General features: G+C 35.6%; 1 protein-coding gene across 2 annotated transcripts; it reads right to left on the bottom strand.

Moving 5' to 3' along the window:
• Nucleotides 1-35483: 35483 nt before the first annotated feature.
• On the bottom strand, nucleotides 35484-209566 carry Cftr (CF transmembrane conductance regulator). Of its 2 annotated transcripts, none has more exons than XM_046422533.2 (27): nucleotides 209120-209566; nucleotides 182929-183039; nucleotides 178954-179062; nucleotides 159057-159272; nucleotides 155794-155883; nucleotides 154752-154915; nucleotides 153835-153960; nucleotides 150312-150558; nucleotides 148555-148647; nucleotides 141073-141255; nucleotides 136562-136753; nucleotides 115855-115949; nucleotides 112079-112165; nucleotides 108754-109474; nucleotides 106522-106650; nucleotides 100650-100687; nucleotides 99624-99874; nucleotides 94291-94370; nucleotides 87755-87905; nucleotides 86617-86844; nucleotides 83293-83393; nucleotides 70496-70747; nucleotides 62306-62461; nucleotides 52050-52139; nucleotides 39552-39724; nucleotides 38397-38502; nucleotides 35484-37191 (listed from the first exon to the last, which is right to left on the bottom strand). In XM_046422533.2, exons 3-27 carry the CDS (start codon nucleotides 178981-178983, stop codon nucleotides 36991-36993), a joined length of 4200 nt encoding a protein of 1399 aa, XP_046278489.1. In that variant the 5' UTR covers nucleotides 178984-179062; nucleotides 182929-183039; nucleotides 209120-209566; the 3' UTR covers nucleotides 35484-36990. The 2 variants fall into 2 exon arrangements, with proteins under 2 accessions (XP_046278489.1, XP_046278487.1); XM_046422531.2 differs by lacking the exon at nucleotides 209120-209566 and adding an exon at nucleotides 208533-208698.
• Nucleotides 209567-214825: the final 5259 nt, after the last annotated feature.

The following is a 214825-nucleotide window of genomic DNA, read 5'->3' as shown; positions in this document are numbered from 1 at the left end:
CCAAATGCTCAGGGAATAGAATTAGAATCTCTCAGTTAGAAGGAAAGACTCTGATATGGTCCAGGGAGCAGGACCCTTCCTCCAGGGGCCATCCCTGCTGCATACTGCTGAGAAAGGAGCAGTGAAAGAACATGCTGGAACAGGCAGTGGGAGCACCAAGCCCAGGAGAAGATGGGGCAAAAGATAAAATAGTGGACTAGAGGGGAAAAAAAAGGCAACCAGGCTGAAGACTAGAGTTTGGGTGAAGGGACATTTCACCCAGCTAGTCCAGGACCATTAAGAAGGAAAAGTTACAAATGTTGTATATCAACCAAACAGGTGGTAAATTATTCACTACTTGAAGGCTAAGCCCATTCATGCCTTGCTCATTTCTTTTTGACTCCAATACTTCGTACTTCTATATACTAGTATTATAATAAATGATTGACAATAAACTATAAAAATGATGATGATGATGATTGATAAACAATATAATGATGGTGTCTTGGCCTAACCAGGAAGTCGAGTTCAAGTTCCTCACAAATGAAGCTGAAAGAGTGTCCATCACCACCCCCACCACAGCAGGTGGTGCCTTGTGTGCAGGCTTTCAGAACACCTGAGTCATCACGTGGAGTAGGTGGATGATAGGAGGGTAAAAGCCAAAGAAACAAAATGGGCACTGAGGGCAGTGTGAGGCATAACTTCCAAACATTTAATCCATCAGGGGTTCCCAAACATCCAGAGAATGGCCTTCTTCCCTAGCCACTGGCCAGTATCCTAGTAGCAGCTTAACCCTTGACCATGCTTCCTAATGACCCCTCTGTCCTTGGGCTCTGCATTTCTCCAAATCCCAGACACAGCTCTGTCACTTCTTTCTCCTTACCCACATCTGCACAGTCTGACATGAAGGCTGGGACGCCCCTCCTCCAGCCCACACAGAAGGACCAGAACCCCACATCCAGCCCCAAACTCAGAAAACCACCATAACAGCTCAAGTCAGCTGGCCCTCCTTACACTCTCAGTCCATTCTGAGCCTTGCTTGGGAGCCTAGTTTGCTTTCCCCAGATGACCTCATATGAGAAATAAATCTTTAGTAAATCTTTTCATACCCTCTTGGGTGTGTGCATGCGTGCGAGCATCGGTTTTGATATCTGATAAGAAGTTCTAAGTTCCACTGGGGGGTGAGCACAATGCTATCTTCCTTCTCATTCTTTGAGGTGCTAAATATTAAAATATGCCTTACTTACTCCTGTAAATAATCATACATTAAGTATCTTCACCTTTAAACCTAATATTTACCCAATGTACTTGAGCATTACTGTACCAACTAATCCTTTATACAATATTCATGTCTGGAAGGTCACGTCAATCTCGGAAGTCTTATGGTTTGCATTTTTTTTTTTAATTTTTAGAATAATCTTACATCCTATTAAGCTCCCATCTAACAACTTCCCCATCTGTTAGAGCATTTGTGCTACCAAGATGAATCATTGTTTGATTCCTTCTCCTACTTGCCTTGACAGATGAACTTCATCACCTCTCTCGCTTTCTCAAAAATGAAGCCCAGATTCACAGAATCACACAGCACTTTGGGGAAAGACATAGTCATTTGAATGTCTGCCTTGAGAAATGAATTACAGTAGGTGGGGTAGAAAGAGAAGATGGGAGGGGAGGGGAAGGGAGGGGGGATAGTAGAGGATAGGAAAGACAGCAGAATACAACAGACACTAGTATGGCAGTATGTAAAAATGTGGATGTATAACCAATGTGATTCTGCAATCTGTATATGGGGTAAAAATGGGAGTTCATAACCCACTTGAATCAAATGTATGAAATATGATATGTCAAGAGCTATGTAATGTTTTGAACAACTAATAATAAAAAAATGAATATCTGCCTTGTATTTCAAATCAAACCATATTCCCCTCTGGGAATAGCCAATTTGTACATTGTAGTATAATCAGCATCATCTGTTTTAAAGAGACATTGACGTATTTATGCTTAGGAGACATCACTTACATAGAATTTCATGTGAATGGTGCTTACATTGTACTGGGGAAAATGTTTACCTTTCCAGGGTATCTGCCATTCATGTCCAAGCTAAGAGAAATCCTGCCCTAAATTAAAGAGGTGCTGCTATAAAACCTCAGAGGAGTGATAGATCACACCAAAGCCAAAAGCCAATTTGCATTGTCAAAATCACAAACAGATGAAGTATAAATGATTTGGTGGAAAATCAATAAACAGAATTCTTGATCTTGAAATGATACCAAAGTCTCCACAATCCGTGGGGGAACTCATATTTGCCTTTTTATTAGACACTTAAAAAAAATAACATTCAACACCAGAAGCAAGAATCTCCAGTTAAGGAAAGTCCTCTGCCACTCCAAGATAAAGAATCCTTTCCCTCATCCAATGCCTCATTTTCCCACCTCATCTAAATCACCTTGAGCTAGCCCAACAGCCCACGTGACCTACTCATCATGGGACAAATCCATCTTCTTAATCTTTCAGCAGGACCCATTCATTTCCCACATCAAGGCCATAGTTCCTGATTTGAGAGGATAAATTTTATTTTTTCTAAGGACATCAAAGGGTTAATTATTCTATCTCATCTCTACCCCCCCCCCCCATGGGTTCCTATTTCCAGGAATTCATTGTTCTCTAACACTACATAGGTTAACATAAGAATAAATAACATGATGCAATCAACTTGATTTTGTAAAACAAAACAAAAAGCCACTACACTGAGTCCTGGGTTCAATCCCCAGCACCATAAAAACAAACAAACAAAAAAATGCTTTTAAACTTTTGTGAACATCCAAGATAGCTCAAAAATAAATGATAAACCTTGCCCTCACCTGCCTCTCCTGGCAGGTGCACTCAGTATCAAAAGGACACACTCATGACTCCAGACAGTTAGCTGTCTTGCTGTGGGACACAGTGCTGACTTCTGTCAAAGTAATGGTATTGATTGCATCAAAGAAAAGCAAGATTAGCCATGTCTTCTTAATACCAAAATATCTAGCCAGTTTAATCACTAGATTAGAATTTTAAAGTAGCAGAAAACTTTGTGGACTTCTGCCAGTCTGTAGTTTCACTGAATTGGGAATCAAGACTGATGGAGATTAAGTGATTGGCTTCAAGTAAGGAAACTACATAGGGACCACATTAAACTGAAGTGCAGATTGTATGACTCATGCTGCAACACTCCTGAATCATGATCCTTTGCTTTTGCCTGCTCCAAATTCATCCTTTGTACCCACCTTGATTTTCCTGGGGGAAATAATTCCTTTCTTTCTAGACAAGCAGACCAGGTAGAGCAAACTCCCCCTTGAGTGTCAAGAGTTGGTATATGACCCAGACCAGGCCTATCAGAGCCAATGACACTCAATTCTAGGACTGTTTCAGGTCCAACATGAGGCCTTTCCCCACTACTAATGTGGTTGAGTGGAAATATTCATGCTGCTGGCCCGGTCTTTCATGTCATGGGACAAGCCTGCCTGCAGTGGAGTCAGCACAAGGAAAAACAAAAAGAAAGCAAGATCAAGCCTTAATGGCAGGTTCAGAGCACTTACTACCATAGGAACCCTAGGATCGTCCCATGAGCAATATATCCCATTTTGTTCAAGCTAATTTCATCAGTCTTTTGCCTCCTGTGATTGAAGTCCTGAGCAACACAGTTCAACTGTACTATGCCACATTTGATAAGTTTTGTGAAATGGAAAGAAACTCAATCTCAAATCCAAAGACATACTCCAAGCACAGTGCAGATGAAATATTTTCCTTTTCGATGGTGTCCTTCATATAAGGAAATAAATGCCTGGTATATTATACTTTGTTCTGCCTAATTTTGAAGGAAATGGTGTGTTTAGTTATAGACACTAGAACAAATGGAGTGTGCAGAGAACAGAATCCAAGGCCTGTTTTGGAAATAGGGGCATCCAAGCTAGGGAATCTGTTAAGAAGACTTTAGAAACTTTCCCACTGCATGCTCTTTTACAAATACTCAGAGAAAAAAAAATGTAGATTAGGTATTACTCAGGAACTAGGACTGAAACAGAAAGGCCAGGGGTGTACCCAGTGTGGTGGCACACACCTGTAATCCCAGCAACTTGGAAACTGAGGCAGGAGGATCAAAGCCTACTCAGGCAACTTGACTTTTTATTAAAAAATTAAAAATTAAAAATGGGTGGGCATGTAGTTCAGTGGTAGAGCTCGTGTCTACCATATGGGAGGTCTTGGGTTCAATTTTCAGTATAAAGGGAAAGAGAAAAAGAGGAGAAAAGTTAGAGTGCAAGAGTTAAAAGTCATGAAGTTTCTTTTTTCTTTTCCATTTTTTTATTGTTCTAGTTAGTTGTACATGACAGCAGAATGCATTTTGGTTCATTGTATTCAAATGGAGCACAGCTTTTGATTTATCTGGTAGTGTATGATCTAGAGTTGCACCATATGTGTTTTGAGGTGATGCCAATGTTCAAAAATTGTGGTGCTGGTTGTACCACTAGGAATATACAAAAAATCATGGAATTGGACACTGTAAATGGGCAAATTATATGACATCCTTCTTATGTGTGCATTTTCTCTCAGTAAAGATCTTAAAGGGGGAAAAAAACACTACCAAAAAAATGTATTCTAGGAATTTTAATGTCTTTTTCATAGACTACACATAACTATTTTCTTCCTAATACAGTAATGATGTTGTAAAGTGTTCCATAGAAAAAAATAATAATTCAGTCTTGTCTCTAGTAGAGTTGTTCAAACTTTCTTTTGATTTTTAGTAGGATGGAGAGGATTTCTTAACCTTCAATTGTTGTGTCCCACCTATCAATTTTTTGCTAATATGGTGCTTCTTGTTGTGGAGAAGGTGGGCCATATGGTCAAGTAGACTGAGTCCAAGTAGTCTGGATTAGAGACCAAAATCTGATTCATTCTAATTTTTCTCCTTTGGGCAAAAGATATGGTTTGTTTCTGGATGAGGCCTACCAGGACCGAGCTGTAGTGGTGAGGAAGCAGAGCCAGCCTGGCACCGTTGAGGCTTCTGGAAAGTGCCCCATGTCTCTAGTATGTACTGTGGCCCCTGTCTTATCCCACAGCCTCTGAGGAGAATGCTTGGAAACTAGAGGTCCAGGAACTTGAGCTTCATTGTAAATTCCTCTGGAAGATTCTTAACTCTAGACCTGAGAACTGGACAATTATCTAAATTGATTTTAAGAGTCTTCCTAGAGAGGAAGGGGAAAGGAAGATGATCAAGTTATCCAAGGCTGGTGCTATGAGGAATTTCAAAACTAACTTGGGGATAAGGTAGCCCATGTGCTTCAAAAGTCCACAGAGTGGCCACTTGGAGAAATCAGTCAGGTAACCCTTTTTTTTTTTTTTTATTGTTTGGTAGGTAAGAAGGAAGCCTACAGATAGGACATCAGCCCAATGTCACATGTGTTTTTACAATCACAAGCAAACTTAAGACGTGATTGAATATTGCTCTGTGAACTTCCTACAACCATGGGTCAATCAATTACTCATGTTTTAGATGTTTCCTTGCCAAGGCAGCATGGAAAGTGTTTTGCCGTGTTTATTCACCTGGCACTTACCTAGCTGTAGGCACCGTTTGAAAAATATTTTGGAAAGGACTGCCAAATCTTGGTTCTAGAAGATTACTGGATCAAAATGCAATTGCTTGTTGAAATGGATCTCTGAATGACCACTGTGTGTGGATTTGGACAGCCAGAAACTTGGAGAATTGCAAGCTTAAAAAAAAAGCTGAGAATCTTACCTCAAAAGAGGGACAGCTCACCTCCCCAACCCTTAGAGAATAAAATGAATTGCAAAGAAAAACTGTGATTAAATACACAAAGAATGGAAAAGAGCTCTGGTACGAGTTGGAGAAGCTTCTCCCATACAAGATTCTACCACATCTGAAAGAAAAGAGTAAATTCCCTCAGCACCCCACTCCCTAGAAACTCTTCCTGCTGCATGACATGAGGTTTCCTGCCTACTGTCCAGTGTTAACACACCACATACTTTTTTTTTTTTTTTGCCCCAAATGGCAACAACTCAGCCTGCTGCCAGGGAGGACAAATACATCTTCATAATCCTAAAAGTAAATACTGTTAATACAAAAGGATTACTAAAGTAATCCACTGTGTTCTGTTGACCTTGATAAAGTTTCCTAAAAGATGATATCTGTTTCTGTAAAGGAAAAGTTCCTTGAGAGACCAATGGCAGAGACTTAAGTAGAGATTAGATTTGGCAGCCCTGTGCCCAAGTTTACCTCTAAATAGGGAGCAGAACTTCCCACCCCATAAAGGATGCAAAATCACTAATTATGAAACAACTAAGCATCGACTATGTGAGGAAACTTCATAAGAAAAGTTTTTAGGGGGATTTATAGTGTTGGACAGGGTTTCATGACTTTAATTTCATTCATAACTTTACTGATATCTCTGAACAACATTGTAAAGTCTGGAGCAAGTCATCTGTAAAACATTTTATATGAGTTTTCTTGACTGAAGTTCACTGTGTGGTATTAATAATGAGGGTCATAAAACTAGGCATAGTTATTTGATGGACTGCATTGAGCTGTATCTAAAAACCTTAGTAATAGCTTTGAGTAACCTCCTTACTGTACAATAGGTGCATGTCTCCAAAAAGTAGTAAATCATTTTTACTTTATAAGAGAGAGGCTCCGACTATGCAATGTTATACTTTTTGTACCTTCTCGTTGTTTTCAATCACAAGTTACTGAAAAGGTAGAAGAGGAACTCATTATAGATTTATCACCAAGGTGGTGAAAATGTCATTCAAATAATTCATTTGCAAACAAGGATACATATGAAAAAATCAACATTCAGGATTAGCTTGTTTACTGGTAAAGGAGGATTAGATAATATAGCAGGGCCTTCTCTGCCCGCTCTGTAAACCGAGACCTTGACTGTGAATTACAGACACACTGGCCTGTGAGAAAACTGAGCACCTAGACCTTGAACCAACACTTTTGCATTTCAAGCATGTGTAGTGTCCTGCTCAAGATTTTGACCTGATAAACATACACATCTAGTGGAGGGAAACATTTTAGTGCAACAGGGAGTGTACAAATGTGCAAGATTTGTGAATGTAACAAAAGGACATGATGTGGTAGTGTCCTCTGGGGGGAAGAGATCTCCAAAGCTTCTAGAGTATATGATCATAATTATTCAGCTATTTGTAATCAAGCATATGAGAGAGTATAGAGTGAGCAGTTCATTAGCAATCTAGTTATAAGGTGGTCGCCATGCAGCCCAGATGAAGACCATGAATAGGAAGATTGAAAAGCGGGGGTGGTGGTAACAGCTAGTACCTAGAACTATACCAGACAGGGAAGAGAACAAAACCTGTCACAGTTATCTCCTCTCTACATCCCAAACCAAAGTCCCCTCAACAGAGGCCCCTTGATTCTCTCCTCCCCTTCATCTCCCAGTCAGGTATCTGCATCTCTTCTGAAGTCCCCTAGACCTTCCTTATACCTCTCTGATGTTACCTGCTACAGTCTGCCTTGCAACCTAGACATTGCTGTTATCAAGTTACAAGTTCCTCCACTGCAGAAACCCATCCTTCTAACTCTCTGTGCTCTATACAATGGCGAGGTTCAAAAATGCATATTTTTACGTTCAATTAAAGGAAGGACTAAAAACTTCAGAATTATAAAATACAGGCAGTCTTGGAAGCAAGGGTGCTATTAACAGTGAAGGGAGGAGTCCTAAAGTCTACCACCTTTATTGCCATTAGATCTCTCTGGAAGAAAGGCATAAGCATGCCTGGCTTGTGCCACTACACATCCCTGTCCACTGCACTGAATCCTTTTCAGTTTCTGCTACTCCAAACCCTCCTCCCTCAAGTCCTTCCCCCAGTTTTGTTATCTTGTTTTTTTTTTTTTTTCTCATTCTAACGACCAAATCATAATGCTTCATACTTCAAAGATAAATGCCGCCACCAGCTGGGAACTTCCTTATCTTCCTGTTCCCCTTACTCGTTGATGGCCAGATGCAGCGGCATGGGAAAATATACTGCTCAAATTTCCTGGTATGCTAAGTGTAATGGCGGGTGACTCCAGCTGCTGCCCTCTTCTGAGTCCATCTCTCAGATGCTTTGAAGTCAGGCCTCACACACGCTGTTCCCAGCCATCAACCAAGCGTGGGGACCTGATTTTCAAGTCCGTTACAATGAGATATGAAACTTCTTTACCCAGGGACTGTTGCATAGGTCTGGACAAAACTTGCTTGGATCTGTGTTCCCCTTGAAACACTTCCTGCCTGACCCTTCCACATATTTCAGACCTCCACTGAAGTCTGAAGTGTCTCCCCACTTTCTCTTTCTCTTCCTCTTTATCCTTCATAAATATTTTCCCCAGTAAGTCTCTTACACAGAGAATCACACCTTGGTATCTGCTTCTTAGAGAACACAAATGAAAACACTTCTTATCACGAAATAAAGCTTTCCCTTTCAGTTAACTACTATAAGACTTTGCCCCTTCAATGTGTTGCTCAGTCTCCAATATCTTCCCTCGGTGTGTTTTTTTTCCTCCTTAAGCCTGCATGTAAGCTCAAAAGGTACCCCCCCACCCCCAAAAAAAGGACATCTCTCTCCATGTCACTTCATCTAGGCTTTTCTATTTTTTAAATCAACTAAAACGTTCTTTGTGCCCACTCTATTGGCCAATAGAGCACCAAAATATGAGCTTACAATTAAAATTGAGCTTACAATTAAAATTGGTCACTCTTCTGTTTTTAGGCAATATGGAAAACTCATCAGAACTCCTTAATTTAGAGATGTATAATTTGGACCCATAGTGATAAATTCAAGGTCACCCAGCAGATATGTTGTAAAAGGAAATGAAGACCCAGAATTATGCTTTCTTGGTCCGTCCTCATGCTACATGAACAGAGTAATGCAAGGAAGCTGGGACCTGCAGCAGAGGCCACACTGCCATGTGGGGATCCAGAGATATCCTTGAAAGAGTTCCTTCTCTCTCTGTGCATCTCTGAGCACAGGGCTAAATGCAAACATCTTGTGACTGTGTAGCATCTGTATAAACAGATCAAAGAGAAACTTAACCTCATCTGCTTGCCACCTGAAACAATACCATCTCCCTAGATGATAACCAGCCACACTACCACTAAGTCTGAGAGGTCTTCTGGGGTGAGCCATCTTCCTAACATCTGTGAACATTTATGAGCATCTTTTCTCCAGAGCAACTTTACTGCTGCAGAGAAGTCCTGGGAGAGGGAGTAGTGGTTGTCTCACTCAACTCAGCACAAAAAAGCTCAGAGAATTATGCACTAAACATGATAATGATTCCACTGGGATGTTGGGGAGCATGCTGAAGTCATAAGGTTCAATTTTTAAGAGCTTAACAAATCATAACAGTACCATATAGTGAGCTCGTAGCAGAGTCTCAATGTGGACTTCTTGAACAGCAACATCTAGACTACTCATGCAGATGAGCACACTTAGCTCAACAATATTAAAAAAAAATAAATAAAAAAGAATTTCCAGACTTTTCCCCACAGTGGATAATATCATGTGCTGTCATTCTGTCACATTCCATCTGATTTAATCTTTATTGCAACCTTATAGGGATCATTTTTGCCCTTGAGGAAAATAAAGACCACAGAGATTCTATTAATTTTCCAAAGTCACATCCAACTTGCTCTATCAGGAAAGGTAAAGGTTGAAATTAAAACTCAGGTATTTCTGACCTCAATGATCTTATTCTTCTGATATCTTCTAAGATAGGCTATAAAAGGAAGTGACCTTTTTATTGCTGACCTAATCTGTGGCTTAATTTTAACATTCATGTATGAACTAAAATGTCACCTTCTCAGGGAGGTCTTAGCTACTACCTACCTGAAGAAACTGGTTTCCTTCCTATCATTCCCTCCATCCTATGTGTCTGCTTTGCAGCCCTTTCCACTATCCAAATCCCATTGCTTCTGCAGTCAAAATCCAACCCTCGCTTGCTTGATCCCTTGTGCACTGATGCCCCCTACATGTGTGAGACCAGCACTCACACAGTAGCCAGGGGCCCCTTTAAAATTCAAGTACAACCATGTTTCTCTACTGCTGAAAACCCTCCAGGCCCTTGGAATGATAGCTGTCCTTGTGGCTTTCAGGTCTCTGTTTGAGCCCGAGGCTACTGCTCAATCCCTTTCCTTTCTGGTTTATACCAAGAAGCCACAAGGACCTCCTGCTACTCCTCAATACTCCAGTAAGGTGCTCTCCTCCTGGTCTTTGTACCTGCAATTCCTCCCCAAAATGCTACACCCAGATGAGAACCATGCCCTGGCTTTCTTCAGGGTGTAGATCAAAAGATGCATAGTTCCTGTACTTTCTTAATAAGACTCTTGAAGCATAAGAAGTAAAAATCAAGAATTAATAAATGGGATGGAGTCAAACTAAAAAGTTTCTTCTCAGCAAAAGAAACAATCAAGAGCATAAAGACAGAGCCTACAAAATGGAAGAAAATCTTTACCACACATACACTAATTTATAGAAAGAACTCAAAAAACTTAACACCAAAAAAAGCAAATAACCCAATCAATAAATAGGCTAAGGAACTGAACAGACACTTCAGTGAACAGAAGAAATGCAGTCAATCAACAAATATATGAAAAAAGGTTCAACATCTCTAGGAATTAGACAAACACAAATCAAAACTACTCTGATTTCATCTCACTCTTCTCAGAATGGCAATTATCAAGAATACAAGCAACAATAAATGTTGGCGAGGATGGGAGAAAAAGTGCACTCATACATCACTGGTAGGACTGCAAATTAGTTCAACCATTATGGAAAGCAGTATGGAGATTCCTCAGAAAACCTGAAATGGAACCACCATTTGACTCAACTATCCCACTCCTTGGTTTATATCCAACAGACTTAAAATCAGCATACTATAGTTACATAGTCACATCTATATTTATAGCAGCTCAACTCACAATAGCTAAACTATGGAACCAATCTGGATGTCCTTCAAGAGATGAATGAATAAAGAAAATGTGGTATAATATAGACACAATGCAATACTACTCAGCCTTATAGAAGAAGGAAATTATGGCATTTGTAGGTAAATAGATAGAGCTGGAGAATATCATGCTAAGTGAAATAAGGCCAAATGTTTCATCTGATATGCAGATGCTACTTCACAATAAAGGAGAACAGGGCTAGGGAAAAATAGTGGTACTTTGGATTAGGCAGAGGAGAGTGAAGGGAAGGGAAGAGGCATGGAGGTAGGAAGAATAGTAGAATGAATTGGACTTTATTACCCTATGTGCATATATGATTACACGACCAGTACGATTCTATATCATATACAACCAGAAGAATCAGAAGTTAAACTCCATTTGTGTATGATGTGTCAAAATGCATTCTACTATCATGTATAACTAACTAGAATAACTAAAAAGATATACATAGTTCCTCAACCCTGCCTTTTTATTTCTTCATAGACTATCCAGAACTATTTATTTGTGTCCTTACTTATTTGTGCACTTTCCTGGAACAATAGAATATAAGTTCTATGAAGGCAGAGACCTTGCTCTTTTCTCATCATCCTCAGGGAACAACACCTACTCAGTTTTCAGTATGTGGTGCTTGAGAGCATAAATGAAATTATACTTGTTTAGCTCTCTCTCAAGTAGAAAGTAAGCTCCTTATAAACAAGGACCTTGCATCTCTGTCCCATTACCAAGTCCCCAGCACTCCTCAAGACATGTATTTGTTAAATGAACCTGAGAATGAACATAAACATGGAACCAGTAGAGCTCAGGACATAGGGAACATGGTGGTGATTCTTTATATTTATATAAATATTTGTTTGAATATTTAATTTTGTTTACAGGAATTTAGTATGTTTAGAAGAAAATATTAATGACTACTTGTAAGTTGAATAATGTCCCTTCAAAATGCATATCTACCCAAACTTGTGAATGTGACTTATTTGGAAACAGGGCATTTGTGAATATAATTGCATTAAGATGAGGTCATGCTGGGTGGAGATATCCTTAAAGAAGAGGGAAACTCAGGTCCACAGGGATGAGGGGTGTGTGATAGAGGAGGGAGGGATTGGAGTGATGCTTTTATAAGTCAAGACACACCAAGGATTGCCAGCAACCACCAGAAGCAAGAAAGAAGTGAGAAAGAGCCTTCATAGAGAGCATGGCCTCATCAATACCTTGATTTTTTAACTTTGTGAAGGAATAACTTTCTGCCATTTTCATCTGCTCAGTTTATGATACTGTACTTGTTAAAACAGCCCCAGGAAACTAACACCCTACCTCTCATTAAAAGTAAAATGTTGTTAAAAGATATAATGGGGGAAAGAAACAGAAGTTATAATGACATCAATGTTGAAAAGATGCTTAAGTGTTTGATATTGATCTGTAAGCTCCTTCATTAGGAACGTTGAAGGTTTTATAAATGACAGGATTGTTCAGGGTAAGAACTGACCTGAACTGGTCTTGCCTCTTGGGCCTTGGACTGAAGAAATTAAATATTATTTCCCCATGCCAGGGAATAAGTCCTCGGTGAATACCAGATCAGGTGAGCAAGCACACTTTGCTACTACCTTTCCTGACAGAAAGCCAAGAATATGTAAGTAGTGGAGCTATGTGACTATATTCTGAGACAGCCTTTAAGAAATCCAAAATTTATGTAAGTGTAACATGTAACACACCTATACAGGTAAAACACATCAATCCACATTCTGTAAAGGATGATGCTTACTTGGCCTACGCCCACTGGGTACCAAACCTTAATTGAAATAAGTTGAGGTCATAGATACCTATCAATAACAACACCTGAAGGAGTTCTTCAATCCAAGATACTATGAAAGAAGAATTGAGAATAAATAAACACCTTATGAACAATTAATTTTATATCTATATAAAAGCACCCCTACCTCATCCCCATCTTCCCTTTGTTCCAGTAAACTTTGGAGCTTAATTAGGAGGAATGTTGGGATGAAGAAGGCTGGATCCCAGGAGAGAGCAGGCATAATATTAAGGTCTCATGGGAAACCCCAAGATATTTCTTGATACTGTAGAAGGTTAGGGGAAGAGAAAATAATGTCCTGAGACAGAAATCAGGTTTACTCCCTGCTGAGAATTTCTGCTCAGGCACAGGAAAAATAAAAGTAACAAAGGACAAAGCCTCCCTCAGAAGGAAGAGTTTCTAATCCTATTGTGTTGATCAGTAAGAAATGGATGTGTATATGGGGCAAAAATGATCAGATATCAGCTCTTTCATCTTGTACATCCTGCAAGGAATTTTCTGATAGGTGGGTTTCTTCTCTGCTCTTTTTGTTAGAAGGAGTAACTTCCACATTGAGTCCAAAGTGAGAAGATTTCTCCCAGTATGCAGAACACTATTCAACCAGTGTTGACTTTGACTGTGGGGGTGTGACTCTTACCTAGGAGTCACAGGAGCCAAATTCAATAGTTAATTCTAGGAATGAAGATCCTTAAATCAAACCTAGATGGTGATGGTATTGCTTTATATAATTTTCTCTAATTTGTATATGTATTTATTTTTAATGCAAATTTTTAGTTTATTGTGCTATTTTCATTAAAATAACCGTTTAGGTTTTAGGAACACAATAGATTATGCTCCTTTTTTTTGAGAGAGAGAGAGAGAGAATTTTTTAATATTTATTTTTTAGTTTTCGGTGGACACAACATCTTTATTTTATTTTTATGTGGTGCTGAGGATGGAGCCCAGCACCCCGCACATGCCAGGCGAGCACGTTGCCGCTTGAGCCACATCAGCAGCCCCACTCCTCTCTTTTTTAACTAAAGTAAGCCAAAACAGGCGCCACCATTCACCTGTGGCAGCACTGTGCAGATGGGAGCTCCTGTGGCTGGTACATCTGGTTACACACACTAACCTCATCCAGAGATGTATAGTCTCACTGGTCACAACTGCTCATGAGAGGAAATAAAACATCACAGAAATAACATGCAGTTGGCACAGGTATTTCTATTATTGTTTTCATAGCAAAAAAGCTTGACAGCAATAACCCATCTGACCCCGAGGGAGAAAGAAGGCAACTTCCTACACTCTGAAAAGATGTAGATGGGAATCAGAAGGGTAAATGGCACCCAAGAAGTACCAGTGCATAGCTTCACATTTATTAATAAATTCAGCCAGCCTCTCAACTTGGTATCTCTCTGTCCCTGAGCTCGTTTACATGGCTTCTCTGAAGAAAAACCTGTTCCTTCTGAGAAACCCTGTGCAGGCCAATCCACCCTCTCCCTGCTGCCTTCCCAAAGGCAAAGGTTCACAAGATCCAGGGCAGTGAGCTTTCAAGAAGATGCAGCGCACGTTCTTTGGGGGACTGTTTGCCATGGATTCTCCTAACCCAGAAAGCAAAACAGTGAAAAGACAATTTGGCAGGAGTTGACAAGATAATTTAAAGGAAGTTCTTCTAACAAATGGGATACAGGCTCAAAGAAAATGAATAAAACCAAGCCCCTCTGAAAACAAATAGAACATAAAAAAGACCAAGGCAAAGGCAGAGTGAAAAAGTTAAAATCCAAATGCAAAGATAATCGTGTCACCAGCTGCTTGAGCTGTGTGTCCTTGGTCCTGGCAGTACTGTCTTCTTGCTGCAGTGAAAACATTCTTCCAAGCTCTTCAACTCCAGAGTGAAGTAAAATATAATCACCAAGCCTCATGTGCCTTTCCTGGATTCTATTCCATGTTTCTATGTAAACTTTATTTAAGACTTTTCTAAAGCATATTATAGAATTTTGTCTTTATTTTTACCCTCCAAGGACAAAATATTACAATAAAAGACTTTGATAAACATAGGAAAAAAAAATCCTCTAAAACAAGTGCAGAAAATACACATAAAAGCACTAAATACCCTTTTGATAAAAATTAATTTTCATTCATCTTTTTTAAAAAAGCTCAGCTTTCTCCAGGGAAGAAAACGAAGCATAATTTCTTACAAACTGTACTGATCTTTGCATGAGAAATGCCAGTGAAATTGTGTAATGTCACACCTGTTCTCAACATTTTTTTTCAAAAATTTTGAGCCCCTTGTGGTATATGCATGTTATCAAGTCTTAGAAGTCTTTTGGTGTCAGTGAACTGAAAACTTTGTTGAAATAATTTCTCTTTCCTGACCAACTGTTAGCTTTTGTTAGTTCTGTAGCACAGTTAACAAAATGAGGTTTAGTCTGAACTATGTATTGCAAACAGCACCCATCTCTCCTGTTTTCTCTAACTCAGCACAGAAACCCAGACAGTCCCCCAACTGGGAAGGTCAGTCATTACAATGAAAGGTAAGTGGCTCTGACTTAGAAAATCTGACTTTAAAAAACAACACGAGGCATGTCACTTGAGTCAAATCAGTGATTTGAGAAGGGCATTTGGATTTTCCTTTCAAACTTGACATTGTTTTAATATTGTTGCTGATTGAGATTAAGTTAATACTAGAAGTAGTGAAAACCCTATTGGAAATAGTTAAAAACATACCACAGAGATTTCTGTTTGGATTGACTGGAATTCTTGAAGTTTTTATATGCCATTGTAGAATATTTGTTATTGAAGTGTGGAAGATTAACATTTAAACTGTCTGCTTTCTACAAAGTAAAAATCCTGGAATACTTTTATTTAACCTCAGTCCCTTAGAATAAAAACAGGATGCAAAATTCCACACTATGGAACCCATTGGTAAGGGTCTATTCGAAGAGCATGAAGGAACTTATTTGGTCATGGAACCACACAAGAAATCCTGTCTACATTCTGCTACCAAGTCAGAGGTGGTATGCAAGGGCTTGGAGACAACTAGAGAAGGATGAGGGCATTTTTGAGATGAACAGGAGGACCAGAAAGAGGTATAGAAATCAGTGTGGGGAAGCGAGAGTCACTTCACACAATGTTCAGACATGTGATCAAGTGCCACAGCCATCATCAACCTTTAATTCAAAAGTCTCCAGCACATGGATCCCTTTTTATGGCAGTTCCTGCCTCCATTGTCTTGGGGCATGATTAAAATACAGATATGCTACACTAGCCACAGTGAATTGCTGCAAGGACCGAGGTGTCTCTAGATGGGCTGATATCGTCTTGTAAGAAAATACCCATAAAGACAGACCCTCCTGGCATATCATTCTAGAGGACTTGGAGGACTTGATGGATCCTCCAAGCCTCAAGTTAAAACTCTTTTTGCTAGAGAAGCTGACCATCACTGGAGTGGGTTTTGGCAACCATTTCCAGTTGGGGAGCATCATAGTGAGAAGCTGAAAGTTGACTCAAGCACACACTCTGCCATGTGTGAGGGAAATGAAAAGAAGACATGCTACTTCTCTGTTCTTTGACTTTAGTTGAGAAGCCTGTTGTGTATCCTCCCAGCTCTAAAGTCCAGGGAATAGGAGGAATGCACAGGTGATGAGGCTATTTCCTGTGCTACTACTCCTTTTTTTTTTTTGATTCTTCAGGTAAAACAGCAGAAAGGATGATTTATTGTACATGTATTACACTGGCTGCAACTGAGAAACTAATTAGTCCAGAACACCCAAGGTCCTGGGCAAAGGACCAACAGGAGCCGTTAAGAGCAAGGGAGAGTCTTCTCTCAGTGGTGGTCTTGGTGACAGGATGTCCATGTAAGTTCTAAATCCACCAAGATAAAAGCTGGACAGTAGCAGGCTGTCCAACAACTTGTACCAACATCCCTGGCCTCTGTCATTCCTTATTCTACTCCTTTGGCCTCCATGGTGCACAAGCTAGTTTACTTGGACCTCTGCCTCATCTTTCTTCTTTTGTGCATCAACCTGTGCATTCTATTCACTTCTCCCTCCACTTGGCTGTCATGGAACAGAGGTTTCCAAGAAGATGGCGCTAAGGCTGAGAGACCCATGATACCACTCTTATTGTTAAGAGTCTTCTAATAATAAATTCCTATCACTGACAGTGTTACATACAGGACTCTTTAAGACCTGGAAGAGCTCAACTGTTTCAACTGTCAAATATAAGATGGGGCATCCCCCCTAGGGTCACCAACAGCCTGTGAGAAAGCTGGCCTCTCTCCTCCCTTTTCTCGGGAGCTTCAAAGCAAAGATAAAACAAGCCCATGTTTTATCCTAGATACTAATGGTCTTTGTTGGGTAAACCTCTTCTAGGCATGAAAGTAGGCAGTTTCGGGGCAAGTGAACTCTGAAGTGAGTGATCTGGTAACTTGGAAAACAAGTGCTAACAAAAGTTGTCTATTACAAGGTTATAAAGGAGGGGGATCACATCTCAGAACTTGGATAGAATCCTGGAATTTTCTAGCTGTCCTTCAGTACACAGCGTTTTTGAAATGAATATTTGTCCAGATGAGTCACAACCCAAAATCATACGGGTCACTGGAAATAGAAATATTATGAAGAGCCACGAAGAGCAATATGTCATAACTAAAGGACAATCAAGATGCCACCAGGCCACCCACCTATACCATCACATCCATAGCAAAGGTTTGTTCCCTGTTATGTAAGATTAAGATGGACTGAGGGGGCTGGGGATGTGGCTCAAGCGGTAGAGCACTCGCCAGGCATGTGTGGGTCACTGGGTTCGATCCTCAGCACCACACAAAAATAAAATAAAGATGTCATGTCCACCGAAAACTAAAAACTAATATATATATATATATATATGATGGACTGAGGGCTGCTTATGATTTGGATCAATATTCAAATCAGAGAGAAGTTTCAATGAAAAGCTTTTAAAGACAGTGCCTCAAGGTAAATAAAAAATCATTTTTTTCCTGGATGAGTTATCTTTTTTTGGCAGGGGAGACCAGGGATTGAACTCAGGGGCACTCAACCACTAAGCCACATCCCCAGCCCCCTTTGTATTTTATTTAGAGACAGGGTCTCACTGATTGCTTAGCACCTCACTTTTGCTGAAGCTGGCTTTGAACTTGTGATCCTACTGCCTGAGCCTCCTGAGCTGCTGGGAAGGACGACTTATCTTAAGATAGAGAATTAGGATAAGATTTTCACATTCCTCAATTCTGGATGTGGTTATTCTGTGAAAAGTTTCAAGAAAAGATTGATTTAAGGAAAGTCTAAGTGGTTTTCTAAGTAGTTTATGGGGAAAATATTTTCTGCCAAGATATGCTCTCTGAAAATTATATTAGATAACCCAAAGTTACTTAGGCAGGAAACTGAATCTGTCTGGAGTTGTCTGCTCACAAGTAACCACAGCACAGCAGCAACAGTAACAAGAACCTCACCATCTTGAGCTGGGCCTCATTCCAGCATTTCACCCCATTAATCTGCATGTACCCCAATCATATTCTCTCTTTAAAACAGCTCAACTCCCCAGCTCTTCCCTCCCGTTGTGCCCTCCAGAGTCATAGCCCTTTCAACAAAATCTCCTGCATCTTCAAACACATGGCTGACTCTTCTCCTCACCTTGTCCTGATGAAGGCCCAACTCCCTCAAAGGACACTTTGTTCCTGGGACCCTCTCCAGTGGGCTGCATTCTTCCTCACACATGGTACTTCCACACCTAGAGGCAGAGGATGATGTCCTCCTCGCTCCTCGGTCACTTCCACTTATTTGGCTCTTCCTCCTCTACAAATGCCCCTCTTTGAAATTCAGACATTAGACTCGATCATCAGACCACATTAGTCCTCCTTTCCATAGTCATGTTCTGTGTAATCATTGGGGGTTATTCTTTCATTTGTTGAAGAGTTTATTTTCAGGTTCACTATCATGCTATGGTACTATTTCTGACTATTTCTGATTGTTTCATGAATGTAAATAATTCCTTTAATACATTGAAAAGAGTTCCTCAACCTCTCTTCTCCCACCATCGTCCAGCTTCCCACACACTTTCAGTGGTTATCCATCCATGACGTCAAATTCAAGAAGTTTGTTCTCCAATTATCTTCCTCCTTCTGGTATCCCAACTCCAAAAAAGCAGGGGGATCCCACCATGATCCATTGAATGACAGGTCTTTCTAGTATTTCCTTCCTATTTCACATCCTTATTCCCCACCCAGTTTAGATTTAGATCTTATCACTCTTTTGCATCTCTCTACTTCCTTGTTCCCTCTCTTTTCTGTTGTACTTGCTAGTCCTGACCCCAAACCTAGGTAAATCCAGTTCCTCACTTATTACATGACTGTACCTGTGTAGCTGAAGATGGGTAAATGTACAAAACTATTTCCCATGCTATTTGGGAATGAGAATGAAGAGGAAATATTAAGGGTTAAAGAGAAGGAGGTATGAATTATCTTCAAAGATAATTTCCTCCAATCTTTATAAGTCATGATGCATAAAAAATGAGAATATTAGGGTGGCAATTGTCCTTGAAGTCCTGGACAAGGGACAGGAGGCATCTTGCCTGACTTGGCTCTCTCCAGATACATGAACTCTACTGACTTGAAGAACTTCCTGCTACCTGGATATCTTCCTTCCCATCTCTTATTACAAATATCCCCAAGTAATGTGCCAAACAGAACCAGGGTTCCAGAAGATATAACTTTCTTCAGCTGCATAGACATGTAGGCAGGGTCTGTGACAATGAGAATCTTGAGCCAAATGCCTCCTGTCCCTTGTCCAGGACTTCAAGGGCAATTTCCAACCAAATATCCTCATTTTTTATGCATCATGACTTATAAAGACTGGAGGAAATCATCTTTGAAGATAATTCATACCTCCTTTTCTTTAATCCTTAGTGTTTCCTCTTTATTTTCATCTCAACTGATTACTTTCTAATTACTCCATCAAAAGAAAATCATCCAAAATAAAGTGTATTTATAGTCAGGAAAAAAACCCTCATAATTTCCCATACCCACATCTACCAACCTACCCTTTCTCCTACCAATTACTCTAACTGTCCATCACCCACCCTCAAGTTGTTCCCTCCTCTTGTTCTCCATGTCTCTTCCTTCTCACCCACTCAAGGCATTCTTGGACACTCTTCAACTCTTCCCAGCTCCACCAACTTTCCTCTCCTGGTAACTGATTATCCTCATATCCACTATGCCAGCCAATGTTATTTCTCCCTTTTTACAAACAAACTTCACTAGACCTCACTTTCCCATCCACTTACCACCCATTTCTCACCTTTCTTTTAGATAAAATTCACGAAAAACAATATTGTCTCTAGCTTGTCTCTTCTCAACATGTGGGATCCCATTAAAATGCTTTTATAAAAATAACCAATGGCAGGCTTATTGCAAAATCTAGTAGACAGCTTTTCTCAACTCCTCTTTTTAATTGACCCATATAGTGTTTGCCTAAGTTGATTACTCCACTCTTCTCAAAGCTTCCTGGCTTGGACTAGAACACAATCCTGTCTGAATTTTTATTTTCTATATTGCCTCAGTCTTCATTCCTTTCAGCAAGACCTCCAAGTTAGATTTTCTCAGGCTGTCAGTCCTTCTCTTCTATATATTTATTCAGACCCTAAGTTATCTAATTTATGCACCCTCAGAATTTAAAGTGCCTATAGATCTCCTGGGGATCACGATAAAAATGCCAACACTGAGTCAATAGTTCTGGAGTAGAGCCTGAGATTCTATATTTTTAATGAGCCCCCAAGTGATGTTAATGATGAAAAAACAAGAACCCAGTCACCCTCATGATGTTGGGCATCATATATTATAGAGAGCAGGCTGTGTTCTGCTGGGAGTTACTCCTTGATATATACAACAGTAGATTTTAGGCTGTGCCTAACCCTTAATTACTCCATTTTATAGAGCAGCAGTTTGCCATGAGTTACTCCATTTTGATTATAATTGCTGAGACAGAATGACTCTATGCCCTGATTGTATAATATAAGCAATTACCATCTGCCTAGCACAACCATAGGCTCAAACTGGTAAATTAATCATGCTAATAAAAATGGCTACCTGTGAATTTATGGAAATCATCAGAAGCACATAGATGCATGGACTTATTCAATATATGGTGAGAACCAGGTTCATGAGCTTATCAAACCAGACCACCAATGAAGTAAATCCCTCACCTAAGACTCATAAAAGGAGGAACATCCCAAGGCTGGACACCCACCATGGCACAATGACCCCATCACTTGGTTACTTGTCATAAGTCCCACCTAGAAAATACACCACAGAAACCAGCAATGAACCTCTGAATCTGTTCCTTTGGTTTTCAGCATAGTGCAATTTCTCTTGCCCATGATGACCACACACAGCCCACTGTAAGCTGACACTCTGAAACTGTCCTCTGCCACATCCCTGGCTCAGGGTCTGTGCTTTGACAACTCTGTAGCCTGAACAAGTTCAGCTGGTAATCTTATCTGATCACCTGCAGTTACTCTCATTATAATTATCATTATTATCTGTTCTCTGCCTTTTCTCTCAGTTTAGCCTTCTGAAACCCAGCCTTAACCCTTTCTTAGCCTTTCATAGCGTTTTATTCATTTATATGAATAAATTACAATTATAGATATTAGTAGTTAAGAATGAATAAAAAAAATCTGTGATTGCTTAATTTATGACCAGCAGGTAATCCACCAGTATTCCATGAACTATAACAGCTGAAAGTGATATAACCTTTTAGTTTATTGTTGTTCAGTAAATTCTAACATTGTAATCGAACACAAATGTGTTTAGTCCGTTAATGGCATTGCTCACTCACCACATCTACATTTTGAGGATTTCTGTATTTCTGTCTTTAACTCTTCAACTCTTTCTCTTGAACATCACACTTGTATGATTAACAGCTCACTTGCCATTCCTCTTGGATGTCTCAACCTTAACATGTGTCAAACATTGCTGAATCCTGACCCCCACCCCTAATTTCCCCTCCACTCTTTCCAGTCTCCGTAAAGAATCTCAGACCAAATCTCAGACCAAAATCTTCAGCAGCATCCTCGAGGCCCCTTCTCCTTTCCTACCCTATATCCAATTCACCAGCAAACTTTGTCTCTCTGTTCTCAAAATATATGCAGATTCCGACCACCTCTCTGATCCATCACTGTCACTGCCTAGGTTCAAGCAGCTTGCTCTCTCACTAGGACTATTGCAATGAACTCCTAACTGGTCTCCCTGCTTCCACACTCCCCCTTGCAGCCTGGTCTCAACATCAGAGTGACTCTGCTCAAATATGCCCAATCACATCACCTATCTAAAAACACAGCAGGGGTCCAGTGGTCTCCTCTATTATTCTGAGTAAAAGCCTCTTACAGAGACCCTCCTCCGCCCATGATTGTGTTTCACTCTCTGAGCTTGACACAGCATCTCCTTGCTGTTCCTCCAACCTACCAAGCACGTCTCTACCTTTGCTGTTTGATATACCCTTTGCTTCAGGCACTCACCAGGACACCCACAGGACTGACTTTCTCACTTTCTTAAGGTCTCTGTGTTCAATGTCAACTCACTAACAAGGACTTTACTGACACCGCTAGGTCAAATATCTCTCTACTTCTCAATTTTTCTCAATCACGATTATATATTTTAACCACTGATTTTCTGCACCCACCCACTAGAACCTAAGCCTCATGAGACTGAGGACTCTGCCTCCTGGCTGGTTGCTGTACCTGAACATCTAGAACACACAGGCAGCAATCAGTTTTCAAAGATCTAGTTAAGAATTTTCAACTGATATCACCGCCCCCCTTTTAAATAAACACCTGAAGTGCCCTCAGGTGCCAAGCACTAACCTACTGTCCTTGTCCTCCGCTGACAGATGTCCATCTCCCTGCTCAAAATCCTGCTGCTTTGCATCAGTTTCCAAGCACCACACTCTCAATGCACCTTAAAGACCCGACCTTGATCAGGTCAAGGGTTTGCAACTGGCTCAACCTTAGAATCACCTGGGGAGTCTTTTACCCTATCAAAACCTTCACTCTGTCCTCCCGAGAGTCTTCTTCAATTGGTTTGGGATGGGGCCTTTATCAAAGTTTCTTCAACATTTCCCTGATGTTCATCCAAGTTTCTGAATGACTTTGACCTCAAAAGGAGAGTCCAATTCACTGTTTTTTTTTTTTTTTGTTGTTGTTGTTGTTGTTTTTTAATTTAATGTGAATAAGAATGCCTAGAGAGTTTGTCCAAAAATACTTCCCTGGGCAAAGCTGCAGAGTTTGATTCAGGAGTTTGGGGGAAGAAAAGCATGAACTTCCAACAAGGTCACAGGTGCTGCCCGATGCCCCAGGCCACTCTGAGAATACTCTTCTAGTTCTTTCAGGTTGATTGATACCTCCTCTGGGTGGAGGAACTTCCGGCAAAACCCCAGCCCCAGGGCCTAGGATTAGGACATCTTCCAAAGTGTTGGGTAGGGCGACATCCCCAGCCCTCATGCTAGTTTTTAATATTTTTAAAATTTCCTTATCTATTTACAATCAACAGTAAGAGAGTTTAATACTTAATATTTTTAAGGTTATGGAACAATAACTTTTCCCATTTATTATTTAAACTATTTTGCATGGTTGCTTTTACAAGTCTTATGCAAAGTAGCCATTTTCTATATAAAAAATCAAGACTATAGCATTTATACAATGAGTAAATATTTGAGGATGTTGGATACCTTATATTTTTTAGTAATGATAATGTGGATGTGTGTTTTAAAAGACCAAGAGAAAAAGCTTTGGCTTTTAGAAACACATACAGTTAAAATAATACATTGTTTAGATTTATTCCAAATAATATACAAGGGAACATTGATGAAATAGACAGCCATGAGTTATGACTGCTGGAGTTCAGCAAAAGGAACATAAATCTGTTATCTATGTCTACTATTGCATATACTTGAAATTTTTCAAAAAATAAAATTTTAATTGACTGAAGAATGTAAAATAATGTAATAGGCATCTCAGGCTCACTTGGAATGTTTAATTTTTCTTTTGTGGCACAACAGCTACCTTGCTTGGCTCAAGTGCACGTGCCTGGTATAGCTTCCCAAATAGAAGGAAGTTGTGTCTGTATAGGACACTCTGCCTCCTACTTTGGATCCCTACTAGGAGAAAAGAGAAAACAAAATAAAAATTTCTTCCCTACAACAGGATCACTCATGATCATAAATTTGCCCACACAACTCCTTTTTCTAAGATAGTAATAACCCCCTGGCACCTATTTTATATAAAAGCCAAAAATAGTCTTGTTGGTTTTGTTTAGGTTATAGAACCTTGGTGATAATGATGGCCAAACAACTATGGTCAAATATATCCACTTTTTTTTTTTAATGAAACAAAGAAAGCTTACTTTATTGTAGTATAATTTCTGATAAATTATTACTTTATTTCATAGGAATTAGTTCCAGAGTAGATTTGTGTCTTTCAGGTTTTAAAAGTATTTGTGTCAATATTTGTCAATCAAAAAACAATTCAGTTTTAGTTCCATTGATCAGAATACCTATCATTGTGGTAGTTAAAAACCATTTCTTCTATTACTATATCCGTGACAAGGATGGATGATAAAGAACACAGTTAAAGAACTACGCGCATCACCAAGCTATTCAGGCTTAATTTTTAATAATAAAAATGGCTTAAGGCTAAAATGTCATGACAATTCATTTAAGTGGGAATGTGAGATCTGTATGTACTCATTTCTATGGCTGGATTGTGCTTATTTGGGAAATTGACTCCCCTAACAATACAACCAAATCTCCACAAGGGGGCAGTTCTTGAAGGGAGAGTTACATTTTTTGTACAGCTTTTGTACTTTGATCAATGGACCATGTATTGGAATTGTATCAAAACTTTCAATCTAAGCAACTATTTAGAATTATTGCTGCATTTATTTATTTTGCTACATGGAATTAAAGGTCAGTAGCGGTGTATCCATTTAAAGATTTTTAACCACATTTCAACATACATTATGCCATTTTACACCTAGAGAAAATGAGTTATTAAAAACCAAATGAGTGTTTCCATTATGATGAATCAAAGATAAACCGAAAAATTTTCCTGAGAAATCTTCTTTCCTTGAGAAAATACACAGGAGTTGGTTCTCTGGCCCTGTCAATTGACAGTGACTCAGGTCTCAGACTTTATACACAGCACTAGCTTATAATTCCCAACCTATTGATCTGGAGTTCTTATGCCCCAATGTATTTGTCTTGCATTTATAGGTTTTTTTTTTCATAACAGCTTTTAATAGGGAATTGTGATTGTCCACACCTGTTTTAACAGGTCAAACAGGTTTTTGTGCTCTTTATAAACCTCATTCTAAATTGTCTTCCACATTAGTATTTGAGGATCTTTTTTAAGCCAACTACTAAAATATTTACTTTGGGGATTTTATTAGTCTTTCACTCTAATAAGTAGCAGTTTCCCAACCCTGGAAGGCCCCTGGTTACTGAGGGAAATGAACCAGTTTCAAACTTTTGCTTTTGACATACAATGAGGATCCACAGAGTAAAAGGACTGAGAAATACATTAAGAAAATGTGTGTCAGAAGGGACTGACCACAGACTGATCAAGGAAAGCCTAAAACTCAGGACTTGAATGGAGGCTTCAATAGAAAGTCTGGGGTTAAAATCATTCATTTTTTTTTTTAAATGGAAAACCTTCTTATTCCAGTATCTTCTTTGAGTGGGTTTTCATTATTTGGGCTTCCTTTGTCCCACTCAGTTTGCACTTGATTCCTTTTTTCAACTAAAAATGAATGAAAAGGACTTGCAGTTTCCAGCCCAGAACTTAAGGAGTTCAGAGAAGTCATGCCTCCAATCTAACAAGTAGAAACCTGGACAAACTGAAAAACAACTCTTCTGAGAGCCATCAGAGCTCTGAGGTCACAGGACAAACCACTGCCCACAAAATTGAAGAGGCAGACAAGTGGATAAAGATTATCACAAGTTTCCAGAGTGGAAACCACTGAGCAAAAGAAAATCTCCATAGGAGCCAGTGCCACAGTAGGAAAGCATTCACCATAATTGGTAAATTGCTGGAGGCTCAGCTGGACAAGGCTTAGAGTTAGTAAAACGCTAGTAAAACCTAGTAGAGGGGCACACTTTCATGGGTATTGGCTCTAGGAGGTCTGCCAGGAATATTGGAGAAAAATCCCCTCTCACTTTTGCAGGGCAAGAGGAGAAGTATTCATGTAGAAATACCCCATAGCACTCTGCTTGAGGCCTTCCCTCAAGACAAACTATTATGCCAGAGGCTAAGCTGCCAAGGTTTGATGTGATCATATCGATGCAAAGAAAGGGAAATAGCAAATGCCAGCACCTTCTAGCCATCCTGCCCCACCTAAGTGGAGGAAAACCTCTGAAAATCGCTGGTGAAATTTGGTCCAGGAGCACAGGTTCACCAAAGACCAAGGCCCATTCATGTGACTATAGAGTGTCACCCCAAGTTACCACTGCAGGATGAAAGGCCTTTTTGCCACAGTTCCTTTTTCCAGCAAATAGGAGCCTCCTCTCCACAATAACAACAAAAATTGCAAGTCTTACTAAAAGGAAAAAAGACAATTTGAGCAATGAGCATACATCAGAGCCACAGTCAGATATGGCAAGAATGTTGCCATCATCAAACCAGGAATTTAAAACAACTCTGATAAATGTGCAGTAGCTCTCATGGAAGGAGGAGACACCATGGAAAGAACAGGTAAATAACATAGGCAGAGAGATGGGATTCTTTTTTTTAAATTTTTTTTTTTTTTTTTTTTTTTTTAGTTAGAGGTGGACACAATATCTTTGTTTTATGTTTATGTGGTGCTGAGGATTAAACCCAGTGCCTCAAGCATTCGAGGTGAGCGCTCTCCTTCTGAGCCACAATCCTAGCCCAGAGAGGTGGGATTCTAAGAAAGAATCAAAAAGAAAATCTGCAGACCCCCCCAAAAAAAATTTCACAAAGATGAAAAAATGTCTTTGCTTGGCTTACTCATGCACTGGAAATGACTGAGAAAGAATCTCTGAGCTTCAAGATTTGAGAACAGAAACCTAAAGAACTGAATAATAAAGAGAAAAGAGAATGAAAAACAACATCAGAATAAAATAGCTCTTTTCAGAGTTGTCCTAGATTTTGTGTTTGTAAGTAGCTTATGTCACCTTTAATAACACTATATCCCTTCACAGATAGTGTAAGTACATTAAAAAATGAAGTATTTCTAATTCCTCCTTCCTGTCTGTAGGACAGGTACAAGTGACATAATTTATGGGAGAAAGGAGGACAAGAAATATTTGAAGAAATAATGACTGAGATTTTGCCTCAAATTTATGTCCAACAATCTCTGGGCATTGTGTGTCAGGACTTGTTCATTAGGCTGGCAGCAGAGGGGCAGAGGGAAACATAGGGAAAGACGGGAGCAAGTGCTCAAAGATTTACATTTTCATGTGAGCCACTGGTGTGTGTGCATCTTCTGGCTGTACTATTGGAATATTTTAATTCACTGGGAACATGCATTCTTGCTAATATTTTAGTAGTAAAAATCTGGTAATGAAACAAGCTTGGTGTATTCTGTTGCTGTTTCATTTTAAATTGAGCATTAAGGGAATGAATTGTTTTAGTTGTAACTCTGCCAATATGTCTATCTAGAGGCCTGTTGCCATTTCTGTCTTCAGTGAAATTTTTGTCCCCAAGAAAGGATAACAGATTGAGTTGGTGTAGTGTATTCTTGGTTATCAAAAAATACTCATGTAGCTTTGGGATTTTGAATTGGTGAATATTCATGATGTGTGGAAAAGCATGATACACACCACAATCTCAATCACACAAAATGGGATATTGTGTATATATGCACACAACCTAGAGGGACACGTCCAACTAAGCTTCTTGTGACTGGATGACTTTGTTCTTTGCTTGTTTTTTTTTTTTTTTCTGTAATGTACAATTTACTTTTAAAAAATAAAAATTATTTTAAAAACCTAAAAGAAAAAAATTTATGTCCATCACCAAAATACAGATCCAGCAAGGTCAAAGAACACAAAGCTGAACAAAGGCCCCAAACTAACACCTAGGCCTTCTATATTCAAACTGCAGAAAATCAAAGTAAAGACAAAATCTTGAAAGACACCAGAGGAAAAACAGTTTATCCATAAAAGTCCAAGGTAAGAATTATATTTAACTTCTCAGAAACCATGCAAATAAGAAAAGAGTGGAACAAAATATGTAAAGGGTTGGAGAGGAAAAAGCTACCAACCTAGAATTCTGAACCTTATGAAATTATCCTTCAAGAGTGAAAGAGAACAAATTTTATTAGACAAACAAAAATTGAAGGAACTTATTGTCAGTAGATCTGCCTTGCAGGAAATGTTAAAAGAAGTTATGAAATTAATCTACATATAAAAGAGCAAACATAAGGGAATTAATAGTGAAGGAAAAATAATAATTTTCTTACTCTTAATTAATTTGACAGATAATTTTGTTCAAAATAATAATCAATAGTATATTTACATGTATATATATGCATATATATAAATGAAATTGATAGTAGCAATGATAAAAGAAACAGGAGGGAAGGATTAGGAATCTTTCTTTTTTAAGGTACTTACACTATCTGTGAGGTGATATGATGTTAAGGTGACGTAGATTAATTAAAAATACAAAACCTAGGGCAACTCTAAAAAGAAATAAAAAGTAAATAGAATTGTCATGCCAAGAAAAGAAAAGAAAAGAAAATCATATAAAATGCTTAACAGAACCTCAAACTGACACCCCCCCAAAAGGGGGGTGGTGGTGGAAACAAAAACAGGAACAAATATGGCCGAAAATAGTAAGTATATCAATAATCACTTTAAATGTCAATGGTCTGCATATACCAATTAGAAGACGTATGGAAGTAGGAGAAAAAGAAGGAAAAGGGAAAAACTGGGGAGTGATATTTGCCAATTATATTATTATGTTGTGGGCAGGTACAAATATGTAACAATGAATTGTACCATTATATACAATTCTAATGCACCAATAAAAATATGGAAATAAATAAAAAGAGATTGTCAGGGTGGATTCAGAATCAAGGCCTAGATACATGTTGTCTATGAGAAGACCACTTACATTTAAAGCCACATATAGATTAATCAAGGAATGAATGTAATTGTACCATGTTAACAGTCATCAAGAGACATGGAAGTAGCTGTATTAATTTCAAACAGAGCAGACTCAAATCAAGAAAGTCATTAGAGATGAAGGGGAGCATTACACAATAAAAACTGAATTAACAGTCCATGAAGACAACAATTTTAATGAGTATGCACATAACAACAGTACCAAAATTCATTAGGCAAAAACTGACAGAACTGTAAAGAAAATAGACAACTCTTACTATTAGTTTACAATTAGAGATTTAATTGAAGGAGAACAAAGTCAGAGGATTGACATACCTGACTGACTTCCATGACTGTGGCTTAAAAGATTGAGGGAGATTATGGCATTTGCTGGTAGGTGGATGGAAATGGAGAATATTGTGCTAAGTGAAATAGGCCAAACACAGAAACTCAAAGGTGGAATGTTTGCTTGAATGAATGCAGAACCCAGAGTAAAATAAAGAAAAGCAGGAGGGAAAGGTACATAAAGAACCCATCAAATACAATTTAATAGACAAGAGAAAGGAAGCCTAGTAGAGTTGAGTAAGGAGAAGGCATGGGGAGGGTGGGAGGGAAAGGGAATAGGGAAAAGGGGTGATCATGAACCAAAATTGGTTTCCATGCAAGTCCAAGTTTTTCAGGATGAAATAAAGTGCTATGTATAACCATAAAGATCTAATATTTTTTTTTAATTTTAAAGAAAAGAATTTAACAATTAAAGAACAAAAAGGTTGAGGCACCATCAGAACTTTAGTTGGCAAGTTCAGTCTCCCAACTCTGCGCTTTGCTCAAAAATTCTCCCTAACTCCACTCCTTTCCCTTCCTGCAGTCTCAGAGGAAATCATTCCTCCTTCATGTGGAAGCAAATGCCTTCAGATTGCATTTGATCCCACCATCCCCTCAGACCAGTGTTCTTGTCTTGTTTCCCACCACTAACATTCTACAGAGCTTCTCACTTTCGTACTCAGCCATCCATTGACTCCTACCAGCTGAATTCTATGCTCACTCCTCTACACCAAGAGACTCTCAGTCAGGGTTCTTACAGTTGGATAGGAATGCATCAGCATTACCTGTGAGGGTCCTAAAACAGACCACTGCCTCACAAGTGGCGTTTGTGATTCAGTAGGTCAGGACAGGGTTCAAAACATACAATTCATACAAGTTCTCCAGAAGGGCAGTTGGTCTGGGGACCACATTTTGAGATCCATTGCTCTTGATGATGACCAAAGACTACTTAGTAGCAAACCCTACCAGGATTTTTGAGGTGTTTAACTCCCCACATTGCTTTGACTTTCAAAATTCATAATCTCTATTATCTTGCTCCAGTCTTATCTCCTTTTACTTCTTCTAGTTATTCTCCAAACTGACTTAACCAGTCATTGCTTTATTTACATGCTAATGCCTTATGTTATATTCTTTGTCTGGAGCACCCTTGTTCATCCCCTATTCATTCAGATATACAGTTCAAGTCTCAAAGTCTCATTCTAAATGCTACTTCCTATATAAAACTTTTCCTGAATAGCCCAATTTCTACCAAGTGATACTAACTACTTCCTCCTCTAATTCCTATGGCATTTTACTGGTATATATCTTCTTCAAGGGCTTACCAAGGATTTTTTGAGCCTGAACTTTATACATGAGAAAGGTAACTCTTTTCAAAGATTATAAAATTACAAGTACAAAATTACTCCCACAGTCTTGGAAAGTACTAAGGACAGAGAAGTTCTTTGAAATATTAGCTTGTGAGCCTCACAGTAAATCCATCTCTGGTCTTACTGCATCTTCCATTTCCCATTTTAGATTGCCCTTTACTGACATAGATATGTTTTTGCCTGACTATCTCTTTATCTCTGTCTCTATTTCTGTTTCCCTCTCCCTCTCCCCCACCCCTTCTCTCTCATTCCATTCCTGACTGATACTACCTATTAAGATTTGGATATGATGTGTCTCCCATAGAGCCTGTGTGAATGTGGGAGGTGAGATGACTGAACTGAGAGCTGTAACCTCATTAGTATATTAATCCATTTGATGGTTTAATAATTTGAATGAATCACTAGGTGGTAACTTTAGGCAGGTGGGCCATGGCCAGAGAGGGTGGATCACTGTGGATCTCTGGGGATTATATCTTGTCCCCTGGCTCCTCCTTCTTTGTCTCAGCTTCTCAGCTTCTGTGAGCTGAGTAGCTTTCCTCTCCCTCATCCTTTTGCAGGGAAAGTATTGTAGCACCTTGGGCCCAAAGCAATGGAGTCAGCCAATCATAGACTGAGACCTCTGAATCTGTGAACCCCAAATAAAATGTTCTTCTTTTCAGTTGTTCTGTTTGGGTATTTTGGTGACATCAACAAAAAGCTTACTAACACAGACGCTGGTGTGGAGAAGTAGGGTCATTGCTATGAATAACCTGACCATGTGTTGCAGAAGGTTTTGAAACTCTTTCCCAGGGAAGCCTGGAAGTTTGTAGATGCAGGCTAGAGAAGACTTACAATACCATAAGCAGAGCTTAATGAGTGATTCTGGTGGAAACTCAGAAGACCAAAATGCTGATAGGATGTGGACAGTAAAAATTGTGCTCCTGAGATTTCAGAGAGAAATGAGGACGCTATTGGATTAGAATAGAGATCCTTCATGTTATATCCTGTCTTGCGACTTTGTATCATGGACTAATTGATATGACAGAGGAAATTTCAAAGGAGCACAACATTCACACAGTGGTATGGATATTGCTGGCAGTTTTTAGTCAGGTTTACTGTGAGAACTGGAAGCAGATAGCAGAGAAGAAGAATTTTAAAAACTTGCAATTTGGCTAGAAAAGTGCATGTAAAATGGACCAAGGAAGGTGCGGTTGTTGAAGAGATCACCACTTCTCTTCAAGAGAAGTTAAGTACTTTGCACAAAAATAATAGGAAAAAATCTCTCAAGGGCAACTCAGGAATCAGTAAGACTACACACATTGCAGACTCAAGGGCATATAAGAGGAAATTCCTTTAAAAAGAGACCCTGGAATTTGTTTGCCCAGAATTCATTTCACCATTCTTAGACACCCACGCACTCAAAGGCCACTACAGCCATAGTCCAAGTGGGCCTGGCTACTGCTCAATCTGGTGGCAGATCTTGTTGTCATATACATGACACTGGTTTTGCAGAAATGCAGGATGCTGCAGTTAAGGTGTCATGGAGGCTTCCACTGAGATTTCAAAGGAAGACCTGGAAGGCCAGGCAAAGTGCAGTAGGGTCAGAATACCAGCAGGCAGCTCCTGAGGGGGCAATGCATAAAGTTTTGACAAGGAAGCCAAATTTGTAGTGGAGACTCCAAAGATTAAGAGATGTCGGTAATGTGGAAGGTCTGCCAAAGAAAGCTGCTGGATAAGGACAGAGCCAGCCTAAGAGAGAGGCCACGTGGGCTGCAACTGGCAAGACCAAAGGGAAGAACTGCCCAAGAACTTTGGAAATCACATCTCATGTCTTTGTGCCCAGAGGCTAGACATGGAGCTATGGGACTTGTTTGCCCAGGTGAAGTTCAGTCTTGCTTTGGTCCCATTCTTTCTTTCTATGCCAATATTTATCCCTTTTTGAATGGGAATGTTTACTCTGCCATTTTATTTATTGAATAAATGTAACTTGCTTTTGATTTTTTTATGGGGGCTCACAGCCAAAATTGTACCTGGATTCTCAGAAGAGACTTCAGACTTGTACTTTTGGGCAATGCTGGAACTGTTAAAACTATGGGAATTCTTGGAGATGAACTAAATGCATTTTTGCATCGTGAAATGGACCTAAACTTTTGGGAGCCAGGGGTGGAATGTTATGATTTGGATATGAGGTGTCACCCAAAACTCCTGTGTTAATGTGGGAGGTATAATTGTTGGATCATGAGAGCTGTAACTTTATCCATGGATTAATTCATTTGTGGTTTACTAATTTGAGTGGATCACTGGGGGGTAACTATAGTCAGCTGGGGCATGGCTGGAGGAGCTGAACCACTGGGCATGCTGTGGGGGTTATATTGTGCCTCCCTGGCTCCTCCCTCTCTCTTTTTGCTTCTCCATCACCCTGAACTGAGCAGCTTTCCCCACCTCACCCTTCCACTCTGCTGTGCTGCCTCACCTCAGGTCCAGAGCAATGGAGTTGGCCAACCATGAGCTGAGACCTCTGAAACTTTGAGTCCAAAATAAACTTTTCCTATTTTAAGTTATTCTAGTTCCATATTTTGGTCACACAGTGATGAAGAGGTAACCAACACACTGCCTGATCTGACTTCAAGACTTACTATAAAAATATAATACTAAAGACATTATGGTACCAGGAAAAAAAAATGACAAATAGATTAATGGAATCAAATAAGAATCCAGAAATAGATTTGCATGAACATAATCACCTGATCTTTGACAAAGAAATAAAGATAATACCATGATGAAAAGATGATTTTTTTTTTTCACTACATGATGCTAAATAACCTGAACATCATAAACCAAAGAGTCTAGATATAGACCTTAAGTCCTTCATGGAAATTTTAAAAATGAACCATTGATCAAAATACAAAATGCATGAGTATAAAGTTTCTGGTAGACAATGGAAAAGAATCCCTACATGACCTTTGGTATGGCAATAAATTCTTAGATGAAATATCACAGCCAAATTCCTGGAAATAAATAATGAATAAACTGTGATTCATTAAAATTAAAATTTTGTTTTGCAAAAGACAAAGTCAAGAGGATGAAAAAACAGGTCATATACTGAGAAAATATTTCCAAAACACATATCTGATAAAGAGCTGTTATCCAAAATATACAAAGAACTCTTCAACTTCAACAATAAGAAAACAAACAGCCCAATTGTAACATGGGCCAAGAAACCTTAATGGGCACCCCACCAAAAAAGATAAACAGCGGGCAAATAAGCACAAGAAGACGCTCCGGATCATATGTCATCAGGGAAATGCAAATTAAAACAACAATGAGATACCATTACACACCTATATCCAGGTTAAATTCCAAAAACATTAACAGTGCCAAATACTGGCAAAGATATGGAGCAATAGAAACTCTCACTCATTATTGGTGGGAATGCAAAATGGTAAGCCACTCACAAAAACAGTTCAGTAGTTTTTTACAAAGCTAAACATATTTATATTATATGATTTATAAACATGTTCCTTGTTAGTTAGCCAAAGTTGAAACTTACATTCACATAAAAACCCAAACATAGTTGTTTTGGCAGCTTTTTTAAAATTGCCAAAATGAATAAGAATAAACTAAGACAAACCAAGATGCCCTTCAGTAGGTGAATGGATGAACTGTGGTATTTCCAAACAATGGAATATTATTTAGCAGGAATAATAAATGAGCTATCAGGTCACAAAACAACATGGAGGTAGATTAAATGCATATTACTTGGTGAAAGAAGACACTCAGAAGAGGCCACACACTGCATTACTGAATGTCTAGATGACACTCTAGAAAAGGCAAAGGCATTAAGGAAGTGAAAACTTCAGAAGTTGTTAGGAGTTAGGTGGGGGGAGGGAGGAATGAATAGTGATGGCACAGAGGATTTTTAAGCCAGCAAAACCACTCTATACGACACTACACAAAAAGTAAAAGTGTGACACTGCACATTATTAGAAATTTGTCAAAACTCATAAAAAAGTACAACACCAAGAAGGAAGTCTACATGTAAACCATGGGTGATAATGACGTATCAATATAGATTGACTAATTGAAAAAATTGTAACACACTGGTGTGGGAAGTATTAACAGTTGGTTCTATAAATCATTTGCATTCTATAAGCTTCCATTGTAAACAAAATTAACTTCAAAAGTGTCATAAGTCATTAAAATAGGGACATGAAAAGATACTCATATACCATGTCCATAAAATTAGTATTCACCGTATCCAAAAGGTAGAAGCATCCCAAGTGTCCATTTACATAGAATACATAAGCAAAATATGATATGTATATTGTATAAAAATGATATGTATAATGAATATTATTCAGGTTTTAAAAGAATAATAAGTTCTGTCATATAAAATAACAGGGATGATCTTTGAAGACATTATGCTAATTGAAATAAGCCAAATGCAATAGGATTAATGTATGTTTGCACTCCTAGAGTAGTCAAACATCACACACATAGAGAGCACAATCATGGTTTCCAGGGTTGGGTGGAAGGGAGAGTTATTGTCTAATGGACTTTTTTATTGTAAGGATTTTCAGTTTTTTTAGTTAAAAACTATTCTGTAGATTTATGATGGTGGTAATTTGTACAATAATGTGAATTCACAAAATATCTCTGACCTGTATTTTAACATGGTTAAAATGGTACATTTTATGCCTTGTATATTTTACCACAATTTAAAAAGACAACTTCATAATTTGTGTGCTAATTCATGTGAGATTATACAAGTTTATCTAATATATATTTAAATAAAAAATATAAAAATAAATATATAAATAACTATCTAAAAGAAAGACTCAAAGTTTTATGTTCCATGAAGAGACTGGAGTAAGAGTTTGAAGAGATATGATTAATAAACACATCTGAGAATAGATGAGTTTCACACAAATATAAGAATTTATTGACAATATGATATTTTCTTACAGTAATAAATATTGCAATCTTCTTGAGGGTTCGTTTGGAATTGGGAAGTCAGTGTGCCCTTGGTAAAAACAATCAGATTTCTGGTACCACCTGCATCAGAAGGCACCTGTGTGTGGGTGGAGAATCACACAGATATGTGCAACATCTGCATCTGTTTCTCTCTACACCACAAAAGTGATGCATGGGCCCCTGATCCACATCACCCTAGGTCCCCCCCACCTCAGTGTTAACATATCATAAAAAGAGCTGGTGCCATAAAAAGTTAACATTTCAAATATAAAAAAAATTCTTTTATACAAATATAATTCATAATATAATCATTCTTAAAATACAGCATTGTTATATATGAGTTTGAAACATTATTAAAATAAATATTTCCTAGAGAAAATTTCATTTGCATCACAAAATTATAAAATATAAGCATATAAAACTATTTCATGATTTAATCTTCTTCGGGGTGTCTCCTATTTTCTCTCCCACTCAGTGTAGACAGTATGAAGCACGCAAAGCTGGCCTTGAAACACACTATATCTATAGGCTGGGATTTCATGTGCACCTATCTATAGTGCCCATGGATTATGTACCAATGGGCTCTGTATCTGGAGCATCTGTGGTAAGCAGGGTGTTTCTGTACCAATTTGCACTCACAAGCTTTTCTAGCCATCTTCCAGGTCAGAGGTCTTAAGACCTCAGTATTCTCAGGTGTAGGAGAGGCATGTCAATTTCCACATCAAGGGATCCATCTCATCCCTGACATGGGACTACAACTGTCTTATCTAGGTAAAGATTGTAATCTGATACTCTGAAATATTTAAGTGTTTGGTAGATATAGATGGTAGTAACCCTGATTCCCAGGATCTGGAAGTTTCTTTCTTGACCAATCATTGGATATTGAATGGAACATAACTTAATGAGCTCTCTTGTGACTCCTGCTGCAGTATTCTAAAACTTGTTTGGAAATGAGACAGCTAGAATGCTTAGCAGACAATATATTTGTTTGTCTAAATATCTTAGAGAGGGAAGAGAAAAAGGGATATAAATTATATAATCCACTAAAATTTCCAGTTATCATTATTTAATCATATCTCTAAGAAGTATGATTTCAGTTCTTTGCTAATACAAATTAACCAGTTTCACTAAAGGTAAGGTGAACAACTAGGCTGGTTGATATTTAGCTGCCGTTCCAACAACTACCAAAAGGCAAGTGTTTTCAGGAAAACCTGTCTTGCAAAATACAAGTGGTAAAACTTCAAGAATTTGAAGTACCTTTCACACAATTTGATGACTGTAGGAAGCCATTTATCCAGACCTATATGAATGTCCTCAAGTCCTCTTAACCAAAATGTTTCATTTTTTTAAAAAGCATTCTCATCCTTGCTTTCTAAGGCCAAGGCAGCTGATTTCTGCTCCAATTCCATCAGTGGATGTCCCATGTCATCATCATTTTTAATTGCTCTCTAGAGCCTTGTTTCTTGGACCTCTTCTTCTGTCTCCTCCTTCAGAGAAGCAATTTGGGATCGTGACTTGTGCTTGCTGGAGTTGCGGTGGGGGAAGAGCTTCATCCTGTCGGAGGAGCTGATGGCCTGTCGAAAGAGGCTCTTCTCACTCAGAAGCTTCTGGATGGAATCATACTGCCGCACTTTGTTCTCTTCTATGACCTGGGGAAGTGGTCATTAGTGAGATCTCAGACAGGAGTCAGGTCACACCAGAGCTGGGACAGAAACTGGCAAAGGCTCAAAGGAAATTAAAAGCTAAAAGAAAACACAGTGTCCAGAGCCTGGCATTTTGAACAATCAGGGACATCATTTAATTATTACATTTTCTTGCTTTAAGGAGCTCCTACCATCTGTGAAATTAACTGTAATTTTCTATGTAGCAGCTGGAATTTTTTTAAAAATTAATATAGTACTGAGCAATGCACTTCTTAAAAGAACTTTAGATGAATTGAGGGTGCTTTGAAAACAAGAAAGATTTATCAGAGATTCTTTACATACTTTGTGAGTTAAATGCACAGCACCATAAAATACCGAACTTCTTCAACAGTGGACCTGAAGATTAACAATTCCAAATTGGTCAGGATTTGCCTGAGTTTAATATGCTGCTATTGCATGTTAAAGTAAACTCAAGGCCAGAGAATAGAGGGCCTAACCCAACCTGAACTTGTCTATGACAGACAGAGGTTGTCTGCTCCCTAAATTGTCATTTTCAAGCTTTTTAATAATAATGATAATAAAAACTCACCAGTAAAGAGAGCTTTTACCTCCTGAGGGCTCAAAAGCCTTAACAGAAATGATATGATATATTATCCTCAGAACTTCCTTGTGACTAAACCCAAGAGAATTTGTAAACAACACTTGACGGGCATCTGTGACAGTTTTGGAAGCACATTAAGAAGGGGATTGAGAAAGGCACCCTGAGCCCTAAATATAATCAGAGAAATAAGTCTCTCAACTACCACACTAAAACCATAAATCAGATTATAAGACAAATAGGCCTATCCCCATCCTATCCAAGGGAGATTGTTATTGAAAGAGTCAGAAAGACTTTTTATTTTTTAATGGTAGAGTACTTTTCATGAGTTGGTCTCTAGTTAATGGCCTCAAAAAGCATAGGTATCAGATTTATTAATTAATGTAACTTGGTCACATGCCATTGTTTTAGGAGTACTGAATTTCAACCTCAACTCATAGCTCAACTCAAAGTGAAAAACTTGTGCAGCTATTTTGAGTGAAGTCTGAGGGATTTTTTGACACATGTTTTAAGTAAGAACTTGTACACTGTTGCAATTTGCAGTATCACATGCAAGATTGTTATCAAGAATTACAAGAGAAATGAGATCTTAAGTAAATGTATAAAGACTCACCAAAAATCGTTGACATTCCAACATTGCTTCTATTCTGTGTTCACAGAGGATTACTGTGCAATCAGCGAATGCTTGTTTCAGAGTTCTTCGAATTATTTGGTATGTTCTAGAAAAGAAAGAAAATACCACATAGAGAATGTTTGTATACCACTTCACAGAATATGGAAAATGTGTCTTTATGTTTGATAACATGCCTATTATTCAATCAATGTAGTTCTTTAAATCAGTTTTTTTTTTTTTTTTTTTTTTTCTGATACCACGGATTGAGCTCAGGGGTGTTTAACTACTGGGCTGTATCCCTACCTTTTTTTTTTTTTTTTTTTTGAGACAGGGTCTTATTAAGTTGCTTAGGGTCTCATTAAGTTACTGGGGGTGGCTTTGAACTTGTGATCCTCCTGCCTCAGCCTCTTAAGCCACTGGGATTACAGGCAAGCACCACCAAGCCTGACTAAATCACTTCTTTCTTTCAATACTTTTAATATAGCACTGGTCTAGAGTTAACTACAATCAGCTTTCCAACTATAGGGTAGATGTTAAAGTACCCATAAGTAAATAGGACAAATATTTTGAAGAAAATTTCATAAATAAGTAATTTTTCTTTTTTTTTTTTGAGAGAAAGACAGAGAGAGAGAATTTTTTAATATTTATTTTTTAGTTTTCAGCGGACACAACATCTTTGTTTGTATGTGGTGCTGAGGATCGAACCTGGGCCGCATGCATGCCAGGCAAGTGCGCTACCACTTGAGCCACATCCCCAGCCCAAATAAGTGATTTTTCATTGTTAGAAAATCAACAGCAGTTCTTCATTTTTTTGCGTTAAAATATTTATTGTATAAATGGAATAAAGGAAAAAAATCATAAGGATCAGAGTAGGACCATGTCTCTAATAATTCATCTTGTGTTGACAAGATGGAAGTGTTTGTATGAAATTCCAAATCACATTTATAAGAGAACCCAGAGTTCTTATCAAGGAAATAAGCATTTGTGCTCACACCAAATAGTGACTTTTCCATTGGGCAATTATTTAATATTGGGGGAAGGGGGGTTCCCCACTTGCAGACATGGCAACATTATGGGAATTTGTATCCATCTGAAGTAGTTCTCAATGATTCTATTCCCACAGTGTAATTAAGGATCAGGGTTTCTGAAACTTACATGGGATCCAAGTGAGCGCTGGGTTCATCAAGCAGTAGGATCTTTGCCTTACTGAGAACAGATCTGGCCAAGCACATCAACTGCTTGTGGCCATGACTTAGCACATAACCCCCATCCAGAAGGACAAAGTCGAGCTTCCCAGGAAACTGCTCTATCACAGACTTGAGTCCAACCTGCAGGAAAGAGCGAAAACACTGTTTTGAGAGGGTACTTGAGACAATACAGGGCTAAAATCTCCCAAGAGTTTGAAAATCTAAAAATACACATGAGAGCTCTGAAAACTTCAATTTCATATCAACTCCACCCGAACTCACACTATTTGGGTCTGATTGACCAAAAGTCTATTTATAATCTTGGCAGCAATAAAGGATCACTTGAACACTTGTTTGAGTCTGGTACCACCTTAATTCAAGAACATTTCAGTGAATACCTACTTAAGGTCCAGGTACTCTCCCAAGCACTGAGGAAATAATAAATGGCAGATGGCTCCTTCAGGGCTCAGGATTTATTAAGTTGTATATTCTAATTACAACACAATTGAATACATGCTGGGAAAGATGATATGTACAGAAAGCAGTTATTCACTCTATCATGGCATCCCTGTGTAGCTAGTCCTATAGAGGATAAAAGACCGCATAAAGGGTTAGAAGGTATGACATGACATGGATGCCACCTTGCATTTCCACTCTATCATAAAAGGGAATAAAATATATCATTAAAGAATCAACTGGGGAGATTTTTAGAATTACATGTGGCAATTTACTACTCATCTCTTTAATTCATAAAAACTGCAAGAAAAAAAAACCCCGCCCACTTGGAAAAACAAATGACGTATAGGAACCCATCCTATCAAAATAAGACAAAAATTATTGAAGTCTTGGCTCATATCACTTTTTTGAATAAATGTACATTAAATGTTTTTTCACAGCCAAGTATTGCTGAGAATAAAGGACCTAAGATAAAGAGATGATTGTCTCCTACCCTTGAGGAATCTGGAATTTGGTATGAGGAGCAAGATATGTAATACCTAACTATAATACAGGCAAAATCATATAATGGTCTTAAGAAAAAATTTCATGTTTTCAGAAATGAAACCAGAAATGCCCCACATTGCTATTTATTCAGCAAAATCTGTGTGCTCATGATGTGTATTGCTGGTGATACTGCTTTCCCTGAGTAATTTCTCATTAAGACAATCTTAAATTGTGAGAGTTCATTAAAGGTTGAAAACAGGTTTCTGAGATTGTAGGCAATGTAAACATGTGAATTAGACAAAGATGATTACTCTGATGTATTTCTGCAGGCTCCAACATAAAACTACTTTGGGGTGCAAGTATCTAAGAACATGAATAAAGTATATTAGGCAGTTACAGGACCTGTATTCTTTCTGTCTGCCACATCTTGCTTTTTATTGCTTCTGCCTGTGAATCTGCTATGGTCTTTCCCTCTTAAAATAAAAGCAAAATCCTCATTTGCCACCAGGGTCTCCTTTGGCAATCATTCAATATTTACCCACTTTGTCATCCAGATATTTTAAAAATTTAGTATGTATATGTTGTCTTATACCACAGAAGATTTTCCTTTCTGAAACATTTTGCCTTGGCATCTGAGAAATTACACCATGGTCACTTCTTCTTATTATTATGTGTGGACAACTTTCTCTTTTTCTGTCCCCTGAATATTAATTTCCATCCCAAATTGCAAGATTCTCCTCTAAAATTTCAGTCATTTTCAGGGTATCGATAAGCTAACAATATTCACATATTTATCTGCAGTCTTGGACTTTATCCAAATACTTCTAAAATCCTTCTCTTCCTTGGCACCTCTGTTACAGTGACCTAGTCTGGACCATCATCATTTCTTCAGCATCGCACCACAAATATCAATTGATTGAATTATCACTCCATCATGTGAACACTCCAGAAATCTCCCTAAGCTGCAGGTTTGACCAAAATTTTCTCTGTCTTAAATCCTACAGTAGTTGTCTTCCTAGCAGAATAAAATATAAGGATCTCACATGGCATGCAAGGCATCCAGAATTAAGCCTTCTCTACACTTGTTCCAGCAGAACCAGTTTTTAGTTTCCCATAACCTTGATATTCTCAGGTTTGTGCTATTGCTTAATCTAAAGTAATACCCCTTATCATCCCTTAGGGCACCCAGGCATCTACTTATGATAGTATTTGTGCAACTTTTCTTGTAAGACAGTAAGCTTCTTGAAGGTAAAAAAAACGAGCTCTTCAGCTCAGCTCACTGTCAGCCTCAACACATTTACTCATTCATTCAACAAATATGTACTGAGCTCCTAGAATTCCTCATCCAAACCAAACAGAGATTTGATGAAACAAAACTTAAGGGTGAATGGATGAGTGCTGGTTTCAGCTCTGCTATACGTAGTGTGATCTAAAGCTTATCACTTTGCTTGTAAGTCTTGTAAGACTTGATAAAACCCCCCAAAACAAATTATAAAAATAGAAGTTACCTAAAACTGATAGAGAAGTTGTTACTTTATTTCAGATCAGTAAATAGGTGTTTAGTCAGTAGGATTTGAAGCTTTATTTGTATATTTATGTATTTATAGATGAATGGATATTTTTTGTAGACAAATAACAAGGAAACTAATGGTTAAAGACTGAAGCAGAGAAGTCAAACAGAATTGACTTTGAACTTCCACTTATTTGCTCACAATGTAAGGCATGTTATTTTGTTATTTACCTTGCATGTAAAAAGGTGTAAATAATAGTATTGATCATGAAGTGTTATTATGAAGATTAACTGGGCTTATTGGTGGAAAGAGGCTTCTACAGAGTATAGTGCACATGAGCTATGGTTACCTAACTCATAGCAACTACTAGCAAAGCCTGGAAAATCCCAAGAATGCAGGCTCTGGAGAAGAAACACTACATTAGTGTGACAATGAGGTTCCAAGGTTTTCTCTTCACAAGTGGCCTCAGAAAGTAAGTTAGCAGAAAGTACTACAACAATATTCAGTTAAATCATGCCTATAGTAAGAGAGCTGGAATTTGGGTAAATGTGGAGTTGTCTCTCTCTAGATTCACATAGATCATATACTAATGTCCTAAAGCCACACTAGAAAAGCTATGTTACTATGCTATACTTTGTACTTTCCTCTGGTAAAAGCTGATCAAAGTATGTTCTCTACTACAAATAAATAATACTTAAACATATATCACTGTCAATATTTAGAGAACAGAATTTTAAAAATGAATGTTAGGGAAGACTGCCCAATCTAGGTATTGTGCAACAATACTGTCTCACTGTTTTGTTCACTGTGAAGGACAGGAAAAATCTTTTAGAATCATTGTTAGAGAAAAGTCAACATAATTTAGTGACAACTTTTTGCAGTTAATGAACATTGAGATTCTATTTTCTGCCAAATATCGTGATAGACTTTGGAGAGAAAATAAGAAACAAGATAGATTGGCAATTGGTTTGAAAAGATACAAAGATAGTGCTGATAAGAATGGTTTGGATGTGCTTACTGGTCATCTGGATTTAAATGACTGCTTAATCTTGTATTCCTTCAACAGAATCTTAATAAGAGTTTATTAAATTTGAGGTACTATGAAAGACCTGGGAATTCAAAGATCAATAACACTAGGACCTACTTTGAAGAAACACATAGTCTGGATGAGGAGAAAAATAATTAGTGTGAAATTACTGTTCAAGAATTATGGGCAAAGAACAATATGGGCAAAACAAGACTGAAATGGAAATTATTATACAGGTTATTAATTTAGTGATATTTAACAGCAGAATCACCCTCTCTCACACACACACATGCACACACATTTATGCATGTATAATGCATGCATAAACAAACCTCTATTCCAATGTCATCTTTTTAATACTATCATTACGAATGATTTTACAAATGGTTAAAAATAAATATAAACTTTAGCTTAATTCTTCCCAAGCCAAGATGAATTCAAAACAATTAGAATCTAGAAGTTTTTAATTATTTTCATTCTACCCAACACAGCTTTAAAATAAATACATACATACACACATCAATAAGGAGACATACATCAAAAGAAATTTCTAAGTTATAGTTACAACTAAGTATATGTGCTGATAAATTAGCAAAAAGTACTACAATAGTATTCAGTTAAACCATGCCAATAGTAACAGGGTTACTACTGAACTAAACTACTAAATTACATGTACTTCCCAAACTCCTATTAATTAAGCAGTATTTTTTGAAATATCAAAAAAAAAATGTTTAACAGTCGGTAAAGGACCAAGTATTTTATTCAAAATGTTTGCTTTTATTATTGGTGCACACTGGAATGTTATTATGGATCAAGAGGTTGGTCTTGTGTCAGGAACATTAAAAAAAATCAGAAACATGAACTGAAATTTAACTTAAGGGTCCATTAGTGTTTATAAAAATAAACACTTTTAACTCCTTTTGATACTCCTTTTGTTCCTACTCTGCAGGCCTCCGTGGACAAATTTTTCACTGAAAAGGCCACTATTTTTGCTATTTAGCTTTCTTCTAAAATGGCTTACCAGACTATCAATGTGTAAAGATGAAAACTTCTATAAAGTAAGCTAAAAAGCAAATGATTACCACATACATACATACATACATACATAAATAAATAAAAACTAACAGCCATAGTACTTAGATTATGAATAATGCTAACATGAAAAACAGCCTGGGACCCAGAAGTCAAGGCTGTGGCTCTATTCCTGCATCTGCCAGCAATCCCAGCAAGACCCTTGAATTTCTCAAGGCTCAGGATACTCATCACTAAAGTAGGGATGATCATACTTGTTGCATATCAATCACAAAGCTATTTCCATGTGAAATGGAAGAATTCTTTATACATTCATTCATTCATTCATTCAATTAATATTCATTGAACACTATCTATTTGTCCAACACTCCTTTTGATACTGGAAATACCACACTGAATAGGATACAACATCTGACTCCGAGGAACTTTTGGTACCATGTAGGATAGGGGGCCTGGACAAGATGAGAGGTAAATCTCTATCTGCTATGAGGAGTGCTATGAGATAGGTGGAGGTATAGAATATGCTTAGGAAAGGCTTCTCTCTTGGACCTGAAGCATTAAGGCAAATTCCTAGAAGAGATGTGTAAGGAGAGTCCTGAAATTAGGAGTAGAAAGAGGCCACAAAGGGCTGGGTGGGTTTCCTAGGTACACAAAACAGCACGTGAAAAAGTCCCTGGAGATCAGAGTGTACTCAGTGCTTTAAAGAATCCAGAGAAATTCAGAATAGCTGAATCATGGAAAGCAGGCCTCATCGGAAAGCAAAATTAGAGAGGCAAAGAGCATATCATAGAGATCCCTATAAGCCACTTTAAACAGTATAGACTTGGTCTTGCAGGCAATAAGGATCCATATATAGGAAGGAAAGAGACAAGTAATCAGAAGTAGGGTTTAGAAAGTTCACCAGGGCTGCAAAGTGGATCGAGCTGCAGTCTAATGAATAAACCAGGTTCCAGGGTCTTGTCCAGTTTCTGGTCTGACACATCCAAAAATGTTCCTGTTTGCATATGATAATATGATCAACCATATAGGACTAAAACTTGGGCCTTATAATCTTTAAACTTCAATCCTTTTTCTGCTTCTCTGGGCTACTGTTTATTTGCTGCCTTTGGGCTTCTTGGACAAAAATGTGTCACTAATACTCAAAACATATCACATTAAGATTAGGATAGCATCATCGTCTTTGCTTATGAACAGTAAATTATTTAATAAAAGAATATCAGCAAAAAGATAAACCTAAATATGAACAAATCAAATAAAAATGTGAACATGTAAATATCTATATTGTAGGAGTACTTAAAGTTTTAACCACGTCTTCTAAAATTTTAGATTAGTTTATGATCCTGCTTCCCTATAAACTTTATTGTTACTTGGCATTACTAGCAGATTTTATAAAGTCTAATGTCTTACTTCCTAAGTTCTCTCCCACCACACTGTGTTCCTATAGTTAAATCTCTGAAGTCACATCAAAGGTCTTAAAATGTGTCACTTGCAATTTAGTTAATGTTTTCTTTAAAATCCCTGCATTTGTTGGGTAATAAGGAAACTTTGATAATGAAAATGGTTAATCTAAGTACATTTTATTAGGGGCATGTTAAGGTTGGGCACTCAACGGGTAAGTGTTTAGCACTCAGAGACATTACAAAGCTCCTGGCAAGGTCTACTTAGAAGGGAGGCAGAAAAGGGAAGAGCATTTAGGATAAACAGAAATCAGGTGAGAAGGACCAAAGTACAGGAAATAGTACAATGAAATTGTTCTCTAAGAAGACCTTTGAGTCTCCACAATCTTGGATCTCATGATTCTATTCTGTCACCATTTAGTTCTATGGAATCAAACTTCAAGTTTAACAAAAGAGAGCAATTTATGGTCTATTTCTGTTTAACATAATAGTTACGTTAAACAGAAATAGAAATATTAAAAAGGAATCAAAATTTCTAAATAGCATTCTGTGCTTCTTCAACAGATGACTGATTAAAATTGAAAGCATTATACAGATGAATTGGTGAGTGGGGAGAACTAGTTATATTCCTGATTCCTTTATCAGAACACCCTCTCATTGAATCAATTTTGATTACTTTTTAATTGATACATTTCCTATATGGCAGCCTCATGACTTAAAGAGATGGCATAAGCCTCATCTAAGTCAAGTGGCATTTTGCATAGAAGTGCTCATTACCACATCTTCTGAAAGCAGATGATTCCTGCTAACTTTCAGAGAAGATTCTAGTCATTCTCAAGAGCTCTAGAATGAGCATCAACTCTGTAAACCTATCTTCTCAGGGAAGTACATTGTGTCAAATTATAGCCTTCTCTTTATGCTGTGAGGGATTCAGAACTTACGGGGTACATGGGAAATATGGAGAGGTGATCAAGGGTAATCCCAGGGCACATTAGGTGCTTGAGTGTTTCCTAGATCATGTCTCTGAAGCAAATTACTTCCAAGTAATGTTATCTATGGGTTCTGCTATAGATTGAATGTTTGTGTGCCCTTGAAATATTTATGTTGAAATTCTAACCCCCAAAGTGATGGTGTTAGGGGATGAGGCCTTTTGGAGGTGACTAGGTCATAAGGACACTAGCCTCAATACATGATTTGGATTTGTGCTCTTATAAAAGAGGCTCTGGAGACCTAGCTTTACCCCTTCTTTCCTATAAGGACACAGCGAAAACACAGCCATCTATGAGAGAGCAGGCCCTAACCAGATATTGAATCTGCCTGGGCCTTAATTTGGGACTTTTCAGACTTTAAAACTATGAAAAATAAATATCTCTTGTTTTTGTGTTATCTAGGCTATAGTATTTTGTTTAGCAGCTCCAACAGACTAAGACAGAAAATTGGTCCTAGAGAGGAATGCTGCTTCCAGAAATATTAAAAATGTGGAGGCAGCTTTGGAACTAGGTAATGAGTAGAGGCTGGAAGAGGTTTGAGGTGCATGTGAGAGAAAGTTCACATGGTTGCCAAGGGCCCATTGGAGGTTATACTGCTGAGGGAGAAGGGGGAATTGCAAAGAAAACTATAATTATCTCAAAGATAATTATATGTCTGTCCCATCAATTTATTCTGGAAGCACACAAAAGGTCAGATTTTACATGAATGAAATGTGAGTAGAAATATGGATGGTAAAGCATACATCAATTGGAGAATGAACAATAGGTTACTGAATGATCAATGGGTTATAGAAGACATCAAGGAGGAAATTAAAAAATTCTTAGAGATAAATGAAAACACAGACACAACATATCGGAATCTATGGGACACATTGAAAGCAGTTCTAAGAGGAAAATTCATTGCTTGGAGTTCATTCCTTAAAAAAAGAAAAAACCAACAAATAAATGATCTCATACTTCATCTCAAAATCCTTGAAAAAGAAGAGCAAAACATCAGCAAAAGAAGTAGAAGGCAAGAAATAATTAAAATCAGAGCTGAAATTAATGAAATCGAAACAAAAGAAACAATTGAAAAAATTGACAAAACTAAAAGTTGGTTCTTTGAAAAAATAAACAAAATCGACAGACCCTTAGCGATGCTAGCGAAGAGAAAAAGAGAGAGAACTCAAATTACTAGCATACGGGATGAAAAAGGCAATATCACAACAGACACTTCAGAAATACAGAAGATAATCAAAAACTATTTTGAATCCTTATACTCCAATAAATTAGAAGATAGTGAAGGCATAGATAAATTTCTTAAGTCATATGATCTGCCCAGATTGAGTCAGGAGGATATAGAAAACCTAAACAGACCAATATCAATTGAGGAAATAGAAGAAACCATAAAAAGACTACCAACTAAGAAAAGCCCAGGTCCGGATGGGTATACAGCAGAATTTTACAAAACCTTTAAAGAAGAACTAATACCAATACTTTTCAAGCTACTTCAGGAAATAGAAAAGGAGGGAGAACTTCCAAATTCATTCTATGAGGCCAACATCACCCTGATACCTAAACCAGACAAAGACACTTCAAAGAAAGAAAACTACAGACCAATATCTCTAATGAACCTAGATGCAAAAATCCTCAATAAAATTCTGGCAAATCGGATACAAAAACATATCAAAAAAATTGTACACCATGATCAAGTAGGATTCATCCCTGGGATGCAAGGCTGGTTCAATATACGGAAATCAATAAATGTTATTCACCACATCAATAGACTTAAAAATAAGAACCATATGATCATCTCGATAGATGCAGAAAAAGCATTCGACAAAGTACAGCATCCCTTTATGTTCAGAACTCTAGAAAAACTAGGGATAACAGGAACATACCTCAATATTGTAAAAGCAATCTATGCTAAGCCTCAGGCTAGCATCATTCTGAATGGAGAAAAACTGAAGGCATTCCCTCTAAAATCTGGAACAAGACAGGGATGCCCTCTTTCACCACTTCTGTTCAACATAGTTCTCGAAACACTGGCCAGAGCAATTAGACGAAAGAAATTAAAGGCATAAAAATAGGAAAAGAAGAAATTAAATTATCACTATTTGCAGATGATATGATTCTATATCTAGCAGACCCAAAAGGCTCTACAAAGAAACTATTAGAGCTAATAAGTGAATTCAGCAAAGTGGCAGGATTTAAAATCAACACGCATAAATCAAAGGCATTCCTGTATATCAGCGACAAATCCTCTGAAATGGAAATGAGGACAACCACTCCATTCAAAATATCTTCAAAAAAAAATAAAATACTTGGGAATCAACCTAACAAAAGAGGTGAAAGACTTATACAATGAAAACTACAGAACACTAAAGAGAGAAATAGAATAAGATCTTAGAAGATGGAAAAATATACCCTGTTCATGGATAGGCAGAACTAACATCATCAAAATGGCAATATTACCAAAAGTTCTCTATAGGTTTAATGCAATGCCAATCAAAATCCCAACGGCATTTCTTGTAGAAATAGAGAAAGCAATCATGAAATTCATATGGAAAAATAAAAGACCCAGAATAGCAAAAACAATGCTAAGCAAGAAGTGTGAATCAGGCGGTATAGTGATACCAGACTTCAAACTATACTACAGAGCAGTAGTAACAAAAACAGCATGGTACTGGTACCAAAACAGGCGGGTGGACCAATGGTACAGAATAGAGGACACAGAAACCAATCCACAAAACTACAACTATCTTATATTTGATAAAGGGGCTAAAAGCATGCAATGGAGGAAGGATAGCATCTTCAACAAATGGTGCTGGGAAAACTGGAAATCCATATGCAACAAAATGAAACTGAATCCCTTTCTCTCGCCATGCACAAAAGTGAATTAAAAATGGATCAAGGAGCTTGATATCAAATCAGAGACGCGCCGTCTGATAGAAGAAAAAGTTGGCTACAATCTACAGTCGGTGGGGTCGGGCTCCAAATTCCTCAATAGGACACCCATAGCACAAAAGTTAATAACTAGAATCAACAAATGGGACTTACTCAAACTAAAAAGTTTTTTCTCAGCAAAAGAAACAATAAGAGAGGTAAATAGGGAGCCTACACCCTGGGAACAAATCTTTACTCCTCACACTTCAGATAGAGCCCTAATATCCAGAGTATACAAAGAACTCAAAAAATTAGACAATAAGAGAACAAACAACCCAATCAACAAATGGGCCAAGGACCTGAACACACACTTCTCAGAGGAGGACATACAGTCAATCAACAAGTACATGAAAAAATGCTCAACATCTCTAGCTGTCAGAGAAATGCAAATCAAAACCACCCTAAGATACCATCTCACTCCAGTAAGATTGGCAGCCATTAGGAAGTCAAACAACAACAAGTGCTGGCGAGGATGTGGGGAAAAGGGTACACTTGTACATTGCTGGTGGGACTGCAGATTGGTGCAGCCAATTTGGAAAGCAGTATGGAGATTTCTTGGAAAGCTGGGAATGGAGCCACCATTTGACCCAGCTATTCCCCTTCTTGGTCTATTCCCTAAAGACCTAAAAAGAGCATGCTACAGGGACACTGCTACATCGATGTTCATAGCAGCACAGTTCACAATAGCAAGACTGTGGAACCAACCTAGATGCCCTTCAATAGATGAATGGATAAAAAAAATGTGGCATTTATACACAATGGAGTATTACTCTGCATTAAAAAATGACAAAATCATAGAATTTACAGGGAAATGGATGGCATTAGAGCAGATTATGCTAAGTGAAGCTAGCCAATCCCTAAAAAACAAATGCCAAATGTCTTCTTTGATATAAGGAAAGTAACTAAGAACAGAGTAGGGACGAAGAGCAGGAGAAGAAGATTAACATTTAACAGGGATGAGAGGTGGGAGGGAAAGGGAGAGAGAAGGGAAATTGCACGGTAATGGAAGGAGACCCTCAGGGTTATACAGTGGAGGGGGTAGAGAGAGAGGAGGGGAGGGGAGAGGTGGGGAGGGGGGAGGGGGGAGGATGGGAAAGGCAGCGGAGCACAACAGACACTAGTATGGCAATTTGTAAATCAATGGATGTGTAACTGATGTGAATCTGCAATCTGTGTATGGGGTGAAGGTGGGAGTTCATAACCCACTTGAATCAAAGTGTGGAATATGATATGTCAAGAAATTTGTAATGTTTTGAACAACCCACAATAAAAAATTAAAAAAAAAAAAGAAATATGGATGGTGGTGGAATATGATGATCATTATTATCCAAAGTACATGTATGAAGACTCGAATTGGTGTGAATATATTTTGTATACAATCAGAGATATGAAAAATTGTACTCTGTACATATAATAGGAATTGTAATGCATTCTGCTGTCATATATAAATTTATAAAAGTAAAAAAAGAAATATGGATGGTAGAGGCCATTTGGATAATTTCTCAGTCAGAAATGAGGAATACAGTATTAGATAATGGAGGAAAGGCCATCCTTCCTATAAAGTGGCACCTGTAACTTCCTCAGGCTAGAATCATCTATCATCTACCAGCTAGATTCTAGCCTGAGGGAGTCTCAGGCACAGAATTCAGGCACAAAGCCACCACAGGATTGAGCTGTCAATGCCATGGGGGTAGGGTCTCCACACTAGTGTGTCTGAAAGGTGGGACACCTACCCAGTGAGCCTGCAGGGCACAGCATTGAACCAAAGAATATTATTTTACTTGGCACTCCTTTTTTTTTCTACTTCTCCCTTTTGGAATGGGAATGTCTATCATATTCCTGTCCCATCAATTTATTCTGGAGGCATACACAAATTTGGATTTTATAGGTTTATATTCAGAAAACAATTTACTTAAGGTCAGATCATATCTTAAGTCTCACCATATATCTTTTAGATGACTACCAGCTTTAGATTTTTAAGTTGATGCTAGAATGATTAAGGCATTTGGGGTTATTGAGATAAGTGCATTTTGTATATGAGAGTAACATGTATTTGGGGGGAACAAGGGGAATTCTAGGTCTAAGTGTTTTGGTCCTTTAAAAATATTATATGTCAAAATCCTAACCTCAAACATCAAGGCAGTAGGAGGTGAGACCTTTGGAAGATGCTTAAGTCATTAGGACAGTGCCCTTGTGAATGGGATTAGAGCTACTGTAAAGAGTTCCCAGAAAGATCATTCACCTGTTCTACTACACAGAAAGAAGCCACCATCTATGAATCAGGAAGCACTTCCTTACTAGCACCAAAACTGCTGATACCTTGATCTTGGATTTTCTGGCCTCCAGAACTGTGAGAAATAAATTTATGATGAATATATGCCATACAGTCTATGGCATTTTATTAGCCTAAATGTACTGAGACAGGACCTGAGTCCCCGGTAGAGAGAAATGGGTTAAATCCAAAATATAGGGTGCTCCAGGAATATTAGGATACTCCTGTTAAAATTGTGTAAACTCACGTGTGCATTCACACACACACACAGACACACACGGCTGATTGTGTAAAATTATCTCAGTTATGACAACCATTCTTTTACATGTATGAGCTACCACTTTCAAAAATTTTTGAGTTAGCATCCTTACCTCATCTGCAACTTTCCATATTTCTTCATCACTCCACAGTTCATAGGGATCCAAGTTTTTTCTAAATGTTCCAGAAAAGATAAATACTTTCTATAACAATAAAGAAGAAAACATGAATGAACTAAATATCTTTTTACTTTTTCTTTATTTTAATGTGAAATGCATCACAGAAAAAAAATATATCTTAAAGCAATGTACCAAACATCCATGTACTTACCATCTGGTTTCTTAAATTTTAACATTTTATTATGCCTGCTGTGTACCATTTGTTAAGAAAAAATATATCAATATTTGAAGCCTCTTGTGAACATTTCTCTAATGTCCCAAAGTTCTTATAATAAAGAAGTTGAGATCATTACAAGTTGTGGAAAATTAAAATTTTTTATTCCTAGAAATATTCCTTATTATAAGCAAAAATAATACAAAATTTTAAAGTTTAAAAACATTAAATTTATGAGTTATAATTAACTTGTCAGAGCACATTCCTATATTGTTAATGTATTTTCCTTGGATTTCTTTGATAAATCTAGCTTCCTTAGGGATTCTGAAAATGCTCGAATTTACAGGCATTTATTCAAACCCACATGTATGTCTGGTCTACACATCAAGGCACATCTCTATTTTCTCCACCAAACAGGAGAAGGCCATAGTTAGGAATTGATGATGAAACAGTGGAACTCAAATATTTGATAAACTTCATGTGTGTTACAGAAGGAAGACAAATGAGACTGATCTAGGTGAGGTGAGAAATGAGTCTAATTCCCTGCAAGAAGCAATGCACAGCTTTCTCCTTGTGACACTTTACTTGCCATATCACTGTCTATTTGGGTTTGCTTATGTCATAAAAGAAAATCACTGCTTCGCTAGGAAATGCTCATGTAATAAATAATAACAACAATATAAATAATAATAATTAGCCCTTTGAACATATAGTTCAGCTGAGAAAATAATTTTGTTAACGTCTAGAATAATTTTTTCCTTTTGCCTTTGATTGATGACACTCACTAAGGTGAATTTAGAACTAAATTTCTCAGAGTCTCAATTTTCACAAATTGTTTTAGACTAAGACAGACTGCTCAGTGCCTATGTAATCCGTAAGGAACCACACAAGACAAGCTGGCTCCAGATTATGGTGGCTGTACCTCTCAGGCAGAAAGAATGCATTCTCCCAACTTAACCAATTTCAAGGAGAATCATATTAGAGGCTAATCTTTGGGGGCATAATTTATGGCCTAAAGAACAATGGTATTGCTAAATATCTCAGGAACTTTCTAGAGAGGGCAACCAGAAGTCTTACTGTGGACGTTTCCTGACCTATATTAAAATCACCTTTCTGAGGGATACTGACATTTCTCTGCAGAGGTGGATATGAGATGAATGTATGACCCATAAGATCATAAGATATGCGATGGATATAACTGTGCATCCACCTCCATGCTTCTAAGTGCAAGAAACTAATGTACAAATAAGCTAAAGAGAGTAGACAAAGACATTTTTGGAGAATTCTGACAAACTAATGAGAATTAAACATGAAACGGTCCTGAGAATTTGAATCAATTCATTATTTAAGCAATTGGGTCTATTTAGTAACTAGAATTCAAAAGCTTGCCAACAGAATTTAAGATTTTTAATCTATTTCTTTTTATATTGCAGTTCTTGATTTAGAACATTTCTAGGCTTACTGAGAAGGAAGGAACTAAGAACTGTGTTGGCCAACCAAATATCAGACAACATATCAAATGCTGCAGAAAAGTTATCTCGACCAAGTGGCAGGACACAGAGCTCCCATTTGTAGCAGGCTTACCATGTGCCACACCTTGGGCAGATTCATTACATTTTTTCTCATTCTGTCTTCATATCAACCTAATGAGATAAAGCCCATTACTGCATATAAAGAAACAGCAGCTTGGAAAATAAGTTGAGTGACTTGATCAAGGCCAATGAGCAAGTAGGTAATAGAAACTGGAATTCAAACACAGGCAGGTGTGTTTGTCTCCAAATCTGTGCTCCTCACCATCAGAACAACATGCCTCAAGTCCTTTTGGAGCTAGGCTAGTCCTCCATCCCCAACTCGATTTGGAGCCAGCAAAGATTAAAGGTTGGATAGGGGTGCATGAAAAGCTCATCAGGGCTTAGGAGCATACTTTTATCTAAACACAGTAATCATCCCTCTAGCCAGAGGCTCAGTTCCTCTGGGGTTATTAGCTTCCTCTTCCTGTGAGGGCCTGAGTTGAAGAGCTTCAAATGTGCTATAGCCTTTTTCATAACTTTGAAGGAGGCTTATACATTCAAAGGAAGCCACAACAGAAATATTTACTTTGGCCAGATAGAATAACACCATTATTTTGGAAGACTGTGGATAGAGGCCAAAGGAGTTATAGCTTCAAAGCAGACAGTTATTAAAAGCATTGTGGCTTGCAAAAGTGCCATAGCAATGCAAGGTTTGATTACAAACAGGGATCCTGCCTCTTTCATTTCCATGTTTCCTGAAATGGGAAGTATCACCTTTCTTCTGAATTTTGCTTCATCTCTGTGCTTCTCATCTCATTTCCTCAGTCCAGGAACTTGAGACTCATCCATGAGTTATCTTTCCCCCTGATCTTCCCAAATGAAATTAATCATCAGTACTATGATTTTTTCCCAAAATTTTATGTTAAATCCATTTATTTCTCAACTTGCACTGCTATTGAATAGTTCAAGCCATCAGTATCTCTCTCTGGACCACTGTAAGAGCATCCTAACTGATTTATGCCACTATGTTCCTACTTCCCATCCAGTCTCTCTTAGCAACTAAAGCAAGACATTAAAACTATAAGATGGATCATTTCATTAACCCTTTAAAAATGACTTTCCATTGCACTCAGGGCAAAATATACCATCCTAAATATGGCCTACGAGATGGTATGTGACTTAGCCTCTTCGACTTCCTTCATCTAGTGCTCTTCTCTACTCCCTTTCCTTTTTTCACTCCAGCCACTCTGGCATTCTTTCAATTCCTCAGCTTCTTCATTTATTTCATTTTCCCTGCTTAGGAATCTCATCCTCTATATTCAACTCAGGCACAACTATATCCTTTAGATTTAAAATTAAATTTCTTTTCCTTAGGATGTCTTTCTTACTTCAAAACAAAATAAACCTTCTCAAAATACTAAGATTAAATGTACATCTGTGAGCATTTTTTAACCATATGATTTATTTTTATTTTTTTTAGTCATACATGACAGCAGAATGTATTTTGCCGTATAATACATACATGGAATGTACATACATCAATCATAATGTCTATTCTATTTGCTGCCCTTCCTATCCCCCCTACTCCTCCCCTCCTCTCCCATCCTTTCTTTAGCCAATCTAATGTGACACACTTTTTTTTTCTTTTTCTCATCACAACATCATATATGTATTCTGTATAACAATGAGGTTTTCCTTCCATCTTCCGTGCAACTCCCCTTCTCCCTCTTTTTCCCTCCCACCTCTCTTCCCTATTTAGTGGTAGTCTTCTTCTCATGCTCTTCCTCCCTATCCCATTTTGAGTCACTCCCCTTATATCAGAGAAGACATTCGGCATTTGTTTTTTAGGGATTGGCTAACTTCACTTAGCACAATCTGCTCTAATGCCATCCATTTGCCTGCAAATGCCATGATTTGTTATTTTTTAGTGCTGAGTAATATTCCATTGTGTATAAATGCCACATTTTTTAATCCATTCATCTATTGAAGGGCATCTAGGTTGGTTCCACATTGTAGCTATTGTGAATTGTGCTGCTATAAACATTGATGTGGCTGTGGCTCTTTTTAGGTCTTTTGGGTATAGTCCGAGAAGGGGAATAGCTGGGTCAAATGGTGGTTCCATTCCCAGCTTTCTAAGGAAGGCATTTTGTTTTTAACATCCATCTCTCCTGTTTGATTATAACTTTGTTGGATAGCCTGTACACCCTGTATTAATTCCCAAGACTCAAGAAAGAATAAAGAGATCACTATTGTTCACCACGTGGCTAATCTCTTTCCTGTCATAAGATTTGGACATAATATATAATGTCATAAATGTTGCTCAAATGAATGAGTGGGCAAAGGTAAAAATAAGAAGTAAAAATATAAAAAAATCAAAGTCAGATTTGGACTTCAACATAAATGTTATTTTCTTCCATTTTGAAAAACCGCTTCTACCAGCTGTTTTGTTTTGCCTAAAAGGGTGTGGGGAGGTTCTATTAATATGTGACCTAACTGCTTACAAGTATCATAGTCTTTTGAAGAATAACACTGACAACCTAGTAAAACTTTGCTGGTTCTTTACAATAATTTAATAAATGGTTTATTTAACTTTTATTCATAACAGTCTAATAATTTATATAAACTATTTAGCAAATATTATTTATAACATATATTATATATATATAAATTTATAGTATATATGAATTAATTTTATTTAAAATAGATACATATTCACGATTATGAAGGAAGAAAGCTGTTTGTTGGAATTAGGCATCCAAAAGTTTTAAGTGTGGTGGATTTGTTACCATTCAGAAATTCTATAGGTCTTTTGTTTACAGTTTATTGTCTAGCATAAGGCAATGAGCTGAGTATTACTTTAATTTTAAAGAAAATCTAACTGAACAAACTGGTTCAGTTAGAATTCAATTTCATACGATCAATCAGACATTCCATTCCTGTATTACAAATAGGATCTGGCACTCTCAAGCTTCCAGGGGTGCCAGTGGGGTGTCTTACTTCTGTTTTCTAAATGCTGTGAACTTTCCACAAATTCTTCTCTGCAGCTGAAAGGTCCTTGGAGGTCACCTAAAGCCTTTTCCTCTGGTTTATAAATGAAACAGCCAGGGCCTGAGAAGTTACATGGTTTGGCCAACCTGGCACAGTCAAACCCATTGTGCACTCAAAAAAAAAAAATGCACCTGAAACTATCAATCACAATGAACCTGTATCTCTCTTTTAGGAAACTATTCACTAATAAGAAAGTTAGGGTGTGCAAATATTTGATATTTATTTAATGTCATGTATGGTATAAAGAGCAATTCTTGAGAATAAGGGAAGAATAAGAGATCACCATTGTTCACCACATGACTAATCTTTTACCTGGAACTTACTCCTCAACCCCTCTACTCTGGGGAAACAGCTGAGCCTACATGGAGTTCTCAGAACTCGTCACGTATCACTGAAACTGGCATTGTGCTCTATCACTGGATGTCAAATGAAAACAAAAAAGCAATTTGACTTCTGTGGTGACTGAACATAATATAAATTAAATAAGTAGGAGGAATGTCTCTCTATCCTTAAACACATAATGCTATTAATTTTTGTTATATATATATTTCCCTTTTGAACCAGAATTCATATATTATTATAAATTAATATAAATTTATATATATATATATATATACACACACACACACACACACACAGAGAGAGAGAGAGAGAGAGAGAGAGAGAGAGAGAGAGAGAGGAAGAGAGAGGCAGACATATCATGTAAAGTTCTGTTAAGGTGTGGCCCAAATGCTTGCAAGTATCATAGTGATCATTAACTTCTTTGACAATGTCTGCAACATTTTCTGATAATTTGAATCAGTACCATTAAAAAAAATCTATCCAATGTAATCAATCAAAAGCCACAGATTGCATTAGAGAATGTTTAAAAATAGGCAAAAACTAAATACCACTTTGCTTTTAAAAGCATCTATTACATAGAATAAGATGAATAATATATTTCCGAGTCAGAACTATTAAAGGTTTATAAAAAATATAGACTAACTTTATAATATTAAAGTGCATGTCATATATTTACATGTAAATGCTTACAGGTAAGATGATCAAATTATTATTTCTTGTAAATAACTTGTCACATATCACTGTAATAGGCATTATGCTCTATCTCTTTACAACAAATACAGACTAATTTTATAATATTAAAATGCATGTCATATATTTACATGTAAATGCTTACAGGTAAGATGGTCAAATTATTATTTCTTATAAAGTTATTCAGTGTTTCAGAACTTTTTTATCCTACCAAATAATAAATTTTGCTTGCTATTATATACTTTTTCAGAGATAGTATTCAAAATGTTTACCTTATTGAAACATAGTATCAGAAATTTCAACTTTTGAGGCTCGGAAATAGTGAGGTTGTGTTACACTTTTACCTTCAACAGTTATTTTTCTCTTCTCCCTTGAATTTGACACCTCATTGCCACTGTCCTCATGTGTAGTCCAGATGCTCATCACAACACAGCTGGAGAGTTTTGGAGTCTCATTACTGCTTCTTATTACTTCCCCCAAAGTCTGTCCGACATCCATTAATGCTCTATTGCCCTTTCACTCCAGAAGAGTGAGCCCAGACCTTGCCTGGACCATGTCAATAATTGTCAAGTCTTTCTTCTTTCTTATAATACCCCTACATGTGGCCTCTGATCTTTCTCCCACCTCTGAATTTTTCTAATTCTCATCTTTGTGGTTGTTCATAATTTCCCTGCCTGGAAGCCCAAGCACCCATTTTTTATAAAACCTACATATTTTTGACACTAAAGGGCTCATTTTCATTTATCACTTTCTTTGTGAAACTATCCACACTTCATTCATCCCTACAGAATATACTATACCTTTAATCCAATACAAAGATAAAGGAGACATGATCCCTTATCTCAAGGAACTATAAATAATAATCACATCAACAACTACCAGAACATGGTGTATTATATATACTCAGTATGTGCCAGGAAGGAGGCAAAAACACTTGACATGTATTGATTCATTCAACACCCATAAAACCTCAGGTTTTGTGGTGACTAGCATGATACCTATTTTATAGAAATGAAACTAAGGCACAGAGAAATTAAATAACTTACCTAAGTTACATGGATTAAAACCCAATACTGAGTGAACCACAACCCCTTGTAAAAGAGATCAAGAATTTAGTGACAAAACAATATTGAATTCCTATTGGGCAAGCTATTTTATTATGTGCCTTGTAAAAAGCAAAAGTAGTAAGAAAAAAATGTCGTATTTAGAATTTCTATTGTATTTTTTGTTAGCCTGCTTCCTTTTTTGATGATTTTGTGTAAATTTTGCCTCTTTAGCTAGAAGGTCTACAAAGTATTTATAATACTAAGTAGAAATTAAACAAATACACAGATGATTGTAGCATATGACACTTAAGTAGTGCCAGGAGAGATATATAAACAAGGTCCTATATCCCATCTGGGACTGGAATGTGAGTGGAGTATTTTGAGTTGGAATAAAAAATTCCAAATTTACAGAATCTGAATGGTAGTTTAAAAAGTTTGGTTTATGGGCCACATAGAATGGAGAGATACAAGGAACAAGATGAGGAGGAAAGCCTAATACAGTGGGGGTAGAGAAAGGAAAGATACACTGATGTGGTGCAAGTGTGACAGATGGCACGGGGACTGGGCTTTCTGTCAAGAATTATCCATAGCACCCCTGATTGGCCCATGCCTTGACCAATACTGTATCTAATTATCTGTATTTTATTTATCATTTGGTCAAAATATTTCTTCTTTGATCTGAAATATGACAATGAGGGTTACTTTGCACTATTCATTAAAACTTGTAGATCAGATTGGGAACTTACTGTGACAGATCAATGACAAACATTACCTATACATTTCATACAGCTATAGAATCTATAATATATTTAATTTTATATAAAATGGGCTTCACAATTAATTGCTCAATTGTTAATTATTATTAAATGGTGACCATATCCCCAATTTCATCCATCATATCCATAGACACATATTTTAGCCCTCCTGACATCCTACAGAACAAAAGACATCCCAACTTTGTGGTAGGAGTCTTTAGTAGGCATGGATTATTTTTGGATCATAAAGTCTATGGCAAGAATAGGTCTAGTTATTCTCTCAGAATACCTTGCAGTCTTTCAAACTTATACCTGAAGCTTTAATTATAAATTTGAAAATTATTGTCTTTTTTCCATGAATTAAGTATTAATAAGGTCCAGGGCTAATGAGCAATTTTAATCCTTGGTGTTTTGAACTGCCTAAGCCATGAGGATGTTGACTGTAAACCTCACTGCCTCGTCTTCATGACCTCAGGGCTCCACCTTGAAATCTATACAATAGCATTTCCTCTGGGCTGGCGTGTTCTCCAAGATTTCTTTTTGTTGTAGGATAGAAAATTTTAAAAAAATTAAAAAACAAAACTGCAAAGACTTGCCAAAACTATTAGCATTCTGTGATTCCATAGCAAATATTTCAAGATCACTATGAGACAGAAGGAAAGTTTCTTGTTCCAAGTTCCTTCACATCTCTGAAAACCAGTGTCAAATTAACCCAGCAATCTCTGATAGGTCAATGTCAGAGATCTTCAGAACGATGCCCTTGCAGGGTTTGGAAGACAGGAGGATGAAAAAGCAAATAAAATTAGCTTTCCTTGGATATTTAATTCCTTCTTTTCTTCCTAAAGATTAAACTCCAGGAAAGAAAAAAAAAGTTTCTTAATTTGTACATTCCAAAAATATTATGAAAATAAAAGCATCTCTTCGTTTTGATATCAACAACATAGGAGTATTTCATCCTCTTTCTTTAGCACATAATAGCCAAAAGCTCTCAGTGTGGAAGAAATAGTACATTTTGTTGACAGTCATGCTTGTAATACTGGGAGTTAGTTCCAGAAATTAGGGTCATAAACACATATGTGAAAATACCTAGGTCAGCATCATCAAGTATCTCAGAAGGAATCTCTAAAAACATTTATTGTTTAGTTTATATAAAGCTTAAAGCCTTGGAAGAGGATAAATGAAACAAAGGCAATTTTGAAAGATTCCTTTTAGCAGAAAGGCAAGGTAAGCAATTTCATAACACTGGTCCATTAGGTTCCTCCAGGTCTTAGAATATTTAGTTTCCTAAGTAGAACATGTAAGAATACAAAAATGTCTGCCACATGGCAGATAAACCAAAGGATTCCAGTGAGACTGAAATTGACTTTTAGAGCTTGGCTGACTCTAATGGACAGCTAGCTATTCTGAATAAAAACAAGAAAACCAAAAGCTTTATTATTGTTAGTTAAAAATGGGACCAAAAGACCTAGTCAAACTGTATAGCAACACTTCTCTAACAACCAGATTCTATTCCATGTTCTTCAGCATTTTTATTTTGTCTAATGCTATCACCTTGGGATACTTGTATTTCCAGTTTTACTTTATCTTTAGGCCATCCAAAAATCCACTTTTTCTTTTTGAGAAAATAAGACTGTTTTCAAAACTCCAGCCAGGATTGAATTTTTGGCAACATGGCAAAGTCCAAACAAATGAATTAAAAGCATCAGTCTAGCATTTTTGATATTTAGTGCCTCATTAGTTTAAAGGAACAATTATCCCCCAAAGGTAATCTATCAAGACATACAAGCTTTTTTTCTCAGTTTAGATTTGAGTCAATCTATCTGGAGATGCCCCTGGCATTTTAATTTTGAGTTAAAAATGAAGAGGTGTTAGAATACTAGAGCCCACTAGTACTAAGGGACAAAAGATTGTTTTAAATGAAAACACCCATAGAGATGAGCAAATGCCTTTTAGTTTGGGCCCCCATAAAGACAGTTTTTGGTTTCCATTTAGATCATTTTAAACCAAAACTGTTGCTATTTCTCTCTGATACAAGAAATGCTCTTGTACAATAACACAGATAAAATAGTACTAAGCCAATGAGACTAGAAATTCTTTTAACCCAAATCAAAGAATGACATTTAAGAGGGGGAAAAAAAGCTAAGTTTAATCTGACATGTTTCTTCCTATAAAAGAACAAAAGCAGCCAATACATTTTCTTTTTTCAATTCTACTACCTCAAGCTTCCAAGTGTTTACTGTTTTCAGGAGCACCTTTTATGTCTTACAAAGCATTTCTCAACCTGCTGTGACTGTTAATCTGGAGCTCAGACCTCTGAAGCAGGGGGGGAAAAAAGCTGGTAAAAGCAAAAGCCCAGGCTAGTGCTGTAGACTATCTTCTGAGAAATGCTATCAAAAACTATGGGCATTTTAATAACTACATGTCATAGAGAATTCCAAACTTCTGGAGACATTTTTTACTCCTTATGATATCTTTTTATGTCATTGCAGGGGGGGAAAAAGACAACAATGAAAAACAAATTGATTTCACAGACTATTGTGACTTTCTTGAGTGCAAGCATCAAATAATGGTAGACCTTCATTGCTTTCCTTCTGGAAATAATGTCACCTTCATTGCTTTCCTTCTGGCTACATCTTACGCTCACCTGTGGTATCACTCCAAAGGCTTTCCTCCACTGTTGCAAAGATATTGAGTCCCAAGACACACCATCAATCTGGATTTCTCCTTCAGTATTCAGCAGTCTCAAAAAAGCTGATAACAATGTGCTCTTTCCTGATCCAGTTCTTCCCAAGAGACCCACCTATGGAGTAAAAGTGATGGAATTACTCTCAAGGCATATAGATGCCATACTATAGATGCAATTCAGGATTGTACTTCAATAAAAACCAGTGGAATTTTTTTCTTCTGTTATCAGGGGAAGATTTTTGCTTACTCATTCAAGCCCTTTTGAACATTCCCAATTCTGATCAATTTATGGAGGGAAAAATAATCTGAGAATGAAATGTAGAAAAAGCACTATCACAAGGAATTAGACACCCGATACTGGTTTTTTATGTCACTGACCTTTACTAATGACAAAAAGGTTGACAACGCACATTCAACATTAAGAAAAGCAAAGTCAGAGTGTCTTAATGTACATTATTTCTAAGGATGGGCTTGAGCCAGAAGCAGATACATATATACCCTGATCTAGTTCCAAACATGGATATAAACTTGGAAGTTAATTAATATAAAATAGGTCTAATATTTAGATACTCTTTCTATAACGTAAGCAAGTATCAACTTCAGGTCTGACAATAAATAAGAATATTTTCAGGGAGCTATATATTCCTAAAGGAGGCTGGGTGAATCCAGGAATAGATCATTGGAACAATCATCAAATCAAATTCAGGGAGCAAAACAGACGTTAAAGAAAAGGGGAGGGGAGCTATTCTTGTTGTCTAGTCTGGAAGAGCATAGCATGAAATTGAGGGTGTCACACATTGTGGGGGGAGACAAGTGCTATAGGTGACCCACAGAATGCCCCAACTTTGTATTCTAATGTTAGCTCAGATTCCAGCTCTTGAGGAAGAGGGTTGGGTTGGGATGGAATGTCCCTTCAGTCATTAACTGACTAGAGAATAAACTGCATGACATTTAGTGTTTGGTGATGAGATTTAATTTACTTCCTTCTCTTTTACTTTTCTTCTTTTAACCAATCATATGGCCTCTTTACAATATAGCTTAGCAAATGGTCTTCTAGAATAGTGTTTATCACACTATCTATAATGAAGAATTGTTTTTAATTCCCAATTCATTGCAAATTAGTACTTTAAAAACATATATTAAAAATGAATTTCCAAAAGCTTACTCTGAATATCTGTACTTATTTCATCATAGACCAGTAATAGTTGGTAAACCAGAACCAGTATGTGGACCACAATAAATGTTTTAGAGTTTATAACCACCCATGAAAAATAACTTACTGAATATTTATAGAAACTTGCTAATAAACTAGGCCTTTGGGATAAGCTGGTAAGTAATAATAACAGTAACCATGCTCTTCCTATCTACTATAGGAGCTCTAAACTAGGACTTTCACAAATGTTTTTCTCTGAGTGAGAAAACTAAATCAAGCAACTGTTATTCACAACACCCTGCTCTATTTCTTCACAGTATTGATTACAATTTGTAATTATTTTTTTCTTAGTTATTGCTGTGTTCACACCAAAACTGATAAACTTCAACAAGGGTAGGGTGTCTGTCTTGTTTTCCATTCTCAGCACCCGGCAATGTGGTTGGCTTATACAAAATTCTCAATTAAATACCTATTTAGTTTGACTGCAAGACAGTCAGATGGAAGGACATAAGCTGATGAATGAACATACATATTTATTTGTTCTTACAAATAAATGGATTTAGTTAATTTTGGTCAGTTGCCAGACCACCCTTAATTTTAAACCTTGTGGAATTTCATATGCACATTTCTGAATAAGCCCGTGTTGCAAAAGTACATGATTTTTCAAACACAGCAGTAGAGCTTTGTGTAAGCAATCTGAATACACACACTGCAGGTGAGGTAGAAGGTAAGAGAAGAAAGAGAAGTCCAATAGATGACAGTAATTTGCTCTAAGTTCATACCAAGAATATTGGCTCAAAAGCACCCTGAGGTCTAAATCCCCAAATTATTAGTCAGGGTCCTAATGCATAGGATAAATGACCATGTTGCCTTTCCTTCTGTTTTTATGTTGGGATAAGACTGGATTAAGAGTCAATTTATAAATACTTTGTTTAGCTTTAAAGCTTTTAGCTATTGTTCTGGTTTCCTCCTATCACTGAACTGCGAGTAATGTGTTATGTATGACAAGTTTTTCAACAGCAAGAATTCTCATTGGTTTGTGCCTACCACAATTTTCTTGTTTATATAATTGGCACATCATAATTCTTTTCCAGGATTTGTAAGAGTACTTCCCATAAATAAGCTTTGAAGACATACCCTAATTCCAAGTCAGTATTTTCAAGTAACTTCAATATGCCTCCTCTCTGAGAATTTTGGATGAGGATAAATCAAACTATTATGTGGAAAGTCAAAACACTGTTGAGTTTAGTGCTAGTTGTGATCACATTAAACCATGAATAGTCTCAATACTTTCCTTATTAGTGTCTGACTTGCAATTTTAACACTGCAACAGATAGAAGTATATTGTAATTATTTTTCATTTCCTTGTGGTCTCTATAAATCAAGATACTAAGTCAAGTGAAATTTAGATCCAGGGCCTCTGGCATGCCAGGCCAGCACTGTACCATAATTGAAGATTTTATATGGTCCTATACCTGTTTATTACTAATAAAACTTATATGCTGCTCAAATTATTGAATGATTCAGCTATTGCACAGAAATTTTTACCAAGACAAAAATGAGATATGTGTTAACAAACCAAATAGGCAGTTAAGTGTTTGGGCTAATTTGATCTAGAAAAATTCTCTTATGTTTCAGGCAAGAAGAGGACAAAAGTAACCATTTTGAGATAGACTAGGGCATTCTGTTCTTAATAAGGCCTTGCTCTTCTATGAATCACTTTGGATACTAAAGTATTTTGAAGGGACTACAAATTGAGAAAGCAGCTATAATCACTCCCCAAAAAATAGATCTTAAAAATTATTAAATATCTCTTTAATCACTGGACTTTCTAGTACTATCATATTTAAAACATGCCATCTGGAGAATTAAGCCTAGGTTTATCATGAGGGACCTGACTCCAAATTAAAACTCCAGCCTACATTTTCAGGAGAAAAAGGAAAAGAAAAAAGCTAGAGGTACTCTTTTTTGGGGAAGATAATCTGGTTATTAATATTTAGACCAAAAAATCAAAAAAATTTAAGAAAAAGCTATTTGAGATTGAAAAAATATTTTTGAAGTAACAGCTATATATAAGGTGCTACATTCCTCATGCATTAAAAATAAAAACTTTTAAAGCATAATTTCTGTGAACTAAAGGTGTTTAATAGCAAATAAATTTGTAGGATACCTTTTCCATAAAGCAATTCCTATGGACAATGTGTTTTAATGTGAAGATTGAATAATTTTTCTGCACAAAATATTGATTTTCTTCATCTATCCCCCCTAGAGCCACAAACATTGAAATCCATTAAAAATTAAAGGGTATGTCCATTTAAACTTTTAATTTTCAATTGCTTCTTTTTCCAAGAAGAGTAATTAGCACACAACTGAGTTTGAAGTATTTTTAGATACCCAAAATAGCACACTAATTTGAGTTTGCTTCTTAATTTGGTATATAAGAAATATATTCTGTTACAGTTTGCAAGATGCTGTTACAACTCTAAGAACAAGGCAATAGAAATGGCATTTCTAAGAGAACTGCCCATAAGACATTTTAAGAATCAATTCCTATTCTAAGGAAGCATATGACTTAAAAGAAGGAATAAGCCATCCATTCATTTATTAACTATTCATTCATTAAAGATTTATTAAACTACACAATGTGCTCGACAATAGGATAAAAAAAGAAACGACTTCCAGATGCCAGTCTGACATGTGCAGAGTTTGGAAGTGGTCACTGTATCCAAACAAGTGAAGACTTCAGCAAAGTGGAAAATTGACAAAACTTTTCTTGGATCTACCAGAGACATAAAGTCACAATGGGAACCATGATTACCCCAAACAGGAGAGATAGGCAAGCAGACACAGACAATCACACAGAGAATCAGACAGAAGCCACCAAGCAGAAACCTGAGGGAGCCAGCACACCAGGGTAGGAAAGCCTAAACTATAACTGACAACTTGCTAGAAACAGTGTGGGCGAGTCTGAAAGCAAAGCAATTCTAAGGGGACTTGGTCATTAGGAAGTTCTAAACTAGCATGAATTTTATCTCCAGGAGTTCTACCATGTTCTCACAGTGAAGATTAAAAAAAAAAAATTCTCTTATGTTTCAGGCAAGAGGAGGACAAAAGTAACCATTTTGAAATAGACTAGGGCATTCTGTTCTTAATAAGGCCTATACTTAAGAAAAACTATTTTACCATGTCAAGCCTATTAATGATTTTTTTTTTCAGAGCCTAACTGAACTAAGGTAAGGGAATACTTAACTCCAGTCCACTCTTGTCATTCTGTCCCACCTAAGTGTGGTGGGAAAAGCTAAGTGAAGTTCACAGCTCAAGGACACAAGTTCAGTAAAGCCTGAGACTTATTCATAGGACTATTAAGAGGCTGCCCTCCCCCAACACCTTACCACTACATTACTAAAGGCCTGTTTATCATGGTTCATTTTATCTAGCACATCACGTTCAAGTTTCAATAAAAAATTACAAAGCAAATTGAAAATCAAAATAAATAAACTAACTTTAAAAAAAAACAGTAATTTGAAGACACAGAGTAAGTATCAGAACCAGAGTCAGATATGACAGGGACGTTTGGAATTAAGAGAGTCAGAACTTAAAACAACTATGACTAATAAGATGAGATTTTTAATAGGAAAATACATAATCTGCAAAAACAGATGAATAATGTAATTATTCATTATTATAAAAATTATAAAAAGTGGAAATTCTAAGACAGAATCACAATAAATTCTAGAGATTAAAAAGAAATGCTGAAACAAAACTGAAGAATTCCTTTGATGAGCTCAGTCATGATGGACAGAGGCTAGGAATGTAGTAGTGCACTTGCCTAGAATGCTAGAGACACTGGGTTCAATCCCCAGCCCTGCAATAAGCAAATACACAAACACACACAGACAAAAAACCAGAATACTCAAGAACTGTGAGACAACTACAAAAAGTGTAACATCTGCATAATTGGAATACCAGAAGGAGAAGGACTAAAGGGGTAGGGGAGGGGAAGAAAGGGAGGAAGGGAGGGAAATATTTGAAAGGATAATGACTAGAGTTTCTCCAAAATTAGTGTCAGATGCCATACCACAACTCAAAGAAAACCAAGCAGAATAATGTCAAAAGCAAACCAATAAATAAACAAAAACCAAAAAGCTATATCGAGGCATAAGCATAGTCAAACTATAAAAAAAAAATCAAAAAGAAATTAAAGCTCTTTAAAAAAGCTAGAGGAAAAAAATGTTTTATCTTTTAAGAAACAAAGATAAAAGTTACATCTAATTTCTCAGAATCTATGCAATCAAGAAATGGAGTGAAGTTAAACATTTAAAATGTTGAGAGAAAGAACAAGTCAAACTAGAATTGCAGAAACAAGAATTTACCCTGTGGAATTGTCCTTCCAAAGTGATAAGGATAATTTTTGTCAGACAAAAATTGAAGGAATGTGTTCTTCAGTAGACCTGTCTCACAAGAAATGTCAAAAGAAGTCAGAGAATGTAAAGTCAAAAGAATGTCAGAGAAAAAAAATGAAACTCAGATCTATATATAGGCAGAAACTTGTATCTACCTAAAGAAAGAGTACTTGAATAAATAAGTGAAGGCAAAATGAGAACTTTAATTTTTCTTATTCCTGGTTGATCTAATGAAAAGTAGTTTGCTCAGAATAATTATAACAACAATATATTTGATCATATACATTATATATATGTATACTTTTATATGCATATATAAGTAAAATAAAATATAACAAGAATACTATATTTAAAGGAGCTGGTAAAAATTTTGTTATTATAAGGTACTTGCACTCCCTGTGAAATGATATAGTATTATTTGAAAATAAACTTTGGTTATTTGTAAGTGTATATTGCAAACTCTAGGTAAACCATTAAAAAAAGAGAATTCATTTTAAAAAATAGAATTATTATTCTAAGAAAGGAGAAAAAAATGGAATCATAAAATGCTTAATTGAAACTACAATGTAAAGGAAAAGGGTTAAAGATAAAAAAAAGAAATAAAGAACAAAGGCAACAAACAAAAAACAAAAACAAATATGGCGGATATTTATCCAACTATATCAATGATCACTTTCAATGCCAACGGTCTAAATATGACAATTAAGTGAGATTGCCAGAGCAAATTAAAAAAATAAGACCCAACTTATTTTCCACAAGACACCTACTTACACTTGAGACCCAAATAAATTAATAAAGGGATGATAGTTATACCATGCTAAAGCAAATAATTTACCAAGGCATTTGTCCCAAGTTTATATCAACCTGTTGTGCTATTGTATTTAACAATTATTGCATTTTTTGGCATCCATCCTGGTGGTCCCAGCAAAAGACACTCTGGATGCCTATGGTATTCATTGATAAGCAAAGCAGAATAGAGTAATTAATTATGTTTTTTCAAGGCAAGGGAGGAACCGAGGCAAAGGATTAATTTTACATTATTCCAAACCATAACTAACATCTCCTCATGTTCAGTAATGAAGAAAAAATGTTAAAAATTTCAGACATTTGATCAGGACTCCAATATAAATTTAATATCCATAAACAATTCCATGAATAACTCCATGCTAACACTAAAGACAAATTCAATCATCTAAAATCTTTCCGTTTACACCAAGTTAAAACTGTTTTTCCGGGCTGGGATTGTAGTTCAGTGTTAGAGCAGTTGCCTAGCATGCATGAGGTACTGGGTTCTATCCTCAGCATCACATAAGAATAAATAAAATAAAGGTATTTTGTCCATTTCCAACTAAAAAAAAAATGCAACAAAAACTGTTTTCCCTCAAGAACAGAAAAAATAAAACAAACCCCATTCTTGATGAACGGAAAAATAATATTTTAGTAATATGTGAATTTATTTATCCCTAAGATTAAGAGAGAAGTCAAAATTTCTGGTGTTCCATCTTAAGTCACTTAGCATGACACAAGGACTTTTTGTTCATCCTATGTTTATTTTTAACAGAACTTGGTCCAATGCATTAAACGTTTATCAAGTATTCTGAAAAATGAGTGCTAATAGTCTGTTTTTATGTCAGTATTTATAATTCCTAATATCTTTCTTTAAAATATACTTTTAGTTGTAGATGGACACAATACCATTATTTTATTTATTCATTTTTATGTGGTGCTAAGGATCAAACCAGTTCCTCGAATGTGCCAGGCTAGTACTCTACCACTCAGCCACAACCCCAGCAGAATTCCTAACATCTTTATGGACCATAAATTTATTTTTTGAAATCTCTATTTGAAGTTAAACACAAAATGATGAAGTTTTCAAATTCAACTTTCTATCTTGATTAGAAAAAGACAATCAATCAAAAATATGTGATAACTTTGTTTGGATTTATAGAGTAGTACAGAATAAGGGATTTGAAAACAATATAGAACTACATTTATAAAGCATGAACTATACAGGAAACAACCATTCTCTTCTCCAAGAATCTATTCAAAAAAATCTGTACGTAATGAGTTCCTTCTGTGTCCAGCACAATGCTGGGATTTATAAGAAACACTTCAAAATAACACCGTTACTTATTTCTGTGTGGTAAATAATAAAGTTATTATTTAGTAAGCAAAAAAATTACTGCTTAGTAAATAATTCTTCTGTCAATTCTTCTTAGTAACGGTTGGGGAAAAATTAAATATATCTTTATGAAAACTAAAGAAAAAACCAACTGAAAAAAGCTATGAAAAAAAGTTTCATTTGACAGAACATCAACCAGATAAAATTAAAGACTAATTATGGAGTCAGCAATACAATATTTCTCTTTTTGGAATATATTTACAAGTAGGAAAATTTAAAAACATGTTATAATTTTGATTTAGTCAATGGCTTCCACAGTTGGTAAACTAACAATTAATTAGATATTCTGCAAGTACAGTCATTTAAAATCGGGCTATTATATAGATTCAGGACTCTGCAAATTAAATTTCATATAGAAGTGACTCCATATAATAACAACCTGAAACGAAGCAAGCAATGTTTATATCTCACCCTCTGGCCAGGACTTATTGAGAAGGAAATGTTCTCTAATATGGCATTCCCACCATCTACATATTTCGCTGTGAGGTCTTTGACGGTCATTTGGCCCCCTGAGGGCCAGATGTCATCTTTCTTCACATGTTGATTCTCAATAATCATAACTTTTGAGAGCTGGTCATCCTTGGATGGTTTGATGGACTTGGTGGATTTACCGTCTTCTGTTGGCATGTCAATGAACTTAAAGACACGGCTCACAGATCGCATCTGAAAGAAAAATATTTTATATTTGTTTGCTTAAAAACTGTAGACAGTATCATAATTAGTTTGATGTTTGCTAAAAAATAGCTTGTGAGATGTGATGCTGGCTACTCGTCACTCAGTTATTTGTCAGGTCTTTCAATGAACCAACAGGAAATAATTGGATATAATTAAAAGCTTAACCAAAGAGAATTAACTAAGATTTGTAAAAATGGGCTCTGGATAGACCTGTTTATCTTTGTGATCACTTAATTCTTAGTTACGCAAGCCACACATAAATAGCCAACTATTCTCAAGAGAATAGATGTTGTTAGAAGGATTTTTTTTTCCTACTAGGAGGAGTACTGCACAATGCTGTACAGATGGTATATTATAATAAAATGTACCACACCTCAAAACCACTGCTGAAGATTCTCATTTTTCTTTCAAACTACTTCAATAACTATCTACAATTCTCTATGTCAGCTGGGTCATAAGTAGACTCTTGATATTTAGTCAGTTTTAAATAATCTCACAATAATCTTAAAACAGATTTAAGGCATTGGCATAAATCTGTTGTTAAATATTTACATTTTCAATCCTAATTATTTAAATATCTATTCCAGTGCTATTCAGAATGCAACTATACATAAGGGTTATATTTAAAATAACATATGCATCTGCTTTATAAATTCATTGGTATAATACTTAATAAAGTATATCTTTAATATACACAAAAGTAAAGGAGCTCTACAATTTTTAGAAGATATTTAATTAAATTCTTTAACACAACCATATTTCTGATATTTATGATTTATTAGAATTTATAATATAATTTTTAAAACAGCCTATTATAAAATGTATTCAATAGATATTCAACAATGAATGAATGAATAACATGAGTAAATAAAAATTAATAAATAAGAATTTAAAGACAGAATTCTCTCAGTTTTTTATGTTTTTAAAAATATCCTTTTCACTTTTTTATCATCATTTTTATAATTTGTACATCTTTATAGGGTACTTTTTTTAAGAGAGAGAGAGAGAAATTTTTAATATTTATTTATTTATTTATTTATTTTTTGGTTTTCAGCGGACACAACATCTTTGTTTGTATGTGGTGCTGAGGATCGAACCCGGGCCGCACGCATGCCAGGCGAGCGCGTTACCGCTTGAGCCACATCCCCAGCCCTGAAATAATTCTTTTTAAATAAAAACAAGTAGATAGAAATGCATTGGGGGCATTTGCCTCTATCACTTTTATTTTTTATCATGAAAAGGTGAAAATGGAAAGTGTCTTCATTTTTAGTATGGGCTGAAACATAGTAGTTCAGACATCAATCCTTTACTGAACATTGAAAGTTCATCTTCACAATTCTAACTTTAATGCCTATTTTCACATGCCACTGATCAAGCCTGCTTTGTTTATAAAGTTCTTTCTTCTGTATAGTAATTCTGTGTTTCAGTTTCCTTCATCTTGAAAATATCTGTAAATTACCTTCAAGATTGCCTTTAAGAATTACTTTAAATCAAGATTGAAGAAGAGAATCTTTTTAAATCAAACACACTGTTAATGGAAATTAAAAGGGTCCAAAGCCCACACCCATCATAAATAACTCAAGAGAAAGCAAATGGGATATAATTACAATTCTTCCCACTTGTAATGTTTTAAATTCTGAATTACAAATGACTTCAAGGGGCTGTGAAATTCTGATTCAATCATTGTTGATTACTTTGGAATTAAAATATACCCTTGCATTTCACTGTCAGTAACTTTCATAGAGCTGCTAGTCTATATAAGGTCTGATAGATAAATTATGGCTATAATTATCATTGCAATAAAACTGCCAGAAAACTAGCTCAAACACAGTTAAAACACTTACTATATTTATCCTGTATAAGAATAGCATCTTTCTCTTGCAATGACTTAGAGAAATACATATACAAAGATAGCTTAACTTTATAAAATAGGAACAGTTATTTTTGTTTGTCAATTGTGTGAAGAATCTTTGGTAAATACTATATCAAGCTTTCCTTTATAAAGAGTATTATATACTCTTTAATATTCCCAAGTAATCAATAAAGCATTTAAATATTGCTGTCTAAACTACTCAAAATTATACAAAGAATTATTTAAAAAACAAAGATTCTCCCAACCACATTTTGGCCATATTGCAATATTATACACAATTTAATAAAATTTTTTTTTGATCTAAGGACTTGTGTTTGAGCACTGTACATTATATGCACCATTACTGAGGCTCACTACTGAAGGGGAATTCAGAATTTTTGATGTCCAATGTGAATAATGATATGTACCTATCAAATTTAGAAAATGAAAATTTCCAACTCGAATGACCCAAAGACAGGCTATTATAGTCACTCCCAACACGGTCAAACATGCCTGACCAAGAACGTGTTATTTCTTAACCATGGGCAATCATCCACAGCATACGAGAAAGCATTCATTCAATCCAATGAGTTAGAACATTTTCTGACAGGAAGAAAAAGTGACTAGGTAGACACCTGCATTGTGCTCACTTCAATAGCCACTGAAATACCATTACTGTATAGATGATGTGGCCAGATAACATTATGAATTACTCGCCAATTCCTCATACCTCACAGGCTCTCAGCTTGACTATTCTACCTCCGTTGCCTTTGGAAGGAGAAGCCTGCTCAGAGCCAGAACAGAGAACATCAATTTCTCCAAGTTTCAAAAACTGACATTTTGGGGTCATAGGAATATTGACTTTTAAGCTTGAAATGCCAAAGCCCAAGCTGGGCACAGGCCTGTAGTCATAGGTCCTTAGGGAGCTGAGGCAGGAGGATGGCTTAAGACCAAGTATTTGGGGCCAGTCTGAACAACAGTGAGATACTGTCTCTTAAGAAAAGAAAGAAAAATAGAATTTAAAAAAAGAAAGAAAGAAAAGAAAACCATAGCCTGAGACAGTCAAAGCATAGTGTCTATGTGAAAAAAAAAAATTATCATAAACAAATTTCTGATGCCTGAGAAGCAACTACTCTCTTCACCCTACAATCTATACCCAAAAGTAAGGGGAACATGAAGATTTAGACACCAAATCCTCTGCAAAGGAGTCTGATCTTGTGACTAAACCCTGGTTCTATCCTAAGTTGATTTAGGGCACTTTAGATCACAGGAAGCCTGTGTCTCAATTCTAAGGCAAAGTCCAGGAAAGAGGTATGTTGCAGAGAAGCTTCTAGTGCCCCACATGACATAAGGACAGCAGAGTGAACATGGTTGAATTGTCATTTCCAGGCACAGACCATTTGAGGCAGTTTTAGATTTCCCTATGTTTCCATAGTGGAATTGGTAGGTGGAAAACAAATTAAAGCTTTTGACCTCTCCAGGGTATGGAAGAAGCTGAGAAAAAGCACAGCAAAAGGGAGCTTATGGTGGAGGCAAGAACAAAAACTCAGTCTACTTGGACCACACACCTTTAGGTCAGATAGAAACATCAGTGAATCAGAGACAGCAAGGCTGGGCAAGGGACAATGTAGGGCCAGATGCTCCCCCTCCTTCCTGGTACCTCTGTTAGTTTGTAAACTCTACTCAGAACCTGGCAAAATCTCTGAATTAACTGATATTGTTTCTTTCACTCAGTGAAATATGTGTTCAGATAGTAAATGAGTTCAAATACAGCAGAGTTGAAGTCTTATTTCTCGTACGTGTGATTTTATAGCCAAAGATTCATGGCTACAATCAGAAAGGGATCCTGGCTTTGGGGATCCTAAAGTTTAGGTAATTTAGGGAAGAATTCAAAATATGCACATAACATTAAGTTTAGGGCTTTCAAAGGGGTTCATGCAAGTAAGAGGACCTGTAGTTTATGTCTCCTAGATTTGGTGGTAAACCATTCAACCTATTACAGTAATTTCCTTCAAATCATTGCTTGTTGTATGCAACAATTGAATATTCACAGCATTCCTCTCCATCTACTGCTTAGCATCAGGCACTCAGTTCATAAATCTCTATTTAAAATGACAGAATTCATTATTTCACTCCCATGCAGAAGGCTGCATCTGCGCAGTGGGAATGGCATGCTGTGAGGACGTCAGTGTGTAGCCCAGGCTGGGATTTCACCTCTCAGCTTCTCAGCTTGAAACTGTACATTGTTAGAAGTTACAACATCCCAAACTATTTTTAGTCCAGCCTATTGTTTGCTTTCATTGAGCTCTTTCACTTCACTTGGCCCTTTTGTAGAAATATCTTCTATACATTTTTGCATAAAACATAAAAATCCCGTCATTGTCCAGTCCCCTAAATAGTGTGAGATGTAAACACAGAGTGGACAATCATCAGTGACAGTAGACTCACTCCTTAACCTTAGGTAGCTGCTTCCTGTGCACAGAAAAGATTTGCCAGGGGAGAAATATGGGGGCCTTCTTGATAGGAAAGTTTCATTGCAGCTCCCACCAGGTAGACAGTAGCTTTTTTCTTAGACTTTGAGAAGTAAAAGATAAAGCCAAATCAAGAGTCAGGTACTGAAACACTAAACCTATTCTTCATTAGTGGAGAGGAAAATTTGACATAACTAGTGCAGATACTATACAATTCTATAAAATTGGAATATTGCCAAAATTAGATGAGTTTGTTGCTTAAGAAGCACAGTTTAAATTCTTGGGTTCATTATTTAATTTTATTAGTATCTAAAAATTCCCCTGAACATCTTGAGAAGGAATTAATTCTTAAAACTGAATACCATTATCTTTATAAGAATGTTTAAAATTGCTAATGTAAGCATGAGTAGAACAAAGTCTTTTGAGAAGATGATGGTCTTAACAAAAACAACACCATAGCCTAATCATTCTCAGCTTTACTTTATGAGGGATGCATTTAAGTCAAGAAGCAAATGATTCCTGATTTTCCTGCTCATTCTTTGATGACAAAGATGGAAGAGTTATCTTCAAAGCCATTTTTGGAATCTAGACTCCTCTCCCTCACATAAATATCTGCTCTATTTTCTTACATTCTTTGGTTGTTTAGACTCCAGGATATCAAATTAATGCAACAACACCTAAACATGCCATAATACCGCCAAAGCCATACGATGATAGCATCACTTCTTATGCTTAAGATCTAGCTGGCAACACTGGAAAGGATTTCATAAATAGTTATAGGAGGATTGTGAGAAAGAGATGTGAAGTGATCAGCTGGGAAACTGTCACAATGTGAAAAATGTCACACATTTCACAGGAGACATTCTAAAACTATAAAGTACTTAAAAGAAGAGATTAAAATGCTTTTAATCATAGATCCTTTTAGGTAGGCCCAAACTAAATGCTTTTCAATATTCACTAACACAGATCTGAGCCCCAAGGCTGTATAGAGCCAACAGCATCATCTTTAGGTCATGCATATAGATTTAAGAGATGATGGTTATCAGAAAAACAGACTTTCTAAAGGTGTGGTAGCACACGCCTCTAATCCCAGCAGCTTGGGAGGCTGAAGTAGAAGGATTGCAAGTTGAAAGCTAGCCTCAGCAAAAGTGAGGTACTAAGCAACTGAGTGAGACCCTGTCTCTACATAAAACACAAAATAGGGCTGAGGATGTGGCTCAGTGGTTGAGTGTCCCTGAGTTCAATCCCTGGTGCTAAAAAAAAAAAAAAAAAAAAAAAGAAAGAAAAGAAAAAGAAAAAGAAAGAAAGAAAAGAAAAGAGACTTTCTGCCCAAAATATATTCTTGAAACTCGAGGCTATCTTTCTGCTTCTATTAATTATGTTCCTATAACACATAAAAAGTCAGCCAAGTATCAATTTTGTGTTAATTAGCAGCATAAATGAGTTTCTTTACGACATGACAAATTTGTACCCTTTAGTAAACTTTTATAGCTTGCTTTCAACAGAAATAGTTTATGTACTCTAACTTGTGGTAAATTACATGGCAAGACAGTGTCAGAAGCAGTGGATATCATGATCTTCACATAAGGGAGAAAATCTGCTGCAACTACAGACAAAATTCATATCCCAAGCAAACATGAACCTTTCAAATATGTCATTGCCCACTTTTAATAAACATGGTACACCAAAGCCATACAATGATAGCATCACTTCTCATGCTTCAGATCTAGCTGGTAAAACTTGAAAGAGATTTCATAACTAGTTACTGTGCCAACAAGCAAAGGAAGACTCTTAAATTTACCCTTCTTTGTGACATGTCTGACATACTCATGGAATCTTCTGTTCATATTGAAGCTTGTTTGCACTCTACCATGTTTTATTATTTTTAAAAGCACATGATAAGCCATCAACAATTGCTTGTTGAATACAGCTAGAGTCTACATAGTTTCTACCAAAAAAATTTTCAAAATAAATATCAAGAAGAGGAGTCTAAAATAACATATCAAATATCTTCTCAGGGTTTTATTATTTTAATAAGATATTTCTCTGAGGATCTTAATTTTGAAATATTGGGGCTTCCCAATATTTGTATTGTCATTAAACATTATGCTTTGCATGTCATGTGTGTGTGTATAATTGATTGACATAGGAAAAAAAACAATTTGTTGGTGATCCATCAATTCAAAAATTAATTATAGGGACTAGGGTTGTGGCTCAGCCGTGGATTGCTCACCTAGTATGTGTGGGGCACTGGGTTCAATACTACATAAAAATAAATAAAATAGAGGTATTGTGTCCATCTACAACAAAAAATATTTAAAAATTAATTATATGACATAGATCAGAGATTAGTAGAACTATGGCCTGCAGGCCCCATTTGGGCACACCAATGTTTATATACTATCTCTGGCTGCTTTGTCCTCAAAGGCTGAACTGAATAGTTGCCATAAGACCATCTAGACTGCAAATCTGACAGTATTTCCCATCTTATCCTTTACTGGAAAAGTTTGCTGACTCACCTGCCATTGCTCACAGAAAATCAGAGGTAAGAAGACTCTTAGAAAGCATCTAATCAAGTGATTCAGAAGCCTGGATCTCCACAGAATCACCTACTGTATTTTTAAAAATATGGTCAACAGGATCAATCATCCTGCCCACCACCAAAAGGAAAGATTTCATTGGTCTTAGTGAAACCTGAATAATCTTTGTTTTCATAAAGGTTTTTCATCTGCTATCAGGTTGAGAACCTGTGATTTAATCTATTCCTTCATTGTTCAAACAAGAAAATATAAATACAGGAGGTTAAAGTGACAGGCACCAAGTGCGCTGAATGTTCTGAACTCTCCAAACTTTTTTTTTTTTACACAGCAATCCCTTAGGGTTCTCATGTCTCAAATTAGTTCTCATGTCCTGCATTAGTTCTCTTGTACTAATTCAAGACATCTAGAACATTACCAAATTTTATTTCTCTTTTTGGATTCTAGAAACACACTGTGTCAGAGTCCTTTGATCAGCTCTAAATGTAAAGGTCAAAAAAAATTATCGACTTTGGCATTCAGGGGGCAGGTATGTGACTTCTACAAAGGTCTGGAATAATGCCTTCATGCTAATCAAGAGTTGAAATCTTTCATAAGAATAGGGTTCAGAAGAGAGACAATGCTAGAGATGGAAGGAACCTTAGAAAATTCCTAACCAAACTGCTTCAATTAGTAAATGAGAAAAAAAAAAAAAAACCCTAGATGGTAGGGGCTATGACTTGCCTAATGCCACACAACATTCAGATGGCCAGAGTGGAATGCAGGACTCTTCCCAACACAGCCACTCCATGGGATGGAAGGACAACGAACAGTTGGATGGAAAGAAGTCTTGAGATCGAGGCCATGAGAGGAAAACATACCAGAAAGACTTGTGAGAACAGAAATCAAAGGCATGATCAATAACCCATTAAAAGAAAGAAAAAAAATGAGAAATGAATTTTCTCCTCAGATTCTTACAACAGAAACCGCTTTTATTACAAGGACATTAGGCATCAGTAGCTGTGATGAAGAAAAGCCAGATTCCCCTTTTCTCCTCCCACCAGGTTTCACGCTGGTCATTGTACAATCAGTCACTTGATCTTTACTGGAACCCAAAACAAACACAGGCAGTGAAAGGACAAAGGAGAAACAGAGAGAGTTTCTATTGACAGAAAACTCTTCTCGGATTGCGTCAATCATGTAAGAACCTTCTGGAGCCTCATTAACGGGAATCTAAATGTGAGCCCTGCAGGTTCACTGTCCTCCGGCTCACTCTGGCGGCTTCCTTCCTCTTGTCTTTATTAGAGACAGACAGGCAGCTACTGGAAACAGGGATGGTTATCTGCTGCTTCCCTTGGAAAACTGAGGAAGCAAGATTGTATTCGCCTCCTGAGAATATTTTAACTATATTCACCCTGTGGTAGACAGTATTAAAAAGACATGAGTTGTCAACTGCCTCATTCAAATGAGGTTACTATGAGTGCAAGCAATTTCTCAGTTACCAGATGGCTTGACACGGCTGAGTTTGAAACATTACCTTTGGTATATTTTTCTGGCTTTTATTTATTTATTTAACCTCCCTGGCAAATTAGGAGGTAGAGTGGAAGCTGTGTGTCATTTTAGTGGTCCCTTACGACCCTGTTTGTGTTTAGGGCATGGTAACTCATGTCCTAAAATGTCAAGTTTACTGGAAGACATCCTTATGGGTGTGATTAATGAACACATGGAGGTAAGAGGTAGCTGGATACATGTTCAGAGAGCAGGAGAGGCCATTACTAAAGATATGAATTTATGATTCATCAAGAGATGGTTTGTGAAGCATGAGGTTAGATAATAACAGATAGAGGAAATATAAATAGGAGAGCTGCAACATAGCTTTTGGTTAAAAATCTGCAAGAGAGAAATGGCCCCCCAAAGGACTACAGAGGAATAAGGAGGTATCAGGGAAACAAAGTGGGAGGGGCAACCGGTTTTGCCCACAGCAAATACTGCTCAATAATTGCAGGAGGCAGGGACTCTGGCATTGGCAAGATGTTGGTTGTGAGTCAGGTGAGTGATGGGAATACAATAAAGCAGGCTGTAGGAAGAATGGGAGGAGAAAACAGAGAAAGGCAATCTCTCAAGAAGTTTTGCTGAAAATAGGTCAAAGAAATGATATGGAAGCTGGAGATTAAGGGTGAGTATTTTTCTGCTAGTGCAAAAGACCCCACAAAGCAGGAAATTGTATATTATATGCCTGTGTATAGGAGCAGGGACACAGAAGAGAAGGCTGGGAATTGAGTAGAGGTGCAGTAGGCTGGTGCCACTAGTGGAGAGAGGTGAGTGGATGTGCTCAGATTACACCTATTTATTTCTACAAGGTATGCAGCGAAGTCATGGATAAAAGCACAGGAGATAGAATTATTGGAGAATCTGAGAGGAGACAAGAAGGTGGGAAAGAGCTACCTTTGGGAATACAACAAAGAATTTATTAGTAAAACATTATAAAAATGTTGTTGTGTAGTTTTGAGTGCTGGTATTTGAGATGTGTGATCATAAATACAAAGTCATTCAAGTTATTGTCATCATCTAGATACTAGTTGAAAGCTAAAGAAAGTTAGGCACCTGGGTATAAGCAGCAGGTGGGAAGTAGAAGAAAAACAACACTGCCATTTTCATGACTTCAGGTCCTGTCAGTGTTTCATTTTCTGTCCGTGTTTAAATGAGGCCAGATGGGTAAGGGTGAGTGAAATATTCTTTTTTCTTGTTCTTATTTCTACAAGGTATGTAGCAAGAACCCAAGGATTCTTTTTCCTGACAGCCCTGCACTTGAAAACTAAAAGTATGTATTAAAAAAAAAAATCCCATTTACTCCAACTTAGATTCAACTCTAAATTCAGTGAATAACTTAGTAAAGTAAAATGACAACACATGGAGTTTTCACTTCGGAAGTCCAAGGACATTTGGTGTTAGCATCACACAAACGTGAAATCTTAGGACATAGCTCAATCTATCTCTTCTCCTCCCTCACAGAATATGCAAGATGAAAATAAAAAGGTGACTCTATAATTTTAGTAACTGTGTGGGTGACAGCAGTATAATGTGAATTGATAACTAGATAAATGCTCACAGATGCCTGGGAAAGACTTGTGCTATTTGGCAGGCACATGAAAACTCACATATTCACTTTGATATACAAAAGAACATGACTTTCTAAAAGTGAAATCAAATGCAAATATTGATACGGTTCACAGGCTATATCATAACATAATACAATCTTGCAAAGCCCTTTTATGCCATGAGATGAAAGACACAATGTCAAAACACAGGTTACAAATCCCAGGATGCTTATGTGTAAAACCAATACCTTCAAGCAACTCCCATGAGATTGGACCTGCAGAATAAAAACGCACAGAACAAAAGTTTGACATCATCATGTAGAACTTCTTATACAAAGCAAGAAAATTAGTAAGGCAAAAGAAAGGAATTTTTCTGTACAAGGTAAAGAGATGTTTTTAAATAAAGAAACAGGTAAAGTGCAGAAGAATTGTAAAAGGTAAAGTCAACGTTGTAGGAGCTGAACAAAGAATTTTTGTATTTGTAAATATTGGTATTGAATAAATACAAACACAATATATTTAATATTCTTCTGCTACTTTACAACAGAAACCCTTTTACATACCTTTATGAGACCCAACTCCTAAAGCATAATGAAATAGAAGTAAGTGAGAAGAATGGAGACACTAAGAAAATGGACAGAATTTGTGACCATTATGTTCAGCAAAATATGTCAAACTCAGAGTTTCAAGGGTCCTATTTTTTCTCTCATATGCAAAACCTAGAGGGGAAAAAGGAAAAGAAAGGTAGGAGCAGATCTCCTAAAATCAAAGGGAGATCAAAACAGGAAGAGAACAAAGGGTGGAAGGTGGGGAGGTACTGGAGAGTGATATTGGTAAGTACTGGGGAGTGATATTGGTCAAATTATATTGTTATATTGTGTGCATATAAGAATGTGTAATAACAAATCCCATCATTATGTACAACTATAATGCATCAATAAAAAATATGGAAAAAAAAGAATGGAGATACTAAAAGATCTAATCAAGTTTAAAAAAAGTAAAAGAAACAAACTCTATGCTAAAGGTATATTACATTTTAATGAATTATTAAGATACTTCAATAAAATACAGACATAAGGGCAAAAAAAGGTATTGAAAGGTTTTTCCCCCTAGAGATATTTACATAATTATTTTTGTTCCAAATGATTATACTGATTTTAATTGTTCAAATGTGTGTGGTTTGAGAACATGTGACTTGTCTAACAGAAAAGGGAAAGGAATTTACACAAAAAGTGAAATAATATTGTTGTGGACTCGTTTTTTTACTTTGGTTTTTAGATCTCCCATCAAAGTAATAATGGATGAATAATTTTCAATATAGTATTCCAAAAAAGCCTAAAGAAAAGTCAATCATGAAGTACCCAGGACAGCTATATATTCTGACTAAAAATTATATATTTGATCATTAAATAAAAATGGGGAAAAAAAATCTCCCTCTCTACTCACTCCAGCTGCCCAGGGAATTTGTGTTCCTGACATATTGCTAGTACATAAGCAACTACAGGCTCTGTATTCTATGGAACAAGAGACAAGAAAAACAATAAAACCAAAATATGGTCTGTAGCACACTAATAATGAATATAAATCTGTGACAAAATTGATCAAACAAAAAGTGAGGAGACAGTGATAAACACTTAAGGACTAATAAAGCTTCACTAAGACTGGAAACTTTCTAAAAATCAGAACATTAGGGCTCGGATTGTGGCTCAGTGGTAGAGTACTTGCCTCACATATGTGAAGCACTGGGTTCAATTCTTGGCACTGCATACAAATAAATGAATAAAATTAAGGTCCATCAACCATTAAAAAAAATAAAAGTTTTTAAAAAAATCAGAACATTATGAACAAATGTTATACTATTGAATTTGAAAACCTAAGATATGGGAAGAACTTCTTAAATAAGACACTAAAAGCACAATCCACAAAGGAAAAGATTAATAAGTTTATCTTCAATAAACTTAAAAAAGCTTCTTTTCATCAAAAGCCATACCACTGACTGAAGGACTATGTTTAAAATGCACAAACTGACAACTGATCCAGGATTCATAAACTCCTACTGACCCAATTAAGGAAAAAACAAGCCAGTCTAGTACAGAACTGAGCAATGGATAAACAAGCAATTAACAGAAGAGGAGCCCAAATGGATTTTAACACGAAATATGTAGGCTGCTCTGTCTTCTTTATAATCACATCCACTTAATGGCCAAAATTTAAAATTCTGACGTAACAAAAGTGTTGCTAAAGACAAAGGGCTAGGAGAATTCCTGCAGCCTCTTTATGGGATTGTACATTGGTGGAACAGATTTAAGGACAATTTAGCATCATAAAGTTGAGCATGGGTGAATTCTGTCACCCAGCAATTCCACACCTAAGTTTGTGTCCTAGAAAAACCTTGGGACAGGAAACATGTGCAAGATCTGATCTTCATAGTGACTGTCTATGTGGAGAAAAGATGAGATATGAGCTCATTGAGAGATACTAAACAGTCTTTAGTTTATTTGTAGGAACTCATTTCTTAAGCTATCTCATGGTATATAGTTATTCCTTATGTTCTTACCTATGAATTTTTTCATAAAGTAAAAAAATAATAACTTACCAAGCTATCCACATCAATGCTAGAGTTTACAGCCCACTGCAATGTGTTCATAATATTCATGGCTAAAGTTAGAATAATACCAACAGATCCTTCTCCTTCACCTATATGTGGAAAAAAACATATTTAAAAAACATGTCATTTGTCTCTTCTGTGAACCACTTTGTGCAGACCTCTCTTATGGCACAAATCACATTAAATTCACATTTCAATTTTATGCTGATTTTAACCATCTTTGTTTCCTCTTAATCCACCACCACATATGCCAGTAGCAAAAATGCCCCCAGATAGTAAACTTTCAATGAATGTTTTAAATCCAAGATGACTGAATAAAAGGAAAAAAAATGCCATTTTTATTAAAAAAGCTTCAGGTAGTGACAGAGTTGTTGGTCTTGGGTACATAGCATATTTTCTTTCCTCTACTGTTGCTCTGAATATAACATTAATGACAAATATTAGAATGGAACATGGAAAAGAAAGTCCTGGGTCCTGATGGGCTCCTATAGGAAGAATGAAAGAAAGGAAGGAAGGAAGGAAGGAAGGAAGGAAAGAAAGAAAGAAAGGAAAGAAAGAAAGAAAGAAAGAAAGAAAGAAGAAAAAACAAACTCAAAAGCTAAGGAGGTATACAAGTGAATAGCACCTGCACAATGTTTAGGTGTGCTTTATATATTTGCAAGGATGAATTTCCCTGCTGCTCAAAGGCAGTTAGAAAGAAAATGGACCTAGCATTTGACCAGGCAGTCAGAAACAAATGGGTCTGTCATTTGGAAAGAAAGAAGCTGCCCATTACATTTTTAAAAAGAAAAGAAAAGAAGAAATAAGAAACTAGCTCACTAGAAAGAAGAATGCTTAAGTGTTTAATTAGAGCAAATAATTTTGCAGGACTAGAAAGTACAACTAATTAAAATTTATAAGTATTCAGTATTTTGGCTATAAAAATTTTGAGATGTTCTTAAATTATTATAAATTTAGGTTATCAAGTCCTAATCAATTTTAGTTCTTGAATGCATGATAACATTGTTGTAAAGTTCAAAAATTGGGAGAAATAATTCATCCTAGTTTTTTATATTTATTTTTTAGTTGTAGTTGGACACAATACCTTTATTTTATCTATTTATTTTTATGTGGTGCTGAGGATTGAACCCAGGGCCTTGCACATGCTAGGCAAGCGCTCTACTGCCGAGCCACAACACCAGCTCTCATCCTATTATTAATTGAAAAAATTTTTCACAATTCCTACCTTCCTACAGAAGGTATTCCATAGACAGCAAAATTCTGCTGTTGTACTAAGTAACTCACTTTAAATACTTAAGATCCATCCAAGTCTCCAATATATTACTTGTTTTGGAGGCTAAGAATAAGATAAAATTTTAATAACATCAAGTAAAATAGCAGTTATAGAGTATTCTCTGTGGACTAGGCACTATACTGATGTTTTACATAAATTACCATCTTTAATACTCATCACAAATCTAGGGAGAGGTACTATTACTGTGTCTTCTTACACATGAGGAAAATGAGAAGCTTAGTGAAGTTAATTTATGTATGAAAGTTAATGTAGCTGAAGACCAGTTGAGCCCAGATTGATAATACCTGGGTGGCCAGTGTCCACTGTGGTTGGGCATGTGATTGGACTGGGAGGTTCTATATTATGCTGATTGTTAAATGCTTTGACTACTTCCCTGCTAACCCAGAATTCAATCAAACTTTACACCATCATAATATAGCACATGATATATTTGGGTTGACTTATTGTTAACAAATCCTCATTTATGTAATTATTCAGTCATTTTGATCCTATTTGATCTTTAAGTTATTAAATAAAAAATTTAAATATTCTGACTCTACAAGAAACTTTACTTTTAAAAATTATTGCCAAAAATTAGTGTGCTATGGGAGATTTATTATTTGCCTGCCCATTTATCTTCTTTTCATGGAGTCACTTCCCACTGTCCAGCTGAGAGAAAAACAAATGTGGAAAAGCAACTAGCCTCATTACAGTGTGGATTGCAGGTGGACCCTGATAAAAAAAACAAAAAACAAAAACAACAACAACAAAAAAAACTGTTTTCTGTTCCCTCCGGGGACTTTTTAATTAGATGGGCGAATGCTGCTGTTAATTCAAGAAGGAAAAAGCCACATAAAGTACACGTGCCCTAACTCTGGCACACCAAGAAAACCAGTCTTCAAAGAGAAAGGAATGACAGTTCTGGAATGGAATGGACAGAAGCCAGCAACTGGATTCAAAAGATGGCAAGGTCTCTGGTGTCTGTTCTGGCCCCTCCCAGGTACAATAGTGTTGCTTGCCCTTTGGATCCATAAGACTCCTGTAATTGTCCATTTGGGATTGAGCAGGATTCTGGTTTTACAACCAAACAATCCTGGATATTTGGCATTGAGTGGCATTTTCTCTCAATCTTTGTCTATTGTTATATACATAATACAGATAGATGATATATAGCTCAGAAATTAAACTTCTCAAAACCTCATTTATCTATATAGATTTGTATTTTACTTATTATGAAAAACTTAATGATTTTCTTCCAAAGATCCTAGAATTCAGAATCTTAGCATTTGAAAACTATAGCACTTTTATCTAAAGTATTTCCCTTCTCTGGTAATGTCTCCTCATGTGAAATTAACATTAGATAAAGAATGTCATAAACCAGTGGTTAAAAGAACAAAACTTATCAGGATGGGAGAAAGGCAAGAGAGGGAGGGAGAGAGGGAGAGGTAAAACAAGAGAGAGGTGGGGGGGAATGCTTCTTTCCCCCTGATTCCAAGAGCTGTTTAAAAAAGAAATCTATTGATTTTGAAGCCAGGACCCTTTACCAATATCAATATAAGAAGAGTAACTTTTTTCTACCAATCACAAATTTGCTGCTAACTGACGCTCTCTGTGTCTCAGTTTTTTTCTAAAGTGTGAAAGTAGAGATAACACCATATATAGCTCCAATGCAAAGAAATGATTTGCTCAAAAATAAAACAATATAAATTTAAAAAATCATTTGCTCAAGAGTAAACCATCAAATTTCTAATTAATAAACTGAAAAACAAGAACCTTTTAAAGACATCTACACTCTTTAACCTATAAAGAATGTAGCTTTTTATTCATTGACAACATTTTTACTTAAATGGCAGAAAAAACAAAAGAGGGAAAGGATTAGCGGGGAGGGAGGGGAAATGGGAAAGAGAGATACTAGGGTCGGAATTAGAACAAGATATATTCTATGCTTTCATAATTATGTCAAAATGGATTCTACTGTCATATATAACTAAAAATAACCAATAAAATGTGTAGTTAAATAGTTAATGAGTTCATAATACCTGTTGTTAAAATGGAAATGAAGGTAACAGCAATGAAGAAGATGACAAAAATAATTTCTATTCTCATTTGAAACCAGCGCAGCGTTGATAAATACAAGAACCAGTTGGCAGTATGTAAATTCAGAGCTTTGTGGAACAGAGTTTCAAAGTAAGGCTGCCGTCCAAAGGCACGAAGCGTCCATAGTCCTTTTAGACTTGTAACAAGATGAGTGAAGATTGGACTCCTGCCTGTGAAGTATTCCCATTGAAAACAATGCAAATCATGTAAACACAGAGTGCAATTTCAGGCTACCACGTTCTTAAAAAATGACTTAGAATACAGCATGCCATAAATGTCACAGGTCAGAGAGATCTTTCACTCGGGTACCACACTTTGAATAGTAGGATTGTTCATTTTTGATGAACTACCCTTTCCTTTTTCGTTGGCTACCATGGATGGCAACATACTGTAAAATCATGACCATTATTTACTCACATTTCTTGGCTACCTTTGGGCATTGTTCCTGAGAAAATGTTTTGTTTCGTTTCTTTAAAAACAATCCTTTCAAGTCTCAGTTAAGTTTATGTGACTTGATTTAGCTCAAAAATCCTGAAGCAGAAACACATTGGAAGTTTATCTCCTGAAAATGCACCCACAGGCAGGCTGTTACATAAAAAGGTGCTTCAAAAAGATCAAGGAGAGGCTGGGGACACACAAAAAGGCAGCCCTGGGACATAAAGGAATGGTCTGAGGATGATAAGACAAAGGGAAAAATTCTGTCTGGTGTTATTTAGGAACCCAGAGAAATTTCAGTAGTAGCAATACATTTTCTCTAGGTTCTATGAAAGTCTGTAGTAACCTTTTTGAAGTTTTTAAAATTTAAATGATATAAATAAATTATGAATGACTGTCTTAGGCACCAACTCTGGCCAGACTATACGCTTGTTTCAAAACCAAAATAAAGTCATGAGTTGGCAAAAATAATTTATGTGTGATGTAGTTTTCTTCTACAAATATATATTTCAAAAAAAATCATTGTTATATGATGTAAGAGTTTAAGAGCAGGGTTCTTTTTTTTTTCTTTCTGCAAAGTAGATTAACAATGGAGAATTCCCAAATGTTCTTTTGGTTTTTCTCTCAAGGCGAGCACTGTCATACCTTCAGACTCCAGTTGTTTGAGTTGTTGTGAGGTGCGGAGGAAATATGCCCTCAACAAAATAAAAGCCGCTATCACTGGCACTGTTGCTAGGAAGATGTAGGGTTGTAAAACAGAGACCACGGCCACAGCTCCAATCACAATTAATAACAACTGTAGGATCAAAGAAGACACTCCATGAGCAAACATTTCCATGTTGTAAAGTGAACAACACATGCCAGAGATTTCTTCTTTTTTTCTTCTTTACTTTTTTCTTTTTTTTCTCTTGTATGTATGTATGTATGTATGTATGTATTGGTTCTGGGGATTGATTGAACCCAGGGGTGCTTTACCTCTGAGCTATATCCCCATCCCTTTTTATTTTGAGACAAGGTCTCACTAAGTCTCCAAGGCTGGCCTCAAACTTGTTATCCTCTTGCCTCAGCCTTCCAAGTCACTGGAATTACAGGCATGTGCCACCACACCCAGCTCAGTGACTTATATTTGACCTGCACTCTTCCTACTCTTCTTAATAAGGGGCAGGTGTGTCCCTATTGTAGGGAAGACAGCTGTCTCAAAGTATACTTTTTTCCTCTATGTTCTATGAAAAAATATTTAAAATGTTTAGGGTTCTGGCAGTAACCTTTTTGAAGCTTTAGAAACATGGTGTTCTATGATCTCTTGGATACACTCATTTCCCAGACACATTGAAATAGAGTACAATAAGCAAATTTTAAATGAATATATTTTTCAGCTTGGTCTTTTAACCTGTTCTGAAATAATTTTAGTATAAATGTACATTTTAAAATTTTATTTTTATTTATTTATTCATTTATTTATTTAGGTACCAGGGATTGAACCCAGGGGCACTTAACCACTAAGCCACATCCCCAGCCCTTTTTATGTTTTATTTCTTTTATTTTGAGATAGGGTCTTGTTACGTTTCTTAGGGCCTCACTAAGTTGTGGAGGCTGTCTTTGAAATGGCAGTCCTCCTGCCTCAGCCTCCTGAGTTTCTGGGATTATAAGCATGTACCATCATGCCTGGTTTGTTGAGATAATTTTGGAAAATTAAGAACTTGTCTTGAAATCTTTTCAGTGAGAAATATCTGTCCTAAATATAGGTTAAGTCATCTAACTTCTCTGAGCCTAGTTTTCTCCTGTTTAATATTGAAAGACATTATATTTTAAATTTCACTCTTCTCCCCAACTTTCCTCTTCCCATTCTTGAAATAATTGGAGACACTCTAACAGCTTAATAAAAGATTTTGAGAAATGGCTAATTTAATGTGAAATGAGATCATTTTTTTTCTATATCAGGTATTGCCAAATGAATTCTGCACTTCACTTGAGCCCGTCCAACAGAGACATCGCTTCCTATTACCCAAAACTTGAACACTGTTGGTAATCTCAGAAACAGATATGCCAGATTGCTTTCTTCAGGATAAAGACTTAAATTCTACAGTTCTATAGGACATCAAATATATTTTTAAAAATATAAAAAGTCTGCTAATATTTACTACACAATAACCATTTGAATACAGTATCTGTCTGCAATAAGAATTAAAAACAAACCCATTATAACATTCACATAATAATCAAAAGGCCAGTTTTCCAAGTTTCCATGGTAACATGTATTTTCCAACTAGTTCAGAGGAATGTATAGTAGTATAAATGGGGCAAGGATGGGGAGTAGAATAAGTCTTTGAATGGGTTGCTATTTCCATTATAAACTTCAAATGATCATATTTCAAGGACATTAAATCTCCAATCATCAACAGCAGAAATGCCAGCCACCTATTCATTCAACAAGTTCTTGAATAAATTTTTACTGTTATTGACCTAGGTATATTATGACTTAATGAAGTAAATCTTAAAGAGAATCTTCCATATTCTCTTCCTGGCCTACAGATGCCACCAGAACAATGGGAAAGCTCCAAATACCCCCAATTACTATGTGGCAAGACAGTTCATCAATGGAAAATCATTTCATTAATGACAAATCACAGTTTTTCAAACCTGGGTCAACTATTTCTAAAAAATAGGAGCTCTTGAAAAAAAAGAAAGACTAAGTTCCAAGTATGGTTAAGGCAGGAATATGGTTTAATTTAAATGGATCATCACATTAAATATCAGCATGCCTAAAATCAATTGCTGTTGCATTGGTGATATCAGGAATGGTCAGCTACTCCATCAGGATCAGGGTCTCTTATTTGCTATTGGCAGTTGTAAATTGCACTGTGTTAATTTTGACTTATGCCATTCTTACAATACAATGCCAATTTGGTGAGGTTTTCCTTAAACATTGGGTGGGAAAGTGATTCTGCTGGTATAAGAAACACACTAGTCTTGTCTTCTATTGAAAGCATTATTTCATTTTTAATGAAAGCTAAGATGGCAGAGACCCTTAGGAACACAATTGTAACTATCTTAACATAGAACAGGTGGTGCTATAGTTTGGATCTTAAATGTTTCCAAAGGCCTCAGTGTTAAAGGCTCTGTCCCCAGCTTGGGACTATTGGGAGGTGTCAGCAATTTTAAAGATGGGACCTAGTAGAGATCTTTGTGTCACCAGGAGTTGTAGCCTTGAAGGGGATAGTGGAACCCCAAACCCTTTCTCTCTTTTTAGTTCCTGGTCATGAGGTAAGAGATTTTGTTCCATCACACTGTGCTGTCTCACAGGCCTAAAAGCGACTGAGCCAACTGATCATGGACTGCAACCTCTAAAACTGTGAGCCAAAATAAATCTTCCTCCTTCATAAATTGATGTGTCTTAGTCATTTGTTACAGTAATAGGAAGTTGTCTAAGATAGGTGGGATTGGGTAGCTATTACACTGTGCTAGAGAAGAATTGAGAAGGTGGCTACATTTGGAATTGAGTAATTCACACAATTATCAGATTTCTAGCAACTGTAATTACCCAGAGTACAGTCCAAACCAAAAATTAATGAAAAATAAGTCTCAGTCTTGAAAAAAGTAACTTCTTTTTCTCCATAAAAGGCCATCTTTAGAAACTGAGGTCAGAGCCTAATAATTTAGCCCTGTGTGCAAAATTAAAGACACTGACTGGTTTAATATATTTGATACTCTAGTTAGAGAAAAACTATTAAATTCCATCCTAGTTTTTAATTCATAATCAATTAAATAAAAATCATTCTAGGCCATGTATATTAACAAGAGGGCACCAATCAATTAAATAAAAACACAAATAAATGGAGGGATTTTAGGACAAGATAAAATGTGAGCACACATTTCTAAAGCCCACTCATCTTTACCAAAATCCTAAATGTCCCCAGCAAACAAACAAAATAAGAAAATAGAATATGAAAACCTAAGAGGTTTTCCTGCTCCTAAGAAGTGGTAGCACATTTCCATTCAGCTCAAAGCATCCTGAACCAGGTTTAATGACATATACCTGTAACCCCAGCTGCTCAGGCTGAGGCAGGAGGATCAAAAGTTCAAGGCCAGCCTCAGCAACTTAGGGAGACTCTGTCGCAAAATAAAAAGGACTGGGGATGAAGCTCAGTGGTAAAGTGACTCAGGTTCAATCCTTAGCACCAAAATTTTAAAAAATTTAAAAATTAAAAACAAAACAAAACAAAACAAACAAACAACAGAAAACATTCCTGACACTGAAGGCCACAAAGAGTTTCTTAAAATAGGAACAGAGGATAATAATGTTCATTTTGGAATCAGTTAAACGAACAAACAAACATTAAAAGCCTATTTAAACCCATGCAATGAACACCTGATTTGGCATCTAATTCATATATTATGAGGAATCCTTGAAAATGTCTAAGCACAGATTAATGGGGATCAATAAAATGAATAGAGGGATGGGCAAAGATGTGAAAGACTGGTTGCAGAGATCAGAACAGCAGGACACAGTGCATAGACTTATACTAGATAAGAAAGAAGAAATCAAGAGTTCTTAAAGTTTTGAGGCTGAAAACAGAATTTTAAATTGTATTTAAATGAGTATTTTAAAATACTCATGCTTCTATTCCACAAATAAATTATTTCTCAGATATAGAGGTAAGTAGGATGCTAGGATATAGTTTTTTCTTTGTTTGCCTTCAAGAAGAAATTTTTTATGGATGGTCCAATTCCAGCAAGCCAGTCTGAGCCATATAGCTTTAGAACTGAAAGGGACCATCATCAGGTTTAATTTAAGGTGACAAAACTTAGACCCTTCAAGATTCAGTGCCTTGGGCTGGGGTTGTGGGTCAGTGGTAGAGCACTTGCCTAGCATGTGTGAGGCACTGGGTTCGATCCTCAGCACCACATATAAATAAAGGTCCAGTGACAACCAAAAAAAATTAATAAATAAATAAAAAGATTCAGTGCCTGTTCAAGGTAAAACACTGATAATGATAGATCTTCCATTTTCATAATACAGCATTCTAATCCAGAAAGCAGCTTTGTCAGAACATCAACAAAAGTTAAGAAACAGAGTGACGAGACATTAAGGGATTTCTTTTTGAGAAAGATAATTAATAGCTATGCCTTATTTTGTGCACCAGATCTATTCCTAAAATATTGTGAACAGAATGATTTTTATTTAAACATAATGAAATATAAACCAGAGACACACTCAACATAAGGGAACCCCTATGATAAATTATTTAACAAAATAAAAATTAAATTTTTACTGCATTTAGATTGTTATATATTATCTTTCCATAATTTCCATAATGGACATCTTCCATTATAAATAAAATTGGTAAATTACAATAAAAGAGCTCCACCTAACTAGCGACCATTATGTTAACCGAAATAAGTCAAACTCAGAAGGTCAAGAGTCATATTTCTCCTCATATGCAGGAGCTAGCAAGGAAAAAGGAGAAGAAAAGGAGAGGGAATCTCATGAAAATCAAAGGGAGAACAGTAGAGGAAAGGAACCAAGGAGTGAGGGGGAAGGTGGAGGGAGTTCTTGGGAGTGACACTGAACAAATTAAATTGTTATATTATCTGTAACATGAATATGTAGTAACAAATCCCATGATATTGTATAACTATGATGCACCTATAGAAAATGTGGGGGAACAAAAGAGCTCTGCCTAACCACTTGTGAAGGAATAGCAAACGAAGCTCAACAGCATTAGAATTTGAGCAGAAATTATTCAAACTGACATAAAAGAAAGGAGTTGAGATCCATCACATATGTCAAATGTTAATTTATAAAATAAATATTTAAAAATTAGCTCTCCCAGAGGATTTTTTTGGTGAGCCTCAAACTGATTTAGAAGATGCCCAGTAAGCCACAGAAGTAGAAAAATAACTATCAAGAAGGTACCATGCACCATTCATGAACACATTCGCAATCAGGCGAAGATATTCATTCCAATCTGTACCTCATTTAATAAGATTATATTTGGCACCAGTGATTTGCACTTCTAGAATGAGGAACAAATGTCCAGCATTTTAAAGAAAGACACAGGAACATTCCTTTGAATGCCCGAATTCAAAAATGGATTAAAACATTCCAGCAGGTGCTGTTGAGTTATATCTCTAAACATAGCAACTGAAGGAAATCCAAAATGCAAAAGGTCACTTGGAACAGTAAAAGTATTTGATTAGCAATCATTGCAGATGAGGCATACTGACAGGATGACTTTTCTGCATCTGCCGATGTTGTTTATGTATACACACATGCATGGTAATCTTTTTTTTTTTTTAAGTTCTTTTAATGCAGCAGTACTGTACTGGGGACAGAGAATAGAGCAAGGACAGAGAACAATTCATCCCCAGATGGGCAGCATTCTGTTCCAACTGCTTCCCTAAGCAAATGCCATTGAGGCCCATGGCATTTGGTCTCCAGAGCTTCAACTAAACCAGATAGAAAGCCCAGAAAGCTATGTTCAATCCTGGTCCAAAAGCCAAGAGTATCAGCTCATAACACTCCTTAGTTCTGTCACTTTAGAGTCCTAATGTATCTGTAAGGCCACTCTTATCTCCATGTCTTCTTTCCTTCTTCAACTCTCACCACCCCATCAGACTCTCACCCCAGGGAGTCAGCCTCAGCCCAGCCACCCTGCAGGCCCATTCACATCTGTCACTCCAGGAGAGCCTTTGGGTAGCATGACTTTTTCTTTTTCCTCTCATCTGTTCAGAAATTTACTATACTTCTGCCTCTTCACTTGGGGAAACTGATTAGCTAATCTGTGCCAAAGTGTTCATGTGGAGACTGCTAATCCAACTTCATTTCAACATGGACCATTTGGAGGTAGGTGGGCTTCAACAAAAAGTGATGCCAAAATAAAAAAAATATCATGTTTTGTGGCCAGCAATGGGGTGGGGTAATTGTTTGTTAGTTATTACAGCTAGGGGTTGTCTTGGGTTTGGGGCAGGTAAATAGGTTTGACTTGTTACTGCATTTATTAATGTTATGCCTATTTTGAAGAATTTTGATGTTCAAAAAATTTATACAATAAGCAGGACTTCAACTGTCAATCAAATGAAAACTGAGCTAAAACTTATTTATTTCTTTTTGTAATTATTGAAAAAGCAATATGACACACGCAAAGATAATAGTTAATTAACAGTGAATTTTTACAAACCTGGATGAAGTCAAATATGGTAAGAGGCAGAAGATCATCCAAAATTGCTATATCTTTGGAGAATCTATTAAGAATCCCACCTATAATATGAAAGAAGCATATATCTCAAAAATCAAGTAATTTTAAAAGACATATCAATATATTCAATACTAAACTTAGATCATAGCAGAAACATTCAGGTATCATATGAGAATTGGCATGTATTAAAAATAAGGACTTTCAAATTTTAGTCTTGTTCAATTTCTAAGTAACTTTGTGTTCAAGTTGTTGTCCCCTACTTTCCAAGGTTTTTCTGGTGTGGGGAGGGTACCATGGATTAACCTTAAAAGCCACATTACCGTCCCTTCTTTATTTTTTATCTGAAGCAGGAACTAGCTAAATTGCTTAAGACCTCACTAAATTTCTGAGGCTGTCTTTGAACTTGCAATCCTCCTATCTCAGCCTCCTGAGCCACTGGGATTACAGGCATGTACCACCATGCCTGGCCTATGTTTCAACTGTTATAAAACACAGCTTCCTATGGGATGCAGATAAAAAACAAATGTCTTTAATAGTTATTTAAATAGCTATTTAAATATTTATTTAAATACAATCTTATTTGTGCAATCTTGAGTTTAAAGATCATTCACTGGATATGCTATCACCATTTCCTTTATGTCTGTATTCCATAACATAGACCTCTCCCTCTCTTCTAACTTCTCCAGGCTACCTTTCTGACACATCTCTGCTGAATCCATGATAGTTCTCTCTCTCTCTTCGTACCCACTCTGTGGCTCTCCTTTGCCATGTTCTCTTTCTATGCTCTTCACTGGCAATCTAAGTTTTAGCCTGTCTTCTGAATTCCAGACTCACATGATTAAGTCGGATCAGTTGGGTTTTTTTGATCAAAAAAGTTACATATGGAGTGTCTACCATGTGTCAGGCATAAAGCCAAAAACTGAGATAATAGAGGTGAATAAGCCAAGCTCCCTGCCCTTGAGGAATTCATTGTCTAGAGAGGAGTTAAACAAACAATTAGATAAAATGTAACATAATACTGTACAAACAAAGTAATTCTGAACTTTATCATTCATCCACTATTAACTGCAGGATAAAGTCCAAAATTCTTAGTTTAATATTTAATGCTTTTCATAATTTGGCCTTAAGTGACCTAGCAAGCACCAGCTTCCTCTACCCAAATATCCTATTTCAGCCAAGCTGGTCTATTCTTGATAAACACATTCTACACTTTCCTACCACTCTTCTTTTCCCCATTTGGTTCCTTCTGCCTGGAAACCCTTTCCCCTCATCTCTGCTTGTCAAAATCTGCTTCCTACATGAACTCCCCTCCTGCAAGAAAGCCTCGGTGTGTGCTCCAGCTGCAGGTAAACTCTTCACCCTTGTCTGCACCTCTGTGTCACAGGACTCCATGCATGTTGTATATCACAGTTGCTTGTGCACATCTGTCTTATCTCTTTTTTTTAGGTTGTCACTACTAGAGGTCAATGGGATCATACCACATTCATTTTGTATCATCACAGCCCAAGCCAAAAAGCCTTAAATGTAGGAATTTCTCAACAAATAGCTATTGATTAATATGTTCTTTTGCATAATTCATTAAACATGTTCATATATCTTTCCATAAACGTACAAAAAGTTGAAAAAAAAAGAGTCCATGGGATTTATAATCACTGTCTAGAAAATGAAAGTTTGTTTTTGTTAAAAAGAAATATCCTGGTGCTTACTATACTTCAGATGGTAATATTCTGTCAAAATACACATTCACATTTTCATTCATTTGATGTACTTTGCTGAGCATCTATTATTTGTCTGTGTAGGCTTAAGGTCATTCAAAAGTGACATGAAAATCAGACAAGGAGTCATAGAAAATCAAGGTCAATGTGCAATTGCAGAAGGGCACATCTGGGAGAAATTATAAGTCCCTTTACACTGGTTGTTGCCAAGTATTGCAGAGAATAACTAGGTGAAAGAATGGGAGCTATTGGCCCGTGAATCAGCAAGAGAGAAGGATTTTAAAAGAAAGCATAATCCTTGCATACAAATACAGGAGGTGGCAGAGGAGGGGCAGGAACAGGGCATAGAGATATTAAGGTCAACTTACTATTTCAGTTCTCAAGAGCATAAATAAGAAGGAATACAAACAACACAGTAATGTTTAGGAATCATCCTGTATGATGCAAGTTGGGAAAGTAAGGCAAATGAGAAAAAAAAAAGAGTGGATCATTTAAATATGAAACCAAGAAGGCGCAGAACCAACCACAAGTTGTGTGTAAAGGAAAGAGGAAATCAGAAAAGTGAAGAGGGAGAATGGGAAGTGTAGCCCCCAAGAGAACAACACTACAAAAGAAAACTGTGATGGGAAACTAACATTGATTTCATCTTGGCTTGTTAATAGGCAAGAAACTTGTCCTGTTTCACTCTCACAAGACCCTCTGAGATATTTTTTCTTTATCCTGCCCTACAGGTAAGGAAGCCAATGCTTAAGAGTAACTTCCTCATGATCACTTTTATGGGGCCAAACCAGGCCTCAAACAATCCTCGTATTCTTTCCATTGTATTTTATAGCCCATTTCTGATTCTGGCAGAAATTCAGGCAAATCCCCTACATTCTCTGGGTCTCAGATTTCCATAAGAAATGAACTCACTGGATCAAGTGAACTGAGCATCCCATTAGGTCTAAAATTCAGAATGCTAAAACATAGGATGCCAATGAGTATATCCAAAGGAGGCAAACCTTTAAGTGACCCATAGCCTTCAAAATAAACATAAAGATCTTCCTATGTACCAACACTGAAATTTTGTTACCCACAAAAAATAAGTCTTTCTTGTCTTGATACAAATCACTCTGTAAGTCTTAATCTTGAAACATATTCCTCATTTCATAGTCAAGTATTTCTGTGTCCTCCTCTTGCTTGTCCTCCTCTAAGGATGATGGCTTATTCATCTATGTACCATCCACTCTCTGGCTTAGTGCCACACACAGTGAACTTGACAGATGGCTGTAAGAATACAACTTATTAAATCATTAAGTCTTTAAGTGTGAAATTGTCTAAAGGGGAATCAATGGAACTCATTAATTTCAAAGTACCTTATGACCCTAAGTTTTGAAATTTTGGGGGCCCTTTATTCCACTACCATTACTTTCTATGACTTTAACTATTATGGTGTCAAAAATAGTTTCAAAATACATTTTTTTATTTCCACCCTGGAAAAAATAAAATGGAACAAATTCTTGATCATTCCTAAACAGGTACATAAAACTAGATTATTCTGCCCTATGAAATGAATATTAACTTTATTAATAGAAGAATTATACATTTTCCTTGATCCCTTCAAGTCTTCTCCTTCTTGAAATAGCACTATTTAAAGATGTCTAGAAGGTGACTAGAGCAAATATTTGAAAAGTACAACTGATTCAGAGAAGACTGCTGCTGCTGCTACTGTTCTATCACATTCTCCAATGCTCCGAGGCCCAAAACCACAAATATACGGAGCACTGGAGGAACCCAGCAACCCCATCAGGGTAGTGCCCAGGACACATTGTCCATCAGATCCCTCATCAGACAAACCAGAGGGAGCGCAGGGTTGGACATCTGCGTCTCCGCCAGAGCAGTACTAACTCCAGAGATGGGAGTTCAAATCATTCCCACAGGGGTAAAAGGACCTCTTCCCAAAGGAACAGTAGGCTTATTATTGGGACGCAGCTTTTCTACTCTAAAAGAACTTATGATAAGTCCTGGGGTAATTGATCCCGATTATGAAGGTGAAATAAAAATTATAGCCAGTTCTCCAAAGGGTATATCAGTAATTTCACCAGGAGATAGAATAGCACAGTTACTAATAATACCCAGCCTACATAATAAATTTTCCAGTCATACTGTAGAAAGAGGTTCCAAGGGATTAGGCTCCACAGGTGTAGATTGGGCTATGCTTTCTTTAAATTTAGATTCTCGCCCCATGCTAAAACTAAATATTCAAGGACATGAATTTAATGGGCTACTGGATACAGGTACAGACCTTAGCATCATCTCTCGTCAAGAATGGCCAAAACATTGGCCATTACAACAAGCCACTCAAATGCTTTGAGGCCTAGGAGTGGCGACTAATCCCCATAGAAGTGCAATGGTATTAGATTGGAAGGATCCTGAAGGATGTGAAGGAACTATACAGCCATATGTATTGGATCATCTTCCCATAAATTTATGGGGACAAGATGTCCTAGATCAATTAGGTTTGACATTAACAAATAACATCAACCAAAATGCACCCACTATTATGACTAGACAAGGTTTTAGGAAACGAAAAAGATTAGAAAACCAAGAACAAGGTATAGCAGCACCAATACAAATAGATCAAGGAACAGACAGACATGGGTTGGATTTTCAGAAAGGGCCACTGAGACAATAAAAATTACTTGGAAATCAGAAAGACCAGTGTGGGTTCCTCAGTGGCCCCTGACTAAAGAAAAGATACAAGCAGCCCATGACCTGGTCAAAAAACAATTAGCGGAAGGACATATACAACCTTCTGTATCTCCCCATAATACTCCCATTTTTGTCATCAAAAAGAAATCTGAAGGATTTAAGAGCCATTAATAATGAGATGGTTATTATGGGACCTGCTCAATCAGGGATTCCTCAATTGTCTGCTTTGCCAAAAACCTGGTATGTTTTAGTTATAGATATTAAAGATTGTTTTTTTTTTCAATTCCAATTCATCCTGAGGATAGTCCACGTTTTGCATTTACTATCCCTGCACTGAATCATGAAGGTCAAAACTCCCGTGCTGATCAGTAGTGGGATCGCGCGGAGGGAGAGGCTTGTGGGAAGCCGGTGGTGGCAGTTGGGGCTCTGAGGATTTTTCCTGAGGAGCTGTTTTGTTTGGCGTGTGTGGTTCTAAAAATAAAGTTAGTTTCTTTTGACAAGTGGCTCCTGATTGTGTCTGCTACTGTTCTATCACTTTCTAATAAATTAACCCACTCTAATTGTCTGATCTAGAAAGCCACAGGAGCCACAATATATGATTGCCTGTTATATCTGAGAAATGCACATGCCAGTCATAAGGAGGCTCAACAAAGTATAGATGACACTCTGCAAAAGCCAGTTCCTCAGACTGGGGTTGTGGCTCAGTGGTAGAGTGCTTGCCTAGCATGTGTGAGGCACTGGGTTTGATTCTCAGCACTGCATACTAATAAATAAAAATAAAGGTCCATTGACACCTACAAAAAAAATTTAAAAAAATAAAAAGCCAGTGGCTCTGCTGGGAAGTCATCTGAGCCGCAAGCCCTTCTGATGATGGATTAGCAGTTTCATTTTGTAGACCTAATCAAGTACCTGCTTTCAACGTGTTGAGGGTTGACATGGGTGCTTGTAGAACAGAATGTAACATTTTGTGATGTAAGATTTTTGACACTGTGATTAGTGTATGCACCAGTGGCAAACCTCTGAATAATCCCAGAGCAAGCAAAGTGTCAGCTATTCCCACGTAAATGTAAAAAACATAATAGAAGCTGGTGCTGGTGACAATCACAGCATAGCTGTTATTTGCATTTTTAGTACTATTCCCTTCATCTTGAGGAGGATTGCTGTAAAACAAAAGGTAAAATGTTATTTGGCAACCAAACTTGTCTACGGAATTTCCAATACACACAAAAACTAAATTTGTGTCTAAAGAAACATAATCTATTGGATTAACCCTTAATCTCAAAATTTTCTATTGCAATAGAGTAGATTAAGCTTTTTATACCATTGAAATAGATATAATTGATCTCTATTAGATCAAAATATTTAGAGAAAAGTATTAAGTATATAATGTTGTTTCAAATATTTTATTGAATGTCACAAAAGTTGAACATAACTAATTCCTTTAGAAATGGCAAAGAGCTGCAGGAACTACACATACTCACAAAATACAGTTGACCTATGGAACTGTTGGTCACATATCCATGGATTCAACCAACAGTAGATTGAAAACATTTTTTAAATTGCATCTATACTGAACATATACATATTTGGGGGCATTATTCCCTGCACAATTCTTTCTAATAGCTATTTATATAACATATTGTATTAGATATTACAGGTAATCTAGAGATTAATTAAAGTATATGAGAAGGTAGGCAGAGGTTATATGCAAATACTACATCATTTTACATAAGGAAATCAAGCATTTGCAGATTTTTACACCTGTGGGGGTCCTGGAACCCATTTCCCTCAGAATGTAAAGGATGACTGGGATTTGTATTTTCAGTTATAAAATACAGTGGGGAAATGAAACACAGGGGATATTGTAATATTTCATAAGACCCAAGTAATTGATGCAGATAAAATTTAATTCACAATAAGACATAAAATACTCACTTTTTCAGTAGCCACAACACAACCAAAGAAGCAGCCACCTGGAATAGAACAACACACAGTTGATTTTTTTTCTAACATCATTACTTATTCTTTCCATGTATGCCTCTATCTTCAATATGACTAGCAGCATGCATACAAACATTTTCATTATTGTTTGCTTTCCTGGGTCCAGCAGCTGCAATAAGGGTTCTAAGCATCATTATTTGTGGTAAGAACACATTAAGTTTATGGAACTCAGTTTTCACTGAGGTAAATAGAGCCAATTCTTTCCTTCATTCAACAGGTACTACTCATTGAACCTCACAAAAGAAGTAAGATTATAGCTAAATGTTTTAAATAATGCACTTTATTTTTTACCAGCAGATAATTTATCTCTTTGGTTGCCAAAAATAATTTCATTTGGTGTGTAATGATTATGGATGATTAATCCTTGTGAGAACAATTAATTATTGGAAAAGATGAGATTAATATTTATGAAAATAAATAGTTTGACAGTATATAACTGCATAGTTTATGAATTAAGATAAGTTACATTCAGGTTAAAACACATTATCAGTATGAGAATTTCTTAGGAATTAGGACTTTCTCAAGGTAAAGACATTCAGCTGAGGAATAAATGTTCTATACCATACCCCCCCAAAAATTTTTTTTAAACAACTTTGATTTTTATAGTCTTTTGATATTTAAATTATATGTGCTCTGTTCTATTTCAATTTGACATTCCATTCTCATAAACCTTGTGGAGAAATCTAATCTCATTCTGATACCATCACAATTGTCATGTTAGAATGACTGAAATGTAAGAAATCATACAATTAGCTAAATATTAACTTTATCAGAGAATGAAATAGAAAAAGCAAGCAATTGTGAGTAAGGTGATTTTAGAATGGTGCACAGAATAAAAATAAAGTGGGGAGAAATAAATTCACTTGGAATAAGGGTCTAGCATTTCATTCTTGAATTTATCTTAAGGCCACTATATTAAAAAAAACAAAAAACTCAAGGGGAACATTTAGCATCAATTAAGAAATTACACTTTGAAGTACTATACTTTAAAAAGGTGTATGCATTTTAGTTAAATTTACATATCAGAGGCACATAGAATGATGAAAAGTCTAATGGTGTTGTTCGCACTTTCCTACTTTTCTTCATTGTACAAATAGCCTCCATGCACTCTCTCAAAAAAAGAAAAACTATCTTGCTTTCATTGAGATTCATAAAAATTTTAAATGACAAGAAACCCAGGATAGTCTAGACTTTCCAAAAGTCTTTGTTCCATACAAATGTGTTCCTATTTCTTCCAACTAATCAAACTACTCAAGATCTAAGATAAGTGTACATGCTTTGAGTCACTCTTTTATTATTATAGTCCCCCTTTGTTCCAATTAAAGGAGTGTCAATAATGCTGGCATTGCCAACTTCTCTGAATGTGAATACATCTCGGTAAAAATATAATGTTTGCTAATGGAACAATGCCCAAAGCAGTTTTCTAAAGAACTGGCCCAGTCATTGTAATATAAAGCTATCTCCTGACTCTATCCACATGGAATTACAAACTCAAACTGCTTTTATTGACTACAGCCAAAACATTTTCAAGAACTCCACATAGTGGTTTTAGTAACATTATTTGAGGCACATAAAAATAGTTGAGTCCATTCTATCACTTCATTTCCAAAATGCTTAGAGTTTATAAAGTTAACACAATTTCGGATAGAGTGATAGTCCCAGATGATTAGCAAAAAGGTTTTCTATTTTTCAGGGTTTTAAACATCATTCCATACCAAATAGAATGCAGTATACTTTAATACATATTTTTCAATATTTTACTGGCCAAATCATTCCTTAAAATATAGATTCATGATCAGAAAAGTGCTCTAAGAGAATTGCCATCAGTTAGCATAGGAAGTAATACCAAGGGATTTCTCTACATCCTCATATTCCTAACAATGTAAAGCCACTCAAGAGATTCCTTATTAACAGAGAGAAAGGAAGTCATTTAATTAAAAAAAAACATAAAGCAGTTCTCTGACACTTTGCTAAAAACCATCGAATAGAAGATCTGAAAAGGACCTTCAGAAGCTTCCATCAACTACACCCTCTGATAGTTGCAAAGGAAAGGAAAACATCTCCTAGTCTATTCTTGGCATTCTTCTCTATCAAATCAGTAATGTACAGTCAAGCATGTCCACTAGAAAGACAAGTGCAGTAGAAATTTTAAAGTCTGTTTGGTGTAAATATCTAAGAACTTAACAGATGATATTATTCTGTAAAGGAGAAAATGTTACAAAAATAGAAAGGGAGACTGATTCCTTCTTCAAAATGACACACTCATGTTAAAAATTAGCAAACTGAATAAACCAAACAAATACATTCAATTTAGCAGTCCTGAAAAAAAGAATTTTTAAATGTAAAAATGGGGGGAAGGTTAAGTATATCATATTGCAAAAGAGAAGCATATTGAACCTATTCTGTAAAAACATAAATCTAAATTAAAATATTACCCTTATTAAAATTTTAAAAAGTAAGTCACTTCCATGGAGAAAAAAATATATATCTTAACATTTCTTTTAAGTTTTTCAATCATAAATATGGTGCCCTGAAGAGAGTTTAAAAGAACTACACTATTATGCTGAATTAGCATCTGTACCATGATATGGAGTATCCGTGAGATGTTCCAATGGTAATAAGAAATGGACACACTAGAATTAAGAAAGAAGCTTAGGCTAAAAAAAAACTATGTAAATTTTGATTCAAAGAAAGCAACAAAATTGTGAACAGTATTGAATGATCTGTTTAGATGTATAACTGTGCACATAATTTAAAAATCAGTATTTTTCTCTATTACCATGTTTTCATTATTCAAAATTTTAGAGCTAGATAATTGGCAGTGCCTATAGGATATTGGGCAAAAAGCCACAAGATTTATTTTTTTAATTTCTTGTCCAGAAAAGAACACTATTAATCATTTTTCCCATTAAGAAGGCAATTTTTATAATAATTGTGAAAGGTTAACTAATATGAGTAGTTATATAGCATTTATATCTTCTTTCATAAATTTAGTTTCTTGCCCTAAACTTCTCTTTTGTTTTTCTGGTCCTGGAGGGAATTAAACCCAGGAGTGCTTTACTAATGAGCTACATCCCCAGTCCTTTTTATTTTTTACTTTGACATAGGGTCTTTCTAAATTGCTGAGGGTCTCACTAAATTGCTGATACTGACTTTGAACTTGTGATCCTCCTGCCTCAGCCTCCGAAGTAGAAGTAGTGGGGATTACAGGTATGCATCACCATGCTTGGCATTGTCTTCTTAAGTGAGTAAATACTATTGTATACATGTGTGGTAATTAGTTAATTACACATCATTCTGTAAATAGTTAATTACACTTCATTTTGAAAGGTACCTTATTTGTCCTCTTCAGACAAATAAGTTCAATTTTATGGAGCTGCATGAGACTCACATCTTAAAAATTAACAGAAATTACCACCACAGTCAGGCACTTTTTTCTTGCATAAGTCTAAGACAATTAAGTAACGTAAGTAACTTGATATTTCAATATGGAGGGATCAAATCATTAATAAGGACTGGTTGAGATTAAAATAGGGCACAGGCTGGGTTCCATTCACATTAATGTTAGTCATTTGGCAGGACTGAAATTAATGAGGTGCATTTGAAGTACATTTCAATACAATATTTATTACTCATATGTGGGCATCAAATTACCCAACCTTTTATTTTTGTTAAAGAGTAAAAGAAATTATTGGAATTATATCACTGTTATGGACTTGTTCACCTCAAACTATCTTGAGATTTATAATGATATTAATGGATAACAACAATTAGCATTGCTCCCTCTGTCCCAAGCCCTACATTAAGTATTTAATAATCACAATGTCTCCCACGAAATGGCCCACTTATCTGGTATTACTTCAATATCCATTATACAGATGAGTAACTGGAGTCTCAGAGAGATTAACTTTCTCAGTTTCATAGTATTAATAAGACAAATTTAGGAGTCACACCCAGTCATTCTGATTCCAGGGTTGGCACTATACTACATATATTTAAGTCTCCATTTGGTTAGTTAATTTAAAACAGCATGGCAAAAAAAAAGGGATAGTACCAAAACTCAAAGGTCAATTGGAAACCAGTGGTTTTCTGTTGAAGCAGTATGTACATTTTTTTTTTTTTTGGTGTATACCTTTAGATATTTAGCACTATTTTACAAGATCATGGAAGGTAATGATACTTTATGTAGACTTCTTAATTGAGGATGGAAGCAGCCAAAAAATAGGGGAAAAATGAAAAATTATAAGTTTGTGTTTCAGTTCTTTACACATTTCTACTGTGGTTCTTCACCAAGGCCAATTCTTCCTCAAAGGCAGAATGGGGCAACAGGTTAGATCTACACTAAGACATATATATCCATGTTCTCCGGAATAAATGTTGGGGGTAATCATTCACAAGAATAATCCAATCCATAAACCTGTTTTGTCATGTCTACATGCTGTTCCTTTGTTGGTTCTTATTTAATTAACTACTCACATTTTGGGGGAGTAGGTACTGGGTATTGAACTCAGGGTCACTCAACCACTGAGCAACATCCCCAGTCCTATTTTGTATTTTATTTAGAGACAGGGTCTCACTGAGCTGCTTAGGGCCTTGCTGTTGCTGAGGCTTTGAACTTTTAATCCTCCTGCCTCAGCCTCCCAAGCCACTGGAATTACAGGCATGCACCACCACACCTAGCTAACTACTCATATTTTAAAGTGGGAAAATTTTACAAGAAAAAAAAATCTGGATCTCTATCTTCACAAATGATATTTGTTAAATGAACACATGGTAAGCCCTTGGTGCTGAGTTATGTTTGTCCTCTTCAGACAACCAGAGGGCAAATTCTCTCTACTCAACTTCTCTGTCACTTCCCCCACTGATGTCTCCTGCTAGGACCCTTTGGTATTTCCATGGGTGTCCAAATCTTAAAAAAAAAAAAAAAAAAAAGCCTCATCCTCCCCCAGGTTCAGGAAGTGCTTGTGCTGTGGCCTGCCATGCTATTTCTACCTCCATCTGACTTTTAACCTGGTGATATGAAGCCCAACAGAAGCCTGGCAAAGAAACTACAATGAGGGCCTTAAAGACAACACAATTTCTGCAAGGAAGTGTGTGATTTGAGTCTCTGAAAAGGTTGTTTAAAATTATTCCATTATACTAATTATTCCATTAGTATATATTTACCTTGTGTGTGTGTGTGTGTGTGTGTGTGAAGACAGTTAATAAATTTAGAATTTAGTGAAGAATTATTTTTAGTACTTAATTTCAAATTATATAGGCCATCTACTCTGAACCTTTGAATTATTCTGTTAAAAATTCTTCATATCTAAAGATATAATGCACAAAATGAAATTTATAGGTAAAATTATACTATATTTGGGGTCCATGTTAAATGAAACCTTAGTTATTCTTTCCCCCTCTATCCAAACACACACATACACACACACATAAACACAAAACTGCTGGGTAACTATTTGAAAGGATGGATATGTTAATTTGCTACATGATAGTAATCTTGTTATAATCTATATGAATCCCATAATAGTGTGTTGTATATCTTACATATTCAATAAAATGTATTTTAAAAATACTCTTCAATTTCAGTATGTATATTTTGGGCACATTTTATTTGCTATGTATGAAATAATAAAATACCAACAGTGATTATAATTATGGATTTTCAAAATCTAACAATAATACTATATATCATAATTACATACATACATAAATGTGTAGACATGCATTTATATGTGTGTGTGCACATGAATATGTGTACCTCTTGAAACTATTTTTAATTTAACTTTAAATCACAGAATATCCTTACCTCAGCCAGAAAAACAACTAAGCACCAAATTAGCACAAAAATCAAGCTCTTGTGGATAGTGATGTATCGAAGATATGTGTTCCACGTGGTCACAGCAGGTATGCTTTCTACATCATCAAAAAAGCATTCCTGAAAAATAGCCATGATTATTACAATGAAACAACATCATTTCATACCATCACTGCAGTTTTATTTTGAATGTGTGGAAATAAAGGAACATTACTTGAAGCTAAGTGAATTAATGCCACATGTGATATCATTCCATAGCCAATATGAAGTCCATGGAGCAACAAAGCTTTTTGGAAACTGTGAAACACTGTACTTTTAAAAAATTCTACAAGTATTGGGTATATAATTGTATTATTGTAGGATGATTTTAGTAGTGAAATGCTCAACAGTGTCATACCTTTTAAAAAATGAATGGTATCAACAGTATGAAGCTTCACAGATATCTCCTTGATTTAAGTTGTTTCTTCCAGTGTTCATGGACAAGTCATTTGGCATTTTCCTAGATACAAAGGTCTCCCAATAGACTGAAAATCAGCTTGGGTTTGTACATTCTTCAGTAGCAAAGGGTTATACCTCTTTATGGATATGATTTAAATTATGTAATTCTACTTCTGGTATATTCCCCCAGAAATTTTTAAAAACTTTTGACAGATAAATTTAAAAAAATTGAAAAAAATGGGATTCCAGATAGTCCTAGAGAAATCACAGGTTTGTTTTTTTTTCTCATGAAGTCCACATAATTTGTAAATGAAACACTAGATCACAAAGATAGGTCCTATAAAATTGTAATAGAGCATACTGGCTTGAAGCACAAAATTTTAAAATCAAATAGGCCTGTATTTGAATTCAAGCTCCACTTCTAAAATCTGCATTGAGGCAAGATGCTGAAATTGTCTGAAATTCCATTTCCTCATCAATAAATGAAGACAATGATTTATACTTTCTAACATAGTAGTGGGGACTGAGTCTATACTGCTTGGTACTAGAAGTAATCAATAAATAGTAACTACTATTAGTCAAATAAATCATTCTTTCAAATTAAATTTGAGGACTCAGATTTGAGAAATCTACTTAGATGGCTATTAAACCATGTGGATGACTTATCCATTAGAAAACACTTTTAAAATTATAGAAATACTAAAAGCATATATTTTAGGGATCATCTATTCCTTCATTTCACAATGAAGGAAACTCTGGCCTGGAGATGTTAAATGGCTTGTGACTCACCAGTTCATTCTGTTCTTAAATGATCTATGCTATTAAACATGTTAATTCATTCAACTCCACCAGTAGTTAACTTCATCCACGGTACATAAGTTTTCTAGTAAACAACAAGAAAAATCCTCCTCTTTTATATTGCTTTCTGTTTTAAGAATGAAAGCATTTTATTCTTTGCAATATAACAGACTTTTTGTCTGAAGATTGGCACTAGTGTACCTATACTATTTTATATACTTTACTTCACATATCTTCTTTAAAAGATCAAAAAGTCAGCTGAGCATAGTGGTGCATGCCTCTAATCCCTGTGGCTCAGGAGGTTGAGGCAGGAGGATCACAAGTTCAAAGCCAGCTTCAGCAACTTAGCAAGGCCCTAAGCAGCTTAGTGAGACACACTGTCTTAAAATAAAATATAAATATGGCTGGTGATGTGGATCAGAGGTTGAGCATCCCTTGGTTCAATCCATGGTAAAAATAAATTCATTAATAATAATAATAATAGTAATAATTTTAAAAAGAGAAAAAAGCCCATACTGTTAAGAATGACATCTAAGTCAGAATGTGAGTTGGTTCTGTTGAAAGACCAGATGTTTATACTCCTTATATAGGTTATGTTCATTCAGACATAGTTCTTGGTTTACACATAATTGAAGCTATTTGTTTATATATTTATTTATTCTCCACTTCATCCCACAGAGGTTTCAAGTGGTAATAAAGCAGATTCTTTTTAATGTATAATAATGAATAACACTGCCTAGTAAAGAATCTAATGCTAAATCCTTGCTTTGGCTTACAAAATATTTTATGGGATGATGGATATATATCCATTGCAATTGGAAATATTGATTGTTTTACATTTTGAAATTGCTTACATATGGACTTTGGACGTCCTAAGTCTTAAGATAAAATCCCATCCTAACCTGATAATTTGAGTAAATTTTGCTATGTAATACATATCATATTGTACCTGATTATATTGGAGGGGCACTAATAATTTATGCATACCTTTAAATCTTCTTCATTAATTTCTTCACTGATTTCTAAGCCACTCTCTTGAGACAAACGTCTTGAATAGATATCCATTTCAGTGAAGTTTGTCTGAGGGGCCAATGACATTTTTCGTGTAGTTGTTGTCCTCCGGTGGATGCTTGGCCCCTGGTTCACTGAGTGTGTCATCAGGTTTAGAACAGACTGTCTCCTTCGGCCCTGAAATGTGGGGCCAGTGTTGATCACATTGCAGCGAGGCAGGATGGCCTCCCCCTGCTCAGAATCTGGAATTAGGGACAGCCTTCTCTCTAAGGGCTCATCAGAATCATCTTCCATACCATTTCCTTGTAATGGGGTCTTTTGTACAATTGAAAATTTTCTCATTGAGTTGATTGGATTGAGAATAGAGTTCTTCCTTTTTTCCCCAAACTCTCCAGTCTGTTTAAAAGATTGTTTTTTTGTTTCATTCCAAGAGACAGAAGCATCTCCTTCTAATGAGAAACGGCGCAATGTCTCTGTTAGGATTGAATTTCTTCTTTCCACACTAAACTGGTCAAAAGAATCATATCCCATGAGCTTTGAACTAAAGTCCGGCCGTAGATTTTGTAGTTCAGAAAATGTCCCATAAAAATAGCTGCTACCTTCATGCAAAATTAATATTTTGTCAGCCTTCTTTAAATGTTCCATTTTAGAAGTGACCAAAATCCTAGTTTTGTTAGCCATCAATTTACACACACAGCTTAAAGAACATAAAAAGATAAAAATATCAATTTCATAAATACTTTTATTGCAATAACATGAATTTCATCTTAGCATTTTATTAATGTTTCATTATATAAAATCTCTACCGTACCATTTTATTATTATATGAAAAATGATTCTAAAAGTAAACATAGTAATTAATTTGGTGCCTCTTGAATTATTACAGCATGAAATAGCATGCCATATTGTAAAGTTGAATGTTAATAGCTCTAAAATAAAATTAAATTGCTGATATTCACTAGACATCTGAATTTGAGTAAATCACTTACCCTCTGAGTCTTTATTTCTCTTGAAAATGAGGAATTTTTTAGATAACCTTCGGTGTCTCTAGCAGTCTTTATTTCTACATATCTTATAAAGTGCCAAAGATTTCTTGTTTTTTAAATTTTCTATTAATTGAATTCCTCTTATATTTTAAATTGACCATATTAAGACTAATATGATGGTTAAAACAAGTGAAAATTAGATTATAATAAATTTGACCCTCTTCTAATAAAAATTTCTCCCAATCTAGAAATTAATCCTGACTGCAATCTTATAGGGGATCTCAGTTACTTTTAACTACTAAAACCTTATATATCATATAGAAAGAGGCATCATTATACTCTCATGTATGAAGACAACACAAATGTCACAAAGTTTATAATGGTTAAGAGATTATTTATCATAGTCACAAGATTATCAAAATAGTATTTTGGGTGTTAATTTAACTAAATTTTGCTCTTCATATCATGTTGGAGTCTGGAGAGGCCTGCCGGGAACAGGACTTCTAAAAGGCAGACATCCTTGGAAGGACAAGGGCATTTGCTGGCTCTAAGCGGGGTCTCCAGAACAAACCAGAACATCCTGCTCATTTTAAAGTCAAAGGGGTGTTTATGCCTGAAATGAAACTGATTTCCATTGTGAGGAAAGCAAAGAAGAGCACAGTGACTTGTGGCAGCAAACTGAACAAAACCAGAGGAATCTGGGGAAAGGTAACTCATGCTTATGGAAACAATGGCATCAATCATGTTAAATTCCAAAGCAACCAGACTTCTGGGTAAGGCCCTTGGATACTGAATCCTTATGATGCTGTACCCTTTAAGGGTTTGAATGCATGAAACGTAAAATTAATTAACTGATTAATTAAGTGGATTTGTGTTCTTATAATTTTGTTGAATAACAGTAAAAAATTATTGTCCTAAATTGAGTTGCTTTATGTTTAAAATGGTGGAGGTTATCTAACATTTTTAAGACTATAGAAGTCAGAGCACTGTACAAATGTCCATTGAGGGCAATTATGGAGATTTAGAAGATAACTGGGATTTTAAAGTGAGATCTAAATACAAGACCATATTGTAAGGAGTGGGTTGAATAAGCTTTAGGGAAAGTAGAAAGGTGATTGCCTTCCTTTTAGGTTAAGAATAAATGTGAGAAACTTAAAACAAACTCAAAGTGCTTTATAATAGCATACACTTTTCCATACAGATTGTGTTGGAAGTGAAAATGGGAACTGGAAATAGTTTGAATGGAGAGCATATTGATTATACTTTGCAATTTATTTAGAGAAGCTGAAATGAAACCGCCTTGGGATTGTGAATAGACAGGCTATTCTAGTATATATCACTTCACTGAAAGTAATGTAAGTTGAAAGTGTCTAACAGAAAAATGCCACATGATTCCTCCTCAGAAAACCTAATGCCTGGACAAGTAGCTTTCTTTGGCTTCATATTTTAATATAATAAATCATAGGGTTGAAGTAGCAAAATTTAAATGGAACTAAGCAGGTGTCCAGAATATTTCAAAGGTTAAGGTTGTGCTAAAATAAAAATTTGAACACAAGCAATAAACAAATAAATTTAACTACATTCTAGGAAAGATGCTTCTAAAAATAATGCAGACTTTTACACAAATACACACACACAAACACACACACCTTGCTTTATTGCTTAAAATCTTTGTTTCTAAGAGACTATAATGACTATTCTCCCAATAAATTACTCTATAGTACATAAAATCATTTTGAAGCTTTGAAATTAAGTCATATAACTAACTGTTATTCTTAGGAACTTCACATACATGGAGCTCGAAAATTAACTAACAAGGAAATGTAAGTTCTAATCTCTGCATGACTGAGGAGGAGATTTTTTAAGGAAGCACTGAGGTAAAGACTAAGCATTCATCATTCAACTATTCCACGTGTTTAGTTCCTTGAAGAGTTCACTATTTTACTATTGACTGAGAAAACAGAAAAAAATCACTAAGATACAAAAGTGTAAATACAAAATTCTTAAGTATAATAACAAATTAAAACAATAGAAGATACATTGCAGGCAAAAATATTGTAAAATCTACATAGATAGCAACTGTTGTAACGGTATAGCAAAGGAATAAATTGGTTTAGCATGTGATAATTAGAAAGGTTTTAAGGGAAGTAATTGTCAATCTAGGCCATGAGTAAGCTCCATGTTACATTCTGCCATCCTGAGTTGCAACAATGGTGGGTGTATTTCTCAAGAGGTAATATGCCATCTACCATGGTATAGTCATTTTTCTTGTCTTTTAGCATGAGCATTAAAAGTAAGTTATTCAAAGAACATACCTTTCAAATATTTCCTTTTCAGTTAAAACATCTAGGTATCCAAAAGGAGAGTCTAATAGGTACAAATCAGCATCTTTGTATACTGCTCTAAAAAGAAAATGAAATTTAAATTAATTTTCTCAATAGTTTCCATGTCACTAAGTATAGATGATTTAAAAAAAAAAACAGTCTACTGTTATGTTACAGTATAGTCATCACTTCTTTTCACTGAAATAAAACTGTTCACAACATAAGGAAGAGGTAGCATTGTTAGAGACTTTTTTTATTTATGTGTCTTCAATAGTGTAGATTGTTTTAAATGAGGAATAATAAGTCACAAATGATTTTGTGGCTCTTTATAGTACTTCAAAAATGATGAAATATTTTTGCTAAGTGCAAGTAATATAATCATGCTAAGTGAAATAAGCCAATCCCCCCAAACCAAAGGAGAATGTTCTCTTTGATATGTAGATGCTAACACACAATAAGGTGGGGGGATTTAAATTTACTGGATTAGACTAAGGGGAATGAAGGAAAGGGAGGGAGGATGGAAATAGAAAAGACAGTAGAATGAATCAAACATAATTTTGCTAGGTTTATATATGAACACACAACCAGTGAAACTCCACATTATGTCCAACTTCAAGAATGGAATCCTAATTAGAATAAGTCATACACTATGTGTGTATAATATATCAAAATATACTCTACTACTGTTTATTCCAAAAAAATAACAAAAAAGTTATAAACTAAATAACACCATATGGTACAATTTAAAATATTGTCTTAAAAAACTTTTTAACAATATTATGTATTTAAAGCCAGGGATCATGCTATGTGCAGGAATACAATTTTAAAATTATAGTCACTTCCCTAGAAGAGCTTGCATCTTGATGGGGAAATAAATAAGAAGGTAAACAATTTTAAACTGTAAAATGTCAGAGACAGCAAATAAATTACAGTAGTGTGAATTTTTTAAAAAAATATTTTTCAAAGTGTTCACTGCTATCACCAAGTTGATACCAGTGCTGTCATGACTATATAATTGATACTGCTTTTTGCACCTTTAGTCTTCATCTCTGAATCACTTTTATAAAAGTTCCAAGTAAGGAAAGAATTAAATATTCACAATACAAATTTTTGTCCATATTCATTTACTTTTTAAGTTAGAAATAAATTTTTTTAAGCAAGTAAAATCTCCATCAAGTTGATTTAGAACAGTATTATGATGTAGTTCCTATGTTAACAAACATGAGATGATTCATCATAACATTTAAATTTTCAGGTATGATTATAAGTAATTATATCTCTCACCCAACTGGGTGGGATTCTGAGCATATATATGTAATTATAGAAACTTTTATAATAAAGAAAATAGAATCCAGTCAGCAAATAATGAGAGAAATAATGGAAGAATTCAGAAATAGCAAAAATTTAAAGTAAAATCTAAAATAAATTTTATATTGTAAACTATATGTTATGATTTAGAAACCAGGTGTCTCCCCAAAGGCTTCTGTGTTAATGCAGGAATATTCTGTAGTGAAATGACAAGATTATGAGACCTGTAACCTAATCAATCCATTATAGTTCAAATGCACTAACTGGGTGGTAATTGGAGGCTGGTGGGGCATGGTTGGAGGAGGTGAGTCACTGGAGATATGCCCTGGAAGTGTGAATCTTCCCTGTGGCCCTTTCCCTGTCTGCCTCTCTCTTTGCTTCCTGGTCATTGTGAGGTGAGCAGTGCTCCTCCACCATGCCCTTTCTGCCATGATGTGCTGCCTCACCTTGGCCCATAGCAATGGAGTCAGCTGACTATGGAGTGAACCTCTGAAACTATGAGCCAAAACAAATTTTTCCTCCTCTAAGTTGTTCTTCTGAGGTACTTTTGGTCACAACAACAAAAAAAAGTTAATTAACACACTAAGTTTGAAGACATGTGAAATAACTAAAGGACCCAATCAAAATGTATACTTACGGTACATTGCGCATATTTATACATGACTCTTACTTCTGTCTTTATGATAGATGGTCTAAATTTGTTTTGTCCACTCTGAAATTTTGAGCTTAAGTTTAGAAATGGAGTGTTTAGAAATGGAGCTATTCATTGGTGATTAGAATTAGATGCAGTTATCAAGGTTGAAATGTATCTAATTCTAATCACTTCTAAATAGAGGCTTAATGGGGGAAAAAAAGAGACAAGATCATGCATTCATACACAGGTTCTCTATCTCTTGCCATGTGAATTCCTGTGCTGCCTCAGATTCTGTCAGCATTGGGTCATCACCAGACAGAGGTGGCCCCTTGACCAGAACTTTGAGCCAAACCTCTTTTCTTTATGACTTTCCAAACCCATGACATTGTATTATTAGCAACATAGAATGAATTAAGACACTCTCTTTCATATCTATAACCACAGCTTATCAAGAGATTAGAAATAATACATTTATTGTCAAAAACTGGACAACACATTTTACATACAGATCAGAATTACAAAAGACATTATTGTTAGTAGGATCTCAAACTGTGTGTGCCTTACAATAAGACCAAACACGCTGGTAAACACAAACTCTACAATGAATGTCTAGAAGCCATATTCCTAAGCCATATTTCTTACCTAACTCTTGGATGGAATGTTTAAGTTAAGTTGTTGATTCACACATAAATTAATCAACTTGCCATTATTCAGAATTCATTATCTTGTTTGTTAACTGTCCATATCTACTACTTCATAGTGCAAACCCAAGATAAAGGAAGAGTTTAAAGCAGAATCAGGAAGACCTGGTTCAGATTGTGACTCCACCATTTCCCTGTGTGGCTGTTGGCAAGTTAATGTCTAATAGACTCAATTATCTCATTATTTCTTCTGAAAAGCAAAGATAAAAATTCTTTCTTTGAAGGGTTGGAGATCACATACATGTAGGCGCATGCACACACACACACACACACACACACACACACACCAGGCAACTGCAAATGCTCAGTATTAGTTTCTTGTCTGTTTTTGGAAGTTGGAGAGAGTGAAGGAAGGGAGCCAACACATTAACAAAGCAATGAAATTGATTTCTTCTTAGTAACTTTGCAACACAGTAAGAATTTGTTCAAATAAAACTGGAGGTATATTTGACATCCCACATCACTAATAAATTTTTAAACTGAAAGTTATAATTTAACCATGTTTTCTTCTTGACGCAAATGAACTATATGTACTTCTCTGACAGCTTCTAGATTCTTACTCCAAGAATGTCTCTATCAAGGGAACTTCTACACCCACCATGTCAGATGTGTTTGTTTTATTTTACTTTAAAGAGTAGGCTTTAAGCCAATTGGCATAATTTGTCTTATTTTTATTGTGGAAATGATAAATTAAGTTGAAAATTTTTGAAGACTTAGGTTTAATTAAACCAAGAAACATAAACAGAAGCCTAAACTAGGTGGGTAAATTGTGGAAATAGGGGCAATGACAGAGTGTTTGATAGAACCAACAGAAATTTATATCCTCTCTTTCCTTGTTTTTTGTAGGATTCCAGAGCTTTCTATTTATAGTAAACTATACCATAAGACAAACAAGTATATACACTCTAAAATAAGGGAATTCATTTTGATAAAAGTCATTATTTTCAACAAATGTGAACAACTGTATCATCTATATCTCTTAAAGGTGACTCAACCCATTAGCCATAGAAGCCCCCATTTTTTTCAATTTCAGAAACACAATATAAAGCAATAGAAAAGTGTCCATAATATTTTACATCCAATATTACATCAAATAGTTTCTAGACCAACAATTAGATACTCACCTTGCTAAAGAAATCCGTGCACGTTGACCTCCGCTCAGTGTGATTCCACCTTCTCCAAGGACTATATTGTCTTTCTCTGCGAACTTGGAGATGTCCTGTTAGCCAAAGCAAAAAATTACAGAGGAAATTGGTATGTTGAATTTGAAATTGAAAAGTATATCTCCTTTCAAATAAAATCAGATATCAGACTACTACTTTAGCCAAAGTTGAAATTCTGAATGCTGCATCTCAATGATTTCAAATGCAAGTCATTTAGTTGGTTAAAATAACATACCTAATTTTTTTTTAATTTCTTAAAGTAATTTTTCTTTGATTTTTAAAATGTCATTCATGATCATTAAGTAAGAATTGAAAAATATTAAAAAGTAAAATATATGTGTATTCCTGGACATATACATATGTGTACTGATCACCCATGGGCCCATTACACAAACTCAAGTGCAATTAACATGCTAAATAAGTATACTTGTCTCCATTCTAAACTTAATCTTTACAGAAAACCGACAAAAATAAATCAACCTTTACTAAGAGAAACTAAAATAACACTATATGCACCCCCCTGCAATAGTATCCAAGCATCTTCAAATGGGCTACAACGGGTACAAGGCAATTTCTTTCCACAGTTTTTGTTCTTTTCTTTTTTTTTTTTTAAGGAGAGAGAGAGAGAGAGAGAGAGAGAGAGAGAGAGAGAGAGAGAGAGACAAAGAGAGAATCTTTTTTGTAGATGGATACAACACAATGCCTTTATTTTATTTTATTTTTATGTGGTGCTGAGAACAAAACCCGGGTCCCGCCGGTGCTAGGTAAGCACTCTACCACTGAGTCACAATCCCAGCCCCTCCATAGTTTTTTCATTTGCTCTCTTTTTTCCTCACCTATCCTCAGCAACTCATTCCTGTATCCTCTCCCCCTCCATTCTGCCTCTACTGTCACATTCCTGCAGTTCCTGTCATCCTTTCTCCCAGCTAATGAACTTTCCTGTGGCAGCAACCATTGTAGGCATTGTATCAGAAGGTCCTTAACTACAGACTTTATAAATCTAATTTAGAAGGTAAGCCATAATCCAGGAGAAAGCAATAACAAGCCTAAATATTTAATTAAGCATTTTAAGATGAATTCTATAACAGTGCATAATTAATTAGCAAATTAATTGTACAAATAACAGAAGTATCTACACAATAGATAGAAAAAATGCTTGAGGTTTTCTGAAAGAGATGAGGTTTCACCTTGGCTGTGAAGAATGAGAAGAGTTAGATAAGGTCGAATCTCTCTTTAGTCCAAAAGAAGCTCGCTCTCTCTCTCTCTCTCTTTCCAATCCTTTTGTTTCACCTCTTTCTCTTTACCCTCTCCTTAAAGTTCTTTTCCATCACTGTCTTTTTTTTCCTTTTGCAATGCAGAAATAATTCATCAGTGATATCTGTATTTGAAGCATTAGCAAGATTACTTTTATTATTCATCTATTTCTTTTGTCTGGCATATGAAATGAAGTAGAACCTCACACACAAAACTCCAAACACAAAGCAGATAAATTAATTAATGGTCACTTGTGTTAAGAACTACTTGGCAGCTCCTGCAGGATAGAACTATGCTAGTAGTCACTGCCTCAAAGGAACTGTTGCTATCAACATTTCTGACTTCAGGTGACTAAAAGCTTGGGATAAAAAATACTGGGAAGTTTGAGAAGATGCAGCAGGACTTGGTGGAATCTGACACATAGGTGCTGGGGAAATGAATATAACAGAGAGAACATCAAGACCCATACAGCCCTGCATATGAGGAGGACCTTCAGAGATAATTAGATATGTGAAAGCAAGTACTCTTGTTGCCTTCTATCTGGACTAGTGGTCAATTAATTCAAATGCAAGTCATTTAGTTGGTCATTTAGTTTGATCAGCTCATAAATTGGGCCACATACCTATGGTTCCATCCAAATTAAAAGAATTGCAGCCAAATCTCACACTTGTGACTGAAATCTTTAGCTCTACTAGAGGAGCACTTCCATGAACATCTAGTTCTTTAAGCCTTTGAGTTTTTTTTGTTTGTTTGTTTAAGTTTTATTGAAAGTAGCAAGCCAGCTTACATGTTTATTTCTTCACCCCTGCCCTCATGTTTTCTTCCCCCAAATCCGTTTTATTTAAAATTTTAGAAAAAAAATCTCTTTAAATATTTTAGAAAGGGGAAAGAGGGAGGGAGGAATGAAGGGGGAAAAGAGGGAGGGAAAAAGGAAGAAATCATTCTCAAATGATTAGGTTAAGAGCAATCTTTTATAAAAGAGGTAAGTTTTCTAATACATTTTAAAAGCCTTGCTATTTTTGTTATGAGGTTTTGTTCAGAAATTGCTGAAATTACGTTTTCTTTATTTTCAAATATAAGTTCAACGTAGTACAAGTTAAATCAGTTTAAAATTTTAAAAAATTAAACTCAAAGTATCATTACTTATCCTGAGAGTATGATTATGACACAGTGAAATGTAGAGACTGGGTTATGGATTCAGAGATGAAAATTTGCAGCATGATGCAAGCATTTAATAAAGATTTATAGAATAAAAGATGATGAAAGGAAGAGAGATGGGGAAGGGAGGTGACTCAGTCATTAAGTCACAAATAAAGAAATGTATCTATCTCTCTAAGTATCTACAAGAACTTGGGTGAGGAGGTGGGGACTGAATCCCACCATGTTCTGGAGATCCTGATTTCCCAGGGAATACTTCTCTAATAGATCACATACCAAAACAGCAATACAAACAGAAGGAGCCAGCCCCTAGCAATCTGCAAACAAAAAGGAAAGAAAAACGAAGAAAGGCATACAGAGAAGAGAAAGAAAATTGGAAAAGAAAAGATTGTCACAAGGAATAGATATATATTTTAAAAAAAGCAAAAGGATATTGGCAGAATAAAAGAGATAAGAAAACTGAAGAGGAAGAGACAAAAATAAAATAAAGATAAGGAACTACAATCTACACTTTAATAAATATCCCTGCTGAATATAAATGCCCAAAGACAACAAATATAATTTTATTACATTAATTTTCTTAAGATAGTATAAACAAAAGGTTATTATAAGCCAAACTTCTCCCTTAGGAGATTATATAATACCTGTATTTTAAAGAAGTCAAAATATTCACTAAATACAAAGCAATGAAATAAAATACAATAATTTAAACAAAATACTTTAGATTATAAAATAAAACTTTAAACAAAATAGAAAATATATGTGGCAACCAGAGAACAAAATGACTTCTTTTCTAGCCCTGTCTCTATTATCAACTAACAAATAGCTTGAGACAAATCTGTTTTGGATCTCATTTCTCCATTTATAAAATGGGGATAATATAGCAGTATCTTCCTTTAACAGTGGTTAAAAAATGAACTTAATATAAAGAAATTGGTACATAATATACACTCAAACATTGGTGAGCTTTGCAGTTTTTAAATAAAATCTTTGTCAATGATCTGAATATGGCATTCCCCTTTTGCCTTGAGTAGAATGCCACACAATGTGATAATTTGCCCTAGTCTCCCATTAGAGGAAAAGCAGATTCTTCACATTGAATTACACAGCCTTAATTAGTATGTTATTATAAGAACTTTATGAGGGATGATCAATGGAAAAAGCTCTGGACTTAGAATCAGAAGCCATGGGTATAAGACCCAGGTTTGCACAAAGTTGCCAGATGTACTATGGTTGAAATTATTATGTATATGGTCTTGGGATTTCAGACAGAAAAGGAGATATCACCACAGACATTTCAGAAATCCACAGAACTATTTTGAAAACCTGTATTCCAATAAATTAGAAAATCCAGATGATCTTGATTTATTTCTAAACACATATGACCTACCCAGACTGAACCAAGAGGACATACAAACAAAAAGGTTGAAGCAGTAATGAAAAGCTTTTAAACAAAGAAAATCCCAGGACCAGATAAATTTTCAGTTGAATTCTACCAGAACCTTTAAAAGAAGAACTGAAACCAATCCTCCTCAAATTCGTAGAAAGGGAGTGAAGACTCCCAAATTTATTATATGAAGCCAATATTACTCTGATACCAAAACTAGATAAGGAAACATCAAGGAATGAAAACTAGAGACCAATATACCTGATTAACATAGATACCAAAATGGTACAAAATGTGAAAGGATATTATTAGGAAAAATACTTGTGTAAAAGGAAACATGGAGATAGGCAGGGAAGACTGTGAGATCTCATGCAAATCGGAACCCCAAGCGAAGGAAAAAGGAATAGAAAGTTGGACTGGGCAATTAGAATTCCTTTTCAGACTAAGGAAGGGTTGGAAATCTGTGAGCCAAAAATTAGCCAATAAAGTCTTGCATCTCACATTACAGATATGCTTTTATATCCCCACACACTCATTCATTCATGTGGAAGAAGTAGTCTCATGATAAACTCAGTGAAGGACTTCAATACACAACTGGAGCCTTCTTGTAATTATGTCCCCTGTAGCAGAGGTTGGTAAGACACACTTCGTGGCCACCACAATAACTTACATGCACACACACACACACAAATAGCAAATAAAATGAAATCAGAATGGTTAACAAACATGGAAATATGTAAAATCTTTCATGTAATCACAGAACTGCAAATCAGAACAATAGAGGTAAAGAAAGAGAAATCAAAGTTTCAACAATTAAAATCAATAACAGGAACTTTCAAAGATATGAGGAATAAAGGTTGGTAGTGCTATACATAGGTTTAGCTGCTTAAAAGTTTAATTTGGTAGTACTTAATGAAATTTAAATTTGTGTATTCTCCTGTGACCTGCAATTCCACTGAGAGGATTTTATGCCAAAAAAATCTTACAAAGATTTTCGTTTCAATATTGAACAACCCAAATGTTCGTCAATAAAATAAAATGCAATGAACTATGAGTACAACACAGTGGTGCAAAAAAGCAATGAAATAGATTTCTATATATCAGTTAGATCTCAAAAAGACAATAAGAGCCAAGAAGCAAGGGAAAGGAGGATGTACGTAAATTATACCACATACATAAATTTTAAAGCTACACAAACAAAACTAATAAATATTGTCCATAGATAACCATATGTATATATGGTTGTAAAATAATTTAAGTAGATTGGAAAAGTACATAGTTCATTCATAATGGCAACTGACAAAGCTTGGAGTTCTGTTCTAGAATGATGATGACAAGGACAGAGTCCTACTAGGAATTGTGTAGACCCCTAACAACGTAGTTAAGAAAATAGGGATGCTAGGAAAGTTTCCTGTCTAGAATACACATTAGTAGCATTACCTTTTAAAAGTATGAATAATGACCTTTAAAAGTATGGAAATAATAAATTCCTGCATCTGAAAAGATTTGATGTTCTCTGCCAAGTGTCTGGCTCCTTTTTCTGAACTGAAACCATTTGTTAAGGGAAATGTATACGTTTGGATAACTTAATATGTATCTCAGAGATCATAATTAATATGAAATTGCTGAGACTGAAATGAAACCATATAGTGGGGGCATGGAAAACTGTGATTAAGTCCATTATTTTCAAACCAAACACATTAGTAATACCAATATCCTGCTATTAATATGAGTACATGTTCTGATTACCTAGTTTATTGTTCATTTGCAGATTTCTTTATTAGTGTTTGGCTTTCTCTATTTGATTTAACATAAAGCACTCTGTCTTGTATGCACTGTTAAACATTTATCTTTGCTGATTACTAAGGGCACTCAAATCTGGTAATATATTTATCTAAAGGGTGTTGGTTTTAGACTTCACAGTAGATTTTCATTATGATGTAAGTTATAATTTAAAAAGACTTAATGCTGCTTGGTACTATTACAAGTTTTTTAAAAGGCCATATAAGGGCATGTGCCACTAAGAGAAGCCTTACACATAGAGAAAAAATTATATTTCTCTTTGCTTGCACTGCAAATTAACTTGAGTTCCTTAAGAGCTACCCACAAAAATTGTGGGGGGAAATCATCCATTGGAATTAAGGCACTAAATATGATTTAAACTCTTATTAAAAATCAAATTACTAGGAGGTTTTAATGGAAAAATAAACATAGTCACAAATCAAAGTCTTTAATTTCTGTGATTAATTAATTTTTCTTTGAAAGAGACATATTTAATATTTATATTTTCACAATAATTTCAATTTTCATTTCCTCAGCATAGTTTGTCTAAGGATAAAATCAAATATCTAGATTGTTAGTCCTTAAGGTATGGTTCTTAGGCATGTTATCAAAATCACTTGGGAGTTTTTTGTTTGTTTGTTTTTTAATGCTGTATCTATTCTCACTCAGAAGAATGTGGACATGGCCCATGAATCTACATATTCCCTGTAATGATGATGCCCACCAGGGTATGAGGTGTTCATCTAGATACTTGCTGTCTGGGTTGACTTCCTTTAAACATGCTGATCAGAAAGGCAAACACCAACTTCAAAGGATTCTGTGCATGCAATACTGTGTTTGTTTGACATTGTAAAACACCTGAAAATACTTAGATAAAGAGTACTAGAGCAGGTCAAAGTAATAATATAATAAGTATGCAATAAAGATTAACTTGTTTTATTGTTAAGGAGTGTATAACATATTCAATGTGATATGTGCCCTTTTCACATATTTTCTTTCCTTTTTAATTGCTTTTATTTTTTAAATACATGACAGCAGAATACATCACAATTATTATTATATGTATAGAACACAACATTTCATATCTCTGTTTGTATATAAAGTATGTTCACACCAATTCATGTCTTCATACATGTACTTTGGATAATGATGTCCATCACATTCCACCATCATTGCTAACCCCCTGCCCCCCTTCCCCTCCCACCCCTCTGCCCTATCTAGAGTTTGTCTATTCCTCCCATGCTTCCTCTCCCTACCTCACTATGAGTCAGTTTTCAATTTTACTTTTTTTAAAAAAATACTATTTGATCATTCTAACATTATTCAACTGGACCAAACAAACATGAAGTTGTTCAGGAGGAACTGCTAATATAATGCTCATTAACTCTGAATTGAACATACAGCAGAACAATGATATATGGTATTATTAGAGAGAGAGAGAGAGAGATGAGGGAGAGAGAAAACAAGAACTTTAAAGAAATAGTAGGGTGTTATATTTAATATGCCTGTGTGGTTTTGCAATATTTACTGAGTACATTTGAGCTTCCTGAAACTTTGAAGGTAGGAAAACACCATAAACCTTATTTTATGGCTAGCTTATCACTTTTAGAATAACCTTGACAATACAGATGCTTGTGGCAGGGGAGGAGGGTGAGAAGTTAGAGGTACAGGGATATTAACTTGAGAGAATTTCCATTTAATATATTAATTAATGCACATTTTTAAGAGTGAGTCATTGGCTGGTTAATGCCATTGTTATTAATATTTAAAAACTACTGAATGTGTATCATGCTTCATGTACAAGGAAATTGGGCAAGAGAAGAGAGATGTGTCATAGGAGTAAAGGAAACAGGAAGATAGAAGAGAAGGATAGAGAGTATAAAAGCCAGAAATGTACTGGAAAGAGAGAAAAAATGAATTAAACTTTTTTTTCACACAGCTATTGTGTAAGCATGCATCTGTACAAATATATATACAAGGGAGAGGGGCAAACTTCCATAGCAGTTTGTTATCATAATCTTTGGTATGATAATCTCCTTTACAAATGGTAGCTTCTTAGTCTTAGTGGTTTAATACTGCTATAATCATTATGAAACTATCTAGCATGAATTCCAACTAATGAATTCACAAATTAAAATTGAAGTTCTAAGCTGGATGCAGTGGTGCACATCTGTAATCCCACATACTCAGAAGACTACAGCAGGAGGATTGCAAGTTCAAGGCCAGACTCAACAACTTGATGAGATCCTGTCTCAAAATAAAAGGGGCGGGGTACCTGGTAGAGCACCCTTGGGTTCATTCCCCAGTACCATAAAAGAATGAATAAAATTGAGGTTTTATTTATAAGGGTAAGGTAATTTGTTAACTTAAGATTGAATATAAATAGCTGTAAATAGAAATATTGGTTGAAGATTAAACCCTGCTATACAGTATGAGAAGTAAGACTTCTTAATCAACTTGAAAAATGAAGATTTTCCTTCACTGATGGTCACTAGCCAAATTCATAGCAGAAAAACTAAATTTGAATACATTTTTTGCTGGAATCAACAAAACTACAAAAATGAATGTTATAGTACTTTTGTTACCAATATTAAACTCCTGTTTATGTAAGTGTTTGTTGTATGTGTAACCTGTGAGTATATATGCAACTCTATTAATATCTCTATATCTCTTCGGTATGTAGGTGTGTATTTGAATTTACTTGAACACTTTTGAAAGAACAGCTGTAGAGTACAGTGATTTAAGATGTTTAGGATAGGATACACGTCCCCAAGGACAAGAACACTAAGCTTTAGTTTTCCTGAACTTCTCAGCAGCTAGAGTATTAAATGAAAACTGTTATATGAAACACACACACACACAAAAAGATAACTGAAACAATCTTTCTTACTTTATTCTGGCCTGACTGTAGACTGATTTAACTATAGATTCCTAAACACCATAATTTCACATTTCAAATTCCCCTTAAAAATTTCGTTTAATTCTTAAAAGTTTTGGGGGATGATTTGATCCATCTAGTCCAGGAACAGGTATTTAGAAGCTGCTAATTCCTTAACTACCTCCTTTAGGTCTGCCCACCCAAAATGCTGGGACAAATTCAATGTGTGAAAAAGACCTCTTCTCGGTACTTCACTAGAACATTACTGTGTTATCTTGAACTTGGTTCTGGTCTGAATTTCCCCAAATCTTTTCCAGTTCCCTAGTCACTAAGCCTCCTGCTTTAGAATTCAGTTCCTTGGGAGGAGTAGCAGATGGGCTTCACCCTTACCCATCCATTACCTCTGAAGTTCCTTGTTCTCTCAAGAGCTGACTTTGAACTAGGAGCTTCTCAGCTTGCCCTGAACAGGCTTCAGCCCTGTGATGACTGTCCACCTGCTCGCAGACTTCCATATTTTAAATTTAAGGTTATGAGGCATGGAGAAGAGATTCTGCCCCAAAGGGAGAGGAAAAGAGAATATAATTTGGAAGCAGATCTTGAAAGAAAACTCCTGACTTATTTAAATTTCCAATATGTTAGAATAGGTGGGTAGTTTTCCCAGATATACTTACTTAGTATTGTGGTAACTTCAAAGTGTCATTTTCATGAAAATAAATATGCTACAAATATTTTTCAAAACTATGCCATGGAATTCTCAATACAAATAGTTCACTAATCTTTGTTATCATAATCTCCTTTGCAAATGGCATTTTCATAGTCCTAATGGTTTAATACTACTGTAATCATTATGAAACTAACTAGCATGAAATTCTAACTTAAAATCAATAATGTCAAAGGATAACTCATTAGTCCAGGAGTTTATTTTCAAATATGCAGCACTAATAGACCATATAAAAAGATAAATAGAAGATCTGGATTATGTTGCTGGTTCTGTCAATTTCTCTTTTTCTTTAATATGAGATAACAGTCTTTCATACACATCTAAACATAACATCTTAATTATTCTTTAGTTAACATACTGATTCTATATTAACCTTCCTAAAATACTGTTTAGGTTATGGCACATCCCCAGTAAAGAAAAGCTACTGCAGATTAAAGATCCACTCACTCCCCTCCCAGGGTACTTTCCTGTGCACCAGCGTTAAAATAGTTTTTTTTTTAATTGAATTTTTAAAAATAAATGGCAGAAGAATGCATTACAATTCTTATTACACACATAAAGCACAGCAGTATGGAGATTCCTTGGAAAACTGGGAATGGAACCACCATTTGACCTAGCTACCCCTCTCTTTGGTCTATACTCAAAGGATTTAAAAATAGCATATTACAGGGACATAGCCACCTCAATGTTTACAGCTGCACAATTCACAATAGCTAAACTGTGGAACCAACCTAGATGCCCTTCAGTAGATGAATGGATAAAAACAAATGTGGCATATATACACAATGGAATATTAATCAGCAATAAAAGAGAATAAAATCATGGCATTTGTAGATAAATGGATGGTGTTGGAGAAGATAATGCTAAGTGAAGTTAGCCAAACTCCCAAAAAACAGGGTTAGAATATTCAACACTGAGTTTCCCAGACTCCTCTGTTGCTAGAGTTCTATATGAGAATTGGATTTCACCAATTTTATAATGTGTGAAAGTGAAATGGAAGGAACCTGAAAGTGAAGTGGAAGACCTTCTGTCTTTCTACCTTTTTTATTGTTTGTTTGTTTTTGTTTTCTAGGAATCATGAGGACAAACATCAGCATTTTCATTAGGGAGATGATTATGATCATGTGATGTGCACTACATTTAAGACATAAATGAAGAGAAATAGTAGCTCAGATGTTGGAGTAGAAGGATGAGGTCCAGTGAAGCATTTTCCTTCTCACTTCATTCATCACTATCTTTTACTTGTTTTTACTGTACCATCACTAGAAAGAAAGTATTGTTGATTTTTTTTATTATAAAAAGTTTATAATAGTTTTGTTATAAACTATTATAAATTGTCTCCTCTAAGTGGAATGTAAGTTTCATAAGAGGAGGTACTACCTTGTCAACTTCTAAATTCTTGACACACAGAAGTAGCTCAATAAACATTTTAAAATAAATGACTGAATATGAACTCACTCAATTTCCCAATACACCCCACCTCAAATTTGCATCCACAAGGACTTTTCTTTATCCATTCTAACTTATAACAAGTGGGCTCCATGCACCTGCCTGAGTCTAGACCTCTGAACAGGTTCTATGGTTTGGGCCTCCTCATGCTATGTATAATTCAACCTTTTCTCTTCTGCACTGAATCTTCAACTGCTCCCTCTCATCAGCCTCCCTTCTATTGTCATTCAGGCATGTTGTTGTTTTAATTTAATTATTAATCTGATTGAGCATTTTTTACATATCTTAATAAAATTTCTGCTCATGTACATTGTCCATTTTTAATGTTAGATTATCCATTTCTTTTCTATTGTTTTGTACAAGTTTTGGAAAATTAAAAAAATGAATCTAATAAGTTCTTAAAAATCTCACTTGACCTCTCCAAAGAAGATGCCACTATTAAGCATTCCCTATTACTTAAAATATATTCTCTTTCCTTCCCTTCCATAGTCACCCCTTCTCCTAGATCCATCCCTTGTCAGTCTTATCCTCTGTGTCCTCCATGGACCCCTTTCACTCTGCTACCTCACAAATATTGGTATTCTGTCCTCAGTCCAGTCTTCTCACACTATACTTGTTTTGGTGACATCATCTACTATTATAATACCATTGCCAATCCACAGAGTAAGATCTCCCTCATGTCCAGCTCCAGCGCCAAAGATCTAGACCCATAGGTCCTCTCCAGAGTTCCCTAATCACCTCAGTATTTCAAAAAGGAGCACCTGTTTTTTACCTTACCAGCATACCTCAGCCAGTGCTACTGCTGTCTACCCAACTACCCACAATAGAAACCTGACACAGGGAAGGGAGGAGAATGGGAAGGTGTTGGTCAAAGGGTACAAAGTTTCAGTTAAAAGGGATGAATAATTTCTGGAGATCTATTGTACAGCACTGTGACTACAGTTAATAATCTGTTACATACTTGAAAATTACAAATCTTAAATGTTCTCACTACACATACATACATGCACAAATGACAACTACGTGATTGGTGGATATATTAACTAGCTTGCTTGTGGTACTCATTTCACCATGCATATGTACATCATCACATCACATTATACATGTCAAATATATACAATTTTATGTGTCAATTATACCTCAATAAAGCTGGGAAAATTCAAAAATAATTAAATAAGTTTTAAAATTGAATTTTTACAAACTCGGCATCATCTTTGTTTTTTTTTTTCTCTCCCTAAATATCTGTAAGCCAAAACCTCATTACAAACAGGGGTCCTTGTTATATTTCCAGGTAGATCTAGAGTTAACACAGAGCTGGTTAGGAACTCAACAAATATTTGTTGAAACAAATTTTTAATTCATCAAATTTGAACCAAAGATTTATTTAACCCTGTAAACTAAAAGTTGGTATTATAGATGTGGTTCTGAAAGGCAATAATGATAATACAATCTTTCATTAAAGAGCTGTTTTGTTTAGAAAATTCTTGTACTCATTTTTAGAAACACCAAGATTTCTTTCTTGGGAAGGTCTTTATGAACATTTCTCTGTGGCAATAAGGTCAAAACATAATGAGAAGCCCAGAAGCAGATACTGATGTTAAGTTCAGCTAGGGATTACTGAAGACGCTTCTATGTCTAAGGTCTATTATAAAAACAAGGGTAAGGTTTTCTTAATTTACATATATCTAAAATATGGAAAACTTGAGTTTAGAATCCCAGTTCTTCAACTGGGATTGAAACATCAGGCATATGTATATATACAGTTTTTATAATACAGCTTTGCTCTTTTTAAACTTCATGATTTTTTATTTTGTGTTTTAAATATTTAGGTCTGGCTTTAGTGTCCTAATTTCATTATTGTAGGATAGTTTGGTCCCAGACAGTTATAATTATATTTGTATACTACCATTCTGTTGACTTGCCCAAATCTTAGTAGGAGGGGCAGTCTCAGGGCTATTTTGGTTTTAGAGACGTAAGAACTCTCATTTGTTAACCTAATAATTAGCTCTAGAATTTTCATCTTCACCCCTAATATATAGCTCAAACTTTTAGAATCAGCACATTTACACTTGGACTGCAAACTCTATGCAAAGTTGACACTAGATAAGTGAAAGTGAGGGTTCCATGGATGAATTCATATAAAGTACTTAGCACAATACTGACACGTGTACTCTGTTCATAGATGCTAATATTTATATTTAACTTCCAGGACTCAAATGAAGCAAGGTAGCAATTTAGTTCATGAAACTCTATGTCGTTCTTGTTTGATTCTGGTTCAATAGTTTTACAAAATAAATGTTCTAGTTGCATATTATACTAAATAAGTATTAATTATCTATCAGTGGAAAATTAAAGTTAGTTCAAGGTACAGTCAATGTGGTTTATTCTGGTTCAGGTGACATAGTTCAATGTGTTTCAAATATCTGTTTGAGATATCCATTATTTCTTAGCTGATACTAAATGTAAATGCTAATTCTTATAGCACCTTTATTGTTTCAGTTATACCAACTGAAAATTTGTGAATTCTCCTACAGTGGTGGGTTGAGCATTTAAAGGTTAAGCCTCAAGCTCCTACGGGTTAGTTTTGCCAGACCTGAAGATCCAGAGGTCAAATTCAAATTCAATTAGTCATGTGGTATCTGCATGATGGAATTTATTTTCCAGAACAGTCATTAACTCATTTCTTTGCCTACTTCCCTCCGGAGGTTTTTCATATTTCTTGCCAAATTCCCTCCCAAGTTTTTTTTCCCCTTTTAGTTAATTCTTGCCAACTTCCCTCTCAATTTTTTTCTTGTAACTTAAATCTGAAAACTCTCAAGGAACATTGAAATAAAAAACACATGCAGAGTTTATCTTTTTCAACACACAGTAAATATTTTTATTACAATGCATATGTAATGGCTGTCATGGCAGATAATGAAGATCATTTTGTGGTTTCAAAAGTATCGCAACAACTTTGTGAATAAGAATTACATAACCCAAGCCCCTGACCTCCTTCTCACACCCCCTACCCATATACCCCACCACACACTATCATAAAAGCCAATTACTTCTCCAGGTCCAGGTACTCTTATAAGAGAGTGAGTCACTGAATAAAGACAGTCCAATTACTCATTACCCAAACACTGGCTGCCTAGAGTTCTCTTCCTCTCAGCTATGGAGCTATGTGGTAGACTGTGATAAAGGTGACATGCAGGAGAAGTGGTGTTCTGGAAATAAAAAGGGCAAGAGAATAGTGTGTCTCTTCTCTCTTTCTCTCTCGCTCAATAGTGAAATATGATTACAATTTTATAAGAGAGAAGTACGTTAACCAGGACTCAATTAAGTTGATTCCTCTTTTTAAGCTAGTAAAGTCTCTAGTGCTAGTTACAGTAGCTACAAATGTTTAGAAAGACTCTAAAGATAGTTTTTGTACATGGGGAAAAATATGGGAGAATAAGTTAATAGCCACAGGGATGCAAAATAATATTTTTAAAATAATTATAAATTTTCCTAGGAATCCATGCTAGTGCAATTGAAATTCTAAGTAGGTTTTATAAAGCAGGGCATGGAGATATTTTCAAAAGAGGAGGGAAAGAAAAAGAATCTGAACATGGCTTGCCCATCTGTGGCTGCATGTTATAAATTATTCCATCATCATAGAACTATCTCTATGCCCTTCCCTGTGATAAAGTCTTTAAGGTATCTTACTGAGTGAATAATTTCCAACAACAAACTGAAATCAGAAAACTATGTGAAATATGTTGTGCATGCTTTTCCCTATCCAGACAAATTTACACAAACCTGCCTACTCCTGTGACACTGAGCATCATTACATACACAAGAGCTCTGAAGATATTAGGGCTGAACAAAAACAAAAACAAAAAAATGAGGAAGAGAATACTCAGTTCTCCTCACCAATTCCAAGTCTAGGTGTAACACATTAGAAACAGACCAGCTTTTGCAGTCAAAATGAAAACAGATTGAATCATGAATGTTTGGAGACAGGGACAACATAAAGATTATATTTAGGGATCGTTAAGCCCATTACCAAGGACTCTTGGTAATCAAAATTACTCTGCACTTAAAATCTTCATTTGGCACACAGGGATTATATTTTATGGAGATTATAACTGAACTTTATCAAAGTAGAGAATATTTATATAATAAACAAAAATACAAAAAATAAAGATCCTCAAGTTACTGAAAATAAGGAAAACTTCTGATTTTTGACTGTGAAGGTAGAGAAAACCTCCAGTTATGTTTGTGTTACTCCTATCAATCATGTGCTGTCATGTAATAATCTTCTCAAGCTCCAAGGGTGTGAGGCACACAGAAGAACATTTTCTAAGCAAAATTCTTGTAGGCAACATGCAACTTCAAAACGTTTCCAAAATAATTATCCAATAAAAATTTACTATTCTATCAATGTACTATGTAGAATAAACCATAATAATGTCTTTGGAGTTGCTGTTCCAGAGGAATTTGCCTTTTATTTGGATAGATAAGAACAACATATATGAAACATTCAACACAGAAGAAAATGGCATATATTAATTTACTCATTATGTACACTACATTTGCTAGTTTGAAGGACAAGTAATTTAATAAATTCCTGGGTGCTTTTGCCTATCATAGAGGGAATAAGAAGGCAAAATACAGTTGCAAAAATCAGCTTGACAGAAAGGAGCAAAGATTTAGGGATTCTTTGAAATTAAAAAAAAAACAGATATATCTTGACACTTTAGGCAAAGAGGAAAAAAGAACAAAAATGCATAAATTTTTGAAATGTATAATTGAGATTATATATTTCAAAAATAATCATAGTCATTATTTATCAAATCCCACCCAGTGACATCCTCCATTGGTTCTTTCTCAACTAAACTTGTGATTTCCCTGCCTTGATCAGATATCTCAGTTCTTCGTAGTTCACATCCATGTCCTTCCATCCTGAACCCATAGCCTATTTACCTGTCACCCTCTTTGATTCCTATTGTACAAGAAATCCTTAATCTTGAACCAATTCCTCTGTTCCTCTAATTTCTTGAGGAAACAACTCACTCTTCCCTGAAAGGCCATTTTCCTGATTTTATCTTTCCGTATTGATTTAAATAGTACATAAATATGATATTCCTTGGTATCTCACAATTCCTCTGCTTAATTTTTATTTCTTCTTAATTATCATGAGCATTACTGAAGTGGGTTACACCTAGTCGGATCAGCAAATAGTACTGGCAATAATAATCATAGCTATTTTATTCATTAAGAACTTTCTGTGTGCCAGAAAAACCCACAAAACTCCACAAAAGATGTAGTTCACTTAGTGTTGTAGAGCATAAAAGTCAGTATATAGCAAGGTAAAATGACTTTCTTTAGTAACCTGGTCTTTCAGGCTTTAAGACCTATTCTTTTTTGCTACTCCACAAACATTTTAATTCTGCTCCTCATTGTCACAAAGTGATATACCTAAACTTCAAAGGGATTACGTTGTTCCCCTACCTAAAACTCTCCAAGACCAAATTTCTGAGACTGGTGTCCATGATATGGCTCTCTAACTCCATTCTTGCCCAGTCATTGTTCCTGCATTACACTCTGGTTTTATCAACATGCTTGAAGCTCTCTGAACAAACTAAGTGACTTTATGTTCTCTATTTCTGTTCATACAGTTTCCTCTGTCCAGAATATGCTTCCTATCTTTGACTCATCCTTCAAAGTGTCCACTTTTGGGGATAGCTCAAGCAGGCTACAAGCTACTGGGATTCTGCAGTAATTTAAGAGTATTTCAACATGATTCGAATCATTCAAATCATGATTTGAATCATGTTGAAATAGGCCCTTAATGTTCATTTCCCCCCAAATCAATCTATAAGCCCTTGGACAGAGCGGGGATGATAATACTTTCATTTTATGTCCACCCTGCTTCCACGACAGTGAACAGAGTCTGAGATAACCACACAAGCAAATTGACATAGAAAGAAGGATCACTTTCCAAACCCATAATTATTTCTTCATTGTGGAACAAATGTGCCCTCAATCTAAACTTTCAAGATCTTATGCCATCTTGTCTCTCTCCCTCTCTCTTTTTTTTTTCTCTTCCAGGAAGCCATTGGTTTCTTACAGAGAACATCCCAACTTTTGTGGATTGGGTCATGCAGACCAACTACCATATTTATAAATGAACATCTTTATAATTTCTCTTATAGCCAGTTTTGTCAGCAGCAAAATTCATATTGATTATGAAAATAAATGTTTAATATCTTTAGCAATCAAAATGGAAATACAAATCAAAACTACACTAAGATTTCATTTCACTCCAGTTAAAATGGCAACCATCAAGAATATGAATGCTAATAAATGCTGGTAAGGATATAAGAGAAAAAGAATACTTATACATTGTTGGCAGGATTGCAAATTAGTACCACCACTATGAAAATCAGTATAAGGATTCCTCAAAAGTCTAGGAATGGAACCACCATATGATTCAGTTTTACTATTCCTTAGTATATATATAGAAGAATTAAACTCATCATACTATAGTGATACATGCATACTCATGTTTATAGCAATGCAATTCAAAATGTCCAAGTTTTAGGAACAGCCTATGTGCCCAACACCAGATGAACAGATAAAGAAAATGTGGTATATAAACACTATGGAGCTTTATTCAACTATAAAGAAAAATGAAGTTATGTCATTTATAGGAAAATGAATGGAATTTGACAAAAATTATGTTAAGCAAAAGAAGCCAAACTCAGAAAGTCAAGGGTCATGTGTTTTCTCTCATATGTAGAAGCTAGAGATAAAAGGGGGGAAATGTGTGTTTGAGGAGACTTCATGAAATTAAAAGGGAGACTAGGACAGTAGAGGAAGGGAACCAGGAAGAGGGAAGAGGAAAGGGAAAGGGAAGTACTGGGAATGATTATGCTATGTGCATGAATGGGCATTCCCAATGAATCCCCCTATTATGTATAATTAAAATATACCAATAAAAATTAAAATTTAAAATCATTTTGATGGCTTTTCATTGTTAGGCTTTCTGGTTCTACTTTTCCTTAAGGATGCTAACCTCCATCTTATCTCTATAATAGTCACTCACTCATTGAGGAATTCCCTGCCATCACCTCCCCCCATTCCCTGGCTCCTGCCCTCATGCTCTGTAACAGTATGCTCTAACTCAAAGGGAAATGGCAACTTAATATTTACTAAATGGACTATAGTGCCAGAAGCTGTGTTAGGCACCCTATATGTATATATCATTTAATCTTCTCAACAATTCAAGAACATATATTTATTAATCTCCTATTTCTTTACATCAACCCAATCTTCACTCTACTTTATGGGTAGCTCTAATGTTCTTAACCTATTAAGTCTCAGTTTTCCATTCTGAGAACCTAATAATCATTTCAAAATTACCACAAGTGGTACATTTGTTGCTCAAGTTAAGCTTTTATAGATGTTCTACCTCTTGGACAATGGGACTAAATGGATTAAGCAAAGATCGTTTAGAGACCATATATTTTATTCTTTCTCCCTTGCAATTCCATGGTGAATCATTCTGTCAGAGGAAATTAGCTTTGTATCCATCTGGAGGTTATTCCTTACCACAAGCAGACACAAATGGAGTCCATGTTTCTTCATTTTATTCCTACAAAAAATTTCTCTTTCAATTTGTATTAGGGTACTAATAAGATTCTTTTCTTAATATTTTTTTTTAGCTTTAAGTGGACACAATATCATTATTTTACATTTATGTTGTGCTGACGATCAAACCCAGTGCCTCATGAATGCTAGGTGAGTACTCTATCACTAAACCACAACCCCAGCCCACTAATAAGATTCTTTATTAATATGTTTCTCTCTTCCCCCTAGTTCATCAACTCCTGAAGCAAATGGATCATGTTCTATTTGTATCCATATTCATCTCCTGTTCCTGCTACACTGTATAAAGTTTAGCAAATTTTAATAAGTGTTTGCTAAATGCAGACTCATTATCTTCTCTACTTTAAAAGTTTGTTTAGACACAGAAGATCTATCGCACATTTTCATTTTTGTGAAATGTTAAGAACAGACAAATTGATAGAGACAGAAATTAGATTAGTAGTTGCCCAGGATGGAAGGAGGTAAAATTAGGCACAGGAAATGTAAATTGATTAGTAATGGATAAAGGGTATCTTTTAGAGAGGTGTGGTAGTAGTATAACCTGTGAATATGCTTAAAAAAATTAAGGCTGGCCATGCACTCAGAAAAAAAGAAGAATATGTCCTGTTGTTTCTTCTTCTTTTCATTATTTTCAACAGCTTATTGAGGTACAAGTCACATACCATATGATCCTTCCTTATTAATACAGGTCACTCTGCTACAAACCTTTCAAAAATAGACTGTTGTATTTAATTTGGTATCCAGGGTCTAGCACAGTATTCCAAAGTTGGCAAATACTCACTTCATGAATGAGAGACCCATAGCTCTGAATTTATTACTAGTAATATTCCTTAGCTATATTTGGGCTAAATATATTTTGTTTACTTGGTGGGCTCAAACCACTATTTATAAAATAATTTCTGTAGTAAAATTTATATTCAAAGCAAAAAAATAAAATCTACCAGGAATCTTCTAAAACTTTCTACTGGTAAATAAATAATTTATCACCAACATCCCTGCTACCTTCCAGATAAATATCTGTGTTCTTTAGAAACACTTCATTTTTTTTAATTAAAAAGTCCAGAATGTTCTACCATCTGGGCTATGAAAAACTATTCCTGAATGAAGGACTTTTGAGGATGATGGACATCTTCAAGACAAATTTAATACTTTTATTGGATAGCTTTTCTTTTCATTAAGCTCTCAGAGTAGACAGAAAATAAAAGAATTAGAATTTTAAGAAAACTGCTGTTGAATAAGTCAGTGCACCCATGGAGAGCCCCTTACACCAGTTCACAGCTCTCTCTAATCCACAGGGAGCTTTTTTCCATATTTTGTATACTGTACTTTAAGTTCCATTGCAATTTGTTTCATAGAATGTGATATAAATGAATGCATTAGTGTCAAATGTCATCTATCAAAAACACCAAGTATTTCATTAAAAAATTATTGGTGCATTATATTTATACATAATAGTGGGATTATTCATTGTGACATATTGTACATATACTATTGAAGTAATATTTCCAATAAACCTCATAATAATATATTCTCTAGCCTAATGTTAACATCAATAATTATTGAACCCAGCATCAAACAATTTTAAGATCTATATATTGGCTTCACTTGGAATATGGAATACTTTATGTAATTTCCAAATAAGTAGCCCATTCCTCAATTCCTAGGAATTGAAACAACAGCATCATCTTTACTTTGTTTTAGAGAATTGCAGTCACAAGAGATTGCATCAAGAGATTATATGGTTCTATGTCCAAAGTCAAAGAAAAAATTTTAATATCATTTTGGCCAGGCACAATGGCCCATGCCTCAAATCCCAGAAGGCTGAACCAGAAGGATTGAGAGTTCAAAGCCAGCCTTAGCAACTTAGCCAGGTCCTAAGCAACTCAGCGAGACCCTGTCTCTAAATAAAATATAAAAAAGGGTTAGGATGTGGCTCAGTGATTATGAACCTCTGGGTTTAATCCCTGGTACAAAAAAAAGGTAATTTTGTCTCTAATTCTCTACTATCAGATTAATATCCATTTCATTAGGTGATGGTGTTATTAAAATTGTTAAAATCCTCTTATGTAAATTTGGAGCAAAATCACATGCCATATAAAAGTACACTGAAGATATTTATCTCACTGATGTGTGAATACAATTCTTACCACTTCATAAAGAGTTTTTAATGTGACCAAATTAGTCCATCATTTAGAAAGTAACTTTCATCTATTTGATGTATTTACAAGCTTCTTCAGGCAGAGCTCACGCGTTCTATTGATCAATTCACCTACAGTGGCTTACTCCTAGACAAAACTTTAATGTATACAAAATGACTGATTGAATAGATAAAGAAAGAAATAATTTGGGTACTTTGAAGGTTTAAAATGCATAATTGGCCATTTTTCATGTAATTGCTTACCTCTTCTAGTTGGCATGCTTTGATGACACTTCTGTATCTATACTCATCATAGGAAACACCAAAGATAATATTTTCTTTGATGGTACCAGGCATGATCCAGGAAAACTGAGAGCAAAATGAAATTCTTCCACTGTGCTTAATTTTACCCTCTGAAGGCTCCAGTTCTCCCAGAATCATCATTAGAAGTGAAGTCTAGAAATAAAAATCATTGTTATTAAGTTACTTGATCAAATCACTATCAGTATTCACTTACTTTCAAATGATCATACTAAACAGAAATATATATTCTGATTTCTAAAGATTCAAACACATTTGATTTAAAATGTTCTAAGTAATACCTGTTTCAGGTAATCTGCTATGCACAAAAGATACAAAGGAATGAAAGAGACAATGACAACACACAGTGTCAGTGTTGTGATAGAGGATCTCGTAAAAGGGGCACCTACTTCAGATTACTGGGGTGGATCTGGAGAAGGTCTAGGAAAGATTAGTAATAGCTGACACTTATTGAGTGCTCACTCTACTGGCTGCTGGCTTTAACCACTTGTGCTTTTAATTTATACATTATTTGCAACAGCATTACAAAGCAGATGCAGTATTATCATCTCATAAAGGAGAGACTAGGCAAAAAGAGGAAGAGTCAGGCAATGTTTTTCCAAGAGACTTCTCTGAAGTATACGATTATTCAGAGATGATAACCCAAAAGAACTATCAGTGAACAAAGATGTGAACTAAAATTGAAAGTAATGAGAAAATTAGAGTTGAAGAACAAAAATCAAGTAAGTTATACGCCCTGACAATAAGATAAGTTAAAAGTAAAAAATATATAAAGATATAAAAAACAAAGGAAATAGGGCATATAAATAGGGCAAAGGAAAAGTAGGGTATAGAGGAAATTTGCTGATTGCCTTATCAAGAAAAGCTGCAAGTCAAAGGATATCACTTAAAGTTAACAATTCTAGTCATACAAACATATTTATCAATACAGAAAGAAATGTTTAGATAATACTATTCACTACAATCAAGTCAGAGAAAAGAAGGTAGCAGAGGAAGAAAAAAACACTGATTTTATCAGAGCTCATTTGAGTGACATAGAATAAAAGATTTAACATGAGTTATTTTTTCTTTCGTTTTTGTACCAGGTATTGAACCCAGGGGTGCTTAACCACTGAGCAACATCCACAGCCCATTTTTTAAATTTTTATTTTGAGACAGGGTCTCATTAAGTTGCTTAGGGCCTCACTAAGTGGCTGAGGCTGGCTTTGAACTCACAGTCCTCCTGCCTCAGCTTCCCAGCTGCTGGGATTACAGGCATGAGCCACCATGCCCAGCTATAAAGTTATTCTTATAAATATAACTGCTAAAACAAATATACACATTTTCTTTAAAAATCATAATATAGTCATCCTTTGGTATCCCAAGGAGATCAGTTCAATACACCCCTGAAAACAACAAAATCCACAGGCACTTAAGTCCCTTCTATAAAATAGTGTAGTGTTTGCATGTAACTACACACATTCTCCCATATACCTTAAAATCATTTCTAATTTAATACAAATCCCACGTAAGTAGTTGTTACACTTACTATTGAGGGAATGACAAGAAAATGTTTATACATGTTCAGTAAAGACACAACATTTTCTTTTAATGTCTTTGCAGTTGTTTGAATCCAAGGGTACAGAACCCACAGATATGGATGGTTGTGTATGTATGTATATTCAATTATATTTTTATTCAATTTCTTATCTCCTAAAATTTCAAAAGGCTGACAAAACCCTTTGCCAATTTATATTTTTGTTTAAAAAGTACAAAGATATGAGCTAATAGCTTGCTTTATACATCTGATGTCCAGTTACAGGGTCAAGCTAAAACTCAGTACCAGAGCTGGACAAGGACACGTGATATAAACAATGGGTTGTCAGGGTTTGTCAACAAGGCCAAATGATTGCTTCAGTTATTGTTGAGAAAAAGAAGGACTAAAATCCCCAGACCTCAGGGAGTCCCTATGCCACCTTCCACTCAAAGGCAGTGGTGGTATAGACTCCTACACCAGTGCGATTTCATGAAGTAACCCAAAGTAGCCTACAAAATACAGGACACTTTATATGGGTTGGAATAACAACAAAAAAAAGCATTTTCCTATAGATGTTCAATTAAAATGGTGAAAAGCACCTATTGTGTGCTAAGCCCTATGATGATACTTGGGCTAGAAAAATGAAGAAGTCATAGTTCCTTTTCAGTCTAGATGATTATAATAGAGAAATGATAAAATTGAACATGAATTTATCATTTAGTCAATAAAATAGTATCTTAATTTGCTGAAACTTTGGAAAATTCAGAAATGTAAACTGAACCTCAATCTCAAGAGATAACAACGTGATATGTGCTTTTCTTCCCACTATTTGATTACTAAAAGCAATGCTGTGAAGTCAGTCTTCTTGGTGTTTTTAGTATCTCTCCAGAAATGTTTTAATATGTATGTAATCAATATATATTTTTTTATTGTTCCCCACCTTTCTTTTCATATAAAAAGTGCATTATATATAGACAGTTTTTTTTCATTGCTTTTCTCAATTATACATCCTGGAGAACTTTTCATACTCAAAACATCAAGAACATCCACATACATAGAGTGTACTATGGTCAGGAGAATTTTATGTAAAATCTCTATAAATATACTAGGATATATCAAACAAGTGGAAGAATTATTAGGTTATTTTAAGGCTTTTGGTACAAATTACCAAATTGAGTGAGATAAAATGTAACTCAAAATGTTAAAATTTTCAGTTATTCAATCTTAATTTTTATCTAGATCTTTAATCCAAATGATAAAATATCTCATTCTTAACAGTACAAAAAGGCAGCCTTCTAGGTGGGGTTGGCAAACTATTTCTCAGAAGTGTGCAATTATTCCTAGGAGACCACTGGCTTCCTCAACTGTCTTCATAGTTACTCCCTGTTAGGATGCAGCTGCAGCTCCAGCCAGTAATTACCTGCTCATCAATTTTTAAAGGAACTGCCTGAAATTTATTTGCTGGTAAGTCTTGCAGTTTACAATTCCAAATCTATTTTTGTACATCTTTCATGGAATTGATCTTCAAAACATAAACAATTAATTTTTAAAATACCATGAAACACACATTCCATCCTGTCACAAGCAAACATCCTTGTGGAGATCATCTCTAACCTCTCTAGTATCAGTTCTTCCTCTGGTGTCATTTTCTTTTCAGAGTGAAAATTGCAATATTATATAAGAAATAGAAGAAAAAAATAACATGCTGAATTGATTTTTTAAAGAAGAAAATGCACAACTATAACTACATTATCTAAAAGACCCGTGTGACATGTAGGGAAACAACTGGAGAAAAATAAGCAAATGTATTACTAACACTGTGGACACTACATACATGGGCAAGAAGTTTTCTGTGGGATCCCCCCTGCAAAATCTCAGACTGAATTCTTCAAAATACTGTCCTCCCCATCCTAAATATAAATATATAATTGCCTTTCAGAAGTCTTTAATTTCTATTTTTATTGACATTTTTACCTTGTAGAATCACTGCTCCTTCCTTTTATACTTACTTTTTTTTTCTTTCTGACTTATGTCCTTGTACAGAATTCCAGGAAGTATTTTGAAAAACTTTAAGAAATCACTAAACATTTTCTTATATTTCTAGAAAGTACCATAGCTAAAATAACAATCAAATGAGAACAAGAAACTATTTTTGTAGACTTCCAAAGCAAATACCTATTGCCCTTAGTAGCTGATTCCAGTATTAGAAAGCACCTTATTATCTTCCATTTTATTCCTTCATGTCCTTTAAATTTACCTCCTCCATGGTTAAAAGAAAAACAGTGTTTTTCATTAACTGCATGATAGCTCATACCCTTGAAAATCACTATGTCTCCTCCTGGAAAATAAAGTTCAATCCTTAAGCTATTTTTCCTTCTAACCTACTAGATTTTGTCAGATATATTTCCAAATATCCTGAATTTATATAATAAGTTGTTCTTGGGTATGGGTGGGGACTGGGGGAGGATGACCACTAAAGAAATTAACATTTTCTCAAAAAATTCATTTTTTATCATATAGTATAAGTAAATATGAATCATTTTCCAAAATTCTAATGTCAACAAAATGGGGACCTTTTTAAAAATTATGAGTTTACTGAAGTCAAATTTAAGTGATGATTTTTTTAATAGTTCCTAAAAACTGATAAAAATATATGATTCATTTGCTCAATAAAGTTATTGAAACCTGTCACATGTGTTGAACACTATGCAAAATATAAAGATGTAGGAAAAGTTACTGGGAAACATAAGAGGAAATTAAAAGCAAGGGGAATTTATCAGTGAAACAATTTATATTATAAGAGAAACTACACCCAAGTATTCTGATTCCCTTTAAGAATTTCTACAGAATACCTTCTTACACTACAAACTAGAAAAAATTAAAAAGAAGAAATGCATGCCAAATTAAGTTGTTAACATTGAGGAATAAAAGAGACTACCTTGCCTGCTCCGGTAGATCCAGTAACTGCCAATAATTGTCCTTTTTCTATCTTGAAGTTGATATCTTTCAACACAGGGGCACCAAGGAGGGAGAAGTTACTGAAGAAGAGGCTGTTGTCACCACTGGAAATTTTTCTATTGTTATTATTTAGTTTTGCTTTCTCAAATAATTCCCCAAATCCCTGTTTAAAAATGAATAAAAGACATAAAAGGTAGGCTTTTTAGGTAATTTATGAATACTTTTATGTATGAGTGGTTTGAAAATCACATGGCACAAAATCCATTACAAAGTGTACATTATTACTTAATAGTACATAATTGCAGAGAACTTCATTTCTAGAGTACATGATTCCAAACATCTGAAAAGTATAAGCCCAATATTTAACTGGAACAAAATTGCCCTTTCTCAGAACTTCGCCTATTATCAAACTTCAATGCCAATTTAAATTAATTAAAGACTGAATATACATATACACACATCCCTTCTCCTTTAGGCTGTATACATACAAGTTACTATTCAATCCTCAGCATAATATATAGAGTAGATTTTATAATCTTCCTCTTTCAAAGCTGTAGGCACTGAATCAGAAAGGTTGAATACCCAAGTCACATAAACAGTAAGATACAGGTAGACTTACAACCCAAATCTGACTTCTATCACACTATCACACAGGTAGCTCCCCTCCTCTGAGAAGCTCAAAGGATTCTTTAATTATGTTGACTATAAATGAGATGAAATTGAAAGGTGACTCGAATGGAACACTTGCCTCCATGGAACATTTGGGGTAGTGGTCTTCAAACCAATGTAAACAGACCTAAAGATTGATCAGGAGAAAGCTGGTACACCTGGTTTCAAGGAAATCTATTTTCAGAACTCAACAGCCAAAGGCATTCTTTCCTAAAATTAAGTTGCCTGAAAATTTTCCTGCTGTCATTTCTCCTAAGCCACTTCCATCTCACAATTGTCCTTCTCTCTTTATTCATAAGCAATAGCCTTCTCACTAAGCAAGAGTGTGCTGGTCTTGCTATGTTGGACTCTCCAGAGCATAAAATCCTCTGGGACTGAAAAAACAAAGGATCCATAAAGGAAGGGTTTTCTCTTGAAAGAGGGTCAGGGTCCCATAAAAGCAAAGCCAGAAATATTGAAGAAGGCAGCATTTTATTTCACCCAGATTTCAAACTTAAGGCAATCAATGTGTATTATCTTAGAATCAAATTTCGGAAATGAGTGAGGAATAAGGCATTTTAACTAATTGTTTAATTAATTATTTAATTTTATTAGCACTTAATATAGATTATTAACTATCTGTAGTTTCAAGTCACATTTTTTGGATAAAAAACAAGTCATATTTAGCTAACTGGCTTGGTAATTTCATAAATTTATTTATTTTCCATAAGTTGAACACACTAAAGCTGCAGCACCAAAGTGTTAACAAAAATCTATTTAATATATTTAGATAATATACAATAAACAGGAAATAATATCCTTCACTACCACGTAAATCTATGTTGAAACATTTGCAAGTCAACTTAAAAATTCATCAGATGTGCAGTTTTTCAACATTCTTTTAGAGTACATAAAAGCAATGAAGCTCAAAGACTATTGCTTCTTGTTTTGATATAAGTGGCTAATATCAGTCAGCACATAATTAAAAGCAGAGCTTTCATGGAGTGGTCAGTGAAGTCTTTTAAAATGAGGCAAAGACATCTGTTAATCTCTTTTTTTTTTTTTTTTAATTTTTTATTGTGGGTTGTTCAAAACATTACAAATTTCTTGACATATCATATTCCACACTTTGATTCTAGTGGGTTATGAACTCCCACCTTCACCCCATACACAGATTGCAGATTCACATCAGTTACACATCCATTGATTTACAAATTGCCATACTAGTGTCTGTTGTGCTCCGCTGCCTCTGTTAATCTCTTATTCATGTGTATCTAATAGATACTTATCGAACACCACCTCTGCATTATAGTCCACTTCAAAAATCTCACATGGGAGAATAACATATAAAATAGATATTAATATTGTGGTGCGTGTGGTACTACAATTAAAAGGCACATGAAGTACCATGGGAATACATCTGAGAGAGCAAACAACTCAACCTTGACCAAATAAATGACATACGCACTAGCTATGAACGATGGAAGTAGAATTGCACAAGACCAAGAAATGGTTAGAGGTGTTCCTGGAAGATAGATCTGAACACACACAAAAACAAAATACGCCTCAAAAATAGTGAGTGGATGGGTTACTAACAAAGGCTGTTAATGAACTTTGGGTAGCTATGCTTAGAAGCAGGACTTTTATCTAATAAGGACTTGGATCAATGAAAGATTGCTGTTACTAAAGTCTCTTATTTTGATCACAAAAGACAGTTATTTCAAGAAAGCAGAAAAGAGACCCTCAGAGTTATACAAAAGTACATACAAGAGGAAGTGAGGGGAAGGGGAAAAATAATATAAGGGGGACAAACGAATGTCAGTAGAGGGGGCAGAGAGAGAAGAGGGGAGGGGAGGGGAGGGGAGGGGAGGGGAGGGGGGATAGTAGAGGATAGGAAAGGCAGCAGAATACAACAGACATTAGTATGGCAATATGTAAATCAATGGATGTGTAACTGATGTGATTCTGCAATCTGTATATGGGGTAAAAATGGGAGCTCATAACCCACTTGAATCAAATTGTGAAATATGATATATCAAGAACTATGTAATGTTTTGAACAGCCAACAATAAAAAATTAAAAAAAAAAAGAAAACTATATTGGGACTCGAAAGAAACAGAATAAATACCACTGAAAATGGAAACAGGAGTAGGACAAACATGATGAACTTATATTACATAAAATGGCTAAAAACAAACTGATAAATATGGTTAATAAGACCATAGAAGTGGGAAAACAAAGGAAATTAAAAGTGAATGTCATAGGATTTCTAAGAAAAAACAATAAGTACAAGAACACAAATAAAATGATATTTGTTGAAATAATGCAGTTGAATTTCTAGACCAATTATGTAAAATATATCCTAAGAAAAGGTGGTCTATAAAATAATGAACAGTGGTGCATATTTTGGCAACATGATTGAACTTGAAGGATCAAGAATCCTATGGTCTTTAGGCATAAAAGTCAAAAGTTACATATAATTTTAAAGCACGAAATATGTAAGTTCAGGATTGCCTACATGTCAGTCAACAATTGAACAATGTGTAGGGAGTGTCTCAGGAAAGAATGAATCCTAACTACCCTTGGTTGTCAAAGCACTGAAGCAGAATCAAATTAAAGATGGCAGATCTGGGGTTGAAACATAAAAAAAAAAAAAGAAAAAAAGAAACTGCTTGTCATGTACCACTGAGAATAACCATATTTAATGTTTCAGTTGATAACCCTCTACTCTTTTACAAATATAGATATGGTATTTATTTACATTTATAAGCATATATATTATTTTCAGAATATTCATAAAAATTATATGTAAGGCTTGTGACCTATTTTATGATGTTATAAATCATAACTATTTTCACATAGCATTAAGTCTTCTTAACATACTTTTTAAATGCAGGATATGTCACAGAGTGTAAACTATAAACAGTTCTCTATCTGGTGGTTTCTCTTTTAATTTAATACATCTGGGACACATGTACTTTGCTATACCTTGAGGCACATATTTTTTTTGTTTTTATTGTTTGGTATAAATTCCCACAAGAAGAATTTCCAGAGCTAAATGTATGAAAAATTTCATGTCTTTCAAAAAATAGGTCCACATTATCCTCCAGCCAACATATGAGAGTGCTCATTTTCAGGAACCCTCATCAACACTGGCAGTTGGGTTTTGGTTTGGCTGTGTGTGCGTGTGTGTAGTTGTGTATGTGAAAATGGAATCTCACTATTGATTTTATATTTATTTTATTTCTACTATGACTGAGCATTTTCCATGTTTAGGGGATCTCTGTAGTTTGGGGGGAATGGTCACAGTACTCTGTGCCTAGATTCCAGCCTTTTCCTCACCTTCTCAACTAGATGGGTAAAGTTTGACAAGCCATGACAGTCTTAGACATTACAGCTTCTATTTGCTGAGTTGAATGCACTAAAGGAGGTGACATGTTTGAAAGCATTTTGTATATAGTAAAGCAACAGTCCCTTTTTTTTTTTTTTTTAAGTAAGTGTCAGAATGATGAGTGAAGAAGGGCTTTGGAGTCAGAGACGCCAAGGCTGTCATTTGAGCTATATGCTAGCTAGTTGAGCAACCTTGTTCTAACTATTCAAACTCTCTAAGCCTTGACTTCCTTATACATGAAAAAAAGTTTTTCCTACTCATAGATCTGGAGCGAGGGAGGAGTCATATATAATTCACCAGGGACTGACTTCTCAGGTGATGCCTTCAGAGGAAATGAAGAATACACTGGAACAAGTGGGTTTCTGAAGCTCGGGGAGTGGTGACTGTGAAGTGCATGAGAAGCAGGCAGGAAATTTGGAAACACATGTATGAACTTCAGGAAGAAACCAAGGCAAGAGATGTGCATTTGAGAATCATCAGCATATTGATGTCAGTGAAACCTCAGTGAGGTCACCCACAGAGACCATGAGATGCCTGAAGATGTTTGTTGGGGTGGGAACACCAGTAGCCCATCACCACAGAAGTGACAGGTAGAACAGGCTTACATGTCATGATCTTAGGCTAAATTAATTTGGATAGAGTACTCACTAAAGCTAAATCAAGTCATTAATTCCACAAGAAAAGAACAGTTGTAATAGATCAGTGAGGGCACAATCCATAATGCAGTGGGGAGAAGTACACTGTGAGGCAGTGAGAATAGTTTTGACAACAAAGGGAAAAAAAGTGATAAGGTTGGAAAATGAGATTCAGTGGGCACAAATTCAAGGAAAAAGGTGTTTTAACTGAAAATATTTAAATGTAAGGAGTCAATTGAGAAAAGATATTGAAATTTCTGAAGAGATTAATTACAGTTCTTCTGAGAAGCTGAAAGAAGGTACAATAATTCAAACAAGGGCAGGAGGAAGCACACATCTTTCTCTTAGACCAAAAATAAGAAGGAAAAGATAATTATGAGGTTCAAGAGAGAAGTTGGAAGCATTCTGTGATAATGGTCTCTATTTTTTCTGTATATAACAGAAGGCAAGGCCATCTACTGGGAGTGGGTGCATCCTGATAGATGTTGAAGGTTTCAGAAAAGTGGTAAAATTCTAGAACAGCTTTTAGAGAAATTATAAAGAAAATTAACTGAAGACTCTTCCAAGAAGGATTACAGGGCAAACTGAGGTTGAAACAATAAATGTATAAAACTTGCAGTTGATTAGAGTATATTTTGATTTTCCCAGATAACACTTCCTTCTCCAAAGCTGATAAAGGGAGCGTTTTAAATTTAAAAAATTAAATTTAAAAATTTTAAATTAAATTTAAAATTAAAAAAAATCAGCAAAAAGAAAAGGGAATTGAGAGTATAGGTGGGAGAAGCACCAAGATGACTGGTCTTAGAATAAGCAGAAGATAAGCCAAGAGGGGTCCAAAGGGAGAACTAGAATAACTACAATCTAATGAAACTGAAAGGCTATGAAAGTAGACTTAAGAGGCTTGGGAGTTTCGGGCTAAGAAACAGATTTGAGAATGTGACATTTCTAAAGCTACACAAATCTGAGTACTAACAAAGCTCAGGATATGTTGAAGAGAGAAAGTTTTTGAGGAAGTCATATAAGTTCTAAGGATAGTGTTGAAAGGATCATCTATGTGGATGTTGAAGTCTCAGACAAATGGTAGAGACTTAACAAGCACCAATATCCTATAATGTGCCATCAAGTAGTGTCAGGGGTTTGACAGGTGACACAGACTGGAGGGAAAAATACAGCCAGATGGAAGACAATGACTCAGTGAAAGAGCTCTAGACTCTGGTATTTGGGTCCAAAATCCAGTTTCAGCCTTTGTCAGTTGTGTAAGCTGAGGCAAGACCTTTAAGTTTTCAAAGTCTCCATTTTCTTATTAGTGGAATGGAAATATTTACATTATTTAGGTCACAGGAATGTTATAAGCTGCTTTAGTTTGGACCTGATTTCTTTCCTCCATCTCGTTCCAAGGCTTAAGTGTTAAAGGCTTGGTCCCCAGACTGTGATACTACTGGGAGGACATTAAACTTTTAAGAGGTGGTTGGAGGAAATGAGGATATTGAGAGTATGCCCTAGATATTGGGATCTCGGTCTCTATCTCTCTTTTTGTTTCCCACCATGAAGTGTTGCCTCACCACAGGCTCAAAAGCAATGGGTCAACCAACCATGGACTGAAACTCTGAAATTGGGAGCCAGAATAAACCTTGCTTCTTTCTAAGTTGATTATCTTGGGTATTTCCTCACAGTGATGGAACACTAACTAACCAAAAGAAATTAAAGGAGACAAAACTCATAAAATGCTTATCCTGCTGCCTGGCATGGAGTGAGGGCTCAAGCATGTTTCTTCTTTTATTCAATGGAGAAAGAAAGGAATGGAGGATTTTTAGACCCAAGTAGAAAAACAATAATCAGAAAGAAGTAGGGAAAATTTCATATTTCTCCTTTATGTTCAGAAGGGCATTTGAAATTCCTAAATGCAAAGAACTAAAATAAATCTTAGCAACACACTTTTCCACAAAACAATTTTACTAGGCAGATGAAGAATTATTCTATTTCCCACATCTTTTAAAAAATAAAGTAAAATGTATCTCAATTATAAAGTTATATATATAAATAAATCAAGTTTACTATATTGTGAGAGACTCAGAAACAGGACATCAGTTTTACTATTCCTATCTTTACTCAACTGATAAAAGTGATTAAGAAATAAGAACTCAATAGGTGTTCTCAGTAATCAAATATTGCTTCTTAGAGGATAAAGTTATATTTGTTCTGAGAAAAAAATGAGAGAATTTTTACAGTGAATAAAATAACTTAAAAATAGTAAAAAATTTAAAAATCATTGGTATATCTCTCCTACTTCTTTTTGTTGACTGATGTATATAAACACATTGGACTACAACTTGAGATTTGAGAAGTTAACGTTCATTGAGGAACCAATAAATTCCTGGTTCTCTAATGAATACTTCACACAAATCATCTCAGTGCCCTTCACAACAAATTTTCAAGGTAAATATTAATATTCTTCATTTTACAGAGAACCAGAGGCTTCTCAAAGTTAAAGTAATTTGATTTAGAATAGATGGAAGTAAATGGCAGAGCCAGGATTCAAACCCAGCCTCAAAGCCTTTGATCTCTGTACAAGTTCCTGATCTGAGGTGAAACACATCGCATGGCTTTTTTCTACTGCATCTAATATTCCTGGGCTTCTCCTTCTTACTTTATAAAATAAGAGAAGTGGTCTCTCCTTTCAGTTCTATCAATTATATCATCATTGTGATCTTACTTCCCATCGGAATGAAGGGTAGACTCTCAAAGAAAAACCTCTAAACATGATTTTTTAAGAATTAAGAATTCTTACCTCCTCCCAGAAGGCGGTTACATTCTCCATCTCTACTTCTGTAGTTGTTAAGTTATATTCTAATGTCTTATACTCTTGCTTTTGTAAGAAATCCTGTTCATGAAAGAAAGCAAAATCATAGTGTAGTTATTAAATCTATGTTATATTCTAATGGTGCTGCATCTTAAACACTGATATTAACAATTAAATTAAAAATTATTTCTTAATAAAACAATTTTATAATGGTGTACTAAACTTAATTAAAGCATCAGAAGCCATCATATTTGAAAGAATTTCTTTAAATATTTGACATTTTATTCTACTGTCTTTATGCTTATATTTCAACATATAGCTGATTCTTCCTCATACTATTACATATTTACTTTAGTTATATATTTATAAAGCAACTCTGAATTACCTGCCAATGTGCCTTTGTTCAACAACAGAAGAGATAAAAATAAATATCTTCATCTTTACAACACCCTTATGAGAGGGAGTGTTAGCATCAATTCTCTGGGTTAAATAAAGATGTAAAGATTTGATGTAACTGGTTTTAAGGTGGCAAACCTTAAAGAGTCTAAGAGAAGGATTCTATTGGAAATTCCAAACCCATAGGGAGCATGAGGAGGACTTAACCACTTGAGTCTGAAGTCTTTACCACTTGAGTCATAAAAATATCTGGTTCTTTCATAGTTTCTTCCCCTTCCTCTCTGCTTTCTTCTCTTTCTCTCTTTTGATTTATCTCATTTTCTCCCAGTTTTGTTTTCCAGATCTGTTTATCACAGATCTCAAACTCACTCTCAGTTATATAATTAGAAGGGAGCTGATAGAGATTGCAATGAATTGGTAGGTGCTCTTCAAGGGACCAGTTGCCACAGCTTGTGGGAACGAAGACAGATTACAAGATTTTTCAAGTCTTTGATAAGAGACTGAACATGACTGAGGGGGTGCATGTATACATGAAAGAGACAGACAAAGAGACATCTCCCGATTTCTAACTGCTGATAGCTAATTCAAATTTTAAAAATGTACAGTCCAACTAAACAGATCTAAGAGCGAAAATTAGGTCCAATGGGCCACCATTTGCAACCACTGACTTGCATTAAATAATGGTAGCACAACATAAAAGTGGAGTTTACCCTTCACCCTGAACTTGTATTTCTGTCATAAGGGTTTATTTTATGGGTTAAATAAATAAATATTAAAAGTAAAAAATACTTTATCTGCTTATTAATAAAGCTTATCCAATTAGCTCTCTATAAATTTACTCTCATCACCTGACGATTTTAGAACTCTTCCCAGCTGCCAGCTACATCAATATTGCTGGGATTTTTAAGGTAATTAACATGGCATGAGATACCATTGTCATCCATTATACTTCTCTTGGAAATGCTAGGAAAAATTTAAAGTGAACATTCCTGGTATTAGTTGGAAATTTTATAACTTCTTTGTGAAGGAAATTTCCTTTTCAATCTTTTTTCACATTTACAAAGTTCACTAAGAACAGATATATTCACGGACAGATCACTCGGATGAAATTCTCAAGATTACAAAAATGATTAAATTCCTTTGGGCTATGAGAATATCACAGGTTTTCTTTTTATTTCACTAGATTTTCATTACAAGGATTCATTACATCATGTATATATGTCAAGAGAAGAAATCTCATGCATTACATAGGTCCAAGACCAAACATTCATCTCTAGAGAGTTTACTTGCTAGAAAATCCTGAAACATTTCAAAATCACACTATTTGACACACAGTTATGATAAATTACCTGTATTTTGTTTATTGCTCCAAGAGAGTCGTACCATGTTTGTACGGCCCAAGGGAATTGCCGTGTGACCGCCATGCGCAGCACAATGCAGAATGAGATGGTTGTGAATATTTTTCGAAGGATGATTCCTTTGATAAGTGCATAGGGAAGCACAGATAAAAACACCACAAAGAATCCTGAGAAGAAGAAGGCTGAGCTATTGACGTATCTCACATAGGCTGCCTTCCGGGTCAGTTTCAGTTCTGTCCTACAAAATAAAATTAATTATAATAATAATAATAAGATTCAAGATATTATTTTACTTTTCAAATATCAGGCCACTTGGAATGTAAAATCTGAACATGGGGTCTACATTCTTCCTGTTGTGTTCTGACCCTGGCTCCACCCTATGAGTTGTGTGAACTTGGGCAAGTTATAAACCTCTCTGGGCCTCAGTCATCTTATCTGAAAAAGGGATAATAATGCATCTATCAGTAAATACCTATAAATATTATTTTTAATTATACTAGTAATTTAATTATTGTTATTTTATATCTTTATTCACTTCATTACTAACTTGTAAGATTTATGATGCTGACAATTTTTTTTGTTTCTTATTTTAAATAATTAAGGAAAATGTTGCTAGATTTATAAAAGAAAAAGACAATTTTGTGATTACCTAATGAGATTCTTAACATTTTAGAAATTATAGCTTGACTGTGAGAAATAATGAAAAGATATACATGCATATATATGTATGTTATGTGTTTATTGATTTATTTATTTATATGACAGAAGAGTGGTTCTGAAACACGAGCATAGGCAAAAATCACCCAAGAAGCTGTTAAAAATGCATCCTCAGGCTACATTCATAGATATTGATCAAGTAATCTCCACTGTTTCCAGATCTGTTTTAGAAAAAGAAGCCAGGTGATTCTGTTGCAGAAGGTTCTTGAAAAATTTTGGGAGTAGACACTGTATCCTCTCTATCTCTGTCTTTCAGTGTAATAATTTGCATTCATATTACATTATTATCAGTCCTCTAATCTGAACTACAAGTGTGAGCTATTTTAACACATGTATGAGGGCTTAAATGCTCCAACAGGCAGAAAGCAGGGAAGGAAGAGGCTATGGAGAACAGAGGACAACATGGCCTTCAACCTTCCAGAAGCCATAAAAAATTGAAGTTGCTTGTGATTGTCCCCATCTAGTCCTTGGGTAGTCAGTCAAAAAGCACTATAGATAAATAGAGAGCTCTGGAGGGAGTTAACAAAAACTGTGCTATGGCAAAGCACTGGAATTTGGTGCAAGTTCCACAGACTTGTATAATTCAGAGAAGCAATTCTCATTAACTTGATAGAATTCAGAGGGAATAATTTTAGGGCTTTTAATTTTTTTAGTTTTTTGTCTTAAAGGAAATGTCATTTGAGCACACCAGTGAAGAAAGTGAAGTTCAATGTATCCCATGTGCATTGTGATCAGTCTAATAATGTGCAATACTTGCTACTTCAATAATTTGACTTTGAAGATAGATTATGATTTTGGGAACTCACCTGGGTCTAATCCTGGCTCTGTCAATTTTATCTATGCCACCTTAAGCATGTCACTCTTCCTTCTAGTTTTATAGACTAAAAATCTAAAGAGAAACACACCTTCCTTGTGGAGTTCTCAAAATTAAACGACAGCATAGCAGAGGGTCTACTACTAGAATCTAAAATATGTGTCCTTTCCTTTAATAGGAAAAAAATATTCAGGTTGATTAGGTTGGTAATTATAAGATGGCAGAAAATACTGTTTACAATGTAAAAAAAATGTCAAATTGTTGAAATATAGTAGAAACAATTGAGAAAAATAAGAAGAGGTCAAACACGAAAAGAATAATGGATCCAAGAACACTTATACAACTCATCCAGAAAGCAATACTCACCATAATAAAATCACTAACAGTTTAGGAGTCATAAAACTATTTTATCAGGTTCTTATAAAAAATGGAGAGTGACTTTATTATCAAAGAGCAATAAAAGAGTAGATTTCCAAGGAGCTTTGCACAGCCTTTTGCCCAGTTATCCAATGGCCCAGGCTAGGGTAATCACTCCTTTAAAGTGTATCCTGTCAATCTCTTTCAGAACATTGTATTTGCTCTCTTGAATAGAAGCAATTCTTGCTTTCCCATATTTACATCAGTACTTTCCAGCCTTTTCAGGTAACAATTTCATGCTGGATTATACTAGTTACAACCAGACATTTGCTATTAGAATTGGTCAAACACGAATACGGAATAGAGGGATAAATTTCGTTTTTGAGGAAGGAGGAGAAAAAAAAAAACAACATTGTCAAGAAAAGTCAGCCTAAGAATGACCTGGCCATGAGTTTATCATTAGGGCTAAGAAAACCAGATCCTCTGATAATCTCCTATCAGCCTGGCGATGCGATGCCTCTATGAATGAGCCTAGAGTGATACAGCACTCCCTTGTTAATGAGAAGAACAACTTCTATCAACTGAAAAATTCCCCAAGATCTTTAAGGATGTTTCTGGAAAGAAAATGCAATTCTTTTCCTGGATTTGTCTTGAAAGGCAAAACAAAAACAGGTGACCAATAATGTTTGGGAAATAAATATGCTTTTACTCTTTCTATTTACATGGCAAAGAACTTTACATTTCAGCATTTCATTTGTTGTTCCAATCACACACCTGCAGCTCAGTTACCATTGTCTACTGGACTCAGCAGCCTAAAATCCTAATAATCCATATTCATTGCATACAAAAGGGTACTCTCCTTTTTAGTATATTTTTCCCTGTGAAACTCTCATGTGACATACATCTTGAGATTACTTGTCTCCAGTGGTGTTATCAACAACCACAAAGTCTTCTAGGATCTTTTTTTGATAACAGTTTGTAGAACACAGAACTCAACGAAAGGCAAATGGTGTTTAGTTCATATTTTGTTCAAAATTTTTTCAGTAATTGTATCTCAGTCTGAGCTGTACATTTTTTTTGCTAGATATACTCTTTATTAAAAATCTGTGAAAGGTTATATAAGGTAAAAGAAGACTAGACATAGATGTCAGGTACTGATTGATTCTATCTCAGGAGGTGGCTTTCATTTTAATTAACCTGACTTTGCCTCACGTATACAGTTTATAGGAGCAAAATATACGGATATTACCCTGTGTCATTTTTCCTATATTAAGGAAGAATCAATATAATTTTTCCAAATAGTTATTTTCATTATCTTATGAGTTGTAACATATAAAGTAAGTAAAATGTCATAATAGAGAATCATTTACACAGTATGGAATTATATGTAGGATATTCTTTAATAAGGTATAAATATCCTTGTAGTGCAAAATAAAATTCTGAATCAACTATGTAAAACTGCAGCACATCAAAATAACTTATGCAATTAATGCATAAATATTGATACATCTCAATATACTTGTTTGTCAGAAACTTCAAATATGAGGTGGAAATTTACTGTGATAGACTTTTTAAAATATTAAGGATAAAGTTATTAACAGTATTATAATTATCACAACAACTTACTGTCTTAGGTTTTCAATCATTTTTTCTACTGCTTCTTCCCAGCAGTATGCCTTCACAGATTGGATATTTTCAATCATTTCTGAGGTGATCACAAGTCTTTCATTGATCTTTCCAGCTCTTTGATCTCTGTAAATCAATTGATCAAGTTAAAAAAGGTGGGGCGGGGGGGGGGGGCAAGAACTGCTCAAACTTTTAAGAAAAGCTACAAAAATAATAGTTATCATTTAGTAAATGCCTCCTTGGTATTAGTCACTGTATTACATACATTCCATACACTATTCCTCAGCCTTATGAAAGTCTACGAGAAGTATTTATCTTCATTTTAAAAACCAGATGAAAACAAGAATACAGTCTGAGATTCAAGCAAAGACCTACATGACTCCAAAATTTATATAGTTTCTTTCCTACTGTAGCTGAAACTCTAGAATTCCTCTAACCTAAGCAGTAACTGATATCCCTGTTTTTTGTTGTTGGTTTTTTTGGGGGTTTTTTTGTTTGTTTTTTTTCTGTAATAAAAAGAGATTAAGGGGCCAGGGATATAGCTCAGTTGGTAGAGTGCTTGCCTTGCATGTACAAGGCCCTGGGTTCAATCCCCAGCACCACCACCAAAAAAAAAAAAAAAAAGCAATTAAAGTCAACAAACTACACAAAATTTATGTATTGCCTCCAATTTATACAAATGTCATATCAATTTTTACCTAAACCTTATGAATTATAAAAATGCACTGAATATTAACACATTTTAAAGAAATTCTATAGACTTTCAAGGAAAGAAATGTCCTAGTGGTATATTTATACCACTAAAATAATTCCTTATTAACCCCATAATTCAGTAATAGAAAACTCTTGATTTTACTAGAAAGGTCTTTTTGAAAACCTGATTTAAACACTTTCAAGCTATGATGATAAATTCCTACCTGTACTTCATCATCATTCTCCCTAACCCAGCTTGCACAAGGGCTACAACTATCAGGAAAGCAAGGCCACAGAAAGCAGAGGCCTGTAACAAGTCCCAGAGCAGCCCCATCAGGAGAGTCACTTGTAAAGGAGCAATCCATACAAAATGTGCCAGTGCAAGACCCTAGAAAATAAAAGCACAAGAAAAAAAAATGGTATGTTATCCCCCACCCCCAAAATCAAATAAAATATAAAACAAAATAAGCACTCAGAACTTATGTAATCAAACACTTCATGGTCCTTAGCAAATTAAAATTTAGGTGTCCATTACATGAACACAAAGCAATGAGCTCAAATATTCTACACAGAGACTAGATTTTCCCAAGAACAAACTCAAGTCACCACATTTTTAAGCATGTTTTTAACTCAGTGAAATTGAGACTAGATATCTTAAGTATTGTGTCCACAATTTATTTAAATAACATCTCTTTGGGGATAAAGCAAGAACCATCATAGAACATGAGAGAATAAAGGACTCTCCTCAGGGCTCCATCCACATAGAAATGCACAACTCTATTACCTGACAGGTATTCAGAAAAATATCTGCTCAATTCAGCAGTGATTTATTTAGCATTTGATTGGGTCCAGTGCTACGGTAAGTACTGGAAATGCAAAGGTAAATAAAACTCATTATCTGTCCTCAAGGACCTTGAATCTATTTGTCACATAAGACAGCGCAGAATAAAAATTGCTCGCAGTATCATATTTAGCCAAAGTAAATAATGAATTTAGAGTATTAAAAGGAAGCAAGGCCTAATAAGGATTAAGTTTTGAAAATCTTATTAAGAGCAACTTGAGGTGACTTTGAGTTGGACAGTTCCACCAGACCTCGGAATGGCACTCTGCTACACAATTTAGCTTTCTCAATTCCCAGAAATAGCCAAGGCAGGGATAAATAAGACTTAACTACTTATTACTGTTATCTGACACAGGAAAACTCCATCTTTGGGGTTGCATGATTTCTAACATATCACATAAAAGATTTAATCACCAGGTACATACTTCATCAAATTTGTTCAGGTTGTTGGAAAGGAGACTAACAAGCTGCCCAATACTTATTTTATCCAGAACACGGCTTGACAGTTTTAAAGTCTAAAAGGAAAATGGGAAGTTAGGTAATATCAACAAAAAAAAGACAAATACATTTATTAGTAACATTATAATAAAGCTGAGGAATTAGGCTATGTGTATGCAGTTTTAAGTAAAGGTAATGAAATTTATTTACTTATTTTTATCTAGCTTTGGATCTTCTCAGATTTATAAATATTTCTCTTAACTGAAAATATTATACTGATCCGGACATACATCTATTTATCTTCTAATGTATAGACAGTAGTAATTACTTTTTTCTCTTTTATAATAGGAATGATATTGTTCTTAAATGTCCATGTACATGATGTGGGGTTTTTGATTTTTGTTTTGTTTTGTTTCATTTGCTTTTATTTTTAAAAAATAAAATATAAGGCAGTGAAACTTGAAATTAAAAGCTTGGCCTTGATTTTTTTATGAAGTCTTATACTACCTCTTGAATAAAACTACTAATAGGATCAATAAAAGTAATTATGAATAGTTGAATTATTAAATATTTTGTGAAATATCATATTAAAAATACAAAATCTTTAAATTTTATAAAGAAAAATGCAGCGATACGTGAAAAATACTTAAGTAGATAAATTAATTTTTTACTTATTAAGTACAAGCTAAATAATTAAAATAGGTAAATCAATTCTGATTATGAAAGAGCACGGTTCAAAGAAAAAAAGATCAGAGTAATGCTTTGCAAAATTTAATAAGAATTGATTTGCTTTTAGATGGCTTTGACTGGAAAGCATCTGTCTAATATTTCTTTCAATTGAATTCATTACAAATTTATTGAGCATTTAGTAGATACAAATCACTATACTTGATATCTTAGGAATTAAAATTTATTAAAACATAATTCTTGCCTCAAAGCAACCTAGTACATAAATAAGTATGATATGATAAGTTAGTTAAGGAAAGTAAAAATTAATAGAGTAGTTAAGAGAAAGTTCACAGTTCTGGTTAGACAGTCTAGAAATATTTTCTCAGATTCATCTGGAATCATGGAGAGTACCTTAAAGAATCAAGGAAGTTAATACTAAAACATTATCAGAGCAATACTGGGGGCAAGGATCCACTGAGCTAGTTTACATACGGCTTGAACTTGAGTTCTGCACAGGGTACCCCACTGAGCTTTGTGCACAGTAAGCATTTAGTGAATATTCATCAATCTAGTTATTTATGCTTTCTTTAAATTCAGAGGCAAAACTCAATTTTGTTTGCATTTACATTCATTATTTCCAGTATAATGTGTTATGGTTACAGAATTTGGAACAAAACAAAAGGCTTTGGTTCAAAATTTGAAATATAGAAAGGGTCCTACATGTTCCTGCTGTGAAGATGAATAGCTTGGCCATAGGTAACAGTGAGACCTTAGAAGAGCCAAGACAAGGCTTACTTTAGGGGCCAAGTCAGAGCCACACGGAGATGAAATCACATTCTTTGGTGATGATGCCAATGAAGGACAATAAATAACTAGCAAAATAAAGCAAACTGGTTAAGGACACATGCATTCAACATTGAGAAAGAATAAATGCAATAGCCTTTAACTTTTCCTTCATGCATTTTGAGTCTGAAGCACATATATTTTCATTAAATGTTACTTGAAGAACATATGTTTGAGAACTAGCCTTGCTCTTTATTTGTCCTCGTTTACCTTTTCCTTCATGGTTATATTTCAGTCCTTATTTCATTTGTCCTAATGGTTGGAAACCCTTCCACTTCAGACAATGTGATTTATCCATCTTGATATTTGGAAATAGTTTCAATGCTTCTAGGTCTTTGTTTCCTAATCCATAAAATAGGGATAATAGTACCTACCATATGGAGTTATGGGATGGATCAAATGAGATCATATCCCTCAATCATTTAGAAGCTTATTGTGCATATCATTAGCTATTATGATTATGATAATAAGTACTTTTTATAAATATTATTAAGTTAATTCAAATTTTTAATACCAAGTTATATAGGTACCACATTTCAAATAATGCCTAATAATTTTTGAGTTATGCAAAATTTCTAGATCAAAATAAACATTTTATTATTTTGTCACCCATGTGTTTCTGGGACTTGTGAACTTATGAGATTGCAGTTAAGGTGATTCTTTTAAACCTGACTCTGTTTTTTTTTTTCCTCTGCCTCCATAAAAGGCTGTTTTGAATAATAAAGTATGGCTATCAAGGTTTTACAGCACAGTTGACCTTGTATGTGTATCATGGAAGTGTTATGGGTTGTTCGCTGCAGGTGAATTCCAGATCCATACCCCTTATAAGCCAAGTTTGTAAAGTTTTTATACTGGGGGAAGAAAAAAGAAAAGAAGAATAAACCAATATCTAAATGATTCAATCAATACAGCTTTCTTTAATGGCCTGATAGAACCAAGCAATCACATATGGTATTGCATCAAATTGAGGAAAGCATATGCCATTGAAATGACCTTCAATTGTGTTTAGGAGATAGTTAAATGTTCATTTGAATTTGCCTAAATCATGCCTTAGCAACTTGGATTCTTGTCTGGATACTACACACAGAAAAGCAGAGTAAGTTCTTATGATCTCATGCATATGCTGTTTCAAAAACTTTAAAGTTGCAGATTCACAGGATAACAAAGATCCAACTCAAAATAAAACAGAGGATAAATACCACAACTTGAAACAAGGTCCCCACTGGTGACAACTAGTTAAGGTGGAAATTCAATGATTGGTTTATCAATAATGATAGCACATTATACTCTTGTTAGTGAACACAAAGACAGGCAGATGGCATTTTACCATCAAATGATATGTTGGCATTGACTTTTATGCACACTATGTGCCATTTTAGCAAGGAATCATGGATTCCAAGAATATTGATAGATAGGGGTATAGCTCAGTGGCAGAGCACTTGCTTAGCAATTTGAAGCATTGAGGGGAAAAAATCCAAAAACATGAATAACATGACTAAAATTTAAACCTACAACACAGACAGGTTACAAAAGATGCTTAATAGTTATCAGTTGAAGTAACTGAATTATCAAAGAAAATTAAAAACATTAGTTATTCCTGTCATTTATTTCACAGGCATATGAAATTAATTTCAGCATTTAGCCCTTACTTGTATCAGCTCATTACCTACATTGTGGCATTTAAGACACGTGCCAAGGAGAATACATGTACTCTGGGGACTGTGCAAGAAAGTATTACCTTCTTATAAATCAGGCTAAACATAGCTATTCTCATTTGCATTCCAATGTGATGAAGGCCAAAAATGGCCGGGTGAAGGAGCAGTGTCCTCACGATAAAGAGCAAGCATAAGCCTATGGCTAGGTAAATGGCGATGGAGCGTTCCGCCTTGTTATCTGGATCATAAGAAGCTATGATTCTTCCCAGTAAGAGAGGCTGTACTGCTTTGGTGACTTCCTGAAGAAGGAGAGAAACAAAGAAAATGAAGTTAATTTCCATTTCATAAAACGCTCTCACAATTTCAACATAAGAGATTTAATCTTTACAGAAGGACTTAAAATGGGGTTCCAGAGAGGGTCAAATGTCTATGAAACTTCAGACACTGTCTTTATATCTGGATACTTTCAAATAAGATTTTTGAGCAGGGCATGATGGGGCCCACCTGTAATCCCATCTACTTAGGCTGAGGCAGGAGGATCACCAGTTTAAGCATAGCCTGCGCAATTTAGCAAGACTGTGCCTCAAAATACAAAATACAAAGGGCTGGGGATATAGCTCAGTAGTAGAATGCTTGCCTAGCATGCATGAGTCCTGGGTTCAACCCATAGTACCCCCCACACACATGCACACACATTTGAATTTTGGATCATAGAGAAAGTAATTTGAAGACAAGTTTATGTATATTTTTAACTTAAAGGTGGATAATGACCACAAAGTAAAGGTATACATTCTGAAATGATTTGTTAGTCACTAACACCTACACGGTGCTGAACAGTTCCTAAAATATTTCCCATTTAATTTCATAAAACTTTTGGAGTCAAAGTAGGTCTTTTTATTTTTACTTTACAGTTGTTGAAACTGAGGCCAAAGAGTCAACATGAAATAATACAAAATAGAGTTTTCAAAAGTGTTTTGAGCAATGGCTTGATTTTCAGGATGAACACAGCTACTCAAGGCTTTCTACCACATAGCAGAACTGGTGACAGGAGGGAGGAGCATGTCAGCACCAGTAGAATTTAAGGCCAGCCACCAGGGATACCATTCCCTTCTCAACCTGGAATAGCATGGACTTCAGTGAAGAAGTCTGTCCAGTTCCTCCACCTCAGGCCAGTTCCCAACAACTCATCAACTCCTCAAAAGTCTTCAATCAATTACAAAAACAAATTGTCCATCCAATTCATTATCCTTTCTCCTGAAAATATAGGAATAGATTTGTAAAAGGAGGCCTAATTCTTCTTACCCATCTTGATAAATTTCCTTCATAAGGAAAAAATGCGTAATCCCTCATTTTGTCTAACAATGATCTAGTAAAAGGAGAATCTGGGGTTAAATTCTACAAAAAGATGTTATACTCATTGGTTTCACTTCAAGTGATATTTCCAATCCTGACTGTCCCCACCCTGCTATTGCTTAGCATTACTCTAAGCAATATCCAATTATTCCCTAATTTGCTTCCCCACCCCCGCATTCTCTACAATGTCTTTTCTAAATTGCAAATGCCCAGTACTAGCCCTCACATTCTCAACAGATAGCCATGTTTTCTACATCAACTTCATTCCCCACAGACAACTATAATCTACACATAGCTTTGTGTAGCTACTCATTCTGTAGTTCATACTTTATTTCATAACTGTATAAACTAAGACTCTGAATATAAAAAAATTGAAACTCTTAAAAAAGTTTCCAAAGTCATCACAAATGTGGACTATTATAATTCTTTTCTCACATATAATCATATTTTAAATATGAGCTCGAATTACATCAAACAGGTAGATACTGAGAAGAAACTGCTAGCATCTTGGCCAGATATAACCTGTTAATAGTCTACCAAATTCACTGAAGAAAACATGTTTATAAAAAAAAAAAAAAAAAACTCTTGGAGCTGGGGATATAAATAGCTCAGTTGGTAGAGTGCTTGCCTTGCATGCACAAGCCTGGGTTCAAGCCCCAGCACCCAAAATAAATAAATAAAATAACTTTTTTGAGTTGTATGTATGTGCTACTCATGTTAGAAGTATTCTGTTTGGCCATAAATCAGGGAGCAGAGAACATTAGTGTTTCCCATGCATACAAGATAAAGCATCATTTCTTGATCATTGTAAGACTATAATTGGAAGAGTATGAACAATGACTGCTGCTCATGAAATCAATTGCTCATATCATGTATAACAAAAAAAATCTCTCTTTTTCAGAACCAATTTCAAAGAGAAAGAGGTTCCTATTAAAAACTGTATCAAAAAATATAAAACCACTTATAACTACATATTGCTGCAAAAGTACTCAAATACTTCTAAGGAATAACTCCTGTCTACACAATGCTAAAAAGAGCAAACTGAGGCAAAAAGAGAAATATTTTAGGTATCAAGCTATGGAACAGAATTTTTCAAATTAGAAATGTACAGTTTTGCATAAGTTTTTTCCTACCCAAGTGATTTAAGCAAAACTCCCTGCTATCGAATCCCCATTATAATTTTTCATAACCTGCCATCTCTATCACAATAAAATTATTTGCTGAATTTGTATTTGGTCACAACTTATGACCAAAAATTAAAATTTGTATTAAGCTGAATGAAATGTCAATTTTACATACTGACATTATTGTCATTTTGCCTCAACAAAAAGAGGACATACTTATCCTACGAATGACAGTGACAATTTCACAAACGTGCTGATGGTATTACTCTGGGAGGGCACATGTTCATAGAACAAAATACAGTTTGTTTTTTGTAGAAATATTCCAATAAAAGGACCATCTGCTAATAGCAAATCAACACAATCCTCACCACCACCTAGAGTTGTTACAATTCAAGGACAAAAGCAGCACTTCAAGTATCCCCCACCCTCCTATAGTTTTCACTAATCTGTTTTATGCAGCATGTTCTCTAATATTTACAATAGAACCATTACAGATATCACCTGATTTTTTTATTTGGAAAAGAAAGTAGAGGTAACTGATATGCAGCTTAATCTATGAAGTACAGTCTTTATAAAAATCACCCCTGGAGAAACAGCCCTATATTCGTGGTGTATACAAGCTGCAAGTTATCTGTCACTTAGACTATTTTCAGAGACACAAAAACTTTCCTGATTTGCCACCTCATGAAACAGTATGAATAAACTAAGGCTTGTATGAAGGAGGATAAGTGTAAAGTTATTTGAATATTTAATAAAATATTTTATTACTTATACAAAAACCAAGATGGAATTCAGTTAATGATTCACTTAAATAATAATAAAAAAGCCTAATGCCAATGTTTAAATCAACTTGACAGTGAAATAAGCAATGAATTCAGGATCCTGAAAGTCAAGTTCTTATCCTAGTACATTAACTACTCCCTCTTTGACACCTTATTCAATTCCCTTTCCTGGATAGTTTTTCTCACTGATAAACTGAGAGGTGGAGCAAACAGATCTTGAAGATCTCCTCCAGCAATAATATCTCTGAATATATGATCTGAGACACTGGCACAGGTCAAGGATTCCTTAGCTAAGTGTGATTACCCACATCCACATGTAGAATCATTTTGGACGTAGTTATATTAAATGAGTTTATCCCAAAATAAATTTGTATTAAAGATTACCACTTTAAACCCAAAGCATAGTTGTTTCTAATATAAGTTCAATGATTAATTGAAGAACCTCTAAAATTACCTTGTTTTCTTTTGGGTGTGGTAACTTAGTAATATCATCATCATTATGTCTTCTCATTTTAAATATACTTTATATGTCTTTGTCTCAAGAATACTAGAATAGCTTAACAATCAGAAATTAATTAATAGGATACCAACAGACTAGAGAAGAAACTATGATTATCTCAATAACAATGAGAAAGAAATCTTAATAAATTTCATATCTGTGTCTGATGAATGTCCCTAATAAACTTGAATATAAATATACTTCATTAATCTGAGAAACAATTTCTCCCTCAAAACAATACTCAGCGTCATAGTCAATAAAACTCTAGGAGCATTACATTTAGATTCAGGAAAACACAATAAGAATATCAGCTATTATGACCACTTAACATTTTGAGGGAACTTCCAGCTAATGCAATTCAGTAAAAAAAATGACTGGAATATGAATATTGGAAAGGAGAATAAAAACTTATCATTATCAGTGTAGGCCATTGCTGCCTAAATACCTTAAGTGATCTAGACTATATCAAGAAAATAGACTCTTAAATACCAAACATGATAATTAGTGTAATAATTATCCCATTCATAGAAACAATATGACAAAAGAGATATTGTAATGCCAATTTTTTAGATATTTTTCACACAAAAAGAAATTTATAATAAAATTTGAGGAATAAGAATAAAGTGTGTTACTGGACATTGAATCAGAGTTATAATAAGATATGACAACAAATAAATAGAGTGATTTACCTGAAAAGTCCAGAAACGAGTCTAAATGCATGTAATATTTTAATCTATAATAAAGTATAACATTTTAATTCAATGAAGAAAGAGTAGATTATGTAATAAATGATGGAAAAACTCAATAGTCCTTTTTCAAATATTAGGTTTCTATTTCAAATACATCAAAATGACTTCCAAATGGTTAGATATTTAAATGTAAATATAAAATAATAAAAACAGATATGTATAATATTTGACCTTCATTAAAGTACAGTACCAAAGCAGAAAACAAACAAAAAGATGCACAGATTTGGCAGCAAATTTTTCTTTAAATTAAACTTCTCATGGGTTAAAAAAAAAAGAAGAAAAAGATTACTAGAAACAAAATTACTAGTCAAAGGAGAGGCAAAGAACATGAAAAGACAACTCACACATAAAAACAGAAATGCAGTTAATATAAAAACAATTTAAACTCACTAGCAACTAAATGTAATGCAAATAAAAATATACACTCTTTCAATTAGTAATTTAAAACATTTTAAAAATAATAACATCTATTGTTGGTGAGAACTGACTTTTCACACTATAGTACTAGGAGAGTACATGAGGACATCTTTTCAATTTATTTGTACTTAGCACTTAGATTGGGTCTAGAAGATCTGGTAAGATTTAGGTTTTAGTTAAAGGGATGTGTATTAAAGACTACAGTAGTAAAAAATGTAAACAATCTAAATATCCAACTAGGAATTAATTAAATAAATTATGCTATAGTCATATAATTTATTAAATAATTAGGTGGAAAAACATCTACTGACATTGAAAGCCATTTACAATACATTAAGAGCAAAAGCAGATTAATAGTACATTATATAAAGGAATGATTATCTTCCTTGTGTTAAATATATATTCCCATGGAGGGAAAAAATGGAAGGATAAACATCATTAATCATTAGTGCTTATCTAATTATTTCATAAACAGAAATACCTAAAATGTGATGAAAATTTGGGTAGAAAACTTCATATACTTATGATAATTAATAAAAGATAAAAGAATTAATGTATACCAAATTGGAAGAAAGTAAACATATAGACCCAAGAACTTATTAAGATATACTGGCTTATATATCAAAGTCAAGTCTTAAGATTCTGATTTTGACAGGGAAAATATGAGAGTCAAATTTTGATTTATCTTGATGCACTAGAGTCTTATGGTAATTTTTGGATGAAGGAAGAATTTCCCATATTCTGAATAGTAAACAGAAACCTACTCATGCTTACTGCACTAAAGAGTTGCTCAAAATTTATATTTTTAAAATATTTTCTTTACTTTGCCAAAACTGTTCGACTTTCAAATACATATATACACCACACCAAGAACACAGTTTCAAAAATACACCTTTGAGTTATGTTTTAAGATTCAATGCTTAATTCAAAAATTATTTTTTGTGTGGGTTTTTTTGTTGCTATTATTTTCCTTTTTGTGTCTATTTAATTTCATTAATGATTACTGGTGATGTCTTCACTAGTAATCTGAGGAATAGCCTTTGTATTCTGTAAGAAAATGCTCCTGGGTTTTCAGACATAGCAATGAATGGGTATACAATAATGGAATATGTGTTAAAATGTTAAGTTTAATTATATTTCTGAAGTAATGCTTAGAATCAGCTATCACTTTTAAACACTGGTAAAATATTTTCATGTGCCCTATAAAAATCAAATTGCTGCTTCAAGACTTGCTTAAAGCATGTATGTAAAAATAAGTAAGTACAAATAATGAGTATTTGTGCACTTAGGTAGAGAATCTGTTTAAAAATATAGTAATGATGACATATATATTAAACATTTACTATGTAACAGGATCTATTCCATGTGCTTAACTCATTTACTTTCATGACAAATCTATGAAATATGTGCCATCATTTGTCTCTACTTTATAATAAACAAAGACTGATAGTTTAAATAATTTGCCCAAAGCCACACAGCTATTGACCAGCAAAACTTGGATTTCAACTAGAGACTTTGGTTCCAAAGCTCTCATCTGTGTATCCATAACCCTAAATCAACATGAAAATGTTACAACACAACCTGACAATTTCTCATTTGTTTACCAATTCATACATCATCATCAATTCAAAATTAATGTAACAAATCAAGATTTAAATTAATATCAACATAACAATATGTGTTCTATTTCTCTAGGCCCATCTCACAAACACATAATTTAAAAACGGAAAAGATTCTAGAGAAGGCACACTGTACTATCACCCTTATAACTGTATAGCTAAAGAAACTAGAGTTCCAGACAAGTTCTTAGATTTTCCCAAAATTGTCAAATGGGTTTATGTCACCAGAGCATAAACCTATCTCAGAAGAGTTAGTAAAATAATGCTGCACCTTTGGGAAAAAATACATACTTGAGAGTATCATATGTAATGTATGTTGTTTGACCATGTCATATCCATCAGAAACCATAGGACATAGATGTAACTTCATATGCTACAGACTACTCTCTTTCCTATGGGTGAGATAAATCATATCCCAACCTCCTTTCTGATCCCAATTCTAAAAACACAATCACAGCCAGTTCCTAATTTACAAATATTATTTGTTCTGAAATTTCAGATGTAAGAACAGGAGATGTCTTTAGCCTTAGACACAATCTTCTACTGAACATGGTATTGGATCTTTAGGTTAGCCTAGGTTTGCCCCTAAATGCTCTTAAGAGCACCTTTCCCTTTCAGTAGTACCTGAAAAAGCCTAACCAACCTTATAGTAAAGTTTCCACAAGAAAAGATGGAACATCTCTCCCTGTTGCAGTCTTGGAAGAGAAACACAGAGCCCCTCTTAGCTATAGCTTTGCCCTCTCATGCCCCTGACATCTGCCCCTCTCCAGTCTTAAGAGGGGGTGCTGGAGGGAAGAAGCACAAAGTTAACAGCTAAGGTTGGAACTGTCAGATAAAAGGCACATTTTAGTCTCAGTGGGATGGCTGTCACTTTCATTCAGGAATCTTTCCCCATAATTAGTCTATTTTTTGCACAGCTCCTCTGTCTTCAAACTTGGCCTTTTCTTCTACAATGACCCTCAGAGACCTAGCTACTCAAAATGTGGCTTGAGGGCAAATTTCTCTACCTGAAAGCTCTTAGAACCAGATCTCAAGTTGCCACCCTAACCTGGTGAGCCAGACTCAACTAGATCCTTGGGTGAACTGTCTGCATATAAAAGTTTGAGAAATGCTGCCTTCTGTCATTAAAAGAGTTAAAATTAATTTTGCTGCATTTAAAAATTATCCAGAATTTTCATTAAGAAAACAAGCAAAAATTTCTATGTGTAACACCTTGAATGCCATCATTTTAGATCTAATGAATGTTTTGTCATTCAGAGTACATACTGGTGCTTATCTACCAGTGGTCCTTAGCCCAGATAGATAATTAGAATCACCTGGGGAACACTTCAAAAATATACTGTCCCAGGTCCGATTCCAGACCAATTAAGCCTACATTATCTGAGAAGCAACTACTTATTACTCTAAAGGTAAGTAAAAATCTCCTACATTTCAAAGAAAAAAAAAACTGACACACTTTGAAATGCCAAGTGTTCTTGTCTCAGGATCTGGTAGAAGATGTGGAGAGCAATGGGCAGCACAATCTCTTAAGGATGGGGATACCAGTTTTGGTAGGGAGTAAAAATACTGAGGATATAAATAAGTGGAGTGGAGGGTGCTCAGAGTGCAAGTTACCACCAGGGTCAGAGAAACAGCCAGATATGGGGGTATGGGGTGATGGCAGACAAAGATGAGAAAGGAATCCCACATGGCAGGACTCTAGAAGATTTCCAGGAGGGAACAGTCCTTAGGGATCTAATCACATGGAAAGGATATCCATAAGCCAAAATGCCTAAGGCAGGGCCTGTCCATGTGAAGAATTCCCCCAAACACCCTCCCTTCTTTACCAGTAGGCTGCTTTTCAAGTGCCTGTCCAATGTTTTGTCCAAACATAAGAGACAAAGATCTTTCTTTACAATGCAGTCTGTGGGACTTGAGGACTCTGACAATATGATTACCAGGACTTTTTTAAGCCCTTAAACTTCCTGGGACTTAAGAAAAGTAGTCTGACCTACATTGCACTAATAATATACTTCAATATGATGGTGGAACCATGCCAACGGCTGCCTAGGAATCAAGAATACTTTTTTAAAATTTTACTTGTTTATTCTAATTATTTATATGACAGAAGAATGCATTTTATTCATTGTACACAATTGAAGCACAACTTTTCATTTCCCTGGTTGTACACGATGTAGTGTTGTACCGTATGTGCAGTGATACAAGTACCTAGGGTAATGATGTCCATCTTACTCCACCATCTTTCTTGCCCCCATGCCCCCTCCTTTCCCCTCCCTCCCCTTTTCCCAATCATGGTTCCTCCATTTTTTCCCATGGACCCCCCCAACCCCACATTATGGATCAGCATCTACTTATCAGAGAGAACATTTGGCCTTTGTTTTTCTGGGATTGGCTTACTTTGATATTCTCCAAGTCCATTCATTTACCTGAAAATGCCATATTTTTTTTTCTCTTTTAATGCTAAGTAATATTCCATTGTGTATATATACCACAGACACTTCTCAGAAGAAGATAAACAATCATACTTCTTTTTTTTTTTTTTTTAAGGAACTGAGCCACATCAGTAAAGTAACTCTCAGAGGCAAAGGGTGAAGTCCCGATTTCATTGACTTTCAGTTTCCCAATTTAAAAAATGAGAACAACAGTACCCAACTTGGGATGAAGATCAAATGAGTTAGTGTATGTACTTGCAGCTGTGCCTCGAATCTAGGATGCACCAGTCATTCTTTTTTTTTATATATTTTTAATTTTTTATTGTGGGTTGTTCAAAACATTACAAATTTCTTGACATATCATATTCCACACTTTGATTCAAGTGGGTTATGAACTCCCACCTTCACCCCATACACAGATTGTAGAATCATATCAGTTACACATCCTTTGATTTACATATTGCCATACTAGTGTCTGTTGTGCTCCGCTGCCTTTCCCATCCTCCCCCCTCCCCCCTCACCATCTCTCCCCTCCCCTCCCCTCCTCTCTCTCTACCCCCTCCACTGTATAACCCTGAGGGTCTCCTTCCATTACCATGCAATTTCCCTTCTCTCTCCCTTTCCCTCCCACCTCTCATCCCTGTTAAATGTTAATCTTCTTCTCCTGCTCTTCGTCCCTACTCTGATCTTAGTTACTCTCCTTATATCAAAGAAGACATTTGGCATTTGTTTTTTAGGGATTGGCTAGCTTCACTTAGCATAATCTGCTCTAATGCCATCCATTTCCCTGTAAATTCTATGATTTTGTCATTTTTTAATGCAGAGTAATACTCCATTGTGTATAAATGCCACATTTTTTTTTATCCATTCGTCTATTGAAGGGCATCTAGGTTGGTTCCACAGTCTTGCTATTGTGAACTGTGCTGCTATGAACATCGATGTAGCAGTGTCCCTGTAGAATGCTCTTTTTAGGTCTTTAGGGAATAGACCGAGAAGGGGAATAGCTGGGTCAAATGGTGGCTCCATTCCCAGCTTTCCAAGAAATCTCCATACTGCTTTCCAAATTGGCTGCACCAATTTGCAGTCCCACCAGCAATGAACAAGTGTACCCTTTTCCCCACATCCTCACCAGCACTTGTTGTTGTTTGACTTCATAATGGCTGCCAATCTTACTGGAGTGAGATGGTATCTTAGGGTGGTTTTGATTTGCATTTCTCTGACAGCTAGAGATGTTGAGCATTTTTTCATGTACGTGTTGATTGACTGTATGTCCTCCTCTGAGAAGTGTCTGTTCAGGTCCTTGGCCCATTTGTTGATTGGGTTGTTTGTTCTCTTATTGTCTAATTTTTTGAGTTCTTTGTATACTCTGGATATTAGGGCTCTATCTGAAGTGTGAGGAGTAAAGATTTGTTCCCAGGGTGTAGGCTCCCTATTTACCTCTCTTATTGTTTCTTTTGCTGAGAAAAAACTTTTTAGTTTGAGTAAGTCCCATTTGTTGATTCTAGTTATTAACTTTTGTGCTATGGGTGTCCTATTGAGGAATTTGGAGCCCGACCCACAGTATGTAGATCGTAGCCAACTTTTTCTTCTATCAGACGCCGTGTCTCTGATTTGATATCAAGCTCCTTGATCCATTTTGAATTCACTTTTGTGCATGGCGAGAGAAAGGGATTCAGTTTCATTTTGTTGCATATGGATTTCCAGTTTTCCCAGCACCATTTGTTGAAGATGCTATCCTTCCTCCATTGCATGCTTTTAGCCCCTTTATCAAATATAAGGTAGTTGTAGTTTTGTGGATTGGTTTCTGTGTCCTCTATTCTTTACCATTGGTCCACCCGCCTGTTTTGTTACCAGTACCATGCTGTTTTTGTTACTATTGCTCTGTAGTATAGTTTGAAGTCTGGTATCGCTATACCGCCTGATTCACACTTCCTGCTTAGCATTGTTTTTGCTATTCTGGGTCGTTTATTTTTCCATATGAATTTCATGATTGCTTTCTCTATTTCTACAAGAAATGCCATTGGGATTTTGATTGGCATTGCATTAAACCTATAGAGAACTTTTGGTAATATCGCCATTTTGATGATGTTAGTTCTGCCTATCCATGAACATGGTATATTTTTCCATCTTCTAAGATCTTATTCTATTTCTCTCTTTAGGGTTCTGTAGTTTTCATTGTATAAGTCTTTCACCTCTTTTGTTAGGTTGATTCCCAAGTATTTTATTTTTTTTGAAGATATTGTGAATGGAGTGGTTGTCCTCATTTCCATTTCAGAGGATTTGTCGCTGATATACAGGAATGCCTTTGATTTATGCGTGTTGATTTTATATCCTGCCACTTTGCTGAATTCATTTATTAGCTCTAATAGTTTCTTTGTAGAGCCTTTTGGGTCTGCTAGGTATAGAATCATATCATCTGCAAATAGTGATAATTTAAGTTCTTCTTTTCCTATTTTTATGCCTTTAATTTCTTTCGTCTGTCTAATTGCTCTGGCCAGTGTTTCGAGAACTATGTTGAACAGAAGTGGAGAGAGAGGGCATCCCTGTCTTGTTCCAGATTTTAGAGGGAATGCCTTCAGTTTTTCTCCATTCAGAATGATGCTAGCCTGAGGCTTAGCATAGATTGCTTTTACAATATTGAGGTATGTTCCTGTTATCCCTAGTTTTTCTAGAGTTTTGAACATAAAGGGATGCTGTACTTTGTCGAATGCTTTTTCCGCATCTATCGAGATGATCATATGGTTCTTATTTTTAAGTCTATTGATGTGGTGAATAACATTTATTGATTTCCGTATATTGAACCAGCCTTGCATCCCAGGGATGAATCCTACTTGATCATGGTACACAATTTTTTTGATATGTTTTTGTATCCGATTCGCCAGAATTTTATTGAGAATTTTTGCATCTAGGTTCATTAGAGATATTGGTCTGTAGTTTTCTTTCTTTGAAGTGTCTTTGTCTGGTTTAGGTATCAGGGTGATGTTGGCCTCATAGAATGAATTTGGAAGTTCTCCCTCCTTTTCTATTTCCTGAAGTAGCTTGAAAAGTATTGGTATTAATTCTTCTTTAAAGGTTTTGTAAAATTCTGCTGTATACCCATCCGGTCCTGGGCTTTTCTTAGTTGGTAGTCTTTTTATGGTTTCTTCTATTTCCTCAATTGATATTGGTCTGTTTAGGTTTTCTATATCCTCCTGACTCAATCTGGGCAGATCATATGACTTAAGAAATTTATCTATGCCTTCACTATCTTCTAATTTATTGGAGTATAAGGATTCAAAATAGTTTTTGATTATCTTCTGTATTTCTGAAGTGTCTGTTGTGATATTGCCTTTTTCATCCCGTATGCTAGTAATTTGAGTTCTCTCTCTTCTTCTCTTTGCTAGCATCGCTAAGGGTCTGTCGATTTTGTTTATTTTTTCAAAGAACCAACTTTTAGTTTTGTCAATTTTTTCAATTGTTTCTTTTGTTTCGATTTCATTAATTTCAGCTCTGATTTTAATTATTTCTTGCCTTCTACTTCTTTTGCTGTTGTTTTGCTCTTCTTTTTCTAGGATTTTGAGATGAAGTATGAGATCATTTATTTGTTGGTTTTTTCTTTTTTTAAGGAATGAACTCCAAGCAATGAATTTTCCTCTTAGAACTGCTTTCAATGTGTCCCATAGATTCCAATATGTTGTGTCTGTGTTTTCATTTATCTCTAAGAATTTTTTAATTTCCTCCTTGATGTCTTCTATAACCCATTGATCATTCAGTAACCTATTGTTCATTCTCCAAGTGATGTATGCTTTTTCCTTCCTTCTTTTATCGTTGATTTTCAGTTTCATTCCATTATGATCAGATAAGATGCATGGTATTATCTCTATTCCTTTATATTGTCTAAGAGTTGCCCTGTGACATAATATATGATCTATTTTTGAGAAGGATCCATGTGCTGCTGAGAAAAAAGTGTAACTGCTTGATGTTGGGTGGTATACTCTATATATGTCAATTAGGTCTAGGTTATTAATAGTGTTATTGAGTTCTATAGTTTCCTTATTCAACTTTTGTTTGGAAGATCTGTCCAGTGGCGAGAGAGGTGTGTTGAAGTCTCCCATGATTATGGTATGGTGGTCTATTAGACTCTTGAACTTGAGAAGAGTTTGTTTGACGAACATAGCTGCACCATTGTTTGGGGCATAAATATTTATGATTGTTATGTCTTGTTGGTGTATGGTTCCCTTAAGCAGTATGTAGTGTCCCTCTTTATCCCTTTTGATTAACTTTGGCTTGAAATCTATTTTATTTGATATGAGTATGGACACTCCTGCTTGTTTCCGAAGTCCATATGAGTGATATGATTTTTCCCAACCTTTCACCTTCAACCTATGTATATCTTTTCCTATCAAATGCGTCTCCTGTAGGCAGCATATTGTTGGGTCTTGTTTTGTGATCCATTCTACTAGCCTGTGTCTCTTAATTGGTGAGTTTAAGCCATTAACATTTAGGGTTACTATTGAGATATGGTTTGTTCTTCCAGCCATATTTGTTTATTTCTGTTACTAAACATGGTTTGTTTTCCTCTTTGATTATTTCCCCCCCCTTTACTGTCCTACCTCCCACTGTTGGTTTTCATTGTTATTTTCCATTTCCTCTTCCTGTAATGCTTTGGCGAGGATGTTTTGAAGAGATGGTTTTCTAGCTGCAAATTCTTTAAACTTTTGTTTATCGTGGAAGGTTTTAATTTCATCTTCCATCCTGAAGCTTAATTTCACTGGATACACAATTCTTGGTTGGAACCCATTTTCTTTCAGTGTTTGAAATATGTTATTCCAGGATCTTCTAGCTTTCAGAGTCTGTGTTGAAAGATCAGCTGTTATCCTGATTGGCTTACCCCTAAATGTAATCTGCTTCCTTTCTCTTGTAGCTTTTAAAATTCTCTCCTTATTCTGTATGTTGGGCATCTTCATTATAATGTGTCTAGGTGTGGATCTCTTATGATTTTGCACATTCGGCGTCCTATAGGCTTCTAGGATTAGGGATTCTGTCTCATTCTTCAAGTCTGGGAAGTTTTCTCATATTATTTCATTGAATAGACTGCTCATTCCTTTGGTTTGGAGCTCTGTACCTTCCTGTATCCCAATGACTCTTAAGTTTGGTCTCTTAATGTTATCCCATATTTCTTGGATGTTCTGCTCATGGTTTCTTAACAGTCTTGCTGAGCTGTCTATGTTCTTTTCCAGTTGAAATACTTTGTCTTCATTGTCTGACGTTCTATCTTCTAAGTGTTCTACTCTGCTGGTAGTATTCTCCATTGAGTTTTTAAGTTGGTTTATTGCTTCCTGCATTTCTAGGATTTCTGTTTGTTTGTTTTTTATAATCTCTATCTCCCTGTATAGTTGATCCTTTGCTTCCTGAATTTGTTTGCGTAATTCATTGTCGAAGTGATCTTTCATTGTCTGAGTTTGCTGTTTAATGTCTTCCTTGATACTCCAGATCATCTGAAGCATGTATATCCTGAATTCTTTATCTGACATTCCATCTGCTGCAGCTGTTACCTCTTCTAAAGTTGCGTTGGCCTGCATTGCTTGTGGTCCTTTCTTTCCTTGTCTTTTCATACTGCTTGTGTATCTTTCCTGCAGGTGCGGGCGGCGGCTCTGCTCTCTCCTTATTCCAATTGGGGTGTCGTGGCTACCACGCCAGCAGGTCACTGGGCCTGTTCTGGGCGCTGGTGGCGGCTCTGTTCTGCCGCTACTCCAATTGGGGTGACAAGTGTACCACGCCGGCAGGCCACCGGGCCTGATCCGCCGGTCGGTTGCAGGTTTGCCTACCCTGCAGGCGCGGGCGGCGGCTCTACTCTGCCCCTACTCCAAATGGGGTGATGTGTCTGTCGTACCGGCAGGCCACTGGGCCTGTCCCGCTGGTCGGTCGCAGATCTGCCCACCTTTCGGGCACAGGTGGAGGCTCTGCTCTGCCCCTACTCCAATTGGGGTGTTGTGACTACCCCGCCTGCAGGACGCTGGGCCTGTTCCTGGCACGGGCGGCGACTCTGCTCTGCCCATACTCCAATTAGGGTGGTGTGTGTACCACGCCGGCAGGCTCCTGGGCCTGATCCGCCGGTCTGTTGCAGGTCTGCCTACCTTGGAGGCATGGGCGGCGGATCTGCCCTGCCCCTCCTACCACGCCTGCGGACCCCTGGGCCTGATCTGCAGGTTGGTCACAGGTCTGCTCACCCTGCGGGCACGGGTGGCGGTTCCGCTCCGCCCCCACTCCAATTGGGGTCACGTGACCACCACACCGGCAGGGCCTGATCCGGGCGTGGGAGAAGGATCTGCTCTGCCCCTACTCAAGTTGGGGTGACGTGTGTACCACACTGGCAGGCCACTGGGCCTGACCCGCCAGGCTGTCACAGGTCTGTTTACCTTGCAAGTGCGAACGGCGGCTCTGCCCTGCCCCTCCTACCATGCCCATGTACCACTGGGTCGCGGGTCTGCCCACCTTGCGGGTGCGGGTGGCGGCTCCGCTCCGCCCCCTCTCCAATTGGGGTCACGCGGTCACCACGTTGGCGAGCCGCTGGGCCTGCTCCGGGCGCTGGGGGCGGCCCGTCTCCTCCCCTCTGGCTCGATGACAAATTGAGGAGACTCGGGTGTCTGTGCCTCACCCCCCCTACCAGGAGACCAACTGTTTATGTTGCCGCTGGTATTGATGAAGTTCTCTCCTCCGCCGCTTTCTGATGACATCAGATCTCTGCCATGTTGGTATCCTATGCGAATGGCAGCATTTTGTTCCCCTTGCCGGGCAACCAAAGCAACGGGTGAGTCCTGACCGGCCCTCAGCAGGACCCGGACCGAGAAGCAGTTTCCGCGGGCTCCTAGCCCCAGGCCAGGGAAGTTCCGGGAGCCAGAACTTGGCCGCTCCGTGCTCGGTGTAAGCTCCTATAAGTGTAGGCTCCAAGAAGCAGTCCCCGCGGGCTCAGTTCCAGGAGCCGGAATTCGGCCGCTTAGTGCTTGGTGTATGCTCTGATAGGAGCAGGGTCCAAGAAGCAGCCTCTGCAGGCTCCGCAGCCCTGGGCCAGGGCGGTTCCGGGACGGTTCCAGGAGCCGGAACTCGGCTGCCCCGCGCTCGGTGTTCGCTCTGATAAGATCAGGTTCTAAGAAGCACCCAGGCACTGAACCCTAGCAATCTGTCTGCAAGCCGCAGGCAAATTGCAGCCTGAAATTACCTGTTCTATGGCTGAATGAGCTGCGGTCAGTCGAAAACAGGGATGGTGACGTCAGCTTTCCAACATGGTGGCTGCTGGCCTCCTCTGTGGTCTGACCGGTGTGGAGAACCGAGATGGACCGCTTCCTTCCCCCGTCTCGAACCCAGAATTCAGCCCTGAGTATGGTGCTTGCACAGCTGGCAGAAACTGCAGCGCTGTATCCCTGCGTCGCTATCTCCTCGTTTCCCAGCGCGCGCTGCAGACTCTAGCCGCGGGGCGATTTGCTGAATAAGCAGTGTTACCCTCCGTGCGACAAACCTCTCACGTTTGAGTCCCCGTAGCCGATCCTCGTGCGATGGAAATCCTTCCTCCAGGTTCCGGAGCACCCCACTATTGCTGGAAATTCCTAACAAGATATCCTTTAGCCGTCCTGACTTGTCATACTCCCACACAGTGAAGCAGCACACGGGGGCAATGCACTCCCCTCGCCGCCATCTTCCTTTCCCAACAATCATACTTCTGAGAAGAAGATACACAATCAACAAATATATGAGAAAAATGTTCAACATCTCTAGTAATTAGAGAAATGCAAATCAAAACTACTCTAAGATTTCCTCTCACGCCAGTCAGAATGGTAGTTATCAAGAATACAAACAACAATAAGTGTTGGCAAGGATATGGGGGTAAAGACACTCTCAGACATTGCTGGTGGTACTGTAAATTGGTGCAACCAATCTGGAAAGCAGTATAGAGATTCTTTAGAAAACTTGGAATGGAACCACCATTTGACCCAGCTATCCCACTCCTCAGTCTATACCCAAAGGACTTAAAATCAGCATACTATAGTAATTCAGCCACATCAATGCAGCTCAGTTCACAATAGCTAAACTGTGGAACCAACCTAGATGCCCTTCAATACAAGAATACTTTTTGAGTGAATGCCTGTAAATTTCCTATAATAAATACATTGTGAACAAACTTTAGATAGGGCAGAGGGGTTGGAGGGGAAGAAAGGGGAGATGGAGTCAGAATTGATGGTGGAACGTGATGATCATTATTATCCAAAGTACATGTATGAAGACACAAATTGATGTGAATATACTTTGTATTCAACCAGAAATACGAAAAATTGTGCTCTATATGTGTAAAAAGAATTGTAATGCATTCTACTGTCATATATAAATAAATAAAAGAACATTGTGATATTCTCTTAGTAATATCCTTTCAGATGCTCTCTATTTAGCCTCCCTCAGACTATCCTTAAATGACTCTCACAACAGCCATCTTCTTTTCTATGCTGGGAGTCTTAAATGTTAAAAGACAATGTTGTATCTGGCGGCTGAGTCAGATGAAGAAAAAAAACAAGTGCCGAGTTAATGGTGACAAGCTGTAGCTAATATGATTAAAATTATATCAGCATTGCAGAAAGATAAGCTCTTTCATGATGGCATTTCCTTTTTCTTAACCTTTCACAATTAACAGCAAATGTTAGAGTACTTTTTTGTGTTCGTCCTGAAAACAACCAAATATTTATTTTACCACAATTATCATGATGTAGAGGGACTAAAAATGCATAGACATTATGAAAGTTATGGCCATCTATTTCTAAGAATAGTGTTAGAGCCATATCAATAATCCATGCTTGTTGATCCCTGCTTATTTGATGAACAGGAGGAATGCACAGAAAGAAAACAACAGACAGGCACTGGTGTCGGTTCTTAAAAGGATACAGGTCTTTTTTTAATGGCTGAACCTTTGCTCCTTCTTTTTTTCCTCTAAGGAACAAAAGAGCAAAGTTAATGAGGCTGGGAAGGGGAGGGGAGAAGAGAATGGGGAGAGGTTGGTTAATAGATACAAACTTACAATTAGGAAGAATAAATTCTAGTAGAGTGACTATAGTTAATAATAATATAATGTATATTTGAAAATAAGTAGAAGAGAAAATTTTAAATGTTGTCACCACAAAGAAATAATAGCTGTCTGAGGTCTGTACCCTGTTTTGATCATTAAATATCACACAAATGTATCAAAATATTACCCCATACCCTCTACATTGTGCAACTTATTATGTGTCTATTAAAATGTTAAAAGTAATTATTAAATTAATTTTTTAAAGAGATCAAATATCTGGAAAATTGCACTGGTCTAAATAGCTAATGTGGTTATCTAAATTCTTTGAGACTTGATTTTCAATATTTTTACGACTTAAAACTGTCTTGACAAGACTAAAAACCTATAGCCCTGCCACCCTTGAGCCATTCCCAATGTAATAGTTCCTCTCCATGTCTTCTCACCAAACACACTTCACAGCTGCTTTTCCTACCAGAATCATTTTCTAGCCAATAATCATTTGGTTACCAGTATGAATTGAAATATATATTTGCCCTTCAAATGCTCTGCTGCTTCCAGAGATATAGCCTAGGACTCAGAATAGCTCAGAAATTCCTTCCACCTCACCTCATCCACGGATAATTCATACATTATGTATGGTGTCATAATCTCTTTTTTAAATCTTGTGACATTAAGATCTTATCCCATCTTTACACCTACTCCATTCCTTTCCCTTAGGTTTCCCTTAGCACTCTAGGTCTCAACTGAATAAAAATTGTTTCCCAAAGACCTCAAAGATACAATAAAGATAATTAATTCTTGAGTTAGCTAAGTCATGTTAATTAACAAATTATTTTTCCCACAACTTTTTCAGGATTCTGTAATATATGTATCTCTCTCTCTCTCTCTTTCTCTTTCACACACACACACACACACACACACACACACACACACTCACCTCCTAGGAGAAATTCTTTTGGCTTTTTAAATAACAGATCAACATATATGACTCTATTAATATATATATAAATCTGTAGATCTATAAAATCCAGAAAGTTTTTCTAGAGATTATCAAGACCATTAGGAAACACTCTGGACCTAATTGTAGTCATCTTTGTCAAGAAAAATTTTAAATGAATTTTCCCTGGACTGTCTGAAATAAATTAATAAAGCAGTGTAACTCACATGGCATTTCATTGGGACAGCCTATGACACTGCTACCTCCAGGAAGCAGAAAGACATATGAATAAAACACAGGTCAATTCATATGCTCTGTAGTATCCCAAAGCAATATTGTGCACAGCCATCCCTTGAAGTCTGGACACATTTCCCACTTGTCACCTCCTTTTTCAGGTTACAACTAAGGATTCAAAGTGACATTTAGATTATATATAAAATAATAGAGTCACATTCGAGAGCAACTGGGGAACATCCAAGGTCCTTAAAAACCTGGGTTTTCAACCATGCCACTCTTACACTGAAGAAGACACAGAATATTGAGAAAATACATTGCAAGTGTATCTCATTGCCAAATGTGAAATTGTTGCTATGTTTCTTTGAAATAATTCAGTATATAAATATGATTTCAAAATATTACAAATATTCCTATGCATAAATTACTGAATTTGACCTAATTCTCCTGACATTGTCTCCTGAAAATCAATGTCTCCTGACATTCTCCTATTAAATACAGAAAAATAAAGACACTGGTAATCTCATGTACTGATAAGACAACATGATTTGAAATCATAAAAGAAAAAATTTTAAACAAGTAATTCATTTTTCTGGACCCATTTTAAATTGTAAAGTGCCACCTGTGTTCAGGAACATCTTAGTTCCAGAGGATTTTCACTAATCTTTTTTAGGTGGTTTCTTAGTGTTTGAAGTTGGATTAGTCCTTTGTTTCTTTACCCTGGTTCACCAGATTTCCTTAGTTCTTCTATAATCACAAAAATATAATTATTTTATTCATCATATATTTACAAGAGAGATTCTTACCCCTAAATATAATAAGATTCCATAGAACATAAATCTCCAGAAAAAACATCGCCGAAGGGCATTAATGAGTTTGGGATTTTTCTTTGAAGCCAGTTCTCTATCCCATTCTCTGCAAAAGAATAAAAAAATGGGACCAATAAGTTGCATGTGCAAATATTTAAGTTGTCCTCTCTTCCTTAACATACCTTGTTTCACACAAGTGTATCCAAGGAGATTAACCCAAGTGATTAGAGACAAAACTTTGTGGAGACTCTCTAATACCAACTTCTCAACTACTTATTTGGCAGATGCATCATATATCATTCTGCAGGGATTTGATTTCATGAAAAGGCCATATTGTATGTGTTAAAGAAAAGTGCTGGGTTTTTAAGAGCAAAGGAATGGTTGGACAAAGAAAGTACAACATTTATGAATACACATTGCTGTGCTTGGAACAAGTTAAATAAATTAAACATATAAATACTCTAAGTTTTTCTCCCTCATTCCTTAATCCTTATCTTTTTAGAACTGTCGTAGATGTTACAACATTTAAATGTCAAACCAAAAACAAGTTAGAATGTCAAGTGGATTCTTCTGTGAGTTAACATGAGAAAAACTTTAAACTTTGTTTCTAAAAAGTAGAGGCATAAAATTGAAATCATCAAACTTCGTTTTCAAGTACTGAAGTCATTTATCAGAGTAAAATTCTTTGAAAAATGAGGAAAGAATACCATAAATTTTGCATTCAGAATTAGATAATCTGAAATCAATACATTTTTATTTTTTTACAAAAATATTATAGGAACATCAGTTGACTGTATTTATTTTAAGCTATTGCCACTGAGCTCTGTTAATAAAACTCCTGTTTTTCTTTGTAAGGGAATAAACTATCTATTACTTTCATCTTAATTGTTAAACTAGATGGTAACGAAAAAAAATTTATGAACTACAGGCAACAACTAAAGAAGTAGATAAAGGCTTTGCATTTTATCAATGGCTATTCCCATTACTATCAAGTGACCATAAGTAGACATAGTTCTATTTCACTTTAAAGGGAGAAAATAGCTAGATCTAAAGACAAGCTTGGAAGTCTCTATGCATAAATTGTAGCTTCCTCCAAAAGGTTGCTAAACTACCACTCATCTATAAAGCCTAGTCACCCTTCCCCATCTGCCTCCCACACTCATTCCCACTTTTCATTCACACGCATGTATCTTGCCTCTCATCCATAGTATATGGTAACTCAAAATAGGGTAAGATATCAAATATGGAGCAGAATCACCCTCTATCTATCAAAGCAGGAATGTATCCAGTGGGATAACCAGGAAGGAGGGTTGGAATATAAACCAAAGAAATAGCTTCAAGATGAAGAAGTGAACAACAGTGAAGTAATATAGAAAAGTATAATTATATTCTATGAGTAAAGGGTTTCTGCTGATTCTGGTCAATGTAGTTTTAGAAATATGATAAAAGTGGGAGCCAAAGTCCTGGAAGCGGGGATGTAAATAGATGGTAAAGAAGTATAGAGACTAGAACAGAGAAATGTTAGCTATGAAAGGAAACAGAAAAAGAATGGAGTGGTAACTGAGAGGAAGGTCAGGTTGGGAAACTTTTTTTTTTTTGTAGTTGTAGATGGACAGAATGCCTTTATTTTATTTGTTTATTTTTATGTGGTGCTGAAAATCAAACCCAATGCCTCACGCATGCTAGGCAAGCACTCTGCTACTGAGCTATAGCCCCAACCCAGGTTGGGGAACTTTTTAATGTGTAGCACTTGAATAATTTATAGACTGAGAGGAGTTAGCAACAAGACTAAGGTGGTACATTCCAGCAGCACCATAGTAGAATCAGGAGGGCAGAAGTTCTATAGTTATAAAGTCCATATGTTAATTACAATCACAGAATGAATATGTGGTTTGCACACTGCAGTGATGTAGAGGTTTCAGTTCCATGGTCACAAAATTCAGCCAGAGGGGCTATTGGACCTCAACCTCAACCACAACCACATGGAAACCATCTGGGGGTCTTGCTCACAAGACAGATACAACTTGTGAGGCCAGGGTCACTCCCTAAGGTACAGAGGTATCAAGTAGTATAAATGGTATATCGTTATTTCCAAATTTCAAAGTTTGAAAATTCCACATGCCAATTTTATAAGAATAACAAGGTGAAGAAGTGATTCAAAGAGCAAAGCAAAAATAGTAAAGGTAGAATTTATAGACTTAAACTGGCATAGAGTTGTTGAACTGAAACAAAATTGCTTAATTCAAAGATTGAATTAAAATAGGAGGTGCCATGAAACTGAGAAGAAAAGAAATATTAGGCCAGATAGTCTGTAGATTTAAGTGTATGTCCTCTTCAAAAAATTTGGCCATTTCAAAAAATATATTTAGATCACACATTTTCAATGAACCTAACCCTACTCTGAGTAATATTTCTTTCAGCATTCATTTAGGACTTGTTGGTTGATCTACTGTATAATCTATATTATTTTGAACTTGCTAATATACTTACACTATGTTCTTTATATATTTCATCTCTCCAACAATGTTTCTATATAATGCTGCATTTCACATTCAATTATTCATTTACCCAACAAATACTTATTAAGTAGAACTTTATGACAGGCTCTATTCTAGGCACTTGAGGATGCATCATAAACAAAACAGAAAAAACAACAACAACAACAATAACAACAATGACAACAAAAAAATCCATACCTTCATGACACTTATACACAAGTGTTCAATAATGGAAGTTGACCCTTGGTCTTGGAAATATGAATTTGCTACTCCTTCTAGATATATTTTTGAAAAAAAATACAATCAAGAAAAATAAGTTTTGATATCTTACTTTGCCATGAAAATATCAAAAAAGGGGAAATAAATCTAATTAAAATAAGGTAAACAAAGCATAAACCTTATCCAACTTTTCAATTTTGGTCAATAAATTGGCAGGTACATTTTCCTTTTTAATTCCATTTCCCTCTCTGGTATTAGACACTGGACTACTGGCACAAGACCCAGGCTAATTCATTCACTACTGTGATGAGTCCAAGGAGTGAGCATGTCATTTTGGAGTCTCTATATTTTCCCTGTTCAGCCAAGGGCAAAGTGCTCTTTTCTCTCTGGTGTATAAAGGGGAAAGCAATGAGTTTTTAGTAAGGACCCATAACATGAAGAAAGCCATTCTGAGAGACTAAATCAGCATGAGGCAAATGCCACCAGGTAATATTTGAGACCTTGGTTCCACAGATTCCCTAAGGCCAGGTAGCTAACTAGATGTTCACATGGTTTGACTTCATGAGCCAATAAATTCCCTCTATTTACTTAAACTTATTAATTTGGTTTCCATCACTGGCAATCAAAAGGGTCCTGACCAATACTCATCAAAAGGGGAACTCTAGGAAGTTCTTCACTGTAGGCAACAGTGTTTCTACAGGTGGACAGTATAGACCTAGGTTGGAATCATGGCCCCATCATTTATTCATTGGAAAGTGACATTATCTTTTCAAGCCTCAGTTTACTTTTCTATAGGATGGAGATAATAGTGCTTTTTTGGTAATAGGTACTCAAAAATATGATTTCTTTTTACATCTTGATATCCAATAACCATTGCCTTAAGATTTCCCAGGAACCATACTGGAATTCACATATTAAGATTTTGGAAGCAAAAATACATGATTTGCTTCTTAATGATGTTGCTTTAGTCTTCATAAAATCCACCTCATGCTCTTCAAAAAGACATAAATTCTCAGAATGTAAATAATGTGTTTTCTGCAAAAATAAGTCATTTCTCAAGCAAATACTTAGCTTTCTTTCATGATTTCATTGTTTAATTCTTGAACTGGTCAAGATTTTAGTGAGCCTATAAAATGTTCTGATTTTAAATGTGCCAGTTTAAGAATTAAGTCCTTTAAAATGCTAGTTTTATATCTCTAAGTAATTAATAATATGACTGTATCTCTTCAACTAATAATAATCTTCATGTACATACCTTTCCAACTTTTCAGATAGATTGTCAGCAGAATCAGCAGAAGGAATTTGGTATATGTCTGACAATTCCAGGCGCTGTCTGTACCCTTTCCTCAAAATTGGTCTAGTCCAGCTAAAACAGAAAGAGGCAGAGCACATATAAGTATTCCTTTGATTTGGTCTCCAACATAGACATGGAATCTGATACCAATTTAAATCTTCTGGCATATGAATAGTACCAGAGACATGCATAAATATGACAATAAGTCAATTTATATAAATAACAAAATTCACATCAACACTGCTTAAATAATGTGACCATCTCTTTGTCGAAGGGATCAGGAATAATGATGGTACAATACTTCCCAAAGGAAAACAAAACCTGACTGATAAACAGAGAACAGATACTTAATTATCATCTTCCATAACTGTGTCACTCTAAAACAAGGTACTCAGCAATGACTTATATATAAAAGGAACAGACTATAGCTGGAGTGAGTAGTTTATATAAATTTGTGGACTTAATTATCATGTCTGAATCATCATTTGAGAGTAGGAATTGTAACTCTCTTATGTTTCTTTACCTCACTCCACTATAGTTACATGGCTGTCCTCTAGGCATCTAATAAATAACAATTTGTGATGAAAATCAGTGATAGTGGTATGGAAAATAATTAAACAGAATACCCCAGTATTCTCAGATATATCATTTCTAACTATTATGGATAAGGCAGAATAATCTTCAGAAATAAGAAAATCTAAAAAGAAAGAAGAAGAGACAGGTGAAAATTTTGAAATAAATCATGGACAAAGAAACATTTCTAAATAAAATTTAAGAGAATGAGAACTCCCTCAGGTGAAATTTCACTTATCTATTGAAGAAAGGAAACTTGCATTTAATTATTCCCTAAATTATGTTTTTTCCCTCAGCATCTTTCTTTGTTCCAGAGAATTGTAAAATCTGGTGTCATTGGCACTTCATTTGGTTATGCATCAAAATGCCCTATTAAACCACCAAAACTCAAAAAGGAGCATGTTAGTCCTGAGAGAAAAGATAAATTTATAATAGGAACAAATACCCTAGCAAGGCCATTCAGAATTTTTAAAAAGGGAGTGTAATCAATATCTTCAAAAAAAATAAAATACTTGGGAATCAACCTAACAAAAGAGGTGAAAGACTTATACAATGAAAACGACAGAACCCTAAAGAGAGAAATAGAAGAAGATCTTAGAAGATGGAAAAATATACCATGTTCATGGATAGGCAGAACTAACATCATCAAAATGGCGATATTACCAAAAGTTCTCTATAGGTTTAATGCAATGCCAATCAAAATCCCAACGGCATTTCTTGTAGAAATAGAGAAAGCAATCATGAAATTCATATGGAAAAATAAAAGACCCAGAATAGCAAAAACAATGCTAAGCAGGAAGTGTGAATCAGGCGGTATAGCGATACCAGACTTCAAACTATACTACAGAGCAATAGTAACAAAAACAGCATGGTACTGGTACCAAAACAGGCGGGTGGACCAATGGTACAGAATAGAGGACACAGAAACCGATCCACAAAACTACAACTATCTTATATTTGATAAAGGGGCTAAAAGCATGCAATGGAGGAAGGATAGCATCTTCAACAAATGGTGCTGGGAAAACTGGAAATCCATATGCAACAAAATGAAACTGAATCCCTTTCTCTCGCCATGCACAAAAGTGAATTCAAAATGGATCAAGGAGCTTGATATCAAATCAGAGACACGCCGTCTGATAGAAGAAAAAGTTGGCTACGATCTACATACTGTGGGGTCGGGCTCCAAATTCCTCAATAGGACACCCATAGCACAAAAGTTAATAACTAGAATCAACAAATGGGACTTACTCAAACTAAAAAGTTTTTTCTCAGCAAAAGAAACAATAAGAGAGGTAAATAGAGAGCCTACATCCTGGGAACAAATCTTTACTCCTCACACTTCAGATAGAGCCCTAATATCCAGAGTATACAAAGAACTCAAAAAATTAGACAATAAGAGAACAAACAACCCAATCAACAAATGGGCCAAGGACCTGAACACACACTTCTCAGAGGAGGACATACAATCAATCAACAAATACATGAAAAAATGCTCACCATCTCTAGCAGTCAGAGAAATGCAAATCAAAACCACCCTAAGATACCATCTCACTCCAGTTAGATTGGCAGCCATTATGAAGTCAAACAACAACAAGTGCTGGCGAGGATGTGGGGAAAAGGGTACACTTGTACATTGCTGGTGGGACTGCAAATTGGTGCAGCCAATTTGGAAAGCAGTATGGAGATTTCTTGGAAAGCTGAGAATGGAGCCACCATTTGACCCAGCTATTCCCCTTCTAGGTCTATTCCCTAAAGACCTAAAAAGAGCATTCTACAGGGACACTGCTACATCGATGTTCATAGCAGCACAATTCACAATAGCAAGACTGTGGAACCAACCTAGATGTCCTTCAATAGATGAATGGATAAAAAAAAATGTGGCATTTATACACAATGGAGTATTACTCTGCATTAAAAAATGACAAAATCATAGAATTTACAGGGAAATGGATGGCATTAGAGCAGATTATGCTAAGTGAAGCTAGCCAATCCCTAAAAAACAAATGCCAAATGTCTTCTTTGATATAAGGAGAGTAACTAAGAACAGAGTAGGGTCTAAGAGCATGAGAAGAAGATTAACATTAAACAGGGATGAGAGGTGGGAGGGAAAGGGAGAGAGAAGGGAAATTGCATGGAAATGGAAGGAGACCCTCAGAGTTATACAAAAGTACATACAAGAGGAAGTGAGGGGAAAGGGAAAAATAATACAAGGGGGACAAATGAATGTCAGTAGAGGGGGCAGAGAGAGAAGAGGGGAGGGGAGGGGAGGGGGGATAGTAGAGGATAGGAAAGGCAGCAGAACACAACAGACACTAGTATGGCAATATGTAAATCAATGGATGTGTAACTGATGTGATTCTGCAATCTGTATATGGGGTAAAAATGGGAGCTCATAACCCACTTGAATCAAAGTGTGAAATATGATATATCAAGAACTATGTAATGTTTTGAACAGCCAACAATAAAAAATTAAAAAAAATAAAATAAAATGCAAAAAAAAAAAATGGAGTGTAATGCCATATGCAAAGATTTTGATATTAGTACACAGCAAAACTTTGCAGATGGCCTTCCATGTCTGACCTCATCACTTCCACATTAAGAGCCTGGATTCTTCTTCACATTTCTTCTTCTCTGGCTTCTTTTTGCAGGGACCACCCTATGTTCCTGATATTTCTAAAATTTGTCTTTCAACCACACTTATGGTGCAATGCTACATTGTTTACAGCTAGAGAAATGAAAAGTTGTGTTGCAATTGTGGACAATGGATCAAAATGCATTCTGCTGTCATATATACCTAATTAGAATAAATAAATAATTTTTTAAAAAAAATTAAAAATAAATGATTTAAATGAATTAAGGCCCAGCTCTAAAATTAAGTAATTCTATCAATCATTTCTTGCTAAGATATTAATGAGGATATCAGTGATGTGATTCTTAATGTCACTTTTTTTCATTAACTTGCAAATATGCATTTAAACAAGAGCTTTCTTTAACAAAAGGTGATAATTAGATTCAATCTTCATTGCTGGGCCTGATCCATTGGTCATTTTTCCTGGAGAAAAATAATGAAAATAGAGGAGGCCCATCTGAATGCCGTAAGACAAGAATCACCAGGATCACACCATGTCTGCAGTTGGCACCATCTGAGAAAGGCATGGTACCTCCACCTAGTGCTCAGCATCCCAGCGACCAACATACTGGAGGGTGAAGTTGGAAATATAAATGACAGGCTGGGGAAAACGGAGAGAGCCATTTAGGGTTGGATTTAGATTATGATCCTTGGTAAACTTAAGCCAAGAAGTAAAAAAGGTAAAACAAAAGCTTGCTATTAGTAAAACCTTGCATAGCACTTTTCAAGCCTCTTTTACAACCATGAGTACATTGTGATTTTAATGTGAGAAGCTTGTCATGTGAGTAGAGAAAAAAGGGAGAAAAATCTTGCTCAGATATGCTAAACTTGTCTGAATTACTAAATGTCAAAGCCTAGATTTTTCCACATTTCTTTTGACTTCATTCTTTCCTTTACCATGTTTAGCTTTTGCTATTTAAGAAAATTAAGTATGATTAGTTGTGCTAGACATACATTTGGGAAGAGGCATTGAAAGCAGAGAGAACAAAAGCTAGCCAGCTGCAAGTAGTGATGTGAAGGCAAATAAAATTTAACAATTCCTTCTTCAGAAAGAAAGAGAAAAAAAAATGACCTGTGGCATTGGCCATTTTCTGTGATGTAAATACTCTCACTAGGACCAATTTCAAGTTACCAATATGAAGTCATTGAACAGATTGGAAAGAGATATGCAGTTGCATATTATAATATGGTAGGTTTACCACTCAGATACATTGAACATAAATAACCTCAATAGCACAGATAATAAAATAATTAGAAAGTGAGAACTTCTGAGGTTTTATTATTTATTCTGAGGTTTTATAAGTGTAAGTTTAAAGAATTTAATATTTAATAGTGGTTATGTTGAACAACAAGCTTACAAACTTCCTAACTATGTTAACAATTGGCTCAGTTAGAAAAAAACCAGCTGTAGCAAACCACTGTCAAATGTCTGAATTTTTGCAAACAAAGGTAATGGCACTGAGGACAGAAATTAAAGGACTTGTAGAAGATTTATTGAGAAAGATAATGTGTTCTACCTATTAGTAAACTTTGTAATTTTAACATGTTTGAAATTATTAAAATATAACACTGACTTCACAAGCAAGTAGAATTTTACTATATATCACTACTATAACAAAAAGCATTTTTAAGAAATTATATCTTTTCAATCTCCTAGAAACAAAACTCTTTGGTTCATATCTAAGATCTGGTGAGCATTCCCATAAATGAATTGCTAACTCATTTCAAATTAACACAATTTGTGAGTTGCTTTTATAAAAAGCTTCCACTGTTATCTGTGCCATTTCAATAAGTTAAATTACAACATGATGTCTGTTTTTGGTCATCAAGAGTTCCATAACCCAGCATCATCAAATCAAATAAATTCAGCAGTTTAAAGACCCAAGGTTGCCACCTATGATCATTACTACTAATTAGTATTTTCTGGCAGCTTCACCACAGTAAGCCTATATTTGTGTCCTAAAATAGACACTTAGCCTAAGATCATATATAAAAACTAAAATTCATTAACCTTAGGTTGCTTGGCAGACACCACTAAGTCACCCTAGAGAAAAATTTTATTCTCTGAGGTTAAACCAGTAAACAGAATGAAATCTGGCCTATTAAGAAGTTGTCCAAGCCTACCTAAAGCCAGTCTTGTAAATACAAAACAAACAAAACCTCCAGACATCTGTACTTAAACATTTTATAATATTAATTAATGCAAAAATCCAGCCAGTTTTTCTTTTAAACAGTCCCTGGTACAAGAGTGCAGAGTCAGGAATTTCACCTCGATATTCCTTTCATTAGAAATCATTGAACATCCTGGTATACCTGAGCAAGTATACTGAAACAACCAAAAACAACTGTTGCTTGGCTTTCCTCTGCCTTCCATATCCCCATCATCTTTTCCTCTCACCCCCAGCTGACCTTGCCTTCTCTTTCTTTCATAACTAGCACTGTATATGGACAATGGATTTATGTTGGGCTACTTTGAAACTGTGACCATTTTCAAAGTTCTTACTATCTCTAACAGAAGCTAGCTAATTATTAATGGTGAGGTAGAAAAGACCCATAAAGTATACAGAGTGTTATAATTTACAAGTGTTAAACTAAGTTTGAAAAACAACCCTAGCAATGCAGACATACGTTCCCGTTCACTTAACTATAAAAGGTTTCATATTTATTGGAGGAAAAATAAAGTTATCACATTATTTATTTAAAAAAACACACACACATGATATTATATTTAATTTGTTTCATTTCTTAAGATAGAACTTTCATTTTTTTCTTATAGAGTTCCTTGTTATTGCTTATAATGAAAAAAATTGTTAATTATAGCCACTATTAAAGCTTTGATTTTCATAAAACTTGTCCTCTAAAAGCAACATAATTAAAGCTTATAATCATCTTCCATTTGACATTTGACTTATTAATCCAACAGAGGCATCTGACATTTTCATCTGCTAAAACTTCTGAAGGTCATATATCAGATCTTTTCAAAGTCAAAATGATTTTGTTTGTATAAAACAATCATGTTCCCATGGTACTTAACAGTACTTTATATTTCACTAGCCAAATAAAAGAAAATGAAATAAAACAGCACATTCAAATCTCCACTTGTATGACACTTCTTCCAAACACTGACATAGTAATACACCAAAAGACTAGTAGCCTTTTTCATTTTCCCATGAAATAGTTAATAATTAAGGAACAAAGGAAATTACTCTAAACTACATTGGGTAGACTAATTCAAATACACTAGAAATTTTCTCATCTTCCAATAGATTTACATCTCAGTTGCAGATCCTCTGAAGGTAAGTACCATGACTCTTTACCTGGCTTTCATGGGAGCCAAACTCAATGTTGACTATAAAACATTACAATTGCACATTATTATGTGCTTTTTTTAATATACTGCTTGGCTTTACTTTAATTCTCAGAGTAATAGAGTTTATTATTGGGATTAAAACAGTAATAATAGTTAACATTAATAGAGTATTATGATATCCATAAAAAATTCTATTTCATATACAATATTTCTTCCAAAATCCACAACAATAACTCCAGAGATAAATCTTGGTACCAAATTTTGGTAGCCAATTTACAGATCAGAAATTGAGGCTGAAGATGCTTAAACAATTTATCAATGACAGAATTAGAATTAAAAAATAAAACAGCAAAATAAATAACCAATACCATAACACCAAAGCCTATTCTTGTATTCAATTTGCCATATTAAAACTAATCTCAAAAGCAGCATATACTTGGATATAACAACAAAAGCACAAGCAATAATAACAACAACAAAAAAACAGATAAATTGGACACTATCAAAATGTAAAACTTTTGTACTTAAAAAAAATCAAAAAAAGTGGAAAAATAATCCACAGACTAGGAGAAAAAAAAACTTTTTCAAATAAATATCTGATAAGAGACTTGTATATAAAGGACTCAAAAATCAATAATTAAAAAACAATCCCAATTTAAAATAAGTAAAAGACCTGAATAGACATTTGTCCAAAGAAGAAGATATACAACAAAAGGCCAACAAGTACATGAAATGATGCTCAATATCACTAGACATTAGAGAAATGCAAATCAAAACCACAATGAGATTCCACTTCATTCATAATAAAATGGCCTATAATAAAAAATAATAATAACAATAAGTGTGGCAAAGATGTGGAGAAAATTCTAACCCACATGCACTGCTGGTGGGAAAGTAAAATGATGCAGATATCCTGGAAAACAATTTTTAAATTCCTCAAAATAATAAGCATAAAGTTTGCTAAGAATCATCAATTTTACCCCTAGGTATAGACCCAAAAGAAATGTGTTACCCAAAAATGAAAATGTATGTCCATAAAAAATCTTGTACTCTAATATTCATAATATTATTATTATGTGACAAAAATCAGAAAAGTCTAAATACATATCAACTAATGGATAAATAAAAGGGATATTTCAACAAATGGAATATTATTCTACAATAAAATGAAGGATGAGCTAAGTAGAGTAGCATACACCTATAATCCCAGCTACTTGAGAGGCTGAGCCAGAAGGAGCTCCAAGTTTAAGACCAGCCTGGGCAACGTAGAGAGACCAGACCCTGTTTCAAAAATAAAATTTAAATAGGCTAGATGGTTTTTTTCAGTGGTAGAGCACTTGTCCAGAATGCCTGAAGCCCTGAGTTCAATCCCCATCACTGCAAAAGAAAAGAACGATGCACTGATACATGTAATAATGAGGATGACCCTTGAAAACATTGCCCCAAGTTAAAGAAGTCAGTCACAAAAGAATACTTTATTCAATTTATGTGAAGTTTCCATAATAGGCAAATCCATAGAGACAGAGAGTATATTAGTAGTTGCTTAGGGAAGAGGTAGAGTGGGGCTCCAGAAATAGCTGCTAATGTATATGCAGTTTCTTCCTGGAGTGATTAAAGTGTTCCAAAGTTGACTATGGTGGTGGTGAACACAACTCTGGGGAACTTACTAAAAACTCATTGAATCTTATACTTGTAAATTGGCATGTGAATTACATCCCAATAAAGCTATAATTAAGAATAACATTGATGTGGCTGTGTCACTGTAATATGCTGATTTTAAGTCCTTTGGGTATAAACCAAGGATTGGGATACCTGGGTCAAATGGTAGTTCCATTCCAAGTTATCTGAGGAAATTCCATACCACTTTCCATAATGGTTGCACCAATTTGCACTCCCACCAGCAGTGTATGAGTGTACCTTTTTCCCCACATCCTTGCCAACATTTATTGTTGCTTGTATTCTTTTTTTAATATTTATTTTTTAGTTTTCGGTAGACACAACATCTTTATTTTATTTTTATGTGGTGCTGAGGATCGAACCCAGTGCCTCACGCATGCCAGGCAAGCGCGCTACCGCTTGAGCCACATCCCCAGTCCCTGTTGTTTGTATTCTTGATAATTGCCATTCTGACTGGGATGAGATGAAATCTTAAGAGTAGTTCTGGATTGCATTTCTCTAATTGCTAAAAATGTTGAACATTTTTCCATATATTTGTTGATTGGTTATATTTCTTCTGTGAGAACCAACCTAGGTGCCCTTCAACAGATGAATGTATAAAGAAAATATGGTATATGGAATGGAATATACCTCAGCCTTAAAGAAGAATGAAACTATGGCATTTGCTGGTAAATGAATGGAGAATATCATGCTAAGTGAAATTAGCCATACCCACAAAAAACAAAGGCTGAATGTTTTCTCTGATATGCGGATACTTATTCACAATAAGGACTGGAGGCTAGGGAAGAATAGAGTTACTTTACATTAGGTAGAGGGGAGTGAAGGGAGGGGAGGGGGTTTGGTAGAATGAATCAGACATTATTACCCTATGTACATATGTAACTATATTACCTGTGGGATTCTACATCATGTACAACCAGAAAGACGAGAAATTATACTCCATCTATATTTGATGTATCAAAGTGCATTTCACTGTCATATATAACTAATTAGAATTAAAAATAAGAATAACTTCACAAAGAAATCAATTGCCAGTGTTCATTTTGGAATTTTTCTAAATGTTTGATTCGATACTTCTAGAACTGGTAAAAAGAATTCTCTTACCCACTTGAATCAAAGTGTGGAATATGATATGTCAAGAAATTTGTAATGTTTTGAACAACCCACAATAAAAAATTAAAAAAAAAAAAAGAATTCTCTTTACAGTAACTTTGACACTCTAAGTCCTGTCAAATATGTTAATGCTTATGTGGCTACTGGAAAAGATTTAAGGCTATGTACAAAGCTCACGAGAGATTAAAGAATTGGTACCATTAAACATGAGTTGTGTAAGTGGTTTATTTCCTGATCCCCAGAAGCAAGGAATGTAACTTCCGTAACTATTATGAATTGAGGGGTAGTTAATGGTGATAGTATTCTAAAGAAACAAGGAATATGCAACATTGGCATTGAAGGCCACTTGAACAGCCATGCCTAACTCATTCTATGACTTGGATTTAAGAGACTCAAGGAATTAGTGAAACAGTGATCAATGCTACCAAAAAACCCACCTCTCATGAAAGACAACAGAAGGTACAACCTTGTGATTTATGGTCTCTTCTAGAAAAGCAGACTGAGTGTCTTCCCATGATGTGAGTTTGATTTTTAGTCTATTTGGGCATGAAGCCACTAAAGAAAGCCACAAAACTGACTGTAGCTGGAACAACTGGCAAGACAGAATGATTAAATGCCCTATGAAATTGCTGCATCCTGTCTGAGTTCACTTTCAGGAGCTCTTTACTAACCAAGAAAGACAAGTGATACCATTGCTCTCTAATTTCTAATTTGTATTTCCATTGGCAATACAAAACATATTTGAAACCAAGAAAATAAGGAAGAAGGGAAATAGATTGGCCTTAAGATTTTACGGTAGAAATGCCACTGGGTAATAACTGGCAGGCATTTTTAAAAGCTTACAGAGGGAAACTTGTGTGACTGGCAGAACATCAGCACTGTTACTGTTAGTCTCATTCTAGAGGACAGTTTCAAGCATCCCTAGTGGAAGCTGAAAGGAAAAGAAGAAACATAAGTTCCATCTGTCTTCTACCTGAGGTAGGAACAAAACATACTTCACATGAGTGATAGAGAGAGCTTCCACATGATGCAGAGATTTAACTTTGCTGACATTTGCTTTATAATTACTCCATTTATTTGGCCTTGTTCCATCCCTTTTTCTAAAACTCTAAATCCTGTATTGAGGCTCTTTGTTCATCTAACTTGTCCAGACACCGTTACTAGGACCCAAAATAAACACCACTGGAACTTCTCTGTCCCTTGGCAGAGAAAAACCCACTTCTTTTTCAAGCCATGATTGCATTCTGGAACTAACTCAACATCTGGTATTGAAGCTACTTCACTTTTCTCTTCAAAGGTGTTTCTCACACTGTGGAGATCATATCTCTTTTGGGGAGAAATCCTCTGAAATTATCTGGAAAATGAAGTTAGGTATCTGATATAAGCTCAAGAGGCAAAACACATGCTAGACTTTCTCATGGCTTTCAACATCCAAGTGATTTAATGATCTCTTGCCATTTGTATTTTAAAAATCACTAATTATTAAGTCCTTTATGATACTTGTCATGCAGTACCTCAAGGCTGCTTTTCACAAACTTAAAAAAAATTAAAAATACAATAATTCCAAGATAACTTGTTTGAAGATTTTCATTTATTTACTTATTTTGCTTGATGATTAAAATGGTCAAATGGAGGCTAGGAGCAACTTCAGAAATGATATAAGATAAATATGATTAAGAACTAATACTCCAAGGATAACAATGATACAGAGGATACATCAGAAGACAAAGTTGATGAGTTTATAAATTTGGTTGTAATAAAGATGGTCTCTCTAGGACGCTATTTGGAATCATCAAGCCATATGACCAATCAGTCAATTCTGGAATTTTTTTCATTTGTGTTAATCTCTCTTGCCCCACTTTGTGTATGTTCTTTGCTCTGTGATACCCTTGTATAACTGTTACCCAGGATTATTTTTCAGAAGGGTTTAAAGAACACCATGGCTTTTGGTTCAGGGTTCTCAGCTGTGGCTGATTTCCTATCTTCCAACTAAACATGGGATTTGATTAGTGATTGCATTTTAACCCTTTGTAGATTCTGCTGTGATTGTATCATCTTCTTGAAAAATTGCCGAGTGTTGCAAATTAAAGGTAAATTTATCATCTTCTTTCATTTCTTCCCCTTTCAGGAAAGAGAAAGGAAGGATATATATGGACACATTGCATGGTTCCAAACTTAAGTTTCAAATCCCTGTTTCTGAGTTGGAGGAGCAAAGCTATACTTTCATTATCTTAAAGTCTTGACATCACTGGGAGAGGCACCAATAATAAAGCTCCCCAGAGTTGTGGGTAAGGAGAGCAGCAGCAATAACCTAATCCTTACCCAACCTTGCATCCTTCTGAATTCCAGAAAAAAATCAAGACACAGTCAGGGAATGGATATAGAAATTAGTCCAAGGCTTACCATAGAAGTGAAATGCTATTGCAAGAACCTTACTTTAAATCCCCCTCATTTAATCTTTATGTCTTCTTTTAATAAAAGCAATATATAGCTGAGTAAAGATCTATTTAAATAAAAACTAAATTGCTATATTTTTCAAGAGAAAAACATACAATAATGAATGACTGATTTGTTACTTTCTCCTAATAAGCAATCTAAGAATTCAAAATGGTCACCTTGGCAATCAGGTAACTAAAAACAAAAATCATAACACAAATTATGATGGTTTAGTGTAAATCGTTTTTATTGCCATTCAGGAAGGTTTTCTGACCTCAAAATGTCATGATCTCTTACTTCCATTTGTGCTTTAGGAAAATGAACTTTAAAGAAAACACTGAGCCAGATTCTCTTCCTCTTGAACTCTGCAGGAGCTCCCACTGGATAAAACCATTGATAATAAGGTGGTTCTTAATTTTTAAAAGGATTCTCCTATTGCCATCACCAGGCATGGCATTCTTTGGTTCAGACAGGTCACACTGAAGAAAAATGCATGACTTCCTTGAGATAAAACCTGACCTCTATTTACAAGAAACCCCCAATGAGCCTATCTTCAGTCTAGGTTTAACCTCCCTCCCATGTGCACCATTCTGCACCATTCTGGGAGCTCTTCCACAGCTTGTTTATTCCTTTGTCCACCAATCCTCCATGCTACCCCCACCCATAACTATAAGGCTAAAAGGAGAAACACCTCATAGATCAATCTCTCTCTGTCTTTCTCTCCCCCCTCCCTCTCTCTCCAGGTCTGTCCCTTATACCTACCATAGAGCATGGTGCATAATTGTGATTCAGTTTTTTTTTTTTTTAAGTATTGGATCTATGTAACCACAGTATACTTTGTTTACAAATTCCCTCATAAAATGGAAATCTTTTTTTTTCTTCCCGGTATTGGAATGAAACTCAGGGGCACTTTACGACTAAGTTACACCCCAGCTCTTTTTATTTTTTCACTTTTGAGAAAGAGTATCACTAAGTTGCCCAGGCTGGCTTCGAACATGTGATCCTCCTGCCTCAACCTCCCAAGTTGCTGTGATTACAGTTGTGTACCACCAAGCCTGGCAAGACTATATTCTTGAAGATAACATGGGTGTAATATTTATCTTCTTACTTCAATTGTCTTGTTCAGTGCCTTGGACAGACTAGAAACTGAATGAATTAAGTTTTTAATTTATTCTACAAACATGGTATGTGTATGCCCCAGGTGAATATACACACTGCAAATAGGTGTTTTTTTGCCATTACTCCTGATCAAAGATGTTAAAAGTAAAAAAGAAAAAAAAGTCAAAACATTTTTTAAGACTATAGTAAATGTGATACAAATGTGAGGTGGTCTCTACTTGGTCAGGGATCATTCTTTGATAACATTTCCTCCCCTTTCATGAGTTGTAACTTAAAGTTCATAATCCTAATACTTCCCTCCAAGACTAATTCTCAATAAAATGTTTTCATATGTGACACTGTTCATTATTAATATGTGCCTCCTAATATTTGACCCTCATCCTATTATTAATAGATTTATACCAAAATTTCACTTCATTCTTCTCAAGAACAAATGGTCTCCTTTATTATGACCCTCCTTGATAGTTTCTGTATCATGTCACTTGACATTCTCTGTATTATCTACATTTTATTTATGTACCATCATATATGAGATACACACAGTTTGATAAGTTTCACATTACTGTAACCTGGTATTTGTATGGAACTCTACAGTTTCAAAATACTTCCATATCTCATTCTGCTCCTGAAGACAGTTCTTGATTGTTAAACATGGAACTGTCTCCCATAAAACGTTTGTGACCTTATTTGAATATAGGATCTTTACAGAGTAATCAAGTTACAGTAAGGCCATCAGAGTTTTCCCTTGTCACCATGATGGCTACTTTTATAAAAAGAGGAAATTAAGACACAGATATGGGCGCACAGGGAGAACACCCTGTGAAGATGAAGGCAGAGCTCAGGGTGATGCCTCTACAATTCACAGAATGATAAAGATTACCAGAGACCCCAAAAGCCAAGGGAAAGACATGAAACCGACTCTCCCTCACAGCCCTCAGAAGTAACCACATCTTCCACCACCTTGGTCTCAGATCTCCAGCCTGCTGAACTGCAGCATAACACATTTCTGTTGTTTAAACCACCCAGTTTATGGAACTTTGTTACAGCATCCCTAGAAAGTACAGTATATTGGTCCTAAGCAACATGGAAATTCCATGTTAGGACAATGCAGATGGGATAATCTGAATATTTAAGATATATAAAAATTTTTTAAAGCTGGGGATGAAAGTCAATGGCAAAGCAAAAGCTAAAATATGCAATTGGCAGAGGCCAAAATGATGTCCAAAAATCACAGAAGGTACAGGTATAGTTCATAGGAGAGGAGAATTAAAATGAGACAAAAGAAATACTTTCTTAGAGCCTAAACAGAGAGTTGAAAACATGCCAACTACAAATGTGGGGCTGTGGCTGATATTAGTGTTTGCCATTTACTAAAAGTTACTCCGTATTTGGCATTATTTGTTGGCACTTAAGACATGAAAAGTGATCACAGAGGGTAATGGGTAATTTTGTGTCAACCGTGAATATATTTGGGGATCAGATAACATTTAAATCAATGAATTCTGGATAAAGCAAATTTCCTTCCCTAATGTAGGCAAGCTTCATCCAATTTGCTGAAGGCCTAAAACAGACAAAAAAAATGGTCTACCCAAGCAAGAGAGAATTCTACAGCAGACTGCCTCTGAACCCAAACAGAAACATTAGCTTTCCCAGTTCTCTAGCTTGACAGCTAACCCTGCAAATTTTGGACTTGCCAGCATGCATAATCATATGAGCTAATTCCTTATAATAGATCATATATATTGAATATATTAATTTACTATAAGTTCTGTTTGTCTGGAGAATTCTGCCTAATGTCTTCATTGTTTAATCTCTACATTATATAAGTAAGCATGTCACTACAGCACACATGGGCAAAGCTCAGTTAACCGCCCATTTTTCCAGCACACCTGTTCACACAAGCTCTCATCACAGCTTAACAGAGTTGTACAACACCCAGACAATAGATAACAAGCTACAAGATGATACCATGATGGTTTTATAACATCTTATCATGCTTATACACTCTAAGGTGACATTGATCAAAAGACTTGCCATCAATTTAACACTCATCTATTCAAAAAGAAACAACATGCACAGCTTTTAGAAACTAACAGTATTACATACTTAGGCATGCAATTACCTATCACTTTCTTCTTTTGTGTAATAATTAAAATCTTAGTCTAAGCCTTTCATTCAGGTAAAAAATATATATACTCTTCTGAATCACTCTTGGCCTTTCACATCTATGAATAGAGGTACAGTGACAAGCTGAATTCATAGCACCTTGACCTGTGGCACAGGCAGCATAATTTCAAGGCACAGGGAAGTGCTGAGTTTTAGCAACTTCTACTATAATTACCTTGCCTGGTATGCCAGACAAACTTCAGACTAAATATTATCTCTTTCTCTCAAAACTAGATCACAGAGTAACTCTTCTCAAAAAATAGCAAGCAACAAACTAAATTTAAGTTAAAAGTCAACTTTTTGAGGTGCAACCAATGCAAGAAAATAAATCCAAATGCAATCATAGGAATATACATGAATATATGAATACACACACACTTTTTTATGTATTACTAAGTTTCTATATTACAATTTATTCCTAGGCCTTTTGACTGACAAGTTTGTTTTGATTTTGTTTTTTAATACCAATTGTAAAGGACACCTCAATTTCAGAAGTGTTACACTGTGAAAAACATAATTATGTAGGTCCAAGAAAATGGTTCATAAAATCATTTTAGAATAACTTTATTTTCACCTTTATTATAAGGGAGAAGTTAACTATATTTTCAAATTGGTGGAATAGTTATTGTCTTGTTGTTGTTGTTGTTGTAGATAGACACAATATCTTTATTTATTATTTATGTGGTGCTGAGGATTGAACCCAGTGCCTCACACATGCAAGGCGGGTGCTCTACCACTGAGCTACAGCCCCAGCCCTAGTTATTGTCTTTTATGGTCACTTCTATTTGTATGTTACATGGAATATTTCATTTGAAAACTAGGATTCACTAATAAAAGTAAGTATTGTTTTTCACAAAAACCATTATACTAGAAGAATCTAATATTTATCAAAACTCAAGAGAAGAACCATCTGTCAGGTGGCCCAGCCCCTTCCTTCAGCTCTAAGAAATAAAATAAATAGAAAAATGGATGACATGAATGATGAAGACTTAGTATCAGTGGTAATAGTGTAACACCAGAGAAAGGTAGGTGGACATATACAAAGCAATAACAGTGATTAAGTGCAAGGCATGCTTCTCTGGCCCTTCCAAGAACTAAGTCTTATGTTTTATTTAAATAATATTATTTATACTTATGGCAGTTTAAAAGGAATAAATTTTAAAAGAATAAATTTTGGAGACAAGAAGTTTTCTAAATCAAACAAAGTGAAATTATGTAATTCAAGAATCCCATTCTAGATTTGGGGGCAATATGATATACTGGTTAAGAACAGAGATCTGGATTTAGACCCATCTAAATTCACATTCTGACTTCACAATAATTAACTGGGTGAGCTTTTATATAAATTCTTTAACCTCTCTGAACCACATATTTCCTACATGTAGAATGTATCTAGAATTGTTCAAAGAATTCATGGAGATAGTATGCATAATCCCTGGTTTGTAGAAATGTTAGGAGGCAGTGGGAGGCAGAGCTGAAAGCTTCAGGAACCACTTAAGGGAAAATAGTCAATCCCCATGACAAGTTGAATTATTTCTATTGTTAATTTACTGAAGAATGGCTAATTTTTACAACTTTCTGCCTTGAACTCTTAAGACTTGTAAAGAGGAATGCTGGGAGAGAAAGAAGGTTAATGGAACTGGGAGAAGATGGAAACCACTCCATACCCCACATTTTATGGTGCTTTTTGTTTTTGTTTTTCATTTTGTTGTGTTTTTGCTAGAATCCTGTATATAGATTTTACCTCTCCCCAGACTTTTTCCTCAAATCTGTTTTCTAATCTTTTACTAACGATCTAAGAAATGAAGAATCTATAAACACATTAATAATGGACAATCATTTCATTCTTGCTTTATTTGTTTTGTTTTCTTTTAAACTAAAACCATGGATCAGAATCTTCTGGAAGCTTTTATGAACTCTGTATCAAGTCCTGTCCTAGACTTTCCGAATCAGAAACATGAGGAAGAATTGAGGCCTTAATGACATACTGGTTCCTAGATTCTTGTAGGCAAAATGAATCCAATTTTTCAACTGGAAAGTTGAAATTTTCTGAATAGATTCTGATTTAGTAGGTATACAGTAGAACTCAGGAATCTGCATATTTAACATAAAATATATACCATGTTATATTTGTATTATATTACATATATATACATAAACTACATTGATATTTAGTATATGTTTTGAGCAGGTGATCAGCAGATAATAATTTCAGGAGCACTGAGCAAATACCATAGAAAATACTGTTAATTATGAAGTAAGAGCTCCTGACTTTAAGAGCCTAAGCATTTACTTCAAAAATTTATTTATCCCATTTCAAGCAAGTTATCCCTTTCCACAAAACAACTAAATTTCGAGCAAATTTTCATCAATGAAGACTTGGTAGCTCATTGTTTTTCTCTAATAATTTATACATGTCCACTAGCCCAGAATCTGACCCCATTCTACATTAGTGACTCAGTATGAACCAGGAAAGACAAAAGTCTTTCTACTTCCCTTCATGGCAGAAGAAACAATGGAATCACCAAAGCCTTGCATAAGTTCAAATAGTCTGAAATGTTACTAGGTTAATAATTCAGTGAACACAAAGACTGTGTCCAAGATTAAACCAAATATATGTTTCTAAATGAAATGAACTTATGTTTACATTTCATAAGAAATTTTAAATTTTTTCATAATACAGCAAACAATTTTTATTGTCAAAAAATAATATTGGTGACTTTGGAATAGCTCATTATATGAAATGTACTTTGCAGAGCAAACAATTTTATAAACCAAAATTTTTGGTTCCCTTCAAAAAGTGGGCAAAGGTAAAAAACTATATCTGTGCATGATGGCTTTGTATTACAAAGGAAAAAAATGTATTGTTAAAAATATTTGTTTGAAAATTCTAGCAAAAGCAGAATAATTAGAATGTTTAATAAATTTTTATGTTTTTCTAAGTCTTTAAATCACTATATCCTTGGCAGGTATATGTACTCTAAATAAATACATACACACATGCATGTGTGCATAAGTGAATGAATGAATAACTAAAAAATCACATTTGTATTCCAAAGTAATTACTTTCACTTTAATGAGTTCATTTTATAGTGATTATCTTTCTGGCTAATAAAACTTCATTGCATAAAAACTTAGCTCTGGTATTACAGGGATTACTACCTCTGAGTTTCAATTTCAACAGTTTAATAAACTCAATATAGTCAATAAATTTTTAAATCCCATTATAGTTATGTCTTCTATGCACTGAATTAAATAATTTATGTAAATATCTACTGCCTAACTGTACTACTAATGTTGGTCCAAGTTGGCTCCATAATCTAATTAATCCATGCGGGATTTATTTACTTTGATTCCTTTTGTTCACAACACACATATACTAACTATACATTTACTTTTATGGATAGAAATCATAAATCTATCAGGCATCAGATGAAGAAATGTGAGTTTTTACATGTCAAATCTATCTTTGAGCTGAAAATTAGAAGTCCTTTGGTAATAAGTATTTAGTCAATTTACTTATATTTTTGAGAAAAAAAAATGTATTCAGAGGTCCAAGACTTTTTTCAAATAACCATATTATTATCTGGATTTGAGCCATACATATAATTTCCTTTCTCATTTTAAAGAGATACAGAGTGTTTGCATAGGTCTCCACTCCCACACCAAGCCTTCTCCAGTTGAACTTCTTCACTCAATGAACACCATTTACCTTGTGGTTCAGATCAGCAAATCTAGATGTTCTTCTCTCTGCTTCCCCTTTCACCTCTAATCAATTGTCTTTCAGATCCATCCTTCTATCCTTACTGCCATTCTTTCAGGTTATCATTTCTTTTGCTGAAATGGTCCTATCACTCCCCTTCATAAATTTTGTGGCTTTTCCCTTACAATATGATAAATCTCAAACAAACCTTACCAAGCCTCTTACGACCTGGCCTTTGCTAGAGTTTCCAGACCCATCACCCACAAATTTCTGTCACTCATTTCAGGAAGAATTCAGGGACCTTCTCTGAATTCTTTAAAGTTGCCTTACTCTTCCTGCCATTCCTACACACTATCACTTGGTTCTGCATTTAAATTTTCGCTAACTCATCTCCACCCTCTTTGTCTGTATAACTCCTACCAAATACCATCCTTCAGTGTGATGCAAGAGATATTTCCTCCAACAAAACCTTGGCAATCCTTAGTCAGGATTAGGTCCGCTTGCTGAGGGTTTCTATAAGCTTGAGATTCTGGGTGTGAGAGAATTTGTCGCATAAAGACAACAGCAATTTCTTTCCTATCCACCTCTCCCTTCTTAATGCCTTGCATGGAATATAGAATGTAGTGAATAAATGAATGAGAGCATCCCCCAAGTTGTCCCCGAATCATGTGTACAAAGGAACTCTGCTCTGACTCAGCTCCTTTGGGAAAATATCTGAGTATGGCTTCAGGACTGAAAATCCTAACAGTCCTAGACAGCAAAAATCTTCAGACCATTTCCTTACATTATGAGCAAGAAATTAGTAAATATATTGTCTCTCAAAGACTGAGCAATGAGGGTCACAAAGAAGATGATGGAATAATTGCTGTATTAAAATTTTGCTCATAGTTCTGCTCCCTCTTCTTTTATCAAAATGATGCCTCTGTTGCATTGTTGATGTTGTCATCAGTGTGTAATATACATATGTCTCTAACATTGGTGGTGGAATCATTCTTACCACACACACACACAAAAAAATTATTAAATCATTTTATATGAGAGTCCTAAAACTGTATGAATATTACACTAAACAATTTGGAGAAGACCCTAGCATTCAGGACTTTACAATTTAAAATAATTATTGATGTCAAAAGATAGTAATAGCGTGCTGCACAGAGAGCAAACTTGAAAAGCCTTACAACTTGGATACAGTTGTGAAAATCAGATCTTTCCAAGCTCTGTAGGGATATAATTCTCTTCATCAAACTGTCTAAAATTAAATTGAATTTGTGTAGGCTTCTTGCTAAAGGTACCAAAGCTCTTTGCTGACACAAAGCTTTATAGTAAAACTACTTGGTAATGATGATTTCTCACTGAAACAACTACATGGTACACTCATTCTAAGAAGCTAAAGAGAAGCAACTGAAATATTTATAAAGTACTTGACATATTTATAAAGTAACCTATCTGTCAGTGTCCCCAAACAACCAAACCTCTATTATAATCTGTTTTCCCATTTTGACCTCATTGTATCGTAGGGATTTTGATCCAGGGAAATGCCCTACACAAGATGCGTCAGGAATCATTGGATTAAAATGGCCAAAATTGCCGTTGAGTCAGAGGTGTTTTTAAAGTCTTGACAAACAACATATAACCCCATGCTAAATGGTTAACACCCTTCCCTGATGGTTTGGCAATCCTATACTTACATTATAGCTCTATCGTACTGAAATTACAGGTTCTTACTAAAGGACACTAACAATAATAATATATTTTATAGCAGTGTTCATTCAAGGACCTTCTAAAACAAGTTTCAACATTTATGTATTGAATATTATCACACTAAGTCCTACTTCCTCCCATAAAACATAAAGAACAACAAAAAAAAAAAAAAAAAAAAAAAAAAACCCTGTAAAACCATGTTTTCCCTTGCGTTATGAACAGGCTCTGATGGATATTTTGATTACCACATCAAACATAAAATATTGATGAAGCAGTTAAGAAAAATAGATTCCACTGCTCTCTTTAGCAAGGAATTAAATATTAAAAACCAGCTGGGCAAGGTGGTACCTACCTGTAATCCCAATGGCTCAGAAAGCTGAGGCAGTAGGATCACAAGTTCAAAGCCAGCTTTAGTAACATAGGGAGGCCCTAAACAATTTAGTAAGACCCTGTCTCAAAATAAACTGGGCTGAGGATGTGGCTCAGTAGTCAAACACCCCTAGGCTTAAGCCCTGGTACCAAACCAAACAAAACAAAACAACACTAGATTGTATGCTGCGTGTTCTAAGTATATAAAAACATTCACTGGAATACACTTGAAACCAAGGGGTAATTGCTAAAACTTGTAAAATTAACTAAAAGGAACAATCATATAACTATATGTTTACATACAGATGCTTCTTAGATATACCTATATATAATTACAATTTTACTTAGACTGTGTAGAGAAGGTATTTTAGAATTCTAAGTTAAACCAACCAAAATTGACATGTATTCCAAGTTGAAAAAATCTGAGCTGTGTAATAACAACATGGTCAGCAAAGGAAAGATGGATAGAAAGAAATACTGAGGCACTGATGTAGAGTCAACATTTGGGAGTGTTTGGGCAACATTGATGAAAACAGAGGGACCCCTATCTCAGAGATGGAAACTTGGAACAGTCTTCTTTGGAATGGCATTTGCCCACACTCATGGATGCATGGTATTTAGGTCCCCTTGGTGTTTTACATCACAATACCAATTATCCATCTCATATTGGCCTTGGTTTTATGATTTTTTTTTTTATTCAGATAGCCTAACCCTATTAGAGTGAAACCTGCGATAATGCATGAGTATTGGTCAGAACCAGACTAGACTCTCACTTGAGTAGCCAACTGATTTTCCTTGGCAACATTGTTATAAACACCCCCCAAAAATTGCAAAAAGATTCATGACACAGCCATAATTAGAGTTTTATTCATGTATTATAACAGAAATAAAATGTCAATATAAAATAATTATAATGGAGGTTTTTACAATGTGCCTTAATTTATATAATTTATTTTGATCTGCTTCAAAAATTATGCTCTATGAATTTTTTTACATTTATATAATTATACTTTCATTGCTCAAAGCACTTATATTTCCCTTCTGTAAGAATTGTCTTTAAAGTTTGAAATACATTTTTTGAAAGACAATATCCAAACTTAGGTAGTACTTGACTGTTAACAAAGTGAATTATGATGAAAACTTTGATTTTAAGTTATAGCCAAAAGTCTTGTAAAAACTAAACTAAGTGACCAGTCTGGGTAATATGATCTTTAATCAAACACAAGCTGGATAATAATCATAAAGAATCAAAGTTAATATATACTTATGAAAATAAATTTATATATTATTTTTAAAGATAATTTCATAGTAAAAGATGCAAAAAATATTTTGATCAAAGGCAAAATGCTTAGGAGTGTCATTTTCACTGTTAGCCACCACACCCATTCTGATAATTCTAGTGTGTCTGTTTTTAAATTTCTCATTGTTTTCTGTTTAATAACTACTAAAATGTCTTAAAGTTTTTACGATTAGCCTGAATCTTATAATATGCAATTCTTTGTGAATATCTATCTTAGATGCCACTTTTCAATCTGGCTTGAGATTTATCTGTAGAATTTATGGAAGGCCCTGGTACCCAGTCTTTGGACTTGGACACTTGGCTTCTGTAGGACTCCCACAAGTCAAGTAGATTTATTTAGGTATGGATACCATAACCAGAATTTGCATTACGTCATCCAACACATGGTTTGATGCACATTATGACAACTAAACAGAATATGGGAAATTCATGGAATGGAGAAAGAGAGAAGAAAAAACTGAATAATTATAATAAATGTTATAAGAAAATGTAACTTGAAAAACTGCTCAAAATCAGAAAACATAACCTCTGTAGGTGAACATTAATAAATTGATCCCACTAGGATATGAATCCAATTCTATGAAAGTATATCACCTCCATTTATAAACATCTTTCTTCATGAATGTTGTTTTCATAAAAGCTTCAACTTAGTGAACTAATTTCCCATAATATTCATAAACTGCTTGAATTTTTGTGATAAAAATCTCTTTTTTTTCTATTATGCATTATGACAGTTCTAATATCTTTCAAATTTTGTATTTGATGTGAAATCCTTGCAAAATTAAGAAAATAGATTTTTCTCAAACATTTTTGGTTTTCCAATGACAAACTCTAGATAATTAAATATTTAATAAAATCTATAACCAGACCATAATATTTGTATACTTTTATGACTCTGAAGTCAATGGGATCATATTCAGAATGCTCAATTCTAAGGGACTGAAGAAGATATGATATGAGTATATGGCTTTTTTCCTAAATACCTGGTAAGGCCATGTTCAATGGGATTTTTTCCTAAGTTAAATTCTCAAATAGGCTCATTCATTGCGCATACAGACTGTTAGTCACAAAATTATGCTCAAGAGGATGAAATGACCATCTTATACAAACAAAGCACACTGTGCTATAAAAAATGTCAAAATGTGGTAAATAATAACAATAATAATATTACTCATAGCAGCTAACATTTAGTAGGCTAAACACATTTATTTTCTCAAAAGATTAATCCCTATTAATCTTCAAATTTTAAAGGTCAAGTCATACATACACAGAAATGTTAAGGGACTTGTCTCAAGTCACAAAGTTACAAAGCAGTAGAGTCTGAATCTAAACTATATGAATCCAAAATCTACCACCCTTGACCACTAAGCAATACTGCTTACCCCAATGCAGAAAATAAGTTTCTACCCTTATAGTCCATAGGAAGTTTATAATCACTGGTACTTTAGGTGATTGTCAATTCCTATAAATGATAGGAACTTAATTTTTAAAAATACACCTATTCTTAGAGGAACTTATTATGAAATAGTTTAAAGAACAGAAATGAGTAGCTTTTAACAAATTTAGTACTCATTATAATACATTTTCTTTCCAAATCAATTTAAGAGCATTTCCCAAACTATACTAAAATGTATTAGGTAATCTGCAAAAGTAAAATTAAAAAAAAATACTTTGTAGATGACTAATTTTGAAGTTCTTTCTTACTTAGAAGTAGCCCTGGGAAACTGGGTCTGGTGACACATGCCTGTAATCCCAGTGGCTTGGAAAGCTTAGGCAGGAGAATCAAGAGTTCAAAGCCAGCCTCAGCAACTTAGCAGAGCCCTAAGCAATTTAGGGAGACTATCTCTAAATAAAATATAAAAAGGTCTGGGAATGCAGCTCAATGGTTAAGCCCCCTGGTTTTAATCCCTGATATCATAAAAAGAAAAGAAATAGCCATGAGATACTCCTTCTCCTAAAAGCTGCCTTTTGACTGATTAGCTTTATGTTCCTCAAAGTGTTCTAATAAAAAGGCTATAAATTATGCCAATTAATATTGTGATTTTGTAAGTAGTAGGAAAATTGATCAACAGATAAGCCTGTTTTATAAATAAAGTAACAAAAGGCTCTCGAAATGTCAATACAAAAAGTAATTGCAAGCCTGGAGTGGTGGCACAAGTCTGCAATCCCAGCTACTCAGATGGCTGAGGCAGGAAGATGTTAAGTTCAAAGCCAGCCTGAGAAACTTAGATTCTGTCTCAGAATAAATGTTAAGAAAGGTCTGGGGATGTAGCTCAGCAGTAAAGCAATGGGCTCAATCCCCAGATGTGTGGTGGGCAGGTAATAGTGAAGAATAAGTAATTCCAAAGAGTAAAGTCCTTCTCTCCCCAACACAGGGGAGGAGTCTCCTTCAGTGGCCAATGAACTCTTCTTAACACCTGAGTTCCAGGCTCATTGTACATACAGAGAATTGAACGTTAGAGAGATGTGAAAGCTGAATATCTTCCCCTCCACACACACACGTATATAGGCATATTTATAATATGTTTGACTTTTCTGATACTTCACTAGGCTGATTCATTGGAGAATTATGAGTCAAGTAAAGGTCCCATGAGAACTATACCTATTCATTGATTCATACAAGTATAACAGGAACAAGGTAGATGTGGTATCCAAAGAACACTTCAAATATGAAATGCTACATTTAATTACACTTTGCCTAAGACTCTGAACTATTTTTAAAAACCTCATTAGATGAAGTTTGCAAGCTTTTATTGCACATCACATGCAAAGTAGAACAAGAGTACAGTTTATTAAATGCCAGTTGCACATAACTTCAGTACCTATACCCAATGCTTCACATTTCCATGACTGTTCTGACCTCCCTTAAAAGTCCATCGTTCATCGTGTTCATGCTTAAGATAAATACTTTGACAGATTTGTTTTCATTCTTAAAAAGAAAAATAATGAAATTGTGGCAAGTACTTGTTAGACTTACTCAGTATCATAACAATAAAAACTTTAGGCACATAATTCACACTTTCTCTATCCCGTTTTTTCCCCCAAATTCAGCTAACAAATGTTTTCTGACCACCTATTACCTGTAGTACGTGTGCCAAGAAGAAAAGTTTCCAAGGCATGAAAGGGGAAAACAAAGAACAAACTTAAGAATTTATTACTAACAACTTTATAAATTTCTCAAAAAAATTAAAAATCAAATCAATTGCACCTTAGCATATTTGATTCTTGGGAGTCTGACTCTCAGTGACAAGTAGATTTTGCTCTCTATTCAAACACTTGGCTTCAGCTTATTCTTTTTTCTCTTAATGAAATTTTATTCCACAATATCCATGTTTTCTTTCAAAACAATGAATGATAGTGCATCTCTTTAAAAAAATATTCCTCTTTCCCCCAAAACTCTGCCCATATTCACTCCCTCTTCCTTTCATGGGCACGTGTCCTTCCAAAGATCCGCTGGACACCCTCTCACCTGAAAAAAAGTTTGGAGATGACGCTGGCCTTTTCCAGAGGCGACTTCTGCATGGTCTCTGGGGCACTGAGGACCCTGCCAGGGCAGGCTGGGCTCGAGCTCCTAATGCCAAACGCCCTACTTCTCTCGGTGCCTGCCGCTCACCCCTTTTTCTCTGACTCGCTGATGTCACTTGCTTTCAACTCCCGCTCACCCACCCCTCTCCCACACACCTCCCCTTTCCTTTCGTTCCTTCCCCCGCCTCCACTGCCCAGGTTAAAAGCCCAGCGCGGCATAGTCCAGCCCCAAATTTGCTCCTGTGGCTTTCTCCACCCCCTCCGCACCTAGATCGCTCCTTCCTTCTGGCCTCCTTCCCTCCCTCCTGCCCCGAGCCTCCCTTTCCCGATTCTGATTCCCAGCCTTCCCGTGTCCCGCGGTCCTGTCGTGCGGTTCTTCCAGATTTGTGTCCCTACCGTCCAGCCCCAGCCCTCCCACAGGTGGGAGACAATCGTAGCGTTCTCCAGGTCCCGTCCACGACACTCGAGGATAGGAGCACCGGCTCGAGCAGAACCAGCCCCCGCTGGAGCCTCAGGGACTCTCCTACGCACCAGGTTCTTCAGGACCCAGGACTTGGGACCCGCAGCCGCCCTCTTCCCGGAGTCTTCTTCCTCCTCTTTCCTGAGATCCTAACCTGGTTCGTGTTACATTTGCAAGGTGCATTTTGAAAAGGGAATGAAAATATGCCCCTCCTGTATCAAAATACAGCCTTAGAGAGCTGGAAAGTTCTGCGGCAATGTCTGATGCGCTTCCTCTGAGCTTCCTTTGCGTGTCAGAGGGAAGAACCAAGCTTTGTTAATTTCAGGCGTAGGTGAACTCCAAGTGTGGCAAAGACGCCTTATAAGTCGTATTTGCATATTTTTAAAAAAATCTGCAAAAGGTAAGAGGAGATATTTCTTTGCCCATTACTTGCCCAGGATTTGTTCGTGGTCTGTCGCAAGTACTTCAGCAGAGCTGTGTTTTTTAGGCGGCTTTGTGTGTCTTAGAGACAATGACAAGCGGACAGTGTGTAAACTAACCCGCCCTCCTATAGATTTCCTAGTCTTGGCCTGCAAAACATCTTAACTAATACACTGAAAGGAATTCAGTCTTTGAAGCAAAGTAGTGTGTTCACTTTGACCTGACTGGGGGGGGGGGGAGGAAAAAAAAAAAAAAAAAAGCTGTCTTGAACTCTCTGAGGGCATTTAGGCTTTCCTGGGCAGGCAGTCATCTGGGTGCCTTCTTTCCAAGTTTTCAGTGTGAGGACTGTGTGCCTGGCTGCTGTTTTTTTTTTTTTTTTTTTTTTTTTAAAGAGACAGGCCTTGAATTCCTGAACCCTATTGTGTAAAAGCAAATGTACATTGAGTTTGAATTGAAAATTTCAAACAGAAGTAAAAATTTTGGCCTGATCATTTAAAGGCAAGAGTGTTTTTCTTGTGAATTATCTTATTGTTGACTTGTAATCACCCAAATATAGTACATATAAAACATGTATTCCATAATGCTACAAAGAGGAGAAATGCATTAAATTAAATAAATGTGTCCAGCAAGTTTTTATCTCTCTGTTTTATTTTTCAATGTCATCATTTTTCCTTATCTTAAAGTAAGTTTTAGAAACATTTTAATTTTATTATCTTAATTATAATAGGAAAAGAAGAGTGAAGATATAAAACAAATTGTATAAAGTTAGAGACCAGGAAAAAGCTTCAGTGTTTCTAACTCATAATCCCTTGCTTCAAATCCTGTGCCCACATTTTTTCTTCTCCAGCATGACAAAAATTGAGGCTCTATCTTCACTATTGACTTTTCCCAGGTATGTGATTGAACTCACTCCATCTACTCTCCACCCCCACTGTTTGCTTTATAACTGCTAGTGTGACCCATCAAATATAAAACACACATTTTGAAATAAATTGCTAATCAGTTCCTCTTTGTTATCAACAAGCATGTGACAATAAAGAGATTAAGAATTAAGTTCCAAAGATTATAGAAGCTGACTAAGAGCTATGACTCAAGGAGACCCCACATATTTGTCAAGTAATCTCAAGAATAAATAAAATAGTGACAAGTTCTTACTATCTGCCAGGCATCATTTATATAAACCTTAAGACAACCATATAAATATGCGTTATTATCCGCAGTTTTCAATTCAAGAAACATATAAGAGAAGTTTAGTAAATGCCTACAACAGTAGAGTCAAGATTCAAACTCAGGTCTGACTCCAAACCATCTCTTCTATCAGTAATTTATTTCTAATCAAACAATCCTTCCTGTATTTATATATTTATATATTGTCACTTAGACCAGCCCATTTTTTTCTGCCCACATTAGTTTTATGAAGTCAAAACTCTAGCCCTGTTCAGCAATGAGACAGGAAAGCAGAAATCTCAAATTAATTAGTCACTGGAGTTACATATTTTTGATGAATGACATTTAACTATAATATTTTATTTTAAGCATGTACATACATACATGCATAGAAAGACCCTAGGTTTTTATCACAAAGTATCCCAGTCTTAAGTTTGTTTGGTCAGAAAAAGACTTCACCATTCAGAACTTTAACATTACTAGAAGACCTGTCCAAATGAACTAATTGAGATATGATACTCAGGATTTGCATCTAGGAACATACCTAATGTGGTAATGCAAATGTATGTACCAGAAAAGTATTCAAATAGGGCTGAAGGTCATGACTGAAATCCTAAACGTGGATCTCAGAGGAAATCAATAGGCCAGGTGAGGGTGGATGGTGGTAATAAGAAACAGAGAAATTCTTCTTTCCAAGTTACTCAAGTGCCAGCTCATATCATTTTATAACAATATTATAATAGCTTCCATTTGTTGGAAATTTGCCATATATGCTTGGCACAATGACAAATACACAGCATGATTTTCCTCTTTTAATCTTTATAAAACCTTTGTGGAACAGGTATTTTTGTTATCTATATACTGCAGATAAAGAGACTGAGGTACAAGAAGTTTATTAATTTTCCCAAGCAAGTTTCAGAGAATATAATGACAGAAGAAACTGGGGTTTGAACCTAGTTGATTGCCTGAGCACAAGCATTTAATGACTACATACATTTCTACAGAATTTCCTAATGCTTTAGGCAGCACTGACTTTAAATATACAAGAGTGAGAGGCCACGTGTTTGACATCATTTTAAAGATATGTTAGAAGCAAGCAAGGAAAGAGGAGGAAAAAGAAAGAGGAAAAAGGAAGAAGGGAGAGAGAGGGAAGGAAGGAGAAAGAGAAAGAAGAGGAGGAAGGAAGAAGAGGAAGGAGCAGAAGGGGGGAAAAGAAAGTAGACACCTATTTAGTACCTACTGTACATGCAGCAATATGCAGGCGCTTCCTACAAAGGATCTCACTGTATGAAAGATTACAAGAGACAATCTTCCTTTCCCATATTGCTCACCTTACCAGATGATAGCTCAATTTTCTCCACTAAAGATCACGAGAGTGAACTTTCACTACACTCTATTTATTCATCAAGTTCAATTTAATTTGAGAGTGTTCCTCAGATTCTCTCCTGAGTGAGCTGTAATAGTGTTAAGTGGGTAGCAACCAGGAGTGCACTAAAAACTAGAAAAGTAGAAGGAGGATGAAAATGTCACCTCACAGGGAAGAAAAGCTCATCAAAAGAGAGAAGGCAAGGCCGCATCAGCCTCGTCTACATAGGCAGCATGCTTATAAATTTATCTAAGCTGGACAGGTAGGAGCAGTCACAGCTATTCCACAGTATGCCACAAAAATAACAATGCATGTTACAGTCTTACAAAGATGTTTCAGGACCCAAAAGATGTGCCCTGGCCCATGAATAGGCCAGTTTCTCATTTACTTTTACTGCTTTCAATATTATGTTTGGTCTGACAAGTCTGTTTATAAGCACCTTCATAATACTATATATATCTTCTCTCCAACAACCTCCTTGAGACAGAAATAGTGCCTTGTTTTTCTTTTAACTTACACCTTATTTAGTAATTCAGTATATATAATCTTTTGGGTTACTGACCTAATGGTTGAAACGTCATCCTAAAGGGAAGGTCTGATGATGCTCTAGAGATGAGTCGTTGCTATTAGTCTCTTAGCAAGTGAGAGCATGGTGCTAGGGCAGATACACAGCAGGAGAGCATATCTCTACCCTTCAAAACTCAGAATCTATTCATGGTCATCAGAGCTTCTGGGGATGATAGCAGAATATAAAGAGAGGGTGAGTTTTAAGGCAAGAAAGAACTAGGTTCTCAATCCTGAAACCACCACTTATTTAGTTCTGTGATCTTGGGGATAATTTATATAAATTTTCTGTATCTCCATTTCTCTTTTCTGAAAATAAGGCCAATGATACACATCAAATAAATTATTGAATGGGAAGATTTTTATTATGTCAAGCACTATTGACATTTAGAATTGAACAATTCTTTGGATGTGGGGTTGTCCTATACATTTAGCAGCATCTCTAATTTCCAACCACTAGGTACTAGTAGAACCACCCCTACCCTCGAGTTGTGACAACCTATACTGTCTTCAGAGATTGACAAATACCCTGAGTAAGGGGATGAAAAATCACCTCTAGTTGAGAACTACAGGATAGAATTAGTTAAATTTGATATATTTAACAGGCATAAAGGGTTTAAAACCTAATAAGAATTCAACTAATGTTATAGATTATCATTATACATTATTAGTTGTAAATCAGAAAATAGTAGCATTGCAAAATGGAATGCTAGAGAAATCTGAACTCACTAACGGCTGTCAGAATTCTCAGGAACACTGGGCTTTTCTCATTCACTATGAAGTTATTTTCTTGTATTAAACTAGAAGAAAAAGGGGGTAAAGTCAAGTAACTAAGATAATTTTGATTTAGAGGCAAAATAATATACTATATGGTGGAAATATCCTTACTCCTTTTGCATTTAAATGACATTTGAAAACTCTCTTTAGGTTCCTCTAATTTTCAGCTCATCAACATTGGTATATTTGTAACAACTGTGTCCAGATGGAAATTGGCACCCTGATGGTTCCTCTGTAACTTAAAGGTAGTTCCTCATAAAGGAAATCTTAAAAAGCTGCACAAAATGGGGACTTTATTAGTGCCACTAATAACTGGAACAATTTTCGAACAACATCCTGAATGCAACTTTGCTATAAATGTAGAAGCTAACAAATATTCTGAGATTTCCTAAAGCTGCTGTTCATGAAATGTTTCATTATTTATATTGGTTCTCTTCTTATTTTCCTACTGAAGCTTTTTTAAAAACAAGATAATCTATAACACCAAATTAAATTTTCATTGGTGATATCATGCTGAAAGCCAGATGTTATCTGTAGAATTAAAATAATGGTTTCATAAATTTGATCCCTAAGAGAAGTGGTGATGTCTTTCTTCAGGTGAGTTCTGTATTAATTGATATGCCTCATCAAAGAGAAAGTTGCATTTAACAAGGCAATGGAGCACACTAAATAATAGATTATTTGCTTATTTATAACTTTTCTCTCTAAACAGGGTGCCAGATTTCATCTGGCCACAGTTGTAATCATAATAAAAACAGGTAACACAACATTTATTCTATAGTCATTTCTTACACCAACCTATTACAAAAAAATAAAACCCAAACAAGAATAGGATATGAATTCAGTTCCCCAAGGCAGGATTTGAGGCCTAAGAAGCTAGAATTTAAGGATTCACAGATTTAGGTTTTCCTTTTTGATCTGCTTTAATTACCCTGAATAGACAGAACCTAGGAGATATTGTTTTAGGGCATATTTATTGATCTCAAGTTCAATGTGATTGGTGCAACTATGGTGAATAATCCATATGGTCAAAAGGACAACCAGTTCCTCGTTCAGTGACTGGCCCCTCTGCATCAGTGGGTCTGACAAAGTGACTGGGATCTGCTCACTTCCAAGACTGCCAAGAAGCAACATTGACAAAAGCACTGACAAAATGATAACAAAACACCTTGGAATTCATATGTGTGTGTGTATGTGTGTGTGTGTGTATATATAATATTTACATATTTATAAATATTATATATATTTATATAATATATATTTTTTCCCAAAACAAAGACAAGAAATATTTGAAAACATTTGAAAATTGCTTTCTGGAACGAAATCTATAATACCAAGGAAATAAAATTAAATTGATAAATTTATATCCTGATTTTTATCTAAACAAATTTTGACAGTTATGAAGTTTTAACTAAAAATTAGATATAATTTTACTAAAAGCAAATTTAGTATGGTGATATCTTTGCAAGAAAAAATTGTACAT

This window comes from Marmota monax, unplaced genomic scaffold, assembly GCF_021218885.2.
Source record: "Marmota monax isolate L192 unplaced genomic scaffold, Marmota_monax_Labrador192_F-V1.1 WCK01_AAM20220418_F8-fsc00027, whole genome shotgun sequence".
Classification (NCBI taxonomy): domain Eukaryota; kingdom Metazoa; phylum Chordata; class Mammalia; order Rodentia; family Sciuridae; genus Marmota; species Marmota monax.
The sequence above is the reverse complement of the archived record's forward strand: the minus strand, read 5'-3'. Positions and strand labels throughout refer to the sequence as shown.

Excerpts from the sequence above, each read along its gene's own strand:
- Cftr (XM_046422531.2), bottom strand. The coding sequence starts at position 208,585 with ATGCAGAAGTCGCCTCTGGAAAAGGCCAGCGTCATCTCCAAACTTTTT. Across the intron at positions 115,950-136,561 it reads AAGCATGCCAACTAGAAGAG|GACATCTCCAAGTTCGCAGA; the intron begins GTAAGCAATTAC and ends TTTGGCTAACAG. Across the intron at positions 39,725-52,049 it reads TATGGAAAGTTGCAGATGAG|GTTGGACTCAAGTCTGTGAT; the intron begins GTAAGGATGCTA and ends TCTTTCCTGCAG.